The sequence below is a fragment of the Dreissena polymorpha genome, chromosome 7, assembly GCF_020536995.1.
Source record: "Dreissena polymorpha isolate Duluth1 chromosome 7, UMN_Dpol_1.0, whole genome shotgun sequence".
Taxonomy (NCBI): Eukaryota; Metazoa; Mollusca; class Bivalvia; order Myida; family Dreissenidae; genus Dreissena; species Dreissena polymorpha.
The window spans coordinates 96876532-97164889 of record NC_068361.1 but is presented as its reverse complement, the minus strand read 5'-3'; the positions used below and the strand labels follow the sequence as shown (position 1 = coordinate 97164889).

General features: G+C 34.8%; 7 protein-coding genes and 5 long non-coding RNA genes across 26 annotated transcripts; 6 read left to right on the top strand and 6 right to left on the bottom strand.

Annotated features, from left to right (window-relative positions):
* Positions 1-4794: 4794 nt before the first annotated feature.
* On the bottom strand, positions 4795-11334 carry LOC127839371 (protein FAM78B-like). The gene is made up of 5 exons (XM_052367751.1): positions 11020-11334; positions 10248-10361; positions 8772-8977; positions 7436-7585; positions 4795-5212 (listed from the first exon to the last, which is right to left on the bottom strand). Exons 1-5 carry the CDS (start codon positions 11208-11210, stop codon positions 4980-4982), a joined length of 894 nt encoding a protein of 297 aa, XP_052223711.1. The 5' UTR covers positions 11211-11334; the 3' UTR covers positions 4795-4979.
* Positions 11335-11603: 269 nt separating this feature from the next.
* LOC127839373 (polyisoprenoid diphosphate/phosphate phosphohydrolase PLPP6-like) lies at positions 11604-13529 on the top strand. Its single transcript, XM_052367752.1, has 2 exons — positions 11604-12026; positions 12678-13529. The coding sequence occupies exons 1-2, from the start codon at positions 11702-11704 to the stop codon at positions 13058-13060; spliced, it is 708 nt and encodes a 235-aa protein (XP_052223712.1). The 5' UTR covers positions 11604-11701; the 3' UTR covers positions 13061-13529.
* Positions 13530-28604: 15075 nt separating this feature from the next.
* On the bottom strand, positions 28605-52483 carry LOC127839357 (nuclear hormone receptor FTZ-F1 beta-like). 3 transcript variants are annotated; one of them, XM_052367709.1, is made up of 6 exons: positions 52243-52483; positions 48334-49446; positions 43696-43875; positions 42516-42898; positions 36122-36374; positions 28605-33637 (listed from the first exon to the last, which is right to left on the bottom strand). In XM_052367709.1, the coding sequence occupies exons 2-6, from the start codon at positions 49442-49444 to the stop codon at positions 33381-33383; spliced, it is 2184 nt and encodes a 727-aa protein (XP_052223669.1). In that variant the 5' UTR covers positions 49445-49446; positions 52243-52483; the 3' UTR covers positions 28605-33380. The 3 variants fall into 3 exon arrangements, with proteins under 3 accessions (XP_052223669.1, XP_052223670.1, XP_052223668.1); XM_052367710.1 differs by having other exon boundaries at positions 52263-52483; XM_052367708.1 differs by having other exon boundaries at positions 52163-52482.
* Positions 52484-57530: 5047 nt separating this feature from the next.
* Positions 57531-70302, bottom strand: LOC127839363 (palmitoyltransferase ZDHHC23-B-like). 2 transcript variants are annotated; one of them, XM_052367730.1, is made up of 6 exons: positions 70163-70302; positions 64898-65021; positions 63614-64197; positions 62921-63041; positions 61803-61967; positions 57531-60865 (listed from the first exon to the last, which is right to left on the bottom strand). In XM_052367730.1, exons 2-6 carry the CDS (start codon positions 65005-65007, stop codon positions 60616-60618), a joined length of 1230 nt encoding a protein of 409 aa, XP_052223690.1. In that variant the 5' UTR covers positions 65008-65021; positions 70163-70302; the 3' UTR covers positions 57531-60615. The 2 variants fall into 2 exon arrangements, with proteins under 2 accessions (XP_052223690.1, XP_052223692.1); XM_052367732.1 differs by having other exon boundaries at positions 64898-65008; positions 70163-70301.
* Positions 70295-85713, top strand: LOC127839360 (uncharacterized). 3 transcript variants are annotated; one of them, XM_052367715.1, is made up of 8 exons: positions 70295-70426; positions 73966-74308; positions 77552-77715; positions 78543-78627; positions 80267-80419; positions 81377-81643; positions 82512-82574; positions 84557-85713. In XM_052367715.1, the coding sequence occupies exons 2-8, from the start codon at positions 74149-74151 to the stop codon at positions 85294-85296; spliced, it is 1632 nt and encodes a 543-aa protein (XP_052223675.1). In that variant the 5' UTR covers positions 70295-70426; positions 73966-74148; the 3' UTR covers positions 85297-85713. The 3 variants fall into 3 exon arrangements, with proteins under 3 accessions (XP_052223675.1, XP_052223676.1, XP_052223674.1); XM_052367716.1 differs by lacking the exon at positions 70295-70426 and adding an exon at positions 70930-71494 and having other exon boundaries at positions 78546-78627; XM_052367714.1 differs by lacking the exon at positions 70295-70426 and adding an exon at positions 70932-71494.
* A 14634-nt stretch (positions 85714-100347) lies between these two features.
* On the top strand, positions 100348-255442 carry LOC127839356 (stimulator of interferon genes protein-like). 6 transcript variants are annotated; one of them, XM_052367704.1, is made up of 15 exons: positions 100348-100522; positions 102922-102963; positions 198492-198533; positions 226041-226166; positions 228170-228235; positions 244888-244983; positions 245599-245819; positions 246517-246694; positions 247441-247550; positions 248468-248837; positions 249813-249914; positions 250717-250846; positions 251133-251262; positions 252967-253165; positions 253857-255442. In XM_052367704.1, the coding sequence occupies exons 1-15, from the start codon at positions 100477-100479 to the stop codon at positions 253931-253933; spliced, it is 1935 nt and encodes a 644-aa protein (XP_052223664.1). In that variant the 5' UTR covers positions 100348-100476; the 3' UTR covers positions 253934-255442. The 6 variants fall into 6 exon arrangements, with proteins under 6 accessions (XP_052223664.1, XP_052223665.1, XP_052223666.1 ...); XM_052367706.1 differs by lacking the exons at positions 100348-100522; positions 102922-102963 and adding exons at positions 193436-194160; positions 195915-196092; XM_052367705.1 differs by lacking the exon at positions 198492-198533 and having other exon boundaries at positions 100349-100522.
* LOC127839382 (uncharacterized) lies at positions 151852-152449 on the bottom strand. Its single transcript, XR_008030311.1, has 2 exons — positions 152228-152449; positions 151852-152065 (listed from the first exon to the last, which is right to left on the bottom strand). It is a non-coding gene; the product is annotated as an uncharacterized LOC127839382 (long non-coding RNA).
* Positions 159654-169053, top strand: LOC127839384 (uncharacterized). 3 transcript variants are annotated; one of them, XR_008030315.1, is made up of 6 exons: positions 159654-159753; positions 163327-163364; positions 163551-163601; positions 163769-163866; positions 166482-166599; positions 168062-169053. It is a non-coding gene; the product is annotated as an uncharacterized LOC127839384 (long non-coding RNA). The 3 variants fall into 3 exon arrangements; XR_008030314.1 differs by lacking the exons at positions 166482-166599; positions 168062-169053 and adding an exon at positions 164488-164844; XR_008030313.1 differs by lacking the exons at positions 166482-166599; positions 168062-169053 and having other exon boundaries at positions 163769-164072.
* LOC127839379 (uncharacterized) lies at positions 173779-177818 on the top strand. Its single transcript, XR_008030307.1, has 2 exons — positions 173779-177310; positions 177456-177818. It is a non-coding gene; the product is annotated as an uncharacterized LOC127839379 (long non-coding RNA).
* Positions 178830-189665, bottom strand: LOC127839378 (uncharacterized). Its single transcript, XR_008030306.1, has 2 exons — positions 189500-189665; positions 178830-180954 (listed from the first exon to the last, which is right to left on the bottom strand). It is a non-coding gene; the product is annotated as an uncharacterized LOC127839378 (long non-coding RNA).
* LOC127839376 (uncharacterized) lies at positions 255268-269237 on the bottom strand. 3 transcript variants are annotated; one of them, XM_052367757.1, is made up of 4 exons: positions 269024-269237; positions 256367-256467; positions 255934-256004; positions 255268-255534 (listed from the first exon to the last, which is right to left on the bottom strand). In XM_052367757.1, the coding sequence occupies exons 1-4, from the start codon at positions 269084-269086 to the stop codon at positions 255404-255406; spliced, it is 366 nt and encodes a 121-aa protein (XP_052223717.1). In that variant the 5' UTR covers positions 269087-269237; the 3' UTR covers positions 255268-255403. The 3 variants fall into 3 exon arrangements, with proteins under 3 accessions (XP_052223717.1, XP_052223718.1, XP_052223716.1); XM_052367758.1 differs by lacking the exon at positions 269024-269237 and adding an exon at positions 257021-257175; XM_052367756.1 differs by lacking the exons at positions 255268-255534; positions 255934-256004; positions 256367-256467 and adding exons at positions 267150-267547; positions 267947-268017; positions 268380-268480 and having other exon boundaries at positions 269024-269224.
* LOC127839381 (uncharacterized) lies at positions 259474-262893 on the top strand. The gene is made up of 3 exons (XR_008030310.1): positions 259474-259548; positions 262139-262236; positions 262586-262893. It is a non-coding gene; the product is annotated as an uncharacterized LOC127839381 (long non-coding RNA).
* Positions 269238-288358: the final 19121 nt, after the last annotated feature.

Genomic DNA, 288358 nt, shown 5'->3' with positions numbered 1-288358 from the left:
AAAAGCCAATATAATATACTAAGAACATATTAAAGGCATATATTTTTGTGTTTTTAATTCTGACAAAACTAAAGCGTTTCATGTAAATAATGGTAGATCTATATTATATATATTGTAAAAACAACTGGCAAACGGGTAAATTAAATGCAAGTTTAATTCTACGGGTAAATTAAATTCAAGTTTAATTCTATGTCTTAACGTTTTATGACCTGACCTATTTTAGACCATGCACAAACTTGTCTCATTTGAAGGAGATTTTTTCTTACCTTTGTTTCCATTTTCATATCAACAACGTCGGAGCCAGTTAATGGCCGTCCGCTTTGAATGCTGTTCAACGACTGATCCTGGCGGCAAAAAGCACGTGGCTGCACTGTGCATAACACGCATGGGATAGTCGAGCAAACGATTTGATTGGTCAATGGTCAAAGTTGTATTTATGTCGAGTTAAGTGTAACATAAATTGACGATTACGTCCAACGCCTACAATGTGTAAATATGTGTAACGCATTGTCCGTAACTGAAATGATGTATTGGCAGAAACACACACACATCATTGGCGTGAATTGGGTCACAGCATATCATAGCTTCTACACTGGCATGTGTTGAAATACCTGATTATTGCTCAAATTTATTATACCGGGTGCATGTATAAACTACATAATTGCTATACAACACACTGTAACGTATTTACAATTGTCTTCCCGCCCGTCCTTATATCAGTCCTTACAGACGTGTGTCCGTCCGTCTGTCGGTCGATGCTTTAGTCGGTTTTTTTGTCTGTCACAATTTCAGACTGAAATAGGTTTCGGCAAAATGTTTTCAGATCTGAGGTCTTACAATGTTTGCTACGTTGATAATATGTAGATTAATGCATATTACGATTACATTGAAATATATATGTTTTGCATACGACGTAAAAGATGTGTGTTGTCCAATAACACGACCGAGTCTTTTCATGCCGACTCTAAACTGTTATTCGTAGTCTTATGTAGGATTCGAGCATATGAGCCGTGCTCTGTGAAAAAGGGATTTAATGCATTTGCGGAAAGTATCGTCCCAGATTAGCCTGTGCAGTCCACAAAGGCTAATCAGGGACGACACTTTCCGCCTAAACTAGATTTTTGCTCATAAGAGACTTTTTTAAACAGAAAATATCATAAAAGCAGAAAGTGTAGTCCCTGATTAGCCTGTGCGGACTGCACAGGCTAATCTGGGATGACACTTTACGCACATCCATTAAATTCTCTTTTGCACAAAACATGGCCATATTTGCTTCGTTCGATCACGTCCGCTAAATTAAATACATGTTTTGAGTTTGCAATAAGTTTTGGGGAGGCGGAAAACTACAACGGGCGAGGCATGGTCAGGGGTGATAACCCCAAAAAAGGGTTAGGGTAAGGGGTCGGGTTAGGGTGAGGGTTGGGTTTAGGCTAACCCAAACCCTAACCCGACCCCTAACACTAACCCTAACCTTAACCCTCTACCCCCCCCCCTTGCGCAATACCATACCATGCCTCGCCCGTTGTAGTTTTCCGCCTCCCTAAGTTTTGCTTCAATCTACTAAGACACGACAAGAGAAGACGCAAAATGACAACGGTTCACAAGCATCACGTTGTACCCCACGATTCAAAACCGTAAAGCGACACTAAAACCACTTGTTAGTGCAACGTTTTCTAAACGGTTTATTTAATCCACCTCAGGAAAATAAGACACACACACTAATGCACTTTTCATTATATAATACCTTTATAAACACTGTATAGTTATTTAAATATTTCACAAAATACTATACTTTTCATATATAACATTAAACAACTATTTTTTATTAATATTTGTATTGTTTCTATCAAAAATATTTCCACGTATATCCGTTCTCTATTAAACCAAAAACTAAACTAAACTGCTAGTCTATCAAAGCTTATTCTAACAGCTTTTTAAATGTCAAACATCTATTAATGAAATCAATTTGCTGCAGTATAAACAACAGCAAGAGCATGGTAAAATTAATGCTCTTTCAACAGAGTGTTATTAATTTAAACAATCTGGCAACACAATGTTTTTACTAACTTTATGGTTAAATGCTTATCAACAATTTCCCTTCAGAACACAACGACTTTAAGAGAAAAATCGACCCTAGCAATTCATCATATTTGGACATAAATGATATACTATACTGCAGTAGAGTTTAATATCATTTTGCTTTTTTGCCTTATATACCGATCGAGCGCCGAAAAAAGACTGACTATTTTTATATCTTATTCTATATGGGCCGTGCTCTGTGAAAAGGGGGTTTAATGCATGTACGTAATTTATCGTCCCAGATTGCACAGGCTGATCAGGGACAACACTTTCCGCTTTAACGATATTTTTCGTTTCAATAAAGTCTCTTCTTAGCAAAAAATAAGTTTCGGCGGGAAAGTGGCGTCCCTGATTAGCCTGTGCAGAATGGATAGGCTTATCTGGGACGACACTTTACGCATATGCATTAAACCCTTTTTCATAGAGCGCGGCTCATAAAACGTCAATAATAGTTTCTCGCGCTTTTTGCGAAAAAAAGTTTTAAAAATAAGTCTGAAGAACAAATGCATTGTCAGTAGTTGCAAATCCAGCTCTAAAGCACGCCTGCGGTTCGTCTATCTTAGAGTACCGGTATATATTAGGGGGGGGGGGGAAGTCAAACGTTTATTTAAAATGGTAGATAATATTTTTCCCAGTATGCAGAGTAGTCAGATTCTTGTATAATTTGAAGGCGAATTGACATCACCTTTTTGTAGATAGGATGAATAAAGCTGTGCTCCAAAAGTCTGGGTATATGCGTAAAGAGTAAAGAGTGCCGACATTACTGATGTACCTATAGGTGCGTGAGCTTAAATGAAAACGTCATATGGTATTCCATCTGGTCCGCTGCGTTTAATTCATTTGATCTTGTAACGTAATTAAGTGTTTCTTTAGTTTTTTCATCACAAAATTAGGCGTCTTCGAGTTCGCTTTTTCTTCTTAAATGGGTAAATACACATGAGTATCCACGCCCTCTAAATTAAACCTCGTTCTGGGAAAACTTGGTTTAATGCATGTGCATTAAGTTATTGCGCACCAAAGGGGTCGAAACTTAAACTTCTGCTGCAGCATACAAAAACATGCTGATCGAGCAGCAAATTGTAGCTCGAGCAGCATCTAGATGCTGCTTGGGCAGCAATTTGCTGCTCGAGCAGCTTTTTTTCTGCTGCTAGATGCTGCTCGGGCAGCAATTTGCTGCTCGAGCAGCATTTTTTTCTGCTGCAGCAGAAAATCCTGTTCGACAAGCATTTATTTTAAGATAATGTCATCAGCCAATCAGAATCAGATTACACATAGGCATAAATCATGTAACGTTGGAGCAATTGATCAACCAAATTTGCATGTTCCTACATGACTGAAAGATTTTAAAGCTTAATTATTATTTCATGAACAACTACGAAAAAAGGATGAGAATTTAATAATAATGGATTAAAACACATTATGAGTTTGTTGCAGTTTTTCTAAAGTTATTGTCTGGTCTATTTCGTTTCCGTAGAGGTAGCTTACCGGTATGTCGTCCGTTTGTAAGCTCAAATTTGATTGGCTGACGGGTTCAAGTGCTTATTCTGAAAATACATGCTGATCGAGAGGGATTTTTCTGCTACAGCAGAACAAAATGATGCTCGGTCATGAATTTTGCTGGTCGAGCAGCATCAGCATTTTTTCTGCTGCAGCAGAAGTTAAAGTTTCGACCCATTTGGTGCGCCATATGAAGTGTCGTCCTCGATTAGCCTGTGCAGCTCAAAGTCTGGAATGACACTTTACGCACATTAACTTAAGCCCAGTTCTCCCAGAACGCGTCTCAATCGGAGTTAAACAATGATCAAAGTATTTGTACCATTTCATTCAGAACTACACGAGGTGTTCAGTGGTCAGAGTGTTTCGTTTTCAGGTAAAGTGATGATCTCGATTTTATAAGATTTATATTTCGTGTTTTTTTTTCACAAACATCTGTTATACGAATTTTTTAATCAATGAACAGGCCGAAATGTACATCAGTTCCAAACTTGCAAAATCTTCTTAGAGCTTTAACATCAGTCGAAACACGGCAGATGGTGTTCGTGAGCGTTCATGAACACTGAATTGTTAACAGTGTTTAAAATCTGCAATAACAGTGTTTAATATCTGCAATAACAGTGTTTAACATCACCTGCAATAACAGTGTTTAACATCACCTGCAATAACAGTGTTTAACATCACCTGCAATAACAGTGTTTAACATCTGCAATAACAGTGTTTAACATCACCTGCAATAACAGTGTTTAACATCACTCACAGCAGAGCATGTAATGGCATCAACGTCATATGACAAACTACTATCAACTGAGTCGTGTTCTTAGAAAACTGGGCATAATGCATGTGCGTAAAGCGTCGTCCCAGATTAGCCTGTGCTGTCCGCACAGGCTTATCCGGGACTACACTTTCCGCTTTTATGAATTTTTCGTTTAAATGAAGTCTCTTCTTAGCAAAAATCCAATTTAGGCGAAGAGGGTCGTCCCTGATTAGCTTGTGCGGATGACACTTTACGCACATGCATTTAGCCCAGTTTTCTCAGAACACGACACTACTAAAGGAAGAGATTAAGGAGACTTCGGCATGTCATTATTGCCTCTTTAAACGAAAAGAGCAACTGTCCGTTGTAAATCCCCGCGTAAAAATATTCGAACACAACTGCATTTGTAAGAAAACTGTCACGAGCCAAGGAAATGAGAGACACAGACAGAGAGACTAATAACAATGAATTGGAATGTTTATTTATGTAAAAATAAAAATATCTACCGTTTATCCACGTACGTAAAAAATAACGTATCACAAATTGATTGAGCAAAATGGAAAAACTGGTAAATGTAAAAAAATATGCAAATATACAGCAATCCATATTCCGAAACATATTTCACTAATAGGAAAAAACTTATACAGTTTTACAGCCTGCATAGTTTGCTGTCGTATCGGGGGACCTGTTTCTCGATGGGGACATCCTTCTTCCAGACGGGGGGTATGATGCACATGGGCTTCCCCACCCTCGGACGCCAGACGAGCATCTGGGCGCTGTTGGCGTTGGGCGGCATGAGGGCGCAACGAGGGAGCGGCACGTTGTTCTCGAGCACCATTGGCTGCTTGGGCACAGGTTCGCTTACCAGCTGGGCGCGTTGGCCTGGAACCATGAGAGCGTACATTTGCAAATGTGTTGAGTATTTGTATTAAGAACGGATTTTAGAATACAGAGCGGCCATTGAAATTTATGGTGGGTATCCATCCGAAAAAAGAGCGGACATTGGAAACAACGCGGCGGACATTGGCAGAGAGCGTGATTACTTGCGGTCAAAGGAACGTATGGCAAATATTTGTAATACTGAGTATAGTGCAGAAAGGCAATGGAATAGGGCGGACAATAGAACATAGTGCTGGGAATGTTACATAGGACGGACAATAGAACATAGTGATTGGAATCTTACATAAGGCGGGCAATATAACATAAAGCTGGGAATGTTAAATAGGGTGGGCAATAAACATGGTGCTGGGAATGCTACATAGGTCGGGTAATAAAGCATACGCGGGTACGGGAACATAATCTGTAGATTGTAATACAGAGCGAACATATATGGAAAGGTTGAAAATAGGAACATATGGCGGGAAAAAGAGACGTGTGAGCACTTAGAACCATAGCGTTGTGACATAGAGCGGATCCCGAAACATGGTGGCGGCATTACAACATAGGGCTGACCTTGAAAGATGATGCCGTCATAAGAACATATGGACTGGTTTTTTTAAATTGTACTGTCTTTAGAACATATTGCTGGTCTTACAAAATAGTGCTGACTTTAGAACATAAAGCGGGCCTTACAATATGCTGTTGGATTTAGAAAATAGGTTGAAAAGCACGTATTTAAAGCTATATAGTAAAGTCTATTTTAATACAGAGACCAACATTTGATAAATATGAGATTCACCATTCATTAAATTATAGCTTATAACAATAGTGAATATATAGTTACATAGATTCGCCTGTCCGTATTTGTTTTTTCAGGTAAACATTGAAAACGTATCATTTGATTTCTATAATTTTACCTATACCCTATTAGTGTTACTTTGAACTTGGACATATGGACTTAATTATAGTGTGCACCACTACTAAGTACGCCGGTAACTAATGTAAAGTTATTTAAAAAAAAATTAACATTAATTTTCTCAAGACTATATGTTGTGACCTTCAACATTGATTTGTGACAACGGCCTTAGACATATTTCTTGCGTGCGACAATCCGTCTCAATATGCTGATCACTTTGCCAAGTTATTTAACAATCCATCAATGTTGGACAAAGTTATGCACATGTCAAAGTGTTTATACTAAATCCATTCTTTTGATGTTTAACCTTGAGTTGTGACCTTGACATAGGGCACATAGACTATGTCTCATCATGCATATCACTGTTTTAGTGAATTTAAAATCCATCCAATTTGGACAAAGTTGTGCGACGGACATTATCGAGTATAAATTACGTTAAAAAAATATGTGTCCTTCAATTTTCACCTTGATCTTGGAAATTTGGGGTTTACTTTTGCGCAAGACATTCCGTCTCATCACGCCGTCTCATAACGATTGTCACTAACAGCATTACCTGAGAAAATCCATCCATGCTGTTGAAAATACTTAAATTTGACCTCCAACTTTGTACTGTGACCTTGAACGTGGACCCATGGTTCTGTATTTTACGCTCGACACTCCGTCTCTATATGTTGATCACTTATGCAAAGGTGTTTGAAAATCCAACGAGTTATTCTTCTACGAATTTCCTTAATTCGACCTTAAACCTTGATTTGTAATCTTATCTTCACCTTAGAAACAGGGACTTAGTTCAATTGCGTCACTCCTTCTTACCATAGCATATAACCATGTTGATCACTTATGGCAAGTTGTATGAAAATACAAACATGCTGGACATGTTCATGCTCATGACAATGTGTCAAGAACACATTTTCTTAATTTGACCTTCACCTTGAATTGTGACCGGAACCTTGAACCTACTTATCTGGTTCTTAAACGCGACACTCCGTCTTGTCATTGGGATACTTATGGCAAGTTTATTTTAAAATCCATTAATAGTGGAAAACGTTATTCTCCGGGCAAATATTTCCCGCCAATCTCCCACCCGCCACCCGCGTATAAAAATACAAATTTTAACCTTTTGTGTTTTATTTCACCAAGTTAAACATTTTAAAAATATTATGATTATGCCAAGATTAATCAAGAAACAACGTCATAATTTTGTTCGATCCATTTGAAGCTATGACGCATCGCACGAAATTAACGTTACGTCTGCATGAAACCGGAACAGGAAGTACTCACTTAGAGAAACCGGAATAGAAAGTACTAACCTAGAGGGCGCTCGGGGTTGACGAGGATGTCCAGCTGCATGTTCCACATGAGCGTCTTTAGGATGTATGCTTTTTGTGACGTCATGTTCCAGACGACCAGCCAAACGTAGAAGCTCTGGTTGCGCGTGATGTGGGACAGATTGGGTGGACCTGTGGGGAAACGTACAATACGGCTCGATTTGTAGTTATCGGCCTAGGTACTATTTTAAAGTACCCCGGGTACTCTTAATTATAGTACAAAGTACCCGGGGAACGGAAGATAAAAGAAAATGATCCAAAAGTATGATCTGGTGCCTTTAAGCGTATTTTCATTTCACGCGGTAAACTGTAGTATACGTTAGGTCAACCGGGGTACTTTTGAGTAGTACCTGAGCCGACAACGACCAATTTAGCTACATTACGAGTGTTTCGCGTAAAAAAAATGTTCTGGTTTCGTTGTGTATCATTAAATAACGTTGACCCGTTGAATTAAACATCGTATGATAATTTTAAGTTACGATGCATATTTTAGTATATTGTCTATGCACCAATTTCTGTGATGAATGGATGTCAGAATTTATGTTCGTTTCTTTCACATCTTTTGCACGCCCTTTGATGCATGTCTATTTGCTGTGAGCTACACACTTTGTTCTTACATTTATCGCACCATTATTGATAAAATTTAGGACTTAGGAGAGTTACTAGTTAAACTACAATCTCGAGTGTAAATGAAAGATGAATTAAAGCCAGGCATCGGATGTGCAAGAAACATATGCTGCATATTATACTTAAGTTAATTAAACATTCTTAATTGATTGGAGAAAATTCCGAAACATTTGCTCAATGAAAATATCATTTTCGCACATGCACATGTCTTTTTCGGCCTTTTCAACAGCATTTCAGTCATGTCACGGCGATAAGTTCACCCTCAAACTTTGCCTGGATAACTCAGTATTTGGTTGACCAGTTAAACAGCACATACTTATGCCAGTAAATGTTCTACTTGTAACAACGGCACTGAGAGAATGACCTTATTTATAATTTCAAGACCAATAATCGCACTCGAAATGTGACCGGGCCGAGGATCAAACCCATATTATTTATTTCTTTTTTGTTGGGGTTAACATCACGTTAACACAGACTTAAAAATATTTCGAGAATTTTTTTGTTATTCTGGTGGTGAAGTTTAAACCTATTTATTTCAGCTCGATTGCATCGTAAGTCTAAGGCTTAATGTAACTAGTTAGAAGCAGTATTGGGTGTCTAGAGGAGAGATCTAAAGAATGCTCCTACAATTGGGATCGAACCGGTGACTTCCCGGTTCCATTATACCAAGGCGACTTATTCTGGTGGTTACCTTGGTTACGGTTGGCGGGATTCCTCCAGGTCACGTGGGGGTGGAAGTTGTCGTTCATGGAGACAGTGGCCGTCTGGTACATCTTGCACGGCCCTTCGAACGTCACCGTCTCGTTGCGGGAGCCGTACCAGGGGTAGTGATGCCCGTCACAGTCGCTTATCATAACCTGCGTACCGGAAGTCAGCTCCGGGAACTCCCAGCTTGTGCTGGAAACGAACGCACTGTGATTTAATGTGTTTTTCAAGTAGAGAACGTGTGTTAAAATGCTTAAATATACATTTGATATAATTTTTAATTCAGCATATAACCATGCTTGGTCAGACGGTTTTCTTTATTATATCATTATACCTTCTCATATACAATACAATTTTTACATTATAGCTATTTTCCCAGTTTGAACAGTATGCGTATAGCTATTCAAAAAAAGTTACATTCAAAACATTTCTTACAATATGTAAATTAAGTTTAGGGCTGATATACAGGTCTTGAACAACATTACATAATTCTGCGTTGTACGTTTTACGCAACAAAAAAACGTTCACGTGTATCATATTGAGACAAAAGAGCAATTTAAACAGTTGCGCAATTTAAAGTTCACTCTTGTCCTTAAAAAAAATTAAACGCAATTATTTATTGCAAGTTTAAGTATTCTTTTAAACGTCACAACAATAACCGTGGTTGGTAAACTCGCATCTCACCGTTCGATTCCCGCAGCATGTGAGTTTGTTTGGTGCTCACCATACCGAACAGGTGTGGTTACCTCCAGGTACTCTGGAATCCCCCAACCCCCCCCCCCCCCCACACACACACACACACGAACACAAGACCACACCAAAATTGAAAAATCTTTCAGTAAAAACGAAACAGCTAGAGATTGCAGCTATAATTCATTCGTCCCAACTTGTGTGAGTCTAGTAAGTTATGTAGTTACGTTCCGGGGCACACTCCGGGTCCACACAGTCCGCTTATTTAATTTAATTTTTATTTTCTAACCTTAAATCATATATAACAAAATCAATTTCTGTTATAGAATTTTACACTGATTAACATTAATTAAGAATAACTTATATAATGGTAATCCTTGTCGATCTTGGCGTTTTGAGATTGCTCTTGTTGATTGTTCTAGTACGCTATCTTATTAAACATGTTCTTGCACAAAGGGGATTATTGCGTTGCAAGTGCTTAAAGTGTCGTCCCAGATTAGCCTTTACAGTCCACACAGGCTTATCAGGGACGACACTTTCCGCATACACGGAAAATTCCTATTTCTAAAGGCAGGAAGTGTCGTTGCCGATTAGCCTGTGTTGACTGCACAGCCTAATCTGGTGCGAAACCTAACGCATATGCAATAAGCTCATGCAGTGTTTACAAGAACGCGGCTCTAATCAGTGCAGTGGTTGGTTAACGACAAGGCGGTAATACCGCTGCAATGTATACAATGCCTTTCCGACGAATGTATAGAATGCCTATACTCACTATCCCTCGTCGCTGTACGTATTGTGGAACGTCATATCCGTGCAAGCCTGGATCCAGCCGATCTTCCACTTGCAAGCTTCCGTCATCGGAGCCACCTCTAGCGTAGCGCTGGCTCTGTGTGATAGAAAACACGGACATTAAACAATAATATTCTTTATTAATCTGGACGGAAGAATTGCCTAAAACATTCACGACACATTAAGTAATCACATTTCGTTAACAATGTTGCTTGTTAAATAAATTCTAGATAAATGTATAAAGTACGCTTACCTGGCCGTGAAAGTTGAGCCTAATTTATACATGGTCGATCAAATAACCGATTTTATGCAATAATGGTAATGCAGAATGTAAGTGATTTATTTTCGTAAAAGTAAAAAAAATAATAAGAAGAAAATCGGACCGACAATAAGGTCTTAGTGAACGTTATAATCGACAAATATTATTTAAGTTGATGGCAGTTTCTATATATTTTAAAACATTTAGATCTACATGTACTGTACTTGTTTACGCAACCGTAGCGCAATCATGAATTTCGCACACATTCTTTCTATGCCTTTAATTAAATAGCACATGTTTCTCGTTTGAAACGAATATGAAGAATTGCATGTTTTCAAGGTAACATCTATATTGATGAACATGTGTTTCTAAGTCATCTTGAGTGGAATTGAATATTTGAATCAGACCATTTTAGACCCTTTACCATTTGGATATATGAACAAACAACTACAATTACGAACTGCGTTTAATTGAACGGCGACGTATATCCAGATACCTGAAGTTTGGCGTTTTGTATTTTAAAACGGTGGAAGAGCTCTCGTCGATGCTTGTCGGGATGTTGTCGATCAAGGTTTTAAAATTCAATAGTCGAACCTTTTGATGAATTTCCTTCAAGTGACCAGGCTTAATAGCAATTTTGTTAATGTTACCCATGTCGGTTTGCTCCGACGAAGCTTTTTGTGCCATAATTTTTATACAGAAAAGCAGTTGCCTGGCGTAAAATAAAATTTTGGACTGCTATGCTGTTCCTGCAGAGTCTGCAACTTTGGCGGCCTGCCTGCAGTCTGTCGTATCTTAGCAACGACGTTGTAGAGTCGTGACGTTATCATGCTGATGACGTTAAATGAGATACTAAAATACTTTTAAAAATAACATATGTGTAGTATATCATCGGTTATGGCCAATAAATCTTTATTAGTTTTAATTTTAAAATCTGTGATCTCGTCACTAATCAAAGTTGGTAGAATATTTCTGTAGTCGCATAGTGGATTGTAACCGATGAATTTCGTTTATGGATTAGCTTTCTAATTGGAATGCTACTTAATTTAGACTGATTTCCCATCATGCAGTTGTAGTATGGATTTCCCTACTTCCGTTATAGATATTTCTGCGAGTGACAGCTGGTTGTCTATGTCAATATCACGAATATTCTAAAATTTTAACACAAACTTTGGAAGATGGCTTCGTATCGTAAGAATGCTCGCAATGGTTTATCTCCCAAAAAAGAAACGCATAAACAAAATGGAGTTGACACCAACGAAAACTCTGGCAATAAAGTAATGAAAAATTCCCTTTGGAAAAAATTAGTGGACATAGACGAGAAATGCACAGCTATTTGCGCAGTATGTGCACACGAGAACTCACCGCTGAGCTTGTTAAGGCCGGTGATGAAGCTGATCGAGGTCTCGTGCCACGGGGTTCCCTGGCTCCTTGTCACTACGCTGTTCCTGTTGTCGGTGCATAAAGCGCACCACGTAGAGATGCTGGTGAATCTGTTGTATGGTGAGTTATTGAGCCTTGATAGGGATATGCCTGATAAGCCTTTGCAAACTGGACAGTCAAATCTTGGACGACACTTATGGAACATGCATTTAGTCCAGTTTTCCCAAAACGATGTTTAATGTCTGAATTAAATTGACCATGATTTTTGGTCTACTTACTCTTGGATTATGTCTTCTGTTAGTAGCAACACAACAGTTGTCATGGCATAGTGGGTAATGTGTCCACCTTGCAATCGGGAGGTCATCTGTTTGATACCCACTGTGGATCCCTAGGAAATGGACTCGAGAGTGTTTAAAAATGCCCAAGTTTTTTTATGCCTTTCTCTAAAATTACAGGCTTAGACTTATAGTTGTTAATGGCCAATAAATCACATGTATTATGTTTGTTAAATGATCTCTAGCAGTAAAGTTATTCTCTGCCTCAAACAAATACCTAACACTTCAAGCGGATTAACTATCTAGATTAAACAATTTAGAGAGATATTCGACCATTGCGTGTATGCCATTCATTGCTCAAACGTCTGTGCAGATATATAGAATTAAACAATTTAGTAAAAGCATTCATGTTTCTTTTAAACTGGATCTATATTTTTGCAACACATGGCCATATTTTCAGTAAATATGCATAACAATTTTTATTACGCCCTTTCAGGTCTAATTCTTGACCTCATAGTCATTGGCATACTGAAGACAGTTTTTAGACGATCTCGGCCAGCTCACAACAAGATGGACATGTTTGCGACCGTTTCCATTGACAACTATTCCTTTCCTTCCGGGCATGCATCGCGAGCTGGAATGCTGGCCTGCTTTTTCTTCATGCGATACCTGACATGCCCTACAAAGAGTTTACTGGTTCTCACATGGTCTCTGATAGTAACTGCATCCAGAGTGGCCTTGGGCCGCCATCATATTGTCGATGTTGTCTGCGGATATGGTGTTGGTATTGCTGAGTATTTGTTGTTGGTGTACCTATGGGTACCGGTGGAAACCTGCTTGAGTTGGTTAGAGCTGTATTTTAGTCACTTTCATTTATGATTTTTAATTTGAATGGTCCTCTGGATTCTCTTGACATTATGGATTGTACAATTTTTTAACATTGTTAAATTTCTAGATTTTTACAAAAAGTCAATGTCACAGTCATGACTTGTGTGTTTTTTTGTTGCCTGCTAAAAGGTATACTTGCAGTCATCTGAATTTGTAGTTTGATCCAGCAAGCCCAATTTTCGATATTTTTACTTGATTTCAAGAAAATGCTTATATGAAACTGCAGCATGTCCATTTTTTATTTTGTAAGAAAATCGTTCTCCTCGTCACTTCAAATTAATATTTTTTTTTAATTTTATTTTTTAGTTACAATGAGGTTATTGCAATTTTGATTGGGTGACAACAAATCTTTGAATAACATTTACTAAAAATTACAAATAAATGTTAGAATTTTCTTCAAACATTTGTGATACATACCATTACAGCTGCAGGTAAAAATCGGCAGATGATTGCAAATGTAAAAAAAGAGTTAATATAAATTAAGTTTCCTTTTATTGATGTTTTGGCATTTAGAAATTTAAATAAAGAAAATGATATTAATCATTATTACATGTATACAGAATGAAGATTGTAAATATTTCCACGTTTTGATGAAGGGGTAAATCCAAAACATAAGTGGTGAAATGAAAAATATTCAAAGCTCTGATGTAAATTTGTTTTTATTAATATGATGTTGAAATATTAACATTCATATGTTTATTATGTTAATATTTTTATTTTATTTTTTATTCATGCCCACAGATCTGTTTTGCAACTGTTTATTTTATAGAATGTGTTGAAATGTTTTTGCCCATTAATATCTTATGAGAAAACATCATCCTGTATGGTTTAATGTCTAGATTTAGTTGTGTGTAGGCTCAATGTTGTTGTTGTTTATTTTTCATTGTTTTACTATTTTTATTTAGATTTATTTAAAAAGTATTAAACTATATCTCAATTGAAAATGAACAAATCTATAATTTATGGAATTTTAATGCAATAGGAGAGTTTCACAACTACGCCACAGGTTTATTGCAACATGAAACAAAAACAATTTACTTATTTTTTTTTTTTTTAAAGAAACTGCCCTGATACAACTTTTTATGCCCCCGGATCGAATAATCGGGGGGTGTATTTTTTTAGCCTGTCTGTCTGTCATTGTACATGTATGTGTGTGTCTGTCTGTCCCAAAACTTTAACCTTGGTCATAACTTTTGCAATATTAAAGATAGCAACTTGATATTTTGCATGCATGTGTATCTCATGGAGCTGCACATTTTGAGTGGTGAAATAACAAGGCCATCCTTTAAGGTGAAAGATCATATTTTTCTAAAATATCTGGCATGCGGCTTCAAAGCGGCGCAGTAGGGGGCATTGTGTTTCACAAACACAGCTCTTGTACTTAATGTTTGTATATTTTTATATTGTTGATTATATACACGTATGGAATTTTTTATGGTTGAAGCTGAATAATAATATAATAAATTGTATAAATGTTCCTGGAAACTCTTTTATTATACCCCCATCACCATTGAAGATGGGGGCTATATAGGAGTCACTTTGCCGGTCTGTCTGTCCCGAAAATTTCATGAGATCTTCACCAAACTTGGTCAGCAGTTGTAGCTCGATGATGTCTAGGTCAAGTTTGAATATGGGTCATTCCAGGTCAAAAACTAGGTCACAGGGTCACTTAGTGCGTTTTAAACCAAAAGTTTGTCCGGACCATAACTATGTCATTTATCGTTAGATTTTATAATGACTTGGTACATTTGTTCAACATCATGTGACGGTGTGTAATGCGAATGAAGTACGTCTATATCTCCAAGGTCAAGGTCACACATGGAGTTGCCCATAAATTAGCTTGTCCGGGCCATAACTTTGTCATTTATTGTGAGACTTTAAAATCATTTGCACATTTGTTCACCATCATTGGACAGTGTGTCGTATCAAAGAATTACATGGATATCTCCAAGGTCAAGGTCACATGTTGAGTTCAAAGCTAAAAAATGGCCATAAATGATCTTGTCCGGGCCATAACTATGTCATTCATTGTGTGATTTTAAAATTACTGGGTAAATTTGTTCACAATCATTTGACAGTGTGTCATGAGAAAGAATTTCATTGATATCTGCAATGTCAAGGTCACACTTGGAGTTCAAAAGTCAAAAATGTCATTCATTGTGAGATTTTAAAATGACTATACATTGATTTTGTTCAAAGTCATTGGATGGCGTGTCATACGTAAGAATTAAAGAGTTCAAAGGTCAAAATGGCCATAAATGATAATGGCATTATAATTCTTAAAAATCGCCATAAATTAGTTTATGAAGACAGCATGCAAAATACTCTGTGTCAATGCAGCGTGTGAGGGTATACGTAACGTCTGTGACAAAGCTCTAGTTGTAATAGATTTTTTTTTTTAATTTATTGTTACACATATGAAATCCTTTGTTTTATATTTTGTTTTAGTTTCTTAGATGTTTTATATAATTTTTAAGATAAAATCTAAGAAAAGAACTTATTATGCTTTAGGTACTTATAAAAATGCATGTTAAAGTTATTTCTTATGCTTTAGAATATGGATGATATACAAAAAATACATGTATATTCTCTGCAAAAATGATATTTTCAGATAAAAGCACTTTCTAACATGTACAGCCACTTTTTTAGAAATGTCTGATAAATTTTGCTACCAATAAGAAACTAAAAAGAACTTGCTTTAATTTTCAGACGCTGTTGTGACTAGCTCTGAAAAATTTATTAATCTAATTTCAAATTAGTTTTTCATCATCAATTGTAAATACCACTTAATAACTAATTTGTAGGAAGTTAATTCCTAGTTCCTGTTTTACTCTGTAGTTTACAAGGATCGAATGATGAAGATTGTTGATCCAAACAAAATGTATGACAAATCTATAGTTAATAGGCTAGTCAAAAACAGTGTTTGATGGAGCAGGTATAGTTGCTATGGTCAGTTCTTTTCAGTGAATCTAATTTAGCTTGTTGGTGTGGGGAAATCTCTTCTATACATGTAGTCCCTTTGCAGATGTGTTCATGTTATATTCGGCGTTCATTGTAATGCTGCAAGTTTTGCAATTTGATAATTTGACCAATCAATTCTTTGAACATTATTATTTAAATTGTTGGACATGTAGAAAAAGTTCAGAGTTTTAAATTTTCATTAAGATGTGTATTGCCAAAAAAAAATAATATAAAGCATAACATCGCAAGTTATTCTGGATATACTGTTCATCAATGTAGTATCGTGTATTTGTTACGATAATGACAAACATAAATAGAAGTGATAATTGGATTCAATGATCCACACGAGCCTAGTTAGGATTCAGTTATGAGTAGTTGTTGTTGTCTGATGTCCAAGTCCTTGAATCAAGATTCCTTTTCAAAACCTTTGCATATATATTGTTCTTTACACACTGCCAATTATATGTAAATATTACCCCAGGGAAAGAATTATATCTTCCGTTTCAATCATTTTCTTATAGCCATTGTATTGTGTATTTTGATATATAATGTACTTGCCAAAAGAAAAATATATATTTAAACTAAATCAATTATTAAAAGCATTATTGATTCTGATCTCTATTTCCATTAGATGATATAAGATGAGATCGTTATAACATGTTAGTAAAGCATTTTGATTGAAAAAAACCCCAAACATTTTTAAATTTGTGAAATGCTAATATTTAATTTCTTTACAAAGGAAAGCATTGTTTGATAATTGTATCACATTGAAATATTTGTCAGTGTGCTAACAAATAGTACTTGTCACATTCCAATATATTTTTATCTAAACACAGTTGTTAAGACTGACATCAAAATTACATTCCAGTATTTTAAGCCGGCCATTGTGTACAGACTTTGAATATAATATGTGGTGTTTGAGAGAATTTCCCTTCGCTTTAGTACGAATTGATTTCCCAAGTCTTTCATATTATGTTCTTGTTGATGCTAGTCTTTATTGTCAATGTTGCTTTATTGAGCTTTATTTGAATATTTTGTTTCTTAAGCTCACCTGAACAAATCATGCACTTGGTGCTTTTTTGTGATTGCCTTTTACCCATTGTGTATCTTTGTTATTTACTTCATTGAAATTGAAGAATTTACATTTAGAGCAAAAACTCCTTGGAACTTGTCAGATCTTCAACATTTTCCCCAATTATATCAAAGTTTTAACTCTAGATAATGAGGGGGTTACAAAACTTATTTGATTAAGAAAAAAGAAGAACAAATTTATTATTAAATAATTCATTCAATTTAAGTCACAATTTGTATGCTCCCCAGAAAATTTATTTTTGGGGGAGCATATAGTCGCCGCTTCGTCTGTCCGTCCGTGTGTCTGTCGGTGCACAATTTTTGTCCGGGCTATTTCTCAGCAACTAATGACCGGAATTCAATGAAACTTTATGGGAAGCTTCACTACCAAGAGGAGATGTGCATATTATCAGCGGGTTCTGGTTGGATGATTTTTCACAGAGTTATGGCCCTTTGAAATTTTCTGTATAAAAAATTATTGTCCCCCCAACTACTGTGCCCTCAAGACGTTTCCTTTTATCTGAATATATAGTGCAATATTGTGACAAAAAAAACATTGGGGAGCATCACCCGTCTCCGACGGTTTCTTGTTTCCACTATGATATCGCTAGATCTGAATAAGGTCGTGTGGGCTGAAAATCTATGTCACTGGAGTTAAATTTAGGATAAACGCGTTTTAACACTGGTCTCAATTATAGCACAATCTTTATGAAACCTGGTCAAAACATTTGTCCAGATTGAATGATCTGTATTATAACTGTGTTACATGAAGGCCATTATAAATTTATCTCAGCTTTTGATTTTAAAGAATCCTTAAAAAATGAAAGAGCCTGACAGCTTTTGACAAGCCAACAAGAATTGTTATGGTGTTAAAACTTTAGAAGTATATTATTTATCATTAGTATTTGACAGTATATTGTAACTTTTGAAAATTGTGAAATAGTCTCTGAGTGCCACATTGTAAAGTGTACCGGCTATATTGTTGTTCATATACAGTATTTTATTTGCCATAGAAAGTTTAAAACTTGTACCTTAATGTAATGCAGGTATCTGCCTGTTATTTGTGACTGATATTTTGCAACAATAAATTATTAAACACCATGCATCATGATGTTGTTCACACATTGTTCCTGAATAGTTCAATCTCAACTTCTCACCTATTTATTGGGGTCTGTGTATTTCTATGGTAAATGTCTGTGTGTACCTCTCGATATCACTGTTGCTTCTACTTTTTCATTTGAAAGTACACGTATGTATTCACTTAATTTCTTCTTCTTCTTCTTGTCGTTGGTTCTACACGATCACGCCAGTTTCTTCGATAAATGATGTGATCATCCATGTCTCCATAGAGCTTCTGGTGGAGGGATGTGTCCTTGGGCCACTTTGTATCTTGCTCCTGGTCGTGACGTTTGCATCTTTGGAGGATGTGTTCTGCTGTTTGGTCTTCTGTGCCACACGGACAGGTCGGTGACGGGGCCAGTCTGTATTTCTTATGCATGTGTGCATTGAGTCTGTTGTGCCCTGATCGGAGTCTGACCATTATCACTTGCTCTGCCCTGCTTAGGAGATGATATGCATCTGCCTCTTGTCTTGGCCTGGTAAGTGATTTAATGATGGTAACTTTCTCCTTGTAGTTTACTTTCACAGGTGGCTGTTCTAGCTGAGCACCTTGTTTTGCCAGTTGGTCAGCATCTTCATTTCCGGCCACTCCACAGTGTGCTGGGATCCACTGGAGGGTAATGTTTAGGTTGGTGCTGATTCTTTGTAAGGCATTTGCAAGCTGAGGAATCTTGTTGTTGGTCAGGGCTTCTTATACAGACATGGCATCTGTAAGGAAGACTACCGAGTTGACAGCTTCAAGAGGGTCTTCAAGCATTGAGACTGCCTTCATGAAGCTTCAGTCTCTGCTCTGTAATTGCTACAGTGTGTTCCGGTTGCTGCATGATGTGTTTCTCGTTTTCCGGATGGGTACAGAATGACGCTGCCAGCACCTTCATTTGTGACTGCTCTAGTGGCAGAACCGTCTGTGTAGACACGAGTCCATGCCTCCCTTGGGTATTGGTTATCCATCATGGCAAGTGTGTGGCTCTTTCTGACATGCTCATCCTCTTGTTTACCTGGCTGTAGGTGAGGAACACTGGATCATACGGCAACATTTGACAGGTCATTTTGTAACGGATCTATGATGTCTTCTCTACCAAGGGGAGTGGTGGTGATGGTCAGATCTGTTGCATAGGCCTTGTCGAGCTTCTTAGCTTCGTGTACAAAGCTGCTGCCCTTGATCCGATTTTTGGTATACCCTTTAACTCTGGCTGACATGGGGTCTTCCGTGAGTCATTTATACTTCTCTGTCTGAAGCAGGATTTTGACATCTCTTCTTTCTTGAAGTGGTTGTATTCCTGTTATCTTTTCCATGAAGGCAATTGGTGTGGACTTGGTTGCTCCTGTTATGATGCGCAGAGCTTGGTTCTGGATTTTATCCAGAGCCTGGCGATTGGATTTGGCTGTGATAGACCATGTGGGGGAACTATACTCTAATTGGGGTATCACTGTGCCTTGGTAGACTGTCTTGAGTATGTGCTCATTTGACCCCCATGTGGTTCCCGCAAGCTTTCGTATCATTGCAAGTTTTCTTTGGGCCTTTCCTCAAAGGTGACTCCAGGCAAGTAGTCTCGTCTGCCTCAGTCATATGAGTGTCTCTCATCCTCACCGTCCCTGCTTTCTGTTTTGATGACAATGTGAATAGTGTGGTGGATGATTTCTCTTTGTTGATCATAACACACCAGTTTTCAGCCCATGCGGTAAGCGTGTCTATTGCTTCTTGCATTATGTATGTGGCTGTGGTGACATGCTCTTCTTTGTACCATATCACAAGATCATCAGCATAACGTGCCGCCTTCACTCCCCTTGGTAATTCAGACACGGTCGTTGATGAAAAGTAGGAAGAGCGTCGGGGACAGGAATCTTCCTTGTGGGACACCATGCCGTAGAAGGAACTTCTTACTGCTTCTTTGGTTTAAGCTGACTCTTGCCCTTCTGTTGAATAGATATGACTTGATCTACTTCAACATGGTTCCTCCAACTCCATTCCTCATCAGTTTGACTTGGAACCCGTAAGTCCAGACTTTATCGAAGGCCCTTTGAAGGTATATTCATGCTGTCAGGACAACCTTCTGTTCCTGGAAAGCATCTTCAATTTCTTGGGCCAGGTAGGTAGTCTGGTCCTAGGTGGAGCGGAATTGCCGGAATCCAGCTTGTTGTTTTGCAAGTAAGTTGTTCGTCTCCAGATACCACTTTAGGCGTGCATTTACAATTCTCTCCATTGTCTTCCCGACACAGCTAGTGAGGCTTATTGGAGGTAGCTTCCAGCTTGCTTCGGATCCTTGCCTTTCTTGAGAATAGGGATCATGATGGCGTCTTTCCAGACTTGGGGAAGTTGGCCTCGTGTCCAGCTGTGGTTGAAGATGTCTAGGAGTTTGTGTATTGCTGAACTTCCTAGATGGGTGATCATTTCATTGGTCACATTGATTGGTCCTGGAGACTTCTTAAATTTCAGATGCCTTTCTGCTGTTTGTAGTTCGTGCAGTGTCAGACTTTGGTTCATGCGGTCTGATGTCACATCATCTGTTTTCCTGCCCCTTTGTTCTTTTCTTACTTCTCTCTGTCTCTCTCTACTAACATGGATGTCACTGACATCTTTGTAGTTGCTGGCAAAGACAGTTGCCGCTTGTTTACCAGTCAGCAGCTCTCCATTCTCTGCCAGAGTAACTGAGCCTCTCGCTTGAATTTCATCGTCATTCAGCTGCTTCGTTAACCTCCACAGCTTCCCCTGCCATCTCGCTCAAAGTTGAGTGATGCTGTTTTGTTTCTCCAGCTCTTTCTCAGGGCTTTAAGTTTGTGCCGCAGGAATTTGGCCTTGGCTCGCTGTAGTGAGAGGTTGCTTTCTTGTGAAGGTTTGCTTTCTGCTTCCACCCTGGCTTCTGTAAACTTGGTCTGAAGGTCTTCCAACTCCTCACTCCAGTATGGCTATTTCTGTCGTCAGTTGTCAAAACACCTATAAACTGTTTGATTCCAATAATGTCGCTTTAATGGAATTACCATTTTTATACATTTGATTCTTAATATTTAATCAACTAAACTTGTTTTATTAGTAGTTCAATTTTGCAGTAGCCCCCCATTAATAGTTTTATTATTACTTAACAGTACTGCCCCTGGATTTTGTTCACGTCATTGTGTATTCGCTTGTCAATTACGTCATAACTTTTTCTCTGTTCCTGGGTGCATGGATTTTTTGACGTCATACGATCAACCTTCCAGTTGTAATCTACATGCATAGGTCACTGGGTTTATAACGTTCAATTTTATTTAGATTTTCTCTCTGATAGGCGTTTCTTGTTTGATTTTATTATTATTATTTTATTTTTTAGCAGTCACATAAACAACCAAGCAATGTTATATGGAATTTTTACCCATTATTGCTGCTTCTTCCTGTATTTGCGCGATGATTATCTGAAATATTAACTTAATGACGCTATATTCTTAAATCTTTTTCTATAAAGAAGGAATGTAGTTGACACTTGTTTGTAGTTTCATTTGATCGTTCGTCAAAAAGTTGTAACTCTGTTGCTCTGGTATCTTCAATACCATTGAGTAATTAATTTGTTATTAAATTGAATGCGTTTTAATTCCCTTTTATTATTGTTTAACTTGAGTTAAAATGCTATGACGTTAAATTTTATTTACACTTAAATTTATTATGAATATTGCTTGGTCAAGTGTGAGGTTGAGCGCTCTATAACCGGTTTAAACCCCCAATGCTTTGCATTGACCGTTCCAAGGCGGTGACCCCAGCTTTATTCATATTTTGTGTTTATGTTGGTTTGTATTGTGCTGTATTGTGCTGTTTTGTACTGTTTGGGCAATCGGTCACTTGCGTTAAATAAAGGACCAACTTATTGTTTATAATGAGAATTCAATACTGCTCCAGCAGCTGGAGTTTCACTTCTTTATATTGTAGTCTTTTCTGGCCCCGCGTGGTATCGCCTTCTGTACTGCGTTCAGTATGCATGCATTGAAGACTTTAACAATTTTGTTAATATCTCTACCATCCACTCTGATCTCTTTGCAGAGGTCATCACTCAGACGTTTGAAATAAGGTTCAGTCGGCCTTCTTGTAATTCCATCTGGGGATGCTTGAGGATGAAGAGGTAGACTGGTTCATGATGAAGAGAACTGGGCGATGGTCGCTTCCTCCAAGTTGATCACAGACTTCTCTCTTGATATGCCCATGGATATCTCCAGTGCAGAAAGCTAGGTCAGGGGTCGACGTTGTATGCAATCTCCTGGAGTAGAATGTTGCCAGTTCTTCAGGCTGATTGATAAGATTAAGCTTGTCATCTTGCCATTCCTCTTCCTCTCCCCGTCGGTCCATGTGGTCAAATCCCCAGCTTTGTTAATGACTGTTGAAGTCGCCAACAACAATGAAGTTAGATTTTTCTGTTGGGATACTGTTTAGGGAAAGAGCCTTGTCATTTGGAGAGGAGAGATTCACAAGCTTCAGATTAAGATCGTTCTTCCTGAGACTCAGAACCTGAAATTCAGAGTCATCCATATGCGTTTTAATCTGAATAGCATTGATGTGTTTCCGGACTTATGTCAGGATGCCTCCTTTCTTTCTGCCTTCTCTGTCACATCGGAAACTCTGGTATCCTCTTACCTTGAAGGATTTAGCTGGCTGCAGATGAGTTTCCTGAATGCAACAGACATTAATGCCGTGTTCATGAAGGATATGCTCTAATTCTGTCTTTTTATTGAAGACTCCTTCTGCGTTCCAATGCATCACCTTGAAAGGTTGATGTTGGTCTTTTCTCCTCCTGGGCTTGTTGTAGCCAGCTTTCTTTCCTCCTCTTCTCTTGGCTTTTTGTGGAATGAAGGAGGGACCCCCAGTAGCTGTGAGTGGACTCTTTCGAGGCTCAGAGCCCGGCACTTAATCTCCCTGGAGGGATCCCAAAGACTCAGCACCACATCGATTAACACTGGTTGATTGTGTAGTCATAGCAATGTACATGTCGTCATGGTTTGTTAAGGGAGTGCGAATGGCCTAACGTCTCTGATTTCAACTCCCTGGGTTTTCTGTCGGGGTTACCTCACCCTTAGCCTTTGCCGATCCAACGACAAACCACAAGGCAGTGGTTTCCTTCTTAACCCAGTAGGCAGGGAACCTTATAACCCTGGGAACACAGGAGCTATTTTACCCTTTGGCTGGGGTCTGTTCATGGACATCAGGGCATTTCCACACACCGTTGGGCCTGGCATGCCGCATGTCTGGGGGCAGACCACCTCCGAGTGCCTGTAGTTCAGCCTGAGGTGCTCAGTTAACGTTTGTCGTTACTAGGAGGCACTACATAGGACTTGTCTGTAGAGAGGCTATGTACTGGCAGTGAAGACTTACGCACTCGGCTTCATTTTTGCTCAGGGATAGCCAGCGGTATAGGCTGAAAGCGAAGGTTACTAGCACACAAGGCCCAACACTACACACAAGATGCATCAACAGACCATTTGACATACGTTCACTTAATTTGTTTGAGGTCCTTTAAAAAGTTTAATACACGTACCTCTGACATGCAATTTAGGTGAACAAATGTATGCCCCTTTTTGCAAATCAAGTTTACCCCTTTACCACTTCCATATGTATTTGAACGCATTTGTAGTTCCTTAGCAAGTTTAATTTGATTTTAGAACTTTCTTACTACTTTTATGTTTTTAAGATTTCATCTCCAAACCTTATATACTGATGAGCTGCAAACAACTTTAAACCTGAACAGACTGCGAGTTACTTGCAGGCTGTTCTGGTTTTAGGCTGTTTGCACATAGCCATTTTCACTTTGCTTCTTAGCAGGAAAGGGTTAAAAAGTACATATGAGCTGCAATTTAGGCAAAAAAAATGCATGCCCCTTTTTGCACATCAGGTTTAAGTTTGTCTGACACAAATCCTTATATTTATCTACTACAGACTTTAAAATAAAACCTTACATAATTATGTATTCTGTTTCTTCTACAAAGAGTAAATAGAGTCTTTATCCATGTCTCTGAGATCATTATTCAAGATCGCTTAGTAAAACCCAGAACTGCTACCTGTAATTATTATACCCCCACAAACGAAGTTTTAGGGGTATATAGGAGTGAGCTTGTCTGTCGGTTGGTCTGTCGGATGGTCGGTAGGTATGTATTAAGTGTCCGCTCTCTAATTCAAGTTGTTTTCATCCGATCTTCACCAAACTTGGTCAGATGTTGTATCTAGATGATGTCTAGGACAAGTTCTAATATGGGTCATACCGGGTCAAAAACTAGGTCACGGGGTCACTTAGTGCGTTCTAAACATCGTCCACTCTCTAATTTAAGTAGTTTTCATCAGAGCTTCACCAAACTTGGTCAGAAGTTGTATCTATATGATGTCTAGGCCAAGTTCGAACATGGGTCATGGCAGGTCAAAAACTAGGTCACACAGTCACTTAGTGCGTTTTAAACATTCAGCATGTTGTCCGCTCTCTAATTCAAGTAGTGTTCATCCAATATCTTCACCAAACTTGGTCAGAAGTTTGATCTAGATGATCTTTACGCCAAATTTGAACATGGGCCATGCCGGGCCAAAAATTAGGTCCTTGGGTCACTTAGTGCGTTTTTAACACTCAGCATGTTGTCTGCTCGCTAATTCAAGTAGTTTCCATACGGTCTTCACCAAACTTGGTCAGAAGTTTTAAATAGATGATCTTAAGGCCAAGTTTGAACATGGGCCACGCCAGATCAAAAACTAGGTCACTGAGTACGTTTTACACGTTCAACTGATGAACATGGGCCATGCCCAGTCAAAAACTAGGTTACGGGGGTCACTTAGTGCGTTTTAATCATTGAGCATGGCATCCGTTGTTTTTTTGTGAAGACAACATGCACAATATTCTGTATCAATGCGGCATGTTGGGGTATTTGTCACGTCTGTGACAAAGTTCTAGTTTAAGCAGGTCGCCATGGCATAGTGGATATTGTGTCTGCCTAGCGACGGGGAGCTCACGGGTTCGATACCCACTGTTGATTTTTCTTTATATCTCCCCCAAAGATACCAAGTAGTGCAAGTTCTAGTCCCAAGAAACCTTCTCAAGAGCGTTTATTTCAAGCCTTAGGCTATCCATGCAGTTAGCTCAAATAAACAGGTTTAAACTTATTTAAGCATATTGTCCCCCTATTTGTAAATTCATGTTAATATTTGCGTGCAACAAATCCAGAACAACCTCAGATATTGCAATGAAACTTAAGCTTTGTATCTAGGGTCATATTACCTTACAAAGTCATCGGCCAGGACATATAACTCAACATTTTTTTCATAATTATGATGCTTTTGTACTGGGGATTTTTCGTTTGGGGCCAGTCATGTAAGGGTTAACATAAATACATAATAGATATAAAACACCATTTCCCCTGATAAACTAGTGTCAGTGGAGGTTTTGCATTGCCATTTGTATGTATGCCGCTGATATGCAGACTTGGCAGAATCAACTATCACGGATATTCACCTTCTAATGTCTTGACAGTCATGGCATCAATGAGCCATTCTCTGTGATAAGGGAGTTAAATGCATGTGTGTAAAGTGACCTAGTGACCCAAATTTCAATAGGGGTCATATTCTGTCCAAGGCCAATGCACATGGGAAGTGTCAAACCAATCCGTCGATTTGTTGACTCGTAATTGATCAGAAACGATTTTCCCACTGATTGTGACAGTGACCATGACTTTCGACTTAGTGACCAAAATTTCAATAGGGGCCATCAACTGTCTTAGTCAAATTCACATGGGATGTATCAAGCCTATCGGTCAAATTTTTTACGAGTTATTTATCGGAAAATATTTTCACACTTATTGTGACAGTGACCTTTGACCTAGTGACCCCAATTTCAATAGGGGTCATCTGCTGTCCTAGGCCAATGCACATGTGAAGTATCAAGCCAATCTGTCAATTCATTCACGAGTTATTGATCAGAAACGATTTTCACACTTATTGTGACAGTGACCAAAATTTCAATAGGGGTCATCTACTCTCCAAGGCATATGCACATGTGAAGTAGCAAGCAAATTGGTCCATTCATTGACAAGTTATTGATCGGAAACGAACTGGTCTACCGACAGACTGACATCCAGCAACAAAAATATACCCCCTTTTCTTCGAAGGGGGGCATAACAAGGACAACTATGTTCAACTGTTTTTGTAGGTTAACATGATGCTATCTTTAGTTTGTTAAAAGACCATTAGATGAAAATATGATTTTCAAGAAATTCAAGCTGTAAATTACTTTGTGCTAGCAATTATGTTATTTATTATACACAAAATTGAATATGTTTTCTCTGCATCTCATCTCCAGTGTTAATAGAGATATCGGTAGTAATTTCCATGACTGTTCATATACTAATAAAATGCAGAAAAATATTCATAAAATTCTGATATCCAGATATGTTTAAAGGAAACATTTATGTACTCTACTGAGAAATAATTGAGATAAATCGTATGAGCAAATTTCATGACATTGGGCACAACATGCGGTCTCTAAAGTGTTCAAAAGGTTACTGTTGACAACGATGAACAAAAAGTGATCACAAATTCTTATCACAAAAGCTTATAAAGGGCACAACATCCTCAAATAAACTAAAATTTCAATGTTGTTACTGTGATTTACTTTGCTTCTTAATATACAGGGTATTAACAGATATTTTTAACCTATTGAATGGAAAGTAAATGTGCAACATGGCTAAAGAAGTACCATGGATATCACACTACCAACCTGTCCTTTAAATGTTCTTTTTCCATCAAATTTTAATCAGATTGTCCGGAAAAGATTTGGATTGGAATCCTCCTTAATGTCCACACCACATGTTGGCATGGACTAAACTTAGAAACCTAACTTTTTAATTATTAATTTAAATTGATATACTAGTATTGCACAATATGTTTACACTGAAGCATTTAACTGTCACAACTTTCAGTCCCTCTAAGAAAGTATTTAATCAGGGATTTCAATACTTTTTTTTAAAACCTGAAGTTCAATAACCCTGTGCTTGAAATTTTCAGGGGTTAAACAAACTTTTCAGAGGTAAACACTGTGTTAATTTCTCTACAAATATTGCTTTGTATAACTTCATATATATTGCTTAACTAAACAAGAGGGACATGATGGCCCTGAATCGCTCACCTGACTAACCAAATACAATTCCAGCCCAGATTTCATAAAGATAAACATTCTGACCAAATTTCATAAAGATTGGATGAAAACTGTGACCCCTTTTGTCTACACAAGGTTTTTCTATTATTTGACCTAGTGACCTAGTTTTTGACCCCAAGTGACCCAAATACAATCCGAAACCAGATGTTATCAAGATAAACATTCTGCAAATTTTATAAATATTGGATGAAAACTGTGACCTCTATTGTCTACACAAGGCTTTCTATTATTTGACCTAGTGACCTAGTCTTTGACCCCAGATGACCCAAATACAATCCAACCCAGATTTCATCAAGATAAACATTCTGACCAAATTTCATAAAGATTGAATGAAAACTGTGACCTCTATTGTCTATACAAGCTTTTTCTATTATTTGACCTAGTGACCTATTTTTTGACCTAGTGACCTAGTTTTTGACCCCCGATGACCCAAATACAATCCCAACCAAGATTTCATCAAGATAAACATTCTGACCAAATTTCATAAAGATTGGATGAAAACTGTGACCTCTACTGTTTACACAATGTTTTTTTTCTTTTATTTGACCTAGTTTTTGACCTAGTGACCTAGTTTTTGACCCCAGATGACCCAAATACAATCCCAACCCAGATTTCATCAAGAAAAACATTCTGACCAAATACCATAAAGATTGGATGAAAACTGTGACCTCTACTGTCTACACAAGGTTTTTCTATTATTTGACCTAGTGACCTAGTAATTGACCCCAGATGACCCAAATACAATCCCAACCCAGATTTCATCAAGATAAACATTCTGACCAAATTTCATAAAGATTGGATGGAAACTGTGACCTCTACTGTCTACACAAACAAATTGTTGACGGACGCACGCACGCACACACAACGAACGCCGGACATCACACGGTCACATAAACTCACTATGTCACTTCGTGACAGGTAAGCTAAAAACAACATCTTGTGTAATAGAAATAAATTTTATGTTAGTTTCATGATAACATTTGCATCAAAATGATGCAAGGGAGATAATTTGGAGGAGTAAAAAGTGACCAAATTGCAAAATGCTTGCATCAAAAAGCAGGATTCTTGTTCAATTGAAATCCCTGATTGTACTCACTTAAAATGCTTCTGCTTTGCCACAAACATTTCAAACAAAATTGATGTGTGCATGACAAAATAGAAGTACTGTCCAAAAAGTAAACTTTCAACTATTTGTGAAGTTTTTACTATTTGTATGACCAAATAAACAACAACATAAATACAGAATGTTAGTTTATTTCATTCTTTTAGATATATACAGACTAAAAATTGTGAAAATACTGAAAACAGTAATTTTTATTGTACATGAGAGGCCCGAAATCTCTGAGAGTAACATGATTGAACACTTGTCAATAAGAACTTTCATAACAACATACAAATTAATAAGAAAATGCGTGAATACTCATAATGTAGGTCACAATAATTATAATTGTTTAAATATCATGATGAAGCAGGGCTTTTTTTCCTTCACGGCCATTTCACAATTTTTACACGAACATTTCACAAATCCAGTAAGGCCACTATACACGACAAAAACGGCCATTTCAACTGTGAAAATTTGACTTTCTGGGCTTAAAACTGTCAAAAACAGCCATTTCACAATTCAAAATTAAAATTTGATTTAATATTTTACATTTATTAAGTGAGACAATATATTGACAGAAGTAAGGCTTTTCTATGGTTTAAAATAGAATTTACCAGTCAGAATATTGTTGTAAGTGGTTATTTGTTGAAAATAATATTTGAATGCATTATTATAAGAATTTTTAATTTGGTGCAAGTCTTAAACATGCTTTAACTATACTTATTCTTAACAAACTGAATTTCACAATTTTTACAAGTTCGCGACTCTTTTTTCCACAATTTTCAGAAGTTCGCAACTCATTTTCCCACAATTTGAACAAGTTCGCGACTCATTTGTTCACAAAGTAAGGGGGAAAAAAAGCCCTGGATGAAGTTGCAGTCTGAACAATCTGTTTTATTGCCATATTTGACCTTTGATATCAAAGTGTGTGACCTTGAACTTATTTGTAGTTTAAATATGTGGTACAAGCAACATGTCCTCTTTTAAAGGTTTATATTTGTGAATGCAGTAATAAATGACAAAGTTATTGCTAAAACAGGAATGTTTAAACTTTGTGTACATGTATGCCCAAAATTGACCTTTGACCTGGAAGTGTTACTTTGACCTTTCAGGCAGAGAGACTGTGTTACAGTGACATATGGCAAGTGACATGGTCTTATGAAGTTGACATGTTTACTAACTAATCTCAACATACGTCTATATATGACAAACTTATGGCTGAGACAGGATTTTTTCAAACTGACGGACAGTGAAACTGCTATATGCTAAACAACAACAACATGAACAGAAATAGCATTTGTGTATTGGAATAGAAAGATATATGCACAGAGCAACAAACTGCAAAAAATGCTACATGATGGAACACACAAATGTTTAATATTGACAATAGAATAAGCTACGAACATTTTACTTTATGAAAAAACATGATAATGAGAAACATGATTCTATGGCTTTAAAAATGGATAAACTTATTAGTATTTTGTATATATACAATCATTTGTGGTAAATGTATTGTAGGTAAGCATAGCATACAATTATTATACCAGTAGCAGAATGTCTACACGATACCTTGAAAATGGGTGATAATTATGGGTAGAATAACAAGTTGAGCTAGAACAACATAACAGGTATATAAATACCGAATGATGAACACAATAACAAATAGCAATTATATTTTAACAAAACAACTTAAAATACATTATATTCTTCTAATTGCAAATTATTGAAAAAAATAATAAGCAATTTTGTTGAATTGATATCCCCCGCCAATATGCTTCTGGACACAAAAGTGTTATATTTGACTCTCAAAAAAGCATTCTTTTAAGATACAAAGGGCCATAACTCCGTTATTAACAGATGGTGTACAATGCCATTTGGCATGCATCATCCTCTTATTGATATACATACCCATACCAAGTTTCAATGAAATCCGCCAAAGCACTTCCAAGATATGGCTCCGGACACACACAAAAAGCATTCATTCTCTTATCCATATATATACTCATACCAAGTTTCAATGAAATCCACCAAAGCACTTCAAAGATATGGCTCCGGACACACACAAAAAGCATTCATTCTCGTATCCATATATATACTCATACCAAGTTTCAATGAAATCCGCCAAAGCACTTCCAAGATATGGCTCCGGACACACACAAAAAGCATTCATTCTCTTATCCATATACATACTCATACCAAGTTTCAATGAAATCCGCCAAAGCACTCCCAAGATATGGCTCCGGACGGACGGAAAGACTGAAGGAAGGACGGAAAGGCGAACAGACGGACAATGCCAAAACAATATCCCTTCGCCTATGGTCGGGGATAATTAAAAGCCTTAACAGTCTGGTGAAGCAATTTTCTTTCTTATTAGAAATTTCAACAAGAGCACCGCATAACAGGTGCCATGCTCGGCTGTGGGTGCATTTTTTAAATAAATTAAAGCTTGTCAGAATTTTTTTTTTTAGAGGTCAGTGACCTTGACTTTTGACCTAGTGACCCAAAAATGAATGTGGCAAGTAAAACTCATCAAGGTGCAGCTACATATGAAGTTTAAAAGATGTAGGTGGAAGCATTTTGATTTTTGAGCTAATGTTTAAAACCTTGACAAAATGTCAAGGTTTTAGCACGATGTGGACGGTGGAAGACAATGGACACGACGAGCTGGCTATGACAATACCTCGAGGTTTCTCCGAAAACAGCCGAGCTAAAAATTAATTAATAAATGCTGCACAATCAATAATGGTATCTTAATTAAGACCATACATTATGAATATTCAATTTAGAACCATAATAATACACAGTGGTAAAACAGAAAGCAATATTGTGAAAATTTTAAACTTTGATTACAACGCTTAAAAAGTTACCATGGACTGAACAACATTGACAACCTTCATAAAATAATTTTTCTTGATAAATCTAAGACTTGCATCACAATTGCCTCACAATATCATCATAACAAGACCCAGGGGTCGTATTCCAGAAGCATCTTAAGTATAATTTTATCCTTATCCTTAAATTGGGAAATTTTCTTAAGTGTTTCATTTCATATTACAATAGATTGGCATCAAGATATACATTTAAATAACATCATTATGTCAATGATATTTTAGGAATATAAAAATAACCATGTGTTTCCTTATTTAGTAAAGATATACAAAACATTGAAATGTAGAACTTAAGTGAAATTATTTAAGAAATGACTTAAGATGTTTCTGGAATACCACCCCAGGTGCATCAAATGTTTTAATCTGATGACGGAAAGAAAAGATTTTTTAAATTCTCATGATTCTAATACTTGTGTCATACATAAAATAAATATTTTTATTAACATAATTGTACACACAATATTTCTGTACACTTTTACTTTTTAAATTACAACATTTCATTTACATCTTTTAACCAAGAAATCTGTGCATGTAACCCTTGTATAATCAGAAACAAACTGATAAACCAAATATGATGAGACATAGATGTAATGTAATTAAACAAATAAGAAATCATCATACCAGTCTAAAATAAAATGAATCAGTATTAAATGCTGTCATGTTGTATTATGCAAGATTTATACAATGATCAAGGCTTCAAAACATGCCTGTTAAAATAATGTTTATTTTGCTAAACTGACCCAGAGGGCAAAAAGCACTTTCTGTAGTATAAACTCTTGGTGCTGATTGTCAGTTAGTTATTCTTGCCTACTAAAACTACCAAGTTGGCACTAACAATAAATGATGATAAACTAAAATTCCTGTTTTTTTACAATCTAGTTAACATTTCGTTCATTTCAAAATATTTAAAAAAGTTTTAGTAGCAGTTAACTCCAATTAAGAATCCAAAAAGCGGTTTACCTATTTTGCCCACTTGAAACACTAACAGAGCAAAAACAAAGGAACATCCATTTAATACCAACTTATTAACCCCTTGCATGCTGGGAAATTTGTCATCTGCTAAAATGTTGTCTGCTGAATTTCTAAAATTAGCATTTTCTTCGATTTTTTTCAAAGAATACTATCAGAATAGCACACAGTTTGAATCCTGATGAGACGCCACTTTGTGTGGCGTCTCATCTGGATCCAAACTGTTTGTAAAGGCCTTCAAAATTCGGTTCCAGCACTGAGAGTTTATGTTAATGCTAACAACAGAGCTGATGATACACGGGCTACTGGTTGTTCTGACCTCAACCCACCGACCTTGCCTCAGGAGGGCAGTTACATCACACCATGTTCTTGTAAGCTAATTGCTCATGCTACTTTGCACATTTTATCATTACATGCAGATTTGTTTTGCACAAATGCACTCCAGCTGTCATGTTGTCCTACTTCTCAAGGTAGTCACAAGTTCACAACACATTTCACACACTGACCCTGTCTTCACAGCACAGAACATGTCTACGCCAATGTTGGCCATGGTTACACAAATGTCCATGGTATCCAGGCAAATGTTGACCATGTTTTCACCATGTTGACACAAATGACCCAAATGTTTCAAACAATATTAGCATATGTTTTCACAACTTAGTCCAATATGTGTACACCAACATCTGCCATGTTTAAAATTTGCCCCAAATATCAACAATGTTAACACCAAAGTCAACCAAGTAAACACTGAGTCAATCATGGCTGCACCTACATGTATGTCAACACTAGTTTATATCGACCTTTCCACATTAACACAAACATTGGCTATTTCATACACCACAGTTAACCCTGTTTACACAGCAAGTTTTCAGTCTTTTACTCTATACCTCTGATGATCTACATGTTGCAATGCTCTGGAACAGTTTGAACCACTTTAAAGAAGGGTTACCCAAGGACCATTAATGTGAAGTTTAATTCAAATCTGCCAAGCGTTGTTAACACCAACCTCGCCAACTTTTTCAACCAAAGTCAACCACATGTATACCGCAAGTCTCTCAAGCGAGTTCCTTCATATTCTCTCCCTTGAGCAGCTCATACAGCAGACCGCAGGAGGTCGTGTTGCTAGGCATCCAGGTCATGAGCTGGTCCTTCATCATACAGCTGATCCGAGACAGCTCAGGTAACCGTAGCAACACCTCCCCGTACTTGTTGGGCTGGTTTCTATAGTGACTGCTGACATACTGCTCCAGCGCTATGCTCACCTTCTGCTGCTGCTCAGCCAGCTTTAGGTCCTCACTCAGGCCTTTGATGTCTGCAATGAAGATGGGCAAAACTATTTCAGCCACGTTCTGGGAAAACCGAGCTTAACCCTTTGCATGCTGGGAAATTTGTCTTCTGCTAAAAGGTTGTCTGCTGAATTTCTAAAATTTTGCATTTTCTTTGATTTTTTTTCAAAGAATACTACCAGAATAGCAAACAGTTTGGATCCTGATGAGACGCCACGTTCTGTGGTGTCTCATCTGAATCTTAACTGTTTGCAAAGGCCTTTAAAATTCGGTTCCAGCGCTGAAAGGGTTAATGCACGAGCGTAAAATGTTGTCCTACATTAGTCCACACAGGCTCATTAGGGACGACACTTTAGGCTTAATGTTTTTTGGTTTTAAGGAAGTCTCTTCTTAACCAAAATGTGGTCAAGTCGGAAAGTGCTGTCCCTAATTAGCCTGTCAAGACTGCACATGCTGATCTGGGACACGGTAGGCACATGCATTAAGCCCCATTATCCCATAGCGAGGCTCATTGGATGATAAAATACAGTTATCCTTTATCTTACAGGGATTTTAATAGACGCAGAATCCTGCGTTTTGACGCAAGCAAATTAAAAATGACTAGTTTTTGACGCAACCATTTTTTCTGCCGTGCGTCATTTTGACGCATCGAAAATTAGACCCGTGCTTCAGTCAGTTAACATATCAAGTTTCATGGTAATAAATCCCGCTGTGCTCCCAATTGAAATTAATGTTTCAGTATTTGAAACTCGGTCTTTAATTGAAAGAATACCCCATGCGTTGTTTATCTTATCTCATCTCTTCCCATGTCACCGTCTAAATAGTGCGCGCGCACTAACTGGGTAATTGGCAGCAGTGATTACGTGATAATTGATTAACCATCCGATAATTGCAGAGTTTTTTGCAGACTTTGCAGACGGCAAGGTTAAAGAAAGTCGGCAAAAATAAAGAAAATATAAAAATGATCAAAGATCTATTAATTACGTAGATCCACTATTCAGATCAGCGAGTTTTGTCAGTTTGTTAATCCACCGATAATTACGAGTAACGCCTTTATATATCTTATCTAAACTGGAATACCAGTTCATTTTTTTTATACTTACAAGTCATAATGCTACAAATTATCATTGAGAAAACACATTTCCTTGATTATGTATAAATTTTCCGAGTAGAATTAAATTTCTACGTCATGACTTACGACATTGTAAATGGCGGACGTATTGTAAATTAAATTTGAAGCCGCGTTCAATTCAAAGCTGGCGATTTAAATTACAAGTAATGGTGATTCAATAATGGAGAAAGCATTAACTGGATTTAACAAACATTTGATAAGGTTTGTTAAACCAGAAAACAACAATGAAGGTTTGTTAAACCAGAAAACAACAATGAAAATTTGGATTATTAAATTTAAACTACTACAGGTAAGGCATTCTTTAGTGTACATATTTCGGACATGTATAGTATTCGGATAAACAGTAATAGATATACTAGATGTTCCATGCATTTAGATTGTGTTACAAAAGCTATCATAGGGATGATGATAATATAATGACGATAAATATGTGATAAAAAGGTACTGCCGGTACATATCTTAAATTACTTCAATGTGTTAAAAGACTTAAATGTGTTATGATGAAGTAGATTTTAATGAGCATTTATTGTTTTTACAAATAAACATAGTATAGTGATAGAAAAAATAAAAGTTGTGAAATGAAAAACTTAATGTTGATATTGTTCACACAAATTATTTATGTTTTGTCATTATCTTTGTGTACCATTAAAATATGTTAAGTTATGTATCATGGTATTGTTATTTAATAAAGCAGTATAACTTTTTAAGATATTGTGTTACTCTTAGAGCACATTTTTATCTAAAAAAACATGAATAATACAAACAAAAACACAGTAAACGTGCTTTGAAATTGACCCCAGCATTTTTCAATTTGACTCCTCAAAATTTCAGTCCAGGGGTCATTGACTCCTGGTTTTTAAAATCTATTGAAATCCCTGTCTTATACAAACCACTCGTTCTGGTTGTATGACAATCTCTGTCACACACAAGAGCGACAATAAAGATCTTGCTGAATGGCTGATCAGTTTGTTTGATTAAAAGCTGGCAAGAATATTAAATAACTTTAGACATATCAAAAAGATTTAATTACACCACATACTATTCTTGTTTACTACTACACATTTTACTTACATACAGCTTTGTCAAATATAACTCTATTCAGCCTTTATACCAGGGCATAATTATTGTTTGGAAATTTTTTCTAGTGATCTAGTTTTTGACCCAGCATGACCCAGTTTCAAACTTGATTGAGATTTCATTAGGACAAATCTTCTGACCAAGTTTCATGAAGATCAGACAAGAAATGTGGGCTCTTACAAACCAAATGTGGATGACGGACGGACAGACATACGACGGACAAAGACCAATCACAAAAGCTCACCTGAGCAACAGGTGAGCTAAAAAAGGCAGAGCAAACTGGAATCTCCCAACAGAATACCTGGGCAAATAAGTATGATGACTTTCAATGCAACGCATTCATACTGGTCCAGCCGCAAACGTTTAAACTGCTCAACCACCAGCAGCATTTTGCTGAACATCTCTCCGAGGTTCAACATTTGTGCCTTTTCCAGATCTATGGACTGGCCGTGGAAGAAGACGACCTCGTTGCTCAGGTTCATGGACTTCCAACACATGGTGAGGGCTAGCAGCTCACACCAGCAGTTCTGTAGCAGCAGGATCTGATCATCAGTCTGAAACAGGTGAGGGTACACAAGTGTGAGACAGGAGGGGATACTAGTGTAAAACAGGTAGGTACACAAGTGAGGGTAGACAAGTAGACAAGTGTGAAACAGGCAAATACAAATTGAGGGTACACAAATGAGGGTACACACAAGTGGTTAAACAAGTGTGGTAACAAAAGTGTGTATACACAAGTGAGGGTACACAAGTGAGGGAACACAAGTGTGTATACATAAGTGAGGGTACAAAAGTGTGGGCACACAAAAAATATAAAAAATACACGTATTTTTATATTAAAAAATAAATGCAAACAACACATCTATTATCCATGTATTGTTATGGTTGTCTATCATCGTCCCTAAGTACTATCCCTACCATATATAGAGCGCGAAGCGCAACATGTATTATTGATTGTAACAATGAGTTGCTGTGTTCCAGCAACCCGCTTCCCTAGAGTCAAGCACTCCTCTGAGTTTTTTTTTATAAGAACCACATATAGAGCGCGAAGCGCGACACGTATTACTATCCAGGTGGTACGGGCCCTTTAGCATTATCCGACCATTATGTCCATAGTCATCTTTCTTAGAATTTGAGAAATTTTGAAACGTTGTTCGAAATCCAAAATTTCATCCGATTGTTCCCAAACTTGCACAGGTTTTTTTTTATCAATGAGGACACAACCCAAACTCTATATGAGCAATTTCTGACCATAAGTCGAGAATTATGTCTCTTTGAATTTAAAAATAAAAGAGAAAAACTGCTTGGTTAGGTGATTATGTCAACATTTTTCATCAGATTCTTTCCAAACTTACAGTGTCTTCATATCAATGAGCATTTTTACCTCATTTAAAATGAGAAACATCGGGACAATAAGTCCAGAATTTTTTTCTATTAAATTTGACAAAATAAAAAAATTCCACTTGTTTAAAAGATTTCGAAAACTTTCGTCTGAATCTTTCCAAACTTGTTAAGTGTTTTTATATCATTATTACTCGAACCCTATTGAAAATGATGAATATTGGAGCAATAAATCCATTATGATCTTTTACTGAATTTCAAAGTAATGTGAAATGCAGCTTCTTTATGCAATTTACAGTTTTCATTCATTTTTTTTTTGAACTTTTACAGTGTTTTCATATCAATGAGTACTCAACCCCTATCATAAATGAGCAACGTTAGAATTAGTTCAGAACCATCTCCCCTTGAAGTTGAGAAAAATATGAAATTACGCTTACAAGATGAAGCAGATTTTTTAAAACCTACACAGTTTTGTTCAATTAATGAAAACTGCACACGGATGCCAGTAAAAAAACTAATGTAAATAAAATGAACTATGAAATATTTGGGGGTTACAACACAAAATCATAGATAATGGTTATTTGGGGGGGTAACAACACAACATCATAAATAATGGTTATTTGGGGGTTATAACACAAAATTATAGATAATGGTTATACCAGTATCTTTTTCTATTTTGTTTAAAATAATCGGCCAGTATATTAATATTTACAGTAGAAAAAAAATCGTTCCATGTAACTTCATTGAGTGCCTTTAACACTGAATTCCCGACGCCCTTTGATGCTTTGCATCAATACTTATCTTGTTTATTACTTATGCTCATCGCAGACAAAAATCATGCATGTTTCTATTGTTACGTAGTAAAAGAAATGTCTTATTTTTCTGACTTATTGTTGTTTTTATCACTGATTTAAAAACAAATATAATTGATTAAGATTTGTTCAACTGCAGTTTAAAATGCAGCAAAAAATTTAATTCGCTGTCGGCAATTACGAACATCTGCAATTGAAAATTTAGCATTTCTGTTAGCTGGCGCTACTGGTGAAGACGGGATCACAGCATGTCACTAAACAAGCCTACCAATCCAGACATAAGCAAAGTAGGGCAAATATCTACAGACAAAGTTGTTCAGACAAATACCATGGTAAATTCAGTAAACCCCTCTCTACTTTTGTTTGGTGGTTTCTGAATCTGAATCTGTTTATTTGTGATATAAGCCTCCAGCCCCTGACACATATACATATATATTACAATTAATGCAAGACAATGGTGTGTGCACAAATGGTTGGCATAGTAATTAAACATATAGTCGAGGGGTAAACAATGCTTAACAATAGCATGCTAAAACATTATACAGTTATTACATGTAGTAGAGCAAAAAGATTCACATATTTCATCCGAAACATGCGCATGCCCGCACGCACGCACATTCACACATGTATATAATTATATTCATTTACCAGGGTCTTCCCCAGGCCATTTAAGCGCCCCTTCCCGGGGCGCTTGAATTTCGAAATCAGAGTCCCCGGGGCGCTTGAAATTTTCCGATCAGTGTATTCTTCAGTAAAACAAAGTGGAGATTGTCCCAAAAAATCAAGGTTTCCCTATCAGTGTATCAATATTCCCTGTTTTAAAAGAGCACTCGGTACCTACTTTCACAAGTAATCGCCATAAACACCTCATGGATAATCCACTGATAAGAGAATAGCATGACGCGCGTATCGATTATTCTAGCCTTTTTTTTTAAATCAGAGTTTATTTACAGGTCCTACCGGCCTCTTCACGAGGTCTTTGAGGTCCGACCTGCCATTATTCTAGCCACATTACACGGTCATTTAAATGCTGACAAGGTATCTGGTAACTTTCCAGTTGTCAAACTGTGAAGTTCATCGTCCAATCGGTTACGCGAATGCTTATGAGGGCGGGGTTAACTATCGACCATTATTTTTGATTGACGTCGGGCATTAAGAAAGAGTTTATCGCAGATTGATTAGCAAGTAGTTGTACCATTTGAGTAAAATAAAACCGGTAATTAGTACAGTACAGAACATTAAAGACGGTTTCGGGCATCATCATCACACCTTTTTACTGTAAACAAGTGTTACCTTTGACTCATAATTAATACGAGAAATTAATTGCAAGTGGTAAACAATTAATTATTATAGCGGTTACAATTATGTGATAATTTATTTAATTCCAGTACATGTATATTTCAACATGTCCATTTATAGAACTGATTCACCTCGTTTTTCTGACATTTATTCGACACGTAATGCGCTTTAACAAATTTTCGTTGAATTAATTACGCATACTTGTAAATGTTTCGTCCGATAATCGATAGTTAGAAGATTGATGATGGCAACCGGCCGTGATCCTCGTGGACAACGTGAATTTCATGCATAATTCCGTCAAAACATTTATTCGACTCGTTAAGTGTGTAAACAAATTATTGTTGAATTTATAACGCAACGGTTAATATTTGTTGGAATCTCAAATGGGAATAATTAAATTTGTAATCCGAAACCCATTACCGTAAGTAGATGTTAACGCGTTTTTAATCCGAAACACACTTCCGAATGTAAATGTTACCGCAACGTTAAATATTGTTGCTTCAAATTAGCAGTGCAAATTTATTTTGTGTCGAATCTTTTTCTCAATTAAAAAGAGCGCGAAAAGTATGCAGCATGTACAACGTCGCGTCTATTGCATACAAATGGCGTGTATTGAGCGTTTTAACAAGCACACAACAGGTCAGGGAATTGACGCATATTCAGAGACAATATTTCATCAAATCTATAAATAGTCACTTAAAAATGGCAAGGTTTTTGTTAAAGAAATAACTGAAAGCTTTTATCGTAAATATTTACCAGAAAGAGATTGATAAAAACGGAATAAACGGGATTATCGGGTAATAAATAGAAACTTGAAAAATAGTAAGTATACAGTAATAGAGTCGGGTTGAAACGGATGTATTGGGGAATCGTTCGAGTCGGGATTTTACTATCTGTGCGGAAAAGTTTTAAAACAATTAAACAATATAAAAAAAATTGTTTAAATGAATGGGGGAATTTTTTTAAGAGTCATAGCGCACCAAATGACGTCTTTTGACGCTGTTTTTCTTTGAGTTATAACGCACCACAGAACGTGAATTGACACGTTAAATTAAAAAAAAAATCAACGTCGGGAGGGAACACCCCTCCCGAACCCACCCCCGGGGCGCCTGAACAAATTCCTGGGGAAGGCACTGATTTACATACATACATACATACACATATACAAATGTTATTGAGTATATATACGATATATAACTGTATTAACCATTCATATAACCTACAAAGATCTAGAAGCCAGCCTATAGGATGCTTACAAGTAGTCATAGCTGAAATTAGGTTATATAGATAGGGCCTACAATACATTGACAGAAATTGTATACCGAGTAGTAAGCCTATCGAAACGAAATTTAAGACTTTCTTGGTAAGAGACTACATTTTAAGCTTAAGAACACTTTTACATTCATTTGAAAATATAGCTTAGTCCAGCGGCAAACCTCTAAATTAGGTTATATTAAATATCAAGAATTAATTTTTGCGTTTCAAGTGCTTTAACAATGTAATAAGCAGTTTGTTTAATTGTCTGTTCATTTTTGCTTGACAGCATTATAAACAATTTATGTATATTTGGGTTTATGAAAAATTTACGTTGTATATATGTTTTTCGTATATCCTGCAATACAGGGCACTTGAATAGGAAATGTAATAATTCATTTTCTATTGCACCAGTATTGCAAATTGGACAAAGTCGCTGTTCTCATGTTATACTGCGATATCTGCCTGTTTCGATTTCTATCAGAAGGGTTACGGAATGAAGTTGGGCAAAACTGCGCCTAAATTTGCGCACACATAGGATGTCTAAGTATGATTCGTGTTCGTATTGTGACTTAATATGTTTGCATAATTCAAGTTTGGGAGATGTATTAACTATACTCCACCAGTTCTGTAAGTATTGGGACTTAGCCCTTTTTCTTAATTCATTTATAAATTTGCGTGGGTTTGGGACCTGCTGGTTCATCCAAATGTAATGAAATCCATTTGTGCTAAGTAAGTTCTTAATTTCATTGGCCCAACTAAAGTAGAGATTTAAGTTTGTGTTCAATAAGAAATTATAGCATTTTTTTACGTATCTGGTGTCGGGCCTGCTTATTATTTTCAGCCAGTATTTTAGGCATCGAATTTGTGAAGTTATTACAATAGGGTAGCGACCACAATCTCCGAGGCTCGTGACATTTGATGTTTTTTCACCAACACAAAGGTACCTTTTGCAGGCATGTCGGTGGACCCATTTGATACATTGAATTTCTTTAAAACCTCTAATTTCACTTCCATGTAATAAAACAGGACTTATTTTACTGTCAAACAATTTAAAGAAGACCGAATTAGATAAGTGACCATATTTATACAATGACGATAATATGCCATTCAAGGCACGCTTCCCCTTAATTGCATTTTCGCTAGCCATTTTACTTAGCGAAAGAGAAGGAAAGAAGCAGACACCAATGTACATGTAGGTAAAGGACTGAACAACGTCAATTAAAGTACCCGCATAACTCCAGCGTTCATTCATAGCTGGTTTACCCCCCTTTCTGAAGACCATTATCTTTGTTTTTTGTGGGTTCACATGTAATCCTGTTCTCGTACAGAATTGGTGCAATGGATCGAGTTGGCGCTGTAAACCCAAAACCGTACCAGCTAGAAGAGCAACATCATCTGCTAACATAAGCAGTAAAATTTCAGCATCATTTGGTGAAATTTGTATCCCTCTCACACCGTTATTTAATAATTCTTGTACTAATTCGTTTATAAAAAAGGTCAAAATCAATAGGGGTCATCTGCAAGTCATGATCAATCTACCCATGAAGTTTCATGATCCTAGGCGTATGCGTTCTTGAGTTATCATTCAAAAACCATTTTACTATTTCTGGTCACCGTGACCTTGACCTTTGACCTAGTGACCTCAAAATCAATAGGGGTCATCTGCGAGTCATGATCAATGTACCTATGAAGTTTCATGATCCTAGGCCCAAGCGTTCTTGAGTTATCGTCTGACAACCACCTGATGGACGGACCAACCTACAGACCGACATGAGCAAAGCAATATACCCCCTCTTCTTCGAAGGGGGGCATAAAAAGGAAAATAATTGGGGTGAGATCAAACACCCTTTTTTTAGACCGATTTTGCAACCAATATAGTCAGTGTACCCGTTACTGCATCGAACGCGAGACTTGACGTTTTCATACAAAGCCTTTAGTATGTTTAAAAGTTTCAATAACAACATGTCACTAAACAAGGATACCTACTGAGACATTAGCAAAGTAGGACAGATTCCTCGCCCATCGAACAATCTTGTACAGCTTCAACTCGCACAGCTGCAACAGGTTCACGAACACACCAGGGTTGGCTAGCGAGAAATCCTCCATGGAAATATTGTCTGGAAGGTCGTCATCGCTCAAAAACGATTCAAGACTCATGATTTCTGCAAGAATCGGAGGCACAATAGGCGCTCTGTCTCCCTGCGACGTCGAACTGTTGAGAACGTTTGCCAGCGTGCTTTCGCTAGACTGGGCCGGACTGGGTCGAGGCTGGGGAATTATTTTGATTGGTCGTTTCTTTTTGGGCTCGTCGTGAGGTGAGCTGCCCCCGTAGCTACTTCTTCCACCGCGTGTTCGGTCTTGGCGGATTGCTGAAATGTGGGAGACTCTGATAGTTAAATTGTAATGGTATGTTTATCTAGTATTTAAGGTATATTGGGTAAAAACCCTTAAACAGTGAAGTCAAATTATTTTTCGGTTGTTTCATGATTGGGCTGAGAATGTGACTTCTATAGTGTTCACACAGATTTGCTGACTCTAATTGATTTTTTAACCAAATCTAGTATCAGTTTTTTTTCCCCTTTAATATGAAAATTGTATGGTAATTTATAGGGAAAAAAGTATAGCCTTTGAGCAAGGGAGCAGCCTTGAACATGATCTACTTATTGAGAACACTTTTCCACTCAGAAGCAAAGAGAGAATAGCTCTATGTAACAAGTATAAAACCAGAAGAGCCTGCTAGTAACTCCCAGTCTGTTCAGGTTTAATGCTGTTTGCTGCTCATCAGTATCTTATGGTTAGAAACGAAGCCTTTGAAACTTGAATCTACATGTAGTAGGAAAGGTATTTAATTAAATTTTATATTCTAAGAGATAACAAAAATATCAAAATGCTTATCTTAGCGGTAAAAGGTTAAAATGACAATTTTAAAGTCAATATAGTGGAAAAATATACCTTTGATTGACCTCAAATTGGCTTAACTTATATCCCAGATACAACAATTTTGTGTACATTTATCTAAGCATTTCTGATGGCCAAAACTTTCCAATTTTTATAAAAAAATGGTTTGATAGATAGTTTAAAACAATATATTTCAATAAACTCATGATTATAATTACGTTAACTTATAATTAGGTTGTTGTTCATTCTGTGTATATCTAACACGTACCTTCCAGCTTCATACCCATGATGAGACACTTAGAGAAGCGGCAGGCCGGACACTTCTTCCTATTCTCCAGATTGATCTCACACTCCCCCTGCCTCGGGCACACAAACGTCTTCTTGTTCTGCACTGTACGCTTGAAAAAACCCTTACACGACTCGCATGTAAAGATTCCATAGTGGAACCCTGCAAACAACATCAGCAGAAATGTGTTCACAGATTTATACCATTTAATCTTAATCCTTTTATTATAGTAATAACTAGTATGCAAATAGCCCACTCAAAAACTCTTTACAGGACTCACACATAAATAACAGCCTCTTCTTAATGGCAAATATTAACATTTTTACCCCAAAATATGACCAAAATTTCCCCAAAATGATTCAGAACATTTAAAAAAAAAATAAATTGGTTTATATGTGTCACTTTATAACAAGACTCAAGTGTTCACAAACTTTTTCTTCATGTTGAAATAGTGACCAAGTTCTTGACCACACGTGACCCAGTTTTGACTAAACCAAGATACAATAAGAAGGACAAAATGTTCTGACCAAGTTTCATTAAGAAGGGAATTTAATGTTGCCTCTAGAGTTTTCAAAAGTAACAATAATGACACTGCATGACCCACAACAGACAACATGGCAATCACAACAGCTCACCATGAACAAGTTGTCCTTATATGCGCTAAAAAATTATTGTTATAATCAGGCTTTTTCCGCTCCATTTTGGGAATACGCCACACTGGAATTTTGGGAATTTCGCGTCGTGAAAACCCCCATTTTGGGAAAAAAAATATTCGCAAAATTGGCTCAATTGGGAAAAATAATCGCATGTAAATAGTGTTTCTTATATTTCAAAGAAGCCGTTAACTGGTAAATAACGACTATTTTGATAACTTATTATTGAAATTTTACAAAGTATTATGAACATGTGAGATATGTGCAGGTTTTTTAATTTGAATTTGGGGAAAAGGCCTGGCCTTTTTTGAGGTGAAAAAAATCGTGTGAAGCGCCGGATTTTGAGGAAAATAAGGAAAGTCTTAAATAATCATTAATATATTTTACAGTTTTTAAAACAAATTCAAGGCAACAGATAATTTTATTATGCAACACTTTCTATTTTCTACACCGGATAAGGTTAACTTATATATTTTAAGGTAAAAAAAAAAAAAAAAAAAATTTTTTTTTTTTGTTTTTTTTTCGGAATTGGGAATTTTTTTTTTCAATTGGGAAAAAAACAACCAGATTTGCATTGGGAATGGGGCCGAATTTCGGACCGGTGGCATAGGGTGGAAAAAGCCTGATAATATTAAGTTATATGCATGAAATTGAAAATAATAGTGAAGTGGTCGGGCTGCATTCAAAGAACGTTTCAATATTGCTTCAATATTTTAAAAGAAGTCAGAAATCACAGATATTAATATTAATAACTGAATGTCTGTCAATAAATATGGTTAAGCTGTATTGTATTTACATCTAGGATTTTTTCACCAATCAGTAAGAACAAATTGCACCTGCTTTTGCTATGTTATTCTGATATTGGAGTGATGTTTTGGTATTACAGAAATAGGGAATTGTGGGAAAATGACATAAACCTGATAAATTCTGAACGTTAGCGCCAAATTTTAAATTGGAGAATTGATTTATTGTTCGATTTTAAAAATTGGAATAATTATTGATAAACATATAAAAACTATTTATTTGTACAGTTAACATCTCTATTTCCTATGATAGGAAACATCTGTAAAGCCAACCATAAATTGGGAATTATGGGACTGGACTTTGGTAAAAAAAAGAAGATCATTTTGATTTTCGGAATATGAACGATTCACTGGGATGTTTTGTCAGTAAGAAAATAAATATGACAGAATAACAGCTAAAAAATCAGCCTAACAAAAAGCCCTGCAGTAAGTCGTGTAACCAATCCAGTCCACTGTGAATAAATATGTGATACTGTATAAATAAAGGATTACACCCCAAAAAACAACAACAAGAGGGCCAAGATGGCCCTAGTTCGCTCACCTGAGAGGAGTCGGTTCATTCAATCTTTACCAAATGTCAAACTTGACCTAGATATTGTCCAGACAAACATCCTGGTCAAGTTTCATCATTATTGAACCAAAACTCTGGCATATGGAGTGTTTTTGTTTTTGTAAGATTTGACCTGGTAACCTATATTTTGAGTTGACACCCCCTTACCAAACATCAAACTTTGCTTACAAAAATAAATATTATGACCAAGATTCATAAAATATGAAACAAAATTGTGACTTCTAGAGTGTTTACAAGGATTTTGTATAATATAATGAAAATTTGGACAATCTAAGGGCAATAATTATGGCATTAATTATGTGATATATATAAAACCAATCTTTGTACCAAGTTTCATGATGATTGGGCAAAAATTGTGACTTCTAGAGTGTTCAAAAGCTTTTTTTACTATATAAATATAAGAAAACTGCCCCCCCTCCCCGGCTGTCATGTCATTCAACTGACCAGAACCATTTTCGAACTCAACTCTTATATCAAGGAAACAAAATGTTCTGACCAAATTTCATAAAAATTGGGCCAAAAATGTGACTTCTAGAGTGTTCACATGTTTTCACTATATACATATAGAGAAAAATGCCCCGCCCACTGGCGGCCATGTTTTTTCACCGATCGACCATTTTCGAACTCGTCCGAGATAACAATAAAACCAATGTTTTGACCAACTTTCATGATGAATGGGCAAAAATTGTGACTTCTAGAGTGTTTACAAGGTTTCTATATAGCCAAATAAGGAAAACATTCCCCCCCCCCCCCGGCAGCCATGTCATTCAACTGACCGGAACCATTTTCAAACTCAACTCTCATATCAAGGAAACAAATGTTCTGACCAAATTTCATGAAAATTGGGCCAAAAATGTGACTTCTAGAGTGTTCACATGTTTTCACAATATACATATACAGAAAAATGCCCCGCCCACTGGCGGCAATGCTTTTTCACCGATCTGGACCATTTTCAAACTCGTCCGAGATACATGTATCAATAAAACCAATGTTTTGACCAACTTTCATGACGATTGGGAAAAAATTGTGACTTCTAGAGTGTTAAAAAGGTTTCTCTATAGCCAAATAAGGAAAACTGCTCAACCCCCTGGCAGCCATGTTTTTCAACTGACCGGAACCATTTTCGAACTCAACTCTCATATCAAGGAAACAAATGTTCTGACCAAATTTCATGAAAACTGGGCAACAAATGTGACTTCTAGAGTGTTCACATGTTTTCACTCTATACATATAGAGAAAAATGCCCCGCCCACTGGCGGCCATGTTTTTTCACCGATCCCGACCATTTTCAAACTCATCTGAGATATCAATAAAACCAATGTTTTGACCAACTTTCATGATGATTGGGCAAAAATTGTGACTTCTAGAGTGGCGGCCAAGTTTTTCAACGGATCGGAACTACTTTTGAACTCAACCAAGATACACAATGTACACAAACATTATGAAAAACTTACATGAAGATTGGGCATGAAATGTGACTTCTACAGTGTTTACAAGGTTTTTCTTGTTTTTGACCTAGTGACCTAGTTTATGACCCGGCACAACCCAGTTTCAAACTCGGCAGAGATTTCATTGGGACAAAGCTTTTGACCAAGTTTCATGAAGATGAGACAAGAAATGTGGCCTCTAGAGTGTTTACGAGCAAATGTTAACGGACGGACATACGACGGACAAAGACCTGTCACAAAAGCTCACCTGAGCAATCAGGTGAGCTAAAAATGCAAACCTTAAAATCATCGCTGTTTTACTTCAGTTGAAGCTGCACCCTTGTATTGATTCAATAAAACTGTAAACTAATATAATTAACTTAAATAAACTGATGTTTCATAGCATCTTTAATCCTTGAACAGTGCTCCAGCTAGGCCTAAATCGAAGGGCGCCGCGCCCTGCCCTCCCGAACCTCCGCCCTGCCCCCCCGAACCTCCGCCCTGCCCCCCCCTCCCCCCCCAAAAAAAAAATTTTTTTTTTTTTTATTTTTTTTACATATGATTATTCATTAATCTCTTATTACATTGTAATTACTTTAATCCTCATTTAGACATTATATTTGAATGGTTTAATTATAATGGGAATAATACAATTATTTATAACATATAAATTAACATGCAATAGGAAGCATTCCAGAAACACCCGCGAGCTCGTACGTGCCCTTTTCACAAAATACTGCGCGTCGAAAGTGCCCTTTTGACAAAAAAGCCCCCCTGCCCTTTTCAAATCTTAGCTGGAGCACTGCTTGAATCTGTCCATATATAAATATAAACTTAAATAAAACACTGATGTTAACTGACATCTTTGTAACTGTCAAACATATCGACCGATATTTTAGCGTGACTATCGCGGACGTCTTTCAACCTCTCTTAGACATTTTTATTCCGCATCATAAAGAGAAAATACCGAAAATGAGCAAAGCATTTTCGATCGAAGCTATTGTATTGTACATATTAAATTTGACGAATTCGCGTAAAAGTCAATTTGGTTGCATTTTCAATACGCATGATATTGTATTTCTTTGCATTTTTAAACATTTTAATTGGGTGAAAGACCAAGATACGCAGCTTATCTGGGGCACTGAACCACTCGTGTCAACTCTGACCTGATATACTGTCGCAGCACACGGGACACTGCTGCCCCAAGAATCGTGGGGGTATCTCCTGCTGCTGGCTCATCACGTTTACCACAGCCTGCTCTAGAAGGTTGCTAAACTGCAGCGCAGGCTCATCAGTCTCGCAGTCTCCCCGGTCTCCAGAGGCGTCAGTCTGACTCTGTGAGGAATCCGACTCAATGTCCTGCATCTGTATGATGTACCGCTTTCCGTTGTGCTCGATGATGCGAATTCGACTCGGTGTCATGTTTTGTATCAATGTTTCGGGGGTTTCTGGTGTAGACGGGACAGAGTTTGAATCATCCATTAACATCACCTGGCCACTGGGGTTGTTAGATATTTGAGACAAGTTGCCGCTTACTGACGATAGGGCAGTCTTTTTTAACACCTGTGGTCTCTGAATTTGAGCACTACTAACCTGATCACCGTCAAAACTCGGATTAACATCCAAAGAAGTGTCACGGGGAATAATGATGTAATCAGAATGTTTAGACTGTGAAATGAACGACTCTCTATCTGAACTGCTGTCACTTTTAATGATTGTGAAGTTGAAACTTGGTGAACTTACTGCAGATTGAGTAGTCTCTATTTCCCCTGGTTCCTGCCTACTGGTTCCCACAGAATGTGGCTCAATCTTTAAGGAACCATAACTCCGTAATTGCGAAGTATCCACCAGATTTGTAGACCCTTTCCCTGACTGTGACGCTAGGGCTGTGAGAACATTCGCCATTGCCAAGTCTGACAAAATCGTACTTGAAACATTAACACCCTCAGAAGTGTCCATTTCGTGTGGATTATATTTCAAAACCGACGTATTGGAGGCAACTTTCATTTTAAGTTTTGATTTTATGCTTTCACGCTGACCTGCATGGCCCAAAAGTTTCAACTGCTCTTGTTGCTCTAACAACTGTGACACTATGTAATCTGAATCCTGCCCGGTGGTGTGCCGACCGTTAGGCGACGCCCCACGGTCCGACATTGCTGCCATGCTGTTGGCAATCTTAGAGACTGATGATGATGTTTTGGATTTCGCAGAACTCAGAGATTGGCTGATTGCCTGCAGTAAGACTGGTGAGATCCCCACATTACTCGTGGTGGTCATTTCTGAAACATAAATTGTACATGTGATTCAATACCTGATTGTAGAAATGATCCTTTTCAGACATGTAAAGAAGTTAGAACTAAATTGGCTCCAATATTAGTAGCCAAAGTGCATTATAATATGAGTGTGATGATTAGACTGATAACTGTAGAATTTTTGTATACATTTTAGAAGCCCATTTATAATTTAGTAGCCAATTCAATAGTGTAACAGCCGATTCCTACATGTAGTTGGCTACTGAAGCTTCTGGTAACGCTAACATAAAATAAAATAATTAAATACCGGTACAAACAAATTACAAGCAATATTATTACTTGTCACATCAAAATCAACAACTTGAACATGTTTTGGTAAAATGAAAAAAACTTAAAAAGTAATATTTGAAATACCACTTAAATACTACTGATGCATAACAACTGAAATCTAGAATGCTTCGTCAATATTTAGCCCTTACAGTGCTGGAACCGAATTTTGAAGGCCTTTGCAAACAGTTTGGATCCAGATGAGACGCCACAGAATGGGGCGTCTCATCTGGATCCAAACTGTTTGCTATTCTGATAGTATTCTTTGAAAAAAATTGAAGAAAATGCTAATTTTAGAAATTCAGCAGACGACATTTTAGCAGATGACAAATTACCCAGCATGCAAAGGGTTAGTACAATTATGTCTGCTAAAAAGCAACATTGTTACTGTATCACTTTGACATAATCAGACAAAATGAAATGATTATTATTTATTTATTAAAATTTCTGTATTCAAACGTTATACCAATTGCATTATTATAAACCACTTAACAACAAAATATGACCATTAAAATAACCTAGTTAATGAAGTATATTTCCACAAATCACACTGAACATTCAAATGTCAATGTTCAAGTGCAAACATTAAACACTTAACAGCAAATTCAAATAATCTCATTTATCTCCTAGATTTAAGATTCTGATGTAAGCAGACAATATCTAGAAATATGAAGTACATGTGCATGTATTTATAGTTATTGTCTTTGTAGAATAAGATGTACAGAACCGTCAGCACCCTAAGTCTCACCTCTAAACAATTGTTACGACTGTGATTAATCTGACCAGTGAAATAAAAATCCATTACTATAATGACTGGGTGCATTATTAATGACAAGACCATACTGCAAACATGTATTAAAAAGAAAAGTATAATAATTATTTTATTTCACCAAGCTTTAAGAAAATTCCATAATTATGTGGTCCTTATTTCAGACCCACTGACATTGAAAAAGAATCAGGGACAACACTTTCCGCTTTAGTGGTATTTTTTGTTTAAAGGAAGTCAATTTTTACCGAAAACCTAGTTCAAGCGGAAAGTGTCGTCCTTGATTAGCCTGTGTGGACTGCACAGGCTAATCTGGGACAACACTTAATGCACATGCATTATGCCCAGTTTTCTCAGAACGCGCCTCAAACGTATAACTCTTCATGCACTTAGTTTGAAAGTTGAACACAAACCTAAGTTTATAGGTTACAGGTTATTTGTTAATGGAATTTGGTACGCACAAATAAAAACATATAAGGTGATTGGGAATTAAAATTCTAAATTCCAAACATGGAGACAATATTATCAAGGATTCAAATTCCAAATAAGCACAAACGCTGATCGTTTACTTTTCTCAAAAAATTGTTTATTCTTTAGGGCAGTGTGTAATCAATTTGACTGGCGAAAAATAAATTGAGTCGCGTTTCGAGACAAGTGGGCATAATGCATGTGCGAAAAGTGTCGTCCCAGATTAGCCTGTGCAGTCCTAATCAGGTATGACGCTTCCTGTTTTTATGGCATTTTTTGTTTAAGTGAAGTCTCTTCTTGGCAAAAATCCAATGTAGGCGGAAAAAGTCGTCCCTGATAAGCCTGTCAGCTGTGTGAACTGCACAGGTTAATCTGGGACGACACATGCACATGCATTATGCCCAGTTTGCTCAGAACGCGACTCAATGGATTTCCATACTTGTCAGATAATATACATTGGCTTTGGGGAACAATATTTAGGAACTGTTTCATGGACCTTGCACACTGTTTCTTGCTTAGTCCTTTTATCAAAACATATGTCTTGGAGACTGATGTGTCAAATTGTACCGGCCTCAATTTGATTACTCTTATTTTGTAAGAAAACTGTGTATGAATAATAAAAAAATGAAAAGGGGGGGGGGTAGTAGTGGGAGATCATGACTTGGCCACGGAATGAATCCCTGTGCCCAATTTCAAATCCTAATTCCTATCAGGAGCACTGCCAATTTCTTATATTACCACTTGAGGCCAATAATATGAGAATTGGCGCCCAGTTGATCCATACAACGAGAATCTCAGAAGGCTGAGGTTACATTTATCAGGACTTGTGTTCATTTCAATCACTTCTCTACTTCCATGCTGGTCAGTGTTATTAATTTTAATATGCAACAGTAAGTGAAAATAAGGCAAAGTTCTTTCAAAAAAATTAAAACGACCTGAACATATTACTGCTTCAATTGTTTGCTTTGGACGATTTCAAAGTAGAACAATTCTTGCCGCAGAGGCAACATGCATTAATTATTATACAACAACTGTTAATGGACCTTTGAAACGTGCAGCGAGACCATTCGCATTAAACTATAAAATCGAAACTGATTCTGTTGTTGTAGCATTGAAAATAATACACACGGTCAAGAATCAAACAAAACAGGGACTAATATATTAGACTATTAAACAACCCACTGGCAAACCGGTTTGTATCTCACAGTTAACCACAAAGAAGCATTTTGAATTCGACACTACACAGTCTACATTCTGTTTACATCTATCAGCCGACCATGACCTTGGCTCCACGCGTCCTTCACACAAAAATCGACACCGACCTCGACACTGGCTCTAAACGGTTATCTAGCAGCTGATTACGTTCGTTAATTAACGGTTTCGAGAGATCAGAGCGGGTTTTCGCGTAACTTATTTTTGTTAATGGTTTCGAGCGAATTGCAAATGGACGCTTTCCTTCTATTGTTTAAATTAGTAAACGGGCGTTCGTGAATGTCCGTATTGTTGGCGGGGTTTTCCGTGGCCATTTCAATTCCCTCGTTTTACGCTGACGGATTTTTACGAGTGTCTACGGAAACTGGACGCTGACATTACGATCTATTTCATAAACTTTAATGGGAAATACGGTAACTTACCACTAAATCTTATTTTGAGAAATTGAAACAAAAACACGTAACCTTCAAAGTCAAAGAGATCACACGCTTACGGGATTCGCCACGATAAGTTTAGACGCCTGCTGTTGTTAAATTATTAATACCATTTAATTCAAATTCACAAACGATCTGAAATTGTCTTTCAATTTTGCTAGTGCAAAGTTGTGTTTTAAGGACTTCAGGGACCTATGTATAGGTCCCTGAGGACTTTAAACCTATTTTTTTTACCAACCTTACCATCGGTGTATCTTAATACAGTAATGTATAACATTTCTACATAATGTGGCGAAATGAGGCGTAATGCTATATGAAGAATGGGGGGGGGGGGGGGGGGGAGTAAGTGTAATGTGTATACTAGTATCTGTTAGTTACTGGCCGAGAAATGAAACTAAAGTGATTTCCAACAAATTAATTTATAATTAACGTGTTCATTTCGGTCTCAGATTTTACAATTCATTCTAATCTTAAAGAGCATAGACCTACTAGATCTACGAAATGTAACCTGTTTAATGCAATGAACTATTAATTGTTGCTGTTGTTGTAAATTAAATGTTTAAAAAGTATAATGTTGTTGTTTTATTTTGTAATTCTTTTATATGTCTTTGATCTATTCAGTTGGGACACCTTGTATATCACACGTGTATTCTGTAATCAGGGTTAACGCGTATACACGTGTGTCCGATTAATCGCTACCGTATTTTTGACACTTGTCGGGCGTAATTAAATCAGCTGTACTAGTCTCTACGGCTAGATCTTAAGAATCAACTATACAATGAGTGATTTAATCAAAAGGTAATTATAATTAATTTATCCTTACCTCAAAACATGTTCAAAGTTGACAAAAAATATCAAAGTCTACATTTTCATTGGTCAAAATATATAATTGCACATTTTGAGTTCATTTACCCGGCCCCTTAAGAGACAGCATCTGTCTTTTATCATCATCTCAAAGTTGCTTAAATTACATTCTGTTTTACATAAGTTTGCTAGTGCAAAGTTGTGTTTTGTGAAAATATATTATTTGGATAATCATAATTATACTGTGACTTGGAATAAATTTAAATTGTTTAAATAAGTTATAGTTGTGACGAGTTAGTTTGTGATAATGACTTGAGGAAAATCTTGCGGAACTTGCTTCAGTAAGTGCAGTGAAACAGAATGTCTGTTTTTTAGGTAAGTCTCGGAGACCTCAGCTTCTTCCCCATATCGATATAGTCTATTTTTAGTGTCTTACTAAGTTTTTATGCCGCCGGATCGAATGATCGGGGGTTTATTGTTTTGGCCGGTCTGTTATTGTGTGTGTCCCAAAACTTTAACATTGGTCATAACTTTTACAATATTGAAGCTAGCAACTTGATATTTGGCACGCATGTGTATCTCATGAAGCTGCACATTTTGAGTGGTAAAAGGTCAAGGTCATCCTTCAAGGTCAAAGGTCAAATATATGGCTTCAAAACGCAGTAGGGGACATTGTGTTTCCCAAACACAGCTCTTGTTTGTTAATGGCTTTCCTCACTTGTTAAACCTTTGACGATTCATCCCCGTTCTTGCCAAAAAAACGTGCCCCTTTCAACTATGCTGCTCAAAAATACTAGTTCTGCTCCACTGTCTTTAAATGTTTTTACTATGGACATAATCCTGTCGTATATCTCAGTTGTCGTACGTCCGTCTTCTATGTCATTTCCTCCAAGTATGATGAAAACGTATCTGAAAATACAATAATATAGATATTATACATCTGAGGATAGTTTAAATTGACTAGAATTTTAAAATATATATTATAAATTTGTAACAATTTATTATTTGTAAAGTATGCTTAAAACATTTAAATGACTGAGAAATACGAATTAGATAAAAAATATATATACAGACTGCGAGTTTGCACGTAAATATATATATACTGCATTATATTTACCTTGGGCGTGCCTCTAGTAGTCTTTCAAACGCAGAATCGCATTTTCTCCTTGTAGACATTCCAGAAACTCCAAAGGAACGACATTCCCAGTGTGGTGTCAAACCATTTACCCAAGCACTTGACGGGGTTGTCAATAAGTGATGGGATATCCTCGCCCTGCACCCTGAGTGTTATCTTCTGCCAGACTTTGCCTCTTCTCAAGATAAGAAATCTTGACTTCCTTGGTTTGAAGGCCATTCTAGCCCATGACACAACATCTTCAAGGGCTGATAGGATCCATCGAGCTTGTATGTGGGACTCTGTTGTGATAGTCAGATCATCCATAAATCCCATCTGTGGTGGAAGTCTGATATCTGTCTGGGTCTTCGGTCCCCTTGACTCCCTGTCTCCTGCTTTGATGATGAGATTCATAGCGGCGATGAACAGTACTGCTGACACTGTGCAGCCGGTTACAATCCCCTTCTGAAGCTGTATCCAGGATGTTGTAAAGTTCTTTGTTGTGAAGCGCATGTTGATGTTTCTGTAGTAGCTTCTGACAATGCTCTGAATATGTTCTGGTACATGGTGGTGTTTCAGAGCAAACTCTGTTACCTGGTGGGGTACCGTGCCATACGCATTTGCTAGATCCAGCCATACAACTGTGAGATCTGTCTTGTTGATCTTAGCTTCCCTGATTAACTGGCTAATAGCGCATGTGTGTTCAATGCAGCCAGAAAATCCTGGAACACCTCCCTTCTGTGCTGATGTGTCAATGTACCCATTACTGCTCATGAATGTTGTAAGACGCCTGGCAACCACTGACATGAAGATCTTGCCCTCCACATTCAACAATGATATTGTCCGGAACTGTCCAATATCCTTGGAAACCTCCTCCTTTGGGACGAAGATGCCTTCTGCTCGCTGCCACTCCACAGGTACATCTCCTTTACGCCAGACCACCTTCAATAGTTTCCACAACCGTCTCAGCAGTTTTTTTTGCATGACTGTACACCTTGTAAGGTATTCCATTTGGGCCTGGTGCTGACTTGGATCTAGCCTTCTTGATTATATCTTGGACCTCCTTGAGGGTTGGTTCTCCCTCAGTAAATGCAACAATGGGCATGGGTACTGGGGCTACGCGTTCATTTCCCTCCATCTGCATATGTCTCGCCTGATCAGAGTGCGTGTTCTTCAGATGCTCTTCAGTCTCCTCTTTAGAACAATTCAGCTGTCCCGCTTTCTTCTCTTCAAGGATTTCCTTGCTTAAACCATAGGGATTGGTAAGAAATCGTGATCTTTGTCTGGCCTTCTCTCTTCTGGCTTTCCGTATCCTTTCCGCTTTCCTCAGGTCTTGAAGTCTGCGTCTGGTGTGGTCTCGTAGATTTTGTAGACCAATTTTCTCTAGCTCTGATGCCTGTCTGTACTGGTTCCCCAAGTTGCGAAGGTCCTTCCTCAACTTCTCTATTTCTATCTGCCGTCTGTTCTTGGCGACTGTAGTCCGCTTCCTTTCCGATGGTGTCACCCCAAATCTTTCCTCCCCGACTGCATACATGTATATCAATCTTCACATACTCCTCAGTTTCCTCTCTACCGTTCCAAGTAACACCTGTTCCACGATGCCATCTACATCCTCGTCAAACTCCTTCCAATGTTTGTCGTTCATAGCTGGCAATTTGATGCGCTCTAGTCTGTCGTCTGTATGACTGCCCTGGCTACCAAGATCATGTTCTGTTCTTGTAGGCTCATCCACCTGTTCCACCTCAGATTCGTGGAGATCCTCAGCACTTTGGTGTTCTTCCTGGCTGTGGTCCTCCTGTGTCTCACCAGACAAGTCTGTGCACTGTCTCTGCTCCGGATCAGTCTGACAACCCTTCCTAGACCGATGAATCTTGAGACCCCTGGCATTCTTACAGATTTACCCGCAAACACACTGAGCCATCTCTGTAAAGGCCTCACCTGTCAATGTCCGTTGTACTAGCCGTGTCGATTCCGTTGTGTCCGTCCTATTGGATCTCTCTTCCACCCCCCATCTCGGAAGACCCTGGGGGTATCTTTCTTTATGTCTTGTTGTAGCTGTTCTTTGGGTAACTCCTTACGGAGTCATCATCTTGGGGTGCCGGCCCATGATGCCCAATTCCAGTCTCTCCTGAATGTCCACTGTCTCTCCAGTTGTCACCAATCTATTCCTGGTTGTCATCCAGTCTTTCCTGGAAGTCACTGATTCCTCAGAAGTCATGTTGTAAAATACAGATAAACTATATCTTGTACTTTGGTTTTAATAATAATAAATACGGACATCATTACGCATGACCCGTGATTAATATACCGTATAAATACCTACTTTTCACACTAACCAGATTTAATTCTTTTAATGTTCACTTAAGGTATAAATTAGGACAATTGCATCTAACAAACATGGTTTTCAAAAAATTGTCAATGATTAAAACTTACACTGGAGAACCACCAATTTTCTTAGGATCATCATTTCTACACAGCAAGTCTGACTTTGAAACCTTCAATGTGTTCTTCAGTAACATCGCTAGCCATTTCACAGACGAAGAATTAAGCAAAATGGTTATAGGTTCGGATGATGAAACGGAACTACGAAAGAGTATAGCACGGTCATTCCCTGGATTAACACAAATTGTGTGCACTAGGCATTTGAAAAACAATATAAGAGATATACCAAATCCCACAAAATTTTCTTTTTATTTTATGCTTTTTTACCGATTATTTACATTGTAAAAGAGTTAAACTGGAGAATTTCGTTGGAATAATGACGTCATTTTGTCAAAAATTGACGTCATTTCACAGTAAGACAGTGAAAATTATCGATAATTTTCACTCTTATTTTTCACTGTTTAAATCACTTTCAATTCACTGATATTTCTCTATAAACCACCGGAAAGCATAAAATTAAAAGTTTTACAACTCAATACAGTTTCATGCTTTCTCAATATTCGTTTCTAACTCACCAGTATTCAATTAATTAAGAACAAATTACTAACCATTGTTACATTTTATTACCTTGTACCATACAAATACAAGAATAAATACATATTCACCTTTATATTAATTTTGTTTTGTCACCATACCAACTAGCTCTTACTTAAATAATGGTTTACTTCAAGTTTATAATGATTCGACACACTGCTTTGTTAAGAAATTTTATGGAAAGTACATTTACTAGTATTCATATATCTAATTATATTTTAAATTGATAAAAGCTTCAGATTTTAATTCTTAACTATTTTATCAAAATTTCATTTCCATTCAGATTAATTAACACAGCAGTAAAGAAAGTCATTATCAACCTGTCGCCAACCATTTACATATATGTCGCTCAATGTGTATTGGCCAGAGCTGTTGGTCAACAACAGGCTCCACTTTCTTTTAACTTTGATCTTGTGAAACCATATTCCAGCATTTGAGCCACGTTGTGGGAAAAGCAAGCTAAATGCATGTGAGTAAAGTGTTGCTACATATAAGCTTGTGGATTCTGCAAAGGCTAGTCAGGGATGACACTTTCCGATTAAACATTAAACTGGATTTTGCTTAGATGAGGCTTCCCTAAAACAAAGACCTATAAATACTTTCTTGATAGATCTTTGCCTAAAACAAACAAATCCATAAAAGGAAAAGTGTCGTCATTGATTAGTCTGTGCAGACTGGACAGGCTAATTTGCTACCACAATTTATCCACATGCATTAAGTCAATTTTTCTGCGAACAAGGTTCATTTATTAACAATGACCTTAAGTATTGACTTTTACCAAATGTGCCCATATGCAATAATATGTACAATATGTACAATAAATACATGTGCTTGCAACACAAAAGCTTAATTCGTTCTCGAGAAAATATGAAAAAAACATTTTTCTAAATATAGTAACAGTGACCTTTGCATTGATCATAACCATCCTGTGTGCAATTCCTGGATACAAGGAATCTATACATCAAGTTTCATTACAATTGCTTAATTTGTTTTAATGTCATGGAGTACAAAACATCTTGAACCCAAAACTCATATGAAATCCCACTCAATAATATAATAATACAACAGCTTAATTTAATTGGTTATTCAGCTAAACCAATTTACCTCAATTAAGTAACAGTGACTTTAATCCAAATTGCATTCTCACATAAATTTTGCTGCAATGCATACATGTTTGAAGTTGCACGAAGAAAGCTCAGTTTGTTTTTTAATTACTAAGCAGAATCAATGTTTTCTATTCTAAGTAACTGTGACCTCTGTAGGTCTGGATACAAGGTATTAATGTATCAAGTTTCATAACAATAACTCAATTTCTTTATATTAAGAGGAATTCATATTACTATATTTAGAAAAAATTACCTTGAACATAACACCACACAAACCATACGCAATCTCGGGTTGGGGTTGGTGAAACATTTGCTTCTTATGAAGTTTTATGGCAATGTCCAAGTTTGATGTGCTTTAAGCTTATGTTTAAAATTCAGAGTGTAAAATAGGCCCTTAATTATGACGAATGTCAAACTATAGACACCAAAGTTGGCAAATAAGGTCCTCGATAACAGATATAAATTTGAATGATATCCCTCAAGCCATTCCTAATAAAGTAGCTAACTGACAACTTTAACTTAGCCCAGACGGTAACATGAAGCTGGGGCAAGTAGTATAGCTTGCCTCTTCTTTGAAGTCCAGCTAACAACAAATGTACAACATACAAGTTTAATACTCTAAACCATTTTATCTACATGTATACAACAATCCTCTAACCATAAATATATCTGTAACAAATACAATTGAAATAGTAGAAATAGCATTTATTTAATTACCTTTATTAACCAGTAGATATCAGTTTATTGAAGAACTAGCACTTTTGGGTTCATATTTTAGAGGTAAATATGAGTCGCATTATGAGAAAACTGGGCATAATGCATGTGCGTAAAGTGTCGTCCCAGATTAGCCTATGCAGTCCTTAATTGGATTTTTGCTAAAAAGAGACTATATTTAAACAAAAAATGTCATAAAAGCCGAAAGTGTCGTCCCTGAATAGCCTGTGCAGACTGCACAGGCTAATCTGGGATGACACTTTACGCACAAGCATTAAGCCCCGTTCTCTCAGAACACGTCTCATATGAGTACATGGGTGTATAATCAGCCCCGTTCTATCAGAATACGTCTCATATGAGTACATGGGTGTATAATCAGCTCCGTTCTATCAGAACACGTCTTATATGAGTACATGGGTGTATAATCAGCTCCGATCTATCAGAACACGTCTCATATGAGTACATGGGTGTATAATCCAATCAATTTGAGCCTCCCTCTGGCAAAACGGAGCTTTATGTATTTGCGTGGTGTCGGCCAAGAATAGCTTGTGCAGTTTACACATGCTAATCAGGGACCAGACTTTCCCCTATTATTGTATTTTTTGTTTAAAGGAAAGTCTCTTCTAAGAGAACATCCAGTCCAGATGGAAATTGTCATCCCATATGTGCCTGTGGTCAATTCAGCACAGGCTTATCTGGGGTGACACTTCACGCACATGCATTGATCATCATTTTGCCATAGCAAGACCCATTCAATTAAATTCCTTGGACAAACGGGAATTTATGAATGAGTGATCCATGTTTGTCTAAATTGGTTTATTAGAAAACAATTAAGAAAACTGACACTTTGGGCAAAAAGTACGAAAAGTCTACCAGTCAAATAACTTTTATACTATTATTTATTAAATGTGTGAGTCCTACAAGTTATTGAACAGAATGCAAGTGAAAACTAATAAGAATAATAGTAAGTAATTATTGTATAAATTAACAGAAAAATAACAACTGGCAGTCAACGAACAACATAAAATAATATTAAAAGCTAAACTGCTTACCCTCTAAAAGACAATTACACAAAAGAAGCAAATCAGGCAAGAAATGACAACTGAAAGCAAAAATAATAGCAAACTTTGTTCATAACACCATGAAACAAAAAGCTAAGGTTCTTTAAGAAATTTAAAATACACAGAGAATCAATCCTCTCTATTTGGAAACAAATATCACAGTCACAAAAAAAGCTTGCAGTTTAGATAACAATAACCCGGTGTGGTACATATTTTACACAGATTCTACATTTCCTGTACAACGTTGATTCAAAATGAATTCTTTCCAATTTTGCAGAAATCCTCGATTATAGGGATTCCTTATTCTAAATATAGCACACTTAGTATTCCGCTCCAGACTGGCTCGGTGCATTTCCTGTGATGTAGAATTCTGGGAGATGAGAAGCAGCTGATGAACCAGTCCAAAACACATGATGGATGTCACCAGGATTGTGTAGCAGGCTCCGGAAAAACACAGCCCCCATCTGAAAATAACAATCTTTAATGAGATCTTTAATGCACACTCATGCCATAGACGCCTCAACAAATGTCTCATATAAATAAAAGGATATGCGATCTGGGAAAACTGGGCTTAATGCATGTGCTTAAAGTGCAGTCTGCACAGGCTAATCAGGCACGACACTTTTCCAACCCTCGATTTTTGATAAGAAGAAACTTTCTTTTAACAAAAAATCCATTTTAATGGATTCCTCAGCTGATTAGTAAAGGTAACACTTAAAAGTGACCTAGCAGACAACACTATACACTCCTGCATTAATCCCAGTTTTAAAAAAACGGGGCCTTTTTATTTAGCCCAGTTTTCCGAATTGAACTGCACCCAGTAGTTGCTGAGAAATAAACTAAACAAGCAAGTCATTGCATTATTTACTTATTTCGTAAATATTTTAGACATTCCATAGCCAAAGGGGGGATCATTAATGTTGCATCAGTAGTTTTAAGTCAGGGACCACCTTAATTTACAGTAAAACTTCATTAACTTTATTGTTTCAACAGTTCATAGTCTTAGGGACCAACACCAGTGCTGTTTTTATTGAGTTATTGATGCTCATGTAAAAGGTTGTAATTTCTTATTCAACTATGAACTATTTTGCCAGGTAAATGCAATTTTAAGACTTATCAAGTTTTTAAGTCAAAGATGTTGTACCGATATTTAACCCTTTCTCACTCAAAAGCAAAGTAAATGGTTATATGCAACCAGCATAAAACCAGAACAGTCTGTGAGTAAAACACAGGCTGTTCAGGTTTAATGCTGTATGCTGCTCATCAGTACCTTATGGTTTGAAACAAAGCCTTTTAAACTACAATCTAGTAAAAATGGTCTTAAATTTAAATTCAATTGGATGTTCTAGGGATCAAAGTGTGCATGTGATTTTACAAGTCTACATTGTGACCACAACCTACTTAAAGTCCCTGTACGCGTATGGAATGGAGCACGTCTGGCTGGAGAGGGAGGGGTCGCACACAGCAGCCAAGGTCAGGTAGCTGCCATAGTAACCAACAAACACAAACAGCGCCATGGCAACCAGGAAGGATCTGTGGTTTTTTCTACCCACACAGCTGTCAATCCTGGAACGAATATAAGTGCAGTGGATTGAATACGTTAGTCTTAAAGTGCATAGCGCTTAACAAGCTAGTCTATAAGTGCATAACCTTGAACAAGTCTTTTAATTTCATAGTCTTTAAGTGTATAGTGTTAAATATTGCTAGTTTTTAAGTCCAGTGTTCAACACACTTTTAAAGGACTTGTTAACAGATTTTGTATTTTTGGCAAAATGTCATTAAAATACCTTAACAAATGATAATAGCAAGAAAAACACATGCATTAAAATAGTGCCTTCCTCAGGATTTGAACCCAGATGTCTTGAAGCAAACCCTAAAAGACCACGCAGGCTTTAGTTTTAGTTTTATCAATAAATTGCTCATCAGAGTTTGAATTTTTTTTTCTTGAAACTTGATTTGGTCACCCTATGTTTTGAAAACATGAGGCCTGTATAGTGGTTACAAAGTTTTGTCTAACATTTGACCTGGTGACCTAGTTTCTGGTGACCCAGATTCGGCCTAGATATTGTTAAGATTAATATTCTGGTCAAATTTAAACAAGATTGAGTCATAAATGAGCCACTAGCATGTTAACAAGGGTTCTCAGATTTGACCAGGTCAAGTAGTTTGTTCACCCATTAGACCGACAATCAAACTCAGCTTAGATATTGCCAGGATAAACAATCTGACCTAGTTGCATCAAGATAAATAAGTGGGGCCTCTAGAGTGGTTACAAGGTGACTTAGGTTCGGATACACACAGCCCAGATTTGAACTCATCCTAGATATTGTCAAGATTAACATTCTCACAGATTCATAATTTTTGTTCAATTTAGACCAGCCCCCCCCCCCCTAAAAAAAAGAAGTATTACATTCCTTTTTGTTAGTCCACAATCTAATTAATTAACTAATTAAGTAAATATCAGCACAGAATGATAGTTTCTGGTAAGCACAATCTCATTGACCCACAAAGTTACATACCATACACAGTGATGGTCCCTGTTTGATATGCACACATCACAAGCCTTGCAATGACCTGACCTAGGGGAGGTAATTACACTGCAGCTTTCACACCAGTTAGCTCCCTTCACTTTAGAATTCTCTGGAATACAGATCATTAAATAAATTGGTATAAATCAGGGAAAACTGGACTTAATGCGTGTGCGTAAAGTTTCATTCTAGATTGGCCTGTGCAAACTGCACAGGCGAATCTGGGACGACTTTTTACACATATGCATAAAGCCCAATTTTCAAAGAACGCAGCTCAAATATATAGTATAACTTGTAAAACTATTCAGCTACATATATAAACCATTAAGACAAACAAGAAAAGTTTATACCAGTACAATCACAGTGTATATTAGACCTCCAGTTAAACTGGAAGCCTTCCTACAAATTCTCAAGAAAAAGATTGCACTAGCAATATCTGGCTAGGAAAGTAGTCTTCAATAGCCTCAATTAACCCTTTGCATGCTGGGAAATTTGTCGTCTGCTAAAATGTCGTCTGCTGAATTGTTAAAATTAGCATTTTCTTCGATTTAATTCAAAGAATACTATCAGAATAGCAAACAGTTTGGATCCAAATGAGACGCCACGTTCTGTGGCTGGATCCAAACTGTTTGCAAAGGCCTTTAAAATTCAGTTCCCGCACTGAAAGGGTTAAATTAAACTGACCTGGTTTTGTGTCTGGTGGGTCAATATCGTCCATCTGCACAACCTCAAAGTCCTCTAGAAGAGCTTCCTCTTTATCACGGGGATTAGGATTGCTCAGACCGAAGAAAGCGTAGGAGTTGTGGATATACGGCTGGACCTTGTCCTCAGGTATTATGCCCGGGTCATCTTTGGCAAGTTTTAGTGCCACACCCAGCATGATAACAGCGATTGTTATAATAAGGTTGTCAATAAATGATACATTTGTGTTTGCACATATAACCATTTCAAATAAGAAGTACATGAACACCAGTGAAAAAATTCCCCAGACCAAGAAAAATTTTGTTCGCAATTTTTGTGTACGCTTTCGCCATATTTGATAAAATGCGACACAAAAACATGGCAGGAATATCAGAATGAATCCTGTTGTAATTGGACCAATGGCTGCTAATGACAAGCTTGCTGGGATGATGATTATGGGTGTGGCTAACTCAAGGTTGACCTTGATGGCCCCTCCCCCTGTTAACCCAGGAATACGACATCTATCTGACAAGGTGTCCAAGAAACGGTCAATCAGAGATGACGGGATAGTCTCACACTTGAAGAACCTGTAATATAGAGTTTGTGCCTGTGCAAATCAGATTTAGCATAACAGATTTTAAGTACATGGCATACCTTATAGACTGATAAATCAAAGAGACCTTTGACAGTATGATTAAAGAATAAATACACTTTGCTTCTCTTTACCCATGGTTCCCATATAATATTTGCAAATCTTTCAGGTAGATAAAGTTTAAATCTTAATGAAATCATTACTTTAAGTTTTATTATTTTGATAAATAAAACTTATCAAAAGTAGTAACTTGATAACAAACAAATGAACATTGGCTGACGACATCTGGCCCACAATACCAGTACTCTTATCCCAGGAAAGGAAAAATAAAAGGAAATTAAATTAAAAACTGTGAACTTTCTAATCTCACTTAGAACCTTTCCATGACCCAAAACACAGGAAGGCTCTTTGAATATTTGCATGAAGTACTCATCATTCAAAATTTCACTTTGCTTATTTTGCTTATTTGAGCTTTGTTCTACGAAAACTGGGCTAAACACAGGTGCCAAAAGTGTCATCCCAGAATAGCCTGTGCAGACAACACTTTTGGCCTTAACAGGATTTTTGTTCAGAGAGACTACCTATAAGCGAAAAATTATACAAAAGCAGACTGCACGGCTTCATCTGGGACAACACTTTACCCACATGCATTACACCCAGTGTTCCCACATTGCTGCTCCTTTACAACCACCAACCTGTCTCCAATCTGATCTAGGGCTTCACAGTCACAGCAGCATGCCAGCAGATGGCTTCTGTCCCCATGTTTGTTCTCATACTCGCAGCAGCACAGAGCATCAGACGCCATTCTGATTTCAATAGCTTGGAGTACAAATTTGACAGTTCTATGAGTTTAAATTTGTCAATTAATAGCTGATGATATTAACTTTATAGTTTAACAAAAATGGACTTATAATAATATCATTGGCTAAAAAGAATAAATATTATAGAAGTAAAATAAAACAGGTGTTATTAAACACTTCTTTTATAAAGATTTTTTAGATCACACACTAGTTCAGAATAACCTTTATGTCCATTAATTAACAGATTTGCAATACCTGCTTATAACCATTTAGTTCTGTATGTATACAACAATATTAAATTAATCAGAAATGAAGTATGAATTGTGATCGAAAAGCTTGGGAACAAGTTAGTGTTATTGGATTGCAAACCTCGTATCCCTCAGATTGTGCTTCTGAGGTTGCGCTATGCATGATCAAAAAAGCCATAGAAATATACAACACAAATGTGTATTAAATTTTTACTACGCATTTTTCAAAATAAACTGCAACTCAACCCAGATTTAATTACTCCTTTGTTTCATATTATTAACTGCTACAATCCAAAATTTAATGAGGACCAAAATTCAGCAACTCTGTCTCAATTACGCTAATAGTACTACTGACAGATTTAGGATCAATAATGTGAACTTGTTGAGATAACATAAACATCTGACCCAGGGTGTTAATGTTCCCGAGCTTCTAACCCTGTTAATGTTTCTGAGCTACTGAATTTTAAATTTATGAATTTTAAGAATGGTTTAAAAATGTGTAAATGCAAGCAAGTTCCCATCCGTACTGGTTAGAAAGTATTTGTCGGACAAAAGTGTGTATATCACAGTTTATTTTTAGGTCCTTCTAGCCTCTTCACGAGGTCTCTGTAGCCCGACCTGTGTGGGACAAAATGTAGGTTTTTTGTTGAATAACTTTCTTAATAATACTAATTTTTTAATAAAAAATTTACTGATACATCCGGGGTTGGTCATTTACAAGCAAATGCAAACAAAACATTTTATGATGTGCGCATGCATTATGTACTAGGGCCGTATTTGAGGTCATTAAAGGGAGGTAATTTTCCACTGAACTGAAGTACTGACAGGATATTTAAATAAATTGAGTAATTGGAAACAAACTAGAGTTGCAATGAAACTTTTCTTAACATTAGCGTTAAAATAAAGTAAATACATTAATATGATGGTTCAATATGTCATCTTCTGCACGTGTAAATAGAGTTATAATTTGTTTTCCGATATCAGTGCAAACAACGGACTATAAATAAACATGTTTATTCATAGATCTTTCATCTTACAATATGATACTTTTCAAGGGAGAAAATCAAAACAGTGAATTTATAATATGAAATGAGATTTGTTTTTATTTCTTTGAAACGTTTACGAGGTACATTTTGCAAGCAATTCAGATATCTGTATACAACAAAAAATGTCGAGTTTAAATACACAAAAGCAATAATTTAAATGCTGTAAGAGTGTTCATCACATCAGTGTCTGGTTAAGTAAAAGGTTGTAAGTAAAATAATTGAGAACCTCTATTTGTATTGTAGAAGACAAACTAAAACCACAAGCACACAGGTTGGTAAGGAGATATCTTTTGCAAATGCGCATGCTATTAATATCCCTCGCACAGATGCCAAATTTGTAAACAATACCATTAAACACTACAATACTTGCCTTTGAACAAATTGATGCTATAAACTTTAAGAAAACAAGAATTTGTAAGTACGTGACAAAGAAAAGTGTGTTAAAGCATAACAATACTTGAAATAATTAGTTAGTCCGGTAAATACATCTGTTCAAAAACTACTTGCTAACCAGTAAGTAAATCAAATATGTTTTGGAAAAGCGTGGGGATATTGTGGTTATCTCTGCCGTCTGTCTGTCTGTCCATCCTGGCCACTATTATCTCCTACACTATTAGCACTAGAACTTTGAAACTTACACACATGGTAGCTATGAGTGTATGTGCGATGGTGCACTATTCAGAATTTTGATCTGGCCCCTGGGTCAAAAGTTATGGGGGTTGGAGTGGGGCCGGGTCAGATTTCTTCATTTCTACACTGATTGTCTTCAAATTGATACTGAGCCTCTCTTATGACAATACGGTCAATCTCAACTATGCATGGCCCCATTACATACCCTGGGGCGCCCCGCCCACCCAATATTGCCTTTTACTATAATTTCTTCATTTCTACACCCATTCACTTCAAATTGATACTGAACCTCTTTTATGAAAATACAGTAAATCTCAACTATGCATGGCCCCATTACCAACCCTGGGGCGCTCCGCCCACATAGGCCACGCCCACCCAAAATTGCCATTTACTATAATTTCTTCATTTCTACACCGATTTACTTCAAATTGATACTGAACCCCTCTTATGACAATAAGGTCAATCTCAATTATGCATGGCCCCATTACCAACCCTGGGGCGCCCCGCCCACATAGGCCACGCCCACCCAAAATTGCCTTTTACTATAATTTCTTAATTTCTACACCGATTCACTTCTAATTGATACTGACCTTCTCTTATGACAATACAGTGCCCCAGATAAGCTGCGTATCAGCGTCTTTCACCCTATTAAAATGTTTAAAAACGCAACGAAATACAATATCATGCGTATTGAAAACGCATCAGATTTGACTTTTACGCAAATTCGTCACATTTGATGCGTACGATACAATAGCTTTGATCAAAAATGCTAGCTTTAATCGAAAATGCTTTGCTCATTTTAGGTATTTTCTCTTTGGAATTATTATCGTAATGCGGCAACGCTTTCATTCAGCAAGCATCTGGATGATGGCGCAGGAAAACAGTCAGTTATCCAAACGCTCTGCGGACTAGATTTTATAGTTAAATAAAGCGTCTGACCAAAGTATTTACGACGACATACATGCGTTTTAAATCTGACTTAATCCGCCGTTCATTGTGTATGTCTTTGTAAAGCGTCTGTACTTTCATCTTCTATAAGGATGCGTAATGAAGTCTATAATTTAAGAGGTCGAAAGACGTCCGCGATTGTTGCGCAAAAATATCAACCAATCACAAATGTTTTCGAATCAAGAAAGAAAAAGCCAATAAGTGCTGACTAATTTGTGTTATCATTTTTTTTCTGTTTAACAATTTATATTATGGACAGTTTCAAGAATTGAATGTGTTATGAAACATTCAGTTTATTAAAGTAAATGATGATAGCTTATAGTTTTATTGAATCAATACAAGTGTGCAGCTTCAACAGAAGTAAAACGGCAATGATTTTACGATATGCATTTTTATATCTCATTTCACCCTACAGTACAGCCAAAGCAAAAACATAATCCGCGGCTACGCCATGGCCAGATTATTAGTACGCGGCGGCCAAATCGTGTGTTGACACGGCGTATCGCCGTGGCACTTGGCATCGATCCGCGCAACGATGCCGAGTCTGTAGTTAACCTCGCGTACTTTCGCGGAGTAAATCCGCCGCATACGTACGCGGCGGATCGAGTGAAAGATATCCACCTTCATGAACATACATGTATGTGTAGCGTAGAATTAATTTACGCGCAACTGTTAATGTTTCGTTCGATTATCATTATTAAATTTGTAATCCAAAACACTTCGGAATTTTAATGCTAACGCGACATTTGGCAAATTCTAGCGTCAAATAAACAGTGCTAAAATATTCTTTGTTTCATAAAAAGCGCGCGAAAATTATGCAGACATGTAGAACGTCGTTAGGAAAGTTTGGGTGTATTTTGTGTTGTATAAATACATGAACATCACGTCAGGCGTAAATCGCGTGTTCAGTGGGAAAAAAACACGCCCCGATTAGACGTTATTTCATCATCTCTATAAATTGTAAAAAATGCCAAAATGTATTTGATACTAAAGGAAATATCCAGATGTTTGTGTATGGTAAATATTTACCAGCATTTGCTTCAAAACTGGATTATACGGGATTATTGGGTAATTAGTAGCGATATTAACTATATAATATGAACAAAATTAAACGTGTTTATATACGCATATTCAAACAATAGTTATAATAAGCTGATAAATAACAAAACAACAAATACGTCGTCACCGTCTTGATTATTGATGTGGCTTCAAGCTGCTAATTTTCTCAGCTTAAATATAATAGCAAATTCAACATGCAATTAATTTATAAAACCACCATATGCAGGAGCCTTGACCACTTGTATGTGCGAAAACATAATTACGTTACCTTGTTTATGTGTAAAATACATACACTACGGGCGGGAAACAAACTTTATTGGCCAGACACATTAACTATGCTTACATGTATATGCTAATACAATCCGCGCACAATAAATTTATTATGATTTTAATTATTATTATAATTGTTCTTTCAAAATTTGTTAACTACATGTAACTAATAATTTTTAAAAGATTTTTTATTTCATGATGCGTATCGACTAGGCATCATGTCGCGGATCGCGGCATGCCTTGGCGGACAGATGCGAAGTTTCGTGGCGAAATGTGTCTTGACGCCGCATACTGACGCGGCTTCAACGACTGATGCGGCATCGACTTGTTTCACCTTGCCGTCGCGGATCGCGAAATACATTTGTTCCGCTTTGGCTGTACTGTATTTCAAGAGTGAAATCACCCTATTTTTCAAAATCAATGAGTGAAAACCCTATTTCCCAAATAATTATCTGGGGCACTGCAATATGGTCAATCTCAACTATGCATGGCCCCATTACCAACCCTGGGGCGCCCCTGGGTCAAACATGCAGCGTGGTGATACGCGTCGGCCTCTGCCGCGCCATTTCTAGTTTCAAAAGGGTTTTGCAATTTTTAATAGGGATGAGTCAAAGAAATAGAATGGGGCCACAGATTATAACAAGGTGGGGCATAACAATGAAAGTCCCCCACCTCAGCACTATTTTGCTTAGCTATATTCCTTAATATTAATGTGAAATTGTTATGCTTTGAGGTAATGGTAGCATATTTAAGAGACTGTAAATATTTTCATCCCAATTTGTTGGAGGTATTTAACAACGAAAAAAAGACGTGCACATTATGACATTGAAGGATAAATCAATTATTTCCATCCGACCTTATTACATCCGAATAAATTACACACTTGATTGTTTCCAATCAATGATAGAATCTGCAATTACTATGATGTTTTATACACATGTTTAGATACCTGTACTCACCTTCTTAGTTATATTTTGAATGAATTATACATAAAAACACTGACAGCACACTGATGCGGTACAAATTGCATAAAATAAATAATCATTTGCTGTTGTTGTTCAAGAAATTGCACGCATGCGCGCATCGTGTGGGAAAAACCCATCAAAAAACGAAAGTGACAATTAGAAGAATTATTATTAGTCATTACATGTTCATGTTTTCTACATGATTCGTACAAATTTCAATCTGTATCTGAATGATACGTTGATGTTAAAGATCTAAATGTAAGTTAATTTTGTAATTAGATTGCGCAATGTGACACCTTATGTACAGTCCTTTTATGTACCACTTTGAAACTTTACTACTGGTACATATATGATATATTATATAGGTGTTATTGTCCATTCATTCATAGCAGTATGGATAGGCAATAATTACCTGTGCAAACAACTTTGATTAATTTGACTCAAGTGTTGATCGAGTCAAATTTGTGAATAGTCAAATATTGCAATTCTTTGTACTGAATCAATATTTTCTTGCTATCACTCAGATCAGTATCAGAAAAGTTGTATGATAATATCAGGGATGTATAATATAGTAATACATCCCTGGATAATATACTGAGGCAAATATGACATTTCAATTTATACTTCATTTGATTGTAATACATGGATGTCAGGGCTTGAATTTAACTTTTTTTGATACTTGCAAAACATTGCGAGCAGCTTTAATAACAACTCGCAAAATCAAAAACATTCTTGCAAATTTTAGCTTTATATTAAGTTATTTTCCCCAATTTTTACTGTTTTCATTCAGGATTTAATTTCTGTTTTTTTCCTAACTCAACGGTTAACTTTGCTTTATCTTTCGTATTGTTATTACCGTCTGTGGGCAAAAAGAAACTAGTTATTTTTTCGCAAATAGTCTGTTTAAGTTAAATGAACACTTGTGAGTAGTAGACTGTTTCACGTTCTTTGTACCAATTCCATCCGCGTATCTGTAATATAAGTATACCAGTCTACATACAAGGTGTGTGCTTCCGCATACGGGTATTTGGACATTCTATAATTTGACCTACGGTTTATTGTCCATGACGTGGAGTGCATTTAGCAATATTACTTGTGTTTTTTTTTCACTATTTATTTACTCGCAAAAAATACTAGTGGCTTAAAAGTTAACTCGCAATCGGTATTTTTCACTCGCATTTTGCGAGTGTGCGAGTGTTAATTTCGAGCCCTGGATGTGTCTGTATTAAAGGACTTGATTAGTTTTATTTATTGTGAAAATTAAATATTTATTTTATGATATGGGATATAATTGAAATGGACTTTAATCATTTACATCAATTTCAGGTTAGAATAATGAATCATTTATTACTACTGGGGCTAATAAATTACACTAAGACACTCACTGACACTTAGACAATCTGGCAAACAAAATAAATCTATGGCAATATATCTTAAAGGGATCTTTTCACGCTTTGGTAAATTGACAAAATTGAAAAAAGTTGTTTCAGATTCGCACATTTTCGTTTTAGTTATGATATTTGTGAGGAAACAGTAATACTGAACATTTACCATGGTCTAATATAGCCATTATATGCATCTTTTGACGATTTTAAAACCTAAAAATTATAAAGCGTTGCAACGCGAAACGATTGAATAATTTGGAGAGTTCTGTTTTTGTCGTTAAATTTTGTGAAACTACGAAGATTGCTTATATAAGGTATAAAATACGTCATGTATGTGTACTCGGCGGAATAGCTCAGTAGGCTAAAGCGTTTTTACTTCAGGACTCTGGCAGGACTCCAGGGGTCACTGGTTCGAAACCTGCTCCGGGCAATGTTCTTTTCCTTTTTTTAATTTTATTCTTGATTTTTTACTGGAGCTTTTACGATCCAATGTTTACATTTATCAATATAAAGCATTTAATGAATAAGTTAAAAAATGCCAAAATCTGTGAAAAGGCCCCTTTAAGTCTAAACTCATGAATAATATCACACAAAAAACATTTGATTAATAACACACATCAATATTAAACCATATATTATTTTTCTCTATATATTATATGTATGGTAGATAAAGTGTCAGATAGTGCCGGTACATAAACGGACAGGTACATAAGGTGTAACATTCAGATTGTGTGGGACATAATTATCAATAAATTTATCTTTTAATTTTTATGTGTACTTATCCACTTTTCATGTATATACAGCCACTTTACTTTTTATACTGGATGAACAATATTTCAACACAAGAAAGGCATTTAATTTTATTTTTTTTATGTATTTTGAACAAATTAAATGCCAAAAAGATACATTATAAGATATTTATATTGTAAAAGGCCACTTCTTATATGTTTGTACAGTTTCATCATAACTAATTATAAGAGAGACAGTATATACATTGTAATCACTAGCTCATACAATCCTATTCTGTTTTATCAAAATATAAGTATCATGCAGCATTTCCATGGAACAATCAGTTTTGGTCTACTTATTATTTCATGACACTGCTTGGATAAAATTTGAAAAAAAAAACAATTATGTATTTGACAAAGCAACATGTATACATTCTACAAATATAAAACCCCAAGATTTAAGTATCTTTCAGTGTCTGTTTTCCTGGTGTGTTAGACATGATGAAAGGGACTTGTTCACATACATGTACTTTGATTTTATTTTAATGTCATGAAAAAAGCTGTAATATTTAGCATTATTATAATAAAATTTAACAAGATAAAGTAAATGTGCATATGCTTTGGAGCAAACATGCGACCTCTTGCATCAAAACATGCTTACACTACATCGTTCAGGCTTTTGAATTTTCTTGGGTGATGTAAATGATACTTCTGTCTATACACATTTTAGCTCATTTTTCAATGTAAAGCAAACTGTATACCAGTATTTTTTTTCATTGCCAAATCATAAACACAACAATATTTTAAACATTTTTCTATGCAAGGAGTTTTATTTTGCTTGTTTGGATATAGTGCATTATTTTTTTTAATAGATCTATGTCATTTTTCTGAAAACTGTTATTTTTCCTAAATGTGAACAAGTCCCTTAGAGATGTCAAGGATTCAGACCTGAAGTCTCAGTTTTTTTGCAGGCAATAAGTATGTGGGATCAACTTGTTACCTATGTAAGGATAGCTTAACAGAATGTTTACTTCTTTTGATATGATAAACTCACAATACAATCAACATTTAAGACTTGTTCAGGCAACTCATTGATTCAAGTGTAAAAAAACTACTTATTTCAAAATATAACATTTTCATATTTTTTTTCAGGTAGCATTGTTGCATGTTAGAGTGATTAAAATTTGTATTATATTTTGAAGAAGAAACCTTCTGTAAACGAGTGTGTACATTTATGATAATTATTATTTACTACTTCTAAACAACATTGCCTTAGAATACATACATCATTTGGTGAAACGACAAAGAAGGTCTGACTTACGCCCACATTTTTTAGAATTTGATTGCAGACTTACTGCAATATGAAGATTGATTCGGCTATTAACTATTGGGCCAAACATTACTTTTGGATTGAAACTTAGTTTGAATTTTGTGTGATGCTTCAGCAAGATTATAAACAGATAACAGAACACCGGTGCAGATGTAGAGGCATGTCAAAGTCAGTGCCACTGATAGATTTTTAGACTATTTCTTGGGTGTACATGTGTAGGTATTTGCATTATCCAAAATCAAACCCAGAACAACCTTAAGTGGAAAGAATTTACATAAAAAAATACACACCTATTTTCATAATGGTGGAAGTTATGTGATAATGAATACATGATTGTGTTTTCTTTTTTTTTAGATCAAATAGCCTGGCCAGTGTGAGTGATAAGTTTATTAAGCCTTGAACTCATTTATTTTTCTGTAGACAAAGAGTTTAGCTAAACATTAAAAAGTTACAAAATTTACCTTATCACTGTAGAATATTAATTACATGAGCCAATCTTATATCTGCTAAAACAAACAAAGCATACAGGTCAACAGTATGGGTCAGTGTTGTAGTAAACAGGAAAAATACAGACAAAAAGGCAATCCAGAAAAAGAACATAGGGCAGAGAATGGCAAAGCCAAAGCAGCACCCCAAAAAGGGGATGAAAATAAAAGAGCAGAGCCGCCTGAAAACATGACAAACAAAGCTGATAAAGGTAATACACTAAATTATTTAAAACAAATACTTAAACATGTATGTTTATCCATAAATGATATTAATTAGTTAAGTATTGGGTTAAAAACTTAAAGTTGACTATGATGTGCATGTATTTTATTTTATGTGAGAAATTCTGTTGCTTTGGTTAAACTGAAATTGTTTATAAATATGTTATAAATATAATAAATCAGAAACAAATAGGCATTAAATCCATGCAACTGTTTTATTTGATTTTTGATAAGTAAGTATTATCCAGAAGCATCTAAATTTGTATGCTGGTTGCTAAGGAGGAAAGGAAGAAACCGGTTGATTATGATGTTAGCATGTCAATGATCAAGGTCACTAGAGCTTGTAACATAATATTCATTTTTGCACAATCTCTAGAGAATGTTTTGACCTAAGATATTCTAAATTGGCAGATGGTTGCTTTGGAGGGAGGGAAGGGGTAAGCATCATGCTTTTTGATTGTGAGGTCAGAAGGTCAAACATCATAGACTCAGTTGTTCCTAACATAAGATTTGTGTCTGCACAAGAGCTAAACCACTCTTTTAAGTAAGGTCATCTTAATTGTTACTAGTGCTTACCTGTAACGAAAGAAAGATTTCTATTGTTTTTAAGGTCAACATATTAAGAATCAAGGTTGCAGATGCTTGAAAACATGAAGTCGTTTGGCTACAGTATCTACAAAACGCTTTAACCTTTTACCATATTGTATGGTATACTGGTTACTGGTGCGGTTTCTTAACGAATTTAAGATAAAAGGTTAAATGGTCTTATTCACAGTCTTGGTACTATTTAAACTGTTTTCTCCGTAGACCATTTTCTTGTTTCAGGATGTGTATAAAACTATGAGCTACGATCATAATTAGTATGCAGGTTATACGGAAGGAATGATGAAGCTTCTAATGTCAAGGTCAAGGTCTTAGATGAAAGTAATATGAGCAACGTTTCCACAGAATATCTTTAATTAAATATACTGGTTCATCTAGAGAATGAAGGATCCTATTTATTTTGAGATTAAAAGTCAAGGTCAAAGGGCCATGCGATATTACAAATCTCTTAAGCAAGTGAACGTATTGGCTTAAGGATGATGGGCATACAGGATTCTTCAAAGTGTGTTGCTATTTATTACTTTTATATCCAAGATATATTACATGTACTTTTTGGTTATGAAAAAATGTTGCTTATATAGAAAAACACAATCCTTACTTCCAATCCATTATCTAGTGCTTTACAAAACGTGTTGTAAAGGTATGTGCGCTGGTTGACAGTCGAGTCACCAGGCTTAAATCCGGATTGAAATCTTGTAAAAAATGTGACACGAAAAAAGTTAAATACATATTTATAGATAATCCGTTTTAATACTTTTTCCATGGTATTCAGAAGTGAAAAGTATAAGCATTTGATAAAGTCTGACATAGTGACCTTTTAATGAAACTGAAACGCGCCGGTACCAAAGACAAACTTCTGAACTGGTTTTCTAACTATCTGTATCAAAGGCATCAAAAGGTAGTGGTTGCCGGGGCCTCATTTTCCTTAGCCGAAATCAAGGTTGGAGTTCCACAGGGCTCCATTCTTGGTCCCCTATTATTTCTTGTATATATTGATGACATTGTAAATGACATTCAAGCTCATATAAACTTATTTTCCGACGACACTGGTTTATTCGTGGTTGTTGACAGTCCAAATTCTGCAGCCGCCGTTTTAGAAAGCGATATAGACAACATCGCTAAATGGTTGGTAAAATTCAATATATGGTTGGTAAAATTCAATCCATTGAAGTCAGAATCACTTGTTATATCGCGTAAGAGGGACAAACCCTATCATACTCCTATCCATATGTACGATACTCCGATTCCCGCAGTGAACAGTCACACACATTTAGGCGTTATTCTGTCAAATGATGGAAGTTGGCATCAACACATTGGGTGTATTTAATTAAAGACCTTGTCACGAGTCAACCTTTTATAAAAAGCTTCGTTTTCGCCTTGACCGAAGATCACTTGAAATAACTAACTTCACGTTTATTCGACCTATTCTGGAATATGCAGATATTGTATGGGATAATTTCACGATGTATGAAAAAAGAGTTAGATACAATTCAAACTGAAGCTTCCCGCATTGTTTCCGGCTGTACCCGACTCGTGTCCTTAAGATAACTGTCTAACAAAATTGGCTGGGAAACTCTTGGAACAAGAAGGTCCAAACATTAAATCATTCTTTTCTTTAAAATGGTCAAAGGTCTAAGTCCAGACTATTTGTCCTCACTGTCCCCACAATCAGTTGGCGAGCGATCTACAAGATCATTGCGTAATTCATCCCACTTAGATGGTGCTCGTACTAGGACTTCTCTGTACCAACATTTCATCTTATCCTCAACAATTGCTGCTTGGAATTCACTTCCAGACGAAGCAAAGCTTGTTGATAACATATCTGATTTTAAAAAGGCCACGGATCTTAAGAAACCTCGTATTTATCCATTGTTCTATTATGGTAAGCGAAAACAGCAAGTACGTGCTGCACACACGTCTAAGAACTAACTGTAGTTCTCTTAATACACACTTATTTGATAGAAATCTGGTTCCATCGCAACTTTGTCAATGCGGAAAAATAGAGAACACTACTCACTTTTTTATGGTCTGTCCATTATATGCAGCAGTAAGATTAACTCTAGTTAGAACTATAGAACAATACACGGATATATCACTCCGCACATTACTGTATGGGGATGATAATCTTTCCATCAGAGACAATTTTGCAATGTTTGATGCAGTTCATAGTTTCATCGAAGGCTCAGGAAGAATCAGAGTGGTATAACTATCGGCTCTCTATGTTTCATCATTGTTTTTACAAACAAATTCTTTGATTATAATTACACCAGCAATATTTTATTTCTTAATACATTGTTTCAACATTTTTAATTAACGTTGATTCCATTCATACTCAGAAACTTGATTTAACTCGAATGCTTATTCAAATGTTTTGTGATTAAAATGCAAATACCGCCACTATGTTTGTAAATATACTACTGAGGAAAGAAAACCCTACTAGCCTAGCTATCGTTCCAATCCTATCAACTTTAGATGCGTTTATTTATATTGTAATACACATTGTTGAATAAATATGTTTACACCAGAAATGTTGTTTGCCAATGTTTAATCTTAAAACCAGAATATGACACTCTTATCTTTTAAAACTTGTGCGTTTTTTACATAATAAAGCTTTTTTTTATCCATTACAGACACAAACAGTCGTCTGGTAGAGCAAGTGGATAAAAAAAATCCAGCTGTAGTAAAAAAAGATGTGTCAGCAAAGCCAGACAATGGTCTTGGCATCAAACACCCTACGTCCACGCCTCCTTCCAACAGGCCTTTAACGGGGACAAAGAAACACAGTCGAAAAAAGGTAAAAAAAATGTCTGGAAAAATATTGAAGTTGAACCATCCGTCTTATGTCTGTTTGTGTTTATTCCTTCTAAATTCTTAATGTTATGGCCAGGTCCTTTTCCTTCTTAAGAAAGTTAAAAAGGCCTCTTCCCCTAAGAGAAAGGGAACTTACCCTAAGAGAATTTCTTTAACATAATGCAATTTTGCACCTATTTCAAGCTTACTTTGGGAAATGTTTTCCCCTTTTTCAGTTTTGTCAATATCTGTTTTCCCAAAATGTAAGACCAGGCCTTTTCCCCAAATCAAGAAAAGGCCTTGATGGCTGTGTGTCGACATTTGGCTCCATGATTATAATTAACAAAAAGACTACAATCGGACCGAACTTGGCAAAGATACTACTTGTAATATGTCTGTGAACATCCTATGAGAAAGTCATTTGGATGAATTAAAGATGGGTATCACAAAACAATAAATGCTCGTGTATGTAAGTAATAACGATGTACAAAATTGTCAAAATTCCCATTTTATAAAGTGAATGACTTTATAAAATGGGAATTTTGACATTCTGGACAGAAATTTGTTAACCTGAAATAATTCAAGAAGTATTAAAACTAGGGTACTGAAAGTCAGTTTGTTGATAGAGGGCCCTATAAGGAACATGCGTGCTTTTTCTGTTGTTTTCTCTGATAAAATTGTGGCTGCTATAATTACAGAAAAAATTGAACGATCCAATATGGATCTTGGGATAACTCAAAAAGTACATAAGTTGATTAATGAAATTCTTACTAGGAAAACACTAACCCAGTTAACAGTTTGACTTCTGTGGACTTTCCCTTGATATTTAAGAAGAAGTCAGCAGCTAAGTCCGGCAACTCAAGTAGCAGTGGATGGACAGACAGCAGTGAAAGCAGCGAGAGCAGTGACTCCAGTTGTATGATATGTTTTTAATATGTTCAATTTTCAAACTTGAAAAATTCCTTTTCCTCTTTTGCACTTCTTATAAGCTGTGTCCCTATACTAGTATTTGTCCACATAGAATCCCATACATTGGATCAGAATTATTAGGGAACCATTGTCCGGGTTGTCAAAATAACATAAGATCCAATATACGTCTTTGTAAAAAAAACATATTTTGTTCACACAGGAAGATGGAGCATAAAATAAGAAAGTCCGGGGAGTCAAAATAATCTAGGAACCAATGTCCGGGCGTAGGAACCAATGTCCGAAGACTGTCCACAAATCGTGTTTGAAGTGTTATTTGAACATTTATCAGACAATTTTAAAATTACTTTAAACAAATAATCTTTTTAGATCGAGTGTATCCCACAACAAATTGTTCACTACCTTAAAGATTAAGGCCACATTTAGGCTATGGCAATTCACAGATTTTCTGAGTGTGTAACTTCATCATTTATCAGTCAATGGTAAACAAACTTGCTACAAATGATCACCATTAAGAGGATGGCGTGGTACACGTACGTTTTGAGTTCAAGGTCACACTAAGAGGTCGGATAATGACAAAAATAGTTTGTAATGTATATTTTAATTTGCAAATCGTACAAACAATAGTGACATGCCCTTTGTTGGTGTCCATACATGTGTTATGTGAGGCATCCATATATGATACACATCTAGTTGTTTCTGCGGGCAGTAATGTAGGAACTCTTTTATAACTTTTACCTATATATATTCTTTAAAAGTTAAAAAACGTTTAGGTAGAAGTTGTGGCAGTGCTTGTTTGCTTTTAAATGTGCTAATTGTGAGCTTTTGTGATCGCCTTTTGTTTCTTTGTTAGTCTCGCATCGTTGTTCGTTTATTATCAACGCTTGGAATGTGGACTCTCTAGAGGCCATATTTATTGCCAAATCTTTATGAAACTTGGTCAAAACATGTGTTCTAATAATATCCCGGTCGAGGTAAAAACTGAGTCACTTGGGTTCAAATACAAGGTCACTAGGTCAACTTAAAGAAAATGTTGGCAAAAACTCTAAAATTAAAGTCACATCTTTTGCTAAATAATCATGAAACTTGCCTACATATTTTGTCCTAATGATATCACTGCCGAGTTCGAAAATGGTTCTGGTCCGTTGAAAAAACATGGCCCACAATGATGCATGGCAGTTTTCTTTTTATAGCTATAGTAAAGTATTGTGAAACCTCTAGAGGCAAGTTCCTTGCCCAATCTTCATGAAACTTTGTATGAACATTTGTCTCAATGATGATCTTAATCGATTTTCAAACTGGCTCATGTGGTATCAAAAACTAGGTCAGTGGGTCAAATTAAATTAAAAGTCTGTTAATACACTTGAAATCACATTTTGTTTTGCCAAAGCATCACGACACTTGTTGATAATATTTGTTCTAATAATATCTTACCTGAGTTCTAAAATGGTTCTTAAAACGCAGCATAAGTAGATACAAAAAATCATTTCCTTCGCGTCTCAGGTGAGCAACCAAGATCTTTTGGACCGTTTTTTCCCCGCATGTTGATTTGCATCTTTTCTTACCTCAATTGCATGTATAATTTAGTATCATCAAATTTATACACTGTACATCGATGCTTTCCTCAGATGGTAAAGAAAACAAAGGGGTGAAACAGAAAGGAAATACTATCGTGTATTCGAAATCTAAAAGCAAGACTACAGTGAAGGGGAACAGCTATAAGGTTGATAACAGGAAAGGGGTTTTAAACATCACCGAAATCGGACATCAGACAGTGGTGGGTAAGTATCATTTAGTGAGACTTGAACGTATGCAGTGGTTGATTTAAAAATGAGCAGAACTGATAATAATGTGTACGCTCGAAAAAAATATATATGAACTGTTATTATATACCTGCTTTATGTTCCCAAAAAAATACAAGTTGTATCAATCGGTAAAATACAACTGCACAGAAATAATTCCCGTATTATGATACTCGCTAGTTTTCAAATTCTGTATTACCATACTAGCCGGACTACTTTTAATGACGTCACTTTGAATGCAGAAAATTACAAGAGCATTTTTGGTTTATTATGAACGCTTAAACTCATTTTTTTAACTTAAATGATTCAAAGTTGTATATAATAAAAGGAATATTACGCAAGTCAATTGTTACAAGTGTTTGTATCAGTCTCGTGGCTTGCGCTATTTCGTCGACAACACACAAGCCACTCGATGACTAGCGTAATATTTCGTATGTATTGTAGAAGCTTCTGCTAAGATTTGAATACACAAACATAGCAGTGCTTGCATTCAAATAATTTTTTTGACAGTCAGTTTATGGTGTTTTGCGTCCTGCAATGTGTGGAATCAACTACTAGAAGCAACATTTTTAGCTTTATCTGGATTAATGTTGGTCAGAATGTTTATCTGGACTATCAAATCCCTCTTGTTTTATGTTAGGGCGCCACTCAAAGATGACAGAGACATCATTTTAACCTACTGCGTTCTTATGCTTAAAAAAGAACCCTGTTCAACACATGGATTTATAGAATAATAATAAAGACGTCAAAATGTGATCATAAAATGGCCGTACACACCTTGTATTAATGGATTATTGTTTTGTTCAGAAATGTATGTAGGAATTTAATATTTATCTTTGACTGATAGTCATTTACCTTGATATGTAAATGTATACATATATTGTTAGACAAACAGGTATATGCATTTGGTTTTGAAGAAACAGTAATATTTTGCAGTAAAACTCTTCTCTGGTACTGGCTACAGTCTAGAAGAGGCTTGTGATTTTGAAAAACGTCAGCTAAATGAAATTCCTGCTGGATGCTTGGTGAACTTGCGAGGGAAACAGCTTGTACAGGAATATGTATTCAACACTCAAGTCCGTTCCGATGCCTCAGCTTGGGTGGGCATTATAATGCTTGGTGATGTAGCAGGCACTTGTTTTCGTGTCGGAGACAAGAAAATAATGACAGCACTGCACGTGATAAAGCTCATGTTGGAAAAATGTATGTATTTGTTTACTCCATAGTAAGCTAAAGGGTGCCTTTTATGAACTTTGCTTTCTGGTTTGAATGTCTGTCGCAACAACATCCATCTGTATTGTGTGATCCATAATGGCTTTATGTTTTGATAATTTGTGTCGAGCCCGCTTGAGGAACGTTAGATAAAGCATTCACAATGGTGGAATATCTGTACGTGGGTGTGTGAGTCTGAGGTTGTCCAAACTGTAACTTGTTGTGGAACAAAGAGCCGTGACGATGTGTAAGGTAAGGACTTAGTCCGATGTGTCTTACGTTAGGACTAAGTATGATATGGGCTAGGTAAGGACTTAGTCTGATATGTCTTGGGTATGCACTAAGTCTGATATGTCCTAGGTAAGAAATATATCTGATATGTCCTAGGTAAGGACTTAGTCTGATGTGTTCTATGTAAGGACTAAGTCTGACATGTCATAGGTAAGAACTAAGTCGGATTTGTCCTATGTAAGGACTAAGTCTGATATGTTCAAGGTAAGGACTAAATCTGATATGTCCTAGGTAAAGACTAAGTCTGATATGTCCTAGGTAAGGACTTAGTCTGATATGTCATATGTAAGGACTAAGTATGATGTGTTCTTAGTAAGGACTAAGTTTGATGTTTTCTATGTAAGGACTTAGTCTGATGTGTCCTAGGTAAGGACTTAGTCTGATGTGTCCTAGGTAAGGAGTTAGTCTGATATGTTCTTGGTAAGGACTTCGTCTGATATGAAAGAAGAAATAATGCAGATATTCGACTTGGAAAAAACAAACAATTTCTTAATACATGTACATTTTGTTGTTAAACAGATATTCAGATATATGATCGTTTAACTTACATTGTTTTTTTTCTTTTCAGCTTACATCCCATTGCATTCTGGCAATCAAAATCTTCCGGTGTCAGCTATTTTTGTAAAAAGTGGTATGTGCTTTAATCTAACCTGAGCATAACGTTAAGAATGCTCATATTTATATTTTGTAAGAGCCTTTGATCGTGGTCGGTCAGTTTAGTCCAGCCCGTCGTCAATATTGGCGTATGTATGGAGGTCACATTAATTGTCCAAATATTATCTTTGTAATTTTTTGTCAGAATGATATATAATTGCAAAGTTTTCAACCGCGTCATGTTGGGTCAAAGGAAAAGTCTCTTGTGCAAGAAGAAAGGAAAATGTGTAACCAAAAGCAATGTTTAAGCTCACATTTGATCACCCTATGTCCGGCATTCGTCGAAATGCATCGATAGTCATGTTTCTCGCGGTGTTTGCCAAGTTCATTACCACTATCGGGGCCACAATTTTATTCAATCATGATGAAAATTGGACATAATATTTACCTTGATATTATTTAGTGAAAAAACGTATCTGGGTCACGTGCATCTAAAAACTAGGTCACCAGGTCAAGTCTTGGAACAACATTGTTCGCACTATAGCGATTACTTTTCTTACTCAATCTTGATGAAACTTGATCAGAATGTATATCTTGACAATATATAGGCTTAGTTTGAATCTGGTCACATGCGCCCTTAAACTAAGTCAGCATGTCAAATCAAAGAAAGAAACCTTGTTGCCACTGTAGACGCCACATTTATGACTCAATCTCGATTAAACTTGATAATAATGTTAATCACGACAATATCTAGGCTGAGTTTAAATCTTGGTCATTTGTGCTGTACAATTAGGTAATCAGATCAAATATAACTACGAGAGAAACTGTTTTATCACCCTATAAGCCACATTTATGCCTCAATATTGAAGAAACTTTATCAGAATGTTTATCTTGACAACTTGTTAGGCCATGTTTGAATCTGGCCCCAAAACTGGGTCACCAGGTCAAATCTTAGCAAAACCTTGTTGCCACTCAACACGCCACAATTATGACCGAATCGCGATTGAACTTCATCAATATTTGTATTAAAACCAAATTTAGGGCGAGTTTGAACGTTTGTCATTTGCGATGTAAAATTTGGTGTTAAGGTCAAATATAAGAGAATTTTTTAAACCACCCTTGTACCTCATTTATCACTCAACATTGATGAAACTTTGTCAGATATTTTGCATGACATTTTCTAGGCTAAGTTAGAATTTTGTCTCAAAAACACATCACTATCTTAGAAAAAAACTTATAACCACGATAATCCGCGACCCTCCATTTCTCCAGATGTTGCATCTCGGATGTCAAATTCCAAAATACTGCAATAACGCGAATAGTATTTATTTTTTTGTTATTTAATGTTTAATCATGAAACGTGGTATACACATAAAGAGCAATTTGACGTGTATGCACAACATTTGTTTCATCAGCCATCCGTGTGTAGTGAATGTTTAAGACATCTTAATACTGCTGTGACGATTGGATGGATTAATAACGATTACACGTATACAGATAAAGGAGAAACTTAAGGGGCCCCTTGCCATACTGTAAATGTCTTGTTATTAATATTTAAGCACATGAAAATGAACCAAAATCATAAAAATTAATCTTTTCATAAAAATGCTGTTGAATCTGAAATATCATATGTAGAAATACTGTGAAATACAGCAATAACACTGTAACAAACATTCTCTGCAAAGATGTTGGAACCACTCTTTTATGGCTTTTAAATGTATAGAACAAGTCGCATAAATGTTTTGTCAGATATGTAGGACTCACTTGCATATGAAATGTTCTTTTCTCTTTGTCAAGTAAGAAACATATGAAGACTAGTTTTGTGTCTGTTTGATCAGCATCATGTTTAATCTAAACGACCTAAGGGCCAATTTGTTTATGATGACATACATATTTCACAACTTCCGTCTGTCATTGAAGACCTTTAAATGACGCTTTTGGTATCCTGTGCTCTCCTGTGTGTAATGTAAGTGTATTGTGAACAACACAAACCAAAAATCATCTTCATAACAATTTCAGGACAGCAAGAAACGCAAGGCCAGGTCGATGAGCCATCTCAAGTTGCTGCCCTTTCCAAACTGAAAGATGCCTATGTTGACTTCAGTTTTGTCAAAGATGATCAATACAGATACAAGGAGCATTCGGTGTTTAATCTCAAGCCACTGCATTCACTAAAAGACGTGCCTTTCTTCGACAACGGCACCGACTGCATCGTTCTGGAGATTTTGCCAAACACTAAAGGAACGCCCATGCCTCTTCCTTTCAGCTTGTTCAGTCCCCCAAAACTTGAAGAGGGCTTTCACATCATTGGACATCCCGGGGGTTCTAAAAAGACATTCGATCATGTTGACAGATTTATTGATCCCGGAAAGGAGAAAACAAAGAAGGATATTCATACAATTAAAAGTGAGAGCAAGAAATTCCTTGCCAAACATGGTAAAGACGAACATGATTATCAGTTTGATGTTGCACACACTATATACAGTAAAGACCGGTTTTTGTTTCACTGCACATCATCCCAGGGTGCCTCTGGCGCTCCAGGCGTTGTGGTGGATGAGGATGGCCGTGTGTTTGTTGTGACAATGTTGTTGCACGGCTATCCTGACTGGTACTATGATCCCAAATCTAATGGGTTTAAGACCGAATGGCCTAAACAATATTGTGTTGAACAGGGAGCCAGCATGAAAGCAATATTTATACAAATGCAAAAGGAGAAGCCAGATTTGTGTAAAGAAATATTTGATCAGCGCGGAAACTAGTAACTCACAGTTTACGTCAAGGCGTCTTTTTTATTGTTGTATAAAATGCTATATGTAGGAAGAACTCTTACACGGATCAACATGCAAGGCATCTGGGGGTTTAAGGGCTATTGCCTGAGACTCACGTCCAATCATACTTTATTATGGCTTATGTACTGTTTATCTCATACAAGTAACATAACATGATAACGGAGACAACAACACTTAAAATTATTTTTCCGTAAAGCTTTACACAAAGATTATGTTTTATATCAGTTTCTTCTGTACCACAGATTTGACTCCGTGCTCAATCTAAATAACATGTAGATATTAAATGTAAGGTTGTTAAAATGTTGTTTTATCATTTAAACACTTTATTCATCTATGTATTTAGTTCTATGCATTGAACCTTAGCAAATGTATTTGTAGTATTTATAAAAATAAAAAAAATAAATATCCCCATTTTTGTCGAAACAACGCATTTTTTAATTCTAAAGGCTCCATCCCAGTCCAAAATGTATAATAAACACAAGTTTTCTCTGATGTTTTGTCATTACCAATCTAAAATGAAATATATATTTTTTTTCCCTGAAGTGTTTATTATCTCCGTTTCGAAATCTGATAAGAACTTGGAGAATCGTCATTCCATCAGCATGAAGTTGGTCCCTTTAAAAATACAGGTGTTGGTTACATTTTTATGGCTTCGGATTTGTATCAACGTCGTCTCATTACCTTTACCTCTGATCTCTTGATTTGAGAAGTATTTGGATCATCTTCGTCAAAAATAACCCGCATACATATTTTACATACCCATACGAAATTGCTTGGTAGCACGTTTTTATGTTCCAAGCACATATGACATCTATCTTTTAACTGTTGACCCTAAAACCAATAGGCACCATTCGATCATAAAAGGTAAACAACATAGCAGTTTAAATGATCATAGTATAAAGCGTTCTCCAGATACGGTGCGGAAATCAATTGCATTATGCAAGCCCCTGTTACCATGGCATTAGACTTGATGGCCTCGAACTTTGTAGGAACACTCATTTCCACCCAAATAAATACTTTTATATATTTCATGATCGTAGCTCAAAGCGTTCTTAGTAGATTGTGCAGAAACGAATTTCCTATAACAAGCCCTGGTGATATTGCCCTTTGACCCGTTGATCTCAAAATGAATAGGCGCCATTATTTCCTCTCAAGTAACCAGCATACCAATGATTGAATATGAATACGCGATGCCTGTATTGTGCTAGCAGTTTAAACTGGCAGGCGGCCATAGTCCTCATTAATATTGATCATCCAACGATAGTTTTCGCAAATGGAAAAGAGGGCAAGCGTGAACGCATAGGCCCCCGTAATAGAGATAATTATATAGCTCGCCAACACTAACATTACGCAGAGTTTGCATGCATGAATAAACAAAATACCGTTTTGATGAATACATTTGGTTTTGTAAGACTACTATTGGTATTGTTTTCACAAATTACGGTATGTTGTCACGAAATTCCTATCATGCATGATTTTCGAATGTTTTTTTTTAATTCATAGCCATTTTATATTACAATTGATATTAAGACGGACCCGCCATTCAATATACGGCAAGATTATGGAATGAACCAGGCTAGAATATTATGTCACATAAGCTCATACAATATACCAAATGTATACCGACTAAAACGCATCGTGCAAACGCAGATACCACCGTATCAATGAGTTTGGTTATTGGTACGACATTTAAGTCTTTTTAACACACAAACACATACACATGAAAGGGAGACCCTTCCTTTCTGCTGAAGACAAAGAATGTTTCCGTTAATAACTTAGCCTAAGCAAGTTATTAAGCTTGCGAAAAAGGATTCAAATTCATACTTGCTGTCCGGTTTGCGTTTGTGGTTTTAGCAAGCGCTTCCCATCTTGGTCACAAGGGTTCAATCCCCGCTCCCGGCGCATACGAGCTTGGTAAATGGTTACCCTACTTGACAGGTGTGATATCAACCGGTTGCTCTTCTTTCCCACATACCTCAATACCCCAATAATCTCTTGAGTCTTTTAGCGTTAAGTAGGTAGGAGTGCTATGAGACACACTCTGGGTCCTCACATAATGCAGCCTCTGCCGCGGAACTCAAGCTTTGAAACACATACACACTTCAGTTTTACACTGCTGGTAAGTAATTCGCACCAAACATGCTTAGACGTTGGGAAATCAGCAAAAGCTTATCCAATAAAGTTACGTGATATACCTTGTCTTTGGAGCATAATTGCGCATATGCCTGCTGATGAAAATGGTCGGCGTTGTAAGGTTAACATTATTTCAATCCCTGAGGTTTAAGCATGTTCTTATTGCCGACAGGAGATCACATTTCCGACCGCTCTCCTTGCCCCTAGGTGAGTTCATCCAAAGTTTTTTGGCATTTTAATTATTTCTTTAGATTTCATTCTTGATTTCAAGTGGAAGTTGAGTGTCCTTCTGTATATTAATTTATCTAGTGATTTAGCAAGTAGCCCAATTGAATTTATGCAGTGCTTTATCGACTAGTATTGCTATTTTCCGACCTCGTATGTGTGCGTTACAAAATTATTGCACACACGTGTATAGATGATTCGAAACAAAATAAAATAGGTAATCCTATATTTAAGATCAATATGTATGGCGATAATTAATTCAGAATGTGGAATTCATTGTTTACTTTGTTTTTTTTCTGTTAGCATATGCATGTTATGTTATTAATTTGCAACTAAGTAGTTTTGTTTTCAGTCGTTCCCCTTGAATGTTGTTAATAAAAAGTTAAGTTTTTTCACGAAAATTCCCATGATAATGTGTGTGTTGCTGGAGGACGAGGTGTTGTGTAGGTCTTGCCTATATAAATGGCAAACATAAACTTAAATTTACTGCTTCGCCACCGTTCAAATGCAAATTACAATTATGTCATATCTCAAATTCATCGAATATGTTATTTGATAGGATCTATGATCGGAACCAGAAAAATACATGCGAGCTGTCTGGACACATCAACCGTATACTCAAGGGGCGTTAACACTACGAGGAGTTGGTGACATCTCGCGTTGTCTTCGTTATTGAGTTATACAATGAAAATATGCCTGACTGGGAAAGCCCACAACCGGTTCTTCTTAAGCCCATATATTACTCATATAAGCGGATTCGAACAGAAAAACTTGATATGAACGAATACATTATGATTGGCGTTTTTTAACATTTTGTAATGAACACCTGATTGCATTATGTAAAATACGAAAGGTGGGTAATACAATCCGCTTACATTCTATCTAAATAGAGCACTTCAGTAGACATGGCGGATGTAGTCTAAAATGGGTGTTCTTGCAGGTCGGCCATATTCGTGGATATGAATTTGGAGTTACACAGTGAATAATGTCAAGAGCATTTTTAAAAGACTTACATTTATAGTTAATCTGAACAGTTTTCGTATGTTAAGCGTATTTGTATTCATAAACCGATTTTCATAAAATACGTGTAATACAAATTATCGAAAGCCCTTTTCTGTTCATACTTGGTATTTTATGTCATATTCTCAAGAGGGTAGATAGTCAAAACGGCCCACCTTGGTTAAAACGCTAAATCAGGCGAATAGGTAAGTTTTAAAGTTGGTCAAAACGACCTCAATGTATAATAAAGAAATCTGTACAATATTCTATTTATTTGATCTACATTAGAATAAAATAAATGTAACATAAACTAAATCCTTTAAAGTTGTAATTACATATTTAACTATCCAAATAACGAATTTATTAAAAAATATACCACGAAATATATTTCTAAGATACAGAAAATAACAGAAGTACATTATATATATATAATTTGTCTTTCTATCCCCATTCTGTTGTTCGATTGGGGCCGTTTTGACCAATTTTAAATCTGACTTTAGGGCCGTTTTGACCAAGTGGGGTCGTTTTGAACAATTATTGGGCCGTTTTGACCAATTTTAGTCGTTTTCATTAGGGGACGTTTTGACCTGTGGCCGGTTTGACTTTGGTCGGATCCTGGGAAAACCCACAAAATCGAAAGTATGAATACCAACTGTCAATCAATGATTTGTGGTAAGATGTTGACAAGGTAAGTGTGTTCGTCCGGAATGTGAAAGCCTTTTAAATTCTGTTGATTTTTTTCGTGTAAAAAAATTGATAAGATTTCTTTACCTTACTTTTCGCTCCCAGGGAAGGGCCATTCTGTGTAGTATTCTGTCACTGTGTCATCGTCAGTATTCTCTCACTGTGTCATCGTCGTCAGACACAGACCTTAAACGTCTAGAGATGTCTGACATAAGTGCTATTGCAACAAAATAAAATATGTAAAATACGCAACACATCGTAACCCATCATTCAAACAATGTGTTTACTTCTTTTTCAAAAGAATATGATGGTATATTTATGAAATGTACATGTCATGGATTTAAATCAAGATTTTAAGTTATTAATGTAGATCTAGTATAAAACTTACGTCACATTTTCTTTTTTTTATGTCAAGATCTATTCAAGTACTGTAGAGTCGATTGGTGTATAACGGATAGCTAAGGACTTTGAGTCTCATTTCAACGTAAACACCATGCATTCAGTAATTAAACCATTAAACCTAGATAGACACATGTCTTTCCTATTGAAACATGCCAGCTGTTTTAAATTTCCGAAAAAGTATTATTTGTTTACAGCGCGAATTTCATGGTACACTGATTCAGCCATTACCGGATCGCTTAGGTCTTTATCGGATTACATGTGTATCGTGTTATTTCTTGAAATTTGACACATCATTTGTATAAAAATAATTGCAATATATGTACATTTCCAGAAAGAAAATTTATTTCTGCGTTTGATAAGACCAAATTCATGGAAATCGCTGCACAATTGATGAAGTAATGGCTGTTAAAAGCGATGCACCCTATATTCGGGTCATTTTGAGTTGAATACCTTGTTACATATATATAGCTATGATAGTGAAAAATATGTTTTCAGAGAAATCGAATTTTCGTTATCATTTGATTATTTTTCATTAAAAATGATGTTTTCACTAATTAATATCATAGCCACACGCTAACCACATGTGTATTGGACAACTTCAATAGAGTTTATATTTATTTTGAGACAATCACCTCATTCCTGAATATTGTCACCACATGTCCGTTATTCACTAAATCCCGAGTTGCAAATTTCATGCTTATTTTATATGGTACGCATCAATTTGGTTTCTGAGCATTCTTACTTTTGTAGAGGACACATTATACTAAAATTTTACATCAATGAACATTATGTTTACCCAACAAAATCTGCAAAATTCAAGTAACCATTCGTTTGCACTTTACCTGTCGTCACAAAAACGGTGCGTACATAACGTGACCTTGTTTTGCTTTCGAAAACAGAAACAGTTGTAAACATTTACACACGTCAACAAAAACATGAATCGACTTAACAATGAAAGGCTTTTTGTATTCAATTCATAGAAAACTATAAATCTTAACATAAATAAAAGTATTTTGCAAAAAACGTTAAACCTATCCGTTACTCACTTAAATCCGCTATACACCAATCGACTGTACTGATTAAGACTTACTGCTGTTTTTCATTAAACTCTTGAAATCCTGAAAACGGGGAGGTAAATAACCCGGAAATGTCCGGAAAACCAGGAAATCACTTAGGTAAAACCCGGAAAAGGTAAAAATGTTATAAATGCATTATTATTCGTCCGATATTAATTATAATGATACCATTGTAAAGAATAACCTCCAAAGTTTCTAAAAATGTAAAATAATAGTGTATGGCAAGGTCAGAGTCAGCCTGTAAATCGCGGTCAAAGTCGGCCGATTTTAAAATGTTTTTTACACACAAACATGCCTGAAGGAAAACCCGGAAAAAGTAAAAATGATTATAAATGCATTATTATTCGTCCGATATTAAATATAATGGTACGTTTGTAAGGAAGAACCTCCAAAATTTCTAACAATTTAAAAATATTTTACGGCAGGGTCAGAGTCAGCCTGTAATTCGCGGTAAAAGTCGGTATATTGAAAGGGTTTTTTACACACAAATGCCTAAAGGATAACCCAGAAAAGGTAAAATTGGTTATAAAAACATAATTATTAATTCGATATTAATTATAATGATTTCTTTGTAAAACGGATCCTCTAACGTTTCTTACGATGTAAACAAATTGTTTGTCGGTATCAGATTCTGGCTTCGAATCGCAGCCAAAGTTGACCGATCGATACTGTATTTTGTTTACACAAAACAATGTCTTGAGGAAACCCCGGAAAAGATAAAAGGGGTTATAAAAGCAACATATTTCCAACCGACCATACATTATTTGGTACCATTGTAATGGTGTTCCTTAACCGTTAGGCGTTTGTAAATATGTAAAAATATATTGTAGCAATTGCATAAAATTACTGCTTATTGCGACCGAAGTTGGTGTATATTTTGATACAATATAATGTATTTATAATAAGTATATAATGTATATAATAAACCAAAGTTCATGTATACGAATATGAATAAAATTGTATAACATTTTAAGAATTTGAAATTTGCTCCTGTTATAGAATTCAGGGCTTTTTTCTGATTTTGGGATGCGGCCGTTGGCCGCTAATTTGGAAAAAATGAGTCGCGAATTCTTCAGAATTGTGAAAAAATGAGTCGCGAACTGTCAATAATTGTGAAAAAACGGGTCGTGAAGTTTCCAAATTGTGAAATTTATTTTTTCATGAATAAATGAAGTAAATGCAAATTTCATGCTTATTTTATATGGTACGCATCAATTTGGTTTCTGAGCATTCTTACTTTTGTAGAGGACACATAATACTAAAATTTTACATCAATGAACATTATGTTTACCCAACAAAATCTGCAAAATTCAAGTAACCATTCGTTTGCACTTTACCTGTCGTCACAAAAACGGTGCGTACATAACGTGACCTTGTTTTGCTTTCGAAAACAGAAACAGTTGTAAACATTTACACACGTCAACAAAAACATGAATCGACTTAACAATGAAAGGCTTTTTGTATTCAATTCATAGAAAACTATAAATCTTAACATAAATAAAAGTATTTTGCAAAAAACGTTAAACCTATCCGTTACTCACTTAAATCCGCTATACACCAATCGACTGTACTGATTAAGACTTACTGCTGTTTTTCATTAAACTCTTGAAATCCTGAAAACGGGGAGGTAAATAACCCGGAAATGTCCGGAAAACCAGGAAATCACTTAGGTTAACCCCGGAAAAGGTAAAAATGTTATAAATGCATTATTATTCGTCCGATATTAATTATAATGATACCATTGTAAAGAATAACCTCCAAAGTTTCTAAAAATGTAAAATAGTGTATGGCAAGGTCAGAGTCAGCCTGTAAATCGCGGTCAAAGTCGGCCGATTTTAAAATGTTTTTTACACACAAACATGCCTGAAGGAAAACCCGGAAAAAGTAAAAATGATTATAAATGCATTATTATTCGTCCGATATTAAATATAATGGTACGTTTGTAAGGAAGAACCTCCAAAATTTCTAACAATTTAAAAATATTTTACGGCAGGGTCAGAGTCAGCCTGTAATTCGCGGTAAAAGTCGGTATATTGAAAGGGTTTTTTACACACAAATGCCTAAAGGATAACCCAGAAAAGGTAAAATTGGTTATAAAAATTATAATTATTAATTCGATATTAATTATAATGATTTCTTTGTAAAACGGATCCTCTAACGTTTCTTACGATGTAAACAAATTGTTTGTCGGTATCAGATTCTGGCTTCGAATCGCAGCCAAAGTTGACCGATCGATACTGTATTTTGTTTACACAAAACAATGTCTTGAGGAAACCCCGGAAAAGATAAAAGGGGTTATAAAAGCAACATATTTCCAACCGACCATACATTATTTGGTACCATTGTAATGGTGTTCCTTAACCGTTAGGCGTTTGTAAATATGTAAAAATATATTGTAGCAATTGCATAAAATTACTGCTTATTGCGACCGAAGTTGGTGTATATTTTGATACAATATAATGTATTTATAATAAGTATATAATGTATATAATAAACCAAAGTTCATGTATACGAATATGAATAAAATTGTATAACATTTTAAGAATTTGAAATTTGCTCCTGTTATAGAATTCAGGGCTTTTTTCTGATTTTGGGATGCGGCCGTTGGCCGCTAATTTGGAAAAAATGAGTCGCGAATTCTTCAGAATTGTGAAAAAATGAGTCGCGAACTGTCAATAATTGTGAAAAAACGGGTCGTGAAGTTTCCAAATTGTGAAATTTATTTTTTCATGAATAAATGAAGTAAATGCAACTTTATAAAATTAATTTAATCTTACAATACTTGGAATTTCCATATGATTTGTATTTACCAAATGACTTATCAATATTTATAAGTACCCGTGAATATTTCGTTTCATTCAAATTTAAACCTAATTTTTGTATTTTCGGAACCGATCAAAATTAATTATTCAACCCATAAAATTGAAGTGAACCTCTGCCCTGAAACTTTAAGCGATGTTATTGATATTTAAATGATTGGTCGGCTCATGTATAAGACCCGCCTTTGTCATGACGTAATCAAGAAATTTAGCCAATTGCGATTTATTGCACTTAAAAAAAAGCACCGAAAAGCACTCAATTTCTCTCTATATATACACGAAAGTAAGCTATAAGGGCCGTTTTTAATGGATTGAACAGATGTTTATATGTATTTAGTCAATAATGACTTCGTTAAGTATTGTTAAAAGTTTAAATATAAAGCACAATAGTATTTCTAGGCTACCGTGAAACACTTACACGTCAGCACAGAATCACCGAAAAGCACTCAATTTCTCTCTATTTATACATGAAAGTAAGCTTGTTGTCTTCTACTGTTTCCTATCATAATTGTATATATTACAATACACCATCAGCGGCCGAGCGCATCCACTATTATTCTATATTTTTCCATATACACAAATAAATCATAAACCATTTTAATAGATTCAGAGAAAAAATGTATTAATAATTAGTTGATTTAAGCAAAATACGTGTGAAAATACGTGTGCTTTTCGGTCTTCATATGAAGTGGTTTTCGGTTGGTATATTGCCGATATATCCAACTTTGGTCACTAATACATCATGATAAACAAAAGGTAGTGTACATATGCATGAAATGTAACCATTTATGTCTTAATAAACCCGTTTACACACACTTGAAACGAAAACCTTGGATTATTTTTTCAATATACTTAGTATAAGAATAATTTCTTGTGAACCTATCTCCTCTTGCAATTTGAATGGATTTTCATTCAAACTCGTGGACATTCTTCAGGGCGACATGCAGCTGTGCGTTAATGCGGGAAGTTATATATTGCCTATTATTTAGGAAGTTATGGCCCTTGTAATATTTGCCTCTATTAACCCCAATTGCACAGGAATCTGTCGGACTCTACCTAATTCCCTATACAGAGGCTATATACCTATGTGTTAATTTAATTCATGACAACAATTCACTGTCTCAGTAAAACAGCTATCACCGTCAAATACAGAATGTATATTGAAAATAAAATGTTCATTTAGGAATTCATGTATGTTTCCTAATTAATAAAGAACACAATAATTTATATGTTGAATAAGGTTGAAAATGTAATTGTGATCGAGGCAATTTAAAAACACTCTTGTAAGTGACAATGCTATACTATTATATCATAAAAATTACCATGTAAATGTTTGGCAAATGTGATCATCTTCTAAACGCATCTAGAATATCAGAACAATACTACAGAATTTCTATAACATGTTATTTTTTTAAAGATCGATTGTGTATATTTGTAAAAACTTATATTGAATTATATACAGTTTAATCCGTATCAACTCGCCATTTCACCTATGTTTCTGTTTCTGGATTTCTTTTCATTTTCATTGTTTAGTCGTACAAAGTACGGTGTGCCATACCAGTAATAATGAATTTGAGCCATGAATACACTGTATCTAAAATGATTACAACAAGATCCTTATCAGTTAATTCATTGTGAATTGGTCATCACTGGCCTAGCTGCTGATAGGATCTTCTCCAGAAATGAGATACACGGTAGATTCGCTACTGCCACTACACAACTCATAGTGAAACATATTTGTTATTGAAAAAAAAACACACCATAGAAACGTCTTTATAACCATCATGCTTCTTGATATTATTTGTTCTATCGCTCGTAATGAAAGGTGGACGAGATAATTAATGGCACTATCAGGATTCCATACTTTGATAATACTTGTTAGGATTTTCAAATAATTTTGTTGAGTCCTCACTAAAAGCAATATTGTTAAACCGACCTTAATCAGTATAATATTGCTTTAAAAGGTATTTGATGACGTTCCTAAAATATGCAAACTTAATGTTTTCAATATCAGATGTGAGCTGTAATTTTCGTCGAAGTTAGTAGAAGTTGTAGTACTAGTCAATTTCAATATTGCAAACATATTACGTTTGCATACTTTTGGAGCGTCATAAAATACCCTTTACAGCAGTATTATTTTAAGGAAGGTCCGTTGACAAATATTGCTTTTATGACCTCTTTTATTTTCCCCAAATGTTGGCAAATATAATTGGGCATCAGCGATCATAGAACTAATACTAACTAAAGACGCTAACAATAGTGGTAATCTTATACTGTAAAACAATAATGTTGCATATTTTAGAAACCTAAGAGGATCCCCTTTACAACGTTAACATTATGAATAATGAATGAATAATGCTTTTATAGTCACGTTTATAAGATCCGGGTTAACTGGAAACACAGCTTGTCATTATAAAGAAGATAACAATGTTGACCAACTTCGGTCGCAATAAGCAGTAATAATATGCTATTCTCACAACATATTTTTTACATATTTCGGATTTTACCTAAACGACTTTCGGGTATTCCGGACATTTCCGTGTTTTATACCTGACCCTGAAAACAGTTTTATTGAACATGCTAATAATATACTTGCATTTGCTTTTATAACCCCTATTCTATATTTCATAGCATTATTTTTAAACTTGTATCACATTACTTATTTAGTACCATATGCTGACCAATTCATTTACTTAAAAAAAATCTTTTTTCAATGCAGTGCTTGTATAACTTTGTAACAAGTATTAAATATTGGTTAAGTCATGATGTGACGAGTTGTCCAATTGGCATTTTGTTTCATTCAAGTGGCAAATCGTAATTATATATTGGCAAGTCATTATGGGATGAATTATTATATATATTTGGCAAGTTGTTATATTTAAAGGGCAAATCTTTGTTGAATTTGAGGCAAATTTCTACTTTTTGGGCGAATAAAAAAATTACACTAGTAATCTAAGGGCAAATCGTTATGACATGGTTAGAGTTGATATATGTATTTAGCAGTATTATAATAAAATTTAACAAAATAAAGTAAATGTGTTTATCATTTGAAACAAACATGCGACCTTGGATCAAAACATGTTTACACTACGTCATTCAGGATGTAGAATTTTCTGGGGGTAATGGAAAAGATATTTCTCTCTATTATACACATTTTTGCTCATTTTCCAATAAAAAGCATCACAAACTACCGGTATCAGGTTTCTTTTGATTGATTTTCATCATAAAAAACCAATATTTTAAACATTGTTGTATGTAAGGAGTTTTATTTTGCTTGTTTGGATATAGGGCACTCGTTTCTAAATCTATGTCATTTGTTTAAAAACTGTCATTTTTTCTAAATGTGAACAAGTCCCTTAGAGTAGTCAAGGATTCAGACCCGAAGTCTCAGTTTTGCAGGCAATAAGTATTTGGGATTACCCGTTACCTATGTAAAATGGCTTAACATAATTTTTCCTTCTTTTGATATGATAAACTCACAATACAATGAAATTAAAAGACGATTTTAGGCACCACATTTATTCAAGTAGAAAAAACTATTCATTGAAAAGGTTACATTTTCATACATTTTTTCAATTAAAATTATTGCATGTTAAAACAATTTAAATTTCCATTATAATTTGAAGAAAAAACCTTTTGAAACGAGTATGTACATTAATGATAATTTTTATTTGCTACATCGAAGTAACATTTTCATAGAATACACAACCATTTGATTTAATGACAAAGAAGGTCTGATATTTACAACCAAAGTTTTTAGAATTTGATTGCAGATTTACTGCCATTGGTAGATTGATTATTCTATGAATTTTTGGGCCAAACATTTCTTTTGGATCGAAACTTAATTTGAGTTGGATATGATGCATCAGCAAGATCATGAAAAGATAAAACAATACAACTGTGCGCATGAAGAGGCTGTCAAAGTCAGTGCCTCTTTGCATTTATCCGAAATGAAACCCAGAAAAACCTTAAGTGGACAGAATTTTCAGTAAAATGTAATACAAACCTACTTCCATAATGATGGGAGTAATGATATAATGAATACATGATTGTGTTTTCTTCTTTTTTTTCAGATCAAATAGCCTGACCTGTGATAACGTTATTAAGTCTTTTTTAGCTGCTAAAACGAACAAAGAATACAGGTCACATTTTCAACATAATGGGTCAGTGTTGTAGTAAAGAGGTAAAATACAGACAAAAAAGGCATTCCAGAAAAGGAGCATTATGCAGAGAATGGCAAAGAGAAGGCAGAGCCCCCAAAAGAGGATACAAATACAAAAGCAGAGCCAGAAAACATGACAAACAAAGCTGATAAAAGTAAAACACTTAATTATTTAAAAAAATACTTCAACATGTCTGTTTATCCATAAAAGATATAAGTTAAGTAATGGGTGAGAAAGTTAAAGTGGACTATGATGTGCATGTATGTTTAGCTCACCTGAGCACAATGTGCTCATGGTGAGCGTTTGTCCGTCGTGCGGCGTCCGTCATGGGTCGTGCATTGTGCGGCGTCAACATTTGCCTTGTTAACACACTAGAGGGCACATTAATTGTTCGATCTTCATGAAATTAGGTCAGAAGATTTGTCTCCATGATATCTTGAACGAGTTTGAAAATGGTTACGGTTGTTTGATAAACATGGCTGCCAGGGGGCGGGGACTTTTTCCTTAAATGGCTATATATGGTTTTTGTAAAACCTTGTTAACACTCTAGAGGCCACATTTTTGGCATTTCAGAAAAGGAGCATTATGCAGAGAATGGCAAAGAGAAGGCAGAGCCCCCAAAAGAGGATACAAATACAAAAACAGAGCCAGAAAACATGACAAACAAAGCTGATAAAAGTAAAACACTTAATTATTTAAAAAAATACTTCAACATGTCTGTTTATCCATAAAAGATATAAGTTAAGTAATGGGTGAGAAAGTTAAAGTGGAATTTGATGTGCATGTATGTTTAGCTCACCTGAGCACAATGTGCTCATGGTGAGCGTTTGTCCGTCGTGCGGCGTCCGTCATGGGTCGTGCATTGTGCGGCATCAACATTTGCCTTGTTAACACACTAGAGGGCACATTAATTGTCCGATCTTCATGAAATTAGGTCAGAAGATTTGTCTCCATGATATCTTGAACGAGTTTGAAAATGGTTACGGTTGTTTGATAAACATGGCTGCCAGGGGGCGGGGACTTTTTCCTTAAATGGCTATATATGGTTTTTGTAAAACCTTGTTAACACTCTAGAGGCCACATTTTTGGCATTCCAGAAAAGGAGCATTATGCAGAGAATGGCAAAGAGAAGGCAGAGCCCCCAAAAGAGGATACAAATACAAAAGCAGAGCCAGAAAACATGACAAACAAAGCTGATAAAAGTAAAACACTTAATTATTTAAAAAAATACTTCAACATGTCTGTTTATCCATAAAAGATATAAGTTAAGTAATGGGTGAGAAAGTTAAAGTGGACTATGATGTGCATGTATGTTTAGCTCACCTGAGCACAATGTGCTCATGGTGAGCGTTTGTCCGTCGTGCGGCGTCCGTCATGGGTCGTGCATTGTGCGGCATCAACATTTGCCTTGTTAACACACTAGAGGGCACATTAATTGTCCGATCTTCATGAAATTAGGTCAGAAGATTTGTCTCCATGATATCTTGAACGAGTTTGAAAATGGTTACGGTTGTTTGATAAACATGGCTGCCAGGGGGCGGGGACTTTTTCCTTAAATGGCTATATATGGTTTTTGTAAAACCTTGTTAACACTCTAGAGGCCACATTTATTGTCTGATTATCATGAAACTTGGTCAGACGATTTGTATTTATCATACCTCGAACAAGTTCGAAAATGGTTTCGGTTGGTTGAAAAACATGGCCGCCACATTTACTGTCCGAGCATCATGAAACTTGGTCAAAAGATTTGTTCTAATGATATCGTGGACGAGTTTGAAAATGGTTCCAGTTGCTTGTAAATTATGGTCGCCAGGGGGCGGGGCATTTTTCCTTATATGGTTAGTTAAACCTTGTTAACACTCTAGAGACCACATTTATTGTCAGATCATCATGAAACTTGGTCAAAAGATTTGTCCTTATGATATCTTGGACGAGCTCAAAAATGGTTCCGGTTGGTTGAAAAACAAAGTTGCCAGGGGCGGGGTATTTTCTTGTATGGCTTTTGTAAAACTTTGTTATCACTATAGAGGCCGCATTTATTGTTCGATCATTATGAAACTTGGTCAGAACATTTATTCCAATGATATATTGAACAAGTTTGAAAATGGTACCAGTTGGTTAAAAAACACGGCCATCAGGGGTGGGGCATTTTTCCTTATATGGCTTTAGTATAATATTGTTAACACTCTAAAAGTCACATTTATTGTCCAATCTTCATGAAAATTGGTCAGAAGATTAACCCAATGATATCTTTATAAGATATAAAATAAAATTCAAAATATAAACATTGTTGCTGTTTTCCTTTCTGAAGGAGATTATGATGATGATGATCATGAAGCTTGGTTGGTGAATTACAGCAACTAACATGTTTTATGCTATCTGAATATTCTTTATTAAATATTCTAGAAGTTTAATGTAGTACTACTTATTTCGCAGAAAATTACTTAAGGGAAGAAAACATTTTCATAGCTTGAATTGTTTGAATTCAAATCATGAATGCACACTTAATTACTCCAGCTTACCCTTATCAGCTGCCTGCATGAACTTGTATTCAACACTCAAGTCCTTTCTGATGCCTCAGCCTGGGTTGGAATTATAAAGCTCGGTGATGTAACTGGCACTTGTTTTCGTGTCGGAGACAATAAAATAATGACAGAACTGCACGTTATAAAGCAAATGTTAGCAAATGTTAGAGGTATGTATTTTTAGACTTCATAGTAAGCTTAAGCTTAAGGGTGCTTTTGTAGAACGTTGCTTTCCGCTTTTAATGTCTGTCCTGACAAAATCCACCAATTCTTTGCCCCATAATTGCTAAATGTCATGTTAATTTTTGTCATGCCTTCTTGAGGAAAGCTTGAGTCACAGTGGTCGAGTAGCTTTGCATGGGTGCATTCGTCTGAAGTTGTCAGACTGTAATTTTGTCATTCCTCATGCAATTTTTATATATAACTTACTACAAATGACGACGACCAGAAGACAAAGTTTTGCATTTAATACCTGTCTTCTTACCTCAACGGTAAAGGTTACATTGAGGTCAAATGTCAAAAATTGACGTAAAACAGCTTGGACAGACTGTAACTTTGTAACCCATTTGTAAGTTTGAAATGATCACAAATTAACACCATGAAGAGACAGCATGTCATGAGTATCAGATGTCGTTCTTCCTCCAAGATGAAGGTCACATTTATAATTAAAAAGTCAAATTTTACCATAAAACAGCTTTTATAAACTGCAATTTTATCATTAATTATGCAATCACTTCCACGAATGTTCAACATGAGAAGACAATATTTCGTGTGTATCACCCATCGCATAACATTTAAGGTCAAGGCCTCTATTGAAGATCAAATATATTTTTGCCACTAAGCAGCTTGTTCGGACTGTAACTTCATCTTTAACAATTCAATTTTAAAATAAATGTTAACAAATGGTCACCAAATGCTGACAGAGTGGTTTTTAAACAACTGTCTCCTTAACTAAAAGGTCAATGACACATGTGAGGATAAAATATTAAATTTTGCCATCAAACAGCTTGGTAATACTGTAAATTCATTGTACATCATGCAATTTAAAAATAATTTACCACAGATGTTCACTGTTTGGAAATGGCATCTTTCTAACCCCACGGTCGATGTACAGATAACAACTTCATCATTTTTCATGCAGTTTTAAAATAACATACCTAAAATTTCACACTTTAGGACAAATGCAGAATTTGTGAAAACTGTAACTTCTAGAAACAATTTCTAAGATCTTTTATAAAAAAATGTTTCACACACAAGTCCTATTTTTCTTCTAGCTATGGGCAATGCCACACTAAAGGTCAAAGGTATATATGGGAATGATGCAGATTGTGCAATAATTACTGCTATTCTTGACAATTTTGTCATCTAGATATAGTTTATAAAAATGTACTTACACATTATTTTTCAATACCTAAGATTACTTTGCAAATATGTATTTTGTATCCACAATATATTCCTCGTTTTTTAGCTCACCTGAGCACAATGTGCTCATGGTGAGCTTTTGTGATCGCCTTTTGTCCGTCGTCCGTTGTGCGGCGTCAACATTTGCCTTGTTAACACTCTAGAGGCCACATTTATTGCCCAATCTTCATGAAATTTGGTCAGAAGATTGGTCTCAATAATATCTTGAATGAGTTCGAAAATGGTCATCTTAATTGTTATAGTGCTTACCTGTAAGGAAAGATAGATTTATAGATTCTGTTGTTATTCAGGTCAACACAAAACAATCAAGGTTGCAGATGCTTGAAAACATGAAGTCGTTTGGTTACGATATCTACAAAACGCCTATACCTTTTACCATATGGTATGGTATACTGGTAACTCGCGTGGTTTCCTAACGAATTTGAGATCAAAGGTTCAAGGGTCTTATTCACAGTCTTTTACTATTTAAACTGTTTTCTCCGCAGACCATTTTCTTCTTTCATGTTGTTTATAAAACTATGAGCTACGATCATAATTAGTATGCAGGTTACACGGGAGGAATGATGAAGCTTCTCAGGTCAAGGTCAAGGTCTTAGATGAAAGTGATATGAACAACGTTTCCACAGAATATCTTTAAATAAATATACTGGTTAATCTAGAGGGAATGAAGGCTCCTATTGATTTTAAGATCAAAAGTCAAGGTCAAAGGGACATGCAATATTAAAAATCTCTTAAGCAAGTGAACGTATAAATATATTGGCTAAAGGTTGATGGACATACAGGATCCTTCAAAAATGTGTTGCTATTTATTACTTTTATAACCAAGATATATTACATGTACTTTTGGGTTATGAAAAAATGTTGTTTTTCCAATGTTTAATCTGAAATCATACAGACATTCGACCTGGGAAGTAACACTTTATTTCTTACTATGTAGAAAGTTTGTTATTTAACAGACACCCGGATATATGAACATTTAACTTACATGGTACTAAATATGTTTCCCTGTATAGACACATACCACTTTGCTTGAATACCAAATTGTTTTGACAGCACATGCATTTGTTTTCCTGTGTGATGATGAGAACATGCTACATGGTAAACAAAAATACGCTGAGTAAATAAGTTTCAACATGTTTCTTTTCAGCTTACCATCATTCCCATCCGTTTGTGAAAAGGGACCCCGGTGGTATGTAATTTTAACTTACCTCAGCAAAACGTTAATAATGCTAACAGTTATCATTTGTGAACGCCTTTTGTCGGTTAAATCTCAAGCCAAGCTCGTCAATATTAGCTTGTGAAAGCTCGTGAGGCCACATTTATTGTCCACTTATGATCTTAAAGGGGCCTTTTCACAGATTTTGGCTTTTTTTTAAACTTATTCATTAAATGCTTTATATTGATAAATGTAAACATTGGATCGTAAAAGCTCCAGTAAAAAATCAAGAAAAAAAAATAAAAAAATAAAAGAACATTGCCCGGAGCAGGTTTCGAACCAGTGACCCCTGGTGTCCTGCCAGAGTCTTGAAGTAAAAACGCTTTAGCCTACTGAGCTATTCCGCCGAGTACACACTCTTGACGTATTTTATACCTTATATAAGCAATCTTCGTAGTTTCACAAAATTTAACGACAAAAACAGAACTCTCCAAATTATTCAATCGTTTCGCGTTGCAACGCTTTATAATTTTTAGGTTTTAAAATCGTCAAAAGATGCATATAATGGCTATATTAGAGCATGGTTAATGTTCAGTATTACTGTTTCCTCACAAATATCATAACTAAAACGAAAACTTACGAATCTGAAACAACTTTTTTCAATTTTGTCAATTTACCAAAGCGTGAAAAGATCCCTTTAATGAATTTGTAAAAAATATGTCACACTGATACGTAAGAAAAGTTTTTAATTGGTATTGTGGGATTCAAGGCAAAGTCACTTTGTTAAGATGAAGGAAAATGTGAAATTATTCACAACTCACCTTTTTTCAGCTCACCTTCTATCACCCTATGTCCGGGGTTTGGCATCATGCGTTGTAAGTTGTGTGGTGTCAAAAAACTAGGTAACCAACTAAAATATTTGAAAAGCCTAGTTACTACTGTAGCTGCTGTTTTTCTGACGCAATCGTGATGAAACATGATCAGAATGTTTTATAAATATAGAGGCTGGATTTGAATATGGGTTCTAGAACTAGATGAACAGGCCAAACAATAACACAAAAACCTAGTTACCACTATAGAGGCCGCATGTATGAATAAATCATAATGAAACGTTGTCATATGGTTTGTTTTTACATTAAGGCCAAGTTTGAATCTGGGTCGCTTGTCCTCAATATCTAGGTTAACAGATCAAATCTAAGATAAATATTTTAAACCACCTTGAGGCCATGTGTATGACTCAAGAACGATGCATGTTGGTTGGAATTTTTATCTTGACAATATCAAGGCCACGTTTGAATCTTGTCACCAAACTGGGTCACCGATTGAAATCTTAGAAAAACCCTTGTCACTATATAGGCCACATGTATGACTCAATCTATATAAAGCTTGATCATAATGTTTTAAACGAAAATATCTAGGCCTAGTTTAAATGTGGGTCATTTGCATTATCAAACTAAGTCATCAGGTCAAATCAAACAGGACACTATTGGCCACCCTATGTAAGCCAGATTTATGACTCAAAACTGACGAAACTATCTCAAAATGTTTATCTTAATTATTTTTAGGCCAAGTTTGCATCTGGTTCCAAAACTAGGAAGCCAGGGCGAATCTTAGAAAACAAATTTTTACCACTCCAGAGGCCACATTTATTTCTAATCTTTATTTCTAACCTGGAGCGGTAAAAGGAAATTATTAGGTAGAGGCCACATTTATGATTCAATCTCGATTAAACTTGGTCATTATGTTACGCACGACAATGTCAACTATACTAGCAAACAGTAAAATTCCAGCAACTCTATTAGTAAAGAAATTATTGTTTATATCGATTACTTTTATAACAGAACACCAACTATAACAATCAATGATCAAAACTGGGATCACTGCCGTGGAACGGTCAATGTTAAGATTGGGTGTTTAAACCGGTTTGAGTATTAGCCAAACCTCACACTGTATCCAGAATTAATAAAAAACGTAGCACGCATCTTAAACGATTTTAATCAAATGTACCTTTGCAGACTGAAATTTAAATCTGAATTCCAAAGCGAACACCGCGCTCATAATTCCAGTGTACAAGTGTCGTTAGCATCTAGAAAATAAAGCGGGGTGTAGTATATATTATGTTAAATTTTTGCCAAGCGCTTCGAACCAAGCAACATTAATTAAACTCTTTAAAAAAGTACAGGATGTTTCTGTGCATTTTTAGAACTTATACCCTTAAAAAATGTAAATGTAAATGATAAGCCCCCAACCGGTTTGCCCTCCGTCTGTCGTGTCTGTCCGTCCGTCATTCAGTCCATCTGCAATTCCGGATCCTGCTTCAATTTCTTTAAATAACTGAAGATAAATGGATGAAATATAAGTTATATTGATTTAGTGCAATTAAAAGACAATGCGCGATCTTTACTGAAGATACATGGATGAAATTTAAGGTATATTGAATTACAGTAGAGTAAGCGATTGTGTTCCGCAAGGTTGCGATTAATAGCGATTGTGTTTTAAACCGTTTTAAAGCTTTGTTAAGCGTTTGTTTGCGATTGTTTGCGCTTATTTCATTGCGCATGCGTAGCGATGAAAACCGATGAAAAGGCGGGGCTTTTGTGCACTAGATTTAGATATGTCCCGTTTATAGATTTAAAGCACGCCGTATACGCATGCGAAAAAAGAAAACCCGCGTTTTTTGTTGTTTTAGCTCACCTGAGCACAACGTGCTCATGGTGAGCTTTTGTGATCGCCTTATGTCCGTCTTCCGTCGTGCGGCGTCAACAGTTTGCCTTGTGAATACTCTAGAGGCCACATTTATTGTCCGATCTTCATGAAACTTGGTTCGAAACTGTCATGCTTGGTAAAAAACTAGGTCACTAGGTAAAAAAAAAGAAAAACCGTGTAAACACTGTAGAAGTAACATATGATGCCCAATCTTCATGTAATTGTGTCAAAATGTTTGTTTAAATGATATGTTGGTTGAGTTTAAAAATTGTTCCGGTCCGTTGAAAAACATGGCCGCCAGGGGGCGGGGCAGTATTCCTTATATGGCTAAAGAGAAACCTTGTGAACACTCTAGAAGTCACAATATTTGCCCAATCATCATGAAACTTGGTCAAAACATTGGTTTAATTGATATCTCGGACGAGTTTGAAAATGGTCCAAATCGGTAAAAACACATGGCCGCCAGGGGGCGGGACAGTTTTCTCTATACATGTATGTAAATAGTGAAAACGTGTTATCACTCTAGAAATCACATTTTTGGTCAAATCTTCATGAAATTTGGTCAGAACATGTGTTTTTTCTGGATATAACTGTTGAGTTTGAAATGGTTTGGGTCGGTAAAAAAACATGGCCGCCAGGAGGGGGGGGGCTCATTTTCCTTATATTTATATAGTTAAAAAAGCTTGTGAACACTTTAGAAGTCACATTTTTTGCCTAATAATCTTACACAATTTCTAAACATCGATTTTATAGATTTCTCAGACGAGTTCGAAAATGGTCATGATTGGCGGAAAAACTATTGCCGCCAGGGCGTGGGGCAGTTATCACTATATGTATATAATGATAATGTGAACAGTCTTGAAGACACATTTTTTGCCCAATCTTCATGAAATTTGGTCAGAACATTTGTTTCCTGGATACGACAGTTGAGTTCGAAAATAGTTTGGATCGGCAAAAAAACATGGCCGCCAGGGGGGGGGTCTTTTTCCTTATATTTATATAGTAAAAAGCTTGTGGACACTCTAGTTTCCTGATTTTCTGGCAGTTTTGTCTGAGCTTTCCTCTTCCTCCCTGCTGATTTATCTCTTCCAGACAGTAAATGAAAGGTTGTTATCTGATTTTTTTGTGAAAGGGCATGGCCTTTTTTGAGGGGAAAAAATCGCGCGAAACGCCTGATTTTGGTGGAAAAATTAGCGCGAAACGCCGGATTTTGGGGAAAAAAATAGCGCGAAACGCAGGATTTGGGGGGAAAATAAGGAAAGTCTAATATAATGAATTTAACATATTTTACTGTTCTTTAAACAAATTCAAGGCAACGAATAATTTAAATATGCAATTTTTCTATTTTCTACACTGGATCAGGTTAACTTACATATTAAAAGATTTTAAAAAATTGGTGTGGGGGGGGGAAGAATATGAAATCTATGGGGAAAATTTACGTGCTGAGGGGAAAAAATCCGAGGGCAAAGGGCCCTTTTTTTCGGCGGGTCATAAAGAAGAAAAAAAACTTGCATTTTGTGATGCTTTTGTTATATAACTAAGAAATATATCTGCAGATTAATGTAGATTTTTTAATTTCTATATTTTCTGTAGGTTTAAGCCTTGGAATCCAATGCCAGAAAGGAAGTGATCTCAGATTTTTCTATTTATAAAATGGGCAGTTACTCTTACTCAGGAATTTGAGAGAACTCTTTATTCATCAACATACTAGTATGCTCAAGATACTCTCCATTAAAGGGTCCACATTTTTGCTAAATAAACTGGGGTTTATTGTTTAATACCATAACCCACATTATCAAAGATTTGTGTTTTAAAACGGATTTATTGATTTTGTAATTGGAGAAATAATTGCAAGGTGAGTCTGAAAATAGTTCATGTTTGTTTATAAACAAGGCTCTCAGGGAGTTGGTCGATTTGTGTATGTCTACAGTTGTTTATAGTGAAACATTGTGAATACTTTTATTCACATGTTTAGTTCAATCTAAATGACACTTGCTGAGTGCAAATGATGTTATCATATCTTGAATAAGTTTACTCGATTAGTTTTAATAATATCATCTTCAAACATGGTGACAATCTTTATGAGCATAATATTTTTTGCTCATGGTGAACTTTTGTGATCACCTTTTGTCAAAGGTCTGTCTTCCGTTGTGCGTCATGAATATTTGCCTTGTTAACACTGTAGCGGCCACATTTATTGTCGGATCTTCATGAAACTTTGTCAGAAGATTTGTCCCAATGATATTTTGGACGAGTTCAAAAATGGTTCAGGTCTGTTGAAAAACATGGCCGCCAGAAGACCATTTGTTGTTCATTCTTCATGAAACTTGGTTGGAACATTTGTTCCATTGATATCTTAGGCTGGAAAAGACAGGTCATTTCTTTTTATCTCAGCTAAGCGACTTTGGGACTTTCAGGCCCTCTTGTTTATCAAATGCTCGGTAGACAGATTTGTTGTCAACGTATAAGTCTGTGTTGTTGTTTTTAGTTAATAGTGAAAGTTATCCTTACGTTCAAGGTTGGGTACTGTATACCCTATCCAGTCGCTACACCTCCCAGACGTTACACCCCTAGTCTTTACATCCTTTAAGCCTGGACTTTACACCTCTCAATGTGTAGTCATTTGAGACTGCAGACCGGGAACTGTAGGGTTCCCAATCAAACGCTGATAAGAACTACTTGTGGTCCACTAGCTTGGGGCCATCTGGTAATCGTCTTGACTTCATACAATGTTCAAGGACATGTTACAATTTAAAGGGGAGAATATTGAAGTAGCCACTTGCTGGTTATTTTAATTCAACACAATTCATTGGCATAACCCAGTCATTTTCATAGTGAAATATACCATTTAAAATAATAATAGCATTAAAACAAGGAAATATATTGACTTGTTTAGGACAAATACCATTTGTACAAAGACTCATCGTCCCATTAACATGGATATTTCATAAATGAATTACTTGAACCTTACATTTGTGTTTAGTTGATCATACGTGTGTTGTGTGTGCTACCTAGTTTGCCTGAGTCTGCATTATGTGTTGCTCATCACTTAGTAATTTTATATCATTAAATACTGAATATTTTGGTATCAAAATTGAGAATGTGTTATGGAACTGAAATTCAGTACATTTATGTGCCTGCAATACATGCCTAACCATGTTACCAATCATCAACGGAGATATTTTTGTGTTTATATCTCTTCAATTAGATACATAAAAATGTGTCTTATTACATAACAACACTTCATCATAGGCATCATGTCACCGCATACTAAATTCTGCATAGATAAGTCTATCAAATTCAGTTTTCAAATTGACATCAGATCTGTAAACTGAGATGATATATTTTCCATGGTTTCAATATGGTGACGCTTGTTATAAGGTTGGTCCAAATCTGACAATCAGCAAGGTTCAATGCTAGTTAAATTATTTTAAACTTATGGCCAAACTTGTTTTTAGATTTCCTGCAACATTTGCGACGAAAATGTCTATAATTTTGCGAGTTGAAATTAAAGCTGCTCGCAATTTTTCAGAGAGCGGGAAAAAATATGCCCTGTTTTTTAAAAATGTTTTGGGCTAAAATAAGCCCCACTTCCCCCCTCAAAATTGTATATTTCTACCAAAGGTCCGGCACCCTGCCCTAACAAAAACAAAAGTGCACAACATGTTTCAGGAACATATTATTCACATTTTTAATCACATTTATCACAGTGAAGCAATTATTGAATACCATTCGATATGTTTTTAATCACCAAAAGTATCAATGACGACAGGGGGGATATCTTGCCTTTTATTTAAGGTCTTAAAATGGACGCGATCCCAATGCAAACGGACCTGATCCCAAAAGGGACCACAGTCCCAATTGAAAATGTAGAAAATGATTAATTTTTTTAGGTGGAGGGGCTGAAAACTCAGCTCTTTTATGGTTAATATTTTGAGAAAAAGCGCTCAAAAAGGAAATAAATCTCTTGCACATGTTTAAGTCCTTATAAATGAATGCAAATATTTAAAATGTCATATTTTGCTGTTGGTAAAAAAATCCCACTTGAAGCTATTTTTTCCATATTAAAAATATGACCTCTATACCCTTGAAATGTGGAATTAAAGCCTCAATCCACAGAAATTTGGGAAAATAGTTCTAGTAAATATTAATGATTTACTCAAGGTAAAACCTTAAAACTAGAATGATATCAATTACCTTTCAACAGTAATATGGTTATTTCTAAATTTTCTTAATTTTCAAAACTGATACTATCTATTGGGAATATTTTGACTGGAATTTGGAAAAAAGATATGTTTTGCCATCGGGAATATGACCCAATAAACGCCCTGTAGATATTAATTTGGATCTTAAAAGCATTCCCCCTTGAAAGTTATTTTATGTAAAAATCAACCCTTCGAAAGGGCCCAAGCCCCTTTCCCCAAGAAGTGAGAATAAACCCTGCATATATACGAAAATACGCATCTTGAATCCAGGCAAAGTTTCATGATCCTAGGCATAAGCGTTCTTGAGTTATCATCTGGAAACCATTTTACTGTTTCGGGTCACCGTGACCTTGGCTTTGACCTAGTGACCTGAAAATCAATTGGGGTCACATGAGAGTTAAAAGTAACAATCGCATCACTGCGTATTTGATCGAGCATATTTAAATAAACAGAAGACAAATATTTTCTTATGGTTATACTATATCTGAAGTGAAAACATGAGCTATACTGGTATGTATTTTAGAAATAAGTAAAGGATATTATTTTTTAATTATGTATGCTATTTATCAAAATGTTATTATTAAACACATGTAAACAATGAAATAATCGAGTTTACTAAAATTCAAAAGTAACACGCCAGTATCTTTTTCAAAGTATTATCTAATAGTATCAATTATGAGTACTTCCAAAAACGTCGTAACACACTTAATCTTATGCAATTACTTTGATTTATAAATAATACTGAAAGTATACAGTAGAGTTAGCGATTGTGTTCCGCGATTAATCGGTAAAAAATCGCTAAAAAATACGCGTTTTAAACCGATTTAAGCGCTTAATAGATTTTCAGCGGTTATTACGCGTTTTAAACGGATTTAATCGGTTTTCATCCGCTGAATTGCGCAACCACTTTTTAAGCGATTTAACGCGATTAATCGCTACGCATGCGCATTCGTCCAAACCGCTGAAAAAGCGCTGAATGGGCGGAGCCTAACACAGGTAGGTGTGTCCTAAAATATGTATTTATAGATTCTCGCTTATCTGTGTGTTATAGATATTTGGTTATCTCTGTGTTATCCATTTTACGCTATAGTCGCAACAGTGGTCTAGTGGTAGGATGCTGGTCTAGGGATCGAAAGGTCTCTGGTTCGAATCCCGCTTGGTCAATGTATTTTTTGTGATTATATGTTATTTTCAGTTTGAACAATATTATTATTTTTAACTTTTATTGTGTATCCAACTAAAATATATTTAAAAAATATCATCTCTTATTGCAAATCCTAACAAAAATACTGAAATAAACATAAAAAATATGATACTGTTTGTGGAATAATCATAATTCAATAATACATGTAGATGAGGGGATCGACGTGAGATACGCTCACAATTTTATTGTCCGACTTAATTCCCGTGTTTGATAACGACGAAATTTTTCGTAATTAATATCGATGGAAACAGTTTTTTACAACTAAAATATTTTAAGAACACCTAAACAATTGAGGGAAAAAGAAGGAAAGTGTCGTTTTTTTTTTGTTGTTTTTTATTCAATGATAGCCGTAATGTTCGTTTATATCGTATGTAAGTACACTAAAATGACATAAGAATTCATTAAAATGTTAGTCAGTGATAATTCTAACCACACAAATATTGTTTTAAAAAAGGCAACCTATTTTCGCGAATTGTGGGACGATCGTCTTTTAATTAAAACGCGTTAGTTATAAGTGTACTGTTACTGTTTACTACTCTGTCAAGTTGAATCATTTAAAATAATTGATTAATATGATTATAGGTGCTACCTAATTTACGGGCAAAAGCTTTTAAAGTTTTTTTGATAACCATGTATTTTTAATAAATATATGGACATGATTGTGTTACAAATATTATAATTGTTGCAATAATTACGTAATGCATCCAAAAAAAAATCAATCTTAAAACGAGTTACATGGATATAGTGTATGGGGTGTCTGCTAACTGGCTTAGTCACTGGGAGGTCTCTGTATTGATCCCTTAAGTGGGAGCATTCTTGAGATAACCCTTAAGACATACTATGGCGTACCATTTGGGTTGAAAGTCAAGAAGACCTACAAGGTGAAAAGAGAAATGTACTTCGAAGTACAATAATTGTACGTCGACATAAATATAAAATACACTTAGATGTATATATTTGTACGTCAAAGTACAATTTGTACTTCGACATACATGTTTGTACTTGGACGTACACATTTTCTGAACAGCCAATCAAAACACTATTCTCTTGAGCCGCTTTTCCTTCAGATTTATTTATAATAAATGTTTAAAATCTATTTTTTAATTGAGGACAAAATGAATAAAAATATCAGAATGGCAAAAAAAAAACACAGAAGTTTCAAGTATTTAATGCATTGAAATAGATTATATACAAATTTGAAGAAGATTCAATTGTTACCTTTTTAAAATTATTATTATTTTTCATATTGTGAGTATTTATTGATCATGCGGGGCGAAGTAACACAACCGTCCAGCGCATTACTGTGTACGAAATTCCCAACGGTAACCAAACAGTAACCAAGCATTAACGGGATAAATAATGTATAATAACCTCCCCGTTGGTCGTATTTTGTGATAACCATAACTTGCATAAGTCAGAGGTTAATTCCGCCACGCCAGGTCAATAAATACGCACAATATCTATGAGTTAGCGGTCGATAGTAGCATAATTCAGTATAAATAATAATAATAATAATGTTCAGTCAAATATCTCTAAAAGCAACAGATGTAAGGTGTCTTCTGATTGGCTAACACTCATGGGTCGGTGAAAATTGTATGTCGAAGTACATTTCTCGTTCTACCTAGTAGGTCTTGTAGACTTTCAACGTCATGGTACGTCATATAGACACTAATTACTGGTCCTACCCAGGAAACAGTTTGTTTCATCAAATGTCTCAATTCAACTTGACAGCTTGCTAAAGCAGTTGCATTTAGCATACAGTACACTGATTTAAAATAATCAAAATCATGTGATGTGTCAAATCGATTTTGCTTGACAAATTTGACAGGATTTTTTTTAATCCAATAAGTTTTAGACTGTAAAATAACACACACTACGTATTGAAAGCCATACCTGGAGCTTTTGTCTGTATATCACTGACTTTATCAGAAGAATGATTTCTACTGTTGAGAAACGTTAACACCACTAATTGTCTTCTTATTTATTATCAATGTATAATTATGTGTAACAGCATAACAACATACTTGTTTCGCAATTAAAATATTTAATAAATACAGGTATCTTGCAGGTATCTAATTTTCTTTCACAAACTATTGTTGAAGTTTAAATTTTGTCGCCACTAAAAAACTAGCCATTTTGTAGCAATTCTAAAATCACAGTCTAAACTGCATACACTTAGCTCTATAGTTACAATTTGAATGCAAATATTAGAATGCATCATGTTATATCATCCATATTTTTTTATTTAAACATTCAAATAACACATAACACAGTACATATATAAATTGGTATGTGGTATTGTGTGGAGATACAAAACACTTCACATCATTTATTTGCACATAAAATAATAGTTACAAAATAAGTAATACTAAAACACTGTCATCAACCTACAGTACAAGAATATGTACGTACTAGTATATGAAATAACAAAGTGCTGTTATTGTATTACCTTTTACAAAATTAACATTGCTGGTTTTGTACTAGCCATAAAATATTTATCATGGATTAACAAGTAACAACCAATTTATTAATTACACAATGGAACGGAAATCATATTAATTGCATTATGCATTTACTAAACAAGCTATTTGCTACTGTTTAGAATAACACTATCTTACTTAAAATGATCACAGGTACATACTGTAGTGCTTTTACATACTTGTGGTAAGTTTTGTATTACTTGTTTGACATTAATTGGCAGACACTTGTCGATATACAGACAAAATTTGCATGGGAACTTTCATATTTTTCAGCATAATTGCCTTCAAATGGTTAATTTAACAACCCTTTGACATTGTTTGCACATCTGATCTTATTATACCATAGCTGATTTTTGTTTATAGATAGACATATATAGACTTTTCAAAGTTCTATAAAAGTTCACACATGTTCCATACAATTAAACCAACAGAACCAATAAAAATCACCACAGATAATAACTGTGTGTATAGCTTGGAAATTTTGATAGTTCAGGAATCCCTCCTTTGTTGATTTCTGTAAACCAAAACTGTCAGTTTTGCTGGATAGAATGGCTTGTATGATGACCAGCTCTTGCCTTCGCAGAACAGCTTCTAAAAACGGAAAACCAACAAATATCTTAAAATTTGATCAATAATGCAGACCATTTATAAATGTCATGTTTTTTGTTGATTTCGAATCTGGAAGATTTTTTACGTAAGATTGTGGTACGAAAATCCAACGGTATCGGATTTTGTGGTTTTAGGCCTAAACTAATTATAGTGATATGTAACCTTTCGGGGTATCGGTAAAGTGCGAGCAGACGAGGTGTAAATACGTTAAAAATTAAAGCTCAAAGACTAACAAGTAAGATCGGAATATCTTTAAATTTTGTGAATAAATATGTTTCTGGTGGATAACAACGACAACTTACCAGAATATTGCTCATGGTCACACGTAAAACTTCTTTCTGAGAGCGAATGGAAAATGCGTCATCAATTCTGACAAATAAACAGTAGGGTGTCGTTATTGAAATACCGCGAGAATACTGGAAGAATAGAGATGCCAACTATAATGTTTAAAACAAACAATTTTTTAACAAGCGTTTGTGATTTGTCAGGATAATAATAACAATAAGATATCGAAAAGATCAAAGCAAATAAATTCGACAGAAATCTGAGATTCGGCAATATATTAAAGACGGGTTATGTTCACCTAAATTGTGTTTGGTAAAGACTGTCACTATATGTAGTGAACCAGTCTTCAGCTTATACCCACTGAAGAAGAGCATTCAGGAGAGATAATTGAGTAATGACTTAATTCTGGAACGGTTGCGAGGAAAAACAAATAATGCGAGAATATTTAGTGCGATTCGCTACACAATTATGATGTCATTGATATAACTTTTCCTGAGGTATGTATTACCATGTGATTTAGCATTTTTCATAGTGTTTTTTATTTGTTCAAGGTCATAAATAGCATCGCCAAAATATATGTCGCGTGGCAAATTTTTTTGAGACGTATCCATATGTGATATTTTTATGTAATTTTATGTCTAAATTCCTATATGTATGAACGGTCAACGCCCGCTTCGCGGGCTTTTGCCCGTATTAATTGATTGGTTGTGACGGTTTAATATGTAAGTTGAAATATTCACTTTTTAAAACTAAAAATCTTGTAGTGTTTTCACGGTTAGCTCTTTGGGGTTCTTTCACAACAACTACAGCAATTACTTGCAACGGCACTAAATACAATACTCACGTTGGCATCGACTGGAATGCTCGTCAGGATGGCACCAATCGTCCTCGTCGTCTTCGAGGGAACTCGTCGGTTGCACGTCACAAAATGGCACTATACATGTACTTCTGGGAATACACCTCCAGGCAAATACGTACTTAAACACACAGTCACCTGCTTACATACACATATACTTCTGGGAATACACCTCCAGGGAAATGCCTGTCATTTACACAATCACAGGCAACTCACAGACTCACATACACAGTCACAGTCTCACTTATATCTTCTGGGAATGGCCTTCCAGGTAAATACGTGTTGAACACACATAAAATACAATATAATACAATATAATACAATATAATACAATATAATCTATACTCAGGCTCACAATTACTCACTCAGGCTCACAATTACTCCAAGCAATACTCAGCTTGGGAAAATACGTCTACTCGCATCAGTCACCCGTGCATAAGAGACCGTACAAACTCGTGCTGCCCAGCATGCACTATTCCGATTTGTCGCTGGTTCCCAATCACGAGGTATGTGCGCATTTTGTAGACCGGGCACCGACACAACAATCTTCATGACTGCATTTCTGACTCACAGGTGTTGGGCGCGTGGCCAAGTCACTTAAACACGGTATCGGGTCCGTTCGCCCTAGTTACACATTCGCCCTGTGTCCATTCGCCCCGGGGTCGTTCCCCATATATTATCATATGCATATTGGGGTATAGTCCAAATAATTAGACGTAAGCTACCCCGCTTACGTCTAAACAGCTACCGTCGTTTTCCTATAGCAAATTGAGTTCAACTTTAACTTCAGTTTTTCTCGTTAAATCTTTGCTAATGCATAAAATTATCATTAATTAGACATAAATGTGAGCGATTACCTCTTAAATGTGTAAAAATTGTGCTTTTAAACCACTTATGTACATTTATAAAAATAAACATACTCAACACACGAAGTGTGTTTGTCGTTTATAGAATTACATTAAATTATCTTGAACGAAATTATTTTTTGAATAGGTTACACATAACCAATTGTTGTTGTACAACAAACCACACCACTTTTTAGCTTTCTGTACTCTTTAATTAAATGGAACCTATATATGTGTGTGTTAAAACTACCAGTTGTATCACGGAGTGTATATTGATAGGAGATGAATCGAGTATTTGACCCTTACTGTAGTAAATTCAATCTTATGCAATAACTATTCATCCGATTTTATTGGTTTATACGTTATCTTGTTGCTTATTAATTCCTCTTTCAAAAAATATACGTTTTAGTATATTCCCGTTGTTATTAATGGATTTATAGCGAGATAAACACAAGAAATACACATTATATATTTTACCACCGCGCGTTTCACCGTGTTGTGGCTATCGATCTTGTACAATTAGCGTACAGCGAAGCGCCGAGGTTATACTGGGATATTGCAGGGGAAACCGGGTTCCTATTCACCATCTGCGTAGTTACCACATCCGATGGTGCGGTGTGACAGCGGTCGTCCGACAATGTCCGACAATGTCACACCCGACCATAAGGAGAAAAAAAAAAACCCAACATACTTCACGGGAAATAATCAAACACATCAGTGTCTGTGCAAAGCACTTCTAAGCGCGGTAATACAAAAATTACAGGAAGTTAAGCGCGGACGGCACAAGATAATTTGGGACGACACTTTATGCCTATTCATTAAACCCCCATTTCGCGGAGCACTGCTCAGATTAATTTCACTTTTATAGTTCCAACAATATTGCAATAAAAGACTGGGCTTAAACTGAGACAATAGGTCATATATATGTATTCAAAACAATCTAATCAAACTAATCAAAATGTTTAAGAGAACTATTACTTTTATACACCGCGTACTTCATGTAATATTCATAACAACAGCTTTTACTACTACTACTACTACTACTACTACTACTACTTCTGCTACTACTACTACTACCACTACTACTACTACTACTACTACCACTACTACTACTACCACTACTACTACTACTACTACTACTACTACTACTACTACTACTACTACTACTACTGCTGCTGCTTTTAGTGTTACTACTAGAGATACTCCGCGTACACCGTAATACGTTATCAACACCGCGAATAGAATGTGACTGCAACTTTACTGTATTTTTTAAAAATGGGGGTCTTTTGTATTTTGCAGTTTTCCTAGTTTTACTAACAATTAACCTCGCCATTTACAATTTTAGGCGGTACAGATTTTGGAAGTTAGACGCTCTGGTGGTCGCCAACCTAATTTCCACCGCTGGGACCGCTCCCAGCGGCGAGAACTAGAGGGTCGCCACCCTTTGGAACCACGCCTAACAAGTCTTCGAACACCACCTTCCCAGCTGTCATCTGGGGTAACTCGGCATCCGCATGCGCCGCCCTCACGGCGGTTACACGCGACAACTTCTGTCGCCCGTCTGACAGGGACTGACCTTTCGGTGGCCGGAGTAGTTTCAGCAGCTTTTCGTTGGGCTATTTTGGCCCCCACCTGGTCGGCCCTGTCGGTCGCCATGCTTTTAGCCGCCTCCGCAGACTGAACCGCAACGCGCTGCACGCGAAATTCATCATCGCACACAGGATCTCCATGGTCTCCTTCAGTGCTCTCGCCAATGACCATCCTTGGATCACTGACGACATCTGGCACTGTTGGCAGCACCAAGGGAACTGCATCGTGCACGTCCTTGGCATGCTGCACCTTCATGCAGAACTGGGAAACCGGACCTAGCTGGTTTACATGATCCACTTCCGGTTGGCCCAACTGCTTAGTCGTCGCAGCTACCACAACGGGCTCCTTCTCCTTATGGTTGGGCAAGGACATGGCGTGGAAATGTCCCCAGTTGGAACCATATCTGCCGCGATACGATCCCTCAGGGCGGAATTTTGAATTTTGGTTCCGATGCCCACGTAAACCTTCGCCACCCGCACCCGAAGGATACATAACCTGGCGTTGGTCGTTGTACCACCGGTTCCTGACCTTCCCTGGGTAGGGGCACTCCACAGGGTATTCGGCATAGCCTTTTTTATTTCGAAACGGCTTACCCGGTTGTCGGACAAAGGGATCAACGGCCGAACTTCCAAAAGAGTTTGACAATCTCTCCACAGCATCCAGCAACTTCTCGACCACCTGGGTCAATTTGTCGACCGCCGACACACTGACCTCATCCGCAGTGGGTGCTTTCTTCACCTCGTGAACCCACATTGACTCTTCTTGCTCAGTCTCCTGGGTATACCTCGGAGCCGCGGCGCAAGCCGACTGAACATGGCTATATATCTTCAGCATGTTCATCGCATCTCCCATAGATGTTGGTAACTGCAGACTAACATGCTTGCCGGCCTCCTCGTCAATCAAACAGTGACAAAACTTCGTCACTGCCTGTTCAGCGGCGTATGCATAGGGCAGATCACGAAACGCCGCTGTTGCCAGCTTCAGCGCCCGATCTGACCAATTGTCTAGGGACTCGCCTACTTCCTGATGGGCAACGTGGAAACAGCCCTGCGCGGTGGCGGTAAGCTCCCTGGCGCCAAAACGCTCCTGCAGTCGCTGCATTAGCTCTGCGTAAGGTACCGTCCCTCTCCCTTCGGTAAGCAATGCATAGAAATCGACCGCCTTTCCTGTCAAACACCAACCAAGGAAATCGGCGCATTCTGCGTCAGACCAATCTTGCACCCTTGCGTAGCGCTCAAACTTGCTCTGAAAAACAAACCAATTGCTCTGCCCATCATATAGCAGGCTCTTAGGCAATTTTGTCAGAACATCCCGATCTTTCTGTGTCGGGGGAATACTTGGGCCAGGAGGGTTGCTTGGTCCGGGCAAATTATTGAAAACCGATGCATTGCTGGGTATGGGAATAGTGATGGTAGATGGAAATGGGACAGGTAGACCATTCGGGGCAAGAGGGCCCTTTGAGGCACGATGGGATCCCGTAGGCCCATTGTCCCTACTCTGGGGCAAACCTAACAAAGGGGGCGGGGCGGGGACGCTTGATGCGACATTAAACGGTTTCGGTATGCTTGTCATCATATTGTCCAGCTGTAACAACAGACGCTTTGGGAGCAAAGGCTTTGCAACCTGGGGAAGAAAATCGTCCCATTGAGCTACGTCCGCCTCAAGAGCCGAAAGTTGGGCTTCTAGTTGGGCCCTTTCGTGATCCTGACTTACCGACTCCTTCTCGAGCACAGACATATCTATCCACCTTTCGTGTGGGTCCAAGGGCCTATTTGCGATTGACCGCCCCATTCCACCCTCCCCAACATGTTCCGCCCCATCCCCATACCCCAGGGCTTCTCTAAATAATGCGGGGTTAGTACTAAAATCCAACTCGGTCATGTCACCAAAGGTCAGCGGCCGCCCTATAATTGCCTCTAAAGTATGTGGTAACAAATTTCCCGTATTTTCCCGTATCAAAACAATGGCCTGTGCCAGTTGTCTGCCCACACCCAGAATATTGCATAATCTAGTGGGAGTGTCGTAGTTCACTCGAATTTTTCTGGGGGCTACCAGTAAAAATGGTGGGGTATATCCACTTCCCATATCCATTGTTAATTTAGAACTTTACATGTAAATATAAAAAAGTTAAATTAATAAACAACCTAAAATAAATGGGCCGAGAAATTCTGAAATAAAAACTTTTGTATCTACTGGTAGACAATTAAAATTGAATTGCCCAACAACAACCAAGTAACAAAATCGCTATCACTGTTGTTGCTATCAATAATCAATAAAAACTGAAAGTAAGAAACACGTCGCTTTAACTTAACGTTAAGCACCAATTTCCCGGGACCCAGTTTACATTCGCAATAACACTGCTATAAAAAAAATTGCCAAGGACAAAACTCGTGCGTGTAAACTTCTATTTCCTCGGACTTTAGTTACCGATATATCAGCAATTTACACTGCTATATACAACAGTCAACCAAACACGTTTTTCATGAACTGCTGCGCACAGAATACGCGCCAACTAATCACGGGAAAATTGCCAAATAAAAAAAAACACGTGGCCATCCGTTGATTACACAAGCAATTAAACTGTAAAAAAACAGCATTGGAGAATCACGTTTTTTAAGAAATATTTCACCAACTGATAACATGGCCGGCGAATGCCAACAATGGAAAAAAAACTACGATGCCGTCTGTTTGTTACACACTTCTTAAAATAGACGAACACTGAGTTCAACAAGTTAAAAAACAGAAATCACGTTTTATGAAACGAACAGTTTCTATAAACTTTAAATTAAATTTGATCCGTCGATTGAAAATAAATTATGCGATGCCGATTGATTTTGCAACTAGCCTAACCGTTAAACACAATTTTCACTGAGCCCCACGTTGGGCGCCATTGTAGTGTTTTCACGGTTAGCTCTTTGGGGTTCTTTCACAACAACTACAGCAATTACTTGCAACGGCACTAAATACAATACTCACGTTGGCATCGACTGGAATGCTCGTCAGGATGGCACCAATCGTCCTCGTCGTCTTCGAGGGAACTCGTCGGTTGCACGTCACAAAATGGCACTATACATGTACTTCTGGGAATACACCTCCAGGCAAATACGTACTTAAACACACAGTCACCTGCTAACATACACATATACTTCTGGGAATACACCTCCAGGGAAATGCCTGTCATTTACACAATCACAGGCAACTCACAGACTCACATACACAGTCACAGTCTCACTTATATCTTCTGGGAATGGCCTTCCAGGTAAATACGTGTTGAACACACATAAAATACAATATAATACAATATAATACAATATAATACAATATAATCTATACTCAGGCTCACAATTACTCACTCAGGCTCACAATTACTCCAAGCAATACTCAGCTTGGGAAAATACGTCTACTCGCATCAGTCACCCGTGCATAAGAGACCGTACAAACTCGTGCTGCCCAGCATGCACTATTCCGATTTGTCGCTGGTTCCCAATCACGAGGTATGTGCGCATTTTGTAGACCGGGCACCGACACAACAATCTTCATGACTGCATTTCTGACTCACAGGTGTTGGGCGCGTGGCCAAGTCACTTAAACACGGTATCGGGTCCGTTCGCCCTAGTTACACATTCGCCCTGTGTCCATTCGCCCCGGGGTCGTTCCCCATATATTATCATATGCATATTGGGGTATAGTCCAAATAATTAGACGTAAGCTACCCCGCTTACGTCTAAACAGCTACCGTCGTTTTCCTATAGCAAATTGAGTTCAACTTTAACTTCAGTTTTTCTCGTTAAATCTTTGCTAATGCATAAAATTATCATTAATTAGACATAAATGTGAGCGATTACCTCTTAAATGTGTAAAAATTGTGCTTTTAAACCACTTATGTACATTTATAAAAATAAACATACTCAACACACGAAGTGTGTTTGTCGTTTATAGAATTACATTAAATTATCTTGAACGAAATTATTTTTTGAATAGGTTACACATAACCAATTGTTGTTGTACAACAAACCACACCACTTTTTAGCTTTCTGTACTCTTTAATTAAATGGAACCTATATATGTGTGTGTTAAAACTACCAGTTGTATCACGGAGTGTATATTGATAGGAGATGAATCGAGTATTTGACCCTTACTGTAGTAAATTCAATCTTATGCAAAAACTATTCATCCGATTTTATTGGTTTATACGTTATCTTGTTGCTTATTAATTCCTCTTTCAAAAAATATACGTTTTAGTATATTCCCGTTGTTATTAATGGATTTATAGCGAGATAAACACAAGAAATACACATTTTATATTTTACCACCGCGCGTTTCACCGTGTTGTGGCTATCGATCTTGTACAATTAGCGTACAGCGAAGCGCCGAGGTTATACATTTTGATGTACCCACTCACGTCTTTTGTTGAATTATAGTTTCATTTCTCGGCCGATTTTGACAAATTATATATCATTAGAAAGCTTACGTTACGTAGTAAACAGATATATAAATATATATCAAGTTTTTCTTCTGATTTCGACAGCCCGGCGAGTTATAACTTTAACTTTTGCAAATATCATACCGTTTTGGAGTTTTAGAATCTAGATTTACAGTTGACATGTTCGTACTTAATACCAATTTGTAGCGTTTATATTTGGAGTTCAGTTTTAAAAATTACATCTTGCTTAGGAGAATAGAATTCTGTATACGATAGAAAAAAAATGTTTAAAAACGAAAGTAATTAAGGAATGAAGGCGGAAGAAAGTAGCGCGCGTTCCTAACGCACTGAACTGATGCTACGGTCTTGGCGATTATGCTTTTGTTTAGAAACCGGCCATTGAATTTCCTTTGCCATGATTATTATATTTTTTATGGAATATATTGTAGTATTTTGTTTACGAAACATATCAATAAAGCTTATTATAAATAAATCTAAATAAATTAACGATTTCAGCTCTTGTTTATAACACAGAAAGGGTGTTAAACTTATGATGAAACAGCGTATATAGCGGACCCTCTCGATTTTATTCGGCTTTGCATGCATACTTGAAATAAAATGGGTGTAAAAAACATTCATTGTTTGCTGTTAATAATCATCGAGGGAATTATGTATAATTATATGAAATGTTATTTACCTTAAATTATCAATTTATTAAAGATTCTTGAAAATCACGGTCGGTGTTACGCGGGTCATTTCGTATTTTGACATCAGGGCATCATGTCCAACTATTCAAAATCAGTTTTTTTTACTGGGACAATGACGGCTTAGATTTAGACAGGCAGACAGATAGTTTATTCAGACTTATACAATAGTACATCGTCTTCAACTCAAATATATAAATTATTTTTAGAGGAATTGTTAGGTGATTACACATATAGCAGTGATGATTCTGAGAATGTTGCCATGTTTCTTATCCGTGTAATCTAGAGTCCGTGGTTTGAGCATTTTTATCGCGGTGTTCAATAAAAGATATCTCAATAATCTTGTTTATTGATAGATCTGTGGTTTTATTGCCCCTGTGTTCAGCACAAACAAATTATCTCGTTATGATCAGATACTGTGCCGACCAATACTAAATAACACTATGGTGTCATACGCCACAGCAGGGACCTATACTTGTGATCATGGAGTCTAAGTGCAAGACTTAAAAAAGTATGTTGTTTCGCTTGCGGTTGTTAAAGCCAAAACGGGGCTTCCCAGCTGACACAGCTGCTGATATTCGGATCTGAATACTTAAACTTATTTAGACCTTATTCTTAACTGTTGCGCGTGTTACGATATCGGATTTTAGGCGGGAATACAACTCAGTGAAACTATTCAATTTCTTATACAACATTAAGCATATTAACAGTTATTGAAATTAACAATATCAGCGACATCTTTTTAAAGACTAAACACCTTTTCAAGTATCGAATTTAACATGTCAATAAAATATATTAATACCAAAAAAGGTTTCATTTAATATTGTTCACATTAAACCTTTAAATGAAAGTGTCGCTTTAACTATTTTCCGTGTCTTATTAAGCCGCGAATCGTTTGCTAAAAACAGTTAACAAAAAGGGCTACACGTTCTAATTCTTAATGAAATACAAAAATAAGTATAACATAATTAATAACGTCCATAAACACACACGGCAAGATCAAAGTTTTAATGGAAAACTTAATATGACATTCCACGTAAATTATTATTTTCGTCTAAATCGAAAACTATATATAGAGAAACAATGTATTTATAACCGACCAATGAGGTAACATTATGCAACTTTCAATTTACACAGTGCTATATGGCAACAATATGGAATTTGAACAGTGGTAGTGTTTTAAGGTCTGGACTATCATTACTTGTAAGTTTGTATAAACATTTTTCTAATGCAATTAGTAAAATAATGTTTATATTTTATGTTTAATAATTTATTGCATGATTATTCCGTGCTGCTATATGAATTTGATGCCGTTAAAGCTTCCGACATGAATTCATGTCGGAACGATGCTATTGCAAAATAACGTTAAACGATATGAGGTCGATGTAAATCGACCTCATATTTATAGGAGTAATTGGGGTATAAACAGTTGATTGTTCACACATGTAAGCAAGTTTGTACCTTAAGTTTTCATTAATTAATAAAATAAGTGTCACAGTTTGACATTTATCAATGTGTCAGTGTTTTAGCTATATTGATTTTACATGCGCCGTTCCATAGTTAAAGTACAAGCACACGTATATTTGGCAACGGGCAGGCGCTGACTTTTCTGTTTGTTCTCATATGTCTTCCTCAATTGTTGTGACGCCTTGTGTTGTTGGGTTAATCTGAATACTCCGGAACTACATTGAACATTGTATATATACGAAGACGGCCAATGCTATCCAACTGTCGCACGTGCTTTCGTGTGAGCACTGTTTAATGTTTCCGTCCAATCGTTCTTAAATTATCCCCATGCTTTTTGAAACAAAGGTGGGGATATTTTGGTTATCTCCGCTGTCCTTCCGTATGTCCGTGCGTCCGTCCGTCCTGGCCAATATCTCCTCCTACACTAATATGATTATAGGTGCTACCTAATTTACGGGCAAAAACTAATAAGATGTCTGTTGGAGATAACATGAGTTGTACATGTCTGCAAATAATCATTATTGTGGGACAAAACCTTTACATCATTGACATAAAATATGTAACTGAACAAACCAATAAAATGTAATTTGTTTTAAGACAAATAAACAAAAAAAAACAGAGATGTGTTTGTCAGAATCACAATGCCCCCTATTGCGCCGCTTTGAAATAAAATTTCTATTTATCATCTGGCAGGTTTAGAAATTATCTCCCTTTTAAAGCTTATTACTTCCCTTGGATTGTTTTTTACCTTGAAGGATGACCTTGACCTTTCACCACTCAAAATGTGCAGCTCCATGAGATGCAAATGCATGTCCAATATCAAGATGCTGTCATCAATAATGCAAAAGTTATGACGCTACTTTAACCGTTCGGTAGGCTACCGGTAGGTTGAAGTATTGTCATAACTTTTGCATTATTGACGGGTAGGTTAAAGTTTTGGGACAGACATTCAAACAGAATGACAGACAGCCAGACAGGTCAAAAACAATATACCCCGATTCTTTGAAGAAGGGGGCATACAAATAAGAGTTAGGCTTAAGATGACATATATATATATATATATATATATATATATATATATATATATATATATATATATATATATATATATATATATATATATATATATATATATATATATACAAGGTATGTATCTCTGGACACAGGAAAATCACCTACAGCAACATTTTAAAGCCATTATATACCTAAAGGGCGGTCGATTTTCGTAAACTATGTACCATTTTGTTGGTAAAGTTTGCCTCGTGACGAACAATGACAAAAACGGCTATTTGCCAACATAAACTACTATAAAACACTCCTCAAACTCGAAGAAATGCTAGGTCGGCTCTTGTATGACCGAACGTTCAGTGCAGATTTTTACAAGAGTAAAACTATCAAAATACCCCAGCTATCGAACATAATCCACATTAGTACAATAAACAAATACGAGTTTATCAACTTAAGTTTGTATAATCCTATTAATTATATTTTTTTCTTATTGTTTCGCACACAATTGGGCCTTAAGGCTTTTAAACACATTCCTCCAGGGTAGCAATTTAACTTATGAAATATTAGGCCATGCCAATGATCAACAAACGATAAATGTTTTTCAGAAAAATTATTTGTCTGCATATACTTGATATTTCTCAAATTCAAAGTGTTACAGCATTAATGGATGTCATATTGCCCCTGGAAAATGTTGGTCCGTGCAAGTTATTTGAAAATCTAGTTGTATGGTCTGGCAAGCACAAGTAGAAAAGAACTAATCAACACTTGTAAAAAATATTTGTGAATACATTGGTTATGCACAAATTTACTTTAATAGATGGTGCTTTCAAGTGTATACCCAGCCCTGTTCATGTTTCCATGACATTAACAATGTCTAATAATTGTTCAAAAGAAAGACACGGGTATTTTAATATGAATTCTTGTGTTTCAGATTTTATAAGAGAAAAGTACGACTCAATGTGCTGCAAATTCAAAATGAAGTCTGCACACACTGTGACAGCCATGTCCGGAGACAAGCCATAGCTATACAATGCAGCAGTTTTGTTTGATGTGGTATGACAATGAAAGCAATTACTGAAATTAAGCTGTTTTATAGACAGAGATTAATTGGAGCTCATGTATAATTGTGAAAATGAAGAGAATGCCACCAACAAGGATTTACCATACACAATGAACAACAGAAATGTTAAGTTTATTAATATTCTTTAATAACCCTTGTATGATTTGCGTTTTTGATTAATTGTATTACTGTTTTTGTTTGTTTGTGCGGTGTTGTCTCAGACCACTTACCTTTAGAAATTCGGCTACACACCATATACATAACAGGTTTTTTTTTGGCCCGAGTTTATAGCCGAATAACGGCTATGTTCTCAATGGCAAAAAGTATACTTTTTTCCCAAAATTTGGTAAAAAAAATCCCAATTTCCAAAAAAAAAAAAATTTTTTTTTTAATTTTTTTTTTTAAGTGTCTAATGATTATTTTATCTCAATTTTATTTCAATTACATCTAAAAAAAGTTTACAATAAGGATTTATTTGATTTTATTCTGTTAATCTGAATTATTATTAAAACTTATATCAAACTAGTTTTCCCCAATTCAGTAGACTTTTTGCGAGAAATTTTTTTAATCCTGAATTTATTTTCCAAATTTCTTGAAAACGCCAATAAAATTCCCAATTCCAAAGCCATGGGCTGTCTTCCCAAAAAGTGGAGAAAAAAAAAACCTGCATAATATATAGTTCATTACTGTTATTCAAACTGTTCGATAACCATTGACACGTAATTCAATTTTCCTGTTTGAAGCAATAATAAACATATTGCATATTACATGCTCACATTAGTATCACTACATTATATATTCAAGCTGTGAATCTCAAACATCGTTATCAAGATAATTTACCCATTTAAAAGATAGTCGGTAGTTAGAATTAATCAAGATGGTAATAACACAAATAATTTATGATGGCAAAAAATAATTATTATTGACGGATAAAATAGACAAAGACATTTACCTGGTGGGACCTTTACCTGTTCATTATTTTTGACTCGGCGGACAAATACCCGGCCAGAAAAATTACAATGCGGACAATTACCCAAGCGTTAAAAGTTCTGTGCGGACATTTACCCAGCCCCTTATTTACTTGTAGATATCCTGTTTATTGTTTTCATTATGCTATAGACAAAAGTCGTATTCAGGCTTACTATTTAAAATAAAGATTAAATTTCTTTTCTCAACTTATTGAGCTGTAGACAGGAGTCGGATTTAAAAAGCACATGTTGAGTATTAATAAGTAGTAAGGACATTTTGGTTTTTAACATTTAAATGGATTAATTATCTGATTTGCTTTGCCTTGGCTATCCTTCAATTGTTTGTGTGATTACAAACGACATAATTAAAATTATATATAAAACAGTGCCCACAGTTTGTTAATATTCGCGATATACCATGCATGAATTAACTACAAAAATACCCGGATTTCTCTTCGTCGTTATTCACAGCAGGGTAAATGTCCGCCCTCAACTGTTAATGAACGGGTAATTTTATGCCCTGTATTTTTTCTGGCTGGTTATTTGTCCGCCTAGTGAAAAGTCATGAACAAGTTAATGTCCGTATTTCGTAAAATACACATACTTAAAATTATATGCATGTTTGTTTATATGTTATTTGCATTGATTGATCAAATCATACTTTGCATGTAACATTCCTATTTACATATAAATAATGGTTGTGTCAGCATTTAAAAGCCTATTTGAAAAACTTGATTGATTAGTGTGGCTAGCAGTAAAACATTTTTTTCAATTAATATACAAGAAGAACATTAATTACAATTTGTTTTTGTTTTTCTCCAAATTTTACATTGTTAACAGTTATGAGTCATAGTCAGAGTTTGCATTTCCTGACGCAGTATCACACTGTGTGACACTGGAAATTTATTATTGCTTGACAAACAACAATGGATTACCATTAAAAGTAAGTTCACAATCATGTTGAAATTAATTTTAAATAGGTTTGTAAACATGAGCACTAGTTTTTTCATGGTCAATTAAAATGGTGATACAAATGCTGTCCAATACCAACAGTTTAAGACCATCTTTAGAGAGATTAAGCAGATCATTGCTGAAGCTGAATATGCTTAGTTGTGTTGAATGCTTGGGACTGCAGACAGGGCACAGTAGGGTGCCCAATAAAACTTGTGGTCCACTAGCTTGGGGCTATCTGATAATCTTCTTGACTTCGTACTAGGAAATGTTAAAATGAAAAGGCCAGAATATTGAAGTGGCCACTTGCTGATTATTTTAATTCAACACATATTTCATTGGCATAACCCAAAGTCATTTTCAAAGTGAAACATACCATTTAAAATATTAATAACATTAAAACAAGGAAATCAATTGACTTCTTTAGGACAAATACCATTTGTACAAAGACTCATCATCCCATCCACATGGATATTTCATAAATTAATGACTTGCACCTGTTTATCCATAGTAAAAGATGTATACCAAGTTGTTTAAAAAGTGTTATGGCTACTTCTTATTAATATTTTATGTCACTGTTCATAATTGCATGTTTGCTTTAAAATTCACATGTTGATGTGTTTTTAACAAAGTGAATTAATCTATAGTGAAACAAAGCTGCATATAATACCATATATAAGATGCATTTTTATAGATGAATTACAGTTTGAACTTTGGAATTCAATTATAATAGTGAATAGCACTGTTGAAGCTCCAGTTTAATAATACTTCATACATAGAAGAATTAAATCAGGGCTTTTTTTCCTTACTTTGTGAAGCGGCAAACTTTTTAAAATTGTGAAAAATGAGTCGCGAACTTTTTAAAATTGTGAAAAAGTTAGTTGCGAACTTTTCAAAATTGTGAAATATTGAGTCGTGAACTATTCAAAATTGTGAAAAATTGAGTCGCGAACTTCTTAAAATTGTGAAAAACTGAGTTGTGAAATTGTTAAAATTGTGAAAAACGGCCAATTTTGTAAAAAATTCACGGCCATGTTAGGTTTGTGAATTGTCCCTATCAACATTTTAAAATGTCCTTCCAGGGCCACTCGCAAAGAAGGAAAAAAAGCCCTGTAAATATTAATGTTATGTAAAATATATTTGATATTGAATAGTTTACTTATCTACTTATTTTTTAAGTTATTGCCACAAGTAATGCATAAATGGGTACCCATCAATAATTAGGCTCCAGAAAATGGTCCTAGCCAAGAGGTGTGAAAGGACCCTTCTCACTGTGGAGGGTACTGTTAGAACAACATGTCACAGTGAGAAGAGCCCCCGTTTCCTTTCTTATTGTTTTAACATCTGTTTAATACTTCACTGTGTATTTGTCAATTAAATTGCTGTCAGGTGAGACTATTTGATCCCAGTTTTAATAAATTTACTACATTGCAATTCTGCAACCAAGCGCACACACCATCAGGAGATACATTTTAATGCATTGTTAATATACCATTCTTGTTTTGTTGTGAGATTGTGATATTCATTTGGATAAAAGGAGTTGATTGCAGGTTAGTGTTCCTTCACAATAATGCTTAACTTAAACAAATGTTGACAATGAAAACGACAGTGTTACTTTATAGTTTCATCTTACTTTAAAGATGGATATATTGATAGAATTTGCAGTGGTAGTCGCCTAATGCTAGAATGAAATAAGTCATTATTATACAGTGATGTTTAAGGCTTATTTGGGTCTAAAATTCAGCTCAATAAACCTGCTCAAAAGGTAAATATTTTTCCATATAGCTAATTCCTTTCTCAAAGTAAGCTTTATTTGAAAAAAAAAGACTAAACTTAGAAAAACTTGAATTTTTACATTCCTAGCAAATTAATTTGTATGAAAAGATCCTCCATTTGTCTTAACATTCTCCATTGTAAGGACTGTCACCTTCCCCCTAGTGGTAAAACTGTTATAAAGGTTTCAGATTCAATAAACATCTACGTAATCAGAATGCTGTAAAGGCAATGTATATCGCTGACATACAGAGCCTCGATTTTGGAATGTTACACCTTACGTACCAGTCTGTTTATGTACCGGCACTTTATGTACCACTATCTTACACTTAAATTAAGTGTCCGACAAATTTCTTATTTTTCAGGTAGCCCACTGGGCTACCAATAAAAATATTTGGTAGCCCATAAAATTTTCCTACAAAATGATAAGAGGCAGGTTTTCATCTTTATTTTATTTCTTCATTTACATATACATAATATGTATACATACATATACATAATACAGCAAGTAGTCTGGTGTACACAGTCAATAACTTAAATCAATGTTACAGTACAGGCACCGTGTACTTAAATGTAAATGTACCAAAGAAAATCATATACTACATGTAGATATAACATGTATGTGCACATGTATGTGTACCTAAATTCGGACAGCACGTTAAGTCGGAAACGTAAATAAAGCGTTTAGATGATCAATACGATTGACTCGTATGGTGTTAATCAATGAAATTGCCCTTTTTAACAACAAATACCGAGTTTCAAGAAATCAAGAGTATTAAATCATTTATTTACTTGTGTCCGACTTTAAGTACTGTCTGAATTTACGTATTAATGTAATGCTAGCTTTTTCATGATCATTTTTAAGTGAACATTTCACATACTAACTATATTATTGATTGACACACTCGCGCAAGTAATCTACATAACCGAATGATTTTGTTTTGTTCCAAAACAGATCTGTATTTATGTCTTTGAAATGTAACACCATTTCTTTTCAATCCTTTCAATTTAAAAATTGGGTATACGGCGCATTGAAATATCAAACATTTCGATACAAAACATTCATATATTAGACTGTAAAGTTATAATTGATGGCATTGTGTGATGATTTAATATGGATAGGATAAAAAAAATCAAACGAATGCTAATAATGTACGTGATATATTGATTTAAATGCTTGGTATATATTGTAGATATGTATACATTACTTTGTTTGTTTTAATATTAAATCAACGCTTAATGTTAGGTTGCTTGCTGAAGACGTTTGAATATTATTTTAGCAGTGAACCTATTGGTAAGCTTTTGGAAATTATTTATCGTAGACATGTATTATATTTATTTTATTTTTTAATCATGGGATATATATATTACGTTACATTTAAAAAAACAAACTCTTATAGTTATTTCGAAACTATAATTGCGATCTAACATAACGCGGATAATTTTGATAGTGCGTTATTGATATCGGTTTAAAATTATGAAATTTTGAAAATTATTTAAATGTTACATAGTAGACTTAGTCAGGACAAGTAACTATTGGGCCAGGACAAGTTGAATTCTATGCCATTTGTCCGACTGAAAATCAGTATAAAGTCCATTTCACTTTCAATATTCCTTTCATTAAATCGGTTTATAAAACAACTACAGGAAGAAGAAATGTGATTAAGTAATATATCTTTGCTAAGATGTGTTCTAAAGTTGTGCCCCATATGATACTTTAACAAAAAAGTCAATAACTAGATAACATTTGTATACATCGAATAGGTATTGCTTGAATTATTAATTATCTATTACCCCACGTATAACATGCATATAGAAGATTATTTACTTAAATTTATTTTAAAAGAAAAATTCGTGAGACTGCGAATGAGCGTGAAAAACATCATTTGAATATATCGATGAAGCCCAGTGTCCGAAAATGTTCTCTTTTTTTCAGGTAGCCCACTTGGCTACCAATACAAATATTTGGTAGCCCATAAAATTTACCTTCAAAATGATAAGAAGCAAGTTTTCATCTTTATTTTATTTCTTCATTTACATATACATAAAATGTGTACATATATATACATAATACAGCAAGTAGTCTGATGTACACAGTTAATGTTACAGTACAAACACCGTGTACTTGCACGCTATCGTTAACGGGAACACCCGTGATCTCCGCGATGCTGCGCATTCACGCGTTTTAAATGTAAATGTACAAAAGAAAATCATATACTTCATGTAGATATTACATGTATGTGCACATGTATGCGTACTTAAATTCGGACAGTATGTAAAGTCGGAAATGTAAACAAAGAGTTTAGATGATCAATACTAATGACTCTTATGGTGTTAATCAATGTAATTGCCCTTTTAAACAACAAATATCGAATTCAAAGAAATCAAAAGAGTATTACCGGGTAAATCATTTATTTACTACTGTCCGAATTTACGTATTGCATCCGTATGTTACGACACTTGTGTGCAGTCGGTATACAATACAATAATTGTTTCAATAATGAAGGAACTGATACAGCGTAACGGTAACGATACAGCGTGTTTACATTATATTTTATTAAGAGGAAATGTCAAATGCCAAGTAATTCGCGAGATACCCGGTACTTTAGTTGAAATTCACAACGAAACTTTTAATGAAAATTAAATGATCTCAATGTTGTACCCGCTACGAAATTTTTATTTACAAATAAATACACCCACGCCAATTTTCGCGCGTTTTTTATCTGGACAAAGAAATTCATTTATTTCATGTAGAATTTGTAACCTAAAAATAGCTGTACACGACGCGCATGTTGCAATTAAACGCTCATGATTGGGGAACTTATTTCATCATATCTTTAAATAGAACCATATGCCGAAATTCATTTGACACTTTCGAAAATCAAACGTTTGTGTTTATGCCTCTAATCGTCTATATTACCCACCCATAATTTAGTTTTATAAATATAAATCGGGCATATATGGGATTATCGATTAACAGTCATTCCTTTAATCCAATCATTAATTGACAATGCAAACTAATTAGCAGGTGTTAACCGCGTTCACACCGTTGCAATTAATATTCATTTCCGGTTTCGTTACCGTTTCAATGAATCCTCTATTGTTTTGATTTCTTTAATGTTCGGCGTCCTTAGATATTTAACGACATCAAAAACGTTGTCGCTACCACTCATTGTTGCGGTTAACAAAGAATTCCGAATTGTGAAATGTCGTTGCATCATGTGCGCAAACAATCCAAGCGGCTCTCAATATATAAGCAGACGACAAATGTTGATTCTGATTGGATGATTGAAATACACTGTTACTGTTTACAATCGACATTACCGCAAGTGATCGGTGACTGATTAGATAATTGATTGCACTTTGTTATCGGATTATAAACAATACACAGTGTACAAACCCATGGTCAGCGTGTTTATTCTATGATATCTTTCAATAAACCGGGCTACCGCTCATATAGATTTATAGTAGCCCGGCGGGCGTGAGCTATAAAATTTCAGTAGCCCGATGAAAAATTTCGGTAGCCCCCGGGCTCCGGGCAATGGATTTGTCGGACACTATATGGTAACCATATATACAATATATAGAGATAAATAATATATGGTTTAATATTAATGTGTGTTATTAATTAAATGTATTTGTTGTGATATTATTTATGAAGTTAGGCTTCTGGAGTTTCACTTCTTTATATATTGCCTTAGATTATATTTGTTTGTCAGATTGTCTAAGTGTCAGTGAGTTTCTTAGTGTAGATTATTAGCCCCAGTAGTAATAAATGAGTCATTGTTCTTACCTGAAATTGAAGTAAATGATTAAAATCCATTTAATTTCTATCCCAAATTTCAATTCTGATTTCAATATTTTTTTTATCATCTATATTTAATTTAGATTCAAATTTTTGGTTCTTCACAATGGAAACAAAATTAGTTTATGACTACTTATGTGAACAAATTTTCAATTATTTCGTTTTTTTTTATTTTCAACATTTTTAGATTCAAATTTTTGGTTCTTTACAATAACAAAACAGATATAAAATATAATGCAACAATATTTTATTTAGTAAGAACTGAGATACTTAGTTACTCAGTTTTATATCGGATACATTTTTTTTTAATATTTACGCGAACAAATTAATTTTATCAAGTTTTATTAAACTTTTTTCCAAATTACAAAAACTTTTCAGATAGAAAGAAATAATTGATTCAGTACAATGAATTGCAATGTTTTAGTGGGATCAATATTTGATTAACTCAAATTTGACTCAATCAACACTTGAACCAAATTAATCAAAGTTGTTTGCACAGGTAATTATTGCCCATTCATACTGATGAATGAATGGACAATAACACCTACTGGTATATAATATATAAACACAGTATTATGTGAACTTGGAATAAGACATCAATTTGGGAATAAACAGTGCATAATATGCAGTTTTACATGTTCTATTTATTTAGTTTGACAAACTATAATTAAAATAGATACTTGCATATATAATATCATTTAAACTGACTTTACTATAACACAAAGTGGATATTTTATTGTTTTTTTTTTATATGTTAAATCCTCATAACATAAAAATACAGTAAAAATGATAATAAATACAATCACTGCTAATGAAAAAGCAGGGATGTATATTAGATTTATTCTAATATACATCCCTGGAAAAAGTCAGAAAATTGCTTATTAAGCTTATAGATAAAATATTACAAAAATAAATTCAGATCATGAAATGAACAGTTTTGATTGTGAAAATCACCAAAATGATGTCCATTCCCAGTTTGATGTCTAAATCCAAATTCACATAATACAGCGTTTATAGGTAGTTCGTAAAGTTTCAAAGTGGTACATAAAAGGCCTGGTTCATAAATGGACTGGTACATAAGGTGTCACATTGGTTTTTTTAAATGGATAAATTATTGAGTCATTTAACTCGCTAAATATAGGAATGTGAAACTCTTCTATTCTATGAACGGAGTAATGCATTACATGTGTGTTTTCATGATTTATGCGGTATTGTTAATTCTCAGAATATTCTATTTTACATGAATCAATACTTTAGCAATGACTTTTACGCTGTTTATTATAATTGATAAACATGTATTAATAAAACAACTGAACAACTTATATAGGTTGGGATATTATCAAAGTTATTGAAATTGCTTCAGGATTTTAAGGTGTTTAGGATCAATATTATATAAATTATGAGACAAGTAAATATTACTTCATAGGGTTATAAGTCCATTTTTGCATGAATAAAATGATCAGAAACATAACTTATTTTAGTATATTATAAGGTTGTGGGCACTACAAAAATACTTATTTAAAGGGATCTTTTCACGCTTTGGTAAATTGACAAAATTGAAAAAAGTTGTTTCAGATTCGCAAATTTTCGTTTTATTTATGATATTTGTGAGGAAACAGTAATACTGAACATTTACCATGGTCTAATATAGCCATTATATGCATCTTTTGACGATTTTAAAACCTAAAAATTATAAAGCGTTGCAACGCGAAACGATTGAATAATTTGGAGAGTTCTGTTTTTGTCGTTAAATTTTGAGAAACTACGAAGATTGCTTATATAAGGTATAAAATACGTCAAGTTTGTGTACTCGGCGGAATAGCTCAGTAGGCTAAAGCGTTTTTACTTCAGGACTCTGGCGGGACTCCAGGGGTCACTGGTTCGAAACCTGCTCCGGGCAATGTTCTTTTCCTTTTTTTAATTTTATTCTTGATTTTTTACTGGAGCTTTTACGATCCAATGTTTACATTTATCAATATAAAGCATTTAATGAATAAGTTAAAAAATGCCAAAATCTGTGAAAAGGCCCCTTTAATGGATGAAATGTATATAAAGTTCTGCTTGCACACGTCTGATCATGGTTGTGTCATGGCAGGAACAGCTTTCAAGTGAGTGGGGTCTGAAGGAATGGATTCGCATCCAAATAGGACACAGTGTTAAGATTTTGACTTCAATTTGTATATTTTTGTCAGTAATTTCATCCATATGCAGTTGTTCATTTATTAAATTAGCTAACAAAGCACATTGTGTTAAAAAATTGTTATATTAAGAAAAATAATTCAATTCACCCAAAATTGAGAAAATATCTGATATTTGAAAATCAAATTATCAATTGTGAAAATTAGGTATTTTTTGGGTTAATTGTTGTAAAATTAATGAGATCATTGTAAACCAATCTGTTAAATGGTTATTGTCCCCTACCGGTTTCAACGGAGGGGACTTCTGGTTTGCGCTCTGTCCGTCCGTCGTCTGTCTGTCACACTTTTCTGGATCCTGCGATAACATTAAAAGTTCTTCATAGTTTTTCATGAAACTTGAAAGATGGACAGATGCCAATATGGAGATCATGCATGTCATTTAATTTTGTTTCTCAGCAAAAATTCTGGTTGCTACGTCAACAAATACAAAAAATAATAATCTTACAATGGTGGAGCCGGTAGGGGACCTCATTGCTTGGAAATCGTCTTGTTTCAACTTAGCAGTCTTTTTTTTCTACACAGAAAAAATATTCTTCTAAACTTCTAAAAATAAAACTATTAAATTTTTACTGATGTAAGGAAAAAAGATGTCTTTTACCATTAAGAACATGACTGAATAATGGCTATAAAATCAGCTGACAAAAAGCGCTGAATGTTATTAACATTTTTTTAATACTATATGCTTTACACATGAGTTCATGGATAATGATCTCAGTACTGTATGTTTTATTTAGCTTTACAATATTAAGAAGCTCATATAGCATGCATTTACAACTGTTTTTTTCTCTGGGGTTATTGCCATCTTTTATAATTGAGAACAGATGCCCAGAGGCTATACATGCCCAGCTGTAAACACAGTGGGGTGGTCCCAGTGCAGCAGATTGGAATGAGACTGGCATGCACAGTGGTCATCAGTGATATCTATTTAGCAAAAGTAATTCTAGTATGAAATAAAACAGGAAGCATAATTTAATTAAGGGAAGACTAATAAAGGATAGTTGTTTTCACCTAATATTTACCATTTTGTTTATTAAGTACATGCTGGTTTGAAACTGGCTATATTGTATAAGTAAACATTGGAATATGCCTTATTCAAATGGATGAATACCACAATGTGGATTCCCAGTTTGCTAAGTCAAAGAATAAAAAACTAATACTGTAGAAAGGGAGTCATTTGATAGTATTTGCACAGTGGATAGAAGTGTTAGGGCGTTGTACTTTTTTCAGAGGGCTTATGTGTTTGTTTTTTTTATTAAACATATCATATTATTTTCACAATAATAGTCAATAGTCTGTTCTCTAATGAATCTCAGGTGTTATTTACTACAATCATTTTGTTTTACTTTTTATTTACTCTTTGAAAGGTAATGATACTTAGAATGTCTGGTTTGTGCTGTACTGTCACATTGTGGTTATTAGCTCACCTGAGCCCATAGTGCTCATAGGGAGCTTTTAGGATACCATGTTGTCCGTCATCCATGCATGCTTTAAACGTTTTACTTCAAATAACTTTTCATTCTGAACCGCTGGGCATAATTTAAAGTCACTATAACGCTCAAAATCAACGAAAATGTCGTTAAGTATTTCGTAAAATAAAGTTAACACCTTAACAATCAGTGTTCTTTATAGCAATAGCCAAAATTTCAACGCTATATGTGGTATGATTACTTAGATTTTTGTAGATACAAAATGCTCGTTTTTATTTATTTGTGGCCACAATTAATTCCGGGTGTGTAGAAATACCGAATTCCCCGTAATTACCGAAATCCCCCGAAATCCCCAGAAATTCCCAATAATATTTATTATTTATCAAATAACTGCGGATATTAAGATAGAATATTGCAAAATACAATCTATTCACTGATGAAAAATTGTTTTTATCCATGGTTGGTAGTGAAAAACTAAAATGTATACATAATTATTGGGATTCCGAGTATGAATCCATAGTGCATGTTTTCACAAGCACAATCATGTACAGAAATCCCCGCTGTAAATATTGTTGTTAAGTTTTTGTCTGTACCTCTTCTTTCTAATATCAAAAAGCCACCCAGATGATTTTTTGACACTTGAAGAGCTTTACAGCGGGGATTTCTGTACCTAGGTATATACCTAAGGATAATTGTGATTTCTCATCAATTTAAGTTGTTGATTTGATCACCTTGTTTCAATGTGGTCTGAGTGAGCTGTTATGACTAGTAGATACTATATATCATCATCTTATGTCTTAGGCTGTGTCCTTTATTGCTGGCAATTTAGTTCCTCTGACACCTAAAGCAGTTTCAAGTGAGTTCAAAGATCTGGATAATAAGTATCCTATTTGGAAACAAAATAAACGACACCCTTTGCATCAATGTGCTGTATAGTGAACTTCTCCTCCAATACTGCAAGGCATACGACATAAAAAGCTTAGAAAATGTTTTTTCTTCATTTTTTTAGAACCTACAACCAATTGTTTTGGTCGATCATATCGCTGGTGAAGTTGAACAGTCTGTAAAACGGAAAAGAACCTCTTCTGTAAATCAGCATGTCAAGAAAAGAAATGTAAGTACCTGTTTTGAATCACTTTGTGACTGTTTTTAGCTCGACTATTATATGAAATATATATAGTGGAGCTATCCTACTCACCCCAGCGTCGGCGTGAGCGTGAAAGTTGGAATATTTAAGTTTGCGTTCCACCTCAAATATTTTCTATGTCCCTTGACATATTGCTTTTATATTTTGCATTCTTCTTTACCAACAATAAAACATGACCCCAATCTATAAACAAGAGCATACAACCGTATCAAGCATTTTTTAAGAATTATGGCCCTTTTTCCACTTATAATATGCATATTATTGATAAATCTTTGTTAAAGTTTGCGTACCACCTCAAATATTTTTTTATGTCCCTTGACATATTGCTTCTATATTTTGCATACTTCTTTACCAACATGACCCCAATCTATAAACAAGAGCAGACAACTGCAAGAATTATGGCCTTTTTTCCACTAAGAATATGCATATTATTGATGAATCCCCCAACCCATTTTTTTTGAAACATGGTAAAAAAACTAATTCTTATTTTTATTATTTTTGAAAGACTGTCCCCCCAAGCTATTTCTATCAAACTTGAAATAAAATCTTTTTAGTTTGTTTTATGTCTTTACAAATGTTCAATAGAAATGAATGTTGAAAATATACCTGAACTCAGAATTGTCTATAATGTACCACTTCTTTATAATAAAAGCGATCAATATGTTTCAATTATGGTCCTCTTCCATTTAAAATATGACTTATTACCTGGACCTTATTGAATATGAACAATTTCCCCATGATGGCTAACGTTATTCTGTCAAGCACTAAAATAGTCGAGCGCGCTGTCTTCTTACAGTTTTGTTTTATGCCCTGTCTTATAGAAGAATGGAATAAGGCACTAAGATTCATCCCTGTCCGCCTGTCTTTGGTGATTAGTGATATGAAATAGGTTGAAAGATATCACGGAGGAGAAGTGCAGTGCAAAAGAATCTTTTCCTTTACATATTTTTAGTTTTTGCCCTTAGTTATTTTTATACTTGGTTTTTTATGAGCATAACTTGAAATATTTAAGTGATACAGAATTGAAACTGGATTAATGATTAAGATTCACCCGTGGCATTGTCTGTCCGTCGTTATGTCATTTTGTCCATCCATACACCAGTTACACATTGAATTCTGTAATGCCCTTTTAGTTGATTGAAATTGAGAATTTTTTTTTGTCCGGAGCTGTTTCTCAGTTACTTTCACATGCAAGTTCATGGAACATTAAAAATAATTTTTGAAATTCATTTTGTGGTGGTACAAAGTTTTGTTGGGTTCAGGTCTAGAATCATGTCCCCTTAATTGATTGAAATTGAGTTATTGCGGTAATAACCAACGGTTTGGAGTTTCGATGCATAGTAATTAAACCACGAGGGCGTAGCCCTAGTAGTTTGATAACAAGCATCAAAACTTAAGGTTTAAATTTAAATTTTATTTTAAGATTTAATAGACTAGATATAATTATACTTGGATGTGAGCCACTTATTCTTAACTTAATTATCCCTCTAAAAAGGCATATGTACAAGTTGTACAATTCAAAGGGTACAGAATTTGTGTTAAAAAGAAGACACCAATATAAAATATGGACTGAAATTGATTATTTGTCATGTTTTAATAGACTGCAGAAAAGGGACAAACGAAAAAAGGGACGTCGGCTTCAAAGGCAGCTTCTACACCTAAAACTAAAGCAACAAAAGCAGCATCCACACCAAAAGCAACATCAACAATAGTGGTAAGTTAAGAAAGTTTCAGTTCAGATGATTCAATTGCAGTCATTATAACCCTTGTTTATATCTGAGTTTTTATATCACCATGTCCATTCTCTGTCTTCAAATAATAGTGTGTGTTAACACAAGTCACATGTCGTGGTAGAATTGTGTTTTAGCACTCTTTGGTGGTTGTTGCATAATATCAGTCAGAATAATTTGTTTAGTTTAGAGATGTGTCCTTTAATTGATTGAAACTAAAGTGTTTAAATTTAAATTTATTCAGGAAAATTTAATAGACTAGATATAATTATAATATACTTGGATGTGAGCCACCTATTCTTAACTTAATTAATTATTATCCATCTAAAAATACATATGTACAAGTTGGTTTCCACATTTATTGTCATAGACCTTAAAAAAAAATATAATTAACATGCTTTTACTAGTATAAGGATTCTTATGCATAATTCAAAAAGTACAGAATTTGTGTTAAAAAGCATACACCAATATAAAATATGGACTGAAATTGATCATTTGTCATGTGTTTTACTTTTAACAGACTGCACAAAAGGGACAAACGAAACAAGGGACGTCAGCCCCAAAGGCAGCTTCTACACCTAAAACTAGAGAACCGAAAGCAGCGTCCACACCAAAAGCAACATCAACAATAGAGGTAAGTAAAAGAAGTTATTCAGATGATTCAATAGACAATCCCAGAAAAAAATAACTGCAGGATTACCGCCCATGAATACTCGTGCACGCCTCAAACGATACTGAAGAACAAAACAAGGACCTATATTTTGTATAGGTCTCTTAGCAAAATAAGGAAGCGAAACAATTTTATTTAATAGATTTGAAGATTTAAAAAGTTTCTGTTATCGATCTGATAATCACATAATAGTTCGTTTTTTTTATATAAATATAAGTTTTAATATTACGTTATTAGTAGAAATACGGTGTATCTGCATTCTTTTAAGAGTAAAAAAAACACAGCATAAACAGGGACCTATGTGTATAGGTCCCTGGCACAAGTAAGGTCTTGATTGTCATTTAATATGTTATTTAAAGGTGACACCTGATATCTTATCTTAATTATGGCTTCTACACACGTGCAGACATGTGATGTCACGGGCATACCCATAAATGCTTTTAATACACACTTGGAACATCGTCTCGCATTAAGCGATTCGTTTGCGCCTTTATTGCTGATGTTTTTTTTAAGACCTTTATGTTGCTGAAATTAATAATCTGTAATTAACGAAGAAACAAATCACTTATTTTTTTATTTTATTTTGTAATCGTAAATTTGGACTTTATAACCAAAATTTAATAAGAAATAATTTAAGTTTAGGAAATCTAGAGAACCCAATTGGAACCATTTAAGTTTATTTAAGGCTCCATCTTGTTCATGTTGAACATTTCAATAGTGAATTTAGCTGTTATTAAGAAAATTTTATAAATAATGAAATAAGTTAAGTAAATATTGAGAACAGCCCAAACAAATTTATTTCAGGCAATAAACTTTAATATTACATGTAAACCTTATTAATTAAATAATATAAGAAAGTTAAAGGCAAAAGCTGATATGTCGACCTTTTCAATAAAAAAGTATGACATGTCCTGACATATTGCACAGTTTACTGTTTTTTTTTGCAAATGAATAGCTCTGGTACTTGTTCACTTAAAATCATTTCCGGCTAGATATTTTTGCATGAGCTTATGAGAGTTTAAAAAAAATGGCTAAAACCACTTTTTCACTTCATATTTGATATATAACCTTTAAAATGAAACTTCCAAAGGAAATATTAATAACGAAATTGTAACTGACAAACAAACATATGTACTATTCAATAAAAAAAGTCTGCTTCGGTCTTTCATCTTACAAAGTTTCTTAATGAGTAACTCTGGAACTATAGAAGTACGGCATTTAAGAAGAAATAATACAGGCTTTACTAAGGCAGATATATAATTTTCAATATAATTGTCTACCTCAACCTTAAATCTATTTAATTAATATCAAAGATCTATCAAAATGTTTCCAATCTTTGTATGTTGATATATCTTCGTTAATAACAATGTTTTTTTCAAACTTTAAATATTTATATAACCTTTATAATTATTCTTGAATTATTTTATTCCATAAAGAAATACTTAAATTTTATACAAAGGCATTAATGAAAGGTATGCTTAAATGCCAACTCGACATTATGTGTTGTCACTGAATATTGTTGCAGAGACATATATTTAATGAATCTATCGTGTATATTTCTTATTTAACTTATATTGATTAACGATGTGATACATATTGACACTTGGTATCATGTTTCACTCATTTTCAATTCCACTGTGCGAGGTCATACAGTACTGTTTATTGTAATAAAGCGGGTGTACGCTACGATAACGCTGTAATCTGCCTAATTCTTTGGTACCGTCTTGAGTAGCGGGTCACGTTATAGCCAATATTGCGGCGGACAATTTATTGATTCTGGGATTGTCTATTGCAGTCATTATAACCCTTGTTTATATCTGAGTTTTTATATCACTATGTCCATTCTCTTTCTTCAAATAATAGTGTGTGTTAACACTTGTGAAAGCAGAATTCTTGCTCAGTCTTCATGAAATTCGTCAGAACATTGGGTCATATTTGCTTGTTCATCTGTCTGTCCATCACACGTTTGTTTCCGGAGCTGTTTTTCAGTAACTATTTCATGGAATTTCATGAAACAATAAAATAAATGTCATCATGGCGATTCACAAATTGACCTGATAACTACAGAGTTAATTGATACAAAAATAATGAATGTCCAATTTTTGTTTCCTCTTCAGAGATGATTCTCTGTTACATTTGCATGGTAATATATTGAACCTTAAAACAGATAGGTTATGACACGCTTTGGTGGTGCACACATAACTATTGTTGGATAGCCTTGGTTTCTCGAGAGATATGCCCCCTTAATTGATATTATTTTTTTGTCCGGAGCTGTTTCTCAATAAATATTGCATGGTACTTCTGTAACTAGTGCATCGAAGTTAATATAAATATGTATCATAATACTGCTGCTGTACACCACCAAATATTTAGACAGCCTTAGTATCTCGAGAGTTATGTTCCTTTAATTAATCAAGAATATATTTTCTCAATAGGTATTGCGTGGCAGCTCAGATAACATGTAATATTATTCTGTAGTGGACTAGTGTTGCACAAACATCTTGGTAAATCAAGTTATGCCCTTTAGTTGAATGCAATCTTATGGAATTTTGTATGTCCAGAGCTGTTTCTCACTATTGAAAGGCATAAGGGAAATTAGATAGAAAACTTATTACAACAATGTTTAAAAAAAAAAGAAAAAAGTAGGGATTGAACTCCTCACTGAGGGGTGATAAGAGGAAATAACGTGAGACGCGCTGTCTGAGTTATTTTGCTTGTTACGGATAAGTTGACTTTATTACAGTGACATTGATCATTCAATAATAATGTCGTCAAAATAAAAGGGCCAAACAAACAAAAATAAATTTATATAATGAATCTTATTTCAAAACCCATAAATAAATATCCCGTAAAATATGCTCAGTATAAACCGTAATTATTTGTTCATATTATATTCTTTATTTCAGACTTTGCCCCATTGGGCCCTTCAACGTGACCTTTTTTCTTTAAATGTTAAAATCAAATTTTGGTTGTTCTTACATTGATTTTGTAAGAATGACTTAATCAGTTCAGAGTTATATTGAAACTCAACGATTTATTTATTCTGTGGGAGAAACCAATTCAGTTGCTTGTTCAATGTGTCTTAACCCAAATATAACAATGCATAACTCATTTTGTTTTTTGTTCCAGGGATCCAATGGGAGACAAATAAATGTTTTGCTCCAGTCAAGCCTGCACAATGGCCCTGGAGCAGTGCCAATGAGAATTCCTAACTATGTTGAACACCTCAACAGTGACCAGCGGGATGTGCTCCAGGACATTCTCCAAAACGACAAAGAGCACAAAAGCACCATGACGGAGCCAGCAATGACATTTGTGACATGTGAACAAATAGCAAACTTTGTTTGTGTAAATACAGTCAACAAGAAACTGGATGTCTTTACACAGAAGATTGACAAGCTAGAACAATTGATTTTAAGTTTAAGTAAATCTGTCAGTAAAGTTCTAAACCAAAATGAGTTGATCGGTAAAGGGGAATCTGACATCTGTGTTAATGTGTACGACAGTCAGGGTACGGACAATGTTCAAGCATCAGATGATACGTTTGAATTAGATTGTAGTAGTTTGGATGTTGGTTTTGTTGGTGCGGATAGCTATTCAAGTGTTTCAGCGGAAGGTAGTTTCGATGTTGGTTTTGTTGGTGCAGATAGTTTTTCAAGTGTTTCAGTGGACGGTCAGGGTTCTCGTGATCTGGATGTAGGATTAGTTGGTGGTGATCAGTCTGATGTTCACAACAGTGAGCAGGATGGAGAAATGGTTTGTATAGGTCGGTCACGTGTCATTCATAGTGGGAGGGCTGCAGGAATAGTTGGTGGTAGTCAGTCTGGTGTTGTTGATAGTGGTAGGGCAGCAGGAATAGTTAGTGGTGGTCAGTCTGGTGTTGATAGTGGTAGGGCAGCAGGAATAGTTGGTCGTAGTCAGTCTGGTGTTGATTGTGGTAGGGCAGCAGGAATAGTTGGTGGTAGTCAGTATGGTGTTGATAGTGGTAGATCAGCAGGAATAGTTGGTGGTAGTCAGTCTGGTATTGATAGTGGTAGGGCAGCAGGAATAGTTGGTTGTAGTCAGTCTGGTGTTGTTGATAGTGGTAGGGCAGCAGAAATAGTTGGTGGTAGTCAGTATGGTGTTGATAGTGGTAGGGCAGCAGGAAAAGTTGGTGGTAGTCAGTATGGTGTTGATAGTGGTAGGGCAGCAGGAATAGTTGGTGGTAGTTATTATGGTGTTGATAGTGTTAGGGCAGCAGGAATAGTTGGTGGTGGTCAGTATGGTGTTGATAGCGGTAGGGCAGCAGGAATAGTTGGTGGTGGTAGGTCTGTCATTGTTGATGATGGTAGGGCTGTAGGAATGGTCGGTGGTGGTCAATTTGGTGTTGTTGATAGTGCTAGGGCAGCAGAAATAGTTGGTAGATCTGGCTTTGTTGATGGTAGGGGAGACATGGAAATTGTTGGTGGTGTTAGGTTTACTTCTGGTGGCAGTCAGGGTTCTTGTGTCAGTGGAGGTATTGGTGTTCCTAATTACAGTAGCAGTAACTTTGATAGGACACCTCTTAGCGTTAATAGATCATTCGGCAATCGGCCTTTGATGATAATCCGTTGCGCTGATGATATGGGTGCAGTTCCTCCTCACGCAGAAATTGTTCTACATAAAGATGTTGTTGATGAGTTGCTCTTAGTATTTCTAAATTGTCTTGGAGCTTGGCCAAGCAAATGTTTCCTGAAGAAGACCTGTATTCAGGAACATTCAATGGGAAAGGTGGTCGAAAAGTGCTGTCGCCAAGAAGGAAGCAATTAATTCTCAAGGTTGTTGGCTATGCTTTTCCAGGTATCACATGCATTTCTGGTTATGTTGCGGCCGCAATTAATAATGGAATTAGAAACAGAAGGAATTACAAAAAGAAATTACCATATTAACTCAAAGAATTGCCCACAAGTTTGATACTGGAACATTTATGCGTTTTGATGTTTGGATCAAGACGGATTTAAGTAAATATACAAAAATACTTTGTACAAAGTTTCAACTGAACTTTGGCAGTTTTTTTGTATATTTACTTAAATCTGTCTTGATCCAAACATCAAAACGCATACATTTCTTTTGTAATTTCTTCTGTTTCTTGAAGTATCTTCCAGAAAGTATTTGTGTGAGACTTTTTTTATTATGCTCTTGGTAGGCAGGATGTAGGACTAGTTGGTGGTAGTGAGTCTGATGTTGATAGTGGTTGGGCAGCAGGAATAGTTGGTGGTAGTCAGTCTGGTGTTGATAGTGGTAGGGCAGCAGGAAAAGTTGTTGGTGGTCAGTATGGTGTTGATTGTGTAAGGGCAGCAGGAATAGTTGGTGGTGGTAGGTCTGTAGGAATTGTCAGTGGTGGTCAATTTGGTGTTGTTGATAAGGTCTATGGTCAGTCTGGTGTTAATAGTGGTTTGGCAGCAGGAATTGTTGGTGGTAGTCAGTCTGGTGTTGTTTATAGTGTTAGGGCAGCAGGTTTGTTGGTGGTGGTCAGTCTGGTGTTGATAGTGGTAGGGCAGCAGAAATAGTTGGTAGTCAGTCTGGTGTTGATAGTGGTAGAGCAGCAGGAAAAGTTGGTGGTAGTCATTCCGCTGTTGTTGATAGTGCAGGGTTCATACAGACCTTGAAAAGTGCTTGAAAATCAAGGTTTACCTTGAAAAGTATTTAAAAACAATCTGGAGTGCTTAAAAGTGTTATTTTCAAACATTGCCTTGAAAAGTGCTTAGAAATTGCTTGAATCTGGCTAGAAAAGTGCTTGAAAATGAAATTATCACAATTAAAAGTGTTAAAACCATATTCATTCTTTCCAAGCTTTCAGCTTATTTCACATCATATTGATCCGATCATATTGATTGCTCCTCCTATCTTAGGAAATACCCACTGTTTGTTTATAGTCTTTCTGGTTAGGGTTTTGACGGGAAATATGCAGCTGATGCTTCATAATTAACCCTTTGCATGCTGGGAAATTTGTCGTCTGCTACAATGTCGTCTGCTGAATTTCTAAAATTAGCATTTTCTTTAAAAAAAATCAAAGAATTCTATCAAAATAGCAAACAGTTTGGATCCTGATAAGACGCCACGTTTTGTGGCGTCTCATCTGGATCCAAACTGTTTGCAAAGGCCTTCAAAATCCGGTTCCAGCGCTCAAAGGGTTAAATAAGCACAACTATGTTTAATGACATTGAGTTGTTATGTATGTTCAAATACATCATTGTAAGCATTGTCATAAAAAGTACTTTAAGACATTTGAAAGTTGCAAATAGGAAAAGCGCTTGAATTTCGCTTTTTTCACCTTGAAAAGAGCTTAAGAAGTGCTTGAATTCCATTTGCAAATGTTTGTATGAACCCTGTAGTGGTGGGGCAGCAGTTTTTTTTTATATTAACTTAAATCTGTCTTGATCCAAACATCAAAACGCATAAATGTTCAAGTATCTTTCACAAAGTATTTTTGTGAGACTTGTTTTATTATGCCCCCCCCTTATGGTAGGGTGGCATATAGCAGTTGAACTCTGTCTGTCAGTCTGCCCGAAAACTTAAGCATTGGTTATAACTTTGAAAGATAGCAACTTGATATTTGGCATGCATGTGTATCTCATGGAGCTGCACATTTTGAGTGGTGAAAGGTCAAGGTCATCCTTCAAGGTCAAAGGTCAAAAAACAAAATCCAATGGAATTAACAAGCTTTAAAGGGAGATAATTTCTATACCTGCCAAATGATAAATAGAAACTTTATTTCAAAGCGGCACAGTAGGGGGCATTGTGTTTCTGACAAACACATCTTTTGTTTTAATTTATTAATAAATTGTTAGCCAATGTACATGATGCATATTTATTCAAACTGTTAAACCTTTGCATGCTGGGATATTTGTCATGTGCTAAAATGTTGTCTGCTGAATTTCCAAAATTAGCCTCTTCTTCAAAAAAAATATCAAAGAATACTATTAGAATAGCAACATGTTGGATCCTGATGAGACGCCACGTTTTGTGGCGTCTCATCTGGATCCAAACTGTTTACAAAGGCCTTGAAAATTCGGTAAAAAGGGTTAACGTGTTCTATAAAATGTGCAAGTAACATTGTTCACAAAAAAGTCTGTAGGTTGCAGTTACTCAACATGGTACATGTATGCAACATTATTTCAGCTTTTATTTTGTTATGTGGATAGAGTTACTTTGTTAATATGTTGATGTATTTATTATAAATAAACGTAATATTTCATATATGTTTGCTTTTCACTCTATAAATGCGACCAGCTGAGCGACTTTTGTCCAAATGATCATGAATGTTTAAACATATTTATTTAATGCTTTCCGGTGGTTTAAAGAGAAATATCAGTGAAATAAAACTGATGATTTCACTGTTTAAAACAATTAAAAATATAAGTGAAAATCATCGATAATTTTCACTGTTTACTGTGAAATGACGTCATAATTTTTACAAAATGACTTCATTATCCCAATGACATTCTTTAGTTAAACTCTTTAACAATGTATATAAACTGTGACAAAAGCATGAAATAAAAAGAAAATTTGTTGGATTCGGTGGAATATCGATTTTAATTCACTCGTGATCATATAAAATATATATTTACACTCGTGGCTGCGCCACTCGTGAAAATATTAATTTCTATGATCACTCGTGAATTAAAATCGATAATCCATCGAATCCAACAAATATCCTCTTTATCATGTTTTATTAAAAATAAAAGCCCTAAAGGGTTACTATAAAATTAATTTACAAACAACATGCAAATACATAAACAAACACAATATGTTTTATGTTTTTATTTGGATGAAAAATAGATTGAATGGTCGCAAAGCTAAAGAACCGATGTAAACGTTGCAATACATTCTGTACCAGCTATCCTGATTTATAACCCATTTCAAGAAACTAGTACCTCATTCGAAGTTCTTTATTTTGTTTGCAAATTTAAAAAATATTGTTCTGAAAGGCAAGTTTTTGTGCATGGGGAATATTTTGTATGAAAACATGAAAGGTATAATGCTTTCATATTTAATGTTTGGGTATAAATACAGACAGTTGACCAGAGGAAGGCAATTATGTATACCAGATTTAACTTCTGGATCTTTTTTGTCTAAGACACATGCTGTCGATTTCATTTTGGAAAAATATAAACTACAAACAATTATGTTTATAGTGATAACACACACAGTTTTATTTTTCTTTCAATATATATTTCAACAATTACCATTGTGAAATATTCTCTTACAAACATACAATTATTTGAAAAAATTGTATCCCAATTGCTTGTTAAAATAAAACTGTAACTTTTGTTTAAATCTGCAAAAGAGTAATGGTTTAGTTAATGGCTACTTATTCGAAACCCTACTTATTAATTTCGGCTTGAGTTTTCAGACTCCTTTGTGAAACAGATGTATTGATAATAATAACAAGTTTGATAATAAAATTTATTAAAAAAAGTAAAATTAATCCAGTTTTTAGACCACCACTATAACAAAAACAGAAGAAATTGAGCATTAACTATGTACGCATATTAATAACGGTAAACTGTAACATGTAAATATTCTCAACTGTCTAATTGCATCATAAAACCACTAATACGTTTTTATAAAGTATTAAACAAAATTAATGTTAGAATGTTCACATTGTGCGATACACATGTAAAATCCAAATAAATTAGAAGTATAAATGTCTCCAGAGGATGACACATGCCCACGATGGTGTAGTGACATTTGAAATAGGTACCTGGGTCTTACTTTGACAATGTTTTCTTTATTTTAATCACATTTGTGTACCATTTTCCATATTGTGCTTTCAATATGTGCCATGTTAATTTAAAATCCATCAATAAATGACAAAGATATGGACTGGACACGTCAATCAATGCACACTCTTGAAATACGACCTTGAAAGACTAAATTTGATATTCACGTTTGAGAAATCAGACAGGGACCTGGGAAACACTAGTTTCACTTTTGTTTACTTATTATAACATTAAATTTTGTTCCATTGTGACAAAATAAAAATATACTTTGAAATGACCATAAAATATAGCTGATAGCAACACTTTTAATTATTTTTTATCAAAATTTCCGTCTATAAAACAAAAATGGCATGCTGTAAAACAACTAGATAAAAAGCATTGTTTATATCTAAAAACAAAAATGACATTTTTGTCTTAAAAAAGGTTGAGAGTAGGGAAAAGCAAAATGAAACAGTAATTACTGGAAATTAAAGCTGTTAACCACTTCAAAACTAAGCAAAAATGAAAAAAATAATATTAAAAGACTGAAAGCCATATTAAGAAAGTGAACACTTCTTCTGTTGTTTTTTTTTATGATTTATTTTGAAAATAAGCCAAGGTGTTTATGTTTTAATGATAAATTAAAACACTGAATAGGTCAGAAGTTTGTTGGTCCACCATCATTCAACACAACATGAGGTAAAACCTTATGAATGTGATCAATATATTTGGCACAATCAACTGCTGTCAAGTTTTCCCAAAAGTCCTTGATTCCATTGACTAGTTCCACCTTTGTTTTTGGCTTGACCTTCCGTTTTAGGTGGTCCTTCAAAGTAGCCCACACATTTTCAATTGGGTTGAGGTCCGGACTTGAAGGAGGTGTTGACATGGTTGAAACTCCGTTGTCTTTGAGCCAGTCGGTTGTGGATCTGCTCTTGTGTTTAGCATCATTGTCCTGCAAAAAAATAATGTATGTTTGTTAAACTAATGAAAATCTTCAAAACAAAATATATTCTAATAATTCTAATATTAAATAGAAATGGCGCGGAAGATGCCAACGCATATCCCCACACCGCATAGATGTTATATTAAAAGGCAATTTTGGATGGGCAAGGCCTATGTTGGCAGGGCCCCAGGGTGGGTACGAAAAACAAATTGGGTACGAAAAAAATTTGGGTACGAAAAAAATTGGGAATGAAAAGAAAACAATACCGGTAGCACCACTCAAAATGTGCAATTCCATGAGATACACATGCATGCCAAATATTAAGGTGCTATCTTCAATATTGCAAAAGTTATGGCCAATGTTAATGTTTTCGGACGGACGGACAGTTCAACTGCTATATGCCACCGTACCAGGGGCATAACAAGGTTGTACTATAGCCATATAAGGAAAACTGCCCCACCCCCTCGCAGCAATGTTTTTCAACGGAACGGAACCAATTTCAAACTCAGCAAGCATTTCACTGGGACAAATGTTCTGACCAAGTTTCATTAAGATTGGACAATAAATGTGACTCCTAGAGTGTTAACAAGCTTTAACTAAAGCCATATGAAGAAAACTTCCACGCCCCCTGGCAGCCATGTTTTTCAACCAACCGGGACCATTTTCGAACTCGTCTAAGATATCATAGGAACACATGTTCTGACCAAGTTTCATGATGATTGGACAACAAATGTGGCCTCTAGTGTGTTCACAAGGTTTTACTATAGCCATAAAAGGAAAACTTCCACGCTCCCTGGCAGCCATGTTTTTCAACCAACCAGAACCATTTTCGAACTCATCCAAGATATCATTGGGACACATGTTCTGACCAAGTTTCATGAGATTGGACAAAATGTGGTCTCAGAGTGTTCACAAGGTAAATGTTGACGACGGACAACGCACGACGGACAAAAGGCGATCAAATTAGCTCACCATGAGCACTTTGTGATCAGGTGAGCTAAAACCACACTGAAGATTATCAATTTAACATGTAAACAAGGGACAAAATTGTCACAAAACCAGGTTTTCATTGTGAAAAAAAAATCTGATAAAGGGAGAAAACTCAAACTGAACTTTTGAAATGACCAAAAAAAATTAACCCCCTTTGTAAGTTTTTTTTTTTTAAATCTATTTTTAGTCGTGGCGACCTTGACATTGGAGATATTGACGTGATTCTTTCGTGGGACACACCGTCCCATGATGGTGAACAAATGTGCCAAATGATTTTAAAATCTCACAATGAATGACATAGTTATGGCCAGGACAAGCTCATTTATGGCCATTTTTGACCTTTGAACTCAAAGTGTGACCTTGACCTTGGAGATATCGATGTAATTATTTCGCGCGACACACCGTCCAATGATGGTGAACAAATGTGCCAAATGATTTTAAAATCTGACGATGAACGACATAGTTATGGCTCGGACAAGCTCATTTATGGCCATTTTTGACCTTTGAACTCAAAGTGTGACCTTGACATTGGAGATATCGACGTAATTATTTCGCGCGACACACCGTCCAATGATGGTGAACAAATGTGCCAAATGATTTTAAAATCTGACAATGAACGACATAGTTATGGCCCGGACAAGCTTATTCCGCCAGCCCGCCAGCCAGCCCGCCAGCCAGCCAGCCAGCCAGCCCGCCCGCATTCGCCAATCTAATAACCAGTTTTTTCCTTCGGAAAACCTGGTTAAAAAGGTCAAGTGGCCCAGGCCTTTCCCAGGATCTTTAAGCACTGGGTTACCCCTGTGTCTTTTTTTTTTGCTTATGACATTTGTTCACCAAAGTGTGCTACTGTGATGCTTTAACATTTGCATGTATTTAAAATCAAGTAAAGGCACAGCAAAATTAAAAATGTTCAATAGCTGATCAAAGGCCGTTGAATTCTAGTTTATTTATTCAATAATTCACTTTTCTTATTACCGTAAAATTAAATACAGTACCTTAAAATTAAACAAATACAAAATGGTACCTAAGTTGCAAGCAAATCAGGCATATTTGCCCATGTGCCTTTGCAAATTTCGGGGAAAAGACCTGTGGTGTTACACCAAAACTTGCATTTTTAATCAGAATTCTCATTATTTACCTGGTACAGACGGAAGCCGTTTGGATATCTTCTAGCTGTAAAGGGTAATAGACAGTCTTTTAAAATCTGCTGATATGATATGGAATCCATGATACCAGTGAAGAGACAGCAACTTGTCGGAACCTGGTAGCTAATTCCACCCCACATATGGACCTGAAACAGAATGCGATGAAACGAAAACTAGCTAACAAAAACGCTTTAAAAGTATATTAAACATGTGTAATTATTTTTTATCCCCACGCTTTTTGAAAAAAAGGTGGGGATATTGTGGTTATCTCCGCCGTCCGTCCGTCCGTCCGTCTGTCCGTCCGTCCGTCCGTCCTGGCCACTATCTCCTCCTACACTAAAAGCACTAGAACCTTGAAACTTACACACATGGTAGCTATGAGCATATGTGCGACCCTGCACTATTTGGAATTTTGATCTGACCCCTGGGTCAAAAGTTATAGCAGTTGGGGTGGGGCCGCGTCAGAAATTATCACTCATTTTTTTAGGTTATTTTACATTTACTTCTTTATTTCTACACCGATTCACTTCAAATTGATACTGGACCTCTCTTATGACAATACGGTCAATCTCAACCATGCATGGCCCCATTCCCAACCCTGGGGCGCCCCGCCCACATAGGCCACACCCACCAAAAATTTCCATTTACTATAATTTTTTCATTTCTACACGGATTCACTTCAAATCGATACTGAACTTGTGTTATGACATTAGGGTCAATCTCAACTATGCATGGCCCCAATCCCAACCCTGGGGCGCCCGCCCACATAGGCCACACCCAGCAAAAAATTCCATTTACTATGATTTTTTCATTTCTACACGGATTCACTTCAAATTGATACTGAACTTCTCTTATGACATTAGGGTCAATCTCAACTATGCATGGCCCCATAACCAACCCTGGGGCCCCGCCCACATAGACCACACCCGCCCAAAATTGCCTTTTACTATAATTTCTTCATTTCTACACCGATTCACTTCAAATTGATATTGAACATCTCTTATGACAATACGGTCAATCTCAACTATGCATGGCACAATTACCAACCCTGGGGCGCCCTACCCACATATGTCACACCCACCCAAAATTGCCTTTTACTATAACTTCTTCATTTCTACACCAATTCACTTCTAATTGATGATGAACTTCTCTTATTACAATACGGTCAATCTCAGCTATGCATGGCCCCATTACCAACCCTGGGGCACACCTAGGTCAAACATTCGGCGTGGGGATACGCGTCGGCCTCTGCCGCGCCATTTCTAGTTTTTATTTGCAATGGTTATAATAAATGGGAAATGGGGCATAGCATGTGATAATAACAAGTTACAATAAATGATCAGTGCTTGAAATCTATATCAAGCAACTTAACATGATTCAGCAAGAAGCTCCAATAAACTCAAGTCAATATACATGTATATCAGGTATTATTCTAAAACATTTTATCATATCATGTGAGGCATCTGAAAATGTTAGGCATTAAAGTTCATTGTCTGCATTTGGTCATACAAGTTTTTTGCAGTTGATTGCAATTTACTGCAAAATGCCAATATCATTTCTCATAAATATTTCTGCACTGCAGTTTTAATCAATAAATTTCAAGATTTTCTCAGTGGCATGCTTACCGTAATAACTCTATGTTTTCGGACACTCTAAGTTTTCGGACACCCCTGTTTTTAGCAAAAATAATTATTTTCCGTGACTCTTAATTTTCGGACACACGAGTTTTCGTCCATAATTAATGTCTCTAAGTTTTCGGACAGTATATTTTACAGCGCTATTTTACTAAATTTCGGTCCTGTTTTCGATATCTTATGACACTTCGATCATGGGGTTCTACAACCAGATTAACATCATCAAATATGGCAGGTGCATGTCTGAGGGCAACGGACCATTACATTTGCGTTATTGGGAAAATAACCTTGTAAACCGGTATTAAACAATGGTTTCGCCCGATAGCATAAGCGTTATGACAATTACCAGGGGTAGTGTCAATTAACAGTTCAATTATCTACCGCAATGTTACGACCCCTCCTCAGTAAAATAACTTTGACAAATACTAAACGCTTCTAAGTGTGATGCACCCTATTGTATGTTTTACGAACAATGGAAGGTATTAGACAACAACTATCGGAAATGAACAAACGAAGAATTCATAGTTTGCTTTTTTTTATTGCTTTAATTACAGGTTCATACTAGTGAGTATCGGTACATCACATGCTCATTTCTGAACTTGTTGGTCAAAGTACAACCTTGTTGTAACTTTCTGTTAAATAAATTAAGCATTTAAAATTATTTAAAATGCAGTGCAAACATATATAACTGTAATTTTTACTATACGGCATGGTATTTTACAAGCGCGTTCTATTACCGGTAGTCATTGATACAATTGACGCTATTTTCGGACACTTCAATTTTCGACTCTAAGTTTTCGGACACCTGTATTTTGTGAATATTTTTCGTATCTAAGTTTTCGGACAAGATAAAAATTAATTATTTTTAAGTGTCCGAAAACATAGAGTTATTGCGGTAAGTTTCCAATATTATAAACTGTCCAATTATGAAATATGATGGGCTTAAAACACAATTATGAACTCACCTTGTATGCATGTTTAGGTTTTGCACATTTTCTTGGCAAGCTTGCTATAGTACTGCCAACTTTGTAAAATTGAAACGTTCCACTTGATGACATTTCGATGGTTGTCTCATCTAAAATAAAGAAACGAATGGTTTTAATAACTAATGTCAGAGTCATTAAAATGTTAAAACATCAATACCAGTTTACAGAAGTTTAGTCCTGCTGACGTATGGTTCCAATTTGATGATTTCCTAACAAATACGGAATTCTTAAAAACGTGAGAACACCCAACAACTTACGAAAAATGTCTTTACACTTTAGATGATAAAAGGTACCAATAGACGTGTTGCGCTTATGTTGATTAGACAGACACAGAACTAAAGTGTTACGGTAAAGAAGCGACAGAATCGGAAAGGACAGGAATCACTGGCAGTGGAAATATTTGCTTTAAAACTATTACCATTCCAGATTGCTGTTGGTATAACGAGTTTATCTTATAAGCCTTACACAGACAGAAACTGCATTAGAATTAGATTAGAATATTTATTGAGTACAGTGTACAGTACATTACATATCAATTATTTTGTCAGCCCTTAAGGTTTGTTGCGATACAGTTAAAGCTTCTGATATGATTTCATGTCGGAACCATGCTTCAGCAAATTGATGTTTAACGATATGAGGTTGATGTATATTAATTTATTATACCATGCATTTAAAGACATAACTAAAGAGGAAAAATGCCACCTTTTCTAATCGATGAAAATTCAAAACTTACCAGTGAATACTACATCACTGAAATCCTCTTTTTTTCTCAACATTTCCATAGCAAACTGCTTTCTGACCTGGACGTTCTTCACACTAATCATTTGGCAATATGCCGATTGTTTGCAGGTCCATCCAAGTTGCCTCCTAATCATCTTGACTGTCGATCGAGACATATGCACACCAAAAACATAGTTTATCTTTTCTTGCACAACCGAAGCTGACAACTCGTTGTTCTGTTTATATAAAAAATCCACAAAATCGACATGCTCTCTTTTCACTTTTTTAACCTGATTACGCGGACGACGTTCGACGTTATTCCCATTACACTTTGATAGAATTTTTCGTACACCACGGTCAGTTATAGAATAAGAATGGTGAAGTCTTAAGTGTTTAGCAATCACAACTGAGTTGCAACCAGCACTCTTTAACCGGTTACTGGAGGTTTCGCCGAAACCTCCATAATCCCTTTAACCTTCTAATTGTTGCTTCAATCTGTTTTGGAGTCCGATGAGGCATCTTGTTGACGAAATTTTCGCAATGACTGAATGTCCGGAATATTAGGATACAGTACCCAACCTTGAACGTAAGGATAACTTACACTATTAGTTAAAAACAACAACACAGACTTATACGTTTACAAAAAAATCAGTCTACCGCGCATTTGATAAAAAAAAACGCAGGTTATCTTTTTTCGCATGCGTATACGGCGTGCTGCAAATCTTTAAATAGGACATATCTGAATATAGTGCACATAAGCTTCGCTTTTTCATCCGGTTTCATCGCTACGCATGCGCAATGAAATAAGCGCAAACAATCGCATGTTGTAAATCTATAAATAGGACATCTAAATATAGTGCACATAAGCCCCGCCTTTAAATCGGTTTTCATCGCTACGCATGCGCAATGATATAAGCGCAAACAATCGCAAACAAACGCTTAAAAACGGTTTAAAACTTTGGTATTTAATTGGAGAAAAACATCACTAATAAAGAGTGTGAATGGGTCGACGTTCGTTTCTTCAAGATTGGGCAAAAAAACATTACCATGCGGGTAAGACTAATTTTCGGACATAACTCTTTTCGGATATACCGATAGACTTTCATACTGAGCTCCAATTTGAGTTTTAGGAATTATTGATTTTTCGCCACACTTGATATGTGTATGTATAAATAGCGTCGTGTGTTTTTAAATTTGTCAAATAAAGCGTGCAGAAATGTTTATGTGAGCTATTTTCTTGTTTTAATGTGAATTTTCGACCATAAAATATGCAAGTCAGGCGTCTTAAGTGTTTAATACTACCCAACATTAATCTTATTTAACAAAGAGAGCTTAATTATAATGTAATTGCTCACAATCAAACCTGACAAGCCTTAAGACAAAGTTTGTTGCATTATGTGCGGTAGAAAATGTACCATATGTTATTTAAATCAGGCAATAAGGCCGTAAAATATGCAAGTCAAGGTTATTAACTCACTGGCATTTTATATGGAAATATCCCTCAATATTCCCTTTTTTTGTTGCAAAATGAAAAAAAAGTGATTTATTTCACATTTTATTGCCCATAAATTTCATTTTGACAAACTTTTCTAAATACAGTTGTTGGTTTATGCAAGCACTGCATAAATTTTCTCACTTAAATCATCATAAAAACCCTTATCATTTTACAAAGAAATCGAAGAACTATGCAATAGGTGTCCCAAGCACTGCGTACATTTACGAAGTATTACATTTATAAAAAAAGTGGTGTGGTAGTTTGAATTTCACTAATACAGTATTTTTGGGAAGTATCTTTTAACATAAATTTACGCACTTAAATCAATATAAAACCCTTGCAAATTTACAGACTATTTATAGTTGTAAACAAAAAATTGTCTCAAGCACTGCATAAATTAATAAACTAATATATGGCAAAAGATAGCAACATTATAGTTTGAAATTCAAATATACAACACTTTTAACTAAAACATATGATCTTTCTGCATAAGTCAGGCTCTTCATAAATTTACGCGCTTAAATCAAATAAAAACCCTGGCAATTTCTCCAGTGGCAGTGCGTAAATTTACGAACTAATTTATTGCAAAAGCAGTTCGTAATTTTATTGTAAAGAGGTCAGCTAACTATCTTTCTACACAAGACAAGCTCTGCATAAATGTACGCACTTAAAATCTACATCAAAATACCTGATATTTTTACCAACTTTTCAAGCAAACAAAATTGTGCAAAGAACTCTTCTACATAAGCCAAGCTCTGCGTAAATTTACGCACTTAAATCAATATCAAACCCTGGCAATTTTACAGACTATTTGAAGTTGTAAACAAAAATTGTCCCAAGCACTGCGTAAATTTACAAACAACTTCATGGTAAAACAAAACAGTAGAGTTATACTTTGCATTTTGCAAATACAACATTTTTTAGTCCCCTACCGGTTTCACCGGAGGGGACTTATGGTTTGCGCTCCGTCTGTCAGTCCGTCTGTCAATCCGTCCGTCCATCACACTTTTCTGGATCCTGCGATAACTTTAAAAGTTCTTAATATTATTTTCATGAAACTTGGAACATGGATAGATGTCAATATTGACATTATGCACGTCATTTCATTTCGTTCCTAAGTCAAAAATTATAGTTGCTATGGCAACAAATAATCTAAAAATACTGCTGAAATGGTGGTTTTCTGGATCCTGCGATAACTTTTAAAGTTCTTTATAATTTTTTATGAAACTTGAAACATTGATAGATGGCAATATGGACATTATGCATGTCATTTCATTCTGTTCCTACATCATAAAATTCTGGTTGCTATGGCAACAAATATATATATTTTTTAAATCTGAAAATGGTGGAATTTCTGACAATGGTGGAGCCGGTAGGGGACAAATATTTCCTTACAATAGTCTTGTTCTAACTCTCTTTCTACGTAAGCCAAGCTCTGCATAAATAACAATGAAAATCTGCAAAATACTAGCAACTACAAAATACCTGATATTTTTACCAACTTTTCAAACAAACAAAATTGTTCAAAGCATAAGACAAGCTCTGCGTAACTTTACGCACTTAAATCAATATAAAACCCTGGCAATTGTACAGACTATTTGAAGTAGTAAACAAAAATTTTCCCTAGCACTGCGTAAATTTAAAAACTAATTATTTGGTAAAAAAAGTTTGGTTATGTTATACTCTGAATTTCTAAAATACAAAATTTTCTGACTATCTTCCTACATAAGTCATGTCTTGCATAAATTTATGCACTAAAATCATCTAAGAAATACCAAATAATTTTACAAACTAATCAAAGTAATAAAAATTGTCCAAGCAATGCATTTATGTACGAATGTATGGCAAAATATAGGAATATTATAGTTTGAAATTCATAAAACAACACTTTCAACTAAAAAATATGTCTGGAAAGTCTATTTCATCTTGTTCTAGTTCGAAGTGCGCAGGCTACTGTCCCCCTTCAAGAGCACCCAGGTCATACAAGCTGAACACGGTTGACCTGCACACCTAACAGTGGAAATAAGGAAACAAGTGATCACACATCCACCCACTTTCTGCCCGGAACAACAGGTTTTCCTTTGTATTATTACTGATTAAAGGTTAACATTGCAGGACTAGTTTAAACCAATTTTTTTAGCTCAGTTGCATAGAAAACCATAGTTAATTTAAAATGCTTTCAAGTCCGTTTCTTGAGACTAGGACCAGTACTTGTTGTCTATGGGGAGATCTAAAGAACGTGCCCGCATTGTGGATCGAACCTGTTACCTCCTAGCAGGGCTTTTTCTGCCTATTTTGGGAAAAGGAGTCTGACCAAATTGGGAATTTTTTATCGACAAAATTGGTCATTTTGGGAATTTTTGCGTCAATGAAACGGCTCAATTGGGAAAAAATTGTGAATTTATCATGCTTAAATAATTCAGCGGTTTAACAAATAAATTTGCTTTTTATTTGTTATTTTGTCTTCTTTATATAAACAGATGCAATATTGGGCGTGTTCAACGTTTATTCAAGTACTGCAGTTTTGTTTTTCAGTTACAGTTACACTCTGAGATAAGAACTGAACAGTCAAAACCTCATAGCAGATATTTTTGACCTAATCAAACACTGGATAGTCACACACGTTTTAAGACACTTCATTCTTGAAAAAAAAAACATTTCTTTTTTGGAAATTGGGATAATTTTTTTAATAATTTCGGTTTGGGATCAGGTCTGTTTGCTTTAGGAGTGCATCCGTTTTCTGGAGGCGTAGACAGTGCGGAAAAACCCCTGAGCCTAGTCACTGGGTGGACATTGTAACCTCAACAACTGGCGACTAAATTTTGCAGGATTACAGAGTAGTAATTTACCATATGCTATAAGTAGAATACTGACTTAGGATGGGAGAATTTGGTTGAACTAATATGGTGTAAATCCATATAACTTAAAAGCATTAATCCAAATTTTAGGTACATGTTCCTCACAATGTGTATTAATATCGTAATACTTTTATATTTTCATAATACGTTTCGTCATTAACAAAAATTGTTAAGTTCATACAATGAAATAAAACAACCTGTCTGATTGTGTTTAAATATATAGTCTCATTAATTCTAGACCTGTGCAGGTATTGATGGATGCATCTGATGTATAACAATCGTTACATGTTATACATTTTATTGAAATACTGATTTCACTGCATGAATTGATGATGTCACTCATTCAATTGACCTGTTCAAATTTTATTTTAAATAGATATAATTATATTAAACTGTGTTTGCATCAGATTGTATGTTTTGTGTAGGCATTATGTAAGCATTAGTTTGAAATAGTTGTTTAGTTTCAGATTCATCTATATTGCCCCAAAAAGGGTTTTTTCAAACTATTGTCATTGTGTCTGTCTGTCGGCAATGTTGGTTTCAGCTCTGTAACTCAGCTGTTTTCATTAATATTTCTGGTAACGGTACTAGGCCACGATCAATAACAATTAACAAAAAAATTTTAGTTGTTTAAATATTCATTTATTTTGTTTTGGGGGTGTTAGAGTTCGGGACCAAAAGAGGCGTTTTGCTGTTCAGCCTTAAAAGTCAATATGGTTACTATATTTGTATTAATTACATTTAATGTAACTTATTTAAGTTAGCTACGGGTCCCCCAGCTGCACAGATGTGAAACTGTATTATCTGCTCGATGGCAGGGGTGTCATTGGCGCCACCCAACTCTTTGTTGCCCGCATTACATGTCCATTTTATAACTGTTTTTTTTTGTTTTTTTTTCATGTAGAGGCACTTGTTTTTCAATGAATGGTACTGCTATGAGAACTTTGCTGTGCAACCCATACATACATGTACATATTGCTCTTCAAGGGCTGCCCTTACTGGCAGACCACAGCACTTCAGGTGGTACCACCTGCCACACACAGAACATTGTACCCATCGCTGTGTTCCTGATGAAACGCTGCAATTGGGCATATCACACATAGTGTCGTCTGCTTCTTTGCTGTGTTGCAGAATCCGTTCCCTGAGATAATTCCTGTATTCTTGACAGTGAACCTGCCGCATTATTTCATGGGGAACCCCAAGAGCAATGGCTTCAGCATTCTGGAAAAAAATAGCGTTCATAATAACAGTTAAAATTGACGGCTCCAATAATTGTTTTAAACAAAACTGAACATGGCTACTTTATATGGACGTTAAATTGCCACCATACTACTACTTTAAAACCTGAACACGACAGGTATAAATTCCTGTTGGTTAAGGATAGGAATCAGTCAAACCTAATTTGTATTCTACACATTACAATGTACTAACTTCAACCATCAAATGTCCAGCTTCTTGTCATTAACTGAAATGACTGTAATTGGGGCCTGTTTATTTTATTCTATTTATGTCGAAAAGGCAGCATATTTTGATATGCATGAACATACCATTAATGTGAATACTCCGCAAGAGTTGCTGTCCTTTTGCTTGTTACTCTGCATGGGACTGTATGTCCAAGGACCAAGTTGCTCCTTAACATTGGCAGCTTTGTTTCTTAGATCAAAGAATTGGCTGCAGTAAAAAACAAAACACATTAGAGTCATCACTCATACGCCAATCTATAAACAAGAGAAGGCAACTGTATCAAGGATTTTGTAAGAATTACAGCCCTTTGGCCTTTTTGAATATGCATATTATTGATAATTCTACATTAAAGGTTAAAACAACTGTTTCAAGCACTTTGTAAGAATTATGGCCCTTTTTCCACTTAGAATATGCATACTATTGAATCTATGTAAATGTTTGCATACCACCTCAAATATTTTCAATGTCCCTTGCTTTTATAGTTTGTTTCATTAACAGTATTTTTCATAATTGCTTACCTTTTTTTTTCCGAATTGTAAAACTTACTGGTAGAAAGTAATTATTGTTTTATTCTTTTATTTCCTACTCTTTTAACCAAGCTGGAAAAATTTAGTGATGAAAATATATGATGATAATTCTTATAGTTTTTTTTGGTTTTATTTTGATAAATAACAACAATTCTTACACCTATTTTTGTTTACCCCCAATCAGACTTAAGGAGAATTGCACTTACCCCCAGAGATTCAGCCACTTAAAGTTTTGGTGGTGTAATGAATCTAAGATTGACACTGTCTTTTCCTTGGGTTTTGCCACAAGAAGGATCCAGTGATTGCCATGGCTGTTGATAGGCATCAGCAGAAGCTTGTAGTTGGAGAAGTGTTCCTTCATTAAAAGACGTTACTGAATTTAACATTATGCTGCCACAACATTGTCCAGATCTCTCTTAAATGTCATTTCACAATTGTGAAATAGTCAATATGTGTAACATAGGTACATATATGCTTCTGTGTACAATAACATATTGCAGGGGCATTGATGTCTGTTGGACATAGAATTTATAATGTATCATGTATGAGAGACATGTGCTCATGATCAGATTGGATGTGTTAGTAACGGCTACTTGAAGTTATTCCAAGAAGGTATTTCTAGAGTATAGAAATGGCAATGCTCTATATACTGATGTGTGTTAACATTTAAACTTGTGCAAAATTTAGAAGCTGTTAACCGTGAATAAATCATAATCTTTCTTTTGTATTTTGTTATTTGTGTTGCCTAAACGTGCTTTGCTTACATATATTAATGATTGCTTTGTATTTTGTTTCAGTTAGCCTTCTGTGCAAGGTCATGAGGTGAAACCTGGATGTAAGAAACATTTTTATCACATGTTACGTTGGCAGTTCCTGTAATTATACTTGAACGGTTCAGAACATACGTGTACAAATATGTCCAGCAAAAGACATTTTATGACAGACTTCATTATACTACATAATTGGAATCAAATTGCTTTCAGTAAAAAAAATATTGACAATAGAATATTTAACCATTTAGGTTTCGTATCCATGACTGCACACAGCTACTGTGAGAGTCTCGACTCTCTGGGTAAGCATTATTATATATAGTGTATCAAATGATGAAGTTTTGTGTCAAATACTTGTTTATTAATGTAGGCTTAATAGAATAGTGATGAAAAAATGACAATAAAACTTGAATTATATATAAATTTATATGTAACTCCATGCTGTTTTAATACCTTTTCAAACATCCAGTGGTTCAGGGTCCCATTTTCCCACAATACTGCTGTATACGAGGGCAGGACAAACAAATGGTTACTGGTGAGATTCACTTCTGCCTTTATAAGGCCAAGGTAGGCATTGATGACCTGCGATAAAAAGTAGCTTTGTTGCACAAATGTTTCAGCAACATTTTTATGTCAATAACATACAGTTGGTATATAACTTTTATTGCTGTCCATATTTTGAATTATTTTGCTACACATGTTTCAACAATATTGTTTAAAGGCCAAACTTGCCATGATGCCTATTTGTAATTGATTTTTCTGATAAAGTTAAAATTATTTACACAATAATGTAATGAAATGATTAAAATAAATCGTAAATTTTATACTTCCAAATAAGGCAATAATTGTGTAAAAAGTGTTGTCATGCTGACATGTTTATACAATTAATTTATTTTAAATTAATGCAATTATTAAAGTTGGATGAGATTAATCTGAAAAACGCAAAATCGTAAACTAAAGATAATACTTGTCTGTTTAATACATATAATACAATATAATACATAAATGCGTGTGAATGCTTAAATTTGTTCTTATCCAGATACACATATTTTACACCAATTCACTGTTGTGAACTTACCTTGTCATCTACCCATTCTCCAGCATTTAATGATTCAATGTTGATTAGATCCATAACCTCATTGCCAAGTCTGAGCCTTTGATCATTCTTGTATGGCATCTTTCTCACAGTGGTGGTCTTCAAGTGACGCGGTCTTGGCTTAAGGGTCTCGGCTACATCCATGACTGGCAATTTGGCTTGAAAAGCCATAAGGCAGACACTGGAGAGCGACATACAAAGAGTTGTTTTGGTTTCCAGGTTGACATCAATGGTCCTGAGATGGGGTAGGATGTTGGATGAAATAGTTTCTACATCAGCCTCAAATTTACTTGCCATCTGTGGTAGTCAAACAAATAATGGGTTGTTTAACTAATCAACAAAAGTGATGCCAATTAGCTTATGTTTCTGAAACTAATATTAAATAAATTTTAATTTTTAGGAGATCAATTTTCTGAAAATGTGACCTCTATTCTACACTTAAAAGTACAACAAAGTTTATGTCATTTCTTAATATTAATCATTAATTAATTCATTAATCACTATTAAATTGAATGTATTTATGTCTTAGAAAAAAAGACAACCTTTTATCCAAATTGAATATCAATTATGACACTGGTTTTATAATAAGCCAACATGAACAAGACAATTTTCCTGTATCAAAAAAGCGTATGGTATGATAAAATATATAGTATCTCGATATATTATTGTTGTTTGTATGTTACTATGTACATATTTGTATTGTATCGTTGCTCTTCAGGTTTGCTAAAGCTAGTATTACCTCATCTATGAGCGTTTGGGAGGGTAGCTGCTAGAGCAAGCCACTCTGCAAAATAATATTGCTGAGCTGGTCAAGTTGTCCAGCTGCTGCTGTCTGGGACACGAATTCTTCCCTCTCATCTGGTTGCTTGACAGGAACCTGTGTGGTTGGTCCTTCAACTAACGGCGATGTCACAGCTTCTGCCTCAACATACTGTTTCAGCCGGTCTAAGGAAACCTTCTGCTTCAGCCTTTGACCGTCTGAAAGGAGGCAGGCTGTCTTTCCCTGTATATGATCAATTGTATAAGGGCCTGTATAGTTAGCTTGAAGGTTTCCTTTTCGGGTGGCTGTCTTTGCACGAAGGAGGAGCACTCGGTCGCCTTCTTTTAAAGCAACATATTTTTTGGTTTGCCTCATTTTGAAGTCCTTTTGCTGCTTTCTATGTGCAGTGTCTATGTTGGTGGTCACCTCATCCATTGCTCTTTTTCTTATGTGTGTTATGTTTTCTACCATCTCTTCCTCCTCTTGTGGTGTTACAGTAGGAATCTGCAATAGGCAAGAAATGGTACACATGTTTGTGTACTTGGGCATAATATTTGCTTGGACTTTTTAAGAAGATATTACACTAATTATGAATGATATTGAAATGTACAATTATTTGTTGACTCCAGTATTTGAAGAGCACACTTGCTGACCTGTATGCATGTATTTGTTTCATAAATCTTATTTAACACATGCCATTCCCTGTTTCCCATGTAATATAACCATAACATATATTTTTATCTTACACATGTGTAATATACTTTATAAGTGTTTTCATAGGCTTAGTTTTCGTTTATTGACCAATCGCATTTTGTTATGAATGACGTTGCAACATCAGATGACATCATGTAAACAACATTCGGGATTTATTATTATGTTTGCGTACTATTTATTTAATTTGCTTATTTAAAAGCATGTGATAAAAAGATCTGACAATCGTCATATTATACCATATTTTATTAAACGCGTCAAAGGCTCGCTTACTAACAAAATTCCTGAACTCGTTAATAAAATATAGTAAGATATGACAACTCATGCTAGATCCTATATGTATATCCGGCATTAACAGATCAAATGTAAAACATTGGATAAAGCTTTACAAATTGAGGTAATTAAGCTTAATGTTCATGTAATTGCGATTATCTTAATGAAGTATCTCAATTTCTCAGTATTATTTTCACACTTAGATACTACTCAATTCTGGCATTTAATTTATTGATTCATTTATTTAATGCCAAATAACATTTGTATGCCATGTATATGTAATTTAATTGTATTCTATAAATCCTCTGTTCTTAATAACAATTGTATCACATACTGCTCCAGTGAACACTGGCGGAAGCTGACTTGGGTAAACCGCCTCTCTCCCGTACAAAAGGAAGAAGGGTGTGAACTTGGTGCTGGAGTGCCGTTTGGTGCGCTGGGCAAACAGAGCTCCATCAAGGTATTCATCCCAGTTGTTTTGATTCTCATTGACCATTTTCCTCAGCACACTAAAAATATTTTTCAAATACCTGTTCACAATTCATTTAGTTATATATAATGAAAACAACATGTTTTAGGTTGAACAATTTATATTGTTTTTGCATTGGATGTTTGTGTAAATTCTTTTGATGTGTATTAGCTCGGCTGTTTTTGGAGAAAACCCGATATATTTTCATAACCAGCTCGTCGGCCATCCGCTTTATGCTAAAACCTTAACATTGGCACTAATAAAAGACTAAAATCAAAGTGCTTCCACCTACAACATTGAAACTTCATATGTAGATGCACCTTGATGAGTTCTACACGCCACACCCATTTTTGGGTCACTAGGTCAAAGGTCAAGGTCACTGATCTCTAATTTTCTTCTGACAAGCTTTCATTTATTCAAAACTGCACCCGCAGCCGAGCGTTTATCAGTACTGTACTTAATTTAATACATTAATGAATATGCAATAACTGGTTATTCAGAATAATCAACTTATTTATCAGTTTGCCAGTGAGTTGGTCACAGTTTATATGTATTTTATCATGGTCGAGTCATTTACATACTTTTTGATGGTCTGGTTTGTCTTTTCATCCAGTCCATTGGTCTGTGGATGATAGGCCGAAGTTATCCGATGCTTCACATTCCACTCTTGGCAGAGTTCCTCGTTCACCTACAGAGACAAATGTTTTTGTTTTCCAATTTTATTTAATTATGCTCATATGCAAATTATTTGCCATTCGCACATTATTTTTGTCTGTTTTTAGCTCAACTATTGAAAAAAAAGGAAGCTATTTATCTCTTTCTTGTGTTTGTGCCAGCGTCAGCATCCAAACTTAGTTAATTATTTTGGTAAGCTGATTGCACAGGAATGGCTTGATGGATGTATTTCTCTTATCCAAATTACAATTCAGGCAAAGATTACTAACTAGGTTAACTATAGTAAATTGGTTAATATATTGGTCCATTGAACACTTTATATGAAATATTTAGGCATTTTTTTAACATAGTTCCTAGGGAATGACTTGAGGAATTTCATTCAAACCAAAAATGTATTCCTTATAAAATTAAAATACTCCCTAGCTTTGATAGGCCAAGGTTGGGAAAGTGTGATTGTTATTTGACAACATAAGGAGTCATATAATAAAAAGCTTGTAAAAAGACAATCTAGTTTGCAAGGGACATAGTATTTCGTGTTCAAACTCATTGCTATGGGAGAAGGGACATTGCTGGTTTACTTATTGCAAATGGTTTTTATCTTTCCTTGTGACTTTTGATAGAAAGCTGCTGTAATAATTAATGCTTTAACTACCAAGTAAAATAATAAATGTGCACTTTACCTCATTTACAAATTCTCGGCCCTGATCAGTGAGAATGGCGTTCATAGCGCCATGAGTTGCAAACAGTTTCCTAAAACATTTGTTGACATCCTTTGCAGTTTTAGATGGAATTGGGAACGCTTCAACCCACTTGGTGAAATAATCTGTTGCGGTAAAAATGAACCTGTTGCCACTGGATGTTTCTTGGAATGGGCCCATAAGATCTACACCAACCAGCTCGAATGGGCGAGAAACCTAGAATTTAAGGAACTATTACAAATCGAACTTATCAGAAGAAAATATACTAATGGCTATGCATCGTGGACTCGCATTTTTCCTTAAAATGCAGTTTCAAAATTGATATAGAACAATGTATTTGTCAGCGTCCGATATATAGCACATTATATATTAACTGTTTGTATTTTGTACATTCATGTTACTTATTTTGTAATATGTATATTATACAATTGCTGTACATAGAATTTATAACATCCTTTTTCTCATTGAATGTATATGGTCCTGGTGTTGTTGTCTCCGTCTTCGTCCGCGTCGTGCTAAAAACTTAACAATTTGTCAAGGTTTTGAACATTAGCTCTAAAATCAAAGTGCTTCAACTGACAACTTCATATGTAGCTGCACCTTGATGAGTTCTAAATGCCACACCCAATTTTGGGTCACTAGGTCAAAGGTCAAGGTCACTGTGACTTGAAAAAAAATTCTGTCAAGCTTTCATGTATTTAAAACTGCACCCGCAGCTGAGCGTGCCCGTTATGCTATGCTCTTGTTCCTTTATTGTTAGGTTTTTATCTGTTTTTACTGTACAGAGAATATTTTACGTATTGTAATACCTTTATTTGCTGGAGTTCGGGTTTCTTGGCTGGTTTTAAGGGGTCAGACTTCTGACAAGCCTCACAGGTACTCACCTAAAATAACAGATTGTATTGTTTATTTATAATTTATTGTCTTTGTGTGTCTATATATGTATACAGTGGTCTTTAGTAAAAGATAAATATATAATCACAAGTGAAAAACCAAAATATGTAAACCAAAATTTAAAAAGCATGTGGAAATTATCAGATGCATGTCATAATAAGGCTTTATAGAGGTATAACAACAGGGAACTTTACGTTTAAACGTTTACTCAAAAGCTGTGTTTGTGACTGTTTGAAGAAATCTAAACTTACATTTTAATAAATAACCATTAATCAAGAAATTTGAAGTAAAGAAAGGATTAATTACTTTTTAACCTCTACAATTCCCAATTTTTCCCTGATTTATACTTACGTATTTCTTAATGTCCTCTGTGAGCCCTGGCCACCAATAACGCAAGTTGATCGCCTCTCTAGTCTTGTTTATGCCACTGTGGCCACCAAAGGCACTTCCATGGAACTCCTTAAGGATATTGTTTACATCTTTTTTCAAAACAACCTTTGTACCATCGATCTTTCCAGGTACAAATCTGTACAGATCACAACCTAAAACCAAATTTATGAAATACCTTGTTTTTAACATTATTACATATTTCATGTGTAAAAATCACAAATGTGTTTTCAGCATAAAAATTCCTTTGTATGTTAACTTTATGTTCAACAAAAAGCTTGGCTTAAATGAAATGGTTCAGGCATAAAAACGATAAAGACGATGGGTTAGAAAATAGTACTTCCGTCTATTTTATTTCATAAAATGTGCAAGAAATGCTTCATATGTGTTAATTATTGACTGTTGATTTTATATAACAAATATAGCTGAATTACAATGTAATGGGTCACAATCAGGTCTGAAATTGTATTTTTCTTGCATACTTCAGAAAGGCTGTAACTGTGTATCTTATGCAATAAATACATTTGTATCCCTCGTTATTGTTAGGCTGTAGAATATGCAAGTCAATATTGTGACTAATTTTCTAACTATTCATCATTATCAACAAATATTGCTTACTTATAATGTATTTTTCTATTTTTTTTTAAACAGGCACAAAAACGCTTAAAGCAATGTTTTTTGTATCCTTCAGTTAGAAAATAGTGTTTTTGTTGTTCATTTTTGTCTGTAAAATATGCAAGTCAGTATTCTTATGTGCTTCATATTCTAACTGTTCATCTTATTAAACAAATATAGGTCACTTACAATGTTATTGTTTATAAACAGGCACAAAAATGCTAAAAGCAATGTTTTTTGTATCCTTCAGTTAGAAAATAGTGTTTTTGTTGTTCATTTTTGTCTGTAAAATATGCAAGTCAGTATTCTTATGTGCTTCACTTTGGAAATGCTCATCTTATTAAACAAATATAGGTCACTTACAATGTTATTGTTTATAAACAGGAACTAAAATGCTGAAATCAATGTTTTTCGCATACTCGGGGTAAGAAATGAGTGATTTTGTTGGGGTAAAGTTCATTTTGGACCATAAAATATGCAAGTCAGTATTCTTATGTGCTTAATTTTTATGCCCCCCTTCGAAGAAGAGGGGGTTTATTGTTTTGCTCAGTCCGTCCGTATGTATGTATGTCCATATGTCCGTCCACCAGATGGTTTCTGGATGTTAACTTAAGAACGCTTAGGCCAAAGATCATGAGACTTCATAGGTACATTGATCATGACTCGCAGATGGCCCCTATTGATTTTCAGGTCACTAGGTCCAAAGATCACGGTCACGGTGAAGAGAAACCGTAAAATGGTTTTCGGATGATAAGTCAAGAACGCTTACTCCTAGGATTACAAACTTGACAGGTACATTGGTCATGACTGGCAGATGACCCCTATTGATTTTCAGATCATTAGGTCAAAGGTCAAGGTCACAGTGACTCGAAACAGTAAAATGGTTTCCTGATGATAACTGAAGAATAATTAGGCCTAGGATCATGAAACTTCATAGGTACATCGATCATGACTGGCAGATGACCCCTATTTATTTTCAGGTCACTAGGTCAAAGGTCAAGGTCAGTGACAAAAAACATATTCACACAATGGCTGCCACAACTGACAGCCCATATGGGGGGCATGCATGTTTTACAAACAGCCCTTGTTTAATTGTTCATCAACAAATATTGTTTTTATAATGTAATTATTTATGACAGGCACTCAAATTCTTAAAGCATTATGCTTTCTCAAGATTAGCTAAGCGGGGCTTAACATTAACCGAAAAACCAACTTGCCCTATCGTCAAGTACTTAGAAAATCTACTTGCCCTGAACGAAAAGCCACTTGCCCAAACATGAAATATCACTGTATCACTGTATCAACTGTAAACCTCATATTTTTTATAAACCCAAATGATACACCTCAAAACCTTTTTTCTTTTTGATCATTTAATATAATGATTACAGCAATGAAAGTCTAATTAAAGTACCTTAATTAAATGCTCTTTGTTTTTTTGCACTTTTCCGGGCGGACAACTAGATTATAAAATTACTTGCCCGCACCTAACTTTTACTTGCCAGGGACAATAGAACAACCCTGCTAAGTGATTTTTTTATATTTAAATGTGGATTTTATGCAGTAAAATATGCAATTCAATATTCTTATGTGCTTAATGGTCATCTTATTCAACAAATATAGCTTACTTTTAATGTTGTTTATAAACAGGCACTAAAATGCTAAAAGCAATGTTTAATGCATACTTTGGTCAAGAAAATATTTATTTCCTTGTTAAAAGTGTGGAATTTAGGCAGTAAAATATGCAAGTCAGTATTTTTTGTGCTTTCTTTCCTAAATGTTCATCTTATTTAACAGATATAGCTTTCTTACAATTTGATTGTTTATAAGCAATGCAGTGTGATTCTCTTGTTTAAAATTGTCATTTATAGCCTTAAAATATGCAAGTCAATATAAACAGGCACTAAAATGCTAAAAGCAATGTTTAATGCATACTTTGGTCAAGAAAATATTTATTTCCTTGTTAAAAATGTGGATTTTAGGCAGTTAAATATGCAAGTCAGTATTTTTTGTGCTTTTCTCAATGTTCATCTTATTTAACCCTTTCAGTGCTGGAACCGAATTTTGAAGGAAGAATGTGGCGTCTCATCAGGATCCAAACTGTGTTCTATTCTGATTGTATTCTTTGAAAAAAATCGAAGAAAATGCTAATTTTAGAAATTTTGCAGACGACATTTTAGCAGATGACAAATTTCCCAGCATGCAAAGGGTTAACAGATATAGCTTTCTTACAATTTGATAGTTTATAAGCAATGCAGTGTGTTTTTACTGGTAAAATTGTCATTTAGAGCCTTAAAATATGCAAGTCAATATATTTATGTGTACATTTTACAACTGTTAATCGTTTTAGACCCACATGGCTTGGATTTCATCAAATTGGACACAGTAGGCATAAAAAAAACAAGAAAGTTTTAATCATAATAATGTAACTTTTAAGAAGAACTTCTTTGCCTTGCTCCTGAAGTTGTCCCTTCGATTCTTGTCTGCCTTGGAGGAGTTCTCTTGCATACGTTCAGGGTAGGTGTTAGATTCCAGGAAGCACACAAGTTCTTGGTAATCACTAAAATCCATTATGTTGAGTTGCTTTATTCAGCTTTTGATAACAATATTGCTATTAAATGATCAATGTGCATTCAAACCATGTGTTTGGAGCATATATACTTGTTCCCTGTAACTTCGATTGGATCATTGGACTGTACTATTTTGATTGGCTCACTAAGTTATGAGCGCTATACCAATATATCCCCTAATCACCTACCGACTGGCCCCTCTCATGCCATGTTTACACAGGTCAAAAGACTCCACTTCCTGGCCCTGGTGAAACAGTCTCAACTTCATGACCCCTATATGGGAACTGTGTACAGGCATACATGCCATAATTTTTCAGACCAATTCCGGGACATTGAGTTAAATTGTCCGGGACTTTTGCCAATTTCTCGGGACATGTATAAAATGTAGAGATATTTAAAGACATATGCATTTTTGGTACGTTTTTTTTGTTTCGCATCGTTAATTGCAAAAGTTCGAATGCCTATCCGAAATACACTTGAACTATAAACGTCAAATTAAACATTACTACTTCCATTACTAGATACATGCCACGTGTTTTCAGTGTAAGCGTTCTAAACATAGATGGTGACGTCACTGCGTTATTGTTATTAAGACCGGTGTGTAACACGTAGTTGTTGATACGCCTTTACCGGTATTCATTTATAACATTTATATAATAAAAAAAATACAACAATACAGTACCGTTAGATCGTCACTCAAATCAATTCACAATACATACAACCAATCACAATAAAACAAATACAACAAAACAGTACCGGTAGATCGTCAACGCAATTCAAATTCACTTATTATTTTTTACGTTATGTTTATTGGGGGTTTAGAACAAGACAATAATAAACCTAGTGAGGATGACGTTTTTATATGCTTACTTTTTTACTCAACTTCTTTGTCGGTTAAACGTGCGAACATAAACTGCTTTTAATTTTTTACTCAGCGATGTTGGACTTCAGATGTGTGAACAACTATCCTTTGCCCTTACGCAGCGGGAAATAATGACGTAGTAGATTAAAGTCAATTCACAACCCATTAAACAATGCCGCCTTTTCGGTTTGACCGCGAACGTGAGACAATCGATATGATAACAGGACCCCTGTTAATTGATCGATTTTGACACAAAGCGTAGTCTGCCTATTCGGGTAGGCATTGTCATGGAGACGCTGCAGATATACACAGATTCGAGGTGCAGTTAAGCCTTCGATAAGGTACATGTATACATGGATTTTGTAAATTCCGGGACATTTGACAGATTTCCGGGACGTATGGCATGTATGGTACAGGTATACAGACCCCCATTCCTGACCCCTATCACAAAAGGTGTGAAATATCCAAACTGGGACATGTCAAAATAATGGTTGATGTCCAGTCTCTCTAGGCTTCACTAAATTGCATAATGTGCTTTTTTTAAATTTAAAAATCTGTTTTCAATAATAATTTATGTCTTCGATACCTATTTTAGATTTTATACATGTACACAATTATGTTACCCAAATACATGATGGCTAATAGTTTCATGTACACATACATTTAACAGACTTACATAAATAATTGTTGGTTGTAAATACTGATTAAAGTGATAGTTGTATTAAATGATACAAAAGTGATATTACTATTTATCCCAATATTCATTTGATAACTGTATATGTGACCGTTGCCTCAGCTCTTTTCATCTGATTTAGTTTGATTATATAATTTATTTCAATGACTTAAAATTGCACTCATGTCATTGTATAAATATAGTAAACTTTCACTTCAAATTTGATGTGAAATTAACGAAATATGATTCTTAATACTTGTTTGTAGTATGCCATAAACTGGGTTAACTAACCAATGTCATCACTATAAGTATTACAACTATGATTAGAATCTTTGAGAAATAAAGTTTTACAAGTGAACACTATAATTTCCTCTGCAGTTACATATTCATTATATTTGGAGGGTCACCAATTACAGTCCAAATGTAACTTTAGTTCACCAAACCAAGTGTGCAGGTTGTTATATTAAATAATACATGCAATAAATGTTATCACTGTCCTACATCTTCATCTCATGTATCTCATATATTTACTTTTCTCAGATTCTACCACCTCTTTTTCATACCAATTTGTGTATATTTAATGCCCAATGTTATGGTGATATGTACATGGTCGCAATCTAGGAGTGTAGGACATTAGCCCTTTGGGACATTAGCCCCTAGGACATTAGCCCCTTTGGACATTAGCCCCTAGGACATTTGCCCCTTAGGACAATAGCCCCTATCTATTTTTACATTCATTTTTTAGGTAATTTCACCTTTTTTTAATTAGTGGAATTAATGTTGTTGTTTTTTTTTAAACAGCAACAACAACACGTTATGTTACTTATGTATCTAATTATAAGGTAATTTTAGACTTCTGGATGGTGTCAGATAGCAAAATGTTGGCAAATAGAGTCCAAAGAAAAAAAGAAAAAATTAAAAAAAACGACACAAAAATGTATGTGTGTGGTACAAGCTATATATTGTTTGTTTTTAGATATGAAGTTTAAAAAATGGAATAAAAATGCTTATGTAAAAAAAGTTTTGAACCTAGGGGCTTTTGTCCTAGAGGGCTAATGTCCGTACCCCGCAATCTAGACGAAGTGCATATGTCCAAGAATGTAAACAACTGTCTTAACTAAAATTTGATGGGGGGGGAGGGGCATATTAGGAGTGTAGTACATTCGCCCTCTGGGACATTAGCCCCTTGGACATTAGCCCCTTTGGACATTAGCCCCCTAGGGCATTTGCCCCTTAGCACATTAGCCCATACCTACTTTTACATTCATTTTTTAGGTATTTAATTTCATCTTTTTTTTAAATTAATGGAATTAATGGTTTGTTTTTTTTAAACAGCAACAACAACACAATATGTTACTTATGTATCTTATTGTAAGATAATTTTAGACTTCTGGATGGTGTCAGATAGCAAAAGTTTTGCAAAATAAATAGAGTTCGAAGAAAAAATAGTAAAGAAATTGTAAAAAAAAACAACTAAAATGTACGCGTGTGGTACAAGCTATATATTGTTTGTATTAACATATGAAATTTAAAAATATGGCATAAAAATGCTGACTTAAAATAAAAAAAGGTTTTGAAAATTTTACATGTAAAACACCTTGGGGCTTATGTCCTAGTGTGCACTTTTTTGAAGGGGCTTTTGTCCTAGGGGCTAATGTCCTAGGGGTTAATGTCCAAGAGGGCTAATGTCCGTATCCCGCATATTAGACATTAGCAACGAACAGCACAAAAACACTTGACACAAGTTATGGAGCATCCCGGGGAATTTACTGGATTAAAGCATTTTGAGGGTTAAGGGAAAGTGTTCAGCTTGAAACGTCACATTTGACTCTATTATACATGAACAAGTCATTAGAATATATTACTATTGCTAAAATTGCTTAATGTTATAATTGTGCATGTTCAATATGTCTGGTGCATTACGAATAGTGTCTAGTTTATTTTCTACATTGTCAGATACAAGTTTAAATAGGCAACATAAGTTTTTAAGATTTTATTAATAAATAACAACACAACTGTTAAATATTTTAGGAAACAATGGTTATTTTTTTACTATACTAAAAGTCCAGTACTTTAAAGGGATCTTTTCACACTTTGGTAAATTGACAAAATTGAAAAAAGTTGTTTCAGATTCGCACATTTTCGTTTTAGTTGTGATATTTGTGAGGAAACAGTAATACTGAACATTTACCATGCTCTAATATAGCCATTATATGCATCTTTTGACGATTTTAAAACCTAAAAATTATAAAGCGTTGCAACGCGAAACGATTGAATAATGTGGAGAGTTCTGTTTTTGTCGTTAAATTTTGTGAAACTACGAAGATTGCTTATATAACGTATAAAATACATCCGGAATGTGTACTCGGCGGAATAGCTCAGTAGGCTAAAGCGTTTTTACTTCAGGACTCTGGCAGGACTCCAGGGGTGACTGGTTCGAAACCTGCTCCGGGCAATGTTCTTTTCCTTTTTTAAATTTTATTCTTGATTTTTTACTGGAGCTTTTACGATCCAATGTTTACATTTATTAATATAAAGCATTTAATGAATAAGTTAAAAAAATGCCAAAATCTGTGAAAAGGCCCCTTTAAATTCGAAATGACATGGTCAGCAATGTAAAAATGATGCAGATGAACACTACATAAATTGGCATGTTAACAAGTTCACTTGATACTTCACATGTGCATTGGCCTTGTACCAATTTTATGACTTGATTTAGGTTTTAAGATTGCATTGTGATATTTTATGCTGCATACAAATTATTATGCCCCCTTCGAAGAAGAGGGGGTATATTGCTTTGCTCATGTAGGTCTGTCGGTCCGTCGGTCTGTCGGTCCGTCCACCAGGTGGTTGTCAGACGATAACTCAAGAACGCTTGGGCCTAGAATCATGAAACTTCATAGGTACATTGATCATGACTCGCAGATGACCCCTATTGATTTTGAGGTCACTAGGTCAAAGTCACGGTGACCCAAAATAGTAAAATGGTTTCCGGATGATAACTCAAGAACGCTTAGGCCTAGGATCATGAAACTTGATTGGTAGATTGATCATGACTCGCAGATGACCCCTATTGATTTTCAGGTCACTAGGTCAAAGGTCAAGGTCACAGTGACCCGAAATAGTAAAATGGTTTCCGGATGATAACTCAAGAACGCTTAGGCCTAGGATCATGAATCTTGATAGGTAGATTGATCAGGACTCGCAGATGACCCCTATTGATTTTGAGGTCACTAGGTCAAAGGTCAAGGTCACAGTGACCCGAAATAGTAAAATGGTTTCCGGATGATAACTCAAGAACGCTTAGGCCTAGGATCATGAAACTTGATAGGTAGATTGATCATGACTCGCAGATAACCCCTATTGATTTTCAGGTCACTAGGTCAAAGGTCAAGGTCACGATGACCTGAAATAGTAAAATGGTTTCCGGATGATAACTGAAGAACGCTTATTCCTAGGATCATGAAACTTGATAGGTAGAATGATCATGACTCGCAGATGACCCCTATTGATTTTCAGGTCACTAGGTCAAAGGTCAAGGTCACGGTGACCCGAAATAGTAAAATGGTGTCCGGATGATAACTCAAGAATGCTTATGGCTAGGATCATGAAACTTCATAGGTACATTGATCATGACTGGCAGATGACCCCTATTGATTTTCCGGTCACTAGGTCAAAGGTCAAGGTCACAGTGACAAAAAACATATTCACACAATGGCTCTCACTACAACAGAGAGCCCATATGGGGGGCATGCATGTTTTACAAACAGCCCTTGTGTTAATGTTATGTCTTGGAATGAAATTAATGTTACTTGATGTTAATAAAGAAGTCATAATGACCTAGTGTTATATTTTATACAAAACCTCATATTGAGGCCCTCGACTACATGTATGTGTTATTTCTTCTTGAATGGGTTCAGAAGAGGCCACACGCACAAAGTAAAAAACAGGGTTCCCAGTTTATTGTATGAACAAAATTCCCTGATTTTTCCCTGATGGAAATAAAAATTCCAGGATCATAATTTCGACCTATTTCTCATTTTAGAAACCCTCAAATAGCAGTTGCAGATATAACTAAGCTACATGTATACTACAAACCCACCATAGCCAAACAAAGGATTCGATTTGCTGTTTTAATCGTACAGATTCTCGACACAAGTCGGGAAAGTCTGACCAAACAAAATTCCCTGATTTTTCCCTGATTTCAGGAACTGTTCACGAATTCCCTGACTGGAAAAGATGAAAGTCTTTTTCCAGGTTTTCCCTGATTTCCAGGTTGGCTGGGAACCCTGAAATATTTTATAGACTTGGATAGCTATATAACTGATCAAATAACTTCCTATCCGACATGTGCCAAATTTGATGGGGGGGGGGGGGTTGATATAAGACATTAGCAAAGAACAGCTAAAACGTGTATCACAGTTTACTCTATTATACCCCGTACATGAATGGCTTCCTATCTGAACATTACAATATAATGCTGTTGATAGTCTAGCAGCGTAATGTTGAATAATGCATTTGCACACTTACGTATGTGGTGAATTACAAGGTTTTTCTATAGCCATATGAGGTAAACTGCCCCACCACCTGGTGGCCATGTTTTTCAACAGACCATAACCATTTTCGAACAAAGCAGAGCTATTATAAGAACAAATGATCTGACCAAGTTTAATGAACGTTGAAGTATAAATGTGATTTCTAGAGTGTTAAGGTTTTACTTTAGCCATGTGAGAAAAGATTCCCCCTAGCGACCATGTTTTTCAACGAACCCAAAACATTTTCGAACACAGCTGAGATATCATTAAGACATATGTTTGCCCAAGTTTCAAGAAGATTGAACAATAAATGTGACCATTTTTTTGTTTATTTTTATCTAGTGACCTAGGTTTTGACCTGGTGTGACACAGTTTCAAACCCAACAAAGATATCATTGGGACACATTTTCTTAACATGTTTCATGGCAATCAAGCAATAAATGTTACCTATAGTGTTAACAAGGAACAAGGGACAAAATTGTCACAACAAGGTTTTTACAAAAATATATTTATAACAAACAAATTTGTTGAATTGATATCCCCCGCCAATATGCTTCTGGACACAAGTGTTATATTTGACACTCAATTAAGCATTTTTTCAAGATACAAAGGGACATAACTCTGTTATTTACAGATGGTGTACAATGCCATTTGGCGTGCATCATTATCTTATCCATATATATACTCATACCAAGTTTCAATGAAATACGCCAAAGCACTTCCAAGATATGGCGCTGGACGGATGGAAAGACGGACGGACAGAAGGACAACGCCAAAACAATATCCCTCCGCCGATGGCGGGGGATAACAAGGGCTTTGTCATACACGTGACATAATTATACCCCCACATGCATTGACACAGAATATTTTGCATGTTGTCTTCACAAAACAAGAGAAGCTAATTTATGCGATTCTTAAGAATTATTACGCCATTATCATGTGGCCATTTTGACCTTTGAACTCTTGAATTCTTTTGCATGACATGCCGTCCAATGACTGTGAACAAAATAAATGTGCATTTTCATTTTAAAATCTGACAAAGAATGACAGTAATGGCCCGAATAAGATCATTTATGGCCATCTTTGAACTCAAAGTGTGACCTTGACCATGGAGATATTGACGTCATTCGTTAGCATGACACATCGTCCAATGTTTGTGAACACATGTACCAAGTAGTTTTAAAATCTCACAATGAATGACATAGTTATAGCCCGGACAATATCAAGATACCAATGCAATTCTTTCGCATGACACACCGTTCAATGATGTTGAACATATGTGCCAAATGATTTTGAAATCTCACAATGAACAACATAGTTATGCACGGACAAGCTCATTTATGGCCATCTTTTACCTTTGAACTCTAAGTGTGACCTTGACCTTGGAGATATTGACGTATTTCTTTCGCATGACACACCGTTCAATGTCCAATAATGTTGAACAAAAGTGCCAAATGAATTTTAAATCTCGCAATGAATGACATAGTTATGGCCTGGACAAGCTCATTTATGGCCATTTTTGACCTTTGAACTCCAAATGTGACCTTGACCTTGGAAATATCGACTTAATTCTTGCGCGCGACACACAATAACATGATGGTGAACATCTATGCCAAATGATTTTAAAATCTCACAATGAACGACATAGCTATGGCCCGGACAAGCTTGTTTCGCCCGCCAGCCCGCCGACATTCGCCAATCTAATAACCAGTTTTTTCCTTCCGAAAACCTGGATAAAAGTGTTGATGACGCACAAGGGACAAATACTGATCCTAAAAGCACACCATATGCACCTTGTGCTCAGGTGAGTTAAAAATAATGAAATAAATAATACATGCTTTATGAAACAAATGTAATTTTTACTTAAACTTAACTAAATTTCCAGTACTTTAAATTGGTAATGTCATAGTCTGAGAGGTAAAGATTCTGCACATATACATAATATAGATTGGCGTTTTCAAAAATTCAAATATATGACTGTTAGATTAAATTATTTCTTTATCCCAGTAATTCTTAAACTGGTTGAGCTTGTTTGGGAAAATGAGGGACCACGATACAGAAATGCTCCTCCAGTCGGGTCTGTTGTGTGCAGCTTTGAGTAATTCATCCATGGAAAGGCATGTCCATTTTTTTACATTATCCATCCATCTTTTCTACAAATGGCCTCATCGTCGACCTTCCTCTAGCGTACCCTGGAAAACAGCCTTGCAAAGAGTTGTGCCTGGTGATGTGTCCAAACCAAGCCAGCTGTACCTTAGCACAATTATTCATGGTCATGGTAGTGCAGTTATAAAATTGAATTAAGTAATCCAGTGTTATTTGTTCACTTAATATCGAGAGCTTTATTTGTCCATTGATATGTAGAGAGAACATCAACGGAATTGATTTGCTGTTGGCATGTATTAGACCTTCTTAGACCTTGTGAAGTCTGTTCTCAGTTCTGAAATTTAAAGAAATATTAGCATACAGTTGACAATATAACAGCCAAGACTTTTCACCGTTGAATACAAACACATACACAAATAGGCATGAAGGATTTCTTTGCCTATTAATTTTTGAAGAAAAATTCACACAAATGCTGGCATCAAAATTATGTTATTTTGTTTATAAAGCTATACTTCTACAAGTGTACAATCAATAAATGCATTCCAAGCATAACAGGAGACAAGAAATACATTAAGTATATATCTATGGTAACTACCGGTAAAGTAAAAATATAAATTAACAAGAGCACCGCCTTGCGGGTGCAGACCGCTCATCTATTTTCTTTTTAAAGGTGAAAGGACTCTCATTTTCAATCACAAAGGAGGGAGGGGTGGAGTGAAGAGGGGTGTATAGTGTGGGGGTTTGGGTGCGATGGTTGGTCGGTATTTCAAACATAAAATAATAAAAATAAATATTTGTGTTTTGAACCGTTTCATATAAAAAAAAATTGGGGGGTGGGTGGGTATAGTGTGAGGGTGTGGTGGTCATTTTTGAGATGATCTTTAAAAAAAAAAATTAGGAGGGGGGATTCTGGGTGGGGGGGAGGGGGGGTGTGGGGGATTCTTGGGTGCGATGGTCGGACAGTATTTCAAACATAAAATAATAAAAATAAATATTTGTGTTTTTAACCGTTTCTAAAAAAAAATTGGGGGGTGGGTGGGGTGGTATAGTGTGAGGGTGTGGTGGTCATTTGTGAGATGATCTTAAAAAAAAATATAAAAAAATAGGGGGGGATTCGGGGGGGAAGGCACGGGGTATGGTTTGGGTGGAGTCTATTGTGGTATGTCAGGTAAGAGTAGTTTTTTCAAAGTATCAATCAAATCTAATCATAAATAAAGAAGTTATGGCAATTTTAGCAAAATTTAATAATTTGACCTTGAGAGTCAAGGTCATTCAAAGGTCAAGGTAAAATTCAACTTGCCAGGTACAGTAACCTCATGATAGCATGAAAGTATTTGAAGTTTGAAAGCAATAGCCTTGATACTTTAGAAGTAAAGTGGATCGAAACACAAAATTTAACCATATATTCAAAGTTACTAAGTAAAAAAAGGGCCATAACTCCGTGTAAATGACAACAAGAGTTATGCAACTTGTCCTTTTACTGTACCCTTATGATAGTTTGCGAGTGTTCCAAGTATGAAAGCAATATCTATAATACTTAAGGGGTAAAGTGGACCAAAACACATAACTTAACCAAATTTTCAATTTTCTAAGTATAAAGGGCCCATAATTCCGTCCAAATGCCAGTCAGAGTTACATAACTTTGCCTGCACAGTCCCCTTATGATATTTAATAAGTGTTGCAAGTATGAAAGCAATAGCTTTGATACTGTAGGAATAAAGTGGACCTAAACACAAAACTTAACCAAATTTTCAATTTTCTAAGTATAAAAAGGGCACATAATTTTGTCAAAATGCCAGTCAGAGTTACATTACTTTGCCTGCACAGTCCCCTTATGATTGTTAGTCAGTGTTGCAAGTATGAAAGCAATAGCTTTGATACTTAAGGAATAAAATGGACCTAAACACAAAACTTAACCAAAATTTTCAATTTTCTAAGTATAAAAAGGGCACATAATTCTGTCAAAATGCACGCCAGAGTCATCTAACTTTGCCTGTCCAGTCCCCTCATGATAGTAAGTAAGTGTACCAAGTTTTAATGCAATAGCATTGATACTTTCTGAGAAAAGTGGACCTAAACGCAAAACTTAACCGGACGCCAACGCCGACGCCATGGTGATGACAATAGCTCATTTTTTTTTCAAAAAATAGATGAGCTAATAAAAACACAACTAAGAATTCATCCCAGCAAATGGAAATTGTTCAGTACTGTTGTCTCGCAACTTAATATATAAATTTGATGCTTGTTGTTACAATGCCATTGAGTTGTATTGTATAGAATACTTTATACGAATTGAATATGCATCTTTTTCACCTCTAATATTTCTATTCTTTTCAACTTGTTACAAAATACCATTAATAGAGTACCGGTACTGTACCGTTACTAAAATTAAAATGTGTTTCTATGCCTTTTTCACCTGTTAGTGCAATTTATTCATACTTTTATTGTGTATACATGTACATACTGGAAATGTGTCTTTTTTTCTTTTTGCAACTGTCATATATTTTTTTTAATTTGCATTATTGTTTTTCAAACTAGGAATTACAAACAACTAAAGTCATACTTTAAATTTACATAAATTATATAATTTATATATGTGGCTTATGACCCTTTTGTTCATCTCAGATTGCATTATAACATTAAAACCTGTTGGAAAAAATAAGATTGAAAGTATAGATTTTTGTAATTGGTGAATGTTCAGTAAATAATTTTTTGGTGAATATGATGTATAAGTTAACCCATTAATGACCAGTGTCTGATAAGAATTGTATCTGATAACAACATTTTCTCACTCTTGACTGTGATTTATGGCTGATCAGAATGGGGTTTAGAAACCATATATCACTAGGGGTGTTGATTACAACAGATAAGAATTTATGATGCCCCTAGACAGGTGATTTTTGGTACAAGTATAATAATTTGCAGAAATGTGTACCTTGTCATAATTTATATGTGCTATTATTAATCTTAGGGATACAACTGCACCATTTTTATTATAAACTTTGGCACTTAATAAGAAATAACTATATGTACGCTGAATTCGTAACTAACATTGACAGGAATTTCCAATAAAAAAGTATTTTAAATGCAAGTGTGGGTAGTTAAAGGTCTAGCACTTGTCACGGTATTACTTCAAGTGGTAGTTATTTATTAATTACCAGTTATTTATAGCATAAAGGCATCACACATGTACAATAATTTTGAATGTTATCCTGGGCAGATACAATTAAACGTTAAATGAAGAGTTTAATTCATTGATTTTCAAACATGTTATTTTACATTATATACATTCTGTTCACAAACACAAAGTCGGTTGTGCTGTATCAAAAAGGCAGCATTAGGCTCTCAGTGTCTATCCTTCCGTCACACTTTCGTGAGGATACACACTCCTAAAGAATTTTCACCAATCTGCTCCAAGTTTAAATACAAAATGCTTTCATAAGACAAGAGCTCACTGACTAATTTTAGAAAGTTTGCGACTCATTTATTTACAGTTTGGAACTGTTCGCAGCTCATTTTTTCACAAAATGAGGGGGACAAGGCCGCTTAAAAAAAAACAGGAAGAGAAGTCATGTACTATCATGTCCAAATATGCATATTTGTTGTAAAATATCCAAGTCAACGTTTTAAAGCGTAATTATACGATTTTTATATGTGTTAAATTTTGATATATTGATACAAATATGTTATAATAACACACAATATGCAAGAAAAATGATACATTTAAGACGAATTTCATAAAATACAGCAAATACAAATTATCGCCCGAGCCTATTGTGACGAAGATAATTCGTACATATTTTCCTGTAATAACCGATGCATTCGTCTTTTTAGTAAGTGTTCGGGTGTCGTATGAACCAATATCGATGCAGTATTTCAAATGAACCGTTAAACTAAATTTAGATTCACATCGTACATGCATAATATACATGCTGCGAATTCGGCTGTACAGCCTTTTTCGATTTCAGAATTAAATATCTGGCTTATTTAGCATTTTGGCGACACATGTTCTTCTTAACTTTTATTTTAGTTTATATTGAAATATATGTATAATAAGTTTTTTACATATTTTATATTAATTAATAAATATTTGACAAGATCATATATACCCGCTTTATGGTGCTAAATGGTTAATATTTCCCACACATATAGTTTAGTTATCATGGTGTTGTTCATTAACAGGCACTCATCTGTTAGAAGTCATTTTTCTTACATAGTTTCACTTAAAAAATTCTTATAAAAATATACATTTGTGGCTATAAAATTTGCAAGTTTAGCCAAAAAATTTGCAAGTGTGGCCATAAAATATGCAAGTCAATATTTCTTTGTGCTTAACTTACCAACTGTTCATTTGTTTTTAAAACCAATTTAGCTCATTTAGGTTATTTTATATAAAGATTATCAAAGACTGAAACTAACTTTCATGGATACTTCAGGTTAGAATATAGTTGTTGTTTTTTTGTTCAAATGTGTATTTTAAAGGGACTGTCAACCACAAATGACGAAAAAAGAAAAGTTCTAAAATACCGTTTTTTTTAACAACTATTAGTTTATATTGATGAACATATCACAACCGGCATATTATATTACTTGAAAAAAGTTCATATTTTCAGTATAATTGGTAATAAAATTTTATGATGTGAAATCGAAAGTAGATCGTGAAAATAGGTGATATAACAATATACACACTCTAAATATCGCAAGTAGATTGATCATTTTTTATATATTATGTATACAATTCATTACGCATGCACAGTTTGCATTTTCCTGGATTTACCACATGACGATGATGATCAATCTACTGGTGTTATTTATAGTTGACTGGTAGTTACCTGGTAGACATACCACAACTTTTGTTAAGTCATGTCAGGGGACAAAAATATTTCTAAACTGCACTCGTCCTGCAGGACAAGTGCATAAAAATTTTCACTCGTCCTGCAAACACATGATCGTGTCCTTCAAATATGTGTGAAATAAAAATTGCAAAGGGCTGATATGACTAATAAAGTTTCTTATATCACTGCTAAAATGCTGCTTACTCAGTTATTCATGCTAGCTGATCACAAAAGCAGTGAAATAAGTTACTTTATTTATGAGGAACACAAATTAATAAATGAAGACAATTTTGTGTTTTCCTTTTTTCTAATGCTCGTGTGCTTTCCGTTTCGGACGTTTGAACATCGCTCCCGCCAACTTTAAAGAACGCTCGTTTGTCAGTCCTTTTCTGACGAAATTCAGACTGGTTTAAAGCCGTTCTTCGGGGTTAAATAATTCTTTAAAAATCAATACTTACAGTGAATGCAGTCGGATGGTTCCCTGTCAACATGGACGCGCAAAGTTTATACCAAAAAGCCAATATTTAATCGGGACACAGTTTTGCATAACAACGCGCACCTGCTGTGTGAAATTTACAATTGCAATTTCCGGTTCATTCGCGTTCTACTTTTGGAATAGATATGCTTTAAGAAAATGATTTTATTTAATGAAAACGAGTCTTACTTGTCAGAAAATACATATTTTAACATCAGCTTATTTTCACTCGTCCTGTCGGACGAGAGCTTCAGGAAAATTCACTCGTCCTTTCAAGATTTCACTCGTCAATACGAGCGGACGAGTGGTATTTTTGTCCCCTGCATGTAATATATCGTGGACAAACCATCTTTCGAACCTCTTAATTTTTGACATGTCGTGATATTTTAATCAATATAACCAATTGTGAAAAAATACAGTATTTAACAACTGTTCTTTTCTTCGTTGTCGTGGTTGACAATCCCTTTATCCGCAACATATGCAAGTCAAGCATCTTGTATGCTGAATTTATTCAACGTGTACAGCTTGTCTTTAAAGTATTTGTTCTCCTTCATGTAGTAAATGAATACATACCATGTTTCTTGCATTATTTAGGTTCGAATAGTCATGTTTATTTAATATTATTGTATTTTTATCGTCTACACATACAACAGGGCCTCTCAGGATGTTCTCTACTCCTATAAATATGAGGTCGATTTACATCGACCTCATATAGTTTAACGTTATTTTGCAATAGCATCGTTCCGACATGAATTCATGTCGGAAGCTTTAACGGCATCAAATTCATATAACAGCACAGAATAATCATGCAATAAATTAGTAAACATAAAATATAAACATTATTTTACTAATTGCATTAAAAAAATGTTTATACAAACTTACAAGTAATGATAGTCCAGACCTTAAAACACTACCACTGTTCAAATTCCATATTGTTGCCATATAGCACTGTGTAAATTGAAAGTTGCATAATGTTACCTCATTGGTCGGTTATAAATACATTGTTTCTCTATATATAGTATTCGATTTAGACGAAAATAATAATTTACGTGGAATGTCATATTAGTTTTCCATTAAAACTTTGATCTTGCTGTGTGTGTTTATGGACGTTATTAATTATGTTATACTTATTTTTGTATTTCATTAAGAATTAGAACGTGTAACCCTTTTTGTTAACTGTTTTTAGCAAACGATTCGCGGCTTAATAAGACACGGAAAATAGTAAAAGCGACACTTTCATTTAAAGGTTTAATGTGAACAATATTAAATGAAACCTTTTTTGGTATTAATATATTTTATTGACATGTTAAATTCGATACTTGAAAAGGTGTTTAGTCTTTAAAAAGATGTCGCTGATATTGTTAATTTCAATAACTGTTAATATGCTTAATGTTGTGTAAGAAATTGAATAGTTTCACTGAGTTTTATTCCCGCCTAAAATCCGATATCGTAAAACGCGCAACGGTTAAGAATAAGGTCTCAATAAGTTTAAGTATTCAGATCTGAATATCAGCAGCTGTGCCAGCTGGGAGCCCCGTTTTGGCTTTAACAACCGCAAGCGAAACAACATACTTTTCTAAGTCTTGCACTTAGACTCCATGATCACAAGTATAGGTCCCTGCTGTGGCGTATGACACCATAGTGTTATTCAGTATTGGTCGGCACAGTATCTGATCATAACGAGACAATTGGTTTGTGCTGAACACAGGGGCAATAAAACCACAGATCTATCAATAAACAAGATTATTGAGATATCTTTTATTGAACACCGCGATAAAAATGCTCAAACCACGGACTCTAGATTACACGGATAAGAAACATGGCAACATTCTCAGAATCATCACTGCTATATGTGTAATCACCTAATAATTCGTCTAAAAATAATTTATATATTTGAGTTGAAGACGATGTACTGTTGTATAAGTCTGAATAAACTATCTGTCTGCCTGTCTAAATCAAAGCCGTCATCGTCCCAGTGAAAAAAAATCTGATTTTGAATAGTTGAACATGATGCCCTAATGTCAAAATACGAAATGACCCGCGTAACACCGACCGTGATTTTCAAGAATCTTTAATAAATTGATAATTTAAGGTAAATAACATTTCATATAATTATACATAATTCCCTCGTTGATAATTAACAGCAAACGATGAATGTTTTTGACACCCATTTTATTTCAAGTATGCATGCAAAGCCGAATAAAATCGAGAGGGTCCGCTATATACGCTGTTTCATCATAAATTTAACACCCTTTCTGTGTTATAAACAAGAGCTGAAATAGTTAATTTATTAAGATTTATTTATAATAAGCTTTATTGATATGTTTCGTGAACAAAATACTACAATATATCATAAACAATATAATAATCATGGCAAAGGAAATTCAATGGCCGGTTTCTAAACAAAAGCATAAGCGCCGAGACCGTAGCATCAGTTCAGTGCGTTAGGAACGCGCGCTACTTTCTTCCGCCTTCATTCCTTAATTACTTTCGTTTTTAAACAAATTTTTTTCTATCGTATACAGAATTCTATTCTCCTAAGCAAGATGTAATTTTTAAAACTGAACTCCAAATATAAACGCTACAAATTGGTATTAAGTACGAACATGTCAACCGTAAATCTAGATTCTAAAACTCCAAAACGGTATGATATTTGAAAAAGTTAAAGTTATAACTCGCCGGGCTGTCGAAATCAGAAGAAAAACTTAATATATATTTATATATCTGTTTACTACGTAACGTAAGCTTTCTAATGATATATAATTTGTCAAAATCGGCCGAGAAATGAAACTATAATTCAACAAAAGACGTGAGTGGGTACATCAAAATGTATAACCTCGGCGCTTCGCTGTACGCTAATTGTACAAAATCGATAGCCACAATACGGTAAAACGCGCGGTGCTAAAACATAAAATGTTTATTTCTTGTGTTTATCTCGCTATAAATCCATTAATAACAACGTGAATATACTAAAACGTATATTTTTGAAAGAGGAATTAATAAGCAACAAGATAACGTATAAACCAATAAAATCGGATGAATAGTTTTTGCATAAGATTGAATTTACTACAGTTAGGGTCAAATACTCGATTCATCTCCTAACAATATACACTCCGTGATACAACTGGTAGTTTTAACACACACATATAGGTTCCATTTAATTAAAGAGTACAGAAAGCTAAAAAGTGATGTGGTTTGTTGTACAACAACAATTGGTTATGTGTAACCTATTCAAAAAATAATTTCGTTCAAGATAATTCAATGTAATTCTATAAACGACAAACACACGAAGTGTGTTGTGTATGTTTATTTTTAAAAATGTACATAAGTGGTTTAAAAGCACAATTTTTACACATTTAAGAGGTAATCGCTCACATATATGTCTAATTAATGATAATTTTATGCATTAGCAAAGATTTAACGAGAAAAACTGAAGTTTTAGTTGAACTCAATTTGCTATAGGAAAACGACGGTAGCCGTTTAGACGTAAGCGGGGTAGCTTACGTCTAATTATTTGGACTAGATGTTCTCAACCATAATGGACATCTTTTATCATCGTAAAAACGTACATTACACCGTTAAATCCGTGTGACACCTATGCAATCAACAGCATGGCTTACGTGGCTGACATTACATAATGATAAGAATGTTAATTATCATCTCTTTTCGTAGATTTATTAATATATTTACATATGCAACTTGCACTTTTTACGCCGGATGTTGTGATCCCTTTGCACATGCGCAATTGCATATTTTACGGGGGTAATGTAACGACTCGCCCCCTTAACGACTCGCCCCATAACGACTCGCCCCACTTTTCATAACGACTCGCCCCACATGTATAACGACTCGCCCCACATATATAACGACTCGCCCTATCAAAATAAAATGTTATATTATATATGGTAATATAAATGAAATCAATTCATAATATGGCATTGTTTGATAACCATCGTTCAGCGTTTTTTTGCCTTATATCTGACCTTAATGACGTCTATTGCAGGCCTATTCTGAAAAGTAATAATTTTTATTTAATGATTTTTTACATCTTTGTTCAGTGACAATATTATCATAAAGCAAGACTATTGGGTATCGGTACATTTGTCTCATGTCATACTTTCCTTTATATTTATAAAAAGAAGCAAAGGCTAAGATCATATCGACAATTAAAGATTCCCAGGTTAAATTACTCAAGAATTTAGGGATTATCGTTATAAAGAGACCGATGAATTAACAACATAATTGACAGGTACATTACCGCGGGCGGGTGATGACAATCAACAATACATGTGTCATAATCGCGAAAGCGTGAATACCTTGCTTCGTGGTAAAGATATTTTCATATATACGGGTATTGAAAGGTAAGAAATATGAAAAAAGGTCTTTGCCGAAATTTATTTTTTGCAGAAATTTTACGGACACAATTCATCTGTAAGATAATTTTTTATTTATAATTTTAAAATTACCATTATAATCTTAAATCTACCTATTTATTACCTGTTGATCTGAATACACAACACACGTTTTGAAAATCTTTTTTCATACTATAAAAATGCGTATCAGTCCTTTTGTGTTTTTCACACAAACTTTACTTTAAAATGCTAATCAAATGGCGTTTCTTTTAAATTTTGGTGTGAAAAATTAGCGCGGAAAGTTTTCAATGGTTTCAAATAAACATTTAACGCTAATTAAATGGCGGTTCTTTTAATTTGTAGGTGTGAACAATTACCGCGGAAAATTTGCAATGGTTTCAAATAAACAAGAAACCATTTGTGATAAATCAATTAATTCCACGATTTGTTTAATTACTTAAATGGTTATAACTTTAATTGAGTAATACGTGCCACGGCGGAGTTTAGTATTTAAAGATGTATACATGATTATAGTAAACCATTATTTTAAATTGATAATTCGACTAACACCATGCCTGCGCTTTGCACTCTGTATTTGCAGCGCAGCTGCTGGACTTGTGTTCAGCCATGTACGGACCTGTGCAAATAGTTGTTGTTGTTTGTGTAAATAGTGTTTAAATTTGTTATGAATAAAACGTTTGAATAAAATCATTTTCATAAATTCAATGTTGATAATATTAAGATATAATTATATTGATTACCCGGTACTGATGTATTACTGTCTTTTTGTAAATTTTTCTTATTATATCAATGTATTGATATTATTATACACACTGCGTAACTTTCTTTTTTTTATAAGTTGTTGTTGTTGTTGTTGTATATAAGTACATAAGTATCTAATAAACCATCAACACAAAAAAAGTTTTTCTTATATATTTCTCTTTCTATTCATCTGTACTGTTTACATTTAACATAGATGCTAAAAATGTAACAATAAAAATGATGGGACGAGTCGTTATATATTATATACGCAAAAACATAGTTATGTTACTGTGGTAACGCATAATATTAATTGCAAGAGTTGATAAAATTCCAGGTGTAGAAATCTTGAACATATCATGCAGGATGCGATACAGTATTCCAGTTTCTGTTGAAAGTTCCTGAAAAAGGTGAAAGTTAAAGTAAAGCATTTTAACAAATTTCATCAAACTTCTAATTTGCCAAATCTTAAGATATTTTTTCAATACCCCACCAGTTTTTACCGACTTAAAACACAATAAAATCGAAATTAAATAAAAATCCTACCATATAAGTAATGATGGGGCGAGTCGTTATCTATGTGGGGCGAATCGTTATACATGTGGGGCGAGTCGTTATAAAAGTGGGGCGAGTCGTTATAAAAAGTGGGGCGAGTCGTTATGGGGCGAGTCGTTAAGGGGGCGAGTCGTTAGTAAACCTTTACGGGTCTTTCATATTTTACGCCACAACGGTTTAAAACGGTCAAAAACGCAATCGCTATTAATCGCAATCTTGCGGAACACAAACGCTAACTCTTCTGTAATTTAAACACAACTGCAATATAAAATAAAACACTATACAAATAATAAAATCTAATAAAAAGGAAGAAGATTTTGATGACTGACAAGTAGATGAAAGTGAGATTTATAAGTGTACGTTGAAGTACTTTTAATATTTCAGTTGCAAAGCTGTAATACACAATTTTGATGTTCTGTTCTTTATTTCGCATATTTGTTTTATTGTCATGGAAATCGGCATTCAAATCAAACTTTATGACTGATTTACCGAGAAATTAAGGTTTTTCAGACGTTTTAAGTTGTAAAAAATCAATCTCTTTTTTTACCGCTGTATACAACAATTGTTTTACAAAATTGGTTTTAATGAATATTTATAAATAAAAACATGCAGTATAAATTCATACATAGATTTATTATTATAAATGATAGCATGGTAGTAAATGCTATGGAACAAGTGGAATCGAGACAATATAAACGGACAATTCCCCTTCAGAAAGTAGGGGAAAAAATCTCTAGTCATTAGTCATTTTTAAAACAGTTTATAATAACGGCATAGGGTAAATACAAACTATTTGTATATATACATGTTTTTGTATGTATTATTGATCGAAAAAAAGAGAAATGTTGAAGTCCCACCGCACAAATATAAAGTACAAGATTCAACTATGCTATGCAAACAATAATATGCCAGAAACATTCTTGAGCATTTGAGGTGTTGCATAAACTGATGAAATATATCACGTTTATAGACAACTATCATAAACTGATGAAGTATGAATATTATGTAGTACATTATTCGTAAACAAAAGCATTTCGGCCTAAAAAAGTTTATATTTATATTTATAATGTCATATTGCTCTCCAAAACATCGATACACATACGTGGATAGTTTCCATATATAAGTTTAAATATGTGACACTGATGAATAGTTCATAATCAAATAATATCGTAACAATATGTTTATATGGTACCTACACACATCAGTGTGGAATATTTAAACTAAATAGGCTAATCTAAACTACGTTTTGTATCATTTGTAAGACAAGAGAATTTGATACTTGAAAAATAAATGTTCTTTTCAGTGTCATTATATTATATATTTTACTTTAATAGGTTTTTTTAATATGCCTTAATTAATATTAATATCAAAATATAAAAATAACATTGAAAAACGCACGGCGCTGTAATTAAACCCGGGATCTCTCGATGTAAAGTTGTAAAGTTGCGTGATACGTATTAGATGTATCTTTGTTTTATTTTGACAATATTATCGTAGTTTTACGCACTACTCAGAGACCGTTCGGAATGACGAAATGTGTGAAATAAGCCAAATTTACACGAAGTTCATTACAGGTTTTAAACATAAATATGCTGAAGTGACTTAGTAACACGTTGAATAAAAATTCATTCTTTCATGCGCTAAATTATTGTTCAAACAGTACGAATTAAACAAGCGGAATGCATAGAACCGTGTTGTTTCAGTGCAAATTTTGATAAACCAAATCCCGCCTTGTTCCCAAAATAGAATATATTTATTAGTGGTGAATACCCCTTTTACATGCGTATAATTGGGAAATAACCTCGGGCATTTTACGTTTAGTTTCGATTTTAGTTTCAATCGGAAAAGCATTTGCAACAAATTGTGATGTGATATATCAAAATATAATGGACGTTTTATATATTTCGGTTATGACAATAGTGTTAGGAATGTAATTTATTGGCGGGAAAATCATATCAGTTAAATACATTATTATTGTTTTAATGTTATATATCGTTGTACGATATACTAAATACAGTTATTGAATGCAAAGCAAATGTAAATCGAAACCCATGTATATCATGTATATAAACCGAAAGTGACCCAAGGAGTGAAGATAAATATGTTATAGTTGAGTTTGAGTTTGTTAAATACTGTGCTCGAAATCATGGCGAGCGGAGAAAATACATCTACTTTTATATTTTACAACAGTGAGGACGGAAACGATGCAGAGGCACACGAATTGAAATTTCGCATTTGCAAACGAACATGTCAAACTGATAATGAAACATGTTTACCAGGGATCTCTATTGTTAAATCTTTACACGAGTGCATTCACAAGACTGGCCAAATAATTATCTTTGTAACAAATAAATCAGCTCAGAAAGGATTGTTCAATTTTGCAGCTTTGTCATCGTTAGAAAATATTATGTTTGAAAAACACATGCGACTGTATATAGCCTATAAAGAGGCCAGCATGGACGATGTCAGATTCTTGAAATCTGGATTGCTGTCTTTGACACCAAGCCAATTTTTTGACTTGAATACTTGGAAAGGAACCGACAGTCTTTTAAAGCGATTGAAATGTAAGACTATGACCTTTATTTAGTGTGCTTATATTCACGTAAACTTGAGTAATGGCAGAAACGACAATAATAACAAAAGTTGGCAAGGAGTTTTTGCGCGTAGTAGTTAAAGTAGTATTGATGTATTAATAGAAAGAATTGTAGTAATAGGAAATGTAAGAGTAGAGTAATTGTAATATTGTTAGTAGTAACAGTAAAAATAGTATTGGTAGTATAAGAAAAACTAGTAGTAGTGAGTAGTAGTAGTAGTAGTAGTAGTGAGTAGTAGTAGTCGTAGTAGTAGTAGAGTAGTATATAGTATAGTAGTAGTGTAGTAGTAGTAGTCTAGAGAAGTAGCAGCAGTAGTAGTAGTAGTAGTAGAGTAGTCAGTAGTAGTAGTGAGTAGTAGTATTAGTAGCAGAGTAGTAGTAGTGTATAGTAAAGTAGTAGTAGTAGTAGAGTAGTAGTAGTAGTGTAGTAGTAGTGGTAGTAGTAGTAGTAGTAGTAGTTGAAAGGAGTAGGACGTGTTTACAGTGAGATAGTGGAATGTTACAAAATCAGTATTTGGATTTTAACTGTATATTACATTTAATTTATGTGTAGGTCCTTTGCGTTTGTCGTGCGGCGTCCGTCATGGGTCGTGCATTGTGCGGCATCAACATTTGCCTTGTTAACACACTAGAGGGCACATTAATTGTCCGATCTTCATGAAATTAGGTCAGAAGATTTGTCTCCATGATATCTTGAACGAGTTTGAAAATGGTTACGGTTGTTTGATAAACATGGCTGCCAGGGGCGGGGACTTTTTCCTTAAATGGCTATATATGGTTTTTGTAAAACCTTGTTAACACTCTAGAGGCCACATTTATTGTCTGATTATCATGAAACTTGGTCAGACGATTTGTATTTATCATATCTCGAACAAGTTCGAAAATGGTTTCGGTTGGTTGAAAAACATGGCCGCCACATTTACTGTCCGAGCATCATGAAACTTGGTCAAAAGATTTGTTCTAATGATATCGTGGACGAGTTTGAAAATGGTTCCAGTTGCTTGTAAATTATGGTCGCCAGGGGGCGGGGCATTTTTCCTTATATGGTTAGTTAAACCTTGTTAACACTCTAGAGACCACATTTATTGTCAGATTATCATGAAACTTGGTCAAAAGATTTGTCCTTATGATATCTTAGACGAGCTCGAAAATGGTTCCGGTTGGTTGAAAAACAAAGTTGCCAGGGGCGGGGTATTTTCTTGTACGGCTTTTGTAAAACTTTGTTATCACTATAGAGGCCGCATTTATTGTTCGATCATTATGAAACTTGGTCAGATTATTTATTCCAATGATATATTGAACAAGTTTGAAAATGGTACCAGTTGGTTAAAAAACACGGCCATCAGGGGTGGGGCATTTTTCCTTATATGGCTTTAGTATAATATTGTTAACACTCTAAAAGTCACATTTATTGTCCAATCTTCATGAAAATTGGTCAGAAGATTAACCCAATGATATCTTTATAAGATATAAAATAAAATTCAAAATATAAACATTGTTGCTGTTTTCCTTTCTGAAGGAGATTATGATGATGATGATCATGAAGCTTGGTTGGTGAATTACAGCAACTAACATGTTTTATGCTATCTGAATATTCTTTATTAAATATTCTAGAAGTTTAATGTAGTACTACTTATTTCGCAGAAAATTACTTAAGGGAAGAAATTTTTTTCATAGCTTGAATTGTTTGAATTCCAATCATGAATGCACACTTAATTACTCCAGCTTACCCTTATCAGCTGCCTGCATGAACTTGTATTCAACACTCAAGTCCTTTCTGATGCCTCAGCCTGGGTTGGAATTATAAAGCTCGGTGATGTAACTGGCACTTGTCTTCGTGTCGGAGACAATAAAATAATGACAGAACTGCACGTTATAAAGCAAATGTTAGCAAATGTTAGAGGTATGTATTTTTAGACTCCATAGTAAGCTTAAGCTTAAGGGTGCTTTTGTAGAACGTTGCTTTCCGCTTTTAATGTCTGTCCTGACAAAATCCACCAATTCTTTGCCCCATAATTGCTTAATGTCATGTTATTTTTTGTCATGCCTTCTTGAGGAAAGCTTGAGTCACAGTGGTCGAGTAGCTTTGCATGGGTGCCTTCGTCTGAAGTTGTCAGACTGTAATTTTGTCATTCCTCATGCAATTTTTATATATAACTTACTACAAATGACGACGACCAGAAGACAAAGTTTTGCATTTAATACCTGTCTTCTTACCTCAACGGTAAAGGTTACATTGAGGGCAAATGTCAAAAATTGCCGTAAAACAGCTAGGACAGACTGTAACTTTGTAACCCATTTGTAAGTTTGAAATGATCACAAATTAACACCATGAAGAGACAGCATGTCATGAGTATCAGATGTCGTTCTTCCTCCAAGATGAAGGTCACATTTATAATTAAAAAGTCAAATTTTACCATAAAACAGCTTTTATAAACTGCAATTTTATAATTAATTATGCAATCACTTCCACGAATGTTCAACATGAGAAGACAATATTTCGTGTGTAGCACCCATCGCATAACATTTAAGGTCAAGGCCTCTATTGAAGATCAAATATATTTTTGCCACTAAGCAGCTTGTTCGGACTGTAACTTCATCTTTAACAATTCAATTTTAAAATAAATGTTAACAAATGGTCACCAAATGCTGACAGAGTGGTTTTTAAACAACTGTCTCCTTAACTAAAAGGTCAATGTCACATGTGAAGATAAAATATTAAATTTTGCCATCAAACAGCTTGGTAATACTGTAAATTCATTGTACATCATGCAATTTAAAAATAATTTACCACAGATGTTCACTGTTTGGAAATGGCATCTTCCTAACCCCACGGTCAATGTACAGATAACAACTTCATCATTTTTCATGCAGTTTTAAAATAACATACCTAAAATTTCACACTTTAGGACAAATGCAGAATTTGTGAAAACTGTAACTTCTAGAAACAATTTCTAAGATCTTTTATACAAAAATGTTTCACACACAAGTCCTATTTTTCTTCTAGCTATGGGCAATGCCACACTAAAGGTCAAAGGTATATATGGGAATGATGCAGATTGTGCAATAATTACTGCTATTCTTGACAATTTTGTCATCTAGATATAGTTTATAAAAATGTACTTACACATTATTTTTCAATACCTAAGATTACTTTGCAAATATGTATTTTGTATCCACAATATATTCCTCGTTTTTTAGCTCACCTGAGCACAATGTGCTCATGGTGAGCTTTTGTGATCGCCTTTTGTCCGTCGTCCGTTGTGCGGCGTCAACATTTGCCTTGTTAACACTCTAGATGCCACATTTATTGCCCAATCTTCATGAAATTTGGTCAGAAGATTGGTCTCAATAATATCTTGAATGAGTTCGAAAATGGTCATCTTAATTGTTATAGTGCTTACCTGTAAGGAAAGATAGATTTATAGATTCTGTTGTTATTCAGGTCAACACAAAACAATCAAGGTTGCAGATGCTTGAAAACATGAAGTCGTTTGGTTACGATATCTACAAAACGCCTATACCTTTTACCATATGGTATGGTATACTGGTAACTCGCGTGGTTTCCTAACGAATTTGAGATCAAAGGTTCAAGGGTCTTATTCACAGTCTTTTACTATTTAAACTGTTTTCTCCGCAGACCATTTTCTTCTTTCATGTTGTCTATAAAACTATGAGCTACGATCATAATTAGTATGCAGGTTACACGGGAGGAATGATGAAGCTTCTCAGGTCAAGGTCAAGGTCTTAGATGAAAGTGATATGAACAACGTTTCCACAGAATATCTTTAAATAAATATACTGGTTAATCTAGAGGGAATGAAGGCTCCTATTGATTTTTAGATCAAAAGTCAAGGTCAAAGGGACATGCAATATTAAAAATCTCTTAAGCAAGTGAACGTATAAATATATTGGCTAAAGGTTGATGGACATACAGGATCCTTCAAAAATGTGTTGCTATTTATTACTTTTATAACCAAGATATATTACATGTACTTTTGGGTTATGAAAAAATGTTGTTTTTCCAATGTTTAATCTGAAATCATACAGACATTCGACCTGGGAAGTAACACTTTATTTCTTACTATGTAGAAAGTTTGTTATTTAACAGACACCCGGATATATGAACATTTAACTTACATGGTACTAAATATGTTTCCCTGTATAGACACATACCACTTTGCTTGAATACCAAATTGTTTTGACAGCACATGCATTTGTTTTCCTGTGTGATGATGAGAACATGCTACATGGTAAACAAAAATACGCTGAGTAAATAAGTTTCAACATGTTTCTTTTCAGCTTACCATCATTCCCATCCGTTTGTGAAAAGGGACACCGGTGGTATGTAATTTTAACTTACCTCAGCAAAACGTAAATAATGCTAACAGTTATCATTTGTGAGCGCCTTTTGTCGGTTAAATCTCAAGCCAAGCTCGTCAATATTAGCTTGTGAAAGCTCGTGAGGCCACATTCATTGTCCACTTATGATCTTAATGAATTTATCACACTGATACGTAAGAAAAGTTTTTAATTGGTATTGTGGGATTCAAGGCAAAGTCACTTTGTTAAGATGAAGGAACATGTGAAATTATTCACAACTCACCTTTTTTCAGCTCACCTTCTATCACCCTATGTCCGGAGTTTGGCATCATGCGTTGTAAGTTGTGTGGTGTCAAAAAACTAGGTAACCAACTAAAATATTTGAAAAGCCTAGTTACTACTGTAGCTGCTGTTTTTCTGACGCAATCGTGATGAAACATGATCAGAATGTTTTATAAATATAGAGGCTGGATTTGAATATGGGTTCTAGAACTAGATGAACAGGCCAAACAATAACACAAAAACCTAGTTACCACTATAGAGGCCGCATGTATGAATAAATCATAATGAAACGTTGTCATATGGTTTGTTTTTACATTAAGGCCAATTTTGAATCTGGGTCGCTTGTCCTCAATATATAGGTTAACAGATCAAATCTAAGATAAATATTTTAAACCACCTTGAGGCCATGTGTATGACTCAAGTACGATGCATGTTGGTTGGAATTTTTATCTTGACAATATCAAGGCCACGTTTGAATCTTGTCACCAAACTGTGTCACCGATTGAAATCTTAGAAAAACCCTTGTCACTATATAGGCCACATGTATGACTCAATCTCTATAAAGCTTGATCATAATGTTTTAAACGAAAATATCTAGGCCTAGTTTAAATGTGGGTCATTTGCATTATCAAACTAAGTCATCAGGTCAAATCAAACAGGACACTATTGGCCACCCTATGTAAGCCAGATTTATGACTCAATACTGACGAAACTATCTCAAAATGTTTATCTTAATTATTTTTAGGCCAAGTTTGCATCTGGTTCCAAAACTAGGAAGCCAGGGCGAATCTTAGAAAACAAATTTTTACCACTCCAGAGGCCACATTTATTACTAATCTTTATTTCTAACCTGGGGCGGTGAATGCAAATCATTAGGTAGAGGCCACATTTATGATTCAATCTCGATTAAACTTGGTCATTATGTTACGCACGACAATGTCAACTATACTAGCAAACAGTAAAATTCCAGCAACTCTATTAGTAAAGAAATTATTGTTTATATCGATTACTTTTATAACAGAACACCAACTATAACAATCAATGATCAAAACTGGGATCACTGCCGTGGAACGGTCAATGTTAAGATTGGGTGTTTAAACCGGTTTGAGTATTAGCCAAACCTCACACTGTATCCAGAATTAATAAAAAACGTAGCACGCATCTTAAACGATTTTAATCAAATGTACCTTTGCAGACTGAAATTTAAATCTGAATTCCAAAGCGAACACCGCGCTCATAATTCCAGTGTACAAGTGTCGTTAGCATCTAGAAAATAGCGGGGTGTAGTATATATTATGTTAAATTTTTGCCAAGCGCTTCGAACCAAGCAACATTAATTAAACTCTTTAAAAAAGTACAGGATGTTTCTGTGCATTTTTAGAACTTATACCCTTAAAAAATGTAAATGTAAATGATAAGCCCCCAACCGGTTTGCCCTCCGTCTGTCGTGTCTGTCCGTCCGTCATTCAGTCCATCTGCAATTCCGTATCCTGCTTCAATTTCTTTAAATAACTGAAGATAAATGGATGAAATATAAGTTATATTGATTTAGTGCAATTAAAAGACAATGCGCGATCTTTACTGAAGATACATGGATGAAATTTAAGGTATATTGAATAACAGTAGAGTAAGCGATTGTGTTCCGCAAGGTTGCGATTAATAGCGATTGTGTTTTAAACCGTTTTAAAGCTTTGTTAAGCGTTTGTTTGCGATTGTTTGCGCTTATTTCATTGCGCATGCGTAGCGATGAAAACCGATGAAAAGGCGGGGCTTTTGTGCACTAGATTTAGATATGTCCCGTTTATAGATTTAAAGCACGCCGTATACGCATGCGAAAAAAGAAAACCCGCGTTTTTTGTTGTTTTAGCTCACCTGAGCACAACGTGCTCATGGTGAGCTTTTGTGATCGCCTTATGTCCGTCTTCCGTCGTGCGGCGTCAACAGTTTGCCTTGTGAATACTCTAGAGGCCACATTTATTGTCCGATCTTCATGAAACTTGGTTCGAAACTGTCATGCTTGGTAAAAAACTAGGTCACTAGGTAAAAAAAAAGAAAAACCGTGTAAACACTGTAGAAGTAACATATGATGCCCAATCTTCATGTAACTGTGTCAAAATGTTTGTTTAAATGATATGTTGGTTGAGTTTTAAAATTGTTCCGGTCCGTTGAAAAACATGGCCGCCAGGGGGCGGGGCAGTATTCCTTATATGGCTAAAGAGAAACCTTGTGAACACTCTAGAAGTCACAATATTTGCCCAATCATCATGAAACTTGGTCAAAACATTGGTTTAATTGATATCTCGGACGAGTTTGAAAATGGTCCAAATCGGTAAAAACACATGGCCGTCAGGGGGCGGGACAGTTTTCTCTATACATGTATGTAAATAGTGAAAACATGTTATCACTCTAGAAATCACATTTTTGGTCAAATCTTCATGAAATTTGGTCAGAACATGTGTGTTTTTTCTGGATATAACTGTTGAGTTTGAAATGGTTCGGGTCGGTAAAAAAACATGGGGGGGGGGCTCATTTTCCTTATATTTATATAGTTAAAAAAGCTTGTGAACACTTTAGAAGTCACATTTTTTGCCTAATAATCTTACACAATTTCTAAACATCGATTTTATAGATTTCTCAGACGAGTTCGAAAATGGTCATGATTGGCGGAAAAACTATTTCCGCCAGGGCGTGGGGCAGTTATCACTATATGTATATAATGATAATGTGAACAGTCTTGAAGACACATTTTTTGCCCAATCTTCATGAAATTTGGTCAGAACATTTGTTTCCTGAATACGACAGTTGAGTTCGAAAATAGTTTGGATCGGCAAAAAAACATGGCCGCCAGGGGGGGGGGGGGGTCTTTTTCCTTATATTTATATAGTAAAAAGCTTGTGGACACTCTAGTTTCCTGATTTTCTGGCAGTTTTGTCTGAGCTTTCCTCTTCCTCCCTGCTGATTTATCTCTTCCAGACAGTAAATGAAAGGTTGTTATCTGATTTTTTTGTGAAAGGGCATGGCCTTTTTTGAGGGGAAAAAATCGCGCGAAACGCCTGATTTTGGTGGAAAAATTAGCGCGAAACGCCGGATTTTGGGGAAAAAAATAGCGCGAAACGCAGGATTTGGGGGGGGGGGGAAATAAGGAAAGTCTAATATAATGAATTTAACATATTTTACTGTTCTTTAAACAAATTCAAGGCAACGAATAATTTAAATATGCAATTTTTCTATTTTCTACACTGGATCAGGTTAACTTACATATTAAAAGATTTTAAAAAATTGGTGTAGGGGGGGGGAGAATATGAAATCTATGGGGAAAATTTACGTGCTGATGGGGAAAAATCCGAGGGCAAAGGGCCTTTTTTTTCGGCGGGTCATAAAGAAGAAAAAAAAACTTGCATTTTGTGATGCTTTTGTTATATAACTAAGAAATATATCTGCAGATTAATGTAGATTTTTTAATTTCTATATTTTCTGTAGGTTTAAGCCTTGGAATCCAATGCCAGAAAGGAAGTGATCTCAGATTTTTCTATTTATAAAATGGGCAGTTACTCTTATTCAGGAATTTGAGAGAACTCTTTATTCATCAACATACTAGTATGCTCAAGATACTCTCCATTAAAGGGTCCACATTTTTGCTAAATAAACTGGGTTTTATTGTTTAATACCATAACCCACATTATCAAAGATTTGTGTTTTAAAACGGATTTATTGATTTTGTAATTGGAGAAATAATTGCAAGGTGAGTCTGAAAATAGTTCATGTTTGTTTATAAACAAGGCTCTCAGGGAGTTGGTCGATTTGTGTATGTCTACAGTTGTTTATAGTGAAACATTGTGAATACTTTTATTCACATGTTTAGTTCAATCTAAATGACACTTGCTGAGTGCAAATGATGTTATCATATCTTGAATAAGTTTACTCGATTAGTTTTAATAATATCATCTTCAAACATGGTGACAATCTTTATGAGCATAATATTTTTTGCTCATGGTGAACTTTTGTGATCACCTTTTGTCAAATGTCTGTCTTCCGTTGTGCGTCATGAATATTTGCCTTGTTAACACTGTAGCGGCCACATTTATTGTCGGATCTTCATGAAACTTTGTCAGAAGATTTGTCCCAATGATATTTTGGACGAGTTCAAAAATGGTTTAGGTCTGTTGAAAAACATGGCCGCCAGAAGACCATTTGTTGTTCATTCTTCATGAAACTTGGTTGGAACATTTGTTCCATTGATATCTTAGGCTGGAAAAGACAGGTCATTTCTTTTTATCTCAGCTAAGCGACTTTGGGCCTTTCAGGCCCTCTTGTTTATCAAATGCTCGGTAGACAGATTTGTTGTCAACGTATAAGTCTGTGTTGTTGTTTTTAGTTAATAGTGAAAGTTATCCTTACGTTCAAGGTTGGGTACTGTATTCCCTATCCAGTCGCTACACCTCCCAGACGTTACACCCCTAGTCTTTACATCCTTTAAGCCTGGACTTTACACCTCTCAATGTGTAGTCATTACATCTCCCAAGATATTGATTAGATTAGTAAGGTGTGATCACACCTTCCAATGGATAACTTATGAACTACTGATTGGATTTGTCATGTAAGATGGCACTGATGAGGTAAATGGTTGCTCCAATTATTTAGTTGAGCAGCCATCATATGGAAGTTTTGCTTTTACATTACAATATAAGTTATTTATTTGTAGGTGTGATCATAACCACTAACTTCTTACTATCTTTGCTGCATGTTATAGATAAAATTAATTTAAGTAAAATGTTATGGTAAAGTATACTTTATTCATTATACCCCATTATATAAAGGAGTCACTGTGTCGGTCGGTCGGTCTGTCGGTCTGTCTGTCCCGAAATTTCATCCGATCTTCACCAAACTTGGTCACAAGTTGTATCTAGATGATGTATAGGTCAAGTTTGAATATGGGTCATTCCGGGTAAAAAACTAGGTCACGGGGTCACCTAGTGTGTTTTAAATCCAAAGTTTGCCCGGACCATTACTATGTCATTTAACGTTAGATTTTAAAATAACTTGGTACATTTGTTCACCATCATGGGACGGTGTGTCGTGTGAAAAAAGTACGTCAATATCTCAAAGGTTAAGGTCACACTTGGAGTTCAAAGGTTAAATGCTTGCCCGGGCCATAACTTTATCATTTATTGCGATATTTTAAAATCATTTGGCAAATGTGTTCACCATCATTGGACGGTGTGTCGCGTGAAAGAATTACGTCGATATCTCCAAGTTCACGGCTAAAAAATGGGCATAAATGAGCTTGTTTGGGCAATAGCTATGCCATTCATTGTGAGATATTAAAATCATTTGGTACATTTGTTTGCCATCATTGGACGGTGTGTCGTGCGAAAGAATTACGTTGATATATTCAAGGCCAAGGTCACACTTTAAGTTCAAAGGTCAAAAATGGCCATAAATGAGCTTGTCCGGGCCATAACAATGTTGTTCATTGTGAGATTTTACAATCATTTGGCACATTTGTTCACTGTCATTGGCCGGTGTGTCACACGAAAGAATGACGTCGATATCTCCAAGGTCAAGGTCACACTTTTAGTTTAAAGGTCAAAATAGCGATAAATGAGCTTGTCCGGGCCATAACTATGTCATTCATTGTGAGATTTTAAAATCATTTTGCACATTTGTTCACCATCATTGGACGGTGTGTCGCGCGAAAGAATTAGGTCGATATCTCCAAGGTCAAGGTCACAGTGTGAGTTCAAAGGTTAAACATGGCCGTAAATGATCTTGTCCGGGCCATAACTATATCATTCATTGTGAGATTTTAAAATTACGTGGTACATTTGTTCACAATAATTGGACAATGTGTCATGCGAAAGTATTATGTCGATATCTTCAACGTCAAGGTCACACCTGGAGTTCAAATGTGAAAAATGACCATAAATAAGCTTGTCCGGGCAATAACTATGTCATTAATTGTGAGATTTTAAAATGACTCTGTACATTAATTTTGTTTACAGTCATTGGACGGCGTGTCATGCGAAAGAATTCAAGTGTTCAAAGGTCAAAATGGCCATATATAATAATGGCATACTAATTCTTAAAAATCGCCATTTAGATTTTTTTGTTTTGTGAAGACAGCATGCAAAATAGTCTGTGTCAATGCGGCACGTGGGGGTATACGTCCCGTCTGTGACAAAGCTCTAGTTGATCCAAATATATAATCCATTAACAGAGAACTTTAAAAAAAATGCAATCATGCTAACATATTAAAACAATGATAATAGCTTAGTTTGATTGAGAAAATAGTTGCCTAAGGTAACTTTTTAAATTATTATTTAATGAACATTCAGCAAAGAAAATCAACCCTATAAAGAATATGATCACATTTTTGGTGGGCCATATTATAGCCTTTTACATGGAGTGTCAAATACTTGTGAAATTTTTTTAAGATTCGTGTGAAATTCTTTGAGACTGGAGTGCAGCAAACAATGTGACAGACCATCTTTGTTGATCCAAGAACTGCCAATTAGTCAGTGACACATACCAGAAAAATTATGAATAAATAAATCACAATCTTAATTTATATAAATCTATTATTATAAAAGTGTTTAATATAAAAATACTCTATTTACAAATATGTTAACTAATTTTTAACCATTTTTTTACTTTTTATTTATTTGAAATTAAAACAATCACTTGAAAAACACTTTACAAGAATTCTAAATTGATAAATAATTAAAATTACACAGTTTTGTGACCAATCAATCTATTTTACAATATAATATAGTTATATAAGAACAAAGAGTATATTGCTTAATCATTAGTTAATGAGTGATATTTAATAGATTTTATAAAGAAGTGATCAATTAATATTTGATTTATCAAATGATTCAAATCAGAACAAAAACCCTCCAAAACAATTGGATTAAATTTCTGACTTCCAATATCAGCTATGTAAACTAAATTAAATTAATGTCTCTCAATATTAAATATATTGTACAGATCTTGACTTAAGTTATCAGTAAAATAGCAAAATGATGTTTATATTTTTAGCTAATATCATCATTGTTTTGAAATATGACATTTAACATAAATAATTATGTTTTGTTCATGTGTCTTTGCAACGAAGCATAAATCCAAGAGCTAACACATGAAAAAACATATGTTGAATGAAATATTTCAAAGAACATAACATTTACATTGAAAAAGCAATGTATGTTTGAAATATGACAATTATGCTTTGATAATGTGTGTTTACGACGGTAAATCGCGTTTATGATTATGAAATCACACAAGAACATAAAAATGTAAAATATAATATTTCAAGAAATTGCCAAGAAATCCCATTTCACTTTGAACAGTATACCATTTCTGCTAGTCAGTTTTCACAATTTTAGACAATTTCTAGACTTTATACTCAGCCGGACCGACCGTACAACCTACTCACTTATCTTAAAACAGTATCCAGATTAAGTTTGCAAATCCAGATTATTTGCAAACTTATTTTTTTGTATTAATTGAACAATTAAAATAAAATTGTGCATATGTGTAGGAGGTAATGAGTACAAACGTATAATTGAACAAAAAAGAGTTAAAATAATTTTGGAAAGTAGATTTATTTCATGATTAAGTTACCATCCCCCATGGGCGCCGGATGGGGTTTTGACTCCCCCGTTAAGAATTGCAATTCGCCCATGGAAGTTTTTTTTCCAGACGGGAGTTTTACCAATATTTTTCAAAAAATGTAATTTTAATATTATGCTTTGTTTTTTGTTCCAATGATTACACATTTTACATGCTTAAGTCATACTTGTAAGAAATATAACCTTAATAATAAAATAAAGTGTTTGTAAATGTTCTTCTCTCGTAGGGTTTTGACGGGAGCACCCGTCATACCCCCATATCCATTAAACACCCGCGGGGATTTGACAGGAGCACCCGTCAAACACCCATTTTACAATTAATACCCATGGGATTTGACGGAGGCCGCCCGTCTAATACCCGCTTACAAAGAACACCCATGGGAGTTTGACGGGAGCGCCCATATAACTTAAATACAAATAAAACACTTTTTTTAGTAATCGTATTTATGGGTTTAATTCAAAGTTACAGTCAAATTTACAGTAAACATCGCTGTAATCAATAAAATACAATACCTATTTTAGACATTTTCCAGCTTCCTAAGTTCAATAATTTCTTCCTAGAGCTACTGTGTTTTAGCTATTAAGTTCCCTATTATCGTTTTTCAAATAATTGATTTTCAATTATAATATACTATATAATATACTGTATAATATATATGTATATTGACTCATTTCATGGCCTTCAAACCAGAAATAAAACAAAAATTTGCCTGTATAGAATTATATTGTTGTTAAACGATATTTTTGAGCTAATGCTATATGGTAGCCATATGCTTTCTTTAATTAACATTGAAAAATTTTATGTTAAAATCTGTTTATCTAGTCAAATCATTGGCTTTCAATATATTTAATATTTTAAGGTCACAAAAATATGTGACAACCAGATTGATTTTTAACCAGATCGTTCAACCATCCTCATGCGAGTACCAGTACTTGCTGCTTTGACAAATGTTTGTCAAGGATTTATTTCAAAATGTAGGACTGTGGACGAACATGTTATCAAAGTTCATAAATATCCACAAATAAAACTGGCAATTTATACTGGAAACAGTTTGGATTGAATATAATCCACTTGTGTAATCGATAATTGTCCCCTATCGGTGAAACCGGAGGGGACTTATGGTTTGCACTCCGTCTGTCTGTCAGTCTGTTTGTCTGTCAGATTGTCTGTCAGTCCGTCACACTTTTCTTGATCCTGCGATAAATTTAAAAGTTTTTAATATTTTTTCATGAAACTTGAAACATGGATAGATGGCAATATGGAGATTATGCACGTCATTTCGTTTTGTTCTACGTCAAAAATTCTGGTTGCTATGGCAACAAATAATATTTTTTTACTGACAATGGTTGTTTCACCGGTAGGGGACCATATTGCTTGGCAATCTCTTGTTTTTTGTATTTTATGTATTTACTTATACAAACAATGTGTTGGTCAAATATTTTTTAAAAATCCACCAATTGAACCATGCTGAAATAATTCACACACTTAAGTGCAATTCAGTGTTGTTACAGTATAGTAGTACGCGTGGTTAATCAAGTGTACTGTAGATTATTTAAGAAATAGAAAACCTCAACCTTCGGCTTCGGTCCATATACTATTTGGGGCTGCCTGGCTGGTCACTATTCTGCCATAGGGCCTGAAGTGAGGTTTTCTATTTCTTATTTATTATATCGAACTTTTTTGTGCAGATAAATGTCAATAGAAATAAAAATAAGTAACACAATATAAATTCCATCAATATTTATCAGTTATTATTAATAATATATATATATATAAAAATAAGACATTTTTGTAAACAAAAGAAACAGTACTCGAAAAAATTGTGCGTTGTAAAACGTGCACAAATGTTACAAATAAGTTGAAATCACTAACATTTTAGCGGCCTTTATTAGATACGCGCGCATCCTCACCGGGCACTTTTCAAAATAACGGACCTGTGTAATTTATAAACGCAAAGAAGAAACAAATTTATGTGAAGTATAAAAAAATATGTTTAACTATTGACCATCCATTTTCCACGTCCGCTGCATTGTTGAGGCGTGAAAAGGCACATGTTGTGAACAATTTTGTGCATGTGTGCATTTATTGTATTTCTTAGTCCCTTCCTCACCTGAATAATTACATGACAGTGTGTGATGATGAATATGCATTATCGTGCTAATGGCAATGTGTGGACCTGGAGCTCCTGCAGTTAAGACTCAAAAAAGGTGGGAAGATATGGAGTATATTTAACTATTAAGAGCTTAATTCGATGCATTGATCTCTGACTCACTGAAAAACATATTTTAAAGCTGACATTGTCTTGTGCCACGTGGGTCAACCAGATTAACTTTTAAGCCCCACCTTGATATAATATTGTATTGTCACCACCAAAACAATTTACATTGACTCAGAATGGGACTCGAAAACTGGTTGATGGTGTGACTGCCCCAAATTGGCCTTTATTATCAGGAGATCAATTACTTGTAAATGAAAATCCATGGTAGACACTTTTTCGCATTATAATTGTTATAAATATTTATTATTTACACTATGTTGTATTGTTTGATTGTATGCTGATAATAATGAATTAAAATAAAATATTTTATGTATTTATATTTCAGCACTTAAAAAATCATCTTATCAGATGAAGATCAGTACCATATATTATTGGATCGTTGTACAATACCTGTGAAAATGCTACACTGTGGTGAGTAATTTTCAAATAAAGGGGACTTGTTCACATATTACAAATTGAACTATGTTAAAACTAAATGTCTACTGTCGTGTTTTGGGGAATAAAAAGCAACCAGACACACATATATACTGTATAATAAATCCAGTTTTGTTTGTTATAATGTATTGGAAATAATTGACAAAATTATATAGCCTGTTTATAAAAAATTGTGTATACTCATAAAAAGAGTTAAATGTTTTGTAAATAACCAATATAAACCATAATTTATGTTTATTTTAAAACACTGTAAGATAAGAACAAATAACTATTGTATTTAGTAAAGTGTATTAACTGACAGATTTAGCTACGTCTATGAGTTAAATATCATATAATAACGAGCCAAATAATCAGAGTGTAAGTTAATGACAACAAATACCTTTTTTAACACCACAGTCGGAAATTTTGCCTTGCTTTGGGGAAACATATATACTCTAAAAGGTGGGGAATTGGGCCACATATCTCCCAATATTTTTGCTATAATAATCTTCCGGTGATGTGTTCTATATTATTTTATTTATTTTATAAAAAAAATAAGACACTTAGAGGGACGATGGTTTAAAGGTACAGTCTGCAAAATTTAAAATCACCGTTTATTAAATAATTACATTATTACTGTTTAGATGGAGTATACTTTCTAGGGAAAGTATTTTGAGAAATTCATTTTGTAAATTGAGTTTTGTTTGTTAAACCCTTATCTTTATTTAATTGTGTTCTTGTTGTTACAACTGAATTCAAAATCATGAGAATGTTCAATGTCGTTAAGACACTTAAAATCTTGTTATATCCATTATGACCTTCCAGTTACTAGTTCGAACTCAGTTACATGATCCTTTTTTTCCCATTTCTCATTTTGTCTTATATATTTTATGTCATTTATTGAATAATGATAATATAATATCCCATTTACTAATATGATATATATTCAATATAAAAAGTCATTCTTGTTGCCATGAAAGTTTCAATGAGTCATGCAAAGTTTTTGGTATTTTCTTTAAATTTAGTTACATGTAAGTTGTAACAATACCATCAGGGAATTCGTAGAAATATGGGATATTACATAACCAAATACATTGCTTATGTGTACATCACAATTACATTAAGAAAATATTTTTCGGATACCAAAAAAAGATAATTTTATGTGTTATTTTTTTAAATAAATTAATGCAGTTGTTTTTTACGAACAATATAATATCATTATTGAATGCGTATAATCTCTGAGCTGTTAGATTGTTAAAAATAGAGAACATTCTTGCACGTGTTTCCATTTGTATTTAATGTTATTTATTTATAACACAAATCCAAATAGTTCCTTGTGTCCTCTTAAATACATGCATCCAGTGGCAGTCTTATCTGATGTCGTCACCTTAGACGCATAGAGAGCACAGTCATGCACGGTTTATTAGAATACAATCAGTAACACAGCAACTGATAAGCTAAAGGACACACTCCGCACAAATATCTCATTATCTCCAGGTCATCTATATTGAGATTTTGTTTGTTTTTATTAATTTTAAATGAATAAGAAATACGTTTTTTTAGGAAAACATGTATTATAATAATTGTTTTAAACAAGGTGTTGGCATGGTGAATCAGCTGTATTTGTTTTAATTATTGAGAATGATGGACAAATAAATCTGCAGATTAATTTCACGGAATACGGACAAAAACCATCCCGGACAAAAACCCGTCATTTTCATAGGGGGGCAAACAAAAACTCTCCCACGAAAAAACTGGGGCGGACAAAAATCTTCCCATGAAAAAACGGGTGCGGACAAAAGCCCTCCAGTGAAAGCAATTAAACACTGACAAATGTAATTGTTTCACACAGTGTTGCATTCATTAATCCGAAAAATTTACCCATTGTGTGTAATTCGCTTTCAGGGGTGTAAAATTGAAAGAATAAAATGTGTATCGATTAACTGAATACATACCGCTTTTCTAATGTGCAAAAATATCCGATAATCCAATATAATAACAACATCAATTTATAACATAAAATGAGGCAATTCATAGACAAGTGAATTTAAAATTTGTTTGCATGCAATACGATAAAGAGCAACGTTTAATCGCGTCATACGCGCATTCATGCAAAAAACGTGCTTCCCGGGGAGTTTCTGAAAACCTTGCGAAACTGAAACTGAAATTCTGCTAACAATTAACAATGCGTTTGCATGTAACTAAATTGTCTAAATTACTTATTTAATTTATCTTTGACTGCAACGTTTTCAATTGCATATTTGCAGACAATATTTAAATGCATATTGTCCACAAATAAAAATGAAGTAAAACAATATAAAGAAGTGAAACTCCAGCTGCTTGAGTAGTATTAAATTATTATTATAAACAATTAGTAGGTCCTTTATTTAAGGCAAGTGACCGATTGCCCAAACAGTACAAAACAGCACAATACAGCACAATACAAAACAACATAAACACATAAAGCCTCGTTTAACTTGTCAAATCTGTTCATGATTCAAAAGATCGATATCACATAAATTGTAACAGCATTACCGGTAGTCGCTAACGGGGGCCCACTAATCCGCTTATCATAACAATGAACTAGTTAATGGCTTACAACGATATACTGTGAAACCAGTATTATTCGTCAGACATTAATTTTCGTCTTTTTCGTCCTTCGACCGATGGACGAATTCAAGATCCTAACGAACAATCATGTCCCATATTTGAAACAAATAAGACTGAATTACCGTAGGCATGAGGCGTTTAAATCCAGCGTAATCCACGCATATACACATGGCTCGAAATTAACACTCGCACACTCGCAAAATGCGAAAAAAAAAAGATTGCAAGGTAAGTTATAATCCACTAGTATTTTTTGCAAGTAAAGAAATAGTGAAAAAAAAACGAGTTACATTGCTAAATGCGTTCGACGGCGTGAACGCTAAACCGTAGGTCAATTTTTTGAACGTCCGAATACCCATATGCGGAAGCGCGCACCTTGTTTGTAGACTGGTATACTTATAGTACAGATACCCGGATGGTATTGATACAAAGAACATTAAACAGTCGACTATTCACACTCAAGTTGAATCCAGTTTTGACACAAAGGGGTGTACATTATACAGTGTACTGACAACTGACATTTCCTGTAAAACGCGAATGCAATAAGGCTGTATCGAATGCGTCGACTTCGTTTAGGTATAATAGTGTTGATTAGCGCTAATTGTTAACGACTTTATTACCCATTGTGTGTATTGTGTTTTTCAGGGGTGTTGCAGATTATACAGCCAACACGCGGCGAATCCGGATTAAAGACAATACTATTAAACGCAATTAAAATATGACGATGTGTGATCAACACCTGACTGAAATATATTCTGCGCTTTTATTACAAATTAATAAAGAACCTATTGATTTGTGTTTGGTTGTCCGTGATTGTAATGGAAAAAGACTAAATGGCAATTGGCTTCGTTTTTTAAAACTTTCGTTAACGGTTATTCAGTTCCACTTATCCGCTAATCATAACAAAGAACGTGTCAATGACATAAAATAACAAGGGACAGTTACTATCACCTGAAATAACAGACTTGTTAATTGGCATATGTCAAACAAAGGCCCACCTCCTGCAAGTGACTACCAAGTGTCACTCCTCTTTCCCCGGCACGATTTTTTCGCAACCGCGTATTACATGTATTACACACATTACAAACAAATCGGACGCCTTTTTTTTTTAAACCAGAAATGGACGAATTTAAGTGCTGGCGAAATAGTCATTTTGTTAAAAAGGACGAAATTTGTGCTGATGAAAATAAATGGTTTCACGGTATATCAAAATATCAAACTGCGAATCTGAAACTGCGGGCAAAAAGCCCTCCTGTAAAAAAAATTAAACCCCGACAAATATAATTATTTCACACAGTGTTGCATTCATAAATCTGAAACATTTACTCAAAATATCAAACTGTGAATCTGCAACTAATTTTAGTTTTTAATTAGTTTAATCACATAATAAATTATAAGCAATTAAACACCGATAAATTTTATTGCTTCACACAATCTGCATTGATTAATCCGAAAAATTGAATTCGTGGCTCAGACTTCACGAGAGGACTTTTGTCCGCCCCCGTTTTTTCATGGAAGGGTATTTGTCCGGCCCCGTTTTTTCACGGGAGGGTTAACGTCCGGCCCCTATAAAACTGACATTAGGGTTTTGTCCGGGAGGGTTTTTTCACCGGCATTTTAATTTCACAAAGACATTATTATCAGTGTTAGATACATAATTTTATTTGTTTGTAATACTACTGGCAATATTTATATTTATAAGTTTTCTATAAATCCTTACTGGTTGTTGATACAAGTATTGTTTTGTGTTAGAAGTTTAATTAGGATTTATAATGCTAGGGTCAAAAAGTAGCAAAAAACATATTTGTGCAAACGGGGTGTCACTGGGCCAATTGTTATACTGCTCATTTGACACTATACAGTAAAACTTGTTGTTCACTGTCATAAGTTGGCAGTCATTTAGTCCAGCCCAAAAAATGGACCTTTTACACAATACAATATTCAGGCTCGTAATTTAAGATTCAATGTGACAGACTTACAATTGATTTAAGGGCTTCTAAATGCTCACACTTCACATAATAGATGCTAAACAGTCTCTGCAGAAACCACAATGAGATTTCAATCTGGCAACATTCATTTTAATTTGTTCCAAGTATTTCATAAGCACTTTTCATATTGATCATTACATTTTTCACCATCATCCATAAATAAAGTATTTGAAATTTATTAACATTTTCTTTTGAACATTTTGTCAAAATGCTGTGTGACAGTATTTCCAATATTCTATCAGAAAATTTGTTTTTGTTTTGTCTCTTTTTAATTTACCCTAGGGTGTGATGAAGATACAAAAAATAAGTATGTCAAGGGAAGCTCTGAATTTCTCATAAATTATTTCAAGAAAAAAGAGTTGTTCATTTCATGGAAAATATGTTTCAAAACCTTAAGGGTATTGCACATGCTTGATAATAGTTTCTTTATGTCTCACTGAAGCTCTAGTTGTTATCTACTGTAGTGCAAATGTCAAATTTTAAATCTAACTTTCATTTTTTACCTGAAGTATTTAGTACAAATAACATTTCATAATTATTGTGTTAGTTGATAACACTGTTAACCTGAGAAATAAGTTGCCAGTTGCAGACATGGGGTAATCATACTTGTTAATCTGTTATCATCATGATTATTAATTGATTACGTTTTCATTAATCATGGATTGATCATTAATTACAGCTTGTGTATTACTTTAATAATAATTTTATAATAGACTACTGCTACAAAAGGTCATGACTCATTATTATTTTATGATTACTTTATGATTACTTTTGACCAAAAAGCAGATTCAATGTCATTTCATGAAGACACATGACACATTAACAGCATCAGATACTTGCCAACGTATTATAGTTAATTACTCAAGTGGTGTAGATCTCTAATGGCTTTCAGCCTGAGTGGTATTTCAAGGGATTAAGACTGAACAATAATTCCTATTTGGTACTTGCCTACAACTGTTTTTTCCGCTAATTTACATTAGGTACAAATAAAATTGACCTAGATCCACGGAATTGCGTATTGTAATTCAAACTAAAATGACCTGAAATCTTTTGTAAGTACCAGAATATTCATGTGAAACTAGGGTCATAACGGTAAAATGTTGATTTTAACTTACGATTAGTGGAGTTCCGAATACAGTCTATTGCATTGATGATCTGCATTTACCCAAGTATGCAAAAAATAAGTGTTGGAGCTAGGTGTGGGAACAGTTTAGTAATTAGTCTAATAATTGATTTAATGAGAATTTTAGTGAACCATGTTAAATCATGTATAGAAGGTACTTTGTGAAAAAGTAATTCGTGCAACTTCTTCACCAGTGGAGAGACATTTTATCCATTCTGATAGAAGTCGAATGAGTGACCGTACTATGAAATAACCATGAAAATTTGATCGGTAGACTACATCTTTTTTGTGCAAATAAATAGGATAAGAATAGGATATATTTTTTTAGATAAACACTGGTTGATAAGGGGTCTAGAAGCCCAAATATTATAAATTATAAAATGCATGAATTAATCCACTAATAATCAATTTATTCACTTTGGTTGAGATTACCAATTAATAATTGATAAATGAACAAAGACCATTTATCATTTTTGAAAAAGAAGTTAAAATCATTAATTTAATTGATTACCTTTTCGAGTAATTGACCACATGTCTGCCCAGTTGCCACTGAGGGTAACATTGTTTTGTGACATTGACATTTTGCTTCAATTCATTATAAGAGCTACCACACTGCAGTTTATAAATAAACTGATAAGATAAGCTATTGGGGGACATCACATATCCCAGTAGACAGATTATCTCCAGAGACAATTTAATATGCAGGTTTTGTTAAGTGCTATAATTAGCACATGCTTAACAGTTGGAGGTTTTAATTGTACATTTTTAATGTCATAATAAGATGAAAAGACAAGATTATCTTAATTGTGTTGAAGATCATTTGCCTAACATAAGTTTTTGTGCGATATTGAAGTGACATTGGCAAAGTTGATCTATTTTAATAGCAGCAAATATTTTAAATTATATGCATGTGCTATGATAATACAAACTTATTCAATACACCACTTTTGAGAAAAGACAAACAAGACATTTGATAAAAACTAATTATAAAAATTAATGAAAAAAATAAGTAAGTATACATAGGTGAAATTTCAGCTACCCCAGCAGCACGGCATTCCAATGTCTAAGGTAAATAATAGGAAATGATCCCAGACAGCGGCTTAACCAGCTAAATTTCGTGTAAGGCATCAGATGACTGAAGTACAGTGATATTAAACATACAAAGTTGTGAAGTCAAAATGTAAACAAAAAACTTCAAAGTATATTTTTAACAAGAAAAGGGCCATAACGACTTAAACTTCAAATATAAACTATGGATCACAGCACATATGGTATCATTGAGTGCCGATTAAGTTGTATGGCTGCCCATATTTATTTTTTGAAATTCCTTTAAATAATGAAATTATACAAGTTTTAATTTATCCTGTATTTCAGTTATTTGCATTCAGCTGTTTTGATTTTCCGCAAAAAACTTGCATATTTTAAGTGACCAAAGCTAAAATAGGGTGCATTACATAATATAATAACTGATTTTTTTAATAAAGTGCTGATTGTACTTTATTTAGCCCAACAGTTTTATAGTAATATTCCTTTGCTAGTGAAAATTACACCAGATTTTATAAACCCCATTTTGCAGGTGCATGTTTTAAGCAGAAAAAGCGTCCATTCAAACTCTTCATAGTTGTAGTGATTAAAACTGAAAACAGTATGCAAGTTTTAATTTATCTTGTATTTCAGATATTTGCATTCAGCTGTTTTGATTTTCCGCAAAAACCTTGCATATTTTGAGTGACTATAGCTAAAGAAGGATGCATTGCATCATATAATAACATACATTTTTATGAAGTGCTGAGTGCACTTTATTTAGTCCAACATTTTCATAGTGATATTCTTTTGCATAAGAAAATTAAACCAGATTTTAGTAACGCTTTATTGGTCATTGTCGGCTCGGGTACTACTCACATGTACCCCAGGTACCCTTAAGTATACTTACAAGTAACCCGGGTACGGTAAATACACATAAACGTCCACTGTCAATATTAAACTGTACCCGAGTTGTATTTCCGCCCAAAATCTGCTGTCGCAAAACGCGCTACCGATTACTGTAAACGATATTTTTTATCTTAAACGAATTTCTCTTTAAAATAACGTGCATCAACATGCGTTTGAGTATGAGTTTCGATAATATAGAGGCCATTTAACAGAACAGTGACATAAATGTGAACATAATTTAAAGAAAAATAGCCGACAACGATCGCTTTAGCGTTAAAATTGCCGGGTAAGTTTTAGCATATTTACCGTACCCGGGGTACATGTAAGTATACTTAAGAGTACCCGGAGTACATGTTAGTTGTACCCGAACCGACGATGACCAATCGAGCTTTAGAAACCCAATTTTCTAAGTGCATGGTTTAAGCTAATTTTGTTTTCCATCAAACTCCTCATTGTTGTAGCGACTAAAACTGAAAACATATTTCATGGATGATATCATAAATAGTATTATTTTAAAGTGCTAATTGAGTTTTATGGTTTTTCATATTGTCATAATGATGTTCCTTAAATCAATCAAATTATACAAGTTTCAATTTACCCCATTGTTCACATACTTTCTATCAGCCATTTTGACTTCCATATTTTGAGTGATTAAAGCTATTCAAATGGTGCGCAGAATCATCATAACTTGTTTCATCTAAAGTGCGGATTTTATTGTACGTTGCCTACATTTGCTTTATGAAATTTGTTACACAGAAATGAAATCAGGCTGGCAATAGAAGGAGTGAGATTACGGGAGATTACAGTTGACAAGGATTATGGCTAGTATTTCAATGGAGTTAATGATCAAATTCAACCTGTGCATGTTAATTAAAGTAAAGTAATTTTAAGTATAATACGATACTGGTTAAATGCCTCAAAAGTATTGCTATCTTAAACAATGAACAACTTAGCATATCTCAGTATCTGGATATAATTTAAGTGCACACAAGGAAGGATTCCTGTTCTCCTTTTTTAACTTTCCCGAACATCCATAAAAGCACCCAAGAAATATGTCAAATTGACCTGTTACTAATGTTGTGTAATATTCCATACAGAAATGCCAATTTTGACATCTAGTTTATGGTTACATATATATGGGTGTTGACATGTGCCTTATCAGTGGATATATCTCAAATTGATTATGGCAGACACAGTATGGTAAAAGATAAGAGATAAGCCCTCCCCAATTAAATCAACTTTTTATAATCAACATTTATAATTTGACTTTATTCTCATTCGCAATCTTACTTTGTGTAAATAAGTATAAAGAATAATTTGTTTATTTTTTGGTAGTTAAAACCTTTGAAGAAAGTGCGTAATAAAAAAGTGCCTCAGTTTTATAAGTTAAGAAAGGTTTTAATTAATTGATCATTTAATATATAATTTAATTTATAAATTTAGTTTTAAAATAAGAGTCATTTAATATTTAATATAAGAATGTAATAATTTAATTTTAATCCGGTGATCAATGAATATTAAATCTAAGAATTTAATGTAAAACAGGTGCTTATTAGTCCTCTACCGGTTTCACCGGGGGGGGGGGACATATGGTTTGTGCTCCGTCTGTCTGACTGTCTGTCTGTTCGTCCGTCCGTCCGTCACACTTTTCTTGATCCTGCGATAACTTTAAAAGTTCTTCATATTTTTTCATGAAACTTAGAACATAGATAGAAGGTCAATATAGACATTATGCACGTCATTTCATTTTGTTCCTACGTCTTAAATTCTGGTTGCTATGGCAATAAATAGACTAAAAATACTGCTGGAAATGGTTTTTTTCTGGACCTTGCGATAACTTTAAAAGTTGTTAATATTTCCTCATGAAACTTGGAACACATATAGATGGAAATATGGACATTATGCACGTCATTTCATTTTGTTCCTACGTCAAAAATTCTGGTTGCTATGGCAACAAATAGACTAGAAATACTGGTGAAAATGGTGGTTTTCTGGATCCTGCGATAACTTAATAGTTCTTCATATTTTTTTATGAAACCTGGAACATGGATAGATGGCAATATGGACATTATGCAAGGCATTTCATTTTGTTCCTACGTCAAAAATCTGGTTGCTATGGCAACAAATAGACTAGAAATACTGCTGAAAATGGTGGTTTTCTGGATCCTGCGATAACTTAATAGTTCTTCATATTTTTTCATCAAATCTGGAACATGGATAGATGGCAATATGGACATTATGCACGGCATTTCATTTTGTTCCTACGTTAAACAATATGGTTGCTATGGCAACAAATAAAAAATATTCTGACAATGGTGGAATTTCTGACAATGGTGGAGCCGGTAGGGGACTTTTATTGCTTGGCAATAGTCTTGTTGATAACTTTATTATATAGGAAGGTAATTTAATAAGATGTCTTAACTCAGGTAGTATTTAAAACCACACAACACCTGGTAATAAGACACATTTTAATGCCCCCGGTAGGGTAGCATATAGCAGTTGAACCGTCCGTCAGTCAGTATGTCAGTATGTGTGTATGTCAGTCTGTCCGTCCGTCCGAAAAAACACAACTATATCGTTGGCCATAACTTTTTTACTTTTGAAGATAGCAACTTGATATTTGGCATACATGTGTATCTCATGGAGCTGCACATTGAGTTGTGAATCTACAATCACGGTAGTGGTTTTTAATTATCTGCTACTAAAAATAGACAGTGGCTTTTAATTATTGCGTACAAAAATAGAGATTTGTTAGAGACAGTTATTTTGCAAAGGAAGTAATTTATATAATTATAAAAATCATATTATATATTTCCTTACCAAGAATTTAACTTCTTTTCACAGTTACTGTACATATTTATTATTTGGATTATTTATATTTCCTCTACTAAATGACTTGTCAAAGTTTTTTTTTAAATGATATAATCATCATTTCTTTACCGTATCAATTTGTGAATAGTAGGTTCATTAAATACCTCTGGACTTATGTCTATATGTACATTATGAACTCTGGCTGTGATCTCTTTGATAAAAAACAGGCCTTGGTTGTCAGTCATGTCTGACTTGGTCAATTTGGCTGTCTACAGACCCTCCCCCCTTGTTGGATTGGACAAAATCCGAGGGAAGTAATACGCTATAAAGGAAGATGATATCTATACCTCCTAAATGATAAATAGAAATTTTATTTCAAAGCGGCGAAGTAGGGGGGTTGTGTTTCTGACGAACACATCTCTTGTTTGTCTTATTACCAGGTAATGTTTATTGTCTTGCGGTGTTCATTTGCTTAAATATGACAATGAATTAATAAAAAGAGCACCGCATAAAGGGTGCAAACGCTCGGCTGCGGGTGCAGTTTTCGATAAATGAAAGTGTGTTAGATTTCTTTAGGTCACAACGACCTTCACCTTTGACCTAGTGACCAAAACTGGGTGTGGCGTGGAGAAATCACCAAGGTGCATCTACATACGAAGTTTCAAAGTTGTATTTGGAATCACCTTGATTATAGAGCCTATGTCAAAGTTTTATCTTAGAGGTAACAATGACCTTGACATTTGACCTAGTGACACAAAAATGGGCGATGCGTGTAGAACTCATCAAGGTGCATCTACATATGAAGTTTCAAAATTGTGGTGGAAGCATTTTGATTTCGGAGCCATTGTTAAGGCTTATGTTAAAGTTTTATATTAGAGGTAACAGTGACCTTGACCTTTGACCTAGTGACCTAAAAATGGGTGTTATGTGTAGAACTCATCAAGGTGCATCTACATTTGAAGTTTCAAAGTTGTAGGTGGAAGCACTTTGAGTTTAGAGCCAATGTTTAAAAGGTTAACAAAATGAAAAGGTTTGGGACACGACACGACTAGCTGGCTATGACAATACCTCGGGTTTTCTCCTAAAAAAACAGCCGAGCTAAAATAAAAGCTCATCCTATTACAAGAAAAGGAATTCTGTATTACGGAAGTGTTTTTAAGTTACAATGAAACATTCATGTAACACAAGTAAATCATATTTTAAAGGTAACTGGTTGATGTGGACGTAAACTGCAGAAGTCTGTTATATCTTATGGAGAAATTGGCATTGTTACAATCAAACATTGCAGTTACAAGTCAATTGAAAAGCCTGAATGTAATCGGGTTAAAATGTTGTTAAAAAAAGAAAATAATTAACTTATGAAACATTATAAAATGCATGCTTATATGCCCTTTTTATAAATTCCATGAGGCCTTTATAATTGTTATCAAAATTTATAAAATAATGCATATCATATGATATGGTTTTCATCTGATATGCTCATTTGTATTTTTAGTTTTGCCATGCCCAGGAGGGAGCGACTGAGTTATGGGGTGCAAAAAAAGCACAAGCGATCTCGACATGTACTTCATGCTCGATGAGGATGACTCCATAACTCAACTGAGAACTTAGGATGATAATTCTCTCAACACCGCATTGTATGAAAACAAAGCATCTCCTCATCGTCAACAACAGAACCCGACTCAGCTGACGTAGGAGACTTTTACGTTGAAATCACTGTGCCTACCAGGGTTGAGAGTTAACATACTGAACGAAGTGATGTTCCAAAGCCATATATTGTCAATACGCACACAAGAGACCTGGAATTCTCTGTTTACATTCAGATCAAAGCAATGAATGTCAAAACATATTTATTAAGTATGTGTTAATAAAGCAGGACACACTACTGTGTATGTTTATGGTAAGGAAGTTGTCCAGGACCATTTTTTTGTGGGAACACATTTCTAGTAATTATCGTTTTGCTTTTAAGCTCACCTGAGCACAATGTGCTAATGGTGAACTTTTGTGATCGTCTTTTGTCTGTCGTGCGGTGTGTGTTTTGCGGCGTCAACACTTGCCTTGTTAACCCTTTAGAGACCACATTAATTGTCAAATCTTCATGAAATTTGGTAAGAAGATTTGTCCCAATGATATCTTGGACAAGTTAAAAAATGGTTCCGGCTTATTGTCCCTCATCATGAAACTTGGTCAGAAGATTTGTTTCAATGATATCTTGGACAAAATCAAAAGTGCTTCCACATACAACTTTGAAACCTCATATTTAGATGCAACTTGATGAGTTCTACACGCCACACCCATTTTGGGTCACTAGGTCAAAGGTCAAGGTCACTGTGACCTCTAAAAAAAAATTCTGAAAAGCTTTCGCAGCCGAGCGTGGTACCCGTTATGCGGTGCTCTTGTTTATATCTCGGACAAGTTGGAAAATGGCTCAGATCGGTGAAGAAAACACATACTTTTTAGCTCACCTGATTGCTCAGGTTAGGTTTTAGGATCTGTCTTTGTCCGTCTTCCGTCCGTCCACATTTGGTTTGTAAACACTCTAGCATTCATATTTCTAAAGCATTCTTTATCAAAGTTGCTGAGAAGCTATATGGCCACAAGATCTCAGTCAAGTTTGATAATGAGCAAAATCGCATAATAAATGCCAGAATTATTGCCCTTATATTGTCAAAATTTCATGATAATATACAAAATCCTTGTTAACACTCTAAAGGTCACACTTTTGTTTCAGATTTTATGAATCTTGGTCATAATATTTATTTCTGTAAGCAAAGTTTGATGTTTGGTCATGAGGGGTCAAAATATAGGTCACCAGGTCAAATCTTACAAAAACCTCGTAAACACTCCACACGCCAGAGTTTTGGTTCAAAAATGATAAAACTTGAGCAGGATGTTTGTCTTGGCAATATCTAAGTCAAGTTTGACGTTTGGTAATGTGGGGGCAAAATCTAGGTCATGGGGTCTAATCTTACAAAAACCTTGTAACCAGACTAGAAGCCATAGTTTTGGTCCAATAATGATGATACTTGACCAGGATGGTTTTCTTGATGATATCTAGGCAAAGTTTGACATTGGGTCATGAGGGGTAAAAATCTTGGTCACGAGGACAAATCTTACAAAAACCTTGTAAACACATGTAGAATTAGAATAACTTTTAAATGTTTGCATGCAAAAAACCAATGCAAATGGACAGTACTCAATCAGAATTAATCATATGTTCACACTGCAAAAGTAAACAACAGAGAACAAGTCTAATATGGTTTAGTGTACGGAATTTTCAACTAAGCAATGAATAATGCCTTGTAAAAAAGGTGAGCGAACTAGGGCCATATTGACCCTCTTGTTCTTTTAATCGGCAATGTGAAATTTGGCAATCTGGTAATCATCCATTTGAATAAGGCATATTCCAATTTTTAAATCACAATGTAGCAAGTTGAAAACCAGCATGTTCTTACTAAACAAAATGGTAAATATTAGGTGAAAACCACTATCCTTTATTAATCTTCCCTTAATTCAGTTATGCTTTCTGTTATACTTCATACTAGAATAACTTGGGCTAAATAGATATCACTGATGAACACTGTGCATTCCAATCTGCTGCACTGGGAGCAGCCCACTCTGCTAACAGCTGGGAATGTATAGCTTTTGGGTATCTGTTCTCAATTATAAAAGATGGCAATCGCCCCAGAGAAAAATTTGTAATAAATGCATGCTATATGAGCTTCTAAACATTGTAAAGCATATTAGAACATACATTATCCACGAACTCATGTGCAAAGCAAATAGTATTTTTTATATAAATAACATTCAGAGCTTTTTTCAGCTGGTTTTATAGCCATTATTGGGTCATGTTCTAAATGGTAAAATATATTTTTTTCCTAACATCAGTACATATTGGATAGTGTTATTTTTAAAAGTTTAGAAGCATAAGTTAAGAATAATAATTTTTTTTCTGTGTGAAAAAAGACTGCTTAGTTGAAATAATTATCTAACAGATTGGTTTTTAATCATCTCATTCTATTTTATAACAATGAACCCAACAAATAATTAATTTTCACAATTGATAATTTGATTCGCAAATATCAGATATTATCTCAATTTTTGGTTGAATTGACCTTTTTTCTAAATATAACAATTTATTAACACAATTTGCTTTGTTAGCTAATTTAAGAAATGAACAACTGCATATGGATGAAATTACTGACAAAAAGTATACAAATTGAAGTCAAAATCGTAATACTGTGACCTATTTGGATGCGAACCCATTCCTTCAGACTCCACTCATTTGAAAGATGTTCCTGCCTTGACACAGCCATGATCAGAAGTGTCCATGCAGAACTTTATATACATTTCATCCATTAAATAAGTATTTTTCTGTGGAATGCCTACAACATGTCCAATATGGTCAAGGTAATTTAGTCATTTTCTAAATGGAAGAGGACCATAATTGAAACATATTGATCGCTTATGTTTGAAAGAAGTTGTACTTTATAGACGATTAAAGTTGTACTTTATAGACGATTTTGAGTTCAGGTATATTTTCCACAATCTATTGAGCATTTGTAAAGACATAAAACACACTAATAAGATTTTATTTTAAGTTTGATAGCAATAGCTTTGGTGGGATGGTTGGACGGTCCTAAAAAAATAAAATAAATAAAAAAAAATTTACCATGTTTAAAATAAAATATTTATTATATTATTTTTTTTTGGGGGGGGGTATTGAGGGATGGAGAGGGGGTATAATGAAGGTGCGTGGTCATTTATAAGTTGATCTTTTAAAAAACAAATAATTATATAATATTTTTTTTGGGGGAGGGGGCATTCTGGGGTGGAGCGTGGGGGATGGTTTGGGTGGAGTCCATTGTAGTATGTCAGGTAAGTGTTGTTTTGTCAAAGTACATGTATGAATAAAATCTGATCATAAATAAAACAAGTTATGGCAATTTAAGCAAAATTTATTAATTTGACCTTGAGAGTCAAGGACAGGTTCATGTTCAATAAGGTCAAGGTAAAATAGTCATATTCTAAGTAAAAGAGGACCATAATTGAAACATATTGATCGCTTATGTTTAAAAGAAATTTTATTTTATAGACGATTCTGAGTTCAGGTATATTTTCAATTATGTATTGAACATTTGTAATGGCATAAAATAACCTTAGATTTTATTTCAAGTTTGATATCAATAGCTTGGGTGGGATGGTTGGATGATCCTTCAAAAATAAAATAAATAAATATTTGTTTTTTTTACCATGTTTCCAGAATAAGTCTTTTTTGGTGGGGGTGGGGCGATGGAAGGGGGGGGGGGGTATAATGTTGGTGTGTGGTCATTTATTATCAAAAAACAAAAATAAACTTTACAAGTTATACAACATTTCGATCAATTCTAACACAGTTACCCACAGGTATACATTCCAATACGCTCAAATTTTACCTGTAGCTGTGTGTGAATTTTTTTCCAGCAAGCATTTAATACATGAAGGTGTGAACAAAAATGTGTATTGGGACATATTTATGCTTTTCCATAAGTATTCGTTTAAAAAGTACGTGTTCATTGTATCTCTGTGTTAAATTTACTTTTAATCTACTCAATAAGCCATACAAACAAAAATGAACTATACTCTTTGTACATTATTGACCGGTGAGTCATTGAAAATTATGTTATTTTCACTGTTCGTATCTATGTTTGTAAACCGAGACACAGTTTTAGCTCAACTGAGCACAACGTTATCATGGTACGCTTTTGTGATCACCTTTTGCGGTCTTTCGTCTTCCGTCCGTCGTAAACATGTAGCAAATGACAATCTTTGGACCTCATGTGTTGCCCAATATTTATGAAACCTTATCGGAACCTTTTTGTCCCATGTTATCTCTGTTGTGGTCGAAAATTGAACACTGGTGGTCAACAACAAGGCTACAAGATAGAATAACAAAATGGAGCTTGTGAACACGCTAAAAGTCTAAGCTTTTGCACAATTATTGTGGAACGGAAATCAGACGCTTTGTCTAAATAATGTAACGACCCTGTTCGAAAATTGTTCTGTTCCGTAGAACAAACATGGACGCCATGGCTCTGTGTATTGTAAGCTCCTAAGAACTCAATGTGTGTTTTGTGATCATCCTATGTCTGACATCCGCAGCAATTCGTTGTCCGGTGTGCGTTGTGCGTCCTCCACTTTAAGCTGGTTACCACTATAGAGAATATATTTATTTTTATCTAACCTTAAATATCTAGACCGAGTTTAAATTCGAGAAAAATTCTTCCAAATACTAGGCCAAGAGAATATTATTTCACGGTTATACCCCCATAGTAACAAATGTCCCACATGCATTACCTGGATAAATCATATGAAGGATTTAAATACCAACATCAAATTCCAATGGTTATTAAAACATTACAAAAACGTAGAACCAAATGGTTATACATATAAACACATGTTTCATCTCAGTGTCATCGTTTCAGAACCCCGAATCGAAGACCTTTGTTCATACTACGACGATGCGAATCATATACAAGTTAATGTACGTCTTGTGATGAAAGACACATGTACGGACGAAGAGTGGAAATTCATTAAAAAGGCGTATAATGGTAAGTGGTAAATTTAACGCTTAATCAAGTTTGTCTTCACTTTAACTTGACCCTGAAAATCCACACATATGGCATTGATCTGATATGAAAAATGGATGACATTGTTTGAGCTTTATTGTAGTATTAATCGGAAATTTATTATGTGGTAATGTTGTGTACGTCACGATAGTTTAACAAATATGTTTAAATTGGCGGTTCTCTTTTAACCAGGCGTGAACGAGCTATGCACACAAATCAGCTAAGGATAACCTAAAGTGGTCCGTCTATATCTGTCGTCGTTTGTCTTGCCTAATGCGCTTTCAAAATTGGCCTTATTACCACTAAAAAGGCCACAGCTGTGGCTTTAACTTTATCTAAATTTCCCGGAATCATTATCTTGACAATATCTTGGCCGAATTCAAATCCGAGTCCAGTGTTATTAACGACAAGGTTACCCGATTAAACCTTGGAAAAACTACCCTGTGACCGATGCAAAAGAAACATTTCTGATTCAGTCTTATTGATCTTGGCAAAAGTGTTTATTTATAACATTTATAATTAGACAAAGTTCGGATAAAAGAGGGTTAAAAATACTAGATCAATTTACTACTACTTTAGCCAGAATTTTCACAATATCTAGATCTAAAATTGATTATGTGAGATCAAATCTAGGTCTCCCGATACAATTTTTGAGAAACATTGTAACCATTCTAGAATCAATTAAATAAAGTCAATCTTCATGAAACTTGTATTATCGTGACAAACACTACGTAAATATTGCAATTGGGTTATATGCGATCAAAAACTGTGTTATCTGTTCAAAACCTATGAACATGCTAGATTTGTATCTGAAAAGCATGGTACTCTTTTCCGTTCAATACATTTTGTTATCCTCGTGAAAAGGTGTGCGAGGGTCGAGGGGATCCCACTTCACACCGTTAAGAGTTTACAGAACAATACATACATACATCCCATTCTTCACTTTGACGCAGATCATTAAAATAATTAATTTCGTTAAGTACATGGCTATGCAAGTCTAGGTACGATTTAGCTGCTTTTAGAGTGGATTTAGTTTTACTCATTTTACAATTATAAAAAACATTTTTATCAAAACACATGTTAAGTATAAGGGTCCATTTGTATGTGCATGTCCAAGTATGAATGAAGGCATATTTTAAAAAATCGAAAAAAATGATTACTTCCCGAAAAGTATTCAGTTATTAACTGCTGATATTGACATGGTTACATTCCCAAAATATATGTTCAATAGGTTCACACTCAGTTTGACAGAAAGCATGGTACTTAGTCTTAATGTTTGAGACCGTGCCTAAACCAATTTTAAAACATGTGTAAAGTACACACACATACAAAATATTAGTAGATAACTAGATCAGTCAAATATGTAAAATTTGAAATCGCATGTGGGAGCCTCAGGAGCATAATGATCAATTTTTGTTTTCCTTTTTGTTGCAAATGTACCATTTTTTAAGCATTAAGCTGTTGTGGTGTGTTTTAAGAGAGACTTCCATATACGTGTCCATATATTAACAAAACTTCCTCGTTTTTTTTCTAAGACATTGAATTATTTATTCTATAGACACATTCGGCTTTGTTAAGTTGTTCATTTATGTATATCATGTATATCATAAAACTAAATAAATGCGCGTGATATATGCTTTTATAAACAAATCGAATGCTTCCAAACCCATATCATTAACCATGGGGGACAACATCATAGTACATTGTTTAACCAAAAAAAGTATTCGAAATATATTGTTCATGTATTTAATCTGAAATAATAAATAAATATATCATCGTGGATGGAACTTTTAAGCCATTATATAAATGCTTAAGTAATCATTATCTTGAAAATCAATTCATCTCGATTTGAAAACTCATACATATTGTGTTTGTTTTAGTTTATTTTCTTTCTCGTCAATAGTATGATAAATGTTTATAAAATTATCACAGGTGTCATCTTTTATCATTATATGTAAATGAAACGTTTTAATTACCCATTACAGATCTGTACAAGTGCATTGAAGACGGTTTTCAAACGAATTTAGAGTGTTTTGTAGTCTACGAACCAGGTCGGTATCTGCAAAAAAGTTTTCATTTTAGCTAGATCTGAAATAGTTTTTACGATTGAAGTTCAAATTTATAGAACTGAATGCTTTCAAACATTAAGCGCGACCTAGAAAGTATTGCCTGTATGGCTTTAGTAAACTAAGCACGTAAAGTGTCGACAATTATGCTCATCAAATGTTGCTTACATGTTATGTTGAACAAATGTTTATGATTATCTAATAGACTTATGAAAGTAACAGTAATTTGTTTTAACGCTATATATATATGGTTTTACTTAAATATTACCAAAACAATATCGATTAAAATTAAAAGTTTTAATTTAGTAATATACATTTTATTCTTAATTGTGGACACCCTCGTAAACCTATAAACCAATAAAAATTAATGTTTAAGCCATGAGCCCCGTGTATTCAGGTTATGTTCATTTTCCTGGCACAAAGAACAGATTGATCGGTTCAGTTCGTGATGATAAAGTTTCTGTTTTGAACGATGTTGGTACAGTAGCGTTACCGATTGTGTTCCGCGTTTAATCGGTACAAAATCGCGACAAAATAAGTGTTTTTAACCGATTTAACCGCTTCAAAGATTTTCAGCTGTTATTAAGCGTTTTAAACGTATTTCATCAGTTTTTAAGCGTTTTCATCCGTTGAATTGCGCAACCACTTTTTAAGCTATTTTACGCGATTAATTGCTTCGCATGCGCATTTGTCCAATCCGCTGAAAAACGCTGTATGGGCGGAGCCTAACAGAGGTATGTGTGTCATACAATATTTATTTATAGATCCTTGCTTATCTGTGTGTTATCCATTGCAGTTTGAACGTTATTATTATTTACTTTTATTGTGTATCCAACTAAACAATATGTTATTTAAGAAATATCATCTTTTATTGCAAATCCTAACAAAAATACTGAAACAATACTTGTAGAATTCTGTTTGTGGTATAAACATAATTTATAAATAGATGAGGTGATCGACGTGAAACACGCTCACAATTTTATTGTCCGACTTAATTTCCGTGTTTGATAACGAAGAAATGTGTCCCATATGTGAAAAATGTGGGTACGAAAATTTTGGGTACGAAAAAAGAATGTGGGTACAAAAATTTTGGCTACGAAAAAAATGTGGTACGACAATTTTGGGTACGAAAAAAATGTGGGTACGAAAAGTTTGGTTACGAAAAAAATGTGGGTACGAGAAACCTTATGCTAAAAAAATGTTGGGTACAAAACAAAATTGAGTTTGAAAAAAAATTGGGTACGAAAATTTTGGGTACAAAAGAATTATGCCAAAAAAATTGGGTACGAAAAAAATGTGGGTACGAAAAGTTTGGGTACGAAAAAACTTTGAGTAAGAATTTTGTTTTATTAGGAAATAGGGGGTACCTGTAAGTGTACCGGGGTACCCAAAAGTATCATTTGAAAATCAGTGTACGGTGAAGTTTACTTCAAAGTACCCGGGATACGGGGAAGTAGTACCTTGGGGGGGGGGACTTGACCCATTCAGCGTAAATAAATGAGTGTTGGTCACTCCTACAAACGGACGCATTTTAATTCATCTGCATTAGTCGTTTCATCAACAATGTAATAAGTGTTACTTATCATATTCTTGTTTAATCATGTTGTTTGATAAACTCATTGCCTCAAAATAACGCCTTTTTATGCGTCTGCTTTAGATGACCTTTAAAAAGTATTTTTTCATCAACACTGTCTTTATTGCTTTTTAATATATTGCTTGTTTGATCTTTGATAATAAATGTAAATATATATTATTATATTTTTGTCTATTTTATCCTTCAATAATTTTTTTTTTCCATCATAAATTATTCGTTTTATTACGATCTTGATTTATCTTGATTAATTCTAACTACCAACTATCTTTCAAATAGGTCAATTATCTCGATAACGATGTTTGAGATTAACAGCTTTAATATTTAATGTAGTGATACTAATGTGAGCATGTAATATGCACTATGTTTATTATTGCTTCAAACAGGAAAATTTTGAATCGAATTACATGTCAATGGTGAACGAACAGTTTGAATAACAGTTATGAAGAGGGTTTATTCCGCCTGTCTGAAACTGGTAGGGGGTTTGTTTCGCTATGGAAGGGTGTTTCTTCCGTGTATGCAAAATGTGAAAGGGGGTTCCTTCCGCTATGGCGTTTTTAGGTAGTAAGGGTGTTTCTTCTGAAGGGAGTTTATTCCGGGATTCGAAATGGAGAGTCACTGATAAATGGTATATCAAAACATTTATTGCCACCTTTTTATGATTTTAGTGCAACAATAAATGCGCAACATAAACTAATTTTCGATTGCTACAGACATTTCAAACTGTGAAATAATAATTAACTGTCATACGCTGCGAGTATCAAATTTTTCTGTTTTATTAAGATATGCTGCAAAAGCGCTGTTATAAATTTGTGTTTTTTTTAATTGAGGCGGGATTCTTTGTTAATTACTATCATACTGTCTTACTAATATCAGCGACAAGGACACGAACTGAAATTGAGCACATGGTTTTAAACAATAATGGTGAGAAGCGGAGAAATGTCCGCATCTGCAACCCGTGAGCGGGCATTTGCATAATTATGAGCTGAGATTTGTCCGGGGTGTTCAACATAACAAGCGGAGAAATGTCCGGGCGGAGGAAATGTCCGAGATTCACTGATGGACAACTATGAACATACTAAAAGCGCCCATTGTGCACTTTTTGTTCATGTGAGCTGAAACTACATGTATTATTGAGATTGGAGCTAATAACAATGTATAAACATTAGCAAGGAGTGCCTTCGGGAGGTATCCGGAAAATACGAAACAATGTCATTATTATTAATTGACAATGTCATCGTGAATTATTATAAACACAGAAGAAATTAAAAGCAATTAAACACCGAAAAATGCAATTGCTTCACACTATGCTGCATTACTTTATTAGTAGAATTTACTCAAAGCAATGCTGAGTGAACTGACTGTGCAAGTAAACATCATTGAAGTTAATTGTCTGTGTGTATTTATCTTACGTGTCTACTGTGTTTGTTTGTAAAAATAATTGTCTTGAAAATTAATATGACATACTGTTTGCACTGCATAATATTCTACATGCCTTTGTCAGTGTAAGTCATGTATAAAACGAAATAAACTAGTGCCCGGGGTAACCTTTTTCATGGGAGAGCTTTTGTCCGCCCCGTTGTTTTCACGGGATAGCTTATGACTGCCCCCCATATGAAAATGCCGGGGGTGGGGTTGTCATGGAGAGCTTATATCCCGTATTCGTAATTGATGTTCTACACAATTAAACTAAATAAAAGGCAAAACACAATCATATAAAAACCATGACTGAATAAACAAAAAGGTATTCAGATAAAATGTTTATGCCATTTCAAAAATATCAAATGTCACAATAAATAAGTAATAAATATGCCTGTGTAACAACACTCATGTAAAATACTGTATCCAGACATTTACCTGGTGAAACCTTTACCCGTTTATTATTTTTGACTAGGCGGACAAATACCGGGCCAGAAAAATTACAGGTCGGACAATTACCAACGCGTAAAAAGTTCTGTGCGGACATTTACCCAGCCGCTCATTAATACGTGTAGATATCCCGTTTATTGTTTTCATTATGCTATAGACAGAAGTCGTATTTACGCTTACAATAAAACAAGATCACTACATAGCGGGTGCAGACTGCTCATCTATTTTTCTTTTGCAATGTGAAGGGACCTATCTAAATACTTCAATAAAAAGGGGGAGGGGTGGGGTTGGAGACGAGTGTATAGTGTTGGGGTGTGGTCATTTATTACATTATATTTAAACAAAATTGAAGGGGGATTCTTGGGTGGGATGAATTGACGGTCTTTTAAAAATAAAATAATAAAAATAAATAATTGTGTTTTTAACTATGTTTAAAAAACAATTTTAGGGTGGGGGTCGGGGGAGAGTCAGAGGAGTTGAGAGGGGGGAGTAGTGAAGGGATGTGGTCATTTATTAGATGATCTTTCGAAAATAAGAAAAAAATGGAAAAAACGGGGGGGGGATACTTGGTTGGGGTATGGGGGATGGTTTGGGTGGACTCTATTGTGGTATGTAAGGTAAGGATTGTTTTGTCAAATGAATCAAATCTGATCATAACTAAAGAAGTTATGGCAATTTAGCAAAATTTAGTGTCAATGTCATTCAAAGGTCAAGGTCAAATTCAACTTGGCAGGTACAGTTCCCTGATGAAAGTATGAAAGTATGTGATGGTTGAAAGCAATAGCCTTGATACTCTTGACGTAAACTGTTGATCTAAACTCAAAATTTTACCAAATATTCAAAGTTTCTAAGTCGAAAAAGGGGCATAAATCCGTCAAAATGCCAACAAGAAATATGCAACTTGTCATGTACAGTCACCTTATGATAGTTAGCGAGTGTTCCAAGTCTGAAAGCAATAGCTTTGATGCTTTACGAGCAAAGTGGACCAAACCACAAAACTTAATGAAATTTTAAATTTTCTCAGTATAAAGGGGCCATAATTCTATCAAATGCCAGTCAGAATTACATAACTTTGATGCACATTCCCCTTATGATAGTTAGTAAGTGTTGCAGGTATGAAAGCAATAGCTTTGATACTTTAGGAATAAAATGGACCTAAACACAAAACTTAACCAAATTTTGAAATATAAAAAGGGCTCATAATTCTGTCAAAATGCCAGCCAGAGTTATCAAACTTTGCCTGCCCAGTCCCCTTGTGATAGTAAGTAAGTGTACCAAGTTTGAATGCAATAGCTTTGATACTTTATGAGAAACATGAGATTGCCAACAATATGGTCCCCTACCGGCGAAACTCCTCCATTGTCAGATGTTTGTGTGTGTTTATATTATATATTATAGCAACCATAATTCTTGACGTAGGAACAAAATGAAATGACGTGCATAATATCCATATTGCCATCTATCCTTGATTCAAATTTCATGAAACAATATGAAGAACTTTTAAAGTAATCGCATGATCCAGAAAAAAGTGACGGACAGACTGACAAACATAGCGCAAACCATATGTCCTCTTCGGTTTCACCGGTATAGGACAAAAAGGACCTTAACACAAAACTTAACCGGACGCCGACGCAGACGCCGACGCTCAGGTGAAGACAATAGCCCATTTTTATTAAAAAAATACATGAGCTAAAAAAAGATAAAATTTCTTTTCTCAACTTATTGAGCTGTAGACAGGAGTCGGATTTAACTAGCACATGTTGAGTATTAATAAGTAGTAAGGACATTTTGGTTTTTGACATCTAAATGGATTAACTATCTAATTTGCATTGTCTTGACTGTCTTTTAATTGTTTGTTTGATCACAAACGACATGATTAAAACACATTTTTAAAGTAAAATTCATTTTAATATTTTAAATACTTACCTGCTATCTTATAGCTTCTATCTTCCAAGGGGAGTTAACTCATCCGGAAATTTACTCAAGCTGGAAACCGGCCACCTACAAACTGATATTATATTAGGTTAAACATAGTGCAATGCAACCCAGGCAAAACCAGTAACCAGCCCTCAATATTCTTTCAATATATAAACAAAAATATTAATCGAATAGCGGGGTGGGAGGTGGGACTTACCGATAGCAGGTAAGTATTTTATAATTAAAATGAATTTTACTATAAAAATTTGTTTTAATGTCATAATTACGTTACCTGCTATCTTATTGCTGATTTTGAAGCTGCGGTGGAAAGGTTCGTATATATTTTCCCATCACAGTAGAACCCATAAACAGGGTTAACAGCTAATCATAGAAAAATCAAAACAAGGGTTCAGCAGATGTTCGTTAGAACGATATTAATTGTGACTGCTCGGGCAGAGTAAATATGTCTATGTCGTAAAAGACACTACCGTTAGTGAAACCACAATAAGACCAACCGTATACAAATTGTATTGTTGGCATTTCAGAAAACGAAGATAAAAAATGAAAAGTGTGGTCGGATTTCTCCAGAAACAGCTTGGAGCACGTCAGGAAGTGTGGTGTGATTAATATACGCCCACGAAACAGACAGAGCTCTTAATTCATGCGGTCAGACCCTAACAAGGAATGAATCCTTAGATTAGAAATATTAGTAAACTTTCTTTAGTCGAGTTATTACCACGAGAAATAGAAGCCGCAGACACATCCGCCTTTTTAAGGGAAATGAAGAGTGTCTTTTGAGAATCTCGAATGGACTAACACTGCTGAGATAGAACTTCAAAGCCCCGATTGATCATATAATTCTATCTTCATCTTCATGTCCACCAGTTAAAGAAAAACCTTGAAACTTGAAGATTTTTAGAAGCGATATAGAGGAGTTGATATTAAGCAAAGAATCCTGGCTGACACAACAAAGTGTAAACGTGATGAGATCAAAATGAAAATGCTCGTATTCAACAGAAACAGCATGAATTTCACTTCTCCATATGGTTGAAGCCATATTAAGAAAGAAAACCTATTCCTGAGAATACCACATACTTGAGAATATCAGGATAAGTGGTTCCACGTGAGCTTACCAAACCTTCCTTGCTCGCATCTTTATAAGATGTAAGGAAGGTTGTGACAGAAGCTATTCTTCTGCCATGATATTTTAGTCGAGGCACCACTTAAAAGTGGAAAGTAGGGACCAAAAGATGGTAATCTGTGTCATTGAATAATCCTGAGATCAATTGCAACAAAATAAAAAACAACTGAATAGGACGTAAGAGAAGACGTCCAAGCAGAAAAACCGGTGACCAGACTGGTAAATACCGACAGGTGGCCGGAACCATTTGTCAAGGATGGTTGGGGAAAGAAATAACGGCAAGCCGAACTTTCCCACTCCATCAGAATAGAAAATTGGCAAAATCGTAAAGTGTTGAAAACTTTTAAGACTATGACCTATCTACAGTAACCTCTACTTGAAGCAATAAAAGGCGACTTTAAAATCCCGGAGAATAAAGGTCGTGAAGTCATCGATTGCGAAGTACAAAAAATATGACTGAAAGTGGTATCTCCGGCATGGGAGGTGTGGTGGCAGAAAAGGTGAAAACCCTAGGAGTTACCTAGGGAGGTCCACCCTTGCCGGTAGAAGGCTTGGAAGTCTTAATTCTGGCTTCTTTAAGCCCTATATTTCAAGAATCCTAACCAGACGAATTCCGAAAGAAATACGACCAGTTATAAGAGTACGGCCTGTTAGGGCCAGAAGTGTAATAAAAGAAGAAATTCAAAATGAAAAAGTTTTTCTTTCTCATAAACTTTTCTTTAACAAGGGAATCCTGAAGATGAAAAGAGAGGATGAGTCCCCCCAGATCCTAGCATCAAAAATCTGAGTTCGATAGATCCCAAGCCATCTACAAGGCTTTGGCCGCCATGCGGTCAAGTCGGTAGACAATCCTATGTATCAGCCCTCTCTCAGTTACCAATTGTCCAACATAGAGTAAATAACTGAGATAGAAGTAGAAAACTACTGGCATAGGAAGCGAAAGTACCATAATATCAAAACATACAGACCTCATGAATGGAGGTCAAATAGCAATGCTCGGCCTCAATGTTAGGCTCCGAGCCCGCTTTAGTCGAACCATCTGCAAGACTAATGGTTTGCATGTAACCGCCTGAGATAGAAGTAGGAATACCAGATTTAGGTGTTTCATAATCTTTTAACAACATTGGTTCATTATCCAGTACCAGAATGAATTAGCTGGTGAGGAAAGTCAACCATAGACCAAGTCAGCCGAGATCACTTGGAATCCAAACGGTCGCCAGTAGAACATCAGTATTGAAAGGCACAGATTGTCCTGGAAACTGTTAAATCAATAAAATATTACATTCGATGGAGTCATAGCCAGGGGTATACACCTATGTAACATAGAAGATACCCGTGGCTCTAAATATTATGACCGATGAAATCACAGGGTAATTCCAGGTGAATGGTAACTGGAAACCTAATCGGACCGGTCAATTACCAGTAACTGATGCTTGGTGAACGAACCAGTCATAAAATGAACGGTGACGTTACCGGTTAAAGACCGAAATATGGTGACATTCATATGGTCTGACACCAATGCCGAAAACTGCTCATAAAAGAAGAGCGTGCCCAATGTCCAATCCGATGTCAATGTCGTAAAAGCAGACGATGATAAATCATTTGATGACGAAAAAGAGATGGAAGAATAGTCCGATGATGATGAACGACTTCTTCCTCTGATCGGTGAACGGTGACAGGTGATTTGACCGGTGACCGGTGCCGGTGTTATGACCGATCAGTGACCGGTAACATGACCAGTAGTAATATGACTGCGTAAGAAAAGAAATATCTGGTGAAGAAGAACCAGTGTTCGTAGACAAAAAAGGCTTGGTGACTGCAACATATATGGATGCCATATGAGAACCAACACACGTGGGATGGAGACATGATATTCCATAAAGGAATAAAATGAGGACCGTCGATTTAACAGTAGGTACGTGATCGCCTACGTCTGGAGTGACGACGTCCCATATCCCTGCGATGCCGAAATCTTGTTCGGCTACGCTGGAAATAAGGTCTCCTAGAGTAGCGTCTCCATGAGCGTTGACATGGTCGCTTCCGAGGGTATCAACGCCGAGAACTGCTCAATAAAGGAGATGTGTGTCAGATGTCTATCCTGTTGTATCTATGGTGGCAACTCGTTGACGATTAAGAGTCTTTCGACGAAGGAGAAGAAGAAGAATAGTCAGATGATGATGAACGACTTCTTCTTCTGACCGGTAATCGATGCCATGACCGGTGACCGGTGCCATTGACCGGTGACCGATGACTGGTGCCATTGACCGATGAATGGTGCCATTGACCAGTGACCGGTGACCGGACCGGTCCCCGGTGACCGGACCAGTTCCCGATGACCGGTGCCCGATTGACGGACCGGTCATAGCATGACCGGTGACGTCACCGGGTAAAGACCGAAGTTTGGCGGATGCCATATGGTCTGACGTCGATCGATGCAGAGCCAAAGCTCCGTGATAAAAGTTCTCGGGCAAAGACCGACGTATGGCGGACGTCATATGGTCTTACGTCGACCGACTGACAGCATTTAGCCCGTTTCGGTCAACGTCTTGTCCGGATGGCCAAAGACCGATGTATGGCGGGAGCCATATGGTCTGACGTCGACCGATTGCCAGCATTAAGCCCGTTTCGATCAACGTCATGGCAAATGTCATCTCAACTCTTGTATCTGCGACCATCATGTACTCGATATATAAAAAAACTAGAGCAAAACATATTCAACAATAAACTGGTCATAGACCAGATTGTCATACGGTATATTAAATCATGAATTGCCCATAATGAAAATAATTAAAATTCTCTCAGTTATCAGTGTAAAAGAGAAAGCCAATTGTACATACAATACCATTGCCGTAGAGCATAATTTAACCAAAGTTTAATTCAAAACAGATGAAACAAGGGACAAAATTGTCACAAAACCAGGTTTTCATTGTGAAAAAAAATATGATAAAGCAGAAAACTCAAACTGAACTTTTGAAACGAACAAACAAAATAAACTCCCTTTGTAAGTTTGTTTTTAAAAAAAATATATTTTTAGTCGTGGCGACCTTGACATTGGAGATATTGACGTGATTCTTTCGTGCGACACACCGTCCCATGATGGTGAACAAATGTGCCAAATGATTATAAAATCTCACAATGAATGACATAGTTATGGCCAGGACAAGCTCATTTATGGCCATTTTTGACCTTTGAACTCAAAGTGTGACCTTGACCTTGGAGATATCGACGTAATTATTTCGCGCGACACACCGTCCAATGATGGTGAACAAATGTGCCAAATGATTTTAAAATCTCACAATGAATGACATAGTTATGGCAGGACAAGCTCATTTATGGCCATTTTTGACCTTTGAACTCAAAGTGTGACCTTGACCTTGGAGATATCGACGTAATTATTTCGCGCGACACACCGTTCAATGATGGTGAACAAATGTGCCAAATGATTTTAAAATCTGACAATGAACGACATAGTTATGGCCCGGACAAGCTTGTTCCGCCCGCCAGCCAGCCCGCCAGCCAGCCCGCCAGCCAGCCCGCCAGCCAGCCCGCCAGCCCGCCCGCATTCGCCAATCTAATAACCAGTTTTTTCCTTCGGAAAACCTGGTTAATAATAAAATGAACATCAACTAGATTGTCATTTAGAACGTTAAAATAATTATTTGCACACAATAGCAAATGATAAACACCCTGTCAATGTCTTAGAAGAGCACGCTTTTCACGTTCTCGCAACGTATTAGAAGAACACGTTTTCCACGTGCTCGTTCGCGCCTGAAAACACCCAACATGGTAGGAATAAACCGTTGTTCAATAAAAGCAAGCATGACTTACCTTTACAAATCAAACAAAAATCCATTAAATCTACATAAAATAATCCGAATGAATAGAAGAAAGATAAATAACACAATTATCTATTCAAAACCCCATTCAACCAAGTGAAATAAATCGAAAAACTATTTTCAATTCAGAGCCATAAAAGGCATGTATACACCTGGTCGATCCGAAAAGAATATTGAGGGATGGCTACTGTTTTTTGCCTTGGTTGCATTACACTATGTTTAACCTAGTATAATTTCAGTATAGAGATGGCCGGTTCCCAGCTTGAATTAATTTCCTGATGAGTTAACTCCCCTTGGAAGGTAGTAGCTATAAGAAAGCAGGTGATGTATTTATGACATTAAAATTATATATAAAACAGTGCCCACAGTTTGTTAATGTTCGCGATATATCATGCATGAATTAACTTAAACATACCCGGATTTCTCTTCCTCGTTATTCATAGTCGGGTAAATGTCCGCCCTCAACTGTTACTGAACGGGTAATTTTATGCCCTGTATTTTTTGTCTGACTTGTTATTTGTCCGCCTAGTGAAAATTCATGAACGGGTAAAGGTCCGTATTTCATAAAGTACACACACTTTAAATTATATGCATGTTTGTATATATGTGATTTGCATTGATTGAACAAATCACACTTTGCACATAACATTTCCAATTTACATATAAATAATGGTTCTGTCAGCATATAAAAGCCTGTTAGAAAATCTTAATTGAAGTGTGGCTTGCAGTAAAATATTTTTTATTAATATACAAGAAGAACAATAATTTCAATTTGTTTTTGTTTTTCTCCAAATTTTACATTGTTTTAAATTGTAGGTTATAGTCAGAGTTGGTATTTCTTGACGCAGTATCACACTGTTTGTCACTGGACATTTATTATTGCTTTACAAACAACAATGATTATTATTAAAAGTAAGTTCACAATCATATTTAAATTAATTTCAAATCGGTTTGTGAACATGAGCACTATGTTTTTTCATGTTCAATTAAAATGGTGATAAAAATGCTGACCAATGCAAACAGTTTAAGACCATTTTTATTATTAAGCAGATCATTGCTGAAGCTGAATATGCTTAGTTGTGTTGAATGTTTGGGACTGCAGACCGGGAACTGTAGGGTGCCCAATCAAACGCTGATAAGAACTACTTGTGGTCCACTAGCTTGGGGCCATCTGGTAATCGTCTTGACTTCATACAATGTTCTAGGACATGTTACAATTTAAAGGGGAGAATATTGAAGTAGCCACTTGCTGATTATTTTAATTCAACACAATTCATTGGCATAACCCAGTCATTTTCATAGTGAAATATACCATTTAAAATAATAATAGCATTAAAACAAGGAAATATATTGACTTGTTTAGGACAAATACCATTTGTACAAAGACTCATCGTCCCATTAACATGGATATTTCATAAATTAATTACTTGAACCTTACATTTGTGTTTAGTTGATCATACGTGTGTTGTGTGTGCTACCTAGTTTGCCTGAGTCTGCATTATGTGTTGCTCATCACTTAGTAATTTTATATCATTAAATACTGAATATTTTGGTATCAAAATTGAGAATGTGTTATGTAACTGAAATTCAGTACATTTATGTGCCTGCAATACATGCCTAACCATGTTACCAATCATCAACGGAGATATTTTTGTGTTTATATCTCTTCAATTAGATACATAAAAATGTGTCTTATTACATAACAACACTTCATCATAGGCATCATGTCACCGCATACTAAATTCTGCATAGATAAGTCTATCAAATTCAGTTTTCAAATTGACATCAGATCTGTAAACTGAGATGCAATGTTTTCCATGGTTTCAATATGGTGACGCTTGTTATAAGGTTGGTCAAAATCTGACAATCAGCAAGGTTCAATGCTAGTTCAATTATTTTAAACTTATGGCCAAACTTGTTTTTTAGATTTCCTGCAACATTTGCGACGAGAATGTCTATAATTTTGCGAGTTCAAATTAAAGCTGCTCGCAATTTTTCAGAGAGCGGGAAAAAATATGCCCTGTTTTTTTAAAATGTTTTGGGCTAAAATAAGCCCTACTTCCCCCCTCAAAATTGTATATTTCTACCAAAGGTCCGGCACCCTGCCCTAACAAAAACAAAAGTGCACAACATGTTTCAAGAACATATTATTCACATTTTTAATCACATTTATCACAGTGAAGCAATTATTGAATACCATTCGATATGTTTTTAATCACCAAAAGTATCAATGACGACAGGGGGGATATCTTGCCTTTTATTTAAGGCCTTAAAATGGACGCGATCCCAATGCAAACGGACCTGATCCCAAAAGGGACCACAGTCCCAATTGAAAATGTAGAAAATGATTAATTTTTTTAGGTGGAGGGGCTGAAAACTCAGCTCTTTTATGGTTAATATTTTGAGAAAAAGCGCTCAAAAAGGAAATAAATCTCTTGCACATGTTTAAGTCCTTATAAATGAATGCAAATATTTAAAATGTCATATTTTGCTGTTGGTAAAAAAATCCCACTTGAAGCTATTATTTCCATATTAAAAATATGACGTCTATACCCTTGAAATGTGGAATTAAAGCCTCAATCCACAGAAATTTGGGAAAATAGTTTTAGTAAATATTAATGATTTACTCAAGGTAAAACCTTAAAACTAGAATGATATCAATTACCTTTCAACAGTAATATGGTTATTTCTAAATTTTCTTAATTTTCAAAACTGATACTATCTATTGGGAATATTTTGACTGGATTTTGGAAAAAAGATATGTTTTGCCATCGGGAATATGACCCAATAAACGCCCTGTAGATATTAATTTGGATCTTAAAAGCATTCCCCCTTGAAAGTTATTTTATGTAAAAATCAACCCTTCGAAAGGGCCCAAGCCCCTTTCCCCAAGAAGTGAGAATAAACCCTGCATATATACGAAAATACGCATCTTGAATCCAGGCAAAGTTTCATGATCCTAGGCATAAGCATTCTTGAGTTATCATCTGGAAACCATTTTACTGTTTCGGGTCACCGTGACCTTGGCTTTGACCTAGTGACCTGAAAATCAATTGGGGTCACATGAGAGTTAAAAGTAACAATCGCATCACTACGTATTTGATCGAGCATATTTAAATAAACAGAAGACAAATATTTTCTTATGGTTATACTATATCTGAAGTGAAAACATGAGCTATACTGGTATGTATTTTAGAAATAAGTAAAGGATATTATTTTTTAATTATGTATGCTATTTATCAAAATGTTATTATTAAACACATGTAAACAATGAAATAATCGAGTTTACTAAAATTCAAAAGTAACACGCCAGTATCTTTTTCAAAGTATTATCTAATAGTATCAATTATGAGTACTTCCAAAAACGTCGTAACACACTTAATCTTATGCAATTACTTTGATTTATAAATAATACTGAAAGTATAATTTAAACACAACTGCAATATAAAATAAAACACTATACAAATAATAAAATCTAATAAAAAGGAAGAAGATTTTGATGACTGACAAGTAGATGAAAGTGAGATTTATAAGTGTACGTTGAAGTACTTTTAATATTTCAGTTGCAAAGCTGTAATACACAATTTTGATGTTCTGTTCTTTATTTCGCATATATGTTTTATTGTCATGGAAATCGGCATTCAAATCAAATTTTTTGACTGATTTACCGAGAAATTAAGGTTTTTCAGACGTTCCAAGTTGTAAAAAATCAATCTCTTTTTTTACCGCTGTATACAACAATTGTTTTACAAAATTGGTTTTAATGAATATTTATAAATAAAAACATGCAGTATAAATTCATACATAGATTTATTATTATAAATGATAGCATGGTAGTAAATGAGATGGAACAAGTGGAATCGAGACAATATAAACGGACAATTCCCCTTCAGAAAGTAGGGGAAAAAATCTCTAGTCATTAGTCATTTTTAAAACAGTTTATAATAACGGCATAGGGTAAATACAAACTATTTGTATATACATGTTTTTGTATGTATTATTGATCGAAAAAAAGAGAAATGTTGAAGTCCCACCGCACAAATATAAAGTACAAGATTCAACTATGCTATGCAAACAATAATATGCCAGAAACATTCTTGACCATTTGAGGTGTTGCATAAACTGATGAAATATATCACTTTTATAGACAACTATCATAAACTGATGAAGTATGAATATTATGTAGTACATTATTCGTAAACAAAAGCATTTCGGCCTAAAAAAGTTTATATTTATATTTATAATGTCATATTGCTCTCCAAAACATCGATACACATACGTGGATAGTTTCCATATATAAGTTTAAATATGTGACACTGATGAATAGTTCATAATCAAATAATATCGTAACATACAATATGTTTATATGGTACCTACACACATCAGTGTGGAATATTTAAACTAAATAGGCTAATCTAAACTACGTTTTGTATCATTTGTAAGACAAGAGAATTTGATACTTGAAAAATAAATGTTCTTTTCAGTGTCATTATATTATATATTTTACTTTAATAGGTTTTTTTAATATGCCATAATTAATATTAATATCAAAATATAAAAATAACATTGAAAAACGCACGGCGCTGTAATTAAACCCGGGATCTCTCGATGTAAAGTTGTAAAGTTGCGTGATACGTATTAGATGTATCTTTGTTTTATTTTGACAATATTATCGTAGTTTTACGCACTACTCAGAGACCGTTCGGAATGACGAAATGTGTGAAATAAGCCGAATTTACACGAAGTTCATTACAGGTTTAAAACATAAATATGCTGAAGTGACTTAGTAACACGTTGAATAAAAATTCATTCTTTCATGCGCTAAATTATTGTTCTAACAGTACGAATTAAACAAGCGGAATGCATAAAACCGTGTTGTTTCAGTGCAAATATTGATAAACCAAATCCCGCCTTGTTCCCAAAATAGAATATATTTATTAGTGGTGAATACCCCTTTTACATGCGTATAATTGGGAAATAACCTCGGGCATTTTACGTTTAGTTTCGATTTTAGTTTCAATCGGAAAAGCATTTGCAACAAATTGTGATGTGATATATCAAAATATAATGGACGTTTTATATATTTCGGTTATGACAATAGTGTGTGGAATGTAATTTATTGGCGGGAAAATCATATCAGTTAAATACGTTATTATTGTTTTAATGTTATATATCGTTGTACGATATACTAAATACAGTTATTGAATGCAAAGCAAATGTAAATCGAAACCCATGTATATCATGTATATAAACCGAAAGTGACCCAAGGAGTGAAGATAAATATGTTATAGTTGAGTTTGAGTTTGTTAAATACTGTGCTCGAAATCATGGCGAGCGGAGAAAATACATCTACTTTTATATTTTACAACAGTGAGGACAGAAACGGTGCAGAGGCACACGAATTGAAATTTCGCATTTGCAAACGAACATGTCAAACTGATAATGAAACATGATTACCAGGGACCTCTATTGTTAAATCTTTACACGAGTGCATTCACAAGACTGGCCAAATAATTATCTTTGTAACAAATAAATCAGCTCAGAAAGGATTGTTCAATTTTGCAGCTTTGTCATCGTTAGAAAATATTATGTTTGAAAAACACATGCGACTGTATATAGCCTATAAAGAGGCCAGCATGGACGATGTCAGATTCTTGAAATCTGGATTGCTGTCTTTGACACCAAGCCAATTTTTTTACTTGAATACTTGGAAAGGAACCGACAGTCTTTGAAAGCGATTGAAATGTAAGACTATGACCTTTATTTAGTGTGCTTATATTCATGTAAACTTGAGTAATGGCAGAAACAACAATAATAACAAAAGTTGGCAAGGAGTTTTTGCGCGTAGTAGTTAAAGTAGTATTGATGTATTAATAGAAAGAATTGTAGTAATAGAAAATGTAAGAGTAGAGTAATTGTAATATTGTTAGTAGTAACAGTAAAAATAGTTTTGGTAGTATAAGAAAAAATAGCAGTAGTAGTAGTAGTAGTAGTAGTAGTAGTAGTAGTAGTAGTAGTAGTAGTAGTAGTAGTAGTAGTAGTAGTAGTAGTAGTAGTAGTAGTAGTAGTAGAAGTAGCAGCAGTAGTAGTAGTAGTAGTAGTAGTAGTAGTAGTAGTAGTAGTAGTAGTAGTAGTAGTAGTAGTAATAGTAGTAGTAGTAGTAGTGGTAGTAGTAGTAGTAGTAGTAGTTGAAAGGAGTAGGACGTGTTTACAGTGAGATAGTGGAATGTTACAAAATCAGTATTTGGATTTTAACTGTATATTACATTTAATTTATGTGTAGGTCCTTTGCGTTTGACGAATTTACTTCCGGCTGGCAACGTGCACTTCGGCTTGGTGTATTCCCATGTGTCTGGCTACATGGGATTTGTTGCTGAAGGTATGTGTATTTGATTGTACAACATTGCATGTTGGAACACACGCCTGCCAGTACCATTGAGAACTGCCCTTCTGTCAACAATTTTGTTATAAAGTTAAATAAACTTCGGAAAATTTACACAATAACTTATTGTAAATCTATATTGAACATACGTATATGTTTTTACAACTTTATTTTCGTTTTTGTATTTTAAGTTATTGTTTTCCACTTTGGTGATTGGTTCTTTTTCAGAGTCTTAACTGTAGTAAACATTAATCTGCAGTCAACACGCTTGTTCAAACTGTGCATATTCATTTCTTACGGACGTCTCTATAAGGCTTTGATAACTATTGATCTTCAAGCTATGTACATATTGCAATTAAAGGTGGCTTGGCGTTCCCAGGCTGTGAACACAGTCGTTTTCATAGGTGATTGCTTTGGTCACGTGCTTAGTTCTTGTTTCTAATGTTTGGTCTATTGGTCAGAAGAAGTGAAGGACCTCGAAACCATGTTTTTGATTTCCCTCCTCGTGATGCTATAGGTGTTAATTGTAATTATATGTGTTCGGAAAATTAATATTATAAGGCGACACTTAAACTGCATTTTCTATCATGTGGAAATTTTTTCATCCTTCAGAGCTGATCAAGTACTTTAAGACAAATAAAAGATTTGTCAGGAAATTCCTGCTAATTGTGCCAGAAGACTGCAACGTTCCACAGGACCTTGTTACGGCAGATGATTCAGAAGGAGAAATAGTAATTTCCCATGACAAAGGGGATGCACTGGAATTCAAACGGGTTCATGCCGATAAACCAAGAATCTACAGGGCGACCGTATATCGAATTAAATGTGGAACTGTAAATATAAGACAGCTTTTAAATATTGTATTCACTGTGCTTAAAGTTAAGCTATTGTCCAACTCACCAAGCTATACTTAAATGTTATTTCGCATTTTACTTACATGCTGATTACTTTCTGTTACTTTATTACATGTTTATAAGTTTTGAAAAACATAACCATGATTATAAATGTGTACATTTGACATATACGTTGAACATAACTTGGTACTTTTTTAAAATGGGTATTTGTTTAATATGTGCAATTGCTCCGGTTGGTATTCTTGGGACTTTGTAGCATGGATAACGTTTGTAAAAAGTAGAAGGTTAATATCAGATATTATTATTAATATAAATATTGTTAAAATGACCGTTTTAAAATCGCGACGTGCTTGTATTTCATGATCATAAAACGAACTGCGAATTTCAAGACAAAGCATGAGCTATATCAGGAAAATGAAAGATGTTAACATTATCAGAAAATATTTATATTTAAACAAAAAGGACCAGCTCTGACTTGATGAGACAATACAACTTGCCGACTATTTAGATATATGGTATGTACAAAGCATTCCACGTACAGAACCAGAAAGTTTTATTTTGGTACATTAAAATAACATGTGGTGTCTCTTTCAGGAACATTTGAAAAGCTAAATTGTTTAAGCTTATTTTTAAAGGCTTTATATAGCGGTCACATAAAAAGTGGTAACGTTTTCAGGAGGAGTACCACGTCTTTGCCCAGGTCCCGACCGTTCTGAAAGCCATCTCGCATCTTGCACAGAATCATCTGGGTAAAATAGATGTCCAACTTGAACAACAGCGCTTCTGCCAGTCCTACCAACAAATTCTGGATGCGAAGCGATGGAATGATATTGTCCAAATCGTCACTTGCAAAGGTGACTTTTAAAATATATCAATTACGTATGGAACAACATATCATATAACACTACATACAATAAATAAAAAGCCGCATCTTAATATAGCATATTGAGTTAAACGATATATTTCCATTCAAAATGTAATTGTTTTAGAGTTTTACCTTTCAAACTCATACATTTTATTCAGTTGAATAACGTTTAGTCAAAACTTAAAGTATTTACATTATTAACCGTGTACATTTTGATCTTTTCCCTAGTGTCCTTTTATTTATTGAGTTTGTATCATTGGCAAAACATGGCAGTCCATGCGCTGATTATAACGGCTGCCACTGCATGTATGTTGAAATTGAATATAAAGCTTGATTGAACAAGAGAAAACAATGTTCGTCTTTATAAAAAGTTTTTTAAAAAGTAACGTTAGTATTTTAAATCAATAGGAAAGACACCGAAATCAAAACTAAGTTACAGAGAAAACTCTTAAGTTGAAACTGAATATACTATACATTTGGGCAAGTCGACAGTAAAGCTATGATCGTTATTTTGTTTATGTATGTAAAGCAACCGAGAGGGAACACAATGATGCGGCGAGGTAGTATTTATTGAACCGGTTGTCATAGAAAACTACGCTATTCTTGAACATATTGTTTCTGTAAAGGCACGATTCGTAAACTACACTTTTGATCACTCACCAAATGCAAAATATATATGTAGATGGTATACAATGTATATGTTTATTATATGACTCGTTTGGGTCTGTATTGAAGACGAGGCTGGCCTTCCGTCTGCACTGTTCAAAGTTGCGAAGTCGCTAGCAAATAGTCTGCCGGGAAATTTACAACCTCATGGATCAAATCAAGCGACAACTAAAGTCTCGGTAAGTTTCACTGTGTTTTGTTTTCTATTTATTCGTGTTACCATATAATGCATTATTATAATAACGAACATACTTTATCAAACGTAATTTATTACTTCTTCTGTGTTAATTTATTATAAAATTTTAATACTGCCAATGCAAAGAAAAACATTGGAGGTTTCTCGGAATTATTATCTCAAGTCTCACAGGCTAGTCATGGACGACACTTTCCGCCTAAACTGGATTGTTGTTCAGGAGAGACCTTATTCAAACGACAGATTCCATTAAAGCGGAAATTGTCGTCGCTAGTGGTACGACACTTTACACACATGCATTATGCCCGGTGTTCCCAGATTGCTGTTAAAATAATCTCTCAACAACGAGTTTCAAAAATACACAACCTAAAATCAACGATACCCTATTGTTATATAAAAGACATAGAATACGAAACAATAAGTATAGTTACCTTATCATTGAGTTTAAACATGGCGTTTATTAAAGACACAGACGACTTATTATATTTATCGACATGTTTTATGCTTTTGTTACTTAATTATTCTGCTTAGAATTTATAAGGTTAAAGTACACGTAAAATGGTCAATAAAAGTCTATCAAACAATCAAACTACTAAGATTATAAACGTAAACAACAACAAAAAACATTTGAGTAAGCGTTTTTGCAATTATTAAGCAAAACATGTACATCGTAAGTTGCTAACAATTAGTCCATGCATTTTACACAATTTTGACAACAACTATAAGGACTGCAGTATACTTCTTTTATTCAGATTATCTGAGAATGTGAAGATATGTATTTTGTGCGCAAGGGCTGTGTTTGTTATTATATTAAACTTACCATAATGTCTGTAAAATTGAATCGTTCATTTTAACTATGTGTATTGATCTGATAATCAATATGTTGTTTATTATTATTTAAAGAGTGTTTATCTATACAACTCTTCAACCGACCTCGATATTCTAGACGAGATTCGAAATGAGTTGGATATACATCATATTCCGAATAAAACAAATCTACCAGGAGAATCTATACTCTCTGGGGGCGACAATAGAGAAGGCTGGATCGTATTTGTATTGTCGAAGGAGTCATTAGAAAGCAGTGATACTTCATTTAATGTGTTGAAATGTATAACTGCTGATGTTGACGAAGGACGGTTGGGAGTGTTGTTGGTACTCCGTGGTGATCTGGACATCTCAGATGTGCCCCAATGTTTTCGTTGGGTTACGTATTACAGAGCTAAAGCGGTGGGCGATACATCATACACGAAACGAATTGTACGGACAGTTTCAGGTAATGTTTGTCTTATTAAGCATATACAATTAATAGTTTCATAGTAATGTTGTTGTTAAAGTAAATGTGCAAAACTTCCACAGTTTCTACAACACGTATCGTTTATTCCATCAGATCTTTATAAACGTTTGAGGTCGCGGACCAAGTTTGAAAACTCCGATCTACAATTTAGCATAATACTGCCTCCCCCTTTTTCATTAAAACATATGATTCAGATAAACCTGCAAGTACTCAATATAAATGTTTCTACTACATGTATACATTGAAACTTCACCGATGTGTTCAGCACTGACCAATATGTTCTGACTGGCAAATAAGCAGAACTATGCCCTTTGTGTACTTCCATAAAATTATGTTAATTTTTGCGTGTAACTACTCAATATCTTTGTATTCGCAACACATAATGAAATCATGATTTCAACATCTTTTTACATATGCACTTAACAATACCTATAACGTTGGTTTGCCTTAAGCACGATAGAACCCCCTTTATGTTCCTATAAAATTTAAGTTATGTGTTGCGTGAAAGTTGACTGCTATATATATTTTATCGATACATCAAACATGTTTTCGAGACTATAATGTTCATGCGAGGCATCAGAGGCCACAACTTTGACCTGCCATTTACCAGATATATGCCCCTTATTTACTTTCTGTTCTTTGGAAATTCAGGCAAATGTTTGCGTCAAACAGCTCCTTATTTCTAGCTTTCCTTCAAATCGAGAATGAATTTGAATTTGGGTCCAGTTTTGTCAATTCAAGGGTACTGTTGCCAAACATGTATAAACATTTTGCGCTAAAGTAGGGTTGGCTTATTTAGAGAGGATTGCATTTGGCGCAAGTGGGGTACAGGTCACTGCTGCTATAAAAAGGTTAAATATTTCCGCTCAATAACTGTTTAAATAAAAGTATTGTGCTTGGGTTTAATTTAAAATGATTTATAATTATGTGAATATTGTATAACTTCATTTACAGGATATCCTGTCGATATTGGCAGAAAACTTCCCGCAGGAAATGCCGTTCCTGGTTTATGCTGGGCATATTTCATAAACTATCTGATGATCACACTTACCAGCGGTGAGTTTAACATGGACTTTATTATCATTTATTTTTTAATCGATTTTTGTGTTCTTTAAGTAAACATTTGTTGCAATATGTGCGCTTTGTCCGTTGTAACCAGAATGACTCGTGTCGTTTCAATTGCTATATTTGGATTTTTTTTAACCATATGTATTTTAAAATTAAGATTTAGTCTTACAGTCTACGTTGTCGACATAAAAATAATTCAAATCACCACAATTGACTCTATGTTATAGAAATGGGCTTTATTTGATTTAGAGCTTCTTTCATAAGGCGATGCTTTTATCTATTTATGCTAGGTAAATATATGTAATCAATTTACCATTTATATATTATTGTTTCATAGTAAAAGCTTTCACACGTATCCCATATATATTATTATTATGCCAGTATTATGTCCTGCTACGATGCAAATAAACACATTAGTCTTATGAATAGAAACGATCAAAATGTTTACAACTATTTCGGCTTCAAAACATCGATATCACTGATATTGGTCGATAGTAATATACTTGATTGTTTTGTAAGTAACTTGGGATAATGTATTGGTTTGGTTCTCCTTAAACCGCTTTAGACTTCGGACCGTATAAGGGTATCGATATCAGTTAGTGTTGTTTATTTGTGAGTTAGTTCTGACGTGTCAAGTGCATGAATGTTGTGTCAAACTGTGTGGCAGCTACTTTCTTGCCACAATCAAAAGATACTAATAATGTTGTTTCTTTTAAATGGCGCAGGACACAGCACAATATATTGAATGTAAATAATACATAATATTGATTAACAATATTTAACTTTGCAGATTTGGACAAGACAATCCAAATTTTTCTGAGACAGAAAAACGTCGAATGTGGCTGTATAAGAAAATTGATTGTAGTCTGGGTGAAATCATGCGATACCGAAAAGAAGCTACACCATCTCGCGAGCGAACGGTGAATAATAAACCAAATCTTTTTATAAACAAACATAATACATCATTTTGTTCATTCAATGATGCCGTGTCTTATTATCATGATTTCTAAGCAAACAATACGTCTTCACATATAAACAAAATTGTGATTCATATATATTTTAAACAAGTAAGGAGCCTTTATAAGTGAATCACAATATTGTCGAGTAAACTCTTGTGTTTGTCTTTTGCTCAATGAAATTTAATAAAACCTTGTTTGTTTATTATTTTGTTGCAGTCTTATTCAAGTGTTATACTATGTTGTTTAGTGCCGTGAATCGCAAGATGACGCATACAGGCCAGTTTCAGACAACTACCAACGGTTTTGGAGGACAGAAAGTCAGACCTTTTAACCTGAACGTTTATGAATTTGCGGACAATTCCAATCCAGATAAAAAGGTATATTATAAAACTGGTATACTGCTGTTTTTTTTTTTAATTTAAGTAAAACTTGATGACCAACTGGTATTATATGATACTAATAAGTATTTTTGTTTTATATTATATGGAAGAGGTTATCTATCTAAAAACACGTTCAGTTATGGAAAAACACTATTTAAATTTAGTATGTTAAACACATTTAATTTGAAATTTTAACTGCCATAGCAGGAGAGCAACTGAATAATCGCCATTTATTTCATCAAAGGAACAAATTACTAAACGGTATGACGTGAAGCACATATGATAAATATTACACACATACATAGAAATTAGTTCAACTGGGAAGAACGCTTTGGAACGGTCCAAGCAAAGCATTAGGGGATTAAAATCGGTTTTCAGGAGTTCCAAACCTATCGAAACATTTCATTGTAAAAATCACGAACTTCATAGCAACATAGTTAAAAGTAATGGGAAAAAACAGAACATCATGCGCATATTGATTGAACGATTATGTCAACTTTCTATTAGCATGTTCATTTTTAATTTATTACGTTTGAAGTGTTCACAAGTTTTTTTTCATATTTTTGTAGTAAATGTGTTGTTATCGCTACATAACCATTTGGCCAATACATCACATTGCACATAAGATCTAGCCAACTTGTATGCGAAACATATATGCTTTGAAAATAATACGCCGTCAAACAGTAGCAGTACAGATTATCTTCAAGGCCAACTTATAGCATTGGAGTAGCGCCTTTTGGTTTCAAACCAACTTTGGTGTCAGACACCAACGAGCTTTCGCTTGTTTGTAAACACCAACGTCCGTTGCAGGGGTTCATATGATTTTGTGAAACAGAATGTACCTGTGTACAACCTTAAGTGTGATGATACACATTTCCCCACCATAGTGCGAACGTTAGTAGGTTTTGGAAATAAAACTGGGGTACATGAGTATTTGAGCTTTTTGTCAGAATATATGCGCAATTAGAAGCCGTTAAGTTTTGACCTCACTTACAAGCTAAAGCGATTGTGTTTCTCCCGGAATGTCCTTCTTCTATTTATTTTCCGCTAGTACATTGTTGTTTGAATATGGAGAATATAACGTCCCCATAAAACAAGTCCATAGGATTTGAACCCATTATATCATTAATGTATATATACTTCAATTCAACTTTAATATTTAGTACTTACAAATCCTTATATGATTTAAAGCTTAGTCAATCCCATTAAAAATAACTGCTAGATTTGCACTTTACTTTAATGTTTGATATATCACATGAATATATAAATATGCGAATAATAAATCTCGAAAAAGGTCTCCTGTCAACGTCTGATATTCGTTTACATAGACCTCTCTAGGTCCTTTTAAGTTTAATTTTGCGCATGTAGATGTTCTACAACTTAGTCCTGTCTCCAGGTAGGACGATGGCTCCCCGCGCACGGACTACTGTCCACTTCTGTAGTTCCTTATCAGATATATTTTTGCATATACTTGTTCTACAACTGTTTCCTTCTCCAGGTAAGGCGATGGTTTATCATGGATTCTGCACACCACTGGAGTTGCCTCACAGTTATATTTTATCGTATGTACATGTTCTTTAACTTTGTCCTGTCTCCATGTAGGGTGAAGGCTCCTCGCGCGCAGATTACTGCCCACTTCTGTGGTCCCTTATCAGATATATTGTACGCATGTACATTAACTACTACTGTGTCCTTCTCTAGGTAAGGCGATGGTTCCCCGCGGAGTACTGCACTCCGATGGCCTGCCTCCAGACGATGGAGACCGACTTTGCTGGCATCAGTACCGCCACCAAAGAGAACATTGGACCGATGTTCAAAAAGTTGTTTGACGAAATAGTTTCTCGCGACCACGTAAAGCAAAAGTTAGGCGACAACAAGGTTTCATTGATTTATTTTGATGGTATGTTTTGTTTTTATCAGCTATAAAGTAAATGTGTGATGGGCTTTGTTTATCGTCATCAACTTTAGTCTTTAATCTCGAAAATGTTTATATGTTGATTTAATAAACCTTTCGGCATGAATATGAGGTCAGACAACATGTTCTAGAGTGCAAATGGAATTTATGTTAATATACCATAACTGAATATTAGTTGTTTTGATTTCATCAGTCTTGTTCAAATATTTCGTTATGGAATGAGTGTACTCATCAAACGTGGTGAATTTCTAGTTCTTCAAAAAAAATTGTAATTACTACATATCTCAGTTGGACAAAATTAGATTAATTTGAGGGAGAAGGTCTGCTGCTTAAGCAACGCGAACTGACGAACATATAGGATTGCTGATTGGTAGTCACAACTACTAACACATTAACTCTATATGGCCGTAACAAGGACAAATATGCTGGATATGCCATCATAAGTTTTTAAATGACATTAGATTCGGATTGAAGTCGTGCCGTGTTGAGTTTTTCAACTAAATACATTACGGAAGCTTTGTTACAGTTTTTCGGAAAGGAAAAAAAGTAACGTACTAATCAAGCATATAACATTTCTTTTATAGTGTAAATACAATTTTCAATATTAACTTTCACATTGACCCAATACAAATCTAACATACAATGAGTAACGACGTTCATGCTTTTATTGTTGCAGACCAACATTCAGCCATTCCTCTTATAGATCTCTTGGAAAAGGAGATTATGGACCCGGAAGCAACTGTCATTTACTGAAAACAAGTCAACTATTGTACTGTTGTCCAGAAATAAGTACGAACAAAGTACTGAATTTGCATCAATCATAATTGTCTCCACGAGGTATTCTGTTGTGGCGTTCATAGCAATAATTTATTCTATTGTTGGCCTCATCTACACATTTAAATTTTGTATATATTTCTTATTTTGAATTATATTCACTTTAGTTAACTTCAGTTTGTCACGATTTATTTTGTTGTTTTAATCTAATTGCCATTTGTGTTTTTTAACTAACAGTTTATCTTGATTGGGTTGTTTGTGTATCAATACTAAGCAGATTTTGTTTGGTGAATATCGAATAGTATATCCAAACGAAATAAATAAAAAATTGATGTCTGCTTACTAGTATTTGAAATAAGACAAATATTAAATGCAATGTTTTATTCTGAGAATTATGTTAGTTGTTGCTCATTTAAGTCCACCAAAGTCGTCGATTTTAAAAGATTATTGTCATTTTAACGATATGGGTGGTGCACTTGTAATTCTTAAAAAATTTGTTTGTCGCTAAATAAATGTTACCAGACCCAAACTAGCGTTGAAACTTTGACTATTGCTAAAAGAAACACTATCTTTTGAATGGTTTACTTTATTTTACTTGATTTAATGATTTTGAGCATTTACGGATAATACTGCGGAGCATTTGAACTTTTATTTATCTTTATTCATGTTGATAGTTTTGAATTTTGGGGTTCTCGTTTGTTCGACAAACAGTTGACGGAGCATGAGAGAATATGGCACCACGTAATTTTTTTGTTAGTTGTCATTAATATTGTACACCACTTTTGCGTGCCAATTTAAAGTCGAACTCCTTAAATATTTTCGAAAACTACAAGAAAACAAATCGTTTCTAATCGTAATTATTCCAACTAAAATAAAGACTGAAACGCACTGAAATCTTCTTTTGGGTAAATCAATACAAATTATAGTGTAATTTAGTATCGCATAATTTATGTACACGCGATGCTGATGATGCCTCTGGATTTAATCGAGTAAGTACACTCTGTTCGTACCAGGCATAATGTAAATGTGGCGCCTTCGAGTATAAACATCATTAAATGATTTTTTTACAAACGAAATGAAATAAAATAAATGAATTTTCTTCCATTGACCTGATTTCCTCTCACTCAAAGTGCATTGAATTCTTTTCGTGGATTGTTCATTTAAAATTGGATCGAGTTCAAATAAGGATTTATTTTCTCTTAAAGCCATATGATAAATATTTACTTCCATGATACTGTTTAAAAAACACAACCAAAATTACAATGATCAATAAAATGAATACGTTTTTAATATTTCAGAAAACACAAGATGCATTTATTATATAATGGTTTTTTATTCGCTAATAATACGTTGCCGTTGTTTGATGGGAAAAGAACAGTCAGAAAACCGTCATAAATATTTATAAATCACACATTTTTATTTTTAGCTTCTTTTGGGATAATTTGTTGACTATTTACTGCTATTTGCCACGCTTTCTGCTATGTTTGCCTCGTCGCTGACCCCTGAGGCCATCTGCTCGAGGGCAGCAGCGTTGGTCTGAAGGTTCCGTAGGATCTGCATCAGTACGCCACGTCCAACATCTGATGTACGTTAATAATACATTAATAACATGTTTGCAACAAAACTCTTGAGGGCTTATTGTTTTGAATACGAAATTCCTAGGATCAAATAAACAACATAAGGCAATATTTCCCATTACATAAAATCAGAAATTATACAAAAATAGTACGGGTACCGTAGATATGAAGCTGGTATAAAGGAGAGATCAGACCTTGAAAACGCGTTATAGGTACAATGTCATATGTACACCACCCCGTAGGTGAACTCTTGTCATGTAACTCCTCGATCAGGAATATGCACGTACATAACCCATTTAATTCACACAGTCCATTACTCTACTGAGTTTCATTAACAATAAATATATATAATTTTTAGTATGAAAGGCAAATCGGTCGAATGTACAGAAAAGTAAAACTTACGCTGCGGTGTAGAAGCTTGATAATAATATCCTGTGTATTCACAGAGGCATCTGCACTGACCATGATTGTTCCTGTAAGGGTGATAGCGGGTTATTTGGTTTCATTTCACAATTGCAATTTCTTCAAACCGGCGATACCGGTAATACACGTACAGTTGCTCAACCGTTTCTAACAAAACAATAATTGCATAGATTACTTAAATGTCGTTATGAGATGTTTTATATAAACGTACACCAAAAGCATTGTAAAGAAAGAAGAGCGAATAACGTCTGCGATTGTCCCAAAACGTATTTGCTATTTTTTCTACTGCCACCCAAAAACAACATTATTATTGAATCATTTGACAATCAGACGGAACAATCATTCATAATTGTATAATACTGCACATACATTAAACAATTAAAATATGACACAGTTTAGAAACTATTTTTACGTTTGGTACGTGCTGTATCCGGGTGGGCAGGTTGGACAAGCTCCGCAACCAGCCGCTGCGGTCGTTGGATATGCTGCAGTAGTATAGTAGTATGGCCACGTCTAGATAAAATAGAATATAAACATTTTGAACCGATGTGTAGCCCTAATGCGTAGCAATGTAACCGATTTCCAACAGAGCGACAAGAGTGGTTCCTTGGTCGATCAAATAAACAATGAGCTTTCTGGTGCGAAACCATAATTCGATTGTGAAATGATGTTACAGCTAGTGTCATTTACAATTGAGCTGGACCTTTGTTTTATAATGCTCCTCTTCGAATCTTTCACAAAGTTTTCGTTTCTTTTTACAACGATGATATTTTGTCTACGGAATCATCATGTATAATACAATCATGTCATCATCATGATGGAATACGGCATATGATCACGAAGTTGCTATACGTAACAACATTTTACATTTTGTAAATTGCGTTTCTGCTTGTACGTGTGTACATGAACCTGTATGGCAGGTCTTAATTTAACGCCACGTTTTAAAAAGATTCTGCACAAACTATATCGATATAGATTAACGTGCACTAATACATACGAAAACAAAACTGCAACATTATGTTCATTAATGTATCGCGCATGTATAGCGCAACATTCTAGTACTTACGGTTGAACCACTAACAAGTCCGTTGTAGAGAAATACGACCAATAGCACAATCTTTAGAAACATCTTGAAGACAACGATGGTTTCGACTCAAACAGAGTTATAACTATGACGCGTATGCAAGTTTTTTTGTCAATGCGTAATCGTTATCAGCCAAACATTTGTAAAACCAAAAACTTTTTAAGAACGTTTGAAGATAAATTATGTTTGTTTTTCATGCAAGGAGATTACATGTGTCCGTTGGTCTTGCTCGCTTGATAACAATTTGAACAACCAAATACATTCTGGAGATTATATGCATCCGTTGGTCTACTGTAAGAAACGATAATTTAATACTTTTGAGACATAATGACGTGCTTATCTTACTATTTTTGTTACATGTTCTTAAAAGGATTAAGGTTATTCGACAATGTTCATAACACGTTACTTAAAGCAGATAGAAATGCAAACAGAACGCTCGTAGGACACTGCAGCGCAAAACAAACTGGGTGTATGCATTCATGCAGGATACAATAGGCTCGAACCCTTTGTACAATAATGTTTCGTTTACAAAACAAAGATAGATTTATAGATCGGAAAAAAATCATTGAAAGGATAGTTGTGGTATGTTATTCGCCCACACGCGTGTCAGTGTGCACTCACATGTGTGATATGTGTACATTTTCTTTATGGTAACCAATGTTGTTAAACATTAATCATATGTCATTAAGTTAAACTGCATTCAACGTTTAAATACATTAAATCGTATTAGATATTGGAGTGTTATCGTTTCCATATCATTCTGGGAGACGGACTATGCGTACTTGTTTATATCATAACAATTGGCCGATTTTGGACTTTGTCGAAAATATATATTTATCTCAAGATAACGAACCACAACTGTTAAGGGGTGTTGCTGCAGTTTTGCTGATTTTTTCCCATCTATTCGATTTTGTCAAAATATATTAAAGATATATATACAGATACTATATTAAAAACGAAATCATAGAGCCACCGGTCTTGTTTTTATTTTATTCACCGTTATATAAAATGTACTTTTTCAATAAAACTGAATAGTCTCTAATTGAAGAAAAATAATTAATATCCTATAAAATAGGCAACATTTAGATAAGCTAAGATACATCATATCATTTTTATAAGCTAAGATACATCATATACTATTTAATTAAACCTCACAATACCAATACAATGGAGTACACAAGTTAAATTTTAAGATATTTCGGCATGTTTTGAAGTTGTGATTAAATGCTTTAAATTAAAAAAAATGTAAACAACTGGACTAAAGAGCTCCGGTATATAACAAGAATGAAATTAAAAAATAGAAATAGAAAGTAAAAAAAGTTAACCCCTGCTGGGATCGAACCTTTTACAATTGTATTAAGAACCAACTCGGTCATTTATGATGATACTGATCAATGTCTTGCACAACGGCTACATTACATTCACCCCTGTGGTGGGCTCAGAACGGACTATTTCGATGAAAGCGTCTCATCCGTGTCATGATCATTCCAATAGTTCATCATGGAGGTTACAGTAAACTAAACAATCTCTTGCACGACGGTTACATTACATTCACTGCATTAAAGAAAACCATCTCATACCATAATACCTTATATAAGTCTTAATTCATTATTATAAAATTGATATTGTTTTTTATGTTAACAAACCTACATACATACATACGAAGAAGCAATGCCTAACGTCACTCAATAAAAATTATGTTCAATTATTTACATTTGTGAAGTGCGTGAAATGATTCCATGGGCAATAAAAAAGTTCCAAAGAGTTGCATTAAAACTCGCAAGTTTTTGCACGAAGAATCGTAAATTTAAAATTCCTATTTCATTATTTACGCCTCTGATCCTAAAAAATCTAAATCAAATGTACTTTGAACGCGTTTTTTTTCGGTTTTGCCCAGTTTCTGGGCAATATGGCATGCTCAGCCTTTCGCAGAGGTGTAAGTGAGAGCAAGGAACGACAACTCTGCGTGGAGATTGGATACTGATAACACATATATTGAGTTATGATAAAAGCATCCTCGGTCCTGCTATAAATATATCCTCGGTTAAATAAACTGCCGCAACATCCCTTAACTACGGTGGCATAGAGGTGACATTCACTTCTCTTTTTTTTAAATTGCTCTCCACTTTTTTCTAGAAAAAGAGGAGTGCAAAACTAAATAAAAGCGGCGAGCAATTAAAAAAAGAGCGGTGCTTCTCTTGTTTTAAATTGCTCTCCTCTTTTTTCTATCTCGTGGCAACGAGTTAGCTATGTCGTGGCCACGAGATAGAAAAAAGAGGAGTGCAAAACAAAACTAAAGCGGCGTACAATTAAAACAGAGCGGTGCAGAAAAAAAGGCAGAGTGCATTAAATAAAAGAGGAGAGCATTTTCGTCATCTCGAGATCCCGACTTAGCTCAGCCAATCAAATTGTTTGTTATGTCAATTTAACGTTTTTTCTGGATAACCTGCCCCTTTGTATACGAAGAGTCAGCAGGTACAGACGAAGTTATAGCGGAGGCGATGGCAATAGTAAGTTAACTAGCAAATTTTAAAACGTGGTTCGTTGTGCAAATTATTTATCTCTTGATCAGTATTATAATTAAGTATTTCAATGGTATGACTCATTTTCACGGAACGATTGATTTTGTATGAGATTTTTCATTCTTCATAAGTTGAATAGTTTCCGGATAAATAAATGGAAAATGTAATTTCGGATAACATTTATTATATGGAGTAATAGAACCGTCAAAATCCTTATTTTTACCAATGATGTGTACATTTTTGGCTTACATAATACTATTTATTCTGTTTAAAAATCGATAATGTATTTGTACATCCATTTAATTTGATTGTTTTATCAATGCTCATTTATAACAAACAGCTATATAATAAATTTTACAAGCCACTGCTCATTCTAATCAAAGACCTATAGATACCACAGATTGGAAACTCTCGTCTTCGCGATAGCGATATGCGATAATATCTAACGGCGGACGCGGGTCATGTGACATCGATTTTGGAGTTGCCGGTGAACCTGTAGATTCTTACCTGTTCCAGCTACTGTCGGCCATTTTGTTTTAAAGCAATCAATTATGGGCAAAGTCGGTCGCCGCAAACAGACATATTGAATATATTTTTTTTGTTTGTAAATAAAAATAAGTTTGTATTTTCTTTGTTGATAATGCTTCAGGTTTTGGTAGTTATTATTCTAATGTATTATTAATTTATCGGAATTTGAAAGAGAACAATGGATTTGTTCATTTTCGATAATTTTTGAAAAATTGAAAGGCCCAAACGATCTTTGTCAAAAACTTCTTCATTTCTCATCACAGATTGATTAAGTTAGATGGTTATGCTAGGTGAGATGTTAATCTAGGTATGATTTATAAAAAGTAGACGAAAATAAGGCATTTTAAAGGATTTTGCCTTTGTACAATTTAATACTGTTATTTCATTCAATCATTTTCACACCTGTCGCCAAAATGGTTTGTTTCTTTTTTTTAAACTTTTCTATTTCTCATCCCAAATCGTTGAATTATGATTTTTATGCTAGGAGAGATGTTAATCTAAGTATAAATTACAAAAACGTAGAAGAAAATGTTCAAGGATTTGGCCTTATACAATGTTGGTACAATTTTAAGCTCTTTTCCTCTGTTGTACACTATTGCTGTCAAACGTGTTTTTGTTCTTTTTGATAAACTTTTTCATTTTTCATCCCAAATAGATAAAGTCAGATTTTTATGCTTGGTGATATGTTTATCTAGGTTTGAATTAAACAAACTAGAGGAAAATGTTCATTGTAAAGGATTTTGGCCTTGTACAAAGTTGGTACAATTTTTAGCTCTTATACCCTATTGTACACACCTGTCGTCAAACGTGCTTTGGTTCATTGTGAAAACCTTTGTCATTTTTTATACAAACATAACATCTCCTTCAGTTAGCTTATTGATCCGACAATTAACACGCGCGTGAAATGTTTGTTTTGTTTTCTTTTCGCGAAATCCTAGTCCATGACACTAAGAGCTTTTATTAATTACCATTAGAAAAAAAACTTGGTTACAAACAAAACTTTAATAACCTATAACTCATGAATAAGATCTAAATAAAAAATAGAGAATTAAAAAATTGAAAAAATCCACAGAATCAATATTGAAATAAGACTAACGGAAACCGTTTTTGGATCGACCGATCATAGCATTTATTATACTGTAATGTTGTTTTTATCAGAGACCTAGATCTATGTGTCCACATATATCTATCCGTTTTAAAATAATATTATTTTATAAGGTTTTAAATGTTTGCATTAAAAATGTATACAAGAAAATGTTATCAGCAAAAGCCTTTCAAATAAATAATTCAACGGCATTCTCGCCGCGATTTGGAAATTCTTATAGCGCTATTACTTCAACGATCGCGGCATTATAAATTCTTATTTTAGGTCAATAGAATCGAGATTTTGTAAAAGCATAATTACTCATGTTTCTATGAAACTTTATTTTATAAAAATCGGATCATTATTGACCAAGTTACAGCCGCCTTTCTAGAGCGCCGTAACATTTTCGCATAACTTTGCTCGATAATCGTAGCCGTTGCTACTGGACACGTCGCTATCTTATCGCAATCGTGATACATCGGCTATCTTCGGACTCCTCCGATTGATTTATGGAATAAATCGTCTGCTGATCCAAAGTGGTCTTATCAGTTTCTCGACCACGTGACCCCGCCGCGAGATAGCCCGATAAGGCGCGAAGTTGCCAATCTGTGTATTCTATAGGTCTTTGTTCTAATAGAACTATTAACATTGTCCTATTGTACTTGCAATTTTTGCTATGATGGCTGAGAAAGCTGAGTTAAAATAATTATTATTGTAAATAATCGGTATTTTTTTTTATATTTTAAATTCAACTGCTAAGCAATTTACATAGTCATAGTACACAAGAGAAAAAGATTATGACACATGCTGGACTAAAACCTGTGATGACCATTATTCTAGCATGCCTACCGAGCGAGCTTAAATCCAGATGCTTGTAATTTTCCTTGGTGGGATGATAATCCTGGGTAACCAAGGTCTAATTATTTAAACTAGCCCTTACACTACACTGCTTTCTTCTTTTTTCAGGTTATCAACAGCCAGTCAGTTACAGATGCATTGCGACAGAGACGTTGTTATCTACGTCTCTGATTGCGAACACAGAATTAAACAACATTGGTCATAATGTAAGCATAATTAAGCTCCAATATTAGATATAAAAGTCAACAAAACTATTTGCAGTTTGAGCAATGAGCACAGAATTGAGCATTGAGCAAAAACAAGATAATAGATAATGAAGTTTTGATCTGCTGATGCAAACAAACTGACCTGAGCTTATACAACTTTATTTTGTGCTTTAAGTTCTAATCTGTTCTCTCAGCTCAAACATGACATAAATAATCCTTTTTTTTTGGAGCTGTTTATTAACTATTAACAAAGTTTTCCTAAAACTAGAAACAATTTTCCTAATATTTTTCGCAAAAAGTACATCTTCATTTATATATATATATATATATACACACATTATATTTGCAGCTTACATACAAGAGATTGGCAGAGCAGGAAGAAGCCATGTTGATGCCCTGGCCATTCTCTTCTTTAACAAATCAATCATTGCATCTGCACATATGACCAGAGGAATGAAGGACTATTGTGGAAACTCAACTATCTGCCGAAGAACTTTAGTTAACCAGTATTTTGGTTTTGAAACTAAGGATGTCTAACAGTTTTCAATTTGTTGTGATTTGTGTAATAATGAACTGGGGATAGAATATGATTTTAGTAAACTGTCACCTAACTAAAAGCATACATATTATTATTACAAGATACCTTGATTAATTGAATGTTCACATCATTTTAGGAAAGTCTATCCTCGAATATTTTAAATATCTGAAATAATTTGATTGGATTGATTTATGTATCATTTATGTTTGATGAAAATGTATATTCTATGTTGGATTAATGCATATGTTAGTGTGAGTGTGTGTGTATGTTTGTGTGTTTCTTAGGATAGTGCGTATGGGTGAAAATGTGTGAGAATGGTACGGATGTTGCGTGATTTATGTTTATAAATGAACATTTGTTTGTTACGATATACCATGTAGTATAAGTTACCTAATAAAGTTCTTTTCTGTTCTGTTCTTAATTGTGCTGCTATGCTTATTTTGGTTGAAAAATTATCAAATCTACCTTAAAAAGAACTTACTTATAAATAATTGACTTTTGACATATTTAAAGAAAGTGTCAATAAAAAAAAGATTGGGTGGGGATACAAAAAAGAGGGTCAATCTGGTGACCAGAAACAATATTTTTTTGGCCTTATGGGAAACAGTTTAGTAAGTAAAATTCATTGTCTATAACAATGTTTTTAAAATTCAAACATTCCATGTAATTTTAATAAAATGTTCAGAACTATTAAGCATAATAATGTAACCCTATTTGTAACGTCCAATTTCATAATAACACTTAATTTGGTTCTGAGAAATCCATGTGTGCAGTTCTTCCGTGTTAATCTTCTTTACAGGATTTTTAGCTCGACTATTATAAATGAAATATATATAGTGGAGCTATCCTACCCACCCCGGCGTCGGCGTTCCCGTTAGCGTGCAAATGTTAAAGTTTTGCGTACCACCCAAAATATTTTCAATGTCCATTGACATATTGCTTTCATATTTTGCATACTTCTTTACCAACATGACCCCAACTTATAAACAAGAGCAGACAACTTGTAATGTAACGGGTTATAATGGGTATATTTCAGTAAAATGTATATGCAATGTATTTTATTATTATGAGTTTATTTTATGAAAGGATAATAGATATTTTTCAGTAATATGTAACGAACAGAAAAATATAAGAATCGTGACTCGCAAAATGCATATAAACAATTAGTAGGTACATTAAGCGGGAAGAAGCGACATTCCGATGCGTAAAAATATAAGAATCGTGACTCGCAAAATGCATATAAACAATTAGTAGGTACATTAAGCTGGAAGAAGCGACATGCCGATGCGTTTTCCAGGTGTAAATACAAATTGGAGATGTCAAAATAAAGGGAGACCCGCGAGTACAGAGGCGTAAAATCCGGCGGGACGATATGTCATCTGTCTATGAACGCCAAGATGCACACGTTTGACGCCTATTACTTGATGACAGGCGTGGGTCACGAATTAGGCGAGTACGTAACGAAATTGGTATAAATACCTCGTCAAAATATGCAGAGAGGACCCATTGGAGCCATTCGGGGAGTCAGCGGTTAGAGATTTGTCACGTCTTCTTGACGTGGTGGCCATGTCGGCCACCGCGCTGTAAAATTGTAGCTCTATTTCATGAACATTAGCAAGCGTTGTGTTAGAAAATATTCAACAGAAATAAATCTCGATGAAAACAGAAATGAACTTTGGTTGTTACTGTGTATTATCAAGGAACAATGTGTAATTACGTGACACAGTACATTTTATGGTGCGCAGTGACAGGATCAACCCAGGATCAACAGAAGTGCCACTCGTTTTAACGGCCAACAGGAAAAAAACCAACGCGACATGGAAAACGGTCAGTGTTTTTCATAAATTATGGCAAACAGGGGTTTATTTCAAATTTTTTCAAGTAAGAAATAAAAAGTAAAAGGCGTCATGACGACGAAATTTTGAAGAATTGTTTTAAAGAATTTTACGTAGTTAAGTGTTAGAGAAATAATTAATCATGTACGGAGAAATTATGCAAATATCGAAATCAATACAGTTTTTCATTAATCAGTATTTTTTCTAAAAATATCGGTAAATTGAGAATAGAATAAATGAATAGGAAAGTATTTCAAATTTACATAATTTTTGTGAATTATAAAAATACTGAAATTAGAGTCGCACAAATAATTGGGAGTATTTAGAGAATTTTCTATATTTTTTCATTGTTAGAATATATAATTATGTACGGACACATTTTTGCATAGTATAGATACATATGTAATGGATGGTATTTTTTTAATTTTTGATATTTTTGCAAGTTTTCATGAAATTAGAACGTATGAGAAAATGAGCATGTCTGAAAAATGTTTCATTAATTTGACATTATAGGAATACGGATATATGAGGCGTGTACATTTTTATAATTAAGGATTTTTGAAGGCAGTCTAATATTTTGGTAATATATTAAAGGAACTTATAAGGTCGGAATTAACATTAGAGAGTATCCGATTTTGACGTCATTTGATATAAGATATGAAATAGAAACCTGCACATAAATGAGAATTTAGAGACGTACACAAAAAATCAGTATACTTGACTATGGTTTCATGCATTCATAGAATACAGAAATTAGGAGGGTAAACACATTTATAAGAGAAATATGTTGAGTGCGAATATGAATAGGGCAGACACTTAAAAAAAATATATTATGTAAATATGTATATAGGAATTTTTGTTATTGCAAATATATGTAGGATATCGGTAATATTGAAGGTCTTGAGTAATTTTAAGTAAGGATTTAATGCGATCTGACGCCTATAGCGCAGTTAAAATATAACGATATGTACGCATTAAATTTCTAATATAATTGTTTAAGGGTTACAATTATATTTTATGAGCACGGCTGACTGATCAGCGTTCGGACATACCGAGCCCGAGGTTCTGATAACCTTAGCGTCCTCATGAGTTAGAGAATTTATCCCTGTGCCATCGAAGCAAATTACGCTATGTACAGAAGATGCGATGTCGCATAAGAATTATTTGAGTAGTTCGATTAGGAGCAAAGACCTGAATTTTGAAGTATACCGATACGTGTTCTTATATTATGAATGCATATATATAAAAGTCTGCCTTGTCATATTTGCGCATTTTTACAAGTACACAGGTCAAACATGTCAAAAAATCTATGCCCAACGGCAAAACTTTAGTAGTAAAGATGAGGTTTATGAAATCATGATATGAACAGTTTTGTCTATCATTACCCATTACTCTAGGGCAATAAAGTGGCGCGCGCCTGTCAAAAATTTACTGGCTGCACGTGCGTAAAATGACATTCGTATGTACGAATCTGCACTAAAACTAAATTCAGGTACACATCGTACAAAGTACGGTTAATATTCATATGCATTATTTTTCTCTTTCCGGAATATTGTTTAGTATTTTGATGCTGCATTACCAAATTTAAGTGTATATGAAGTAAAAACACCATAAAAAACGGTTGCGATAGACACCTTTATACTGTTAGATGCCCATAATATCACTTTAAACTCTTCAGCAGTCATCAAATGCCAACATTAAACTCTGTTAAAACATAAAAAGGGACATTTTGTATCTCGTTTAATCAATGTTAACAGACCAAATCTAGCGTTTACATTTTGGCTATTGAATAAGGAACAATGGTGTTTATGGGTAAACTTTATTTTGAGAAGTATTCGTTAATTTTTAGCAGTTACCGATCTTAAATACACAACGCTTATGTGTGAGAACTACGTCATTCTTCCGACGCTGCCCAAGGCCGATCTCGCGTTCGCTCGAAACTGTTCGGACATGTTCGGACATCGTCGCGAAAAATTCAAATATTGTCTTACAATAAAAAATGTGTATGTTGCTAAATAAATGTTACCAGACCAAAACTAGCGTTGAAACTTTGACTGTTGCTAAAAGAAACACTATCTTTTGAATGGTTAACTTTTTTTTACTTTGTTTAATGATTTTGAGCATTTACGGATAATACTGCGGAGCATTTGAACTTTAATTTATCTTTATTCATGTCGAACTCCTTAAATATTTTCGAAAACTACAAGAAAACAAATCGTTTGTAATCGTTATTATTCCAACTAAAATAAAGACTGAAACGCACTGAAATCTTCTTTTGCGTAAATCAATGAAAATTATATTGTAATTTAGTATCGTATAATTTATGTACGTGCGATGCTGATGATGCCTCTGGATTTAATCGAGTAAGTACACTCTGTTCGTACCAGGCATAATGTAAATGTAGCGCCTTTGAGTATAAACATCATTAAATGATTTTTTACAAACGAAATGAAATAAAATCAATGAATTTTCTTCCATTGACCTGATTTCCTCTCAAAGTGCATTGAATTCTTTTGGTGGATTGTTCATTTAAAATTGGATCGAGTTCAAATAAGGATTTATTCTCTCTGAAAGCCATATGATACATATTTACTTCCATGATACTGTTGAACAAACAAAACCAAAATTACAATGATCAATAGAATGAATACGTTTTTAATATTTCAGAAAATACAAGATGCATTATTATATAATGGTTTTTTATTCGCTAATAATACGTTGCCGTGGTTTGATGGAAAAAGAACTGTCAGAAAATCGTCAGTCATATTTATAAATCACAATTTTTTTCTTTTGGGATAATTTGTTGACTATTTACTGCTATTTGCCACGCTTTCTGCTATGTTTGCCTCGTCGCTGACCCCTGAGGCCATCTGCTCGAGGGCAGCAGCGTTGGTCTGAAGGTTCCGTAGGATCTGCATCAGTACGCCACGTCCAACATCTGATGTACGTTAATAATACATTAATAACATGTTTGCAACAAAACTCTTGAGGGCTTATTGTTTTGAATACGAAATTCCTAGGATCAAATAAACAACATAAGGCAATATTTCCCATTACATAAAATCAGAAATTATACAAAAATAGTACGGGTACCGTAGATATGAAGCTGGTATAAAGGAGAGATCAGACCTTGAAATCGCGTTATAGGTACAATGTCATATGTACACCACCCCGTAGGTGAACTCTTGTCATGTAACTCCTCGATCAGGAATATGCACGTACATAACCCATTTAATTCACACAGTCCATTACTCTACTGAGTTTCATTAACAATAAATATATATAATTTTTAGTATGAAAGGCAAATCGGTCGAATGTACAGAAAAGTAAAACTTACGCTGCGGTGTAGAAGCTTGATAATAATATCCTGTGTATTCACAGAGGCATCTGCACTGACCATGATTGTTCCTGTAAGGGTGATAGCGGGTTATTTGGTTTCATTTCACAATTGCAATTTTTTCAAACCGGCGATACCGGTAATACACGTACAGTTGCTCAACCGTTTCTAACAAAACAATAATTGCATAGATTACTTAAATGTCGTTATGAGATGTTTTATATAAACGTACACCAAAAGCATTGTAAAGAAAGAAGAGCGAATAACGTCTGCGATTGTCCCAAAACGTATTTGCTATTTTTTCTACTGCCACCCTAAAACAACATTATTATTGAATCATTTGACAATCAGACGGAACAATCATTCATAATTGTATAATACTGCACATACATTAAACAATTAAAATATGACACAGTTTAGAAACTATTTTTACGTTTGGTACGTGCTGTATCCGGGTGGGCAGGTTGGACAAGCTCCGCAACCAGCCGCTGCGGTCGTTGGATATGCTGCAGTAGTATAGTAGTATGGCCACGTCTAGATAAAATAGAATATAAACATTTTGAACCGATGTGTAGCCCTAATGCGTAGCAATGTACCCGATTTCCAACAGAGCGACAAGAGTGGTTCCTTGGTCGATCAAATAAACAATGAGCTTTCTGGTGCGAAACCTTAATTCGATTGTGAAATGATGTTACAGCTAGTGTCATTTACAATTGAGCTGGACCTTTGTTTTATAATGCTCCTCTTCGAATCTTTCACAAAGTTTTCGTTTCTTTTTACAACGATGGTATTTTGTCTACGGAATCATCATGTATAATACAATCATGATATCATCATGATGGAATACGGCATATGATCACGAAGTTGCTAGCCGTAACAACATGTAAATTGCGTTTCTGCTTGTACGTGTGTACATAAACCTGTATGGCAGGTCTTAATTTTACGCCACGTTTTAAAAAGATTCTGCACAAACTATATCGATATAGATTAACGTGCACTAATACATAAGAAAACAAAACTGCAACATTATGTTCATAAATGTATCGCGCATGTATAGCGCAACATTCTAGTACTTACGGTTGAACCACTAACAAGTCCGTTGTAGAGAAATACGACCAATAGCACAGTCTTTAGAAACATCTTGAAGACAACGATGCTTTCGACTCAAACAGAGTTATAACTATGACGCGTATGCAAGTTTCTTTGTCAATGCGTAATCGTTATCAGCCAAACATTTGTAAAACCAAAAACTTTTTAAGAACGTTTGAAGATAAATTATGTTTGTTTTTCATGCAAGGAGATTACATGTGTCTGTTGGTCTTGCTCGCTTGATAACAATTTGAACAACCGAATACATTCTGGAGATTATATGCATCCGTTGGTCTACTGTAAGAAACGATAATTTAATACTTTTGAGACATAATGACGTGCTTATCTTACTATTTTTGTTACATGTTCTTAAAAAGATTAAGGTTATTCGACAATGTTCATAACACGTTACTTAAAGCAGATAGAAATGCAAACAGAACGCTCGTAGGACACTGCAGCGCAAAACAAACTGGGTGTATGCATTCATGCAGGATACAATAGGCTCGAACCCTTTGTACAATAATGTTTCGTTTAAAAACAAAGATAGATTTATAGATCGGAAAAAAATCTTTGAAAGGATAGTTGTGGTATGTTATTCGCCCACACGCGTGTCAGTGTACACTCACATGTGTGATATGTGTACATTTTCTTTATGGTAACCAATGTTGTTAAACATTAATCATATGTCATTAAGTTAAACTGCATTCAACGTTTAAATACATTAAATCGTATTAGATATTGGAGTGTTATCGTTTCCATATCATTCTGGGAGACGGACTATGCGTACTTGTTTATATCATAACAATTGGCCGATTTTGGACTTTGTCGAAAATATATATTTATCTCAAGATAACGAATCACAACTATTAAGGGGTGTTGCTGCAGTTTTGCTGATTTTTTCCCATCTATTCGATTTTGTCAAAATATATTTAAGATATATATACAGATACTATATGAAAAATGAAATCATAGAGCCATCGGTCTTGTTTTTATTTTATTCACCGTTATATAAAATGTACTTTTTCAATAAAACTGAATAGTCTCTAATTGAAGAAAAATAATTAATATCCTATAAAATTGGCAACATTTAGATAAGCTAAGATACATCATATCATTTTTATAAGCTAAGATACATCATATACTATTTAATTAAACCTCACAATACCAATAAAATGGAGTACACAAGTTAAATTTTAAGATATTTCGGCATGTTTTGAAGTTGTGATTAAATGCTTTAAATTAAAAAAATGTAAACAACTGGACTAAAGAGCTCCGGTATATAACAAGAATGAAATTAAAAATAGAAATAAAAAGTAAAAAAAGTTAACCCCTGCTGGGATCGAACCTTTTACAATTGTATTAAGAACCAACTCGGTCATTTATGATGATACTGATCAATGTCTTGCACAACGGCTACATTACATTCACCCCTGTGGTGGGCTCAGAACGGACTATTTCGATGAAAGCGTCTCATCCGTGTCATGATCATTCCAATAGTTCATCATGGAGGTTACAGCAAACTAAACAATCTCTTGCACGACGGTTACATTACATTCACTGCATTAAAGAAAACCATCTCATACCATAATACCTTATATCAGTCTTAATTCATTATTATAAAATTGATATTGTTTTTTATGTTAACAAACCTACATACATGCATACGAAGAAGCAATGCCTAACGTCACTCAATACAAATTATGTTCAATTATTTACATTTGTGAAGTGCGTGAAATGATTCCATGGGCAATAAAAAAGTTCCAAAGAGTTGCATTAAAACTCGCAAGTTTTTGCACGAAGAATCGTAAATTTAAAATTCCTATTTCATTATTTACGCCTCTGATCCTAAAAAATCTAAATCAAATGTACTTTGAACGCGTTTTTTTCGGTTTTGCCCAGTTTCTGGGCAATATGGCATGCTCAGCCTTTCGCAGAGGTGTAAGTGAGAGCAAGGAACGACAACTCTGCGTGGAGATTGGATACTGATAACACATATATTGAGTTATGATAAAAGCATCCTCGGTCCTGCTATAAATATATCCTCGGTTAAATAAACTGCCGCAACATCCCTTAACTACGGTGGCATAGAGGTGACATTCACTTCTCTTTTTTTAAATTGCTCTCCACTTTTTTCTAGAAAAAGAGGAGTGCAAAACTAAATAAAAGCGGCGAGCAATTAAAAAAAGAGCGGTGCTTCTCTTGTTTTAAATTGCTCTCCTCTTTTTTCTATCTCGTGGCAACGAGTTAGCTATGTCGTGGCCACGAGATAGAAAAAAGAGGAGTGCAAACCAAAACTAAAGCGGCGTACAATTAAAAAAGAGCGGTGCAGAAAAAAAGGCAGAGTGCATTTAATAAAAGAGGAGAGCATTTTCGTCATCTCGAGATCCCGACTTAGCTCAGCCAATCAAATTGTTTGTTATGTCAATTTAACGTTTATTCTGGATAACCTGCCCCATTGTATACGAAGAGTCAGCAGGTACAGACGAAGTTATAGCGGAGGCGATGGCAATAGTAAGTTAACTAGCAAATTTTAAAACGTGGTTCGTTGTGCAAATTATTTATCTCTTGATCAGTATTATAATTAAGTATTTCAATGGTATGACTCATTTTCACGGAACGATTGATTTTGTATGAGATTTTTCATTCTTCATAAGTTGAATAGTTTTCGGATAAATAAATGGAAAATGTAATTTCGGATAACATTTATTATATGGAGTAATAGAACCGTCAAAATCCTTATTTTTACCAATGATGTGTACATTTTTGGCTTACATAATACTATTTATTCTGTTTAAAAATCGATAATGTATTTGTACATCCATTTAATTTGATTGTTTTATCAATGCTCATTTATAACAAACAGCTATATAATAAATTTTACAAGCCACTGCTCATTCTAATCAAAGACCTATAGATACCACAGATTGGAAACTTTCGTCTTCGCGATAGCGATATGCGATAATATCTAACGGCGGACGCGGGTCACGTGACATCGATTTTGGAGTTGCCGGTAAACCTGTAGATTCTTACCTGTTCCAGCTACTGTCGGCCATTTTGTTTTAAAGCAATCAATTATGGGCAAAGTCGGTCGCCGCAAACAGACATATTGAAAATATTTTTTTTGTTTGTAAATAAAAATAAGTTTGTATTTTCTTTGTTGATAATGCTTCAGGTTTTGGTAGTGATTATTCTAATGTATTATTAATTTATCGGAATTTGAAAGAGAACAATGGATTTGTTCATTTTCGATAATTTTTGAAAAATTGAAACGCCCAAACGATCTTTGTCAAAAACTTCTTCATTTCTCATCACAGATTGATTAAGTAAGATGGTTATGCTAGGTGAGATGTTAATCTAGGTATGATTTATAAAAAGTAGACGAAAATAAGGCATTTTAAAGGATTTTGCCTTTGTACAATTTAATACTGTTATTTCATTCAATCATTTTCACACCTGTCGCCAAAATGGTTTGTTTCTTTTTTTTAAACGTTTCTATTTCTCATCCCAAATCGTTGAATTATGATTTTTATGCTAGGAGAGATGTTAATCTAAGTATAAATTACAAAAACGTAGAAGAAAATGTTCAAGGATTTGGCCTTATACAATGTTGGTACAATTTTAAGCTCTTTTCCTCTGTTGTACACTATTGCTGTCAAACGTGTTTTTGTTCTTTTTGATAAACTTTTTCATTTTTCATCCCAAATAGATAAAGTCAGATTTTTATGCTTGGTGATATGTTTATCTAGGTTTGAATTAAACAAACTAGAGGAAAATGTTCATTGTAAAGGATTTTGGCCTTGTACAAAGTTGGTACAATTTTTAGCTCGTATACCCTATTGTACACACCTGTCGTCAAACGTGCTTTGGTTCATTGTGAAAACCTTTGTCATTTTTTATACAAACATAACATCTCCTTCAGTTAGCTTATTGATCCGACAATTAACACGCGCGTGAAATGTTTGTTTTGTTTTCTTTTCGCGAAATCCTAGTCCATGACACTAAGAGCTTTTATTAATTACCATTAGAAAAAAACTTGGTTACAAACAAAACTTTAATAACCTATTACTCATGAATAAGATCTAAATAAAAAATAGAGAATTAAAAAATTGAAAAAATCCACAGAATCAATATTGAAATAAGACTAACTGAAACCGTTTTTGGATCGACCGATCATAGCATTTATTATACTGTAATGTTGTTTTTATCAGAGACCTAGATCTATGTGTCCACATATATCTATCCGTTTTGAAATAATATTATTTTAAAAGGTTTTAAATGTTTGCATTAAAAATGTATACAAGAAAATGTTATCAGCAAAAGCCTTTCAAATAAATAATTCAACGGCATTCTCGCCGCGATTTGGAAATTCTTATAGCGCTATTACTTCAACGATCGCGGCATTATAAATTCTTATTTTAGGTCAATAGAATCGAGATTTTGTAAAAGCATAATTACTCATGTTTCTATGAAACTTTATTTTATAAAAATCGGATCATTGACCAAGTTACAGCCGCCTTTCTAGAGCGCCGTAACATTTTCGCATAACTTTGCTCGATAATCGTAGCCGTTGCTACTGGACACGTCGCTATCTTATCGCAATCGTGATACATCGGCTATCTTCGGACTCCTCCGATTGATTTATGGAATAAATCGTCTGCTGATCCAAAGTGGTCGTATCAGTTTCTCGACCACGTGACCCCGCCGCGAGATAGCCCGATAAGGCGCGAAGTTGCCAATCTGTGTATTCTATAGGTCTTTGTTCTAATAGAACTATTTACATTGTCCTATTGTACTTGCAATTTTTGCTATGATGGCTGAGAAAGCTGAGTTAAAATAATTATTATTGTAAATAATCGGTAATTTTTTTTTTATTTTCAATTCAACTGCTAAGCAATTTACATAGTCATAGTACACAAGAGAAAGAGATTATGACACATGCTGGACTAAAACCTGTGATGACCATTATTCTAGCATGCCTACCGAGCGAGCTTAAATCCAGATGCTTGTAATTTTCCTTGGTGGGATGATAATCCTGGGTAACCAAGGTCTAATTATTTAAACTAGCCCTTACACTACACTGCTTTCTTCTTTTTTCAGGTTATCAACTGCCAGTCAGTTACAGATGCATTGCGACAGAGACGTTGTTATCTACGTCTCTGATTGCGAACACAGAATTAAACAACATTGGTCATAATGTAAGCATACTTAAGCTCCAATATTAGATATAAAAGTCAACAAAACTATTTGCAGTTTGAGCAATGAGCACAGAATTGAGCATTGAGCACAAACAAGATAATAGATAATGAAGTTTTGATCTGCTGATGCAAACAAACTGACCTGAGCTTATACAACTTTATTTTGTGCTTTAAGTTCTAATCTGTTCTCTCAGCTCAAACATGACATAAATAATCCTTTTTTCTGGAGCTGTTTATTAACTATTAACAAAGTTTTCCTAAAACTAGAAACAATTTTCCAAATATTTTTAGCAAAAAGTACATCTTCATTTATATATATATATATATATATATATATATATATATATATATATATATATATATATATATATATATATATATATACACACACACTATATTTGCAGCTTACATACAAGAGATTGGCAGAGCAGGAAGAAGCCATGTTGATGCCCTGGCCATTCTCTTCTTTGACAAATCAGTCATTGCATCTGCACATATGACCAGAGGAATGAAGGACTATTGTGGAAACTCAACTATCTGCCGAAGAACTTTAGTTAACCAGTATTTTGGTTTTGAAACTAAGGATGTCTAACAGTTTTCAATTTGTTGTGATTTGTGTAATAATGAACTGGGGATAGAATATGATTTTAGTAAACTGTCACCTAACTAAAAGCATACATATTATTATTACAAGATACCTTGATTAATTGAATGTTCACATCATTTTAGGAAAGTCTATCCTCGAATATTTTAAATATCTGAAATAATTTGATTGGATTGATTTATGTATCATTTATGTTTGATGAAAATGTATATTCTATGTTGAATTAATGCATATGTTAGTGTGAGTGTGTGTGTATGTTTGTGTGTTTCTTAGGATAGTGCGTATGGGTGAAAATGTGTGAGAATGGTACGGAAGTTGCGTGATTTATGTTTATAAATGAACATTTGTTTGTAACGATATACCATGTAGTATAAGTTACCTAATAAAGTTCTTTTCTGTTCTGTTCTTAATTGTGCTGCTATGCTTATTTTGGTTGAAAAATTATCAAATCTACCTTAAAAAGAACTTACTTATAAATAATTGACTTTTGACATATTTAAAGAAAGTGTCAATAAAAAAAGATTGGGTGGGGATACAAAAAAGAGGGTCAATCTGGTGACCAGAAACAATATTTTTTTGGCCTTATGGGAAACAGTTTAGTAATAAAAATTCATTGTCTATAACAATGTTTTTAAAATTCAAACATTCCATGTAATTTTAATAAAATGTTCAGAACTATTAAGCATAATAATGTAACCCTATTTGTAACGTCCAATTTCATAATAACACTTAATTTGGTTCTGAGAAATCCATGTGTGCAGTTCTTCCGTGTTAATCTTCTTTACAGGATTTTTAGCTCGACTATTATAAATGAAATATATATAGTGGAGCTATCCTACCCACCCCGGCGTCGGCGTTCCCGTTAGCGTGCAAATGTTAAAGTTTTGCGTACCACCCCAAATATTTTCAATGTCCATTGACATATTGCTTTCATATTTTGCATACTTCTTTACCAACATGACCCCAACTTATAAACAAGAGCAGACAACTTGTAATGTAACGGGTTATAATGGGTATATTTCAGTAAAATGTATATGCAATGTATTTTATTATTATGAGTTTATTTTATGAAAGGATAATAGATATTTTTCAGTAATATGTAACGAACAGAAAAATATAAGAATCGTGACTCGCAAAATGCATATAAACAATAAGTAGGTACATTAAGCGGGAAGAAGCGACATTCCGATGCGTAAAAATATAAGAATCGTGACTCGCAAAATGCATATAAACAATTAGTAGGTACATTAAGCTGGAAGAAGCGACATGCCGATGCGTTTTCCAGGTGTAAATACAAATTGGAGATGTCAAATTAAAGGGAGACCCGCGAGTACAGAGGCGTAAAATCCGGCGGGACGATATGTCATCTGTCTATGAACGCCAAGATGCACACGTTTGACGCTTATTACTTGATGACAGGCGTGGGTCACGAATTAGGCGAGTACGTAACGAAATTGGTATAAATACCTCGTCAAAATATGCAGAGAGGACCCATTGGAGCCTTTCGGGGAGTCGGCGGTTAGAGATTTGTCACGTCTTCTTGACGTGGTGGCCATGTCGGCCACCGCGCTGTAAAATTGTATTTCATGAACATTAGCAAGCGTTGTGTTAGAAAATATTCAACAGAAATAAATCTCGATGAAAACAGAAATGAACTTTGGTTGTTAATGTGTATTATCAAGGAACAATGTGTAATTACGTGACACAGTACATTTTATGGTGCGCAGTGACAGGATCAACCCAGGATCAACAGAAGTGCCACTCGTTTTAACGGCCAACAGGAAAAAAACCAACGCGACATGGAAAACGGTCAGTGTTTTTCATAAATTATGGCAAACAGGGGTTTATTTCAAATTTTTTCAAGTAAGAAATAAAAAGTAAAAGGCGTCATGACGACGAAATTTTGAGGAATTGTTTTAAAGAATTTTACGTAGTAAAGTGTTAGAGAAATAATTAATCATGTACGGAGAAATTATGCAAATATCGAAATCAATACAGTTTTTCATTAATCAGTATTTTTTCTAAAAATATCGGTAAATTGAGAATAGAATAAAATTAATGAATAGGAAAGTATTTCAAATTTACATAATTTTTGTGAATTATAAAAATACTGAAATTAGAGTCGCACAAATAATTGGGAGTATTTAGAGAATTTTCTATATTTTTTCATTGTTAGAATATATAATTATGTACGGACACATTTTTGCATAGTATAGATACATATGTAATGGATGGTATTTTTTTAATTTTTGATATTTTTGCAAGTTTTCATGAAATTAGAACGTATGAGAAAATGAGCATGTCTGAAAAATGTTTCATTAATTTGACATTATAGGAATACGGATATATGAGGCGTGTACATTTTTATAATTAAGGATTTTTGAAGGCAGTCTAATATTTTGGTATTATATTAAAGGAACTTATAAGGTCGGAATTAACATTAGAGAGTATCCGATTTTGACGTCATTTGATATAAGATATGAAATAGAAACCTGCACATAAATGAGAATTTAGAGACGTACACAAAAAATCAGTATACTTGACTATGGTTTCATGCATTCATAGAATACAGAAATTAGGAGGGTAAACACATTTATAAGAGAAATATGTTGAGTGCGAATATGAATAGGGCAGACACTTAAAAAAAATATATTATGTAAATATGTATATACGAATTTTTGTTATTGCAAATATATGTAGGATATCGGTAATATTGAAGGTTTTGAGTAATTTTAAGTAAGAATTTAATGCGATCTGACGCCTATAGCGCAGTTAAAATATAACGATATGTACGCATTAAATTTCTAATATAATTGTTTAAGGGTTACAATTATATTTTATGAGCACGGCTGACTGATCAGCGTTCGGACATACCGAGCCCGAGGTTCTGATAACCTTAGCGTCCTCATGAGTTAGAGAATTTATCCCTGTGCCATCGAAGCAAATTACGCTATGTACAGAAGATGCGATGTCGCATAAGAATTATTTGAGTAGTTCGATTAGGAGCAAAGACCTGAATTTTGAAGTATACCGATACGTGTTCTTATATTATGAATGCATATATATAAAAGTCTGCCTTGTCATATTTGCGCATTTTTACAAGTGCACAGGTCAAACATGTCAATAAATCTATGCCCAACGGCAAAACTTTAGTAGTAAAGATGAGGTTTATGAAATCATGATATGAACAGTTTCGTCTATCATTACCCATTACTCTAGGGCAATAAAGTGGCGCGCGCCTGTCAAAAATTTACTGGCTGCACGTGCGTAAAATGACAAAATACCAAATAGTCGAAATAGTAATCATATGATGCCTAAGGCGGTACACAAGTCATATTAAGTAAATGGCTTGTCAGATGTCAAACTGTCATGTACTTATCCGAAGTATGTTTTGAGGAAATGACTTATATTTTTCGTTGTAAAGAATGTATTTTTTTGAATAAAATATCACAGTAAGTTGTCATGACGATATTTAACAATAACTAAGGGGATATTTATAAATGTTTGCCATGATTTTGAACAACTGATACTTGTATCACCACGACGCAGATAAAAATATCGAGATTTGAAGACAACGCCGAAGAAGAGCGACTTCGCGAGACAACGCCTTCCACAACGAATAGAAGAAACAAACAACATGATTAGCATGGAACATCACGGCGTTTACTCTCAAAGTGAATACCTGGTTCTATCGCTAAAAGATGACCAACGCCAGAAGATTTCGAAGGACAACAAGTGACGCAACACTGGACACAATATTTGTGACGTTAAACACTATAGAGTAGATGCAGCCGTTCAACTGTTTGACGTGCGTAGATAACGCATTTGGAACGATACTTCCGAGGCCTAAGACATCAAGGAGAACACTGATATAGTTAATACCTCGTGAGCATTATGGCCAATAGAAGATCTTAATGTCCCGAGAGAAACGAAGACGCTGGGACCATCAACAAACGTACAAACGACAACAAAAACAACAACGACGATGAATACAACGGAAACGACAATCGACGACGCAAGTTAAACATCGGAAAACAGAGCTGAATCAACAAACGCATTCCAATCGCCACGGACGAACCTACAATCGGCTTATCTTCATGACGGCGGCAATGACTTCAATGAAACATCGTATTCGCCGCGAGCTACAACTTCAAGACAACATGGACGACACCAGATGTACAGATGGCCAACGATCAACAGATGATGTTCTACACAACATTTTGATTGACATTTAAATTGTATAACAATTACTAATGTTATTTATTTCAGCAGAGACGCTTGTCAAGGAAATCTTATTGTTATCCGCATATTATCCATCATGTGTGTGTCTTTATATGAATCTAGTTTCTTTCTTCATTAAATTAGTAATTTAATAGTAAAAATTTTAAGAGATTTTTTTTATATGATAAAATATTTAAAAAAAATAAAATAAAGGGGAAGCTGTGTAATGTAACGGGTTATAATGGGTATATTTCAGTAAAATGTATATGCAATGTATTTTATTATTATGAGTTTATTTTATGAAAGGATAATAGATATATTTCAGTAATATGTAACGAACAGAAAATTATAAGAATCGTGACTCGCAAAATGCATATAAACAATTAGTAGGTACATTAAGCGGGAAGAAGCGACATTCCGATGCGTAAAAATATAAGAATCGTGACTCGCAAAATGCATATAAACAATTAGTAGGTACATTAAGCGGGAAGAAGCGACATTCCGATGCGTTTTCCAGGTGTGAATACAAATTGGAGATGTCAAATTAAAGGGAGACCCGCGAGTACAGAGGCGTAAAATCCGGCGGGACGATATGTCATCTGTCTATGAACACCAAGATGCACACGTTTGACGCCCATTACTTGATGACAGGCGTGGGTCACGAATTAGGCGAGTACGTAACGAAATTGGTATAAATACCTCGTCAAAATATGCAGAGAGGGCCCATTCGAGCCATTCGGGGAGTCGGCGGTTAGAGATTTGTCACGTCTTCTTGACGTGGTTGCCATGTCGGTCACCGCGCTGTAGAATTGTATTTCATGAACATTAGCAAGCGTTGTGTTAGAAAATATTCAACAGAAATAAATCTCGATGAAAACAGAAATGAACTTTAGTTGTTACTGTGTATTATCAAGGAACAATGTGTAATTACGTGACAAACTCTATCAAGCATTTTGTTATAATGATGGCCCTTTTTCCACTTAGAATATGCATATTATTGATAAATCTATGTTAAAGTTTGTGTACCACTTCAAATATTTTCAATGTTCCTTAACATATTGCTTTCATATTTTGCAAACTTCTTTAACAACATGACCCCAATCTATAAACAAGAGCAGACAACTGTATCAAGTATTTTGTAAGAATTATGGCCCTTTTTTATCTTAGTAACTGAGTATTTTGTTAAATTTTGTGTTTAGATATACTTGACTTCTAAAGTATCAAAGCTATTGATTTCAAATTTCAAATATTTTCTTACTATCATGAGGGTACTGTACCTGCCAAGTTCAATTTGACCTTGACCTTTGAATGACCTTGACTGTGAAGGTCAAAAGTAAATTTTAGTTAAATTGCCATTACATCTTTATTTATGATCAGATTTTATTAATACTTTGACAAACAACACTTACCTGAATACCACAATGGATTCCACCCAAACAATACCCCATGCTTCAACCCAGAATCCCTGCCCCCCCCCCTCCCATTTTTTTTTTGAAAGATCATCTAATAAATGACCACACCCCACATTATACCCCCCTCTCAACCCCCACCCAACCCAAAAAAGAATATTTTTTTCTTTGAAACATGGTTAAAAAAATATATAAATATATTTATTTACTTTATTTTTGAAGGACCGTCCAAACTTCCCTCCCAAGCAATTGCAATCAAACTTTAAATAAAATCTTATTAGTTTGTTTTATGTCTTCACAAATGTCAAATAGATTGTGGAAAATATACCTGAACTATTACCTTGACCTTATTGAATAATTTGAATATTACCCCATGATGGCTTACGTTATACTGTCAAGCACTTGAATAGTCGAGGGCGCTGTCCTCAGACAGCTCTTGTTGGGACAGTGCTTAAACCTAAATGACAGTTAATGTTGTCCCCAACAATTCTGAATTTTTTTCCACTGGCAATGGAATCAATTAATTCAGTATTAAAATGTCCCGATATCTGATCCATTGGATACAACATGCCTGAATGGCTCAGAGTGACACCCAAAGGTTGAAGTCTGTCATACACCTACAATGACCGTCTATAATTCATTTTGATTTTTTTTTAAATATTACCTTAAATAAATCAACTAAATGGGTTTGAAAAGCTAAACCAAACACATTTAGGTAATACTTCATATATTTCCATTTACCTGAAAGGCATTCGGTTAAGTGAAATTATATAAGGATACATTATATACAAATGTATATAGTGTATAATACATAATTAACAACACCTGTTTCAAGTCGGTGCGCTTAACTTACTATAGGAACAATTAGTTTAAAGGCTCATAGAAACATCACATTTCAGAAAGTTGTAGAATGAATTAGCCAATGAAAAATCTTATACTTGATTTTGCTTCATTTTAGAAAAATTCCATTAGTTTTTCTCTACAATTTGGTCAAAAGGTGATTGTCATTAAATGTAAGTAATATTAAAACAAGATTGAAGCAATAACTTTTAGCTTTAACTAATTCAGTGTGTTTGGTTTTGAAGTTCTATAATACTTTAAGGATAAATAACAAATAAACATAACCGAAGTATAAACAAATAACAACAAACTAACAGTCACGAGGTACATTTTTTTATTTCTTATTTATGACATCTGCTGTGTAGCAGAGCAATTTATCTTTTATAAGGCTGACCTTAAAGGGGCCTTTTTGTTTTGGCAAATTGAAAAAAAAAATCAAAAAATGTTTCATATTCGTAAATTTTCGTTTTAGCAATGATATTTGTGAGGAAATAGTAATACTGAAAATTTACCATGCTCTAAAATAGTCATTATATGCATCTTTTGACAATTTGAAAACCTTGGAATTATAAAGCGTTGCAACGCAAAACGATTGAATAATTTGGAAAGTTCTGTTGTTGTCGTTATAGTTTGGGAAACTAAGAGGATTGCTTATTTCATTAAAAAAATACATCCGCTCATAGCATGAGCATGGTTGTTCGAGTGGTCTAGGCGGGAGACTTTTTACTCCAGGTCCTCAGGGGTCAGTGGTTCGAGTCCAGTTGAGGCTTACTTTTTTTCCTTTTTTTAATTGTATTCTTGTTGTTTTTTACTGGAGATTTTTAGGTCCAATGTTTAAATTTATATCCAACAACGCAACAGGAATCATTTGGCCGACCTAAAAGGCTTAGGCAACCTCCAAATAGATATGGAGAATGGGTCACGCCAATAATTTACTATGTGTAACTAAATTATACATGACAAAACTCATATGGGAATGCATTTTAGATTTGAATTCAACAGATTTTATAATATTTTGAAGTGTTTTTAATTATTTTTGCTTTTCCAGGTTCATATCTTCCATAGTTCAGTGGTTTAATAAAATATAAACCTGGTGAATGTTATTGGTTGAATTTTCATCTTGTGTATATTTTCAATTACTCTTAATCACTAAATGTAGTGTATAAAAGTAATAATGTTTCATACAGAAAATTATGTTAACAGTTGTCACTGTATAAATAGCAGTATATATTGATCAATACCTTGATCAGTAAATTAAGACTGTTTTTAGTAAATGTCTTATTTAAATCTATCAATTTTTATTTCAATTATTTATATACTTAGATTCAACATTCTAAGCTTAATAATTTTGCATATTTTCACTGTGCATAATTATAGAGCTTCATTCTGTTTACATTGGACTGACAAGTAGGTCAGCCATCAGCTGATTGAACAGATCTATTTAAATATAGGTCATGAATTTTCCCACGCACCTTGTAAACACTGTCTACTCTAGTGGAGAGTGTACTACAGTAATTTTCAATTGCTGGTTTAGTCAAGGGGTTTACTATGGTAGGATGTTATTTAAATTTTTGTGTTCTATATTTAAAATGTCAGGAGCCATTTTTTCCAACAGAGGGAGTATGTAACAGGGTATTCACTCTGACACCAATCCTTTTAACAATACTAACCCAATCAAGACTGAGAGAAGTTCAGTTTGAAAGATACTTTGTGATGTATGAGTGAGTTTAATTACTAACAGTGCATGCTTTTATTGTGAGATGATTTCATAGTCATCTATATAATTTTAAATCATAACTCAACATTTAGTCACTTGTTTGTAAAACCTTGTGAGAGGTAGTAGTCTTTTTTTCCAATTGCCACTTTCTACAATAAGTCTTGATGTCACTGGTGAGTGCTGTATTCTATGTTTATATAATTGTATTTTCTTGAATTGTATTGTATTGCATAGTATTATGTATTACAATGAATTATTTAAATTGTCATTATAATTGTCATTTGTTAATTATAACATGATTTTTATTAAAGTTTCAGACCATCATATACATCATTTATACTTTATAGTATTAAAAGCTTGGAACGTAAAACCCAGGTTGCGTGTTAAACTCAAACCCCGGCTACAGACAGGACCAATATTTCTTTTCCTCTATATAAGGCTAAAAATTATTTATTAGTTAAGAATTACAAACCCTGAGAATCCTGCTGGGAAATTCACTTTTGACAACAAATTTAACACATTTTTGCGCAAGGTATATTAATGAAATTTAAATGGTGTTCTAATTACATATAGAACTACAATTATTCAAAAATTGAAACGAAATGGACAAGAAATAAGAATATTTTTTTGCAAGATTTGTAAACTTATTCCTGATTGTGTTAAGGGTAGAATTAAAGCAAAAGGGCCATAATGGCCCTATATCGCTCACCTTAGTACAGGTAGCCAATATTTGTCAATGGCATAGTGACCTTGTTTTTGACCCCTGATGACCCGTCTTTGAATTTGACCTACAATTCCTCCAAACAATCATCCTGACCAAGTTTCTCGATCTATGAGCAGAAAAAAACCAAAGGGGAGTTAAAAGAAGAAGGACGGACAACAGACATTCATCGATCCTATGAGCTCATCTGAGCTCAGGTGAGCTAAAACATCAAGGACCTTAAGAGCCTGGGTCAGCGCTATTAAATAGATGTTCCAAAAGATTTATTTAATTTCCAAACAAAACATGTGTAATGAACAGTAACATAAACATTCAAATGCCCAATTTCACAAACTTGAGGTTAAGAAAATAGTACACAATTTAATGTTTAATACTGTTTTTTTTTATCAAATTGCAAGAAACTATACATGTATATTGCTAATTTCTGGCTAAGAAAGATTTTTTTTAATACCTGGTATGTTTTTTACTGTATGTGTATTTAGATATTTTGAAATATTTAAAACATATAAAGATATATTTAAAATACATACATTGAATATTTTATAAAACAAACATTCATTCACAGCTGAGTTTGGCAACTCTTTAATGAAATTTTCTCTTGAATTACTCATAAAGTGATTAAATATAAATTGCACACTTTACAATATTCCATTCTATAAACAAGGTGTTAAGTCATATTTTGTGTTTTTGGGCTTAAACAAAACATTTGAAGAAAAAAAGAAACACAGTTGAAACTAAATGTAATTTTGGGCATGTTTGTTCTTTAGCTAAAGTCATTGCGATTATCTTTTGAACTAACGAGTTGTAACGACAACTCCTGGTATCCTGTATTCATCAACATTCCAAACACAGCAGATTTGACCAGTATTAGTCTCTGAACAGATTTTGTATTCCATATCTTAGAGGTTGGTAGAGACACAGCCAAGAGAACATCAGCTAGCAGTGGCTGTTTCTCTAATAGTTCATCAATGAGTTCATGCCATTTAAATTCAGCCAGGTCACAGAAATCCTTTTGGGCTAAAACTCTGTCCTTGTTGTAGCATTCTTTTGCTGCATATTCAATTTCATTTAAAATTTCTACAACGAAACTTCCTCTCAATGAAGAAGACAATATATGCCCTGCAACTTCTGTTGGAGAGCTGGAACCTGATTGCAGCAAAAAAAAAGTAAAATAAAAAACAAAACAGAAATAATAATATATGATAATATTGCTTGATAAATCTTTTTTTCTTTAAAAGAAATGACAATATAATGTTATTTTAGCAAACATTAATAATCTATGTTTCTATATCATAGACTTCTTAAAACGTGTTTTATATATTATTAGTAGTCATTTCAAAAAAAATTATTTGTTTAAATTGACTAAAAATTCGTCATATATTTTACAAAAACAAAATATCTGATTGATAGCCGTTTTAGATTTTTTATTTTATAAAATCACCCACCCTTTTACTACATTTATCATCTCCCACTGTTTCTGTTGTGTACATATGTACAGCTTATGACATATGGTAATGATTGTTTTCTAAATTCAATTTAATAAGCATGGTTCATATGACATTGTATCATACCTGAATTTTCACTTGATACTTTTTTACATTTTATGTCATTTACATCTACAGTCTGTTTGTTTCCATGATGAATTTGCCAAATGAATTGAACAGTTCTTCTTTTGCATGTAAAGTAATGTCCGGTATTTCTCCAACTTAAGTTGCCAGTGTGATATCAGAACATGATATATTATTTTTATGTAATATTTCTTCAGTTCTGTATTGAAGACTTGATCTTTCTTGTGAATATTTTGAACAGTCAAATATGAAGTGTTTTATAGTTTCTGGTGTTCTACATGTTTCACACTCCACATCTTCGCTGTTTGTAATCTTGGACCAGTGAGCCTTTAAGCGAGTATGTCAACTAACTAATTGGTTCACTACATTGAATATTTTTCTATTTTTTTCTCCAACGCAAGCTCTGGATCCTGGCTTTGGGATGCACTCTTGGATTTTTGTTGTTTTTTCTGAATTCAGATATTGAACTTCCCATTTTTCTATTGATTTTATTTTCATTAAATTTGTTACTTCTTTTACATCTTTCTTTTCATAACACTGATTGTCTGTTTTTGAAGTCATAATTTCTGTTGTTGCTAGTTTAGCTTGTTGATCTGCTTATTCATTGCCTTGAATATTTTTATGGCCTGGTATCCAGTGTACTTCAACAGTATTACCTCGTGCTTCAATGTTTTTTTAGTTTTAGCTTGATATTTAGTATAATTTCAATGTTTCTTGTTGGAATTTCACATGCAAAAGCCGTTGTTATTGCTGCCTGGCAATCTGTGAAGATAATTATTTTCCTGTTTGTAATGTCCTGTAAATCATCCACAAAGTTTAATCCTATTTCAATTCCCACTAATTCCCCCGTGTAGTTGTTTGATATGTTTGCAACACCTTGCTTTAAAAGTATTGGGCTACACATATACCCATTTAAATATATAACTGCCCCGGCTTATCATCGCGTCGACCATGATTCCGTCAATGCCAGGCTTCTTTTTGTTTACAGTGGAAGCTGGGAACCAGAATATATGCGTACAGAATATTTACATATGTTACGCACAATTTGATTGGCTGACTAACTCGTGGCCACGAGTTAGCAATGTCGGGATCTCGAGATTACTCTCCTCTTTTATTCAATGCTCTCTGCCTTTTTTTCTGCACCGCTCTTTTTTTAATTGTACGCCGCTTTTATTTAGTTTTGCGCTCCTCTTTTTTCTATCTCGTGGCCACGACATAGCTAACTCGTGGCCACGAGATTGAAAAAAAGAGGAGAGCAATTTAAAACAAGAGAAGCACCGCTCTTTTTTTTAATTGCATGCCGCTTTTATTTAGTTTTGCACTCCTCTTTTTCTTGCGCTGGCGACTAGTTAGAACATCATGCCGCTCGTTGAAACGATAATACATAACGTCTCAACAAACAAAGTAACACAGCAATAAATCAGTACCTTAGTTGTTACAAACATGGGGTACGTTTTGATAATAGGCGCTATTGTTTTCTTTTAGTCGCGAACATTTGAGCGAACTGCCGGGAGGAGGATTATTTTGAAAATTGAAATGATTAAATTTAGTTTATTTGTGAAATTAAAATGCGCAGTATGGTACGTTAACAAACATGCGCTTCATTTGTCAACCACATTACGGCATGATGGTGTGAAAATAAATAACCTGTTCAACAATTAAGCATGTGACCCTTTTGTCCGCACCATCGACTTCCGTTCCACAGGAGCGTGTCTTCTCGAGAAAAGATTATCTTTTTATCAAGGCTCGCAACCGCTTCAGCTAATGGACAAAGTCATGTTCTTTACCAAATGAACACTGTTGGTTTGTACACGTTATGCATGTATGTTCGCTGATTTGTTTGAACTGTTCAACCGTGTTGCACAAGTTCAACATTTTTTTATTATTTTTATATTAAGAAAATGTTAGGTAAAGAAATAAAACAGAATGAACAAAGAAACACAACAGTATTGTGAGCGAAATGACGCGAACGTAAGATCAACGTCCCAACCTAATATATTTATGACATGTGAAAATGTGCAGTTCTTATAACTTTTAACTAATATGCTTTAACGCAGGAAAAATTAATACAAAATAAATAGTATAAAACATTTAATTAACAAACTGAAATGTTATCAAAGTTAGCGATCAATTTATTTCCAAAAGTAGGGGTGTCTGGTATATTTATTTCTATATTTAGAATATTTCTTACAGAAATTTCTTTAAGCAAACAGCGCAGACCCAGATGAGACGCCGCATTATGCGGCGTCTCAACTGGGTCTACGCTGTTTGCAATGTCCTTTTTTCAGGACGCTAGGCATTAATGGGTTAACCCATTTATGTCTAGCGTCTAGAAAAAAGGCCTTGGCAAACAGCGTAGACCCAGGGTCTGCGCTGTTTGCTTAAAGGAATTTCTGTAAGAAATATTCTAAATATAGAAATAAAAATACTAGAGGTTCCTAATTTTGGAAATAAATTGATCCAATTTAAAAGGATGGGGAGTCCACTAGGCATAAATGGGTTTAATTCGCAGACTTTCTATCCATTCATCGTGGATGAGTATTTCCCAAACTCTGTTTGTGCGATCTATAAATTTGCACTTAATTTTATTTGCAAAATTCAATTAACAGACCAAATTTATGATTCAAAACTTATTGCTTTCGTTTAGTCACAGTTTTATAAATTACTAGTTTTCTTCCCATGAAATAAAAATAAAGGAATCATGTGCAATTTTCTTTTAAAAAATCACTTTACAATAGAGTTTAGACACATTTGTGGTATTATTCTAAAGATATAAGATATATTCTTGCCACAGTAAAATATATTGTAAAAAATGGAGCAGCAATTTTTTTTTCGAAATTCCAATTCGAAAGAGTATAAGAGCTAGATACCTTTAACAAACACAATTAACCATCAATTACCTCTGTATTGTCCAACAAGCACTTACAAAAGCGGGTTCATGCACCATTTATTAGGCAGCTGGCACAATTAGCCACTTCTAAACATTCCTGGAGTAATAGTAAGCACATTGCGGTAGATATTTGTTTACTCTGGCACGTGCACCATTAC

What these genes read in the sequence shown, in the direction of transcription:
- LOC127839371 (XM_052367751.1), bottom strand. Translation starts at nt 11,210, where the DNA reads ATGGCACAAAAAGCTTCGTCGGAGCAAACCGACATGGGTAACATTAAC. An exon ending in TCCCGCCAACCGTAACCAAG is followed by an intron (nt 7,586 to 8,771) that starts GTAACCACCAGA and finishes GTTTCCCCACAG; the next exon opens with GTCCACCCAATCTGTCCCAC. An exon ending in CAACCCCGAGCGCCCTCTAG is followed by an intron (nt 5,213 to 7,435) that starts GTTAGTACTTTC and finishes TCATGGTTCCAG; the next exon opens with GCCAACGCGCCCAGCTGGTA.
- LOC127839373 (XM_052367752.1), top strand. Translation starts at nt 11,702, where the DNA reads ATGGCTTCGTATCGTAAGAATGCTCGCAATGGTTTATCTCCCAAAAAA. An exon ending in GCTGGTGAATCTGTTGTATG is followed by an intron (nt 12,027 to 12,677) that starts GTGAGTTATTGA and finishes ACGCCCTTTCAG; the next exon opens with GTCTAATTCTTGACCTCATA.
- LOC127839357 (XM_052367709.1), bottom strand. Translation starts at nt 49,444, where the DNA reads ATGACCACCACGAGTAATGTGGGGATCTCACCAGTCTTACTGCAGGCA. An exon ending in CATGGGTATGAAGCTGGAAG is followed by an intron (nt 42,899 to 43,695) that starts GTACGTGTTAGA and finishes CCCACATTTCAG; the next exon opens with CAATCCGCCAAGACCGAACA. An exon ending in CCTACTTTGCTAATGTCTCA is followed by an intron (nt 36,375 to 42,515) that starts GTAGGTATCCTT and finishes CACCTGTTTCAG; the next exon opens with ACTGATGATCAGATCCTGCT.
- LOC127839363 (XM_052367730.1), bottom strand. Translation starts at nt 65,007, where the DNA reads ATGGCGTCTGATGCTCTGTGCTGCTGCGAGTATGAGAACAAACATGGG. An exon ending in CCCACCAGACACAAAACCAG is followed by an intron (nt 63,042 to 63,613) that starts GTCAGTTTAATT and finishes TCTGTATTCCAG; the next exon opens with AGAATTCTAAAGTGAAGGGA. An exon ending in AGGGACCATCACTGTGTATG is followed by an intron (nt 61,968 to 62,920) that starts GTATGTAACTTT and finishes TATTCGTTCCAG; the next exon opens with GATTGACAGCTGTGTGGGTA.
- LOC127839360 (XM_052367715.1), top strand. Translation starts at nt 74,149, where the DNA reads ATGGGTCAGTGTTGTAGTAAACAGGAAAAATACAGACAAAAAGGCAAT. An exon ending in CGGACATCAGACAGTGGTGG is followed by an intron (nt 80,420 to 81,376) that starts GTAAGTATCATT and finishes AATATTTTGCAG; the next exon opens with TAAAACTCTTCTCTGGTACT. An exon ending in AAAGCTCATGTTGGAAAAAT is followed by an intron (nt 81,644 to 82,511) that starts GTATGTATTTGT and finishes TTTTCTTTTCAG; the next exon opens with CTTACATCCCATTGCATTCT.
- LOC127839356 (XM_052367702.1), top strand. Translation starts at nt 193,743, where the DNA reads ATGGCGAGCGGAGAAAATACATCTACTTTTATATTTTACAACAGTGAG. An exon ending in GATGATCACACTTACCAGCG is followed by an intron (nt 249,915 to 250,716) that starts GTGAGTTTAACA and finishes TTAACTTTGCAG; the next exon opens with ATTTGGACAAGACAATCCAA. An exon ending in ATTCCAATCCAGATAAAAAG is followed by an intron (nt 251,263 to 252,966) that starts GTATATTATAAA and finishes GTCCTTCTCTAG; the next exon opens with GTAAGGCGATGGTTCCCCGC.
- LOC127839376 (XM_052367757.1), bottom strand. Translation starts at nt 269,086, where the DNA reads ATGTTTCTAAAGACTGTGCTATTGGTCGTATTTCTCTACAACGGACTT. An exon ending in GGATACAGCACGTACCAAAC is followed by an intron (nt 256,005 to 256,366) that starts GTAAAAATAGTT and finishes TCACCCTTACAG; the next exon opens with GAACAATCATGGTCAGTGCA. An exon ending in TCAAGCTTCTACACCGCAGC is followed by an intron (nt 255,535 to 255,933) that starts GTAAGTTTTACT and finishes AACGTACATCAG; the next exon opens with ATGTTGGACGTGGCGTACTG.